Here is a 283,779-nt window from a genome sequence, read left to right as displayed (position 1 = left end):
ATGTTTATGTGCTTAAGATTCAATCATACTTATAACACAACTTTTTTGTTCTATTTTTATTAATCAAATATGAGCATGGAAATTGAGGTAATGTTCATTATTATAAGCACACTTTTAAAACCATGAATTGGAACCATAAATTACACATCTAATCTTTCAAATGTATAAAATGTAGGCTTGAATTCTGTACCTTGAAAGGTCTATGGCAGCCAGCGCTTTCAGGTTTCATTTTTCAACCAACACCACAAGTAAAAATGATTGTGTTGAGGTGCTTCTTAAGTGTGTGCAAGCTGCTCTGCTTTTCTTATTATACTGGCACAAAAATGTACCACACATGAATATGGTTCCAAATGAATTATGTTAACTTATAAGAAAAAATCAGTTTGTGAACAACTTCACTGAATCATTACTTTGGTTTGGCTATTCATAAGAAGCAATTTGGTAACACTTCACACTACAGCGTAATTACAGTGTAATCTTTTGTACTAATAGTGTACAAGTACTGTTCATAAATACATATCTGTAGGTACAGGGAGAGATATGAAGTTGTGCAATAAGGGGGTAATTCAGAAACTTACAAAGAACTTATATTAGTCATTTTTTAACTTTGGGCTAGCTATTCTATTATTACAGGGCACAGTATGACCATAAAACTGAGCAAAAATCTTGATCTTTAAGGGAAGGTGGAGTGGTGACCTGCACAGCATTTGATACAAAATATGTGATTTTATTTCAAAATGACCTTTTACCAACAAACAGCCAACTACATTGTTCCTTTATGATTTGGAGGTACATCTGTTTGTTTACCTAAGAGCAAAGGTCCAGGTAGCAATGTATATTCATGGATAATGTTGGCCTCTCAAATCTCAACTGTCATTCACCTTATCTGCAAACTTAATTACTGGACACTCGTTTATGGCCTCTTGGCTCGGCCTGCCATGAACAGAATTCACTTGTCCTAGATGACGCTCACTTGTATTTCAGTATATGTAGTGATGTTGAGCATTACATCTCATTACAAGGGTTAAAAGGTTAACCCCTTTTCGAGCTCTGCGCATGGCCTTCTTTCATCCCAGGAAATAAATACAAATACAGCAAGATAAAACACAAGGTATGAATCACAATAACCATTGGTTCAAATGCTCTTCTGACAGTAAACTGCAGTTATTTCGGTTTGTTCTTCCATATTTTGAGGCTAGTAAAATCGATACAAGCTGTTCTTACATTGTTTCTTTCCGTTATGGAGTAAACTGTAGCCTATACATGCAGTGTTAGTTCTCCCCTTGTTACAAGGTAAGTGCAGGGTTCTTTATAAGTTCCCAAATTGCTACACCCTTATTCTGTAAATTCACATCTTGTTCCCTTGTACGTACATACAGTTACCTTACATATTGTACTGGTACTCTGTTTTGCAGAGTAATTATGCTATACGTGGCAAGCTGTCATCTAAAGTGTTACTGCAATTTCTTTGTATGGATGAGAAAAGAAGTCTATGAGGTTGAGTGCAAAGTGTGGACTGGTGAGACAATCAAATCCACTACGCGCTGTCATGAACAAATGTGAGACATGCCACTATCAACAAATCACTGGGGAAAATCAAATGCTGGCGAAAACCAATTCGTGATTCCGAGCTGCTAGTTTATGTGCATTTAGTCTGGTCAATCAATACCATCTCCAATACTGTCTGCTGTCCTCCAGGTGTGAGGACGTAGACCAGCAGCAGTGGCGGTGAGGCTGTAGGTGTGTGTGAGCATGTTTGTGTCCTACAGAGAGACACAGCTGGATCCTCCAGGCCAAGGGTGTCAGCCAGTCAACCAACCAGCCTGTTTCCCTTCCCTCACCGTTCTCCCTCCCCTCCCTCCTACGAGTCTCATTATGAGAGGGAGAAAGCTCACGGATACCCTCTCCTCCCCCAACTCACACAGCACCGCGGTCGGAGAGAGAGAGAGAGAGGTGGAAAAAAAAAAACGAGTCAGGTGCTAAATGTGAACCATGATGTGAACGTGGATTAGTTTCTATGCCAACGGCGGGAGGACGCACTCACGCAGCCAGCCAGCCAGGGTCCCTGCAAGACACTTGTTTTTGTCCCTCTTGTGTTCTCTCCTCGCCTCAAACCCCCCCCCCCCCTCCTCCTCCTCCATGTGCTCTCTCTATCAGTAGGGGAGATAAGGCTGGGCCCTGTGCCTGGTATTAAACCTTATCTCTCCAGCTGGGGCTAAGGCCTGCTGGATTTGGCTACACAGACGCAACAGTTCAACTCAAACATGCCTTGTTTTAATGGCCACCCATTAGCATTGCTGGTCACCAGGAGGCTTGACGTGGCTGCAAATGTATCTGTTGAGTTTTTAGTTTCCACCCTGCGCATGCTGCCAAGTATTAAAATGTATATAATCTCTCTCTGAACTCATGCAGTTACAAACATCTATTTATTGATTTTATGACTTATGTGACTTTTCCCCATTCTGTTCACAATGCCTCTCCACTGGGGCTAAAACCAGCATTTCCTTTGTGTGATATTTCCTCCTGATGCTGCTGTCCCTCTCTCTGTTAGGCTTGAGAGAGAGCGAGATGCTGGTAGGGTGGGAGGATGGGGGAGCGACAGACAGGGAAAGAGTAGACAGACAGAAAAGAGAGAGAGAGACAGGGGCAAAGAAAAGCCAGGAGTAGAAGGAGAAGGAGACAGATGAGAGGAGAAGGAGGGGGAGGAAGGTGCACACACATGCACTCAGGCACGGCAAGGAAGCAGGCAGGAAGGGGTTAAGGTGAAAACAATAACAAGGGGAGCGGGGAGCGTGCGTCTGTGTGCGGCTCCCTGGAAGTGTCAGGCTCTCTGTTCATTGACAGTGTCGTGCACCCGCCGCCCCGAGAGCGCCGGCAGCCTCACAAAGACAGACAGCTCGAATTAATCCCACGGGGGGAGTGCGTGACAGTTTGGCAGAGCGGAGAATTGAAAGGGAGGAGGATGCCGAGAATGGGGAAGGCGCGAGCATTTGTCAAATCATAATTAAATGATGAATCACTATTCCGTTATTAACGATATGCCCACCCGAACCTCCCCTGTTACACACACACACAAAAGAGAGAAAAAAAAAAGTGGAAACCGAGAAATGAGCAACCACCAACATTGTGGCCATTGAAAAATGGATTTATTGCCCGCTCCCCTTATTTTACAGGGTTGTGGTTGCACACAAAGTAGTAGTTGTTGTTCATGGTTTGGAGTGTTTTCTGAAGATAAAATCAAGACAGTTTAAAACATTATTGTAACAAATGTCTTTGAAATCATAAAGAACAAAATACAGTGGTTCTGATGAACTTTTCAAAAACAAGAAAATAATTTGGTATACAATTTTGCACATTACCATTACTTTATAAAACCAAAACATTGTTGTAAGTGACAATAAGGTTGATTTCTAAAATCACTTTTTTATAGAGCTGTGGCTACCAGTTTGGACTTGCAGTATTTTTCCAGTTAGAGGGTGTTTTTTATGACCAGGGTCCATTTGCTATTATTGCATTAAAATAAGGAATTCAAAAAGAGTGCTATGTTAAAAAGCCACAAAGGTGTACACTGATGTATGTGTGTTATACAGATACCAGTGAGATGATGAAATACTATCGTTTTGACTTGGGCTTCCATGAGGTGCACACAGGTTTATAACACTATGAGGCAGATTTTTACAAGACTGTAAAGTAAGTTATCAGAGCAACATTCATTTTTATTATCCATCTCAGTGATCATGAGGTGAAGAGGTAAGTAATTTACCTGAAAAGTACACTGGCACAAGTTTGATTGCATTGCCAGATTGAAGTCACATTGTGAAAGTTGAGCCAAGGTTCACGTTACCCATGGTGACCCTGCAGTGACACCATGCAGTGACACCATGCAGTGACTCTATATTTATATTTTGGGGTATGGAATATCTTTTCATGTAAAGTTCAAAAACTCCCTTCATGCAGCTCCTCAGTTCAGTCTCTGTCTAAAACAGGCCATTTTAGCTCCAGTCTCTTTAAGGCCCCCCTCTCAATGAGCCCATTCTAATTGGCCAACTTCAAGGCCACATAAACAAACAAAAAAAGTAGTAGGATTTCATCTTTTTTTCTTGTTTTTCAAATAAATCATGTTTCAGCCTGAATCTGATCTGATATAAGCGAGTGGACAACATGAACAGCACGAGGAACAACCTTAGCTACAACGTGGATGACCATTTGTGGGCAACAATCTGATGTCACAAGTAGGAAGTACCAAGCGTTCAAAGCAGGCTGATGCCCGGGCATTTGACTTGCAGGAAACATTTTTATGTTCATCTCAAGTTTTGGACCTTTGACCATGTTTAACATTAACATCCAATATCAGTAGTCTGTAATTTTTAAACATCAACAGTATGGAAAAAAAAGAATCATTATGTCCCCTTTTATGTAATATCGTCCCATCATTATCAACCTATAAAACCTACAGTGCAGCTTTCTTTGAAGAAACATTTTATAGATTTGATTACAGCACTACAAGTGGTCAAATGGGTTACTGTTGTTTGCATGTGGGGGGAAAACAAATTAACATCCACTTTGTAATGATCTTTTTTAAAATTAAAAATTCTCAGTGTGAGCACAACAGGCAAAAGTTCAAAAAATGTGCTATCATATTTTGAGTGAAACACAAAACCAAACCATCTGAGAATAAGTAATTATTTCAGATTCCACATTGTAAATGAAAAAGTTAATGTAATAAACCAGAGGCTGTATTAATACTACTATATTGCTGATTCACATTCATTTGGGACAGTTGTCACTACCCAAACATGATCACCTTGTCACAAAACCATTCATTTATTAATAATTTCAAATTTACAAGCATTTTTTGGTGGCTCTGTGGTTGGCACTGCCTCACAGCAAACTTCTCTGTGGAGTTTGCATGTTCTCCACATGCTTGCATGGGTTTCCTCCAGGTGCTCTGGATTCCTCCCATTGTCAAAAACATGCATGTTAGGTTAATTCTCCTGTCAGAGCCCTTGACCAAGGCATTGACATAGAACTGAAGTTGATCCCTGGGCACTGCACAGTGGCTGCCCACTGCTCCTAATGCTGAGGGTGGGTTAATGCGGAAACTGAAGTTCACTGTACAACTATATGTGTTACAAATAAAGTACCTCTACCTTTATTGCTTTAGCAAAGAGCAGATTAAGAATAAAGTCTGATGTCAGGTTTTCTGTCTTTGCTTGTTAAGATGTTTCTATTGTCCATCTTTTTTCTTCTATCTTATTGTGTTGTATTCTTTTGTTTTCTAGCACTTCAAGCTTATGAATCACAAATGTGAATCTCATATGTCATAGACATATGAGATTCACCTTTAGCTATTTTGTCTATTATTAACAAAACAAGATCACTCAAATTAAGTGTCATATGGATGGATAAATTATGTAGATTTTTTTCCTTTCATTGCTCTTATTTTCATCATTCAGTAAGTTAGGATATGATATGTGATGCGGGTGATATGCAGGCGCAATGGAGGAAGTTTTCAGTAGGGGAGGCTGACAACTGAATGAAAAATTTGTGATGTCACATTGTTGTGTTAGTTGTGTTATTATTATTATTACCATACGTATATATTCTCATTACTGTGCATTTCAAACAAATGAATGTTAACATTTGAATGTTCACATTATTTGACGGTGCAAGCACACAGAAATTTTATAATAATTTGTCACATGCTTTTATTTCAAAGAAACAGAGTTCTACCAGTCACGGTTTCGCGATGTTTAACTTTGTAATAGCCCTACAACTACACAGATGCATTATGGGAACAACAGTGACAAAGATGAATAAATATGTTTAGAAGAAATATCGGTAATATCGGCTAAATTACCCATCTAAGTGAGTCATGCTACATAAGGACAATAGAGGTATAAACTTAGATAGGAGTTGATTTCTACGGCTAGTGGCAACAGCGGCGTTCTGTTGCTATGTCAACTAGCACGTTGCTACCGGTTGCTACCATAGACTGTATGGTTGCTACCGCAATGTGCTGTTTGACCAATCACCTTCATATTTTTTCAGATATGTTGCTTTTGTTAGCACTATTTCCCATAATGCATCTGTGTAGTTTTAGGGCTACTATCATAGACTCTATATAAGAAGGCTACTATAGAGTTATACATGGTGAAACAATGAGTGAGATTAGTAGGTAGATTAATCAGATTCCTGAGATTTGTGAAACACTTTATTTAATTGACTAATGGAAAAGTACACTCTTGGATACAAAACAGACCATTCTAGTCTCCCAGGTCTAACATGGTCCAATAACTGAATTGTGGTAAAGACTTTCATCTGTCTAAAATATTATGTACGTACATCAGAGCTAAACTGTGCAAGGGGAGCTGATGCTCATGAGCACCCACCCCCATTCTCGTGCTAATGGTGCTGTGTCATCATCATCTACTTTATGGCTACATTAGAGCAGAGTTAGCCCAGTGCACTGGCATTATAGAACCTCATCAGAGAAAACGTGATAAGTTATGAGCCCGCAATAACAAACTTGGTGAATTTTCATTCAGAGGTCAACATCCCTACAGCAGAGGCAATGGTTCATCAGACAGAAAATCAGCTGTTTGTCAGACTGCTATCATGTGAGCAAAAGCTATAGTTGCTAATATTTGAGGCCTACTCATTTAATGACGTTCACGATGGATGAAATCAAGTTATGGTTGAACATGTACATTTCTCAAACTGTAACAAGGGGTGTAACTGTTGATTTTTTGCATTTCTAGACATGTAATAAATTATACAAATTCAACTGCATCTGCCTAGAACATAACTAGACTGAATTATATGTACAGCATTGTTCAGTTGGAAGACTGACCAGCAACTCACTCAAAGCCTTCAAGCTTTGACATGTCTATCATGTGGTTCATTTTCATAGATTTACTCCTTTACAACAACTTCATATGTTGGATGATAGACATTCAGTCAAAGATACAATAGATACTGTTCAGCCACATACTAATTATGCAGTAAAGACCTTTAAAAAAACAGGTAAAACAGTATGTGTCAGTGAGCAACGTGAGTTACAACTTAAAAAAAAAATCTCAGAAACACTATGCAGGAACAGGATAACCATCTTAAATAACCGAACTGATACAAAAGTTTTGAGGCCAATATTGTAGACATCTGAGATTTAAAAAAAATATTTTTTAAAACATATATCACTGAATGTAACTAGAACTCTTGTACAGTGTAGACATACAGCATATAATGTTAGCTCCCTCAAATAAGAAACTGGCTTGAAATGTGCAGGCCATGATCAGGGTTAGAAAAAGAGACAAAGAAACACACAAAAAAAATCATCTTTTACCTGAAGTCTCAGTGAAACTCTTTTGAGGTTACACTTAAGTCTCACATCAATGGAGACAAATTTAACTGAACTGCTGGGAACAATGTTATCTGTAATGGGTTCTACCATTTTACAATTTCAGTGTTCATCAATGATGTGGTTTTGGCAGTGTGTCATCAGAAAAAGTAGAAACCTAAATATATAAAACTAGCGCAGAAACAGCTGCAGTTATTTGACAATTAATGTGACATTAGATGGTGACTACACACACTGCTGTCTTTATCATGCACATCACGATGATGTTTTCTACAGTAAAATAATGAGGGGTTGAAATTTATGTAAAAGTGAGATGGACAGAAAAAAGTGTGCAGCACTCTGGTTCAGGCAGAAAGAATAACATGACAACATTGTGTGGATGGATGGATATGCCAGAAATAGTTAGAGTTGGCAAATTAAATGATGTTGATCAACTTGAAATATGGTACTGAATTAAATCAAGAAAAAACTGTGAACCAGTTCAGTCCAACTTAAGTCACCGCTTTACTCACATAGCATACTCCTCTCTTGGCAATACATATCCAACACACCCTTATAATCATAGCGGTGTACTAAAGCTGTCAGTGTCAGGGCTCACACTTCTGCTGCCACACTGCTCACACAAGTTATGCTGTTGCTTGCTGCTATGGTTGCTGCTACTGCCATTAATATCACACTTTAAAAGCCATACCTCCATCCCAGCAATCACATGTAGGCTCTGAGTCAGCCATCCCAGTGGGAAAGTCGGCACCATTGCTCCCCACATTTTCCCCAATACGCTGAATGTCTCTATTTGGGGTCTACACCCCAAAATGGATGCTGTACAGTACATATTCTACATTTACATCATGATGTATCCCACATGAGTTGGCAGACAGAAATTATTTTGTCCAGAGCCACTGACATATCTGATCACTCACTAAGCTTGTTTTCAGCACTGTTGTATACACCTGATACCACAAGCCTCTAAAAAAACGATTTCCAATTTCTCTACCTGCAGTCAGTATCAGAAGAGGGAGGTGAATCATGTTTCCACATGCAGTATAACCTGTATATTGGCATATTTGACCCCTGTTACTTGATATTTCTTATAATTAACTTTTTTGGCAGATTTTTCTCTTCTTTGTGTTTGTGTCTGTCATAGTTGTGATGCCTCTCCCTCTGGATAATGCATGCTGCATTGTGTAGTTTACAGTACTAGTAAATTTTTGTGATAGCTGATTCTATTGTTGGATTTACTTCTATGGATGGTGGCAGTAGTTGTGGGCCTGTGCACTGGTGATAGATGACCACCATGCCCTGCCATGCTTCTCCCTGCTCTCTGCTTTATGACAGCTATGGACCTCCAGATAAGATAAACTTGTGCAGTGAAAAACACAACAAAGGGCCTGCTGCATATTCCCCTCTAAATATGGGCACAGAAACAGGATTCATACTGGCTAGAGTCCGGGATTTCACAAAATCAGTTCTGTGTGTTTATTTTGTTTTTGAGCCTTGCTTATTAGGAATATATGAGTTTATAAACCTTCTTTTGACAAAAACACACATACATGCCTCTCCCTTGAATATAGCGTACATACTGCGCAGTCATTCAAAAGCTGTAAATATGATCCTGACATTAATGTGCATATAAAGGACACCAATCTCTTCGTCAGGATGACCACATGCACCGAACGGTTTTTGGTACAGTACCACACTACTGTCAAGCCTCTTCACAAGTAATTAATGCTCCAACATAAGAGCATACCCGCAGAGAAGAGCATCACACAAAACAATCCCACCCCATGCCATACAAACTGCCTGTTTCCTTCGGTGTAAGGACCAGGAGTAGAAATTCTGGAAGCTTGGAGAGGAAGTCGGAGCAATTAAAGAGCCATTAGCAGCACCTCTGAAAAAGCCATTAATCAAGAAGCAGCAGTGCCGCTCACAATGGCAAGCACAATGTACACCAAGGAGAATGAACGACGGATGATTAAATGAAAGATATCTCTATTTGTAAAGTGTTTCTCCGTGCCAGATACACGTGAAGCACTATTAAGACAGAAAGAAATCTAAAGATTACACATACTCAGATTTGGACAAATGGACTCACACATGGAATAAAGGCTGAGTAGTGAAGACAAAAAGCTGAAGACAAAAATAGAAAGTTTTCATTCTGGAAAAGGTGAGTTTAAATTTGAGGTGAAAGGTTTAGAACTTGTGAGCTCATAAGTCTAAACTCTATAAAGTGTCAGTCACTTGTTGCCTTTTTAAGGAACATACATTCTATACCTTTCAAAAAAAAAATTGTAAATCAATTATATTTTTATCCCTATAAAAGACCAAAACCAACAATGTGTTTTTCTTTAAACAATATCCTCAGTGTCAAAAAAGCTGTGAAATCCACAGGGTTTCTTATACTATAGAAATCACAGTAATGAACACACTACTGTAGAAAATAACAGTAAACATTATGCCATGTTCTTATTATTATTACTTTATTATATAAATTACACTAACCATTATAGCATTGCAAAACCAAAAAAAATCTAAGTAAACATTATGTTACTACTACTATTATCTCATACTACTACAGAAACCATTGTGTCACTGTAGAAAATCACTGTAAACAGCAACTGTAGTTGAGGTAGCAGTTCTTGTTTTTCCTTTTGTAAAGAAAATAACCAGGAAAATGCTCTTTATTTTCTGAAGTGAAACAAGGTTGGTGGGTAGAATTTAAGATATTGGGGTATGATGACATGATGTTACAGTGTCCGTAAGCAGTGGAGGGCAAACTGGAGGGGGATTAAATTGATCTGGTGGAGTTAAACTAACAACATAAGTGTGTAAATATATCCACTATATAGTGCCGTTAAATAGTCCACCATGAAATGAAAAAAAGTAGTGGCCATGGCATGTACATTACTTTCTGCTCACAATCTGACAATGCAATGCTTTTAAAGATTGAACGTCGCACGACTCTATAGTTGATGGTGATGAAACAAAATGATGGCTATTAGTTAGTGTCCGAAATCTTGATTTGCTGCTCACCACTGAGTGAACTATTTGGTGTTTATTATATAGGGAGAAATTTATGATTGAATAATGGAGTTATTTCAGACACAGCTCATGGTTAACTGTGATAATGGTAATGCTAGCAAAAAAAAAAAAAAAAAAAACAGGTTTAAAGCCAGTAGAACAAAATGTACTTACCAGAAAAACTGAACAGCCAACTCTTTAGAGGATCTTTTAACCTCCGAATAAGACTTTTTAAAGCGACTGGAATGTTATAATTAACTTTCATGAACAGAAAACACACTGTGAAGTAGTGGCAGCTACACCTATACTGTGTGAATTAGGGGTTACGCTTGTGGTTACATAATCAACACGATCACAGTTGTAGTAACTTATATGTCACAAGTTAGCCATGCCCTAATGCATATGTTGCTTGTCTACTTTACTCCAAATGGGACCATAATTTACTAAATGACCATCATACTGTATTGAAGACAACTTTTATACAATTTGACTTCTTTTTGCCCTCTGCTGGCTATTGGAAAGAATGCAGGTTTAAGGGACTGCATTGGCTTCACTTTTCAGACTTTGAGCTCCCCACTTGATATGTACCCATTAGTATTTTCTGCTTTGAAAGAAAGCTCCAATAAATATTGTTGATGAAGTCTCACAGAATGGATGGAAGCACATTTTAAGAGTGTAAAGGGGTGACAGTCGGCTATAGAAAGCTATATATTTTTTTATTAAATAGTTAATGAAAAGTATGAGACTACATCTGTTATGCTTCATCATGATTTGGAGTACTTGCCTGATAGTGTTCATGGACCACATGTCACACCCAGTAAGGCATTATTTTCCCAAACCTCTGTAGTACAAGAATTGTTGGAAGTTTGGTCATAGTAAGCGTAATTTTACAACATGTGGTGAATGTGAGAAGAATGACTGTGAAGGACACTGTGAAAAAGATCCAGAGTATCATCTTTGCAAAGAGAATCATGCAGCAGGGGAGGCTGGTTGTCCAAAGAGGTAGAAAAAAAAATCTGAGTTAGATCTAAGGAAAGACTTCAGCACGAGGAAGTAGGTAAGAAATGATATGATGGGAGACAAGACACTAAGGAGGACAAATCAGTCAGGAGCCCTGCTGAGTTATGCTTTTGTAGGATCAAGTGAAATTTTTGGCCTTCTTGGCAATGGAAATTAACTGAAATGCTCAAGTAGAAAGAAAATCTGGGAAAACTGACATAATTGTAGATTAAACAAGGAGATTTCTGAGTACTGTGGGAGTTTCTGGAGAAGGTGTGCAGCAACTGGTGAGAGAAGCTCAACCAAAAGGTCACTTCAAACTGCAAACAAAGTCAATTATGACTCTTTGTTTTGTGAATTTTTGATCCATGGAGTTTGGAAAACTTTCCTCAAACTGATAAAAGCTTAAAGAAAAAAACCTGCCCAGGTCTATCAGCTGAGCAGGAACTCACAGGTAGGACCAGCAAGGGAAACTCTACTGCGCATATTTAGTGGGCTACGTGTGTTAGCAAACCTATTCTTGTCACATTCGCCAGCCTATAGAAATGATTATAGGTCTGAATGGGCACCCTTTTTGGTCCAGTATCCATCTCTTATGTACATCCATGGCGCAATACCTCACTGCAGCCAGTTTGGGACTTAACTACGATGGCGTATAAATGAAGCAACACGTTAGTTCATGCAGTACACAGAAGTCATACACCCCAGCTGTAATCAGCTGACAGCCACTGATTGAATCAGCACACCTTATCAGTTACACACCAATCACTGTCATTCTCACCACAAGGCGGTCCCTTTAAAAATGACTCCCACCTACACTGATCTGGCTTCACCATTGCCCACACTGCTGCTGGCAAAGCTTGCCTCCACCACCCCAGCCTCCACCTTTCTGGTTCAGGGTCTCATCATGGCCAATCTGCAATTCATGTCTTTCTTTCGGCCCACTCCAAGGGGGTCTTGCATTGTGCTCCCTGTTTTTAGCTCAGCATGCTGCTGGCTATTCCAGGGAGCATCTTAGAATGGAACCTTCAACGCCAAGTAAAACTGTATTACCATTTGTTGCAATAAATGGTTTAATCTATGAGGAGAGTGCTCCTGACTGAAGGGCAATATATGTTTAAAAGATTTCAGACAGACTTTATAATGTCAGAGAATATCGAAAATATACAACTTTAATCTCAGAAATTCTGAGATTTTTTCTCAGTTGGGATGTGTGGGGGACATGAGGATTTGTGGAAATCTATAGCCTTATCTGTTTTTTTTCCTTTCAAAGTATCCTCATGGATATTTTTTTGCGTTCAGCTCAAGTTCAACCTGCTGATTTTAAAAGACCAGCAGTGAGCGAGAGGAAGGGGACTGGAGCCATCTTGGTTGTCTTAATGAGTACAACAGGGGGAACTCACTGGGAGAAATAACATAATCATTGGAATTTAATTCTAAAAAGGGGTTACTACTGGTGAGTGGGGTTTGCAGCAGAATTATGTGCACATTGTTTGGTGTATTTTACAAGACAAATGAGCATGCACATTGGTGTTTATTTGCCATCACAGTACAAGCAGCTGTTACCTGCCAGCTAACGACACAGTTGTGCTGTTTGGGAGAAAAGTATGTCACAGCAGTGTTAAGAACTGTCTGACACTTTGTTACATGATCACTTGTTTTGTGATTCAGTATTGCAAATTACACATGTCCACATGTCACTGCTATCCAATGAAAAACATGTATCTCCGAATTTGGTTATTTCAGCATTTTCCAGAGAAACTGGTGAAAATTCCCAAAACTGAATACAGACCCATATTAACTGATGATGTTTTCAAGATACATGGGTTTTACAGGATGAGATGATGTCTGTGTGCATGCTATTTCCATACACTCTCTGCAAGCTACATATAGTGGGAATCGAACTTATGACCTTCTAGCTCGGACCCTCTCCTTAGTTCTATGAGACCCATGAGCAATGATGTACATAAACTACTTTACATAAAATTCACTATAGTTACCATTATAGATAATAGTTTCAGTTAAAGCCAGTGAAAGATATGAGCCATTATGAGGTCAACCCATAAAAAATTGGCCTCAGGCATATACTAAATAACTTTGGTTTTGATTATGTGTATTTTCATGAACTGCATACTATTATCCACTGTAATCAGTACAAAATGACTGTGAGGGTTAGGTTAGGCTATTCCTGCTCTTCTCATCAATAACCTGTTATAATCTCTACTAATCTAATCTCTCTCAAACTATGCAACAATGATCAGATTGGACAGATGTGTTCAAAACTGCTCACAGTTACCTGAGACAAGGACCCATTACTCTCAAAGTAGGACGCATATTTTTCAGTTGCAAAACAGCAAAATCATACTCCCATCTCGTTATTAGTGAGCAGCTCTAGACTTTTAATGTGTCTGCCTAGGGACATGTTTGTTATCCTTAAATTGTATTATATGTCATAAACTTACTTGTGTCATTAAATGCAATGGTTAAACATTATAATTTACACATCAAAATCCTCCACATCTTACAGTTTGTAATAAAACAAATGAAGTGAAACCATTTACTTGTTATGAAATTTCACTGTGTGTGTGTTCCTGCTTTTTTTGTCCTTTGCCAATCACATGCCTGAGTAGCTTTAGCCGTCAGTCCAGAGCAGAAGCAGCAGCAGGAGTTGACATCACCAGCTCATTAGTATGAGTCTTCAACATTAAAACACTGAGTCTTGACTAACACCAGACATTACACCAAGCTAGTTTTTGTAGTTTATTTAATTACATTGATCTCTGGCTGCTTAACCACTTAACGCACGCTGTTCCGTCTACGGAACAGGACGGATGTTAGGAGGTAGCCACAAGTTCTTCTGGATGTTTTAAACACCAACCCTTAAACATATATATTCATGCCGTACATCGTTGGAAAGCTTAGATTGTCCTGATTCATTCAAGACCACTCACGACTTATATGGTTGCCCACAGCCGTAATAGTATTAGCGATTAGCTCGGCTAGCCCCTGAGCTAAGTAAGAAAAGCTATAATGCCTACATACCTTCAAAGTCTTCCCTTTATCCACAACGATCATCTTATGACTCAGGACTTTCTGTACAGCTCGCCAAATATCCATTCTTGTGAAATATGAAATCCGTTTCCATAAAACCGGAATACTTTCCTCAATATGTTCATGTATTTAGTCCAACACGTAATGTAATAACACAAATAACAAACCATATCCGGTCCGTTTACGTCATTTCCTGACCTGCGCGTCCATCTCAGAGTACACGTGACTAGATGTTTACGACCGTGAGCCTCTTCTGCTTCTGACGACACCACACACAAGCCAATCGGTGTTTAGGATTAGGCAGTACATGCATAGACATATATACGTCTATGTTAAGTTTCCATATTTGGATAAGAGCAAGTAGTTGGAGAGGAGCACCTCATGCACCGCTGTGGTAGCGACTTGTCAATCTTAAGGTAATACCCTGCTTTGTTGGTTATTTTCCATAGACTTCTATCAAATTGACTTCTTTTTGGAGCCAGTGGAGCCAACTCCTGCTGGCCATTAGAGAGAATGCTGGTTTAAGGCACTTACACATTAGATTGTGATTGCCTGGCTAATACACCACTGTTTGTACCAGGTCATTGTGAGAACATCACCCTCTTTTTTCATCACCCTCTTTTTTCATTTCTGTAACTTAATAATTTATTACTCAAACATTAGAGATGGAGATGGCAAAATGAGGCAAAGAAGAATATAGTCTTCCACCAAACTGTGAAACTGTTTCAAGATGTTTTTGTTTTTATTTTTGCTTTTTATCCAACTGTACCCAGCTGAATGTAGAGGTTGATACAATACAATACAATACATACCAATGAAATATTTTAATGTGTTATTATACATATGTTGGCTTTCTTCATATTATTTTGACTCTTCATAGGTGACGGCCACTCCTGCTGATGAGTCCAGTCTCTTCCCATCGTCCACGTCACACTGTGCAAGGTAACACTTTTATTCTTGTTCTTTGAAAATCTACAGACAAAGTCAGTTTAGTCAACTCTCTTGTGGCAGTCGTGCTTGTTATAGTGTGTGCCCGTTTTTAGACACTTTATATTTATATTTGATATTTATTTTGGCTTATACACAAGTACTGCAGCAGTCATCTGCTTAGACCTCTTCTTATGTACTAAGTCCCACAAACAATGCTGTCTCTGTTGTGTAAGTTTCTAAGTTTTCAGAGAAAGAAGTACTTTAAGATAATAGAATTGTTGTCAATTCAGTGTTTGATTATTAATCATCAGGTGAACCTGAACCTGAGATTCTGTGTGTGACCAAATGGATGCTGTTAACGGACACCTGATTTCATCACCACCTTTGCTGTCCCTCACACTTAGATGCATGTTCACTGTTAAATATCAAGAGGAAACAGTGACATTTCTGAAGTCTGGTATTATTCATCAACATTATTACATCACATCCCATTTCCATTATATTCTTTTTTACTTGCATTTCCCTATTTTTTGCAAAGACTGCTAATAAGATCCCTTTAAAAGTTTGTTACAACAGGTAATTGATATCTTACTAGGTGTAACCTACTCAACAAAAGAGTTAGGGTTAGTCGCTTGACTATTACACAGACAGTAATGGTAAAACATTTTTGTTTTTTGCCATACAGTAGCTGTCATTCAGTTTGCTGAAGAAAACGAAGCAATAGCGGAGGATCAGAGTAAAATCACCCAATGGCTCAAGAATCCAAAGCCTTTTGCCACAATGGAATTGTGTTACAAAGGACCGAGGTGGGCTTTTGGACGCTTTACAGACAAGTATGTGTCCCAAAACACAATTTTAGAGGATCTATGGACACTTGCCTACCTGGTGACTTGACATCCTCCACAGATTAACCAACAGTGTTTTATTTCAAGGAAATGATGGTGTCTAATATATTGTCAGGTTTTGTTGTGGTTTTTACTTGTAGTGGGCTTCCAAAAAATGTCTACACAGCAAAATGTTTTATGCTATGTAGCGGATCAGTTATAAATATTGCAAGGGATGACTGATGTGTCCAAGGGAAAAAATTTGCACTGTACATCACACATATAATTGCAGCAGTTCCTTATTGGGTAGGTATTTCTGTCTATGAAGGAAGGCCACTAAATCACTGTAAACTGAACACAATGAAAATAAGTAAATATGCTTGTTCCTATTCAAGAGTTAACAAAAATGGAAATTTTAAGGATTGGTTCTGAAACTAGTGCAGTGCCTGTTCAAAATGTGCCCGTTCATAATGGTCCAATGGCATATTATTTCTCAAGAACTGCATGTATCAATTGACAAACATAGCAATTACAATAATAAATTAATACATTAAATAGTTTTTATCCAGACAAACTTCACTAGTGAGACTCAACTGAGGTTGAACCGTAGAAGCAGTTTAATTCTGCTCCCAATCAACATGTCTGTGCTCCTATTGGCTAGTTATTCTGCCTTTGCTTTTGTTTTTTTGCCCTGTTTATGCTTGAACTCTCTCAGACAGTTTAATGGGACACGTGTCTGTCCCTGTTGGGATAAATTTACCTTGGGTGGGGCCCCAACAAAAATGTAATGCAAGTTAAGTTCTATTATTTAATGTAAATATTGATTATTTGTGTTAACCTTTCGAGCTTTTGCACTCACACTAAGCTCATTTTAAAAAAAAACTGTATATCTAGCACAGTTTACATCCATATTTGCTAGCTAGCTGTCTTCTTGTCTGCATTGTGTTCTTGAGGCAGGACTATGTATCTTATGACTTGCATGGTGCACGATGCAGACCAAATAGGGACTCACTAATAAAAACATTGCTCCATAGTGATACTTGTAGTCAAAGATATCACAGGGTACCTTTAAGGCATCATACATCAGATGTATACTGTATGTGGTTGACTCAAAATAAACTACATTGTGTCGTGTCACCCTGTGACGCAGTGTGGCTCATTGATGTGTTTTCAGTAGTTTTTGGACAACATTGGAGGTCTGAATAAGCTGTTAGACATTAAATCATTGTTGGTTTTGGTCTTTTCAGGTGATTTGTTGACAGTAAGAAAAACAACCTTATCCTTTAACTTTGCCACACCTACTGCACACTTTAAAGGGAGAGGGATATAGAATATGAATACGGATATTATCGATTGCATTACTCAGCCATATTGTATAAATACTGTCAGAAATATGGCAGCCGCACATTAATTAGAAGTATTGATAAAACATCAGGGACTCTGCTGGTTCAGCAGGCTACACATTATTAGGGAAAGGTTAAGTGCCCGGCCGACATTTAATTTCCTTCCTCCAGCCCTGTATCTGTGTCGCATTTACCTTGACTCTCTGTTTCTTCTCTTCCATCTCTTTGGTCCTCTCCTCCTCTATTCTTTCTCTTTGTTGTCTTCCTTCCTTCCTTCCTTCCTACATAAACACTTGAATCATAATTCCTTATGTGAGATTTTATATAGGGCTAAGCTGAGCAGTGAAGAAAAGTTGGTTTCTTATTGGTTCCCTACAGTCATCTCATGCGTGTGTAGACACACACACACACACACACACACACACACACACACACACACACAAACAGCCCTCACTGTCATTTAGCAGCATCCTCTTCAGCAACACGCTTGCAAGATGGATGCCCTCTCACACGCATTTATCCGCCAGCGCCACGGTGCTTTATTATCTAATTTTGACAGCCCGGTCCCGCCCATCATGCTGCTGTACTGCTGCCGACGTTTCCCCCAGGGACAGTCTGGGCGAGGCCTCTGCTGAACCCAATTGCAAAGTGCTAAACGTGCAGTGCAGCTCGAATGCTAATTTACTGTAACCAACATGCTGAAAGACCTCCTGTCATTGCAGCTACCCCCTCAGTCCCGTCTTGGCCGTCCCCATCACTGCTCCCAGCAAAAATACACATAAAACACACACACACACACACACACACACACACACACACATAAACAAACAGAGTAGGCTTGCTCGCTCAGCTGGGCGGATTTTTATTTTTCTCTACTCCATAAAAATCTGCATCTCCAATGCTGTCCAGGGTCCAAGGTTTACTGGGGCTGATAAAAATGATGATTTTGAGGGAGGGTGTCTGCGCCTGAGGGGAAGATGACAAGACAAGATTGAAACGTGTGTGGACTTCTCCCAGTCGGCTGTGATGAGGGATGGCTGTCTGCTCTCTCTGAGGTCTGAGTGAATGAAACATTAAGCCACCTTAGGATAACTGATGGTGGGTTGATGAATGGTCGTAGTTAGCATCATCGCCATTCATCACGGCACGGAGAATCATTGCGATTCATCAAATTCACTGGTTTGCATTAGGATTAGCTCATGCTTGTTTGTCACATCATCCGAACTGTGAGGCTTGTCATCAAGGTGTGACGGCCAGCCTCATCAGGCTGTCGTACTTTGCTTTGACAGGTGGTGACAAGTGTAAAAAATTTAGGTTTTGGCTCAACAAGAGCTGAGTTTAAGGTATTTTATTACAACATGCAATAATGTAAAAATATTAAATCTGTAGCAAGAGTTGAACAAAAAAAATCTGATCGTCTTTCCCGGATTATCTGCAGAAAAGAGTATACTGAGATGGTGCTGCATGTACGTGATTCGAGCATTTTTCCTTTCACTTCTTATACCATACCAAAGTGAGATGGAAAACTCTGAAATGGACTGTCAGCCCAAAGCCTACCATTCAGCTTATGATGGAGTGGGAAATCAGGTATTTTCCTTAGAGCAGGCAGCGCTTGCTGAATACCTTCTCCAGTGTTTCAAATGGCATAAGGGAGGAGTTTTCCTCAAGGCATTTATGACCCATGGTACTGTACATTACATCTCTTTTTGTGGAATTGGATCTTGTGTTTTTTAACACTACCAAATCAGCATTCGTCTTAGAATTCAGTTCTGTCTTACCCCCACCTGTTAATTTCCATCCTTTTTTTTTTGAATTGTGGAAATTCACCTCTTTCTTAACATAGGGAGGTAGTGTATGAAATTAGCTTTGTCTTTGTTTTGTATTTCTTCATGAAATGAGCAAATGTCATCAGCCAGAGACACGTTTTTTTCTCTGCCTACTCACTTCGTCATAAAACTTCCACAACGATCCTGCACTCTCTGTAATTAGAAGATGCATATGATGCATATAAAGCATTCCCCTCACAGATGTCTATGTTTTTCACCAAAAGAACAATGATTTTGACAAAAAAAGAAAAATAAATCTGTTTCAGTATGGACAAATGTCAAAGCAAACTTGGGGGTGTTAGCTCTCGTGGACTTGAGCTTCTTTGTGGCACTTTTCACCCCCTCCCAAAATCGGATAGTCCTAATTTATGTCCATGGTTTCCCACTCTCGTGCGGTGCTTCAGCCATTGAATTAGTAATTTAATTCCAGCCTCCCCCCCCCAGGCTCACCCTGCAGTCCTTACCGCCCCCTCCTCCCTTTCCCAATCCTTACATGCAGGCCCTGCATTTGGTCAAATTGCCTAAACCCTGAGCGATTGTAATTTCTGAAGAGGCTGCCGAGTGCTGCTTTGAAGGAGGGGAGAAGGGAGGAGGGGAAAGCAAGACTGCAAATAAAACAAAAAAAACCCACAGAAGAGGTATGGCGATGGCATTGGGCATGCAGTAGCTAGAAGCTAGGTGAGAGCAGGGAGGGGTGTGGAGGATGGATGGATGGGGAGGCGGTGTTAAGTGCTCTCGCGGAGGAGTCGAGCCCTCCCTCTCGCTGGTCGCAGCCTCGCTCTTGGCGGTCTGATCCCCTTTGAAGCAATTACCCTTTCACCTGGACAAGCTCATCACAGAATCACTCCTGTCACCCCCACCACAGCACCACCAGCACCACCTCCATGACTTCAACCAAGACTGTAAAACACTAGAGGGGAGAGAAGATAGTACTTAAAGTTAGGAACAAGAAGGGGGGAAAAAATAGACATTTTGAAAAAAAGTGTAACACCACCGCAAACAAAAGCTTCATAAATCATACCTCTCCAACACTATGTAAAAAAAGCCACATTAAAGGAATACGACTCCAACTTACAACTCAGGATTTAAGTAAATGCTAAGATTGTCAAAAGCGGCAACAATAGGTGGCTAAAAACAGGTACAAACAGGGCAACAAGCAGGAGCAGTGGGATAATCATTTAGGCTGAAAACAACTCCCAAGGTTATTTGGAAGAGGAAAAATGGCAAACAGTAAAATTACAAACCAAACGTTTTTGACAATTTTTAAAGACTTTACTTGACGTAGTTGTTATACTTATGCTTTTCCTTTGAAATGATTATTAGCAAAATTACAAGTGCTCTCACTCCAAATAGAATTGTTGCTAATTGGGCTTGTTTCAACCTGTGTGTAGTGAGTGAGTGCCGTGTTTTATAAGATGACCCTAACCCTTTCTGAGATGTCCGCAAATACCTTGATGAGTACAGTATTATTATAACCAACAGAGCCAGGCTGGATCTATGCAAATAAAGTTGTAATAAAGCAGTTTTCTTTAAAAAGCTTCACAAGGGCAGTGTACACTCAGCAAGCAATTTATTAGGAACACCTCAGCTGTTGTATTGGATTGCTTTAGATTGCACAGTTCTCAATATGTATATTTTGGGTTTGTTGTATTTAGTGGCATGAGAGTGTACAAGTGTTTCTGTTTTTGTGTCCACCCCCAGTATACAGTATGTAGCTCTACCCTTGACTAACCCAACTGGATGCATTTCAGCAGGCATAATAGTAAACAGGCTCCACTCTAAGCCCCTGTTGTTTGTAAGAAGCATAAGATCATTCTGAACAAGTGTTGAATATTGGCTGAATCAATTAACAATGGATTCTTTCTCACAAATAGACAAAAGGTTGCAAAAAAAAAGAATACTTCCAGCTGTGGCTGTCTGACACTAAGCATGTGTTTTTCTCAGGGTAACAACTTTAAAAAGTGGAGCTGCCCGAGTTTGCAATGCTCCAACATCACGTAGATGCACAAAACCTTTCCATTTGGTGTGTGTGTATACAGTCTATGTATGTATGTGTGTGTGTGTGTGTGAGAGCATGTTTGTGTGTCTGGCTGCGTGCATAAGTGCGTGCCTGTCTGTCTACAATTTGGGCTCACACATCGTCCTGTCAGGGGTCTGTGCAGCTAATCTTTATGCACTCTGTGACCTCCTCACTGCAAACCCTGCTAAATATATTATTCCCCTGGGCCTTTCATTGCTGCTTGGTGTCAGAAATCAATATGTATGAGGCGCGTAGATGGGAATTTCTAATAGATCTCTGCGGCCCTGCGCTGCTCTTCAATATCTGCCTTGGACTATTAGTGCCGGCTCAGTGGCGGTGAAATAACCGAGATAATCTTTTAAGGTACCTTTCTTAAGGTGGAACGGCAACTCCCGCTCTGCATCCTCCTGTGTACACCTGAATCCTAAAGATGGATTTATTGTTTAGGGATGTTTATCGCAGGTGAAATGCATGCTTTATGTAATTCAAACTGCTTCTTGTGCCTTATTTAAAGGTAGTTTACAGTAATTTTTGATGTGAGTTCTGAGGTAAAAATATAAATGAAAACTGAAAATACACTGATTATGATTTTACAACAAAGATACAAGTGATCTTGATATGTAGCCTCCTCATATATACATATATATATATATAAAGAGAGATGTCTGAATTTTTTAATGTCTGAATGCTGATGTGGAGAATCATATTTTTGTAAGTACATGGGTGCTTGTACATGTGAGTGCAGGCAAGTAGTTGCAAGTGTGTCTGGATGGATGTGCCACAGTGCTAATTGCCCATATTCCTAATGCGGGGATGATTTGCTGCAGCACTTAGCTGCAGCAGCACAGGAACCTGACTCTAGTTTCTGCCCCCAACCTACAACTCACCGCCCTCCCCACCTCTCTCCCACTATGTTGAGGAGGAGAAGAAGAGACATCCGGCATCGGCAGGCAGTTAGGGGATTGGCGGGCGAGGTGGAGGGAAGAGGGTGGTGGTGCGGAGTAGGAAGAGGAGGGGAAGGCGAAGTGGGGGTGGTGAGGGGGTGGGGTGGTTGGCTCAGACAGCGTGTGGTCTCGAGGGAGGGAGAGAGGCTGAAATTATTCTACGGTCACAGGCTTTTTTCCCCCCCTTTCCATCTCCCGGCGAGGACCTCGGTGTATAATCCTTGGCGCTTGCCTGGCTCGTATATCTGCCGTCCCTGAGACAAAGGTTATATCTCTCTCCTTCAGGACTACCAGCGGCTGACCGTAGACCACAAACCTGCTCTATTATCACCACATCATCAGCCCCTGTAGTGAAGGATTAATCACAGCAATGACCTTAATTTTTTAAAGACTGTCATATATATTTATGCAATCTGGAGAAAAAAGATAACATAGTGATAGATTATATTAAGTGTACCTTAAGTGTGTGAAGTGTGGCCATCAGTGTTATTTGTGCTTTTGCCGTGTTCCTCAGGTATCTCAGTGTTTGCTTCCTTTGTTGACACGTTGGCCTCGAAATGCGTGTAATTCCACTCATTCACAAAAGGTTCTCATCTCTTCCCTCCTCGCCCACAACCCTGACTGTGAGCACCCATAAAATGAGAATAATTACCAGTCTCTTATTCCCTCTCTTCCACCCATTTCAGTCTCTTCTTGGTTCAGGCATTAGCTTGTGCTGGTAAAAGCACTTGCTACCATACCATTCATATGGATGGAATTATCTAATAATAGAGATATTTAGATGTAATGCAAGTATTTTGTGTGTAGAATTGGTGAGTTGATGTCCTGCTGATGACAGTGTGAAAGCATCGCTCTGCAAATAGTTCAAAGCAGGAGAAAAATTGAAATAAAGGAATGAGAGTCAAAACTGATGGAGAGAGGGTTGTAGAGTAGGCTGAAACAGAAATAGAAATAGATGGAGTGAGGGACTAAAGAAAAAGAATGATAATGGGAAGACTGACAGAAAGACAGCAAGATTCAGAATTGACGAAAGGAAGTAATGACAGAAATATGAACATAAATCTCCCCCTGCTTAGTGTTGGGAGCCCCTGATGGGCCAGTGTCTAAGTTTGGGGAGCCAAAAACACTATACGGCCATGATAACTCACTTCCACACACACACACACACACACACAAACTCAAACACACCAGGCCCTCCTCCCTCATGCTGCTCATCTCGATAATTACCTCCCCCAGGTACGAGTACATAGGGATAACAACGCACGTGCTGCCACGGGGGGCACTGCGCCAGGGAGAGCAGACGGCAGCCATTCAGGGGGCAGTGAGGAGAAAAAGAGGTGGAGGAGTGATGGCGTGTGTGTGTGGGCAGGGAGATCGTTGGGTTTGTGCTGGTGTAGGAAAACATCAGGGAGAATTGGCTTCTGAAAGACAGGCGTCATGGCAGGCATACAGTCTCCTAATTACGCAAGGTCTCCCACTGCTATTAGGAGCTGTCAGTAACATGAGGAGACGCAACCAGCCGCTAAAGAACAGAAGTCCACAATCCGCGACAATCCGTGTCTTGATGGTAAACCCAGAATTGCGCAGCTCTCACAAGATTTTTTAACAAACTGTCAAAAAGTGGAATTAGTGGATTTTGCCGCAGGAGACAGCTGTTCACTTCCCACTTTCAACCACAAGTGTCACGTTACCAAATGTTGGGATAGCTTTTTAAAATCTGTAACTAGAATTGTCATGGTCAGTGTTGCCATAACAACAGAGGTTGCCTAACTTTAAGGAAGCATTAACTTTAACCCACATCATGTTTCAAGTGATCATTTGAACTAAAACAATCATCTTTCCCTAACCCTAACCATGTGTTTGTGCATAAATCTAACCAGACCTTAACCACAGCACTGTCACATCATTCTTCTCATAACAATGTAGTTGTGCTTCAAACGGCTCACGGTATATCCACCATTGCAGAGTCAAATACTGCTGTGAAGAATCAAGTGTGTAAATGTGTGATTTTTGTAAATCTAGGGTTACCATCCAGATATGACCACAATCTGCCACAGACTCTATGTGTGTACTGTGACCAAGTTGTGCAAGCCTTTGTATGTGGCTTTGGCTTTGACCTGAACAGACATTTTTTTCTCTAATTCGTTTTTTAGAGCAGCAGGACAATCACTGCAGGTAAACACATATTGTCAGTATTTAACTTTTCATAAAGCACTTGTGAAATCATGCTTGTGAGATGACGTGTATACTAAATGTAGGTTTAGGTTAGTAAGTTTGTGCTTGAAAATTTCAAGATTCAGTTCAGTTCTTGGAAGATTATTTTTTCATTATCACCAAAGTATGTCTAATCCTGTGGAAGCTTGGTTTAATATCTCTTTTTTAAATGACTGATAAGTTGTATTGCGTTTGTGTGTTTTTCGTAACTCCTACCAAGTCAACATCCTAAATGGATAATAGAGTTAAACTTCACATTAGCAGCAATAATCATCAAAGGATATATTAAATAACATACTGTTAACCAGTATCAAATTCCTCAACATATCAATGCTTCTGTCCCTCCTAAAAAACAATGAATATTCTATGCTCAGTCAATCATGACATGATCATCAGTAACGCCAATCTGGTGGGAAAACCAACACATTAGATTGCACACTTGCACAGCACGCTCAAAACACACATATTGTACATAAACAGTAACTGGCAGAGACCATAGCATACATAGAGAGCAGTCAGAGTCTGATGACATCCAGCTTGTATACAGTATTTGTATTCATTATCACATTTGCATGCATTTGCAGTGTGTAGAATTTAGTGACATCTAGCAGAACGAACTTGGCAGAAATGGAATATGATATTCAAGAGTGTGTTTTAATGAATGTATAATTACCTGAAAATAAGAATCATTGTGTTTTGGAGTCCGCCATGTTGCACCATGTTTCTACAGTAGCCCAGAAAGGACAAACCACCACAGGTTCTCCTACACACTTGGAAGGGGAAGGTGAGGGGGAGGGAGGTATTCAGGTGGTTAAAAATCAGAAAATTCGTCACTGATGCCACTAAATTCTACACACAGCACTTTAAAACCATAGACATTGTGGCTGTAATGAAACTGTGTTTTCTAAAAAGACTCCCAGATAATGATTGCCCCTGACTTAGGGGTTAGGTTAGGGTTATGTGACAGAAACTATTTGTACAGCAATTTGAGCACTTACTACAAAATATATCATTAATATCACAAACCTCCTGTACAGACATTGGACTCTTGTGTGGTATTGAGGACAGTGAGTTTGCCATGTCTGTCTGCATATGGTTCCCATGTTCCTGGCCTGTAGTTGACTGGATGGATGTTCATCACAGCTGGGATGGGGTGAAGTCTACCAACCTGGCAACATGCCAAGTGAGTCTCTAGGTCTGCTTCTACTGTACCGTTCATCTGCACCTTTGCACCTGTTCACAAAATCCACAAACACAGCATTAAAAGAACTGGCACACATGGCCGCAACAAAGCACAGTGCTGTACGTGAAAATAAGCAAAAGCAAGCTGAAATAGGTTAATATTGTTAAAAGAAGAAGGAATGCTTTCACCAGGCTGTGAATGCACCCCACCGATAAAAATAAACCACTATGGATCATTGGGCTTCATTATCATTTCCACCTTTGCCGTTCCACCTCTAAGTGGAAATAAACTCACTTAATGTATTGATCAGCGAACTGAGCTTTGACTAACTTAAGCACTGCTGCTGCCCTTCTTATAGAAAATAACATAACGCATCGACAACAACAATATGCAGGTTTGTTCTGTTTACTTATTTACAGTCAAAAGTAGACAGTATTTAAAATTTGAATAGTTTTCCCTGACTGGAAAATCAGTACCACAGCTGTTTGTCTCGGTGATCTAACTCATAATATGGCAGTGGATTTTAAATACATTTATTCTAATTTTCTTTTGTAGATTTTCTTGAAATTCAGTTCAAATCTGTGGTATATTTTGATGTTAGTGTCACTATTGAGATGTCTTTCACAAGAGAGACCTGAGAACAAATTAAATATACCCAACATCACAAGAAGATAAGTCAGTCACACAAAGCAGCCCTCTAACTTCAGTCTGAGTTGCAGAATTTCCCTGTGCATATTTCTCTGTGGATCTCCAGCATTGTGTGGCAGCAGGTATCAGACAACCATCCTACGTCACACTGCGTTGTCTACCGGCCCACTGCAGCTGCTGCGGTGATAGCCAAACTGCCGCCACTACCCCCCTCCACAGACAGACACACACACACACACACACACATTCACACACACACACACACACACACACACACACACATACCACCTTTCTCTCTCTTTGCCTGTCCCTTGTGCCTTCCCCTTTAAAGAGACACACGGGTGGCTGCGCTCCACTTGACATGTGGGCTCGTATTCTCACCTTAGAGACAGAGGATGGGCATGGTTGCACGCTTTGATGGCTTAATTATCGCTGTGGAAACAGGAGTGGTTAGAAAGAGAGAGAGAGAAAAGGGGGGGTGGGGGGGGGTTATTTGCAAGTGTTAGCAGCGCTGATAAGCTTGTAAGGATCGTTAGCGTAAGGCTAAAATGGCACAGAGGTCCCATATGGCATCTTAAATGTATGTGCTTTGGGTAAGGGGAATTCTGAGGCTTATTTAGGCTCATTGAATAAGGATATATTTTGCATGGTATGAGATCACATTTTCATTTTAAAATGTTGAGATAACTGCAGTGATATTTTATTGATTTCTTATAAATTGCGGCCTAATTTCACAATGAAAAAATAAACCCCCTGGTCCAACCCAGTGCCAAAATATAGTACCTTCAAAAGCCTGATTCTTTTGTTGTCAGAAAATCCCATGAAATGGGCGTGCAGGTGGTTGAATGGTTAAGAGCGAATGCTACATACCCTTGCTACATACCCTTGCTGCATGTCACACTCCCCTCTTCTCTCCCATGATTTCCTGTGTCTCTACTGCTGATAAAGGTGTCTATGCCAGAAACAATCTTAAAAAAGAAGAAAATCCCATGAAATGAAGAAAGCCATCAATGAAAGTATTCTACTAACATGTATAGTCTTTGTATTCAAAGCTTGACACAGAGCCTGTGGCATAAGCCTCCACTGTTGTCCTAAACTATTAAGACCACATCAGAACACATCATGAACATGTTGATTTTGAGTCAATCTCACATACACCATCTTGCTGCTGTAAATACTCACTAGCACAACAAATGTGTGTTAATCCGCCGCTGACAAAAAAAATAACTGTTGTCCAACTGTTGAATGTCGGAGTGTCTCTGTTGGACTCTTTTTTTCTGCTGGAAAGACAGAGAGTTTGGCATTGATAGTCACTAGAAGCACATTTATGGCCTTTTGAGAGAGTCTTGGTGTATTGTAGCAGGGCTAGTGGTTGTACTACAAAAGCTACTGCAAGGGCAGCTGTGGCTCAGGGAGTAGTGTGAGAAGTCATCCACTAATCAGAAGGCCGGGGTTTCGATCTCCGACTCCTCCTGTCTGTATGTCAAAGTGTCCTTGGGTAAAGTATTGAACCCCAAATTGCTCCCGATGGTTGCGCCAGCACCCTGTGTGGTAGCTTGCCACCATTGGTGTGTGTGTGTGACTGGATGAGTGAGAAGCAGAAGCATTGTAAAGCACTTTGAATAAAGGTGCTATTCAAATAGATAGTCATAGCCCTGCTGTTTTTCATATTTAAAGACCGTGTAAAGTGAATTCAGACATTTTCTTCGAAACACATTAAATAGGTCATGAATGTATTTCTAAAAAAGGTGTAAAAAGCATTTCAACCATTTAGATTTGAATTGTGGAGCTAGGCTTCACAAACTGTGTTTCAAGATTTCTGTGTTCAGGATTCAGCGGGGATGATTGGCATAAACCTGCCCCTGCTGCTATTGTGGTATAAACACATTCAGCGCACACTACTACTACTACAGTCTACAGTTAGCCAGTTAGCTGAGTTAGCCGCCGAGGTAGCCGCCAAGTTAGCAGCAGAAAGCTCTCAGAAGTAGCGTCCATGTTTCGGGTAGAGGTGGTGACTTTGATTGACAGGTGACACTCGGCGTGCACGCCCACAGCATTTGGTAGCAGAGAAAGAGGCTGATTTTTACACAACTTTGAAGCCTAATTTCATATATTTGGCGTTTTTTTTCATTCAAATTTGTCAGGGTGGTTAACAACACATTTTTCTGTGGTATGTCAAACTCAGAACACATATTTATTCTTACTTTACACGGATTTTAAGGTATGTTACTGCTTGTCAGCCATACATATCTTATTAAGCTCTAAATATAGCACAGTAAGGGACAGTGTCAAAAGGGCTAAATCTCCCATTCATGTACAACGTCATCTGACCACCAGCATTTGGGAAAGCTTGCTAACATTACGGACAACTATATGTAAGATCAGGGTCGAACTGGGAACAAGTTCGGCAATTTGCATTTAGACCAGCCCAATTTTCCCCCAACACATACACTTATGAATCTCCCATCACAGATCTGCAATAACTGGTTGCTTTATCGGGCTACTTTACATAAAGTAATAGAATCAATTTGACACCCTAATAACAGGAGTACTCACAAGGTTTCATAAAATATCTAATTAATAAATAGTCAAAAGACGAAATGTCGATACACTTAGATTTTTTTGTTTGACACTTGGTATGGGCAATCCAGCTCTCACTCACCAGTGCACTTATGCTACAATCTGTAATTTCATAAATAAAACAAATATGACATAATCATAATCTGTGACAAATTGCAATACTGTCATCATAAAACAAAATAGCCAAAACTTAATTCTCACATTGACAAAAGGTTTTCTATGATGATCTGGAAATGTGAGAGCTATTTATAGACAAACGACATTTTGACAATGTGTTCACAGCTGATCTGATGCAATTCATACATCAGGCTTAACAGTCAGGATTTCATGCTACTGACAGTATTTAAGTGTTTAATTATTGCTATTGACAGGCTGTGACAAACAGCATGCCTGCACCCTATTGGACCCAGAGTGACTAATCAGCTGACATCATTTAAGGCCTTAAGCAACAAATGGAATAGAATAGCATATCCTTAGGTGGTGAGAAGATGCCTCATAAGTGCTCTCTTCTCTGCCATGCTGTTGATTATTCCATCAGTATCCAAAGCAATTAGAATATATTTATTTGTAAATATGAACATGAGCACTTTAAGATATAGTGCTCCATAATCTATTCTTGATTAATTTTAAAATTCAAAAGCTGTGTTTGCACTCCTCTGCAGTACCCTCCTCTTCTTGCCCCTGCTCTCCACTGGAATTAAATAAATGTGTTAACTTATTTTCAGCATCAATCATGGGATTTTTTTGTCTTTTTCTCTCTGAAGTTTTCCGCTTCATCTTTTCACTGTTTGGGAACCATATACCTTTGTATAGGCAAGCGTTATTTTCGATTCAAACTCCACTCTTTCTGGTTATTTCCCACTTGACCTCTGACATTATGTACTGAATGCATCCACTTGAAGGGGTGGGGGAAAGACGATAGCAGCACTTCCCACACACACCTTACAGTAGGTAGCCTATTGACAATTGGGACTATGTAATCTCCAATAATATGGGCTGTTCTAACATCAACTGGGCCACAGCGGCAGGTTGAATTTTTTTTCTCCCATTGCCGGTGGCCTTGCAGCCCACTAGGTGGGCCGGCCCATCTGGCATTTGCCAGATTGCCAGTCTGAGCCTGTGTAAGAGGCACAAACTGCGACAACGGTTAGCTGGGGTTCTGCTGCTTATTGTCAATATACGGAGCCCGTAAAGGGACATGGGGAAAAGAAAACATTTTTTAATGTTTCTGGAGTGCACAAGAAACTTTCTGGTGAGCACAAAATACTTTCTCATGAGCACGCAAAACTTTTATCATGAGCACGAGAATGTATCTCGTGCTCACCAGAAAGTATTGTATGCGGGCATGATGTCTGAAAGATCATCCTTTGTATTTCAGTTTGTGTTTCTGTGTGAAAATGACAGTAGCCTACAGGAGTTAGTTTGGCTATATTTTGACCTCATTATAAGGACATTGCTGCTTTACTTGCAAGTCGTCACCGTTATGTTGTGTCTGACCCTAACACTAAATGCAACAAAGAGACATTATGCATAAATGGGTTCCCAATCCGACCATTTTTGTGTGTATTATTGTATCATTATTAAGGCAAAAAAAACTCAATTTATGTCCATGGACATTATAATCAATAGGCTATAGGCTTAATATTAGCTTGCATCCAGTGTGCTAGTCATCTGGCGACTTCTAAGTCATTTAGTTAAACTAAGTCTATTCCTGCTAGCGTGAATGATCACTTGAAGTGATTGAACTTTCTTACTTTTACTGGAGTAAAGAGTTGAATCAGTACGTCTGCTTTTACTAGAGTCTTTTTTTACAGTATCTACTGCATACTACACAGGCATGACTCAGAAGAACAAGCTTGCACTTTTTAATCATAGTGCACCGTGTTAATTGATCGGCTGTGTTGTGTTTTACCGGCGCACAGCACACGAACACACACCTGTACATGTTTTATGAGCGTAAACTGTCTGCCTATGTTTTAGTGGATATATTTCACCAATGTTCTGTCTTTTTTTATTTTTAAATAATAATATTTTTTCCAGCTTCCCGTCATTAAATTTCCTGGGAATCGGGAAATGGCTTTGATTGGATTTCCCGGGAATTCCCTTTCCTGGGATTAAACCCTAATGCACATGGTTACGTACACAACACGCAATGCATGTGTCGGAGGAGTCAACCATGTTTGAGTACACTTGGGTTTGAGTGCGGGCCAGTGGGGGACAGGGGAGGGGGGGATATTCGTGCTTCAGCACGGTAGGGAACAACCCTAGTGTGAGTGCACCCTGAAAGACATTTAAAACAAATTTTGAAGTATTGTAGTCTGTTTCGGTGCAAGGGATACACCACCTTGGATCGCGTAGTTAATTTCATTCATGAACAGTTACAAACATCTGGCCAGCTCTGTGGATATAGGTGGATGTACACAAAATGCAAGGAGAATCAGGACATTAGGCTATACATGTATTGCTTACTTTATGTGACTAAAGTTAACATTTATCTTCACCTTATCATCTTTTACTTTGTTGATGACACTTTCAGGTATATTTCTCGTTTGGAGGAAAGAGAATAAATCCACTTCTGCTGCCATTCTCCTGCTCACGAGCAGCCGAAGGTAGCATCTTGTGAAAAGTATCTTGTGCTCACCAGAAAGTATCTCGTGCTCACAACAAATGTTTCTTGTGAGCACGGGAAACCAAAGTTTTTTTTTTCTTTTTACCATGTTCCTTTACGGGCTCCGTATCAATGAGGTCATGTGCAAAATATATCTCAGTCTTTCCTATTGCATCATGATTCGATAGGGTCAGAATCTGGTTCAACTGAACTACCAAATCTGAGCTGAAAAAATATTCATTTTGTGCGTAAAAGCATGTTTACATAAACAATATGTGTATTGTTGGAAAAATCAACATCATATCTAATAACATCATCATATGTGTGGTGTTCTTCTGTAAAGAAATGATTTCTCCCTTTAAAACTATAGATTTTTTGAAAAGATTTGTCTTCTTTGGGGCTGAATAGGTTGGGGCTGAGTGCCATAAAGAGATTAAAGAAGTCAGAAAGTATAGAGACAATCTAACACATTGTAGGTTTGGGATTTTTCATGGGGCACAGAATATTGTTTGTATAATATTGCCGTATCCCTTAAAGATCCCATAGAGACATGTTTTAAGATGTATTCTACTGTACATGTGTCTGCTTTGTTTTTTCCACACCAAAAAAAGTTTGATTAATGAGTTAAAAATTCTAAAAATGACAAAGAAACTTTCTACTTTCAGGGGATGAATGTGAAAACAGCTTTCTAGTGTCAAACTCTGCTATGTTATTTTCCACAGTGAGTCTCAAACATCCAAGTGAAGTAACAACAAGCAAAACACATATTTGAGTGGAGACTGGCTTTAATTTTAACATTTGTAACACTTTAACTTTGCTGCAGTAGATGCAAGTCACTATTTACAAGAAAAAAAGAAATGAAAATTGGCCAAATGAGATAATTTGCATCTGGAGTCAGTGCTGAAACAGAGATCTGCACTTAAAGGCAGAGATCACACAATAACCTGGGTACCCTATACGTTTGTTTTTTTGTTATGTATTTCTCTCATCGGAGCTTTTTTCTCAATCACTGCATGCATTTTACTTTTTTAATTAGCATCACATGATTTCTATTGAATGAGGGTCAAGACCCAAGACACTTACCTTAATATGACATTTGAATATGGTCTCCGCCTAAATAAGGCTTAAGTTGCAAGCACAACAATTAATGGTAAGACAGAAAATGTGGATGATGATCGCAGTTTTGATCACACTTTGATTCACATATTTACAAATGTTTAAATACAGCTCATGACTTAACTGACATATTTACACTGTTTTACAATGAATTTTGATTAATTTGTAATTTAAATAAATCTTCCCAAGATTTGCTATAAATGTGTTCTATACCATGCAGCATTCAAAAATGTTATTTTATATTATTTTATACAGAAAACATAAAAATGATCATCTATGAGCATTTAGAAATACACCACAACCTTAAAAAATAATGTAAACAAAGTATATTTGTATACATATATATTAATTAAAAAAATTACAGCAATCTTTATAAAGATTACTGTTATTTCCAGCCATACTGTATACACAACATGCAAGGCCAAAAATGTGTCAACGTGGCAATAATGAAGTCCAGTGGTAAAAAATGATAATGGCACACACACTTGCCATAAAGCATGGCAGCACCCGGGCTGTGTGGCAGGGGAGTGGACCATTTATCTTTGGGAAGAGGAGCTGTGTGCTCCAAGGCCCATCTGTCTCAGAATGGGGGTAGGGGGTTGTGGTGTCGAGCTCGGTTTAATTGAAGATTATCTGCTTAATTACTCAAGCACAGCCAGCGTTAAACAGCCATGGATTAAAAAAGCGTCAGCGAGGCAGACCTTGGGGTCCAGTGCTGCACTCAATTAGCAAAAGGGCCCAGATATGGCTCTCCCCTCCTCACCCACTACTACACTGGAACTGAAACTGCATGCTAAGAGACATCAGACCATAAAGAAAATAAAAAACACACAACTGAAAAACAATAAAACACGTAAAGAGCTAAAGTTTGGACTTCACATCTGGGCCAGCTGCTATTACAACAGCTTCTGTAACTTAATGTGGAGTTTTTCTTTTCAATCTGTAAGTTTAAAATAAGTTAAAGTTAACGTGTTCCCAGATTACTATATAAACTGTCCAACATCCCATGGAATTAGAGTTGATACGAGATGATGCATGACACAATTTACATCCACTTGGTGCTGATGCAGGAAGAAGTGTGCCCTATATATAGGGAGGTGGAAAATAAAGGTGGGGAGGTTGTGGATGGTGAGTGGACTTCAAGCCTGGCCAACTTTCGTATTGGAGGTCTAAGTCTCCCGTCATAGATCTGCAATTCTTGTTTGCTTTAAGAACAATTTTGACCACTGTCTTTACCTAACCAAGTGTTGTAGTTGTCTAACCTAAACTATACTTTAACAGTAGTATATTCTCAATCTCTTTCTAGACCAATGGAGAAAGACACACAACACACTGTTGAGCAAGGTTATGTAGTAGGTAGGGTTGGTGTTCAATTACATATTTTCCAATGTGAGGCCAGTATTGAATTCATTTTTGTATCCTTTGTTTAATCTATTTAGGTTTAGAGAGATTTGTTCTCTGAGGTGAATATGGGTATTTTGCCAAATCTGAACCAGACCAAAAATAGAAATGGTATGAAAACCAGTTGTAGTTGTAGGGCTGAATATTTAGTCATTTGTGTTGTTAGAAAAGTCAATGTTATTTTGAATTAGGGTTCCTTAAAGTACCTCTCGAACAGAATGTTGAAGTTCTGGTTTCGCCTCAGCTTTCTATACAATGAATGTAGTTATATACACAGTCATGAACATTTTGACCATTTCTCTTTTACTTCCCCTCTTCCTCTCCTGACCACACAGCGGCAAGATATTGATGATAGTATATGTCAAGAACTGACCACCCCCCCCTGTGCTGGCCAGATATCCCCCTTGGTAGATAGGTTATTTATACCAGGCACCTTGATGTTTGAAGGTTTAGTATGACCTAAAAAAAAAATCCATTCCTTCATCCGTAGTACCCTCTGCCACTCAGGTTTATCTAGCTACAGTGTTACAATGTTGAGTGTGTGTGCATGTGCGTTTTTTAACGTGCATGTTGACAGGTTCTTTTGTCTGCCTGACTCCCCCTGCAGTGAGTTGAAGTAGGGTTCACGTGACATCCCGGTCTGCTCCCCACCACCACCACCACCGCCCTCCTCCTCCTCTTGTATGGCCTCACTCTTCATCTCTTCCACCTCTCTGTCATCCTTCTCCACCCTTCTTAATCCTTTCATCCCTCCTCTTCGTCGCTGTGCACCCCGCTCATTTCAGAGATGTTTGAGAGACGTTCGGGAATGGGGACTGCTCGTGGCAGAGTTGCACACAGATGGTGGGGATCCATGGCTAGGCAAACAAAGCTTTACGTTCCGTCCCAAAATGTTAATGATCACTTCTAAATGAGCACAACCACTTGACAAGGTTTTTACAAGATGACTTGTTTTATTAAAGTTGGCAAGTATTTCGAATGTCATTTTATTTACATATTTAAATTATATGCTTTACAACATTCATTAGGATTAACATGAGTGATAAATAGGGCATATAAATAATTTTGCTCCTTACAGCATTCATCCATCCAGACACAGACAGTGTCCACGGTGACCAGCACAAAGGAAGTAGTGAAGGAGTGACATTTAGAGATGGATTGCATATGAGTCATCTTCTCCTCAACTTAATTAACAGCCTCACCTACACAACAACATGCTCTCGCTTACCTTCATTCCCAAATGTGCGCCATATAATACAATAAAAGGGCATAATCTATGACCAAAAAACATTGAAATACTGGGTAACATTTCTCCCATGTATCAGTTGTAAAAGCAGTAGTTTAGTAATGTTGTGTAGGTGCATTTGAAAAATCAACAGATGTCTTCCAAGACAAAATTCAACAAACTAAGATTAGAAGATTAGAACATTTACAGCACATAGTTTTATCATTGAAGGCAAGTGCATTCTCATATAACTTTGTGTTCTGATTTATGAAAAATATGTCATCTTTTTATCCAGCTTGTCTTGTGTTATTTTAGTCATACAATTTAATTGTATGCATACGAGAATGCTGTATTTTTTTGGAAGGGCAAATTAAAGCATGGCTGTTCTTGAACTCATCCTCAAATTATAAAAGGAATATAATTGTAAGGTTCTTGCTGTCTCAGTTAGACCACATTTACAATCTAAGATGCCTTTACCACCATCACTCATTTTCCTATGTCTGCATGGTAAATTCATTTAGAGTCTGTGTTCCTCTTTAGTTTCACTGTGTAAATGAGTCATGTCATAATAACTGCAATTCCTCTAAATTCTTTGATGAGAAAACATACACTTGCAAACAAACACAAAAACATCTTTGCATTTATTGCCCAGAGCTGGATAGAGCATTAGTTAAAGCAATGAGGGCAGTAATGGCTGCGTTTACCAATGCAGATTCTGTCTGTGCAAAACATTCAGAGGCTGACTATATGAGAGCAACAGAAGGAAAAAATAGAAAAGTTTCATGGAACTTTGTAGGAGATCGGATTTAATAAATCTCACTAAATCCATATTTTCTGCATGGAGCAACGAGGGTGTGGCAGTTTAATCTGACCCCTGAGCTAAGGTGCCACTGCATCAAAAATGAGTGGGGAAGAATTTAATGAATGGACTAACTTTCCTCCATCTGCACTGCTGTTTTTTTCTAGCCTCTAGAGACAAATATAAACCATTTCTTCACTGCGCTTGCACAGACACACGGTTAGGATTTACTGTGGTTGAAAATCATGACAAGATTAAAAAAATAAGGGAAACAAGTAAATACAGTATGTTCCAAAACAACATCATCATTCAGGAGCCCTACCTGATATCAATTAAATTCAATACAAATAAGCTTTATTGGCATGACAGAACAGAAATCTATATTGCCAAAGCAGTACAGAAGATTACTAAGATTTTATGGAACTTTTTATCCAGTCTGTGTTGTGTTTTTTTAGTCACACACTTTAGTCTCTCTCTAAATGATGTCTTTATCATTCTCTGCCTCCTGTAAATAAAGTCTTGTCTTGGATGGAGTGATTTACATTAATTAATACATGAACAGCAGTCTCTATATCATGCTATTTCTGCCCTTGCTGATGAAGAGTCATGCAGTAATTCTAGAAATGTGACAGTATCACATTTTTTGCTTGATTATTGCAGCCAAAAATATTACAGTCAAGAGTGTTATTATGATACTCAAACCTTTATGAAATATTAGAGCTGAATGATAATGAAATTACTTCACAACCATATTTTGCAATTTTTTTTTACTTTGCAAAATCATTAATACAAAGTACACCTAAGATACCCATAAATAAATATGAGCAGGTTGGTTGTTAAAACTTTAGGGCAGCTCACTGGAAGATACTTTAGATGCAGCACAGTGTCTGTGCACCGGCAGAGATAAATCTAACCCATGAGAAAAAAGTGTAATTCCTGGCATCTTAAGGCAGCAAGTTTTGCAACCCATAGCCCTAGTTTTCCTTCCAACAACCAGCCCACCCCTCTGCTTTCTAACCCCTGACATGATGAACAAAGGCAGTCTACATAATGAAAAAGGGAAGAAAAGAAAAAACAACCTTGTAAGTATAAGTATGCTGTCCTAGTTGTAATGTTTCATTCAGAATTTGTTTAAACCATTTAAAAGTTAGAAAGATGCATTTCTTCGATGTATGACATTATGCCAATCCTACAGTATATGGGGTCTAGTATCTGTGTTATGTCCAATGAAAATTCCAATACCATGGCAGTCAGTTATGCCCGCCCTACAAAAGTGTTTTAATTTTTTACATTCCCAGAAAATATGGTTATTAACCCTATACATATTGCACAATGATGACATGTAGAAGATGAGTTAGGGTACATCTTGCTCAAATGGTGCAGCGTAAGGTACATCCTGTTCATAAATTTGTAATTCTGTTCAATTATTTTACTACAAGACAATGAAGTAAAGACATTCTAGCACATAATGTCCCACTGATCATTACTAAAATCACATCCCAGATCTTTTTGCCACATATTTTGAAGTGGGACCAAGGAAGAACACTGGTTGTACAGCAGTGCAATTATGACCAATACTGTGATTACGCTGTTTACATGATTGCAAAGGTGACAAATCCATGTAATAATCCCATTTACATGTGTCATATAGTTAGTTTGATTATTTAGAGAGTTGTGACGTTGAGTAGCGCTGTTTACTTCCTGTTGTTACAGTCTATAGCTTTTAAGTCAATAATGAACACACAAGAGCTCTAGTTAACTCAACTGGCTTGTTTATCCTTCCAATCATGTCATACATGTCATCATGTATATGACTATGAATACTGTTCTGTCCCAATATCATTTGACCAAAACAGCTATGCCGTACTGTCAGGTAATGATATTCTTTGCTGTAATGGGCCTATTGTTATTACCACTACTTCAGGTGCTACTTTTGGGGAATCTGTTGGAAGGCAGGAGGCGATGTATGCAATTGATTGCAAGAGCTGTTTGACGAGTGCCGACATGGCTGAAAATTTTCTGCTGCATCAACGTGTAAACTGTAAACATCTCTAAAATCTATATCATTTCAAAAAGTAGGACTGTTTAGGTTGAAGTAATATTATTGTATTTCCTTAATAAAAAAAACTTGCAAACCAGTTTCAAGTAAAAAAGGATATTTTTCTTTTCGTTGGTCAAAACATGTTCAGTAAACATGATCACAGTTTGGTAAAGCACAAATTAAATCTGAAGTTTTAATTCATATAAACTTGAACATTTGTATTGAAGTTTCCTTATTTTAACTAACTGAACTAGCTGTGCATAACATAATCTGCACTGCAGTTGTTGTTATCTGTTTTCCTCCTCAGGTGCAGGAGGGTTCCTCTTGCTGGGGTAGCTGGGATAGGATTGTGTGGGGTAGCAGGGTGCAGCATAGGTGCGAGGATGAGGTTGGGGATGTGGATATGAAGAAAACTGGCCTTGTAGACCTTCCAGCAGAACCAAGACCATGCACTCAGTAATATGACCATAACTTTCCAAGATGCCGTTTATCTTCCTCTGCTCTCTGTCTTGACTCTGAGCCAGCTGGGCATCCATCAATTAGTTTTGGTTCTGCTGCATTCTTTCTAGGACTAGCTGATGCTGAGCAGACCAGGTAGCCATGGCTGAAGTTGGCCATGTACTTTGTTAAGTTGGAGCTCAACTGGCGGAATTTGTAAGTATATAAAAATAGAAACTTGTTACCTTTATAAATACATTTATATTGTTTGCACTATTTGCAATTGGAGAGGCAAAGCACTTACTAGTAACATTACAGATCTTTTGACTTACAGTAGAAGATTCTGCTGATTCTGGTTGTGTCAATCCTCTAGCAGTATATAATTCTGCTGTTTGAGCACTTGTCTTGGGTTCCTCTATCAGTTGAGTGGATGTTATCACAGGTGGATCCTCAGTGTCTCTCTCTTCTCTATAGCACTTTCTGTTCAAGCACAAACCAAAACCTACACAATTTCTCAAAAGTGTGTTAAAAAAAAGTGTTTATGAGTTGAGTTTATGATTTTTCTGGCCATAGTAGCGATGACAACAAAAGTTGATCTCTCTGGTTTGGTTAGGTACAAGATAATGTCATCCACATACAATGAGATTATATTCTCTTTTTTTCATAAGAGAATAGAGAGAGTCCAGAAATCCCTGTTTTAGTCTGCAAGGAGCACCCGCCCCCCCATATAGCCTCTATCAAAGCCAAAGTTTTCAGTGTAGTTTACACATACAGTATTCAAGCATGGGATATCTGTACTTTGACTTGATTCACCTTATGCATATACAGTATCACCAGAATTAAATTTCTCAAGGACAGAAAAGAAATATTACATCAATCCAATTTCGATTTTTCTTTGTCAAGTGATAATACTGATGCTGGTCGATTGTATTGGGTCAAGTGGTCAATAATATTTAATAGTCTTCAAATGTTATCAGGGGTGTATCGTGCCTTCACAAAGAGGGACTGATCAGGATTAATAAACTGGACCGGTAAATCTTCTAATCTATGTGCAGTTCATTTTGATATTATCTTGAAATCGACCAGGAGTAATGAAATTGGATGGAATGAAATGCATCCTGCAACATCTTTATACTTCTTTCGTACCAATGATATAGTCTTCACTGATTCCTTTCTCAAAACAATTGTATGCATGGGCAAATAATTTTAGGTCAAAAGGCCTTATAAAATTCTACAGAATATCCGTCCAAACCTCTATTTTTCCATAACGCAGTGACTTATTTGCTTGCAGCACCTCCTCCAAAGTGATAGGAGAGTTCAACTGTTATTTATCATCTTCAGTGATTGAAGGAAAAGATATCTCTTCTAGGAACATAGGGATATCGGACTCATCACAGTTTTCTAATTTGTACAGCTGTGTATGAACATCAAGGAATGAAGATTTTATTGATTGTATGTCATATTTGAATTAACCTGTTGTGTTATGTTTACATTTTATTGTACAATTAGGACATTCATTTTTAAGTTGATAGGCTAATAGGCTGCAAAGTTTATTACCATTTTCATGACAATGCTGCCTGGTAAAAAACAAGTTTTTTGATATGTTCAATTTGAATTGGATTAAGACTTGTTCTAACAGCATTTACCTTCTTCATATTTTCCTCTGTTGGCAGCTTTGGCTGCATCCCATATTACTGCTGGGGTAACAGGGGAAGCTGCATTGTCCTGTCAATATTGCTCCAGTAATTTTATGATGTTGTTGCAAGTTTCAGTGTTTGTAAGACATGAAGAGTTAATTTTCTAATGCTTGCTGTGGTGTGTCTATTGAGGAAGGGATAGTTGAAGGTAAACTGGTGAATGGTCTGATATAAAAATAGCTCCTATACTACAAGCAATTACAGAGAAGAGATGATCCTGGGATAAACTGAAAAAGTCCAATCAAGAATATGTTTTGTGTCTAGCTGATTAAAAGATATGGTCTTTCACTATAGAGTTTAATTCTCTCCAGACATCAACTTTCCTGCATTATTAGAGGCCATCTTTAAATCCTTTGATGCTTTAGGATTGGATGCTGAGAGGGGGCATTTATCCAAAAAACTGTTCTGGGGGGGCGGGGGTGGGGTTAGATATGAGGGACCCTCACACTGCCCGGCAACTGCCGATCCCAGAAACCAATAGCCTAATCCCCAAGTGACAAGGCAACTCCATAACAACAAGTAAAGCCCTTAACTTGTCTGCCAAAGGGTCAATGCCCATTAACAATAAAAATGAAAGAGGAAGAATGAATAGATTTGGAGGGGTGGCTTGACCAAACCTGATGGATTAGCAGAGTGAGTACTTCCAGCAAATGTATGCTAATATTGGTTTAATTTGACAAATCAGAGAGACTAGAATTCACTAAACATCATTATTGGTGAACAATTAGATAAGTCCCTACATTAGCAAGAATAAATTGCAGGCTTTAAAGTCAATAAATAAATAAAAATACTGATTTAATTTGTCCTCACTAAGATCCATAAATGCTGATACAAACTGTAGACTAGATTTTTATTATATAAATGTCTGTCAAATTGAAAACATTTCCTCACACCGTTAATGCCCCAAAACCTGCAGCTCAAACACTGATCCCAGTTGAATGCCCATTCTTCAGTTTTTCCATATATCTTTGGGTTGGATCCTTGAGAACATTGGAAGATTTCAAAATCTGACCCTAATAAAGTGAACATGCTTGAGACCAAACAGACAATGTGACGATCAAATACAAATCATTCCTCCACATACATGGAAAAAAAAAATTGCCAGCTTAATAACATCCATTATGTCTTTAACTTGCAAATTGTTAGCCGTCTTGTTCAATTTGCAGAGCACATTAAATGCAATTTAGCCTGAAACAGCTGAATCTTTTCGCTGAGCACCCTCAGTTTGCACAGATGTGATGGAACCCCTGTCAATAAACAGCTTCATGGCACAGTTTAACTAATTTCTCCATTGGATACTTTTTGTTGAAAGATCCTGGGTGAATTAGGGTTTTTTTTGTGTGCGATGTCCTGACAAACTCTTTGTCTTGGATTTTGAAAATATGGAAGAGGACAACTCTGGTGCCTGCATACGGTAGGCTCTTTGCACCAATGGGAAGAATTTGTAAGGCTGATGTCATGTAACGTCCAGAAGTACCAAGATAGATAGACCAAATACCCAAATATTCTTCCTCCCCCCATGGTTCTCCAGATAATCCATCTTTGATTCCAGGTATGCAATCTGCTTTGTAACTGAGGTTAGTTCGGTTGTGTCGAGCTTTTCCTCTGCTATACGGGTCTTACCTTCACCAATGCATTTTTCTTTGGCTGTTATATCTTTTGTGATACAAACCAGTTTTTTTTCCTTTAATGCTGCAATAGAGTTCGCTATTTTGTCCAGATGATAATCTATTCCATCCAATCCAAACTCAGAGTGGAGCGCTTTAGATGCAGTTAGCATCTCAGCTATATACATTGTGGTTAGCATCGGTCTTCTTGACCGACGACACTGTATTCGCTCTTTGTGAACTAGTCTTGTGTGCTTTAGTAAAAATTTCATACTCCATAACTGACAATGGTTTTTGACATATGACCGAGCTGTGGGTCAGGTTTCTACAAGTTTGGGATAGATTTATGGTCACACTGTAAGGAGCCTTCACACCATGCACACTTTAAAAAATTGTATTTGATTTATTTGAAAGGGTTAAGGTTATCATACAGTAAACTTTGTGTCCCTTTATTGTATGTGACAAAGCATAGCGAGGTTTGCCAATCAATATTTCAGTTGTCTTAATATTCCAGTATTGATGCGTTAGCATGAAACGTTGAGTACGTTATCAGCAGGTCGAGATGTTTATGTGCAGTATACATTTCAGCCAACTCTTGTTCTCTGGAGATATTTCCAGCAGTGAGCTGCAGAGGCCCCAAACTCTTCAACAGACACACACACACAAACAGGCTCCCAGTACAGGATAGGAGGATTATTCTGTTATCCATGGGTACTGCTAGGAAAGGGTGAGAGATAGAGACAGGGTAAGAAAGAATCAGAAAAGGGTAAAAAAAGGTACAGAGGGTAAGGAAAGGTAGTTGGGTGGAAGTGCAGTGGGAGGCGAGCAGGTGAAGATTTGGTTCAGCTTGAGTGCTTCGCTCATGCAGCGGAAATGCTGAGGAGGTCAGTCACCAGCCACCCAACCCCCCTTTGCACTCCCTCCATCTCTCCCTATCATTCAACCTATTCTCCTCTCCTCTCCCTCTCCTCTCCTCTCCTCTCCTCTCCTCTCCTCTCAGAACCTTATCTGTACCAGTATTTCCTCTCCTCTCGAGCCACATGCCATTTTGACAAACAGATTTATTGGTTACGTCATATTTCTTCCCTGTTTTAATCAAATGCCGGGGCGGCGGGGCTGACTCGTGCTCAGATTAATATCGCCATTGATCAGATTGGATGGAGGTGTCCTCGCACCCGCTCCATGCACCCTCCCCTTCTGCACACACTCCCTCACTCTTTCATTGCTGGCAATAGGCTTTGCACTCTGAAAATTCCAGTAATATGCAATTCCTCTGTGAGGCTGTGATTTGAGTCACACATGCACGCTTTATATTTATGTGTGTGTGTTTGCTCATACAGTATTTTGGCATGTGTAAAAATGTTTGCAAGCATACCTGCATGTTTTACCCCTTTGGCTTTGTTCATAAATGTTTTTTTTTGTTTTGATTTTTGGTCACACTTTTTGAAATGCACTGTAAAAGGTCTTGCAAATGTGCAATGGTGTTGGTGTCTGGTGTCTGAACTGTGATTTGTGAGTCTCTGTTTGTGGAAAGTAAAAGGGAGTCCTGTGGTTGATAGTGAGACAGAAAGAGAGAGAGAGTATGAAGCTGTGGAGGCTGGGGAGGAGGAGAGCAGGTGCAGCAGCGAGCCAGTGACAATGCTGCACGAGGAAGTCATTTTAACAAACACACCGTGGCGGCCAGGGCCGGTGGCAGCCATCATCACTGCTCCTTCCCCCGCCAGCCACCCCCCCTTGTGCACACACACACACCCAAACACCCACACACACACACACAGACGCACACTATCACAGCACCACCACCACTCTGACAGTGCTTTCACCCACCCCCACCCCACCACCGTCGTCTCCCAGGCCTGCCAGTCACACAGCCGCAGCCCACCACTCTCCCCCACGTCGATCATGCGTGACATGGGGGTCAGCAGCGAGCAGCGGCGAGGCAAAGAGCCTCTGCGACCCAACCAGCCCCCCCCCTCCATTGCCCCACAGGGTGTGACCGGGCTGGCGGTCTGCCGCGCGCGCAGGGAAATTACCACACATCTTTTGTTGCTAAGTGCATGGGTGAGTGATGAACAGAAGCGGCCTTTGGCAGACGCTAACTGCAGGGGTGTAGGAGGAGGTGTGTTGGGGTGGGGGGAGAAAAATGTAAAGAGAGAGAGTGCTGGGAGGATAGTGGCGGCTGGTGGTGAAAGGATAGAAGGAGGGGGGGTGGGGCGGAATGGGGTGATGAGGAGGATGGGGGGGGGGCAGAGGAGCGCGGGGAGCCGCAGCCTTCTGATTAAGGGCGAAAGACTGCCGGCTGAGGTGGTGGGGGCGGAGGAGGAGGAGGGATGCCGAGAACAGAGTGAGTGAGAAAGGGAGAGAAACAGGGAGAGGAGATAGAGGGAAAGAGAGAAAGGAGACAGAGAGGGAGAGATGGGGGAGGGGCAGGAGGGACAATTTAACGAAGCTCAAAGCCTCTGCCATCTCTGAAAAGCAAGAAAGGAGACAGACATGGAGGAGATCGGGCCAGGCTCAGCCTGGTGTTAACAGCCTGTTAGTTCTGCCCTTGCTTTTCTTCCTCTCCTGCCTCTTTGTTTGTGATTTGGTGTTTAGAAAAATGTGAGCCGGGATTACTCCAGGCTTTTGAAAGAAACTTTGAAAATCTGTTTTCAAAAATACAGTAGGCAGTTTGGTTTCCATAAAACCATCATGGTTGTAGAACTTGTTGATTATCTACTTTTTTCCCCCACTCACACTCACACAAAAAGGCAATTTATCTGTTAATTTTTGTCAAGCATTGAGATCTATGTCTAATTTTCTTAATACAAGTGAAAAAAAACAATATGGAGATCACTTTGAGTTATTTCTAAAACAAATAAACTTGTTTCAAGAATTTTCTGAAGTATTTTTTGTGATTTTAGTGAAACTTATTCTTCCTTTTCTTTTCTTTCTGTTTTTATGAAGATGCTATTGAGAATAGGTTGAAATCTTAGAAAGAACATTATGAAAACAAGACTGGCTCAACAAGAGAGGCAAGAATTGCTTAAAGGTTGAATATGTAGAATATTTATTAAAAGCTATATATTTTTTAAAATAATACAGCCACGGGGCGTTTTGAGGGACGTACAGAATGAAAGTATTGCTTTTCCATAAAAAAAAATATTTAGTCTGAATTAATATTTTTAAAATTTTTTGACGGGTTCGACAATGACGTTCTGACACGTTCTGTGTACATTGTACCAGCCAATTAACGGCCGGAATTGCGGGTTGCCAGGGTTGTCTGTTGTTCTGGTGCAGCTACTGTAGGCAGGCACTGGGTGAAATGGAGTCGTAAACAAGCAGAGCCGTGTTGGACTTACTAAAACCAGCGTTTTTTGCTCTCAAGTACAACTTTTCATCACAAAACTTCGAAGGTAAGACAGAATATCTGTTAGTCACTGTAAATAAGTGGTTGTTTACCTTTGTATGCTGCTGGTTCACTGAGTTTTTAGCGCAATAATAGTGGTACTGTTGAACTCACCAGGGTCTTAGCTTTCATATGAGATGCTATTTGTTTGTGTACCATGAAGTATCAAAACGGTAGCAATGGAAATGTGGAGAGTGGGTTGACTTTCTGACGCTATTCGGATTTTGATATTTGATCATTAACCTCTTAACGCACGCTGTTCCGTTCACGGGACGGGATGGATGTTAGGAGGTAGCCACACGGTCTTCTGAATGTTTTAAACACCAACCCTTAAACATATATACTCATGCCGTACATTGTTGGGAAACTTAGATTGTTCTGATTCATTCAAGACCACTCACGACTTATATGGTTGCTCACAGCCGTAATAGTATTACCGATTAGCTCGGCTAGCCACTCAGCTAAGTGAGAAAAGCTATAATGCCTACATACCTTCAAAGTCTTCCCTTTATCCACAACGATCATCTTATGACTCAGGACTTTCTGTACAGCTCGCCAAGTATCCATTCTTGTGAAATATGAAATCCGTTTTCATAAAACCGGAATATTTTCCTCAATATGCCCATGTATTTAGTCCAACACGTAATGTAATAACACAAATAACAAACCATATACGGTCCGTTTACGTCATTTGACCTCTGACCTGCGCGTCCATCTCAGAGTACACGTGACTAGATGTTTACGACCGTGAGCCTCTTCTGCTTCTGACGACACCACACACAAGCCAATCGGTGTTTAGGATTAGGCAGTACATGCAGAGACATTGCTGCTACTCCCACTGGCGTGTTACAATGTAATGTACCTTGGTGGTTTCAAGTCAGTTACAGCGAGGGTATGTTCGCTTCCTGTTTTCAAAATAAAAGCACCAACTCTATCGTTATGGTTTTCTTAATAATAAAAGGCAACGGGTGTTTTATTTTGTGAAAATGACCGGAAGTGCGTTACTCGCTACGGCTAACTTGAGTGGCTCCGAATTCGCAGCAACAAAACTTTAAGCAGATGTTATTTGGACAAATTAGCGTCACATTGTGGATCTAAAGGGCTACTTTCTCGCCTAAAAAGGTTAGACATGTGGATAAAGTGGTATATTTACAGAGTTAGAGCTAAAATAAAATCCGGCACCGGACCTAGCAACCCGACTGCTGGAATTACTTTTTGGTTGTTGCGACTACGATCTCGAGACATTAGATGGCGTTGTTCTGCTCATTCTACATATTCTACCTTTAAATTGTTTTTCGCACATGTAGGTTTAATGGTAATTGTTTCTCTTTCACTCCATCAGAAAACTATTAAAAGTAAAAGAAAAAACACACAATCCCATATTGCTAAATGTGGGAAAAAAGAGAGACCAAATCAGGATGTTCTGAATAATCAAGGTGCAACCTTTTTATAAGTGTAACAAATTCATGCTGAACTTAGAACAAGTGCCATTTAACATTATTGAGAAGAGGATGCAAAACCCACGAACGCTAGATGAGAGAGACAGAGAGAGAGAGAGAGAGAGAGAGAGGGAGAGAGAGAGAGAGAGAGAGAGAGCACCTGTGTCATTGTTATGCCTGTTGCCTGGTAACAACATTCTTCACTGTGCAGCAAACGGAAGCCATGCATGAAGAAAGCCTTCCTCTTAGAAAAAAAAAAGTGAAAAAGAATTCCATATTTCACGGAGGGTTTTTGAAGATGGCATTTCTGTTTGGAATCTATCGTCTCTGTGGATTTCAGCACAAACAGGTGTTGACAATGAAATTAACTTAAAGTCAGCCACAGCAGACCATGGCCACAATATCTCAGTTTTCGGAGGCATTTCAAATGACTGGTTTTACCTGTTTGTGAACATGCACTGATACACAAACTGCGTTTTTGATCTGCCGATGGTTTATATACATAAATGTATACTGTGGTAAAGTGTGAATATTGTCTTACACTGTTTACAAATGCTGCATCAGTCTGTCCAGTGTCACAGTTTTTCTTAAGCATCTGCTAAGGCAAAAGCAAATCCCATTGTGACATCAGTGTTGGGGTGTAGGCAGAGATAAAACAAGTTTGAACGGTCAGAGCAGCAGCAGTTATCTGTCCACATGAGTGTTTAAGTGGTCTATAAAAATCTATTTTTGATTACTGCTCCTAACTTGAAATTAATGGCAGGGGTCTGTTTCATGGTCAAAATCTGTTACTCAAATTAGGAATGTTTTCCCCATGATACAAGTTTGACATTTTGAAAAGGAAGTGGCTATTGATACAGATTCCTCTGTCAATATTCTGTTTATTGTTGTTAAATGGAGAAACATTTTTTGCCAATCCTTCTCATGGTTTGGGTTAAATGGTTAGATATAGGCACACAAAAGCAGGGTTAGGGAAAAATTATGCTTTGGATTATAACAGTAAAATGCAGGAAAAACGGTAAAGAATGTCCGCCCAATGGTCTTCAACTTTGGTGGTTCTCTGATTTTTCCTCTATTGTAATCATTAGGTCAAATTTTCAGTTTGTCCAAGACTTTGGTATATGACCAAATACACCCAAAGAAGACTCCAAACTAATATGGTTAACATAGTAAACATTAGCATTTAGCTCAATGTACCATCGTGCCTTCATCACACAACTACCTATCTGTATTCTCTTAGGACATTTTCAAACCTATAGTTTTTTTCTGAATGGTAAACTTGTTGTTTTTCCTCTTGGTTTGGTTTCAAACAACCCAAAATGCAACATTAAGCACCATGTGAGAACTCACTTAAGTTTAGTTGTCTCTTGGGTGGGAGCAAGACCATAAACACCAAATGCAACTTACTTTGTTGCATTAGTCCAGGTTGGATCTCGATTCACTCTGCAGCTAGCTGCTAGCAACAGTTGATTTTGCTGATCTACATCCTGTTATGCAAAGCAAACCTGGTTAGATTATACTTGCAGAATATGTAGATCTGGAATTGATCTTTTCATCTAACTTTGGGTTAGGGCTGGGCGATTATGGCAAAAATCAAAATCACGATTAATTGAACTTTTAACCTCGATTACGATTAATGAACGATTATCTTCACTCTTGATGAACAATTATGTATTTTCAGTTTCTTTTCTTTTGTATTTTACACTGCCCTCAAATGATATTTTGTGATATTTTTGCACAAGGTTTGGGTTAAAATGATCACTGGAGACAAGTTTTCCTTAAAGATATGCAACCTTTACTGTCATGGCAACAGTGAACACCACGATTAATTGACATGAGCAAGATTAAGTCGATTAGAGTTTCTAAATGTCGGTTTCAATTATTTTTTCGATTAATTCCCAGCCCTACTTTGGGTGTATATTTCCTAAAATGTTAAACTTTTAAATGAATGCATCACATGTTTATGTGCTGTTGGCTGCTCAATTAAGTTTAGTTCTAATAGAATAAAGAGAAGAATTTTAACTAGAAATTGACCTTAATTTCTCCTCTTGTGTGTCTTTTTCTGATGTGTTTATAGTGTAATGGACACCATATGTGATGGCATTTGAACTGCATATAGACAGGTCTTTTCAATAAGCCAGGACTTTTTGCACTTTCATATCTTACCAGTGAGATATTGCTTTTACAATGCACTCTTAATTCATTTTTGTTTAGGATGGCTGCACATGAAGATTGAATTGGCATATTGCCCTTGGGCAATCATTTTGACAAAACTATAAAAAAAAATTTACTTCATAAAATCTCAAATTATTTTGTCTTCTCTATGATTTTGCCCATAGAAAGTATAAAGATCTTTGAAAGAAGTTAAGAACAGAAGATAGATTCCGTTATGACAGCTGTATTTTATTTTTAAATACATAAAAAATATATGTTTGTGAAAACATTTACATGTATGTATTTGTTTGAAATGCCAATTGAACTGTCATAGAATCATATCTTTTCCACTCTCTACTGACTATGACACTATATTTTAGTTGTCATGTCATGCCGTTTGTGTCCGTCAATAGCTGCTATGGCCCACAGTACAATGCAGTTTGCAATTGTGAATTATTGTGCCCACTCACTCATTACAAGCTACATGAGGCAGTGGGTGTTCCTGTTATAGGAAGAGGAGGGTGCCTGTTGTTTTGAATGACATGGGAGGGATGTTGGCTGTTCAATCCGGTTCTGCAAATCATCTTTAAAAGATAGAAGAGCTCAATGACTGAGGTCCGCTACGTGTAATGTGCATCTGTTAAACCTTCTTTGCCCTGGTAGAGCCTTCGCTTCTTATGGTCCAATAAAACTGGGAGCACAATAAATGTCCAGCAGTGTGTTGATTGCCTAGTAGTGGAGAGTCGTCAAATTGCTTTAAATACCATTGCAGTTGATAACAGACCAATCAGCAAAGCCTACATCATTTTGTTCAACAATTGTGACTTTTCAGGGTGTATTGAAATTCATTGTCTTAAGTAGGAGTCCGATTATGCAAAATGTAATAAAAATGTAATGTGAAAAGTCCTGTGCAGAGCAATTTTATGTAAAATACTGTATAAGACTCAGTAAAAAGTCTACATTAAACACTGACTGTATATGAAAAACAATTTAACTGTCACATACCTTTTTATGTCCCATTAGAAAAATCACAGATTTGATTCCCATTGACACACAAAATTAGCATCTAGATGTCAAGTAGAGCTGAAACAATGAATTGATTCATTAATAAGTATGTATAAGTAAGTAGTATGTATCTGCAAGGATTTTCATAATGGATTAATAGTTTAAGTGATTTTTTTCTCGTAAAAACACTCAAGAATTTGCTACTTTTCTGTTTATATCATTTTAAATTGAATACTATTGGCTGGAAAAATTCAGCAATGTGAAAACATAACCTTGGAATTAAGGAGACAGCATTACTCACCATTTACTAACATTTTATAGACCAAACGATGTATTCATTAACTGAGAAAACAATCAGAGTATTTGGTAATGAAAATAATGATTCATTGCAGCTCTAGTGTCAGGATTGAAACTGGAAGGTGTTTTTACCACGAGATTACATATGTTTGAACAGCATGTCAATGATTATATTATAGAATATGACTTACTATACTTTCATTTTTTCAAAGCCAAATTGAACCTATATGTGCAGATGTCTTATTATCTGTTAACCAAAAACCAAAGCTTGTAAGTCAGAAGAGTCAATTAGTCAGTCAGCTGAACTACCTGAAAAGCCTTGAGTTTTGCTGCCACTGTCACAAATGTCATACCTCTGTCTCTCACTACAACATATCTCATGTCTCCATTTACTGCAGTATACAATATACAATGCAGCCTTCACAATACCACTGTCTGTTGAGCCGACCATGTTCACACCACTTTCTTTGCACTTGCAGTACTCCTTCAAAAACATCCACTCTACTGTGTAAGAATTACTACAGTAGAAGCGATATGTAATGTTATCATGCACCTGTTTCATTCACACCAGGTGAATTGGCATATACATTGTCAAAGTCACATTTATGGGTTGCTAAGTTTTCTGATTATATTTGAGCAAACTCATCTTCAAACAACCACAATCACAAACTCAAATGATATGAGTTCACAGAAATGTTCATATAAATATATATATATATATATATATGAATAAGGATTTTATCATGTAAGCTTTTCAACATCATTTTTGACTCTATTGCAACTCTTCAGGTCAGAGATGACTTTTGAAATATGCAATCATGAAATACTACAAATCCCTACAACATCATCCATTGATGAGTTTAAGGGCATCATTAAAAAAATTTGGTGGCGGAGGCATGTTTATTTTTTTCTTCTTTTACTGTGAACTTTTCTATAACATGCTGTTGCATTTTAACACGCTGGATTTTATATGGCTACCTTGGTCAGGTCTCTCCTGTATTTTTTATCTCAGTGGGACTTTCTGATAAAAGAAAGAAAAAATAAAATGTAATTTATTGTAATTTAATCGTATCTCATCTTAATATCACTAGAATAAAGAACTGGTTTCAGTCTTAATTGATTTTCTATATTTTTCTGTCACCTAAATATAGATTTTCCATACAACAGTTTCCCATGCCACTGGTCAAAGTTTGACTGTTACTATTTCAATGAGGAGGGTGAAATGTGTCCATTTTTACACCGCCAGTCCTCAGGGGGTCTTGCTATGTAAGCCTTGCTCGTGAACTATGAAAGCTGGCCCTTGCCGCAGCTTCTTTTGCTCGCATGAAACACCCCCATCTTTGATGGCTGTTTGTACCAGAAATCCCTCCACCACCACCACCACCACCACATCCCCCACCCCCACCCCCACCACCAGCAGCCCCTATCTGAAGTAATGTGCAGCAGTGTAGAAATCTCACTGCTCAGTCAGTCAATAGCGGAAAGACCATTTTGATTTCCAGGGATAAAGAGTGTAAGGATATTTAAAGTGTACATACAAGCTTGCCTTGTCCTCATTTTTATTTTTTTTGTACCGGTTTCTGCTTGTTTGTGTAAGTCATTTATGATTTTGTGATATTTTTCTTCTGCAGATACTGTTAGGTTCCAACAATAGTATTTAACCTTGTGTGTCTCCCGCTAGTTTACCTCAATGAAATCAAGAGTGTCAGCCTCCTATTTATTCCTCTCTTCTTTAATTGCACCATTTCTTTACATTACATTTATATTTTTAGGATTTTTTTTGCGTGTATTTCCTTTTATTGAACAGCTTACAGTGTAGTGTTAAACCATGGTTATTGCAGATATGTGTCTTAACCACTAGGCTGTGGGACACCCTGTCAATTTGACAGAACTTAAAGAAATTATACTGTAAATTTCACCACTATACTCTAACATTTTTGAAATGACACCGATTGAGCCAAAGACAGCGTTTACAATTACAGGGCACAAGGTGACATATTTGTCATAGATTGGCCTTGGAGATGACTGCATCCATGGAGGATATGTGTGGCTGTGTACTCTGGTTCTACACACTATTAACTGACAGCCAATGCTTTGCAAACATGCCTGTCTGACACTTCTCAATTAATCTATTAGTTTTCATCAACACAAATAAAAAAAATAAATAACAAAGAGACACTAAGCAAAAGATAAATAGAAGATGAGAAAATCTGTATGGAGGGTGGTGCCTTGAAATAAAGCCCTACACTTCCTGTCACCCCACCTGCTGAATGAAATTGAATGAAACTCTCCATGGAGGAGGTGGTGTGTGACACACACTGTCCGCAGGAACATAGTGAGAGTGCCGTCTGTGCGGACCAAGGTTCACATTACCCTCAGTAGGGTCAGATTTCACATGCTCCTCACCTGCTGCTCGACTCTACAGTGCAGCTCAGTCATCTAATGGTGCACTGAGACAAAGCTACAGGTGAGGTGAGGAAATTCAGATCGATGTAAAAAAAAAAAATTGGTTGGTTCACATTTCAAGATAATACACTCTTACTTTATCGTTATGTAATCATCTGTTCATTAGTATTCCACTCCACCAACAATGATCGTCTGGTAGAAGTATCTGCTGAGTGTTTCTATTGGTTGGAAAATGGTGACTTAATCAAGCAATAACGCTGGAAACAAAATGATTTTCAGCTAATCTTCTGGCCAATCATGAGAAAAGGTAACGGCTTGGATGCTGGCAAATGAGCCACTGCCGTGAACGCACCCAGGCTAATGACATGATTATTTGCTCATCAGGGTGATGTGAGTGTGTATGTGTGTGAGTGTGTAGATACTGCATCTGGATGTATATGTGTGAATATCTGTATGTGTGCTCGTTGAGGTTGGTGGAGGTGGTGGGAGGTGGTGGGGGTGCTGGTCACATCTCAGCATGGTAATAAAAGCCGGAGCTGTTGTCACAAAACTCAGCCTCTACGCCCGGCTTTTAAGTGCTGCCTCTATTCTCAGAGAGCAGCAGACACATTACAGAGAGGGGAGAGAAAAAAGAGGAAGAAAAGCTTGAGGAAAGAGTGAGAGAGAGAGAGAGAGAGAGAGAGAGAGAGAGAGAAGCGAGGGGGGTTTCGAGGCCTGTGGCTGAAGGATTGATTTAAAATGTTCTGCAAAGGCAGTGTTTACTATCCTCTCTGGCTAGCCCCCTGACAGCGCCAGCATCAAAACAAGATTTGTCCCCCCCTTCCCCCAACCCAGCTGAGAAAGAAGAAGGAAGCAGGAAAAGCAATGGTAACTTAAAATGATGGTTCCTCTCCTTGGCCAAATGCTCAGTTTGCCCCAAATGTAGTAAAACCGCCAAACTGTTAAAACTGCCAAAACATGAAACACAACATGTTTATTAGCATTTAAACGAGCCATGAGTCTAGCAGACAGGGTCGACGAACGTCCCATGACCTTAACTAAGCACTTATTCCAACCCAGACTTTGTTTATTCCCTGTAGTTTTTGTGCCTAAACCCAACCAGATCTAAAACCGTAACATTGGATCACAAAAATGCACTGACTAAAGATATCCTCCTGCTGATAGTGGCATCACATCAGAAAACACAGATGCAGTATGTGTCATTCTGCTGTTAGGATGTATTTCCATGTTAAATTTGGAGGAGTTGTTGGTTTGTAATTGTTTTTGGACAGAGAATAAGATATATCAGACTTTAACATTATAATAACATCAGACTTATCCTTTAAACGAAACTGGTGAAACTTTCAGATCAAGCAGGGAGGATTTCTTGACAGTGTAACAGAAATGCCTCTATTCTAAAAACAAAACAAACAAATAAACAAACAATAACAACAACAACAAAACAGTGTGGCCCATTCCCTGTGCATTCTGAGCATTGGCAAGAAATCAGGCTAAGTACTTCACTCCATTTGAAGGAGAAAATTCCCTTTCGTGCCACGTGGCCACACTCATAATTATCCGATTGTTGTCGACCATTAGGAATTTGATTTATTGTTCTTTGGCAGTCAGGATGGCGGTTTCTCACCCCCGCCTTGGACGCGTGTGAAATGCACAAGTCTGGAGGGCTGAGGAGAATATGGGGAAGCAAGAGCCATATGTCTACGCTGTCAGAGAGCCACTTGTTAGAGGAAGTTTAGCCTCCCTGTGCCTCCAGCCACAACCTTAATTATTAACAACATGTCTCCCTTCTGAAGAGCTGTGTGAGGGCGGCTCACTGAATAAGGTGCTTTGGAGTGTGGACTGGGTGCTGACTATTCTCTGGATACTAAGATATTCAGTTAACGCAGATATGGTTTTTGGTGGAAGTTGTTGGCTTTTAAAAACGTATACTCCCCTTTCCTCTCATGTGAGACTTGGTAATTGGAGCTCACTTGTAAACAGATGAGCACAACCACAGTGACTGAATTTCTCTCACTTTTAATCAAGGCAATTTTCATCAAGTTTGGTTTATGCCAATGTAAGATTTAATCTTTATTTAAAAGGAAACTATCACTTTGGGGGGTTCGTATCCACTTTTTCTCCCTCATATAGAGCTGCAGAGCTGCGTTGATTAGCTTTTTTTTCTCCATAAGAGACAGGAAGTTCTGATTTCCTGATTTCCTGAAGGTACCCTCATTCAACAGTGTATTGTATGTTATCTGATACATTTGAAATTATGCATAAATAATTCAATTCATGTTGTTAATAGGGATTAATCTCCTTCCCTTAATTAAGGCCCAAACTGATTTAGATACGGTTTGATGCTGTTTTGGGTGAAGTCAAAGCCAAAATCAGGGTGAAACTTTAGAAATCGCTCTGGAAGCTAGACTCTCATCTATGCTGTAAACATTTTTTAGCATTTTCTATGGCATATTTGGCTGGATGATGACATTGTAATGATTAATTTAGATAACGAAATAAACCTTAAAATTAAGGATAAGAGACAGTGAAACCAGGAACAACAGCAAATATAAAATATTTTGTCATGTTACAGAATAACATTAAAAAGGAGAATAAGTTTGTCTCATATCAGATAGAATTCAAGAACATTTTTTCTAACACCTCATGAGTGGGAACAGATCTCCAAACAGAATCTTGCTAGCGTCTAATCAATAAGTGTCTGTTTTCATTTCAGCTGCATTGTAATTATCCAACAATCAGTCAACTGTAATTATCAATTACAAGATTGAGATGGCTTGATAATTAGCAAATCAGATCAGGTTTACCTGGCATTAAAACCAGAATTAGGTCAAGATTTGTTATGTTCTTGTCTGCAGAAACAGAAATCAATAAGTTTAGATCACCCAATGGACATTAGACAGGTTTTATATAATCTGTGATGAAAGAATATTAATGAATTAAAATAATAGAATGTGCATTTTAGTCCTTATTTCCACCAAAGAGTGATGAGCAGGGATATATCATGAGGGACACAGCATATAAACTGGAGGAAACTGCTGCTTTTACTCCATTCCTTTATTATTTGACTTTTCTATGTGTTTCAATTATAGTGGTATATCCAAGAAAACAACATACTGTACACAATATACTGTATTTATTTGGGGTGATATTCATTTACAAGCCAAAATAAACATTCTACATTTGAACTACTTATTTAACCATTCAAATATAAACAAAGTGCCAGTCCACATGTACTGCAGGTGGATCTACTGTATATGAAACAGATTTCGCTTCTGATTTTTGTCCCCAGACAGAGTCGGCTGCACATTAAGACAATTTTACTCCTTGACCTTTTCATAACTCTCATGTTATCTGTCTTTGTGCCCAAAACTGCCTGAGGGATTTTAAAAACAACAAAGCATCCTCGCTTGTCTGGATCAGCATGCACCCTCCCCCATACTTGGGACAGCCATTTAGGAGATGCAGATAGAGACACACTGGATGCTAACACATAAACCCTTTTCTTTAAACTCAACCAGAATTTACAGTAGCTCATTAAAAGCATATTGTGCAACATTGTGAATATTTTTTTAAATTTTTATCCTACAATAGGATCTTACTTACACTGAAAGCATCTATTAGCTTAGATCCAAAAGGTCTGAATCATTGATTTACCAGCTTTCAAGTCAGTTCATGACTCAGTAGTTGGCAAATCATTTAAGAATGATCGTTTTTTAATTCTCAATTTGATTAAAATGTGTAAATCTTGATTTGATACAGTAACTATTACTGTTGAAAAATCATGTAATAATGTGAGTGAGACTATTGTTTCAAAAAAACAACCAAAAAAACAAGCAGAATTAACTCTGAAGTTTTAAGAACATTTTTGATAAACACATGTAAAGGGTTAAATGTCTTCTGTGCTAATATATCAATAAATCAATGAAACAAACAATCACCATTTTAAATATGTTCACTGATGTTAAAACCATAACAACATCAATGTCTAATATATTAGGATGGATCTATGGCTCTATGGTAGACCATAGACCCATTTTCAGATGTAGCCTACTGTAATGTACTATAAGAGTCACTGTCGTAGCCACAGTATTTGTGTCTGTCTCCAGTATTGAGCCTTTTATGTGCTGATTTAGCATTTTGCCTGTTGCTTTCGTCACATACATTTCCCATTGAGTAGCGTTTATGCTCAGCTTCAAGGTTGACAGCTTCAGCTCATCAGTGTCTCCCTTCAGCTAAGGCGTTAGCTTGTTGTTAGCTTGAAGAGCTTGGCTCAGCTTGGCTTGAGTGTCTACTATTTCCACTATAATTTCAGACTATGCCATAGAGCCATAGATCCATCCTAACATATTAGACATTGATGTTGTTATGGTTTTATACATGTGAGATTATATATAAAATCGTGCAAAGCAACACTCCATTGCTTTGCATAATGATGTGTGCATTGTGCGCAGCATAAAGGTACGAGGAGAGGTGCAAGAGATGGGGGTTCAATACAGAGATGGTATAGGTTTGTTAAAGTTTGGTGTTTGAAAGATGTCTGGAAAATATATTGTCGAGAAAAAAAATAGTATAATAACATCTGTGTTTCTGTGCACATACTTGTCAATAACGACTCAGTATTCTACCAGTTCTCAGTTTTTTTTTGATGTTTTAACACATAACATCCTGTGATGCCTTAGACATACTCACACTGAAAAACTGAAACAATTACAACTTCACTCTCACCATCTAATCTTGCTGCAATTTATGTGTTCTCTCTCTGTTTCCCCTTCGCTGCCACACTGTCCTCATCTATAAACACCAGGTTATTGGAGGCTACTACTGCATTCTTTCCTCTGTAGACTGCATGAAACCTAAAAAGAGTCCTGAAAGTGCAGGAAATGTCGCTTCCTCTAGGTTCCCCCTTCACATCTCTAGACAACTCTGTTTGGAGAAAAAACATTGTATTGAAATTTACAAAGAAAGAACACTAACTCCCAGGTCCCAGTCGGTACAAACCAAGAAAAAAACATAAAAAGCCTTATTCATATGAATGAGAGACACTTTCATTGAATAAAAATTATGCCAGCATTAATAATTGATGTAATGTTTAAAATGGTTCTTTGAGATGCCTAATTAATCCAGTTCACCCTATTTATTGAAACTGTCATTTCTGTGGAAGAGGGGCTAAGGGGATAAAATGCAAATTTTTTAACTAATTGGTAAAATCTAATTTGTTCTTTTATTTCTTATTTGTGTGACTAAATTCTTACCTTCCCTGTACTGTGTTTCTGTGTACTTTGCCATCTTTCTCTACTGTGTGTGCTTGCAATGTTTGTAACAGACAGCAACAGTCTGTGAGGCCATACTGACTGTGACAAGGCAGAGCGACCATGTGACTTTTCTCATCTCTTCCTCTCCTCTTGCAAAAAAAAAAGAAGAAAACCCTCACATCCCTTCACACACACACACACACACACACACACACACAAGCTCTGAGCTCAATGCTGTGGAACAGCCATCAGTCAAAGTGTGTTGGCGCTGCAGGTCTGGGGGCATTTACATAGATAGATGATGGAGAGATTATGGGGCACAGGGGTTATTAATCACGCTGCTGAGAAGGCGTAGAGGGACTCCTTGGTGTCACTCTTCTCTCCAAGGATGGCTCTTTACCCTGGATATGTCTTTTGTGCCATTTCCAGTGTTCTGTTTGCTGCCTAGCTAAACCACGGTAGTATCATGAGTGCCTTGGTATAAAATATTGGTGCAGGGAAAGTGTGATGCAGCAAATTCCACTTCCAGCTACTAGTTTTAGGGCAAAATTCCAAAATTTCCCTCTGTAATGTAGAGGGAACTGTAATGCTACTGCACCTACTGGGCCATTAATTCAATTTCATATGAAAAATGTTTTATATTCATGCAGTGCAAACAGCTACAGAGCTGAATTGATTAGTCAATTAATAGATTATTCAATTACAAAATTATAAACAGTTTTGACATTTAACAACAAATAGCTACTACACTTTTGATGATTGCAGCTTTCTAAATATGAGGATTTGCTGATTTAATGTTGAACAAATAAAATTGTCATAGTCATTTTAGGCTATTCATTATTTTTCCTGTTTTATAGACCAAATAATAAGTTGATGAAAAAAATAAGCAATAATGGAAAATAATCATTAGTTGCAGCTCAGAAACTGCAGGTTTGGGAATTGTTTTATAACAGCTCATTTAAAACTGACAGGTCTACACTGGATCAAAATATTGAAAAAGTGTTGTGTTACAGTTGCTGTGAGAACAATAAATATATTTACCACCTGTGATCTCTGTGTTTCTTTGTTTATTGGTTTATATATTTGTATTGTTGTGCTGACAAAGCAAATTAACATATCAGGGAATCTTACATCAACATCCCGCTCAGAGGATTACATGTTTTGTTCTCATAAAACATTTCAATTAAATGTTTTATATGCAACAAATACATGGCCACACTGCAACTCCAGGCTGCAGTAGTGAAGTATTGAAATTGTACCATGGTCTACATGTATACCAGCATGAAATCTAAAATGCACCAAATTCTGTTCTCATATCAGCCATACTACATTCATATTTACATATTTAAACATTGCTGTTTGTGTTTTCTTCCTGTTCTGTATGTGATTCTTTTGTATGTTTCCTTTCTTTTTTAAATCACTTCAAAACTATGTGACCCCCTTGAGGGATTTGTTAGTATTTGGGATCTATCTAGAAGTTTAGGAATGTACAACAATTTTTTATAAGTGAGAAGGGAAATATTGTTGTTTTTATTATTTTATGAAGCAATTCCACATGGTGATTCATCCCCAATGTCTGATGGAGCATGAATTCACAAGTCTACAGCAATAAAGTTACACCCTAAGTGTTGGCTGTGCAAATAGCATCATCATTTTTTTTGCATGGGAACTGAATGTTGCTGCTCTAAATCATCCAATATAAACCTAATTGTTTGGGAGACTAGGCCATAGAACACATGTAGGGTCTTATTTTAAAAATATGCTAACGTAGTTGTAAACATCATATTGACAACGGGCGTGACTTCCCTACATTTATCTAGATGAAGAAAATATTTAAGTGGCTTCGCGTGGAAAAAACTCATCTAACTAACTAACTAACTCTAGCTCATCGAATCTGAAAAAGTGGACCCTCTTTCAGTTTAACATTTCATAGCACCCACCATTCTGCATGTTGTATGAATTTTGAATCCTGAGTGGTCGGAATGGGACACTGTGCGACTGGTGGATGTGATAATGGAGTAATCCACAGCGACAGGTGAAGTACTCTGCTCCTCTGGGCTGTTTGCTTTGGTAAATGTAGCCGCCATCATCTGACCCCAATGGGACCTGACACATGGACCCTCCCTGTCCTATCTCCTCACTCCTCCATCTCCTATTCCAAATGTTCAGCCTGTTCACCAGCATGTTTATGGTGTTGCCACATTTTGATGGTGCATTGTGTTTCGTTGGTTACTGTTAGCAGCGAAACCAAGTTGTGCTTTTCTTTCTAAAGAGGAAAGTAATGGCTTCATCAAATCACTCGGTGAGACTAGGGTGGATGGATCTATGGCTGGGTTGGTTCCGCAGGTGATAGATGAATGGACGGATGATGAATAGAGGGGCAGATGCATGAATGAAAAGACAGGTGGATGAATTGAAGGATGAGTGATACCTTTAAAGATAAGTGAATCAAATGCTCTCCAGAGATACAGAACACAGGTAAATTCCATTTATCTAGATAACATATTTTTGCCAGGTTTTATTCATTTTAATCAGAAGAGATGGGTGGCAAACAGAAAAGTTTGGACTGTATGCTATACAGTATTATTCTCTGGTGCTATTCTGCTGAATTGTCTAGGAAAAAACTGTAAAATGAATTTGAAGCAGAAAAACTGAATATCAAGACAAGAGAATTTTTTTCTATATTCTGAAACACTGGTGGAACAAATTTGTCAGTGTTGTGTGAGATTGCTGTAATTCGTACATAGTTTGCACCATATTTCGAAATCTGATTATTGTAATTATGGCATTTTGTCAAGCTGCCAATTTCTCCATTAACTGAGGTCTAAAACTTTGTCTCGTTGAGTCAAATTCTCTGCACTGACTGTGAGACATTGATTAATCTGGAGCTCTTAAAGAATGCTTGAGTCATGGATTATTTTTATGTTGTGAAACACTTGCCCATACTTCAGTTGTCCATAATATTATCCAAAGTAAAGATATAGCCTACAGTAAAAGTCCTACAGAGGCAATTCATCCTACAAAGTCTGTGTATTGAGGTGAAACTAAGCCATGCACTACATTCATATCCAATAATTTACTTTAACAATTGTAGGAGCAGGCCGTTCTCATCCTCTATTCGTATGATATCGTTAGAAAAGTTTTGTACTACTTTTCGTATGATATACAAATTTAAATACATGCAGCAACACAAGGGATCAATGTGCTTGCACTAACAAGTCTCATGGCAGTTCTTAAAATAGCCCCGAAATTTAATCTGTTGATTCAAATCCAGTAATTTTTTCCCTTCTGGAAGCGCATGACGTCACTGGGAATGTACACTGATCTAAAACACTTGTTTCACAGCCTTATTATTATCCTCATAGTGTTTATCTGAGCTGTAGAGGCTGTAGACAACTATTAGCAAAAGATTTGAGAAATTAACGTTTTTTCCTCTTTTTATTCTTCACAACAAGTAACGTTCGCTGAGGATCTTGGGTTGGCTAATGTAGTCACTCCCTCTCTTGTCCGAAACAGCAGAAACTAAATGTATGTCTCACAATCAAAAGTGAAATCATTAAAACTGATGGTCATAACATTCACGTAGCATTTCGCTTATTATCCAGGGTTATCCAGGACACTTTTTTGTTTTTTCGTTAAGAAATGTTGAGGATATAAATAAAATTGTCAGTGAATTATCCGGTCTTCCCAGGACACAATAGAGGTTAAATCACCTGGATAAATATTGAATAATATAGCGGTTATATTTTGGTAATATATAATATTTATGGATTACTGGATTTTTATCAACAGATTACATTTTGGGGCTATTTAAGTACTGCCATGAGACTTGGTTGTGCAGGCTTTTCTTTAAGCTATTTAAACACTATTAACACCCAAACAGTATAATATTGTGATTTTGTTTTAATATTGAAAAGTCTACTTCACTGAAAGGATGTGACACACTGACTTTTTCCCATAATTTTTCCCTATCCTTAACCGTGTGCTTTGAGTTGCCTAAATATGACTGTGAAAACGTCCCAGGGATGGATATTACAGGGAAATGATTGACATGTGAACAATGAAAAACACTAATAGTCAAAAGTTTGCAGATACGTTCAATATGAACTTTTATATTTTTACCTTATGTTAATGTAAAAAAAAAAAAATAGAGTAGCCTTATGTTCCTTAGTTTTGTTAATGCAATTAAGTAGTATATTTAATCATTGTAAGAAATAAGGTTGAGAAAAAAGGAGAAAAGGCAGTTTTTAGTTTTAAACGGTTGCATGGAATCCAGCCCTGTTGACTGTGATTACCTAATTCCTCAGAGATCACTCTTAGACTCTTGCTGCCAGGGGCGTTGACATGATGTGGAGAAATGTTGCCAGCCGTCATGAAACCTACCGCCCCAATCAATCAATCAGCATGCTTGCACCTCCCACTGTGTGTGTGTGTGTGTGTGTACATGCACATGTGTGTTTGGGTACAGGGGTTTGCCCATTCACACTCTCGAGTCGGCATGTGAGGGGGAGAGGCAGGAAGACCCTAAATGTTCTTCCACATTCATCAATTACTGTAACCAGGACGGTTGTGTTTGTCACGATGGGCAAATAGTGTATTTGTGCGTGTGTGTGTGTGTGTGTGTGTGTATAACCTGTACTCTGCGGTGTGTGTGTGTGAGAGTAAGACAGGGTGAAGGTGTTTGTATGTATGTGAGAGACAGAGAGAGGTGATGACAGAGACAGAGATATAAATGTATGAGATAGAGATGTACAGATGTGTGAAGGAGATATGGAAAGGTGTGCTACACAGGGGAGAAGTGGGGTGGGGGGGTGGGGGGTTCGGAGAGAATGAGAGGTACAAACAAGTTTGGTGGAGAAGGATCATGTCAACTAGGTGCCTTGTTGGCTCCTCTGCAGACCCTGTTTTGATTGAAAATGGTCCTAAAGGTACTGCTGCACATATGGTATGCTTTTTTGTTGTTATTTGTGATCTGAAGCTAATCCTGTTGATCCAAAACACATGGGAGGTGGAGTGAAAGAATGAACGATGGATGCGTCAGTCTTATTCATTCTGTTGACTTTATTTCACTTCACCGTGTGTCTCCAAGAATCACCATCAAGCCTAACCACTAGAACCCAGTAGAGCAGAGAGTTCCTTCTCCATTGGTATAAACCGCAGGCAGAAAGGACGGATACGCCATAGACTGAGAATCTTTCAGATCCCTCTACCCACTATAATTCTGGCTGATGTCCAATCGTTTTGAAACAAAACGGCTGAGCTACAAGTTGAACCAAGATTTGGGTGACTGACAGAGACATTGACAGTGACTTACCTGTTGAAGGCTTTGGTGTGCCCATCAACCTGGACTGTGATTAAAATGTAGGGCAGTAGAATTTGTCCCCCAACAAACTCTGTTGCTGATTGATTATTGTAATGGCGAGACTATGTAGTAAGGATATTGAACTGTTATTCGTGTCGCTACAATCCCAATATCTGTGTAGAGAGTTTCCCCAACTTTTCGTTATGATGGTTTATATCCACCCAATGGCTTTCAAGGCAAACACAAAACCATTGAACAGGTTATCCAAAGTCTACAGTCTATTTCCTCCTAATTCCCCTAATATAATCTTAGGGGACTTCAGCTGCTGTAGCCTGAAAAAAGACCCTGTGAAATTTCCATTAGTGCATCACCTGCCTGATGCGCTATAATAAAACCTTGGATTTATGTTGTGGGTCCATTAAAGGCACATACAAATCCACAGCTAAGCCACCCATTGGGTCAGCTGGTCACAATTTGGTGCTCCTTGTTCCAGTTTATAAAACGTTCAAAGAAGAGAGAAAACATAGACTAAGAAAGTTAAAGCTTGGACTGAGGATTCCATCCAGAATCTGAAGTTTTCTGTATTTACTGACTCTTGTGCTGATACAGATGAACTCACTGATGTTATCAATAGCTATGTCATCTTTTGCGAAGACATGGTAATTCCAGTGAAATCTGTTAAAGTGTATCCAAATAATAAGTCCTGGGTTACCATGCCACTAAAGGCCCTCATGAATGAGAGAAACAAGCATTTTACAAGAGGAATTTTGGTGAGAAGCACAGACTGCAGCGTGAAATCAAATGTGAAATAAGGAGGGCAAAACAAGACTATATAAGAAAAAGCTAGGGAGAGACTTGAGTACAAATTATTTGGGGTCTGCTTGGGATGCAATGCACACAGTCACCGGAGCTTAAGCAAAAAGTAATAGGAGGGTGGGTACTGATGGGTCCAAATCTGATAAGTGGGCTGGCACAGGAATTCTATCAGGACTGATTAAGACCTTCCAGCATAGCAAAGTCAGGAAGGGTCCAGGGCCAGATAGGCTAGGTGGTTGTCTCCTCAAGTAATGTGCGCTTAGCTAGGCCCTGTTTTCTGTAACATATTTCAAATGTCACTTAAAACAACAGACCGTACCTAAACCATGGAAACACACCACAGTTGTTCCCATAACAAAATTCAAAGACACAGATCTTAATGATTTAGGCCAGTCTCCTTTATGTCCCAAGTAATGAAATGCTTTGATAAACTGGTAAAAGTGGAGTTGGTGACAAGCCCTGCAGAAAGCCCATGCCATCCTTCTTCATGTTGACCACTGCACTCAGAGTTCCAGACTCTCCCCCCAGGTAACAGATTGAAGCCAACAAGGATTAAACTAAACAGACGAAAGCATTCATTTGTTCCAATTGGTATTCCATTAGTTTGTTAAATAGCACACTGCTATAGTAATGTTTTGCCGTAATGCACTTTACCCTAGACTATAACCCACAGCCATGTGTGTTTGATTCTGTCTTTTTTTAAACGTTTGTATTATTCTCTGTGCTGTCTACTACTGTGTTGCTTTTGGCCTGTAAAACAACTGTCCTGTGGGATCATAATAAAGTTGAACTTGAACTTGCTTTTTAGTATTGCTGCCTATGAGAACCAGCCTTGATTCACTATTCCAAATTATTTCAATTTCAAAGAGGTGCAACAAATTAAGGGAATTGAGGTGGAAGCACTAAACATCTTCTAAATGAATGGACAGCTAATGTAGCTTGTGGTATGACCTTACTGAAAAATATTTTAAAAAAACCAATATGCTCTCCTTATGGTGCACAGTTTCTTTACACTGGAGGAAAAGATTTCAGTGATGAGCTCAAACAAAACAGCCCCAGAATCCGATTTTCTTTGCCCAAACTTTAAGAACTTTGTAAATCTACTTTCCACCCAAATGTCGCTTGTGCAAATCTTGCCGCTTCCTTCAGTGGGGAGATGTTGTTTTTTCTCCCTCCTGCTCTTAACTGTGTACCAGCGGTTCTAGGGGCTGTCATATTGCATCAGCGCTCTGCTGATTACTTCCACCTTGTCTCCCTCGTCAGGAAATGATTCTGACACGCACTCACACCCTGCTTTCTCTGCATCAATATGCGTGCGATGGAAAAACTGCAGACAGTAAATAAATAATGAAAGACAAGGTAGGGAGGAAGGGGAGGGAGGGAATGAGGCTCTGTGTCGTTCTCTCTCGGCCTCATTCTCTGTCCTCTGCGTGCAAGTCACTCAGTGTGGGAAAGTGTTTTGTGTGTTGTGTAACGGTATGCAAGTATGTGCACCGTGAGTATCTCTAAGTATACGGTTTCACACACCGAGTGAGATCGAACAGAGAAACACAAAAAAATTGACTCATTTAATGGCCTGACCAAATAATACAAAAACATTTTTAAGATGGCGCTAACCTTGAAATTCCTAACTTGCTCCAAAAACACATCAAGCATTTATTTTGTTTTAATTAAAGTGACATGTTAAGTAAATAACATTTTTCTTCATTAATGGTGTAATTTTCCAAATTGTATGTCCTTTTACAGTGCCTCCTCAAAGGAAGGTATGTGTGTATATTTTTCCTCTGTTGAGTGCCAAGAAGTATGCCAGTAGAGTGAGGGAGTATTCTCAGTCAAAATCCCTAAAGGGATTATCACAGACTCTGCATTTCTGTGGAGGACACTGAGAGGGTAAGCACATCTGATTGGCCCACTAACCCCTGGCACCCATTGGCACAACTGGCATCAGAGGGACCTTTTATTCATTTTGGTGTTATGTGACAGCTGATATTCAACCTCTGTCAGTTTCATGGAGAGGATCTTTAGAGAGTCATTATGATGCACAAGGAAAGATGGTGTTTGATGTCACAATCTAAAAAGCTCTTGTGAGAATACCCTACTTTTTTGTGTCAATAGGACAAGTAAAGATTCACTGCAGTCTTGTGGCACATTTATGGTGATGTGATGACATACAGACTTAATTAATGACTTTTACTTAATGTCATTTCAGCTTGCCTACAACCTTTCCTACATTAGTTTATGTTACAGTAGTGACTTAGCCATCAGCAAACATAACATATGTCATGAGTATGAATACAGTAAGGTTCAAATTGAGTTCACTGCAAAAAAAAAATCATATTACATTTATTAAAACATATTTTTTGTCAAATGTTATTTCCCAAATAAGTTTACATAATTTCTCACTAAAATGTGTGAAGAACAGGCTTGTTACTGGAAAAATGTAAGGATCCATGTTGTTCCAGCTGTTGCTGCTGTTGTAACATCCTAGTTAGACTAGGATGGGATAGCAAACATATTACACTTACAACATATTAAGTGTCTTATGGTGTGTTCAGGTAGAGTTCTGACAGGGGGACTATTCACAAACCAGAAAAAAGGCCATTCTGGTTTATTACAACTCAGACCATTCTTGTGTCAAAATGTCAAAATTGCTAAAAAGAACACCTACAGTGAAATGGTCATACAAGATGTGACCCTCTCGTGGGCCAAACTTATTTGGAAGAGAAAACAAAGCTAAATGGTAAAACCATTAATCAAAATGTTAATTCTAAAGATCACAGTTTGCACACTGACTTAATGGTTCAACCTTGTTCAAACCTACTGTACCTGTAGTTGTATTTGTTCACGTGCACAGTTTGCCTGGACAATGAGGGATTCTTTCACATGTCTCTGTTTTCAAATAAAGTTATTTAGATAATCTGGCTAAACTATTAGCTATTGTCTGAGTAGCGATTGTCTGACTTGTTTCTTGTTCCATCAGACTTTATTGTAGAGATGTTTTCAACTTCCAAGATCTCAAAATGTTATCATAACTGATAGGGTTAGGGTTAGGGTGGAGCTGTAACTATTTCTTGGAAAACAGACAGTCACAGCTACTTCTCTGAGTTGTGTTGTCACAGCGAGAGAACCAGGCTAGCTATTTTCCAGTGTTTATGCTAAGCTATGCTAATAACATCCATACTCAACATAAAGACATGAAAGTGGTATTGATATACTCATCTAACCTTTGGAAAAAATAATGAATTATCAAAATTCTTAGAATAACGTACAACATTTCTATGTATTTTGGGAAAATGGGTTTAGTCAAGAACCAGTAAATGTATATGTATGAATATGTATGTATTCCAGCTCTATGTTATATTTGCTAGCTACTAAAGCCAAAAAAATAAATTTGTGTGCCACTGCCCAGAACATTTTGGAGGCTTGAGACCGTAGGACTTGTTTTATATTCCCACCACCCTGCTTACTTGGGATCGTGCTCCATACCTCCTCAGTCTCTGTCTCTGCCTGAAGCAGGAAACACAACATTACCACTGGGGCCTGAGGACTTTAAATCCCAGTTCCAGAGCACAGAGTGGGAGGTGGGGGAAGGATTAAAGAGAGCTGTCTCTGATGTTATTTAATCTCACCGGCCAGGGAGTAAGCGAGTCAGCGCACCTCTGATGCACGTTATCGACCTCTGATGACCAGTGAGAGGGTTTCAGCACCTAGACGCCACATTGCCACCAACACCACAGCTACAGAGCATTGGAGTCATCTTCTTGGCTGTCCCTAACCAGTCAGCAGCTCAATTTGGGTGATGGCAAGCGTGCTCAGTCAGGGGAGAAGTCGGTCCCGGATGATTTACTCCTTCTCTGCTCGTTCTCCTCAGCATTGACACCCCTACCCTCCTCAGCTACCGCCAAAATAAGCCTCTGTCCTCCCTTTTCCCTCCTACTGTCCCCCTGCTTCCCATAAGTACTCCCACCCCCTACCCTACCCCTAAAACCCAAAGACCCAGCAATCACTCAGTTGCTCATGCTATCTCAGGAGCTTCACCCCTCTACCCGCCATCCACCCTTCTCTTGCTTGCCCCCCTCCCCTCCCCGCCCCCACCCCCACCCCCAAGTGCATTCCAGCATGACAAACCACATGGGATTTCACTAGTCCTTTAAAGTCTGCTGCCTCTGGGAACCACTCTTCTCCATGCAACATTTTAGTATTCTAGGAAATACGTGACTGGGGAGGCAACCAATGCTGTTATATTTCTCCTGTCTCCTGTCTTGGTCGTTATGGCTGCTGATGCTTCATAGTAAGAAAAATATATTAAAGTGGTTCTCATCAGGTGATCATAAGTGATGACTCATTTCCCGTTTTCTGTTGGTGGATCTATTTTATCTCTTTCTTTGGTGATTCTTCCACATAAAAAAAATAAAAATCTGTCAAGATGTCTTTTACTGAAGTCATTTTTTTTATTTTAACACATAAAAGCATCACAACAACAATATACAAATTCTTAGTAATCTTTAAAACCAAAACACATTTACACATGCAACAATAGGGTTTAAGACAATGAGTAACTTATTGAATAATTTTTGTTTTTGGAATGTGTAACGTGTACTTTGCAGGAGAAAGGACTGCTGTTTGCTCTGTAGGAAAAAAGTCCAGACTATTCCTTAGCCCCAGAACAACATCTGATATGTCAAATATGTATAGTGGAAAGTAATTAATTTGAATGTTTTCAACATAACCCACAATTCCTCTACTGGCAGTACATCCTAGCTTTTGTACTCTAAGCCGAGAGAAAGAAAAAATGCTTTGATGATTAATATAGTTTTGTTAAAAATGTGTACTTGGATCATCTTTAAGAATATGACCTCCAGACAGCAGTGTGACTCATAAATGTCTGGTGCTGTCACAATCAAATAATGCCCAATTAGACTTCTAAAAGAAGTGCAACTCACCACACAAGACAATGTGCCCTGTTCTGCAGTGAGTCCACTCAAAGTAGAAAACTTGTCAACAAGCCCATCACAGAAGCACTGCTGCCATGCTGCCACTCTCGACGAGACACATCATACTGCCAGCAATGGTCTTAACATTAGCGTGTGATTTTAAAAATGGTTTCCAGATGTAGTAAAAGACAAAACAAGAAGATGATTTAGTTGGCTTAAAATAATTCAAGAGTCAACAGATATGAAAGGTTGAAGAATAATCAACATAATAGATTATTGCTCCAGAGTAAAGTGTGTTGTATCATCAATCCTTGTGGCCTCTTCTGTTTGACGGATTCAGTATGATTGTATGATTGTCTGTTTGAGTCCTTTACATAGGATTGGCTGTAAAGCTACAGCCACAACACTGAAAACACATTCATAGACACCAAAAATATACATTATGATACTGTCAAAAGGTACAATAATTACACAGAAAAGGAAATTACAGAGTTAAAACAACACCATTATGTTTTCATTTATCTTTTTGTCTGTCCACTTTTCTTCTCTCCTTTGCTCCAAATGTGTTGGGCTCTGTGAACCCATCAAGTGCTCCTGGCAGAGAGTCAAGAGTCCCACCTGCCCTCCTGCTGGATGGGGCGGCCACAGCTCCATCTCTAAAAGAACCACCGAAATGCTTCACCGCTGTTGACCGGCGTCCTCTGTGGGAGACACAATGTGAAGGACACATTTTATTTGCAAGTTTCAGGGTTATGTCATTGTCATGTCATTTATTTCCTGCAGTAGATTACAAGAATATATACAGTATAAGGAAATTACAGCCCATAATCCATCATATGAGGACCAATGATGGATAATAGCAGTCTGAAAAAGCTTGCACATAAAGTAAAAACCCAGAAGGGCACTTAAAACGACCATAACGCACAACCACCAAACCAAGTATTTCATCAAAGAGCCAGCCAAGGTGATTACATCCACGTCCCACCCACACCCAAATAATCATTACGCTGAATGAAATATTCAATACAAATTCCCAAGAAGCAACAATGAGGCATTTAATTACTGTGAGCTCTAGCTGCAGTGAGGGGGAACAGTGCATCATTTCAATTTGAGCCCGCGCCAGCAGCTGCCCCTCCTCTTTCTCTCCAAAAACCTCTATGCCACAGTGACAGCCTCTCCTTTCGGAAACTCATTTAGAAGTCAGAGACATAAAATACTGAAGTCTTCCACCAATCCCCATGACCAATTAGCACTTTTTTTTATATTTCTTTTTTATTTTGCTGTTGACAGGGGGAAATGGTGCATAATCACAACTAAAATCACTTTAGTCTGAGTGGAGGGCAATTTGACATTTTAATACCAAGTGTCATCTGTGGCTCCTTAAAGGCATGCTGATGAGCGCTTTAGGACCAGACAGGCTCCTGCATTCAGGCATATGCAGTATATGGACCACATGTGAACAGTATTAACAGTGCACAGTTGCTCTGGGTAATAACTAAATAAAAATGTACATCAATTTTAATTGTAATTGTATTGTGACACTATAACACACATTTCTGTTCCTCAAATAAATGATTTTAACCATTTAATATTATCAAAATGGGTTATAATGTTATTTTTGGTTTAACTTGTGTGAAGAGTTTTATATAACAGTATAGCTGAAACAATTAGCTGATCAACAGAACTTTCATTGGCAGCAGATTGACTGTTGAAGTCATTTTTTGAGGAAAAATATATATAAAAAATACTGGTTCCAGCTACTTAAATATGAAGATTTCCTGCATTTTGTGGTCTTCTATGATAATAAAATAAATACATTTGCACATAGTACATAGTAAGCCTCCTTGTTTTCTGATCCATTTGCTATGTTAAATTTCTGTTACTGCATCATCGGTAATCCACTTATTCCGATGTGCGGAACAATAATTCCTAACTTTGAGTTCCACACGGAACATTTTGGCAGTGCATCACTTAGCTGTAGCTTGCTGATAGCATACTCATGGATGTATACTCACTGACTTAGCCAAGTTACCCTGGTTACTCATGATCATATAGTGTTGTTGCCATCATTATTACTAAAATATGTACCATTATCAGCATATTTAAACAATATTGCCTCTCCTCAGTCCATACCCCTCTCTGTGATGTTCAGTTAGAGAGCTACATATTTACTCAAAGAACTGGAGTTACATCCAGGTAGTTACGTTACTACTACTGCAACTACTGATTTTTCCCCAGCTTGTGTTCTGTAGCTTTATTTCTTTGTGGGCCATCAATTCTTCATGTTGACCACACTGCCTGCCACTATCAAAGACTTGGCTTTTAATTGACTACCACCTTGTATTTGAGAAAATGCAGTATCATGTTTTTCTGACAACACAAGCATTGTGAAGGACTTGCGATGGGCATTTTCACATCATCATACTCAGAAGATTAATCCTTTATGAAAATAATCATTGGTAGCAGCTCTACAAAACATTGGAACAGATGATTGTATTGAGCATCAGTCTGAATTTCTAATATGCAATTTTACATTTATTTACCATGACGTGTATGTGATATAGTGATATTGGAAAATGATTCTAAGTTATGTTGTGATATTAAGCCAAATTGCTCAGCAATAATATCCAGCAAGCATTATAGTGCTATATTACCCAGTTTTATGTTAACAGTCAAATTACAGTTTGTTTTTTGGGGTTTATGTGCATTTTAGTTGAATGTTTTTAGAAAACATTAAGACCCTATCAACACCACTGACCCCATTCACAAACAATACTTAAAAACAGATCGTGTATGAGGGAGGATCATGTAGGAGGGAGTTGCACAACTAATTGTTGTAAAAGCATCTGGGGAACATTGTTTTTCCAATAAATGAAAATTTGGCCAATGATGCCATTAACAGGACATCAATAGCTGGTGCTGCTGATGACATTATTGATGCCATCATATGCACCTTATCCAGGGTTGACACAATGACAGGATCAGACTAACTGATAAGATAGGGACAGACAAAAAAGCTTGCACAATTAATAGACACATGAAATGAATAAATGAAAATAAAAAGGTCTGCAAACCCATCTGATAACAGTATCAACAATGTGTATTAAACTGATTGCCTCCAACACAAGAAATCATCCCCAAGCTCCCAGCCATTTTACTTCAAAGGTTAATAGTCACAAGTGTTCAGTCATTATGTACAAAGATTAAGATTTCACTGGCATATTTTAGGATATTGCTGTAAGATATTCCTTATATCTCTGTAGAGAAACAGCCTATGCTTAGTAAGAGGTGTAAAACCTCATTTTCAAACTGTTTTTGGAAACATACATTGACAGTCCTATGTGTGGAGCAGCCATTTACCATTTTTTTCACACTACATTAAGCAATTACTATTATCCTTCCAAGTGAATAATGGAGGGACCCAGTACAGCAGGATACCATCATCACCAATTTAAAGTCATGGACAAAATGAAACATCATCATGTTTTGAAGGCTCAAGACGCTTTAACAGAAGATCTGATGTTTTCTTTTTTGCCTAATTGCAGTGGGCAGATGCCCACCCCTTGTTATGTCACTGTAGCTCCATTAATTGTGTTTTATCATTTTTTGGAAGCAATTAGGCTTTTATAAATATATTCTCATGACATTTGATAGTAGAGAAAAAAGAGAAAAGATGGGTGAGTAAAGTGAAACAAAGGTGACAAGGCAGAGTTTACAATAGCTGTATGCCAGAGCCACCACAACACATTGGGGAAAACATATTTTATTAATCTATTAAAATAATTCTTTAAAAAAATCTAAATGTGCCCCTGAGCTATGCATGAATGATGTGAGTATGGCTTTCTTTTGCAAATTGACAGTTTTGCTTGTTTTTCAGGAAAGAGCGTTTCCACATTCTTTCCCCCACTGAATGTTTGAAATACTTCAATATATTTCAACTTAAATTAACATTTCTTCAAATGTTCATACTTCAACATCTGTTTTTGTAGTGTACAACTGACAATGACAACAATGATTCAACCTGGCATTGGTTGCAGTTTAACTTGTGAATTACGCACTACAACATTTTCTACAGTTGCGACAGTAGTTTGATTGGAACAAAAGATTGGAACATGTGATAATGACTATATGACGCAATAATCTTCAGACTGAGCATATCATGGACAAAAATTGTGTAGCAATTAATAGTCACAAACACATGCTAGCTAATGTATTAGATTTGTAGTTATTGGTGGATACACATGCCACCATTGCTGTGTCTTTCACAAATACATCTGCAATCTACAAACAATGTTCACAGTGGAAATGCAACAGATAAGTTAGTGCTCATAAGAAAAATATAAATTATAAGTATTTTAAAACCTGAAAGTTCAATCAAATTATGTTCCACTGATAAAGTAATAGAGGGTTACATAGTGACACTACATTAAATGAGTGGCAACAGAAATTGAGTTTAATACTAAAGGAAGTCTGGAGGACAAACACTAATCTCCAATTTAGCACACTTCCAAGTTCACATATAAACAGCCAAGCTATTAAGTGTTGACAATTATTAACAACTTTTAAAATCATTCTATAAAATATGTTAACATATCTGTAAGGGTACGATGACAACTCTTCCAATGATGGCACAGGGTTGACAGTGAAAATTACTAGTATACTTTGAATGTTTTGGACATCATGTGCACATCCACGTTGGACATGAAGTATTCACAAGGGCACTTTCTGCTTTAAGCTCTGCTCTCTTGGTTTACAATGCGACACTCTAAGAGCTCAGGCGAAGAGAGAAAGGAGAGGTGAGAATGTTTATCTTGATCCATATTCTCAAATTGATCAGTCCCTGGTGGAAGTGCGGCTCGCAAGAGACAATAATGACCTTGATCTGGGCACTCGGCATGTCTCTGTTTTGTTAAGTTTCCGCGTTATCGATCCAGTGGGGCTCTTGAGTGCTGCTTGGATTCACTCCCGGGCCTCCTAGCCTCGGCACACTGCAGTGACCAGGCACAAAGAAGGCTCAATTAGCACAGCTCTGCGTTGTCTGCTCCCCCACCTGAATGCGCCTTCAAAATCACTCCATCAACCGCCAGGGAGAGTGAGGGAGAAAAGACTCAAGAATGTAGAAACAACAGACTGAGAGGGAGAGACAGAAAGGTGGTAAGAAGGTAAGGGTTGATAGTGTTACACCCGGGACATGGGAGCAACACCAAGGTTTCACCTCAAATCAAGACTCCATGGCAGCAGCTCAGCTTCACGTCAACATGGCTGCCTCTGCAGCAGAGCATACATAACAACCTGGCTACAACGACGCACTGAGGGAAAGACAATTTCCCGCTCTGGCAATGAATGCACACGACCAAGTATTGAACTGACTGAATGAAGAGGAAGACATTTCTCCAGACCTCAAATTAACCCCACCACATCACCACAGGCAATGTATTCTAAGTGTCTGCCAGTGCCTTACGGTGATAACGACAGTAAAACTGACATGTGGTGGAATAATTCTCTGCTGATTCTGGCAAGGCAGTGTGAGGTCTCTGGGCAGCCATGACACCTTCTGATCCTAAGTGAACCTGGCAGGTGCAGTTAATGCTAAAGCCACAACGCCAGCTGATTGAGACGTAGTAGAGAGCTGTGAATGACTGGAATGGGACGGTCAATCATAATCAAACTAACCAGACTAAAGCAGCTTCTGTAAAGGCTGGTCTAACCTCTGAAAGACATAAACCTCCAACCGCAATCCTAAACATTCAGGTTAAGGCCAATCCTCCCTATCTTTTCCACACAAATAATAAAAACAGATGAACAGTCCTCAACCTCCAGCCCACCCCTGCCCTACCCCTCCTCTCCCCTGCAGCCTTGGCGTCACAGTGAGCTGGGGCCAGAGATAAACCACTCAAGACGATGAGGATGATAATGGCAGACGCCGCAGCGCCTCAAAATTCAATCAGCGCCGGGACGTCAATGTGGATGAATGTAAAAGTGAAATATGCTCGCCAGCGTGTGTTAAAAGACGCCACACAGGGCTTGCAGAAACAACAGGCGATGAAGAGGACGATGAGGGAAAAGCGAGAGAGGAAGAGAGAGAGAAAAACAAGAAGGGAAGGGGGAAAAAATGAAAATAATGTGCCTCTACTACTCTGCTTCCCAGCACAATCCCACTGGCATTCTGAGCAGCCCTGCTTTAACCACAGACTGTGAATAAATTACCCTTTTGAACTCGGGGTGATTGCAAATGTGCCCCGGCTTCTCTTGAGACATGTCTGGCACTAACCCTCAGCTCCCAGCCAGCCTTGTCACAGAGGCCCCCTCTCCTCCCACCAACATACATACACACACACACACACACACACACACACACACGCGCGCACACACACACACACACACACACACCCACACGCACACACATACACGCACGCACACACACACACATAGACAAGGCACACACACAGGCATGTAAACCATCATAAAACTTTTAATTCAATGTAATTACGGGTGGATTTCTTTTTCTCCAGCCAACTACAAACTCCCCTTCTCTTTTTCTGTCTAGGAATTCTTAGGATTCTCCTCTTACTCTGAGATTGAAAAAAATGTGTTAGAGATAAAACAAAAAAAAAAAAAAAAAGGATCCTGCAAAAAATGTGTAGTGCCTGAAAAATCAGAGGAGAGATGGAACGGATAGAAGCAGGGCAAAGAAAGATATGGGGAAAAAACAGAAAGGGAGGAATCTCATGGAGAGACAATGGCACCGGGCAGGTTGAATAGTAGCCTGTGGGAGTGTGCTGCTGTGTTTCGGAAATGCTCATTATAACGTATGGCCCATACATTACCCTGACAATACCCATTATTTATTAACTTACAGACTGGGAACCAGGACACTTTTCATAACCGCAATCCTTTGGATGCAGCTCTGACAGGCAGAAAACAAAATATATATAAATAAATGCCACTGTCACCCTCTCTCTCTCGTGACACACACACATGCACACACAAACTCCAGCTGACACTGCTTTAGTCGTCTGCACGCCAGCTTTTTAAAAAAAAGCCACAACATAATTACAAACACTTTTCATGCAGCATCACAACTGAAATTTGTGAGCAAACTCAGGTCAGCCAGTTTTCTTTTTCACCTCACAAGCCCCAAATAAATATGACACCTCAGAACTACAGTCAGAAAGTTAGTCTGGTATCATTTCAATATAAAATGACAACATGTGCTGAAATGACTTTGATTATTTTTTAGGCAAACTGGTGGTGGGGCTGACAAAACTAGAAGATGACAGGAAATAAGGAGTAAGGAATGAGCATGTTTCATCAGAGTCAAGCAAGAAGGACTTTGAGAGCCAGCCAAACATCCAGGGCCGATATCCAGGCCTAAGAAAGAGGGGAAGGAAAAAGTTTCAGCGGTGCAGTCAGCCTTAACTGATGTGTTATATATTGCCTGTCACTTTATTCTGCAGGAATATTGGGGCGTTGCCAAGCTCAAACCTGGAAGGTATAGCAATCCATCACCTGCATAGGCATTGGTGGGTGGGGGATGAAATCTCATCTTGAAGCTTGTAGCCAATATTCTAGCCACCCAATGCCGTTTATAAAAGGAACCTCTCCAAGGCCGCTATCATGGACAGACTGCTCATCTAGTCATCCACACACCACTGCCCCCAGTCCTGCGCCTCAACGCCCTAACACAAACACATCCTGCTCTCCGCACCATCCTAAACCTTGACTATTACCTGTATATATGAATGATAATGATTCAAATATAAATTGTAGTATTAATTAAGGTGGCTATAATGTAGTAAGCATTTACTGTGACAAAACCATCGTTTTCTTTGTGGATTGATTGTTTATACCCAAAATATATTCCTCAAGTGATCTAAAGAAACCAGATAACCAGATAAGTTTGAATTTTTAAAGGTACAGTGCAGTGGTACTACAAAGTAGAGTTCCACCTACTGTACATCAGGACAGATAAAGCCATGTTAAATGTGAATCATTATTATAGGATATTTGCCAGTCCCGTTCAGACACAGCAAAACTGGGCAATCAGCTTTTTGTGTTAGAGCAGCAAACCTCTGGAATACCAAAACGATTTTGAGAACTGTACTGCATAAAACATTTTTAAATCAAATCAAAGACAAAAATCAAACTCAAAATATGTCTAAGATCAGATATGTCCACATGAACAACTTGAGGTTTTCCACAGACTCTAAATTCAGTGTAATATTTACCTTGTTATACTTGTCTGATTGTGTTGTATGCATAAGGTTTTAAGGACAATGAATTACGTTACACTTTTATCAGTTTCTCCCACTGTTATTTTGGGCTATTGGTTTGTTTTATGTTGGATTGAAATCTGCAATTTGGAGAACATTTGGTAGAATAACACTGACTTGTGCCTATGCAACAATAAGAATCACCCTATTTCTTCATAAATATTTCTTGATTTCCTCTCAAATATGAGAAATAATCCTTTATGATCTATGAGGTAATTTTTTTTATGAACGCAAGTCAGTAGGCTATTAGGGTATCATTTTTAACAGTTTTGTCATATTATAAGATATTTTCCTCTGTAGAACTTTTAGACTATGATAGTAACATTGTTAAGCTTAGAAATACCAACTTCAAAGCCAAAAAATATACGTAAAAGTTTAAATTGGATCTTTGCAGTTAATTGTCAAATGTTGTCTCAAGACATTGAGAAATGTCTCAGAAAATGTAGTTCTCATTTGTATTTTGATATATTGACCCTATTTTGACCCTAACCCTAACCCTAACCCTTTTCTTAAAAAGCTGAAACAATTTTACTCAATCCGCTCAATATTTCATCAAATATTCATGTTTTCATTGCTTAGAGGTAACTAATCATCATCACAGAAATACGAGATCATCAGGCAGAGGTCAACTGAAGCAATGTCTGTGATGTAGAATGACACAGGGGGCCATTTGTGTTATATTTTGCACTTATCAGCTTATTTAATTTTCCATGGCTAAGTTAGACATATTAGCAAATTAAGTGGGATGCTAAAATCTACTTCTCCCCTCCATTTTATCTGGAAAACACTTGAAAGAACACAAGTGCACCAGTGTTGTGATAGCATACCAGTATGGAAATATCTTTAAATTCAAGGTCCAGCCTTGCACCAGGCATCCATTCGAGCAAATCAAGCTAAGTGTATTGCGGATGTTTGTGAGTAATGAGGAATTTGGGAATTTTTTTGCTGAGTATGCATGTATGGAAAGGGGGGTGTAGGGGGAATGTATGATGGTGTGCTTAAGAGCTGTGCCTGGGAGAGGCGGGGTGGTCACAGGGGGGAGATTAGGCTGAGGGGCAGCGAAGGAAATACAAATCCATCTCCATCTCAGAAACATCCTAAAGCAGATTACTTACTTCAGTGGGAGAGGAAGAGAGGGAGGAAAGAGAGAGCGAGCGGCAGAGGAGTATGAGATGGATGAGGAGGCAGAGGAAGAGAGAGCGAGCAATTAGCATAGATGCAATTCTGGCACAGTCCTCTGACTTGATATTTGACCTTCTGCAAGAGTTTTGCCAAATATCGCCTGAGAAGCACAGACAGACCATATGGCAAAGTGCTGCTGGAGGCTGAGTGCAGTGTGACTCCAAGCCTCCGTATGCTAATAGGGGAATGTAATTGCAGTGCAGTATTTCTGTAGAATGTATATTTTACTGGCCCTCCATAGGAGTGGATTTGCAGTGAGACGGGCCAAGCCTTGGTGGCTGCAGAAAACACACTTTTTATCAAACAGTCAGGGAGCCCTTGAGTGGACAGTGAAATGGAACAAGCCAAATATAACTGGGGCAACTCTGCAATATGTTGCTTTATGGAAAAGTTGGTGCAAACTGATGGCAGCTAAAACACAATAACGTCAAATGCTTGAAAAGTATAAATCCACACTTAATTACACATGGCAGAAAGCTGCTGAACGGCAATCTGCTGCTCTCCTCTGGACACACCCCACATCAGTGATGTCAGAGCAGATGTTTTCCATCAGCTGCCATAGGCAAAACACCTGCTGAGCCAGTGACATCACTGAGTCGGGCATGCCAAGAGGTGTGAGGTTTGAAATCATACAGAGCTGTTCAGCATGAGTTTTCAGCCTATATGTTAATTGGTATGAATTTATCCTTAAATCTGGATATAAAACCACTTGAACTGAACTGAAAGACAACAGAAAACAGACTCTCATGTCTCCTAGTCTTTATTTTTCTAACTACATTTTAAATAGAAATGTAATTGTTGCCTGGCTTAGGTTCTTAGTTAAATAGTATTGTATTGCAAAAGCAGATATCATTAGAAAAGCAAATTAAATATGTTGTCGGTGAACACTTTGCGACTTACTGTAGCAGGATTTTTTCCTTTTTCATCACTGTTTTTCTAACATTAATCATGTAACCTAAACCTCACAAAACCCTGGTCATTTGTGTAAAAGCTATGTACTTTGTATGCCCAGCCATGCATGACCACCTCATTATAACTTCTGTAGAGTGTAAGCAAAAACTCCACTTAAGGAGAGGTTTGAAAGAGCAGGTCGTCCACTAATCGGAAGATCAGCAGTTCGATCCCCAGCTCCTCCAGTGCTTTGTATGCCAAACCATGCATCTTGACCTCCTCAGTACAACTTCTTTGGAGTGTAAGCATGTTACACTGTAAACACTATTTGGCAACAAAAATTAGTAGTACACACACAAATGCTTCATCTTCATTTAAAACTGCTTATATTAAAAATTTATTTCTTATACTCAATCTTTTATGTCTAGAAAATCATCAGCATTTGTCATTATAATAAAGAGCAATGGCCAAAACAAGACCTTGCAGTCATGAATACATTTTGTTTTAAGGAATTCCACACCCACTGACCCAATATTTATAAATCTCGTGTTCTAACATTAAATAAAATCTTACACAATTCTCCCATACAGTGTGAGAGATATCTTGGTTAAAATGAGATAGACGTTCTGCTTCTGAAACAGCGCTCAGACACTATGCCTCTTCCATTTATCATGCATGGAAAATCCCTGCCCACACAGATGGAGACTGAGCCGACCATCGTACTGTAGGAAGCAACTGAGGCAGCACCCTTGGGTCAGAGGCTGCCGTCTGCAGCCGGGATCACCTACCTGCTACTAAGTACAACAGTGCCGGCCTCCATTTCAATTAGCTTCATATAAGTACCCTTGTCCAAGTAAAGCAATTTAACACAGTGCGGCTACAAAGCTAACTCTCCTCTGGGAGCAAATCCTATACGGAAGACAGCAGTGAGGCTTTCAGGTGCTGCTGAGATTTCAGGACAGCAAAACAAAGAAATGCAGCGGTGAGGTCAATTGAGCTCTGAGACGGGAAATCAGAGCAGTGCGAGCAGGGAGAAGGGCAGGCGTTGTAGGATGGGAGCAGAGGAGGTGGGGGAAGATGAGCAGGACACGCGTTGAGTGTGTAGATACCTGAGGGATCTGGTATGGAAATCCCCAATTTCTCAGCCAAGTTGCAGCCCTTTGAACAGCGGAAGACGTCAGCAAGCACGGCGAGAAGCCATGTGGGTGTAACGAAGCGAAGGCTAAGCGAGGCAACATGCTGCCAATTCTCTGAAATGTTAAATTGAAATGCAAAGTAGGAGCAGGCCTTCTTGTTTTGAGCAGATTTCTCAGCATCTGTGTGGGAGCCCTTAAACTCTGAAGGTCTATATACAGAGCTCTGCATATTTACTGTAAATCAACATAATATTTAGGTTAGGATTAGCAAATACACACAGCTAAAGTTGAATCTTTAATTGCAGGTAATAGAGACTTGAGTCAAACCAATCTATGCATCTAATTCAGTAAGTAGCCAAAACACTTTCACCTGCGTAGTGTCACCTAGCTATACTATGTATTGTGCTCCATATACTTTTATGTTACTTCCAATACAGGATGTGTAAGAAAAAGATGCTGGTATCGACTCATACTATTATTTTGGAATGAGCAGCAAATGCCCATCAAATCATTAAAGCTTTAGTAATTAGAAACTAATACAGTGATTCTGTTGTTGATTCCATTGTCTGCCAGAAGTGAAATTTTCCTTTATTTTGTCCATCCACAATGTTAGGTGCCCCATATCCTGTTTGAACAAAGATGTATCATTTGTAAGATGTTAAGATGTAACATTTGTATTAGAAAACATCTAATATATTTTTGGATAAAAAGTCAAAAGTACATCTTATGTTTGTGTACATAGAAACATGAGAAGAGGAGTTTACTATGAGTGCCAAGGTGCATTTTAGTTGGAAACATCCAATCACTGAGCTTAAATTCTATTGTGTGCACCTCTAATGCGTCAGGGAGGCTAAAATTTACTGTATTACTGAAAACAGATTTTATAACCTGCAGCTTTCGATGAATTTGACAACAATGATGCTATTTTTGCTAACCATTGCACAGACAAAGAGATTGGCTATGGCTCTGATTGGGCTTCCTCTCCATAGCAACAGCTGCTGAGGCTCATGGGTATTATAGTATTTAGTGATGTCTGTTAAGCCAAACTGACTAGAAAAAACATGATGTCTGAACAACAACATTGAAATAATTAAAAGGAAAATTAAAGATTAAAATATCTAGGTGACTCCCAATTTTTTATTGCTGAGGAACATAGAGGAATAAAAGCAACATTTTAAGTGAGATGACTAACAGGTGTGTAAAGCAGGGGGGAAAAATATTTTTTAGACTTTCCTCTATCATATACTTTTTTCTTGTGAAATACTGGATTCTTCTACATCATCAGGATTCAAGAAATATTAACATAAAGCAGAAATCTCTATTTGGCTGAACTGATTACAACGTGTGGACATGGGCAATGGGTAATAAGGGGTCAACAGTAGACACTGTTTTGTTTTTAAGTTGAAGGGTTCCATTACATTGATAAATACTGTGTTGTCAAATCCAATGCTACGTAAGGAAGAACACTTAATTTGCTATTATTTAATTTAGCTGGAATCAACTCAAAATAACAATGTAAGGTCAGTTCCCTAGGCATGTGGAGAAAACTCCCTCACTAAGAAGAAAGAGAAACAAGGATTAAAGTCATCTAGTTAGAGTCAGAAGTCTAATACTCCACCTGAAGCAACCTAAAAACGAAGAATTACATAAGCAGGCTTTAGCTAAACTGGAAAGTGAAATTTGACAAAGATAAAAACAAGAGAAATATCGTTAAGAGAAAGCCAGTGGGCAATGTAATATGCTAAAGGAAGCGTTTAAGACAGAAGTAATCCAAGCAGACTCCCTCCTGCTTAGTCATTCCGGCTCCACACTGATCAGATGGGGTACACCGGTCACAGTTTGTCAAAACACAGCTTGCACTCTGAGCAGATTGAAATCATTTCTCTACTCAACAGAAAGCCACAGACAGGTCTTTGGAGGAGTGACACAAACTGTGAACAGCTCAATGGTTTATCAATGGAGGACAAAGGGGCTCTCCGCTCAGGAATGAAAATATCCACCTGATGTCATCAACCGGTGCATCATAAATCCAATCCTTTGCCTGGGGGCCACAGACTGACTTCACGCCTCTGTGACACTCTCTAACCCCGGGATTTCTATCAGAAAAAACCTTGAAATATCTTTCTGGGCATGGTGTCAGATGCTCGCCATGAAATATTCATAATCTGAGAGCAGAGCAACAATGGAGGAGGTGGCAGCATGCAAGGATTTGACTTGCAGAAACTGAGACGCTTAAACCACATTGACCGATTTCTATCCCGTCACCAGTTGTCACTCACAATTTCACTTTCACATCAGTTTTCTTGCATGAATGGCACAAAACCATCTGTCACTAACTGCCTAATCTATAGGTACAAACCCATTAGTCCGTTTGTCAAGCAGATTAAATTAAACCTTTTTTTCCCCCAGATTTTTGCAGCTTAAATTGCGATCTGTATTGTGTGGCACCACAACATCACAAAACTGAAAATAAGTACACTGGGTAGGTTAAAGGACCTTTCTAGAGTTAAAAAAAAGAGTTTTAACCTGTTAACTGCTCAAAGATATTGTATACAAGTACTATATATATTCAAAGAACAGAAACAGAAACCTTTTTTTAATAAAAGACACAATCTCTGATCCAAAGTTAAACAAAAAGGAGCAGTATTACCAACATTTTCAGAGGGATTATGCAACAGAAAATGAACCAAATGTTTTCTGATGCGGTTTACATCCGTAATGTTTATACAGTGCAGACACACTTGGTACCCAAACTTTTGACTGATACTGTATATGTGAACATAGCTGTAACATACAGCTGAGGAGAAGAAACTACTTATTGGGCCTATGCTGCAAGAAATTGATGTCCACTTATTGTTTGTACCCTGATTTAATTTTCTGACATTTTAATTCAAGAATGGTGTACTGCGCAGACATTACAACCTGACACTATCTCCGTTTATTCAACTGACTAGGGCTATGCCAATGCTGTTCTTGCCACAGGTCCCTCCACAACACCAACCTCCTCTTTATGTGTTTTTTCATTTTTTTTATTGAACTATGACTTATGTTCATGTTCCCTAAGCAGAATCCTCATTAATGCTCATATTCTTTGAGAGTTGCCTAAAAGAGCCTTTGCCTCTGTCAAACATAACTAAAAAATTTGCTACAAATGGTAGATTCCTTGATGTGTCTCTGACTGAAATGTAAATTGTTTTTGGCAGTTGATCCTCTAACTTTGGTTATCAATATCAATATCAATAATTCATCAACTTTAAGGAAAAGATAGAACAGATAAAAAAGTCACTATTTGTAACGCAGTGTGAACAACAGACTCCAGTAGCAGCTTGGGAGGTATGAAATCAAACGCAAAACTTGGGGTATGCTTTGTAAAATGTTGTGTAACATAGAAGAATTGTAAACAAGGAGATACATATCAATTCAGAGCAATTCAAACCGTACTTCTATTTCTGGGATGTACAAAATAGCCAAGTTTGCCCACAGGCTGGGTGGGTTGGTAAGAAAAGAAAGATGTTCTTATATCTCAACAAGTGAGTCAGAGAAAAATGAGTTAAATCAAAAATATGTCATTTCAGATCAAATAAAATATCTTAAGGCATTACTGAGGCATTGATTTGTTTGGCATGCTCTAGTAAAGCTTGTTTTTATGCTACCAAGTATCAGTTTTGTTTACACTGAAAATAATCACGGTCTACATTAAAGAACCAGTGTGCAGCATTTAACGAAATCTTGCTGTGAATATGCAGGTTGCAACAAACTGAATACAACTGCCCTTCCTGCTTATCTTCCAAGCTTTTACGAGAACATATGGTGGCTGTGAAACCTATGAAAAACAGGAAAGGCCCTCTCAAAAGCCAGTGTTTGGTTTGTCCTTTCTGGGCTACTGTAAAAACATGGTGGTACAGCATGACAGGTTCTGGAGAAGGTGACCCAGCCCCGAGGAACAGCACAGACTTTAACATAGTGGCCAAACCATGTAATTACAACATCACTATCCACTATCAGAATTTGATTCAAGTTAGCAGTCTTGGCTGGCGGAAGTCTCTGGTGTGCATGCTCCATGGGCACACTAGGCCACAAACCTTCATAGGAATGAACGTGGCTCCTGTGTAGATATAAAGGACTCATTCTAATGTAATGCACACAGTGATTCTTATTTTCTGATGATTATACATTAATTAAAACATACTTGTGAACATTAGATTCCATTTCTGCCAAGTCTGTTCTACTAGATGCAACTAAATTCTACACACTGCACCTTTAAGTATCTCACTGACTGAGGTGGAAAAACAGTTCTGTACCCTTACATTTTCTGGTCTACAGCCAATAAGGCAGGGGAATTAGGGGCAGGATATTACTCTCATCATAGGCAAACAGAAGCTTCCAGTCATCCAGAGCCATACTTAAAAGCAAGGGCGGCAAGAAGTTTTGAAGTTTGACTTGAGGAAACATGTTAGAAATCGATAGCAGAGCTGTAATTTAGTGGTCCGTCAAAGAGATCAATATTTGAGTGACAGAGACAAACACATACAGAAAGACAATAGGTAAAGCCACAATGTACACTGAAAAACATATACGACGTATACGTATACTGTGGATTCAATGTATTAATAGTAAAGTGTAAGTTATTGCATTAAATGTTCAAAAGATGTCAAACTGTCCACCATGTTGAATCTTTAGTCATAGCAACAACCTCATAACTAAAACACCACTCCACCTCACCATATTTGGTAATTGTAAACACAGATCTTGTATTTACCCATGACCAACAGTCTTGTATTTACCCATGACAAACAGTCTGGTATGATTAGTTCTGTATATTCAAGTGTATATGAGGGTATGAGTCTAGTAAAGCATTGATCTATTATGAGAACTAAAGGGGCCTGCTGTGTTACAAGATGGTATCCATTCTGTCTTTTTCCATGGTGACACCTTCCCATAGGTTTAAATTTTTCACACTATGTTGGATGGGTCAGAAGGATGGTAAAGTTTCTCATGTTAAGGACTTTTTTCAATTACTTTACTGTTTACAGTGTAAATGAGATTTTTACACAAAATATACACCACAATGTAATTCATTATTAAATTAAATATTTAATTTAATATAATAAACATTATATTATTAAAGGAGCAGGAAAAAGAAAACCATCTTGCTGGCATCTGCATCAACACAGGAATGATGTGTGATAACTAAGTTGGTTGTATGAAAAATTTAAATACTGTACACTGACAAAATTATTCTACATCCATCCATCCACGTTTGGGTTTAATTACATTAAACCAGTGGATCTCACCCTAGAGTCTGGGAACCCCCAGGGGTCCCTATGAAGATCCCAGAGGGTCCCCAGAAAAATGGGGAATATTTTAATTTCACTTATATTTCATTTTCCTAGAAGTTAGCTCAATGAGATAATGAAAGAATGACCATTCTGTTCTGATTCACACTCTTCACTGTTAATCTGCAGTATAGACAGTTATGGAATAACTAAATATTATTAGATGGAAACCCTTGAGACTACATCTTATCAAATATCTGATTGCAGCCTGATGTATATCAATTTGGGGGTCCTTAACACCAAAAAGGTAGAGAAATGCTGCATTAAACAACATACGTTGGCTGAATATTAAATATCAAGTCATATTCTATTAAACATAGATATCATAAATAATACATACTCTAATAGTTAATCATTGTAAGTTGTCTAAAATAATGGCTACATTTAAAATGTAAATATTGTGCATCCTAAAATAAAGTGGATCAATCATATTGGGCTCTTAGAGCTTTCCTATTTTCTGTGCCTTCAGTTTGGATTTGAGTGGGTATATCAGCTCCAAAGATTTGTGCTTTGTCTGTAGTGGTGCTTCACAATCTCCACAGTCTCATATGAGACAAACTGGTTTTGAAATGCCTGTGGAAGTATTTGTTCCCTTCTTTTGCATGTAACTGCATGTATTGTATATTAGAATCTGAGTGCTTCCAGAACGAGGGTGAACAACACTCAACCATGTACCTGAAAGCCTCCTGTGCAGTAAGTTGCTGTTGCTGCTGATGTGCTAACTGACATGGGGTCAGAGTGTCCATTCTTAATTAAAAGCTCTGTTTTTGTTGTAAATTTTTCTCACTCTAGAGCACTTTTCTCTGACTCCTATCATGCCTCGTTTCTGGTCTCTCCCTGTCATTCTAGAGTCAGCCGGCAGAGCTCTGCCCTCCCCCTGCACAGAGTGGAGTGGCTCACTGAACTCTGTTTTATTCAAAGTGTATTAATATTGAACATATTGCATGTCCAAATTGCACCAAATTCGACACTGCACTCCCTTTGTTGCCCAGCCCTACACCTGCAAAGTGTGCAGTCAATCGGACTAACTGTTCAAGAGATATGTGAAGGACATACATACCCAGCAGTACCTTCCTTTAGTAGAGAGATGAGTGTAACACTACAGAAGTTTTCCAGCTGCTATCTGGAGTTGAATACACTTCTGCAGGATATTCTTATTTTTAACCTATGAAATTTAATGTTGTTAATGACAATGTAATAATATAGCTAGGGCCTGATAGGTGTATGATGTGGAAAAAAGACACAGCTTTATGCTTGTTGAAAGAATATGTTGATAGTTAACTGACACTGAGAAATAGCACATCCAGAAACAACATCTTTGCTAATCCGGCTCTTTATGTAACATCAGTTCAAACACTTATTTGCAACTGGCCTTATTGCATTTATACATTTGGGCAAATTTACTTTTTAATTGAAAACTGCTTTGTGAAAAGAATTATAATTTTACTGTAGTTACCCATGTCATTCTTAAATTGAACATTACAGCCAAAACATAAAATAAGTTCAGCGATCAAAATAACTCAATGTCTTGATGAAGGAAAAAAAAACACCTCTGCTATGATGCATTTACGGAAGACTTCTCTCTCACACTTTTTCATACAAGCGCTCAGTAATGACGAGATACCTTTTAACTTCTCAGCCAGAGTCAGCATCAATAATTTATTCTCATCTGTTTAAAATTTAAAGTGCCACACATTAACGTCCTCCCGCACCTGCTCTTTCACGCTGTCCACCCTCCACTGGGCTGCTTTCTACCCCCATCCATGTCTCTCTATCTTTCCCTTTCTCTCTCTCTTTCCTCTCACTATAATAAAGACAATGACAATGAGTTCTCTTTCACCACTGAACCAGGGATGTTAAATCAAACAGGGGCAGAGGAGGCGACAGACCACATAATGTAAGGGCATCGTCCGGACGCCTCCGATTACGCTATGTCCTTAATTGGTGGCAGTGGCAAAAACGATGAATTCTTTAACAGCGCCATGCAGTTGTGCCTTTCCAAGCAGAGAAAAGGCCTAAGGAGGACAGCTACTCGGTGCAAATGGAAGCTGACAGAAAATCCACACGGCACAACCAATCTAGGGGAAAAAGGGCATGACAATGAATAAGGGGGCCCATGCTCTTAAGTAGCTGAGGGTAGCTTGCAGGGAAGATGTGTATAATTAAGCGGTCTGCATCGTGGTTCAGATGGCAAAATCCTATTGTCTTGACAGGAGCTTAAGGTTGCCCTTTAGGTTGAGATGCGCAGTGGCATACAGCCTCTTTTTTTTCACACTCCCCCAGACCTCTGCGACCAAATTAATCTGCAGTTTTAAAGCTTGAATAAATCCAGTAAGTTAGAGATCTGCAGATCTAAAGGCCGTCTGTCCCTCAGGCTTTTCCTTCTTTGCTTTTTTTTATTTCTTTACCCCCCCCTCTCCTTTGCCCATGGAGATTGGCTGGGAGCACTCGGTGTTATCTCCAGGGAGGCAAAGGTTGGGGGGAGGGGGTGAAGGTCACAGATTTGTCCTTATCTATTCTGAGCACACCTAAAACAAATTAGACCTGGCTGCCGTTGCTTATTTGGCTCCAGCGCTCTCATTAAGGGACTGAATCCAAGCTATTTTCCTCAAGGTCCTGCTTCCTACCATTTTGGGCCTTGTCTTTTATCACAATAGCAAAGGTTTCTAGGCAGCCCTACCACCTTTTCATCTCACCCATTTCATGTAGTCATATCAACACCACACAAAGAACAGGATGGGTGGATGAGGGTACTATATATCCCCATACTGAATGATGCTGTTTCCCTGTGCATGCCTTGATGCTGGCCTTTGACATTTGTTAATTGAAAGGATGAATCTGTTCAATTTGAATTTTGTTTAGCCTTTTATTGCTTTTTATTATATGTTACGCTTTCCCAAACAGGAGACTCTCTACATATTATTATTTCAATGATTTTGCTTTATCTTTGCAGTATTATGGATGTAAAAAGGAGGTGCTGTTCTTGTCAATATACTCAACAACCCTGTGAGCTGGCACTTGAAATCCTATGATTATGAAGATGTTAAGTTTCTATCAGATTGCATGGAAGGATGTCTGTTTTGACATCTATGTGTAGGCATGGCACTCTTGTTTTAAAGTAGTCAGGATTGAGCATCATTCACAAACTAAACCTTGAAAAAACATACATGCAGTGTCTACACCTCCAAGTTGGTTGGTCGTTAGATTGAAAGTACAGCTTGGTTGGAAGACTTCCATAAGACTTTATTCCACTGATGTGACTTTTGCCACAGAAAATACATGTTTTGTGTTGAAATGTTTAACTGGTAGATCACAGTCACACTAGTTAGACACTAAATTATGACCTCTAACAAACACTGAGCTGAATTGACTTCTGATGCGTAATATGCGTATATATCTATATTATCAAATTTATGTATTATCATAGCTATAAGGCTATATGTTTCATGTCAGAGCATTAATATCAACACTACAGTTCTACTTGTCTCAATATCATGTTTAAAATCCAAGACTTTAATAACAAAAATCTCAGACAATGGTCATTCATGAATTATAGGAACTGTGTATGTTTCTTAAGATTTGTCAGTGAAAAATATTATTGTGCTCTGGTTACAGAGTTACAAGAGTATTTGAGTTATGCTGGTTGAAAATGTTTATGATGGCAATGTTAGCTTGACTGACAAATAACTTAAAAGCATTATAAATGTCATAATTAAATTGAATAAAATTAACTTAACCTGCATAAATGACAAGTAATGTGTGTTCTAAACTCTGAAAAGACCTCAACAGCTGCTACAGTGATGTTCTATGTTCTTGAGCCACTTGTTGGATGCTGAATATAAGGTACCTTATGGTTCATAGCCTGTGGGTCGGTACAAGGATGAGGAAGAAAAAAAATGTTCTGTCATGCAACACTATGTTTATCTTTCTTATGTTGTCTCATTTTTGCTTGTTTCATGTGAAATACACACTTTCAACAATCGGACAATCTTTTCATGTGAACTGCTCACAAATCATGTCCAAATCAAGGCCATAACCCGTGATGAGGGGACACTAGTTGACACTACTTCATTTTAAGGGGTCACAAGCCAAAAAGTTCAGGAACCAGTTACTTATACAATGATATGACGCCCCCCCCACACCATGTTGGTATTAGTGTGAGTCAGTCAGTCAGTTTAGCAACACAAGTATAACGAGTATCTTTTACATTTATAGAATTCAAGAGAAGGCAAAATTTCATGAAACTTCCCTGCAGAAATCAAAAAAGTAAAGTTCAAGTAAACAGGTAAGGTAAATAGAGGTGAAGACAGCGTGCCCGCATATGAGTATTATTGCATTTGAAAGTTAATGAAGGACCTTTGAGCCATAGGAGCTCAAGCTATGTAAAGGTAACTGCTCGGGAAATGTTAGGTTAGATGAGATTCCTCTGCCAGACTAATCCATCCTGGAGCCTGAGAGCAGCACAGAGACAGAGAGAGAGAGCAGAATCTGCTGCAGAACAGCACAGCAGTGACACAGGGCAATTCTCTAGGGCCTTGCATTAGCGCGCTAAATTAAAGGGGGTATTAGATTAAATTGGCTCTCCGATTTCAGGGGTGTGAGTAAAATTCTGATTTGCATTTTCCACTGCTGCTTAAGATATAATTAGTTCAGGGTGATTCCCATGTGGAAAACACTGACAGCCAAATCTAACTGGCTGCCAGTAGCTTATCGTCTCTTCCAAGGCAAAAGGTACACTCGGCTCATGTAAGGTGTGTGTGTTTGTTTGTTTGTGAGTATGCTGTAAGAGTGTGGATGTGACTGTGTGTCTTGCGTATGTATTTGTGTGTGTGTGTGTGTGTGTGTGCTTGATAGAGAGAGAGAGAGATAGCAAGAGACAGAGTTTGTATATGTGTTAGCGTTCACATGTGAAGCTGCATGTATGGGCTGTAAATTCTCTTTCTAAACTCACTTCAGCACCAGATTCTTCACACTTCTCAATCAAATCCCACTGAACTGTAAGCAACCATTAGCACCATCATCATGGTGAAAAAAGATCCATTCCCTGTTAAGGTTTGTATAAAACTTTGTCTAAGCAAGTGCACTTCACACCTTAAAGATGCCTTTAAGCTCAAACCCATTTCCGCAGCAGAAGGTGCACCTGTAATTATAGATGCAGAGTCAAAAATAACAATTACTGCTGGAGAAGTCCATAATATGAATTACTGAACTTAGAGAAGGAGCTTTTAAAAGTAAGTGTGGATTTGCTTGGGGGGTTTTCACACCCTTGGTAATTCTAACCGTCTTTGCAAATGGATGTTTTCCAAAAGTGAGTCTACCCATGCATTAAAAAACGTGAGGCCAGCTTCCTGGACACCTGTTTGGTACACCTGTTAGTACATGATATATGGAGTTGACATTAAATGAGCTTCCGATTGCCACCTCTGTGCAACACACCTCCAACCCATAACCCATCAGTGACCCTTTATTTAAACTCCTAAAGATCCCATCCAGACATATTTGTGACATGCAAAAATACTCTTATCTGCTCCTTTTCCCTCACTAAAAAATCCAGTATATATACATAGTGGTCTTTTAAAAAGTTTAATTTCTGGACAGAAGATTTCTCCTACCTCACTAAAAAGTTAATTTTCAGTGTGTGTGCACTTGGAAGCTGTGTCCACAACACACTTTAGCAACTTTCATACTGGCTCCGAATTAACACACGACATCTCAAATTCAGATTTGAGGTGAATCATAATGAGACAGAGAAACCTTCACCCTTCTGTAGATGAATGTCAAAACAATCCTCCAAACTCTGCACATACATTATTCTTCACAGTTAAGCTCAAACACCCAAGTGGTGGAACAGGAGAAAAAACATATTTTTGACTAGAAGGCAACTTTAAACTGTGGTGTCCCTCATAATTTCCCCTTTAAGATGCATGATAGTTCCCCTTACTTTATGACAAGCTCATATCATATATCAGCTTGTTCCAAAACTCATTAAAGTTACAGGCTATGAGATGCTAGATAAAATATACAAACCCAAGTCACCATGTTTTTATTGGCTGCAATAATGGAAATATTCTAGATGTCTTCATTACACTGCAAATTTTCCCTTCTATTGAGTCATTTAATTATCCTTTTCAAATGAAAAAAATCTGGTTGCATTTCTCTCGATCCTACTGCAACAACTTGCCTTTATCATTCTTGTTTCAAAATGCAGACATTTTTGGCAAGAAGTTGATGTCTTTTGACAAGTGTAACTTACTGCACACATTTTTTCACTTCTTTTTACATTTTTAGGACTCAATTGTAGACACAACTGACTTAATAAGATTGAGATATTGTTCCCAAAGTCTTCATGGCATATAAAATAAACTTCTGTAGGTGTGAACACATATTGCTGACACACTGCTTGACAGTATAGGGTTAAAGAGGTAACAAAAAGAAGAGACCTTATATGGTCAAAATGAGCATCAGAATAAGCATGGACATCTAAATCTAATTTGAATATTTTAATCCAAATCCTAATGTGACATTTACAAGAATCAAAGAAATAGATGGGTGGAATCACTGAGAAGAAAAGGAATCCATACACTATGTTTTTCCATAAGTAGATTAGGTAATATTTTATAATTAACTTCTTTTTCCTCTCTGTGTAATCACTTAATTAATGAGCAAATCATTTGGCCCTCAGGTTGCATTTGGCTGTGACTCATCCATACAGGCTCACGTTAAGTCAGTGAGCAAGTTCAAACTATAAGGATACAGAGAACCATATTTGCAATTTAACATTCAAATACTACCTTTGCCCTTGATAACCAAATGTCAGCCACTAAATAAATCAATTAGAATGAACCTTTAAAAACAACACTGCCCTCTGATTGTATCCTAATGAAGTCTCTTGCGACTTGTCAATTAAGTTTGTGCTTAATATGTTTTTCTATTTCTTAAGTGACAAAGATGTTTTTGCCTCTGCACCCATCTTGATATGCATCATACCCAAAATTGATTAGTAATTGGCCATAATGACACCAATATAATATAAAATGATTTAATCTCAGCCTGACTGTATATGCACAATCAATTCATACTGGATCGGGGGAGAGGAGATGTCTGTGTGCTTCACTCCCCTCCACGCACAAAACTTGGAGAATGTTTTGAGAAACGCCATCAGCAGCCCTGCCATCACTCTCACCATCTCTTGGTGGTCGGAGGCTGAGGCTTTGTGGGATATTGATTCTCCCCATCCAGAGACGGTTTCCATAATTGGTTAAAATGACCGGGTGCAGAGAGGGATGGCTCTCTGCTGAAAACCATTTCCCAGCCCTGCTTGGAGCTGAGCCAAGCTTGGGGTTGTTCGGCTGCGTTCCAGCCCCAGCCTGACTGGCAGCAATTAGGGGTGTCTGAGCCAAGCTCAGCTTGCGCTCCGCACAAACACCCCTAATTACTGCCAATTAGGCTAGGCGGGTAGGCAGATTTGAGAAGCCGGGGGGATGTTCAGGCATGGGTGGGCATGGAAACAATTTTCAAGGGCTTAGAACGTGACTGGATGAAAAGGTTAATGCTTTGGAGTGCAAGGGGATAATAACAAAAGAAGGGGAAGCAGTGCCCCGGTTCTCACCTCCAGCGACGAGCCTGGCTTCTTCTTCAGCTCCTCACATTTCCTAAATTTGCAGATCTGGTGGCCCGTTTTGCGGTTCCGACAACTGCTGCAGACACCACAGTTGATTAGCCGCCTGCAGGGTGCACAGACCCCACACCTTTTCCTTTTCTTCTTTGCTGGGTTTCCACTGGATGCCGAGGAATTATTCTGTGGGCAGTCTGCCAGATTGGCAATTTGAAACGCACTGTCTGTAACGGCTGCTGAGGCTGCGGGGGAGTGAAGGGCTGTCATGACGATGACCCCGGGAGGTAATGAGATGCCCCCTAAAGCCGGAATAGCGGAAAAAGTTCCAACGCGTTCTGGGAGATTCATTATCTCTGCTTCAGCAGCGCCGCATTTCAGCTTGTTCATGCATTCTCCTGCTAAAGGTCTGCAGTGTTCGGGGGATAAGGTAGAGAGGAAATTATTATTTGCCATTTGCAGCGTCTCTGGCGGCACGCCAGGCTTCCCCGGCCTCTGGGAGTCATTTCTATGCATGCTGGTCCTATTAGGGTTTATTGCCGCTGATTTCCTTCCCCAGAGCATGGCGTTATCGCAGTTCCAAGGGGACATGCCAATTCTAGCACTGGGAAAAATGGGCGTTGTGATGCGGGCAATCTTAGCAGTCTGTGGAAATGCCCCATTGGTTTTATAAAAGTTTGCAAAAGACCTGTACCTTTCCATTTCTGCGTTATAATCCAAAAGCTGGCTTAATCCACCATCCTGAAGATTATCCTTTTGTAAGAGAGACACATCTGCGTTCTGTCCATTTTCAATGCAAAGCGCATTGTTTATGTTAGACATGGCTGAGGAAAGCTTGTCAGTTTTTAGGAGAAGAGAGTGAGGTTACAGTGGCCTTTGTCGAACTGAAGCTGGTTACGAACAGTGTGGTACCATCCTCGTTTATCTTCTCCAGTGCTAAAAGCAAAAAAACAAACAAAAAACAAAAATTACACATAAAAGAGGCAAATGGTTTAATTCTAATCAGATTTCATTTCTCCACTTCAACTTTTCTCTGAAGACAACAGCAATTCTCTGGCACATTGTTTATGCTGTGACATTTTATAATGGAACTAACACAAATACTCAGAATTGATCTTCATTTGGTGACAATAATCTGATAGCTGTGACAGACCAATGTGTCATTATAATAATAGAGAAAAGAATTAGCATGCTTCAAAACATGCCACACTTTCAAGATTTTTAGATCTCTTGTCAAGGTGTGAATAAAAGCCCAATCAGCTACTTCACAGAATGAATAAATACATCTGGATACTCAAGGGTACATTTCATCAAAATATGAAAATGTAATATTCAATCTGAAACATTTTGAAAAGTTAGAGGAAAGCCTTTGGATTTTGACAGCAGCAACTACAAAACACAAATATTTTTTACCTTAGGCTTGCAATATAAGCTCTTAAAATTAATCTGCTTTGGGCACCATGAGGAACATAGTTAAATATTTTCATTTATTTTTTCAGAATAGCAGAGGTGGTCTATCCAAGTAAACACAACTCTGTCCAGCTTCTTAAGAGCACCTGGTATTCATTCATGGGCAGCTCTATTACATTTACTCAATGACAGTACAGATAGTCACTGGTGAATTTAAATCAAGATCATGGACCAGACCAACTACAGTGTCAACTGCCTCAGGATGGGATGTTTGTGTCCATGTGTGCCTGTGTGGAGGGGCTGGAGTGGGTGTAGGGGTGTGTGGGGGGTTGCTCCATTTCCTCTCTCTCTCTCTTGCGCTCTCTCTCTGTCTCTCCACCAGTCTGTCTGGATTTGGTTTCCACAGATAAAAGCCCATTAGACACATCTCCCCCTACTTCCATTACCTTTTTCTGGGCTTTCTCTCTTAATTGCCAAAGCTGATCCATTGCTGGAACACTAAAGCATTTCATATCACTTCCATGGTGCTAACCAGCAGCTGTCTCGAGAAAAAAAAACAAAAAAAATCAACAAAACAACAAAAAAAGAATTATAAATATGCACAAATGGAATTTGAGAAACCGTACTGGGTGGCATTAATATTAAGTCTGCTGGATATTGAAGTGCGTCCCCTTCTAAACATGCCCTAAACATTTGCCTTGAAAACCGAAAAGTAGAGAAAACAATCTAAATATTGTCCTGGTGGCTAAATATTTTTACATAAAGTCTTGAAGCCTCAGTACACATTCTAACATGCAATAAAATCTTATTTTTCAAATGTTGTTGTTGCTATTTTTTAAATGTATCTTTATTTTGATGGCACAAATGTGAAAACCAAGAGTCCTTTCCACCATCCTTTCCATATCTGGTGGTTCAATGTCGATGTGGCATCCAAAACAACCTGCAGCCACCAGTAAACAAAACCTCCTTGGCTTAATGATCAGCCCTCCTCAGGGTCATTATTACTTAATCAATTCACCCCTGGAGCGAAATATGCAGCCCAAAGGCAATCAAGTCACGGACATTGATTTTTCAGCCTGTAAACAAAGTTTAGAGAGACAGAAATGTTCAATACTTGAATCTGGACACACACACACACACACACACACACACACACACACACACACACACACACACAGACAGAGAGAGAGAGAGAGAGAGGGAGAGAGGGAGAGAGAGGAAAGAAAAGTAAAAAAGCCAACACGTCCGATGACGAACCATTGTGCCGCCGCTGCACCACGATGCCATTAATTACCCTCAGTCTGGTCTGTGGTAGACATCCAGATCAAAGGTCATGCATAGATAATCCGAAGAGGGGAGTGCAGTGCAATAGTGCAAATAAAACCCCATAAAAATGAATCTGACATCGGCTGGATCACTTGGCAGCCACACACTGACACAAATCGGGACAGGAAAAGAAAGGGGGCTAAAACGCATGCAAGGTTTGACACTGACTGGACGGCAAAATAGGGACGAACAGAGAGAAAGAGAGAGAAAGAAAGAGATGAGAGAGAGAGAGAAGGAGGGAGAGAGAGAGAGAGAGGGAGAGAGAGAGAGAGGGAGAGAGAGAGAGAGAGGGAGAGAGAGAGAGAGCATCACCTACCAGGTTCCTGTTGAGAAGAGCTCCCAAGATGCTACCAGCCTGCGACCGTACAACGGCACATTACTGCGAAGCGATACGTAGGGGGGGAGAGAGGGGAGAGGGGGTGGGGGGGTAATGCAAAGATGCGAAAAGACGCACAGACACAGGCTGCCGGAGGAGAGGAAAGCGAGTGTGCGTGTGTGTGCGTCCAGAGCGCTCAAAACAAAAGGGCCATTTTTTATCGACTTTCTTGTCACGTTAGAAAAAGGTCGGAAAGTGCAAAAAATAAGCCCCCCAAAAAAAGGTGTCGTAGAAAAAGAAGGGGGGAAATCGCAGAGGGGGTTAGGTGTTTCCTCTCCTCTTGATCCGGAGGTTGTATTGTGTGTCTGCTTGGTCTCAGCTCAGTCCGTGTCTCCTGTCGCTGTGTGTGGCTGATTGGTGCTGAGGTGAGGAAGCAGGGATGTGGACACCTACTGATCATTGGCTGGAAATTACTATAGAAACACTCAGGAGGTGGGAGGGATGGATGGCTCAGGGCGCCCTACGGGGAGAAAAATATCTACGGGAAATATCTGCGTTTTATACTGGCCTCTTTTTCCCCTCCACAAAATATGTTTCTTTTTTTTTATACATTTCTTTCATGACGACGCATTTAGAGGAAGAGGAGGGGGGTTGTCATAAGCCAGACGCGTCTTTTAATAAGGATTGGGGAAACTTGTCAAATTAATTTGAATGGAGCTGAGCTGTGATTAAGATAAAATGCCTCCGCCGGGTTGCTTCCCTCCCTCTCCCTCTCTGTCCAGCGACAGCCATAATTACTAAGACCTCCGGGATTCATCACCATTATAAATCCCGCCTGCTGGCCACCCATGCCTGCAGCTCCCACAGGCTGACAACACGGGCACGCATGGCACATTTATTCCACGAGCCCCCATGTGTGACACTACGCGTTCATTCATGTTGATGCCTAATCTCTTGAGTTAAAATGAAATTAGGAGTCCAATCAACGTCCCGGATTATTTTTCCCCTTCTCAGCACTTATCCTGAGCTTCAGGGTGTAGTTGAGAAAAAAGTAAACATGGGACCATTACTTCAGTAACTCCACACTGAGGCTAATTATTAAGCTAATTAATCACCCTTACCAAATGAGCTTTAGTTGCCTCATATTATTTATTATTATATGTTTTAGAGGCACATTAAAGAATTGTTCACAGAAAATATAATTTTAAAACAACAAAAGAATATAATAATATATCATAGCGCTCAGGCACACTTATTTTACACTATAGGAGAGCATTTTTGGTAGGCACTCTGTCGTAAGGCATCATATAGAGCAGGCTTTTAAGAGTTAACACTGGTTGCTAATGGTTAGTAAATCAGGGTTTATAGATCAGTTACATGCCAATAATAAGAACATTGTTGAATAATTGATTAATAACAATTTAAGTACTGGTGTGTATAACAAACCCAGTGTCTCAATATTAGACTGTGGTGTGCATAAAATCTATTTAAAGTGGGCCACTATCTACTTTTAACTCCCAACTCTCCTACCATTTATATAGCCTTTTCCAACGGTTTAGCTTATGAATTCTTTCTTTTGAGTCAAGTCATAAGACAGGCTTTTTAAATTGCTTTGTTAATGGTTAGTAAATTATTCACTGATGCTTTATAGATCAATCATAACTAAGTCATTACAAAGAGCAAATTTGGGTTTGCCAGGCAGCAAAAACGCACCAGCTGGAGTAAAACCTTTGTTTGGTAATAATAACAGAGATAAATATTGGTAAATCATTTATAGATGCATAAACCATTAATAGATGGGTTTCTCACTTTCTAAAGTGTCGGCACTTATTGTTGATAAGTTGTTAATATTTCAATTTAGGTCCCGATGTGATGTGAAACTGGGTTGGATGTGCTGCAATCCTATACGCTATCAAATGATTGAAACTGTGAAAAAGAGTTTTTACAACGCAAATAATGATCTTATTAATAACTTATAATTGATTATTTTATTTTTTAATTATAAAAGATAATTAAATGATATAAGAAAGCTATTGGGTACAACTGATAAACCCTTTCTAAGTGTGTTTTATTGGAAAAGGACAGCATAGTTTTAATTATCATTCATTATCAATCATATCATCATCATTAGGACTTAAAATGACTCTTATAATTATTAGTTTTGTGTGGCCAACAGATATAAATCAATCAATCAATCAATCAATCTTTATTTGTATAGCGCCAAATCACAACAGAGTTATCTCAAGGCTCTTTACACATAGAGCAGGTTCTAAACCGAACTCTTCAGGTTTTAACTTTAAAGAGACCCAACATTCCCACATGAGCAACAGTGGCAAGAAAAAACTCCCTTTTAACAGGAAGAAACCTCAGGCAGAACCAGACTCAGAGTGGGCGGCCATCTGCCTCGACCGGTTGGAGTAGAGAGGAGAGAGAGGAAGGATAGAGGAGAGAAGCACAATGAAAATCAACAATGAAGCTAGAAGGTCCGGGACTGGAATCTGTCATCCGGACGTCTACAGGCCCAGATTACCTGTGACCCAAAGATATTTAATATCACCATATAAGAAAAACATCAAATATTTACATTTTGAATCAGAACGTAACTTGAACCAGTGAATGTGTAAAAAACGACGATTCAACTATTATCGAAATTGTTGCCAATCGCCCAATCCATTAATCAACTAACCTTTTTAGCACTATATGGTATATTGCTCAAAAGGACTTTAGCTTTCAGAGGAATAAACAATCTAAGCATTGCTTCTACTTTACGACAGGCTTAGGTGTGAGTAAACAGACTGACAGCTACACTGACACATTTCTAAGTCATACAGCCCTTCCAGATGAGCTGTGTGTCACAGGCCTTCAGGGTGCTAAAGGCTACACTTTGATGAATTTATTGAGAGCTGGCAACAGAGCAGATGCGAAGACTTCAACCTTAAATTTTGTTCAATCATATGTAAAGATCCTTTCAAACCTAACTTTCTTTAGATGTGATGATAGGTTAATTACAGAATCAAGTTCTGTAATTCAAATAACTTTGCATTTTTATAATCTATTTACTAAATTATAAAATAAACATACAGTATAAAGGAGGACCAGTGCAATTCACTGATACCTTATTCGTCCCAATTGGGCTTTGGAGCAAATGGGCTTTCCCTCACAGATGTAATCTTTACTCTTAGATGAGCCCTGAGCCCACAGGATGCTGAACTGTAGTGCAAGCCTGAGCTGACATTTTGACACACCTTTGAAACCGCCCACAACAGACCTGACTCGACAGGTCTTAGCCCTAAAACTTCCTGCTCTTCACTTCGCCTCAGCAGCTGCCAATCATTGTAAATACAGTAATGCACTGTTCAACATCTTTGTGTCACTGTAGCTTCAAGCCAGCTGTGCAATGAGGGTGTGATACTAGAAAAAACATATTTAAGCAAATAGTTTGGTTGTGATTGGTTGGTAGGATCTAGGCTTAGGTTTGGAGAGGTTAGAGTTAGATTAGAATAATAAACAATTGTGTCTGTTAATAAACCTTGCTCTCCACTGTCATCTGTAATTGTTACTGGTGTGTTGCTATCTTCTCCTACCAAATCTTCATCTCTCATTATACACTTTGACTATCAGACTTGCCATGTCACAGTTTTTGGAACGTTTTATGCTCATTCTTTACACTTTTGGATCATGTGAGCACATTTTTAAACAGCACATCTAGAGTCATTAATATACAAAAGCTAAGTCAGTGTCTCAATATTAAACTGTCAACCATATAAAATCTATTTAAAGTGAACCTCCGTCTACCTTAAACCCGCACCATACCAGTTGTCACTTTTGCCTTTTCCACCTCTTTTGCTTATGTACCCTTACTTTAGAAAGTCTGTTTGTCTCATTTCTTTGGTCCCCAAACAGACATGTTCGAAAATGTCTATGTGTTGTTGTTTTTTTTACTTTCCTGTACAATAAAACAATAACAACACAATTAAAAAACACATTTGAACTTTTTTTTCTTTCTTTTTTCTTTGCAGGAGCAAATTCATGTATAAATTTGTCTTGACATTTTGCCCAAAACAATGATGAATCAGAACTTTTGTTCATAGACATGAGACATGGTTGACAGTTACATTAAAAACTATACTTGAAGCATTATTTTCCTCAGTATCAGACCCTGGACATCTGTGTGTGAGGAAGCTCCTCTGTCTGAAAATCATTTTATCTTCCAGGCGATAATAGCCCCCGGGGGAAATCTGCCTAGGTGGTCCTAACCTCTGTCTGCAGAGCCACGGCAGAATGTGGGTCTTTAGCAGTGGGAGGCATGAACCCTTGTGGCAGGCCTTTGTTCCTGTCTGCATACTCCGGCGTTGCTTCCCTTTGCATCTCCTCCTCCCCATTTCCCTGGGCTTTTAACTGCAGTCGGCGGAGTAATTAATAACCATGACCCCAGATTTAAATGTAGCCTGCATTTAGTCGATAGAAATAGAATCACGGCGTAGTGAGGTCATAAGACATGGGTGTTTGAGGGGTGATGGTGTGAATCCATTGATTCATCTGTCTCAATTTGATCTGAGCTCTGTGCTTACATCTGTCAAGGGAAAGGCAATGAATATACAAGGAACCTGGATACTTCCAATCTCCTTCTCTCTTTTTGTAAAACATCTTTTGTAAAATATACTAAGCACCATTGCACATGGTGGGAATAATGATGGGGATCCAGTGCAAGAATTTTTTTTTTCATCTCCTATAGTTTCAAGCATATACTTCCCTTACAGGAGTTATAGATTTTTGTTTCTCATAGTCACAGTTGTTTCTCAGTGGAATTATGGGGAAAAAAATCTGACCAGGAAAAAGGAGGAGCATGACTGTGTCTCTGGAAGTATTTCTGATGGGCTCACACAGACTGTTATGGTAAATAGCATTCCTCTGAGGCCTTTAAAGCATGAAGCGAAAGACATAGACAGAAAGAGTCTGAAGAGAGACTGAGTGAGAGAGAGAGCAACTTGGGAAAATAAACAGTATGAGATTATGGGTTTGGCAGTGATGCGCCACAGTGCAGCAGCAACCTTGGCAGCATTTATTTAGAAACCTGCCTCATTTCCTCCTGTAGGCTGTAATGTATGGTGCCCTCACCTTGTGCACATTAGCCTTTTGCTGTGATATGATGTGTATCACCCAGTTTTACGCTGCTTTCCTTGGAAACAGTTGAGCGATCCCTCCTCCCTTTGCCATTGCCTGCTAATTGGAGTGTATAGAGCACCCTTAATTATCCAGTTAGTAGCTTTGCTGAAAGAAACCCGACTCCTGGCACACAGTCTGGTACAGATGACAGAACCTACACACAATCGCTTCCACAGAAAACCTCAAGTACTGCGTGGATAGAAAGTACTGTGTCTGCATGTAGGTTAGTACATGATTGAAAGTTTGCAGCTGTATAGCTATATTTCAGGCTTCAGAAACTTTCCTTAGAGAGAATGTATTACACTGGAGGTGTACCTCTGTATTTTATTGTGTCTTATTTTAGCTCATTATGCTCCAGCAAAGGTACACATCCCCTTTGGTTTAATCCATCAATCTTTGACTGTACTTTAAGGTTGTGATGTCCAGCATGCTGAAAAACACAGAGTAAGATCGATGGAGCATGGTACAATACATTTCTTTAAATAAATACATTTCAGCCTGCCTTGATCAGTTGCCTCCACCTATGCAAAAGACAAAAACTTTAGGCTATTTGGCTTATCAGCTGACATTAATGACTGGAAAGACCTAGTCCAAACTTGCTTGTCATTATAAAGAAAAATACCTCTTGTAGATTAGAACATGCAATTTGTTGTTTGTGTATAAGGTCTCACATAATAGCCCCTTATATGCAGTTTTCAATCAACACTATAGTTACACTATAGTGTAGTTTCCCATTTTTCTCCACCAATGTAGCTACATCATAATTAACATAATAAATAAAAATGTTGTTTTGCTCCACATGACGGTCCTGATTGGTTGCTCTGCAGACAGGATATAGGAAGAGTGGGGTAGCAGGTGACAAAGGTCATCAGTTGGAATTAGAAGCCGCCATATGGCCAACAATCAATATTTGCTTTAACCTGCCATGGGGCTGTCCTGGTACATGAATGTAGACACTCAGACAATAATGATCCAGATACAATAAACAGGACTGTGTTGTGGAGTCAGAGTGAGGTAGCTGGAAAAAGAAAAACACGAGTTTGTGTTGGAAGTTAATCGTATATCAGACAGGTTGACTGTTCTCTTATGGCTTCAATCCAACTCTTTCTCTACAACTTATTAGTGTTACTAAATACTATAAGTATATAAAGTTTACTTGACCTTATTGATATTTTCTCAATCTTTCCTGGCTTGTGACTTCAGCGGTAGGAGTTGTAAAGTTTATAATGTGAATTTGAGTATGGTGTGTTCTTATTTAAGAATATAGAGCAAACTTCAACATAAACTAACTTGTTTCAAACAAACTGATCAATAAGCAACAGCAACAGATGATGTTGAGTGTTTCCCTTCATGAACTTGCATTCGGGACACTTTTATTTTGGTGCTGATATGTGCAAACACAGTTGCCATGCTCATCTGTCAGTGTGGTTGAGCAAACAGCTTCTGCAAACACAAACATATTTGGAGGACCTGCGTAAGTCCATAAGTCACATTCAGGATGTGGGTCAGTTTTAAGTGATTCACACCATATTGCACTTGCTCTTAGACTTGTCAGGTCTTCTGGAAAAAGTGTTTACATCTGGACATGAGACCACCATATCCATGCTGCCCTGCCAATGGTATCTGCGGCAGTGATTTTTTTTATTTTTATAGAACAGCACTGGTAAAGAAGCTGCTGAAATTGAATTATTATGTTTTATTGGTCCATTGTGAATTAAATATTTTTATCTACCATCCTAAATATGGATTACTTGATAAAAAAGACCCCATTTACACCTGGTATTAACCTGCAGCCTGTATCTTGATATCGTATGTTATCTGGTTAATGATATCTCTTCACAGACCTTTACATTTACACCTGCTATAAGTAAGCATTCTTGTTATCTCAATTCTGCCCATAGTAACTTGATAAGCAAATTAAGAAGGTGGGACCAGTGGACTAATCCACGAACATGGTGTGTTCAGGTCAAGTGACGCCGTTGTGTTGGCTCTACTTATTTTTTCCTTGCTGAGCTTGAAGTTATCGGTGCCTTTTGGTGTGCTTGCTTGATACACAAAGGGGATCCAAACATTCACAGAAGCCACCAATAGCACCCAATTAAGCTATAGTACCGTACCGTACTGTCTTCTTCCGCTTTATCTGGGGTCGGGTCGCAGGGGCAGCAGCCTAAGTAGAGAAGCCCAGACTTCCCTCTCGCCCAGACTTCCCTCCCGCCACTTCGTCTAGCTCTTCCTGGGGCATCCCGAGGCGTTCCCAGGCCAGCCGAGAGACATAGTCTCTCCAGCGTGTCCTGGGTCTTCCCCGGGGTCTCCTACCAATGGGATGTGCCCTGAATACCTCACCAGGAGCAGCAGGTCTACTCTGAGCTTCCTCCGGATAACTGAGCTTCTCACCCTATCTCTAAGGGAGAGCCCAGCCACTCTACGGAGGTAGCTCATTTCGGCCGCTTGTACCCGCGATCTTGTTCTTTGGGTCACGACCCAAAGCTCATGACCATAGGTGAGGGTAGGAACGAAGATCGACTGGTAAATCGAGAGCTTTGCCTTTCGGCTCAGCTCTCTCTTCACCACGACGGATCTGCGCAGAGTCCGCATTATTGCAGACGCTGCACCGATCCGCCTGTCGATCTCATGCTCCATCCTTCCCTCACTTGTGAACAAGACCTCGAGGTACTTGAACTCCTCCACTTGGGGCAGGATCTCATCACAGAAGGCCGTGTACACGATGCCAAAAGATGACTACAGGAAATGTTTGGCAAGAATGGGAGAAACACTGGTAAAAGTGTTTCCCATCTCAAAGAGTACCTTGAAGGGCATTAGAAAGGTGCTACTGAAAGACATATAATGAAAGTTGTTTTAAACAATCGTTTTGGTGTCCTCCTTGTAGCTGGAAAGGCAGAGTTAAGGCCTCTTCTGGACCAAACAGTTCTGAGGACTCCCTGAGAGGAATTATCCACTGGGGAGCTCCCCCATGAATTACGTTCTTTCAAGGGCTTTTTTTCTGTTGGCAATCGCACCACCAATAGGATCCCTGAAATGACCGGCTGACAGTTGGAATGATCACTTCTGCATGAGATACAACAACAACAAAAACAAGATGGAAGACACAATGATCAGAGCTGTGTTTGTTTACACAGCTAATGTTTTGCACAAGTTTCAAAAAAAGTGTTTGCTGGTGCTGCATTGGCCCCTGTGTTCGATTAATCAACTTACACGTTTGACTGGATCAATCACCATGTCACTCAAAGCGCTTCTTGTGGTGGGAGAGTAGCTACTCTGAAGTCCCTCAAAATGATGTTCTAAGACGTTCCCAGTTCCTGCAGTGTGGGTAAAAAGAAGCTATAAATTCTAAAACATGGATGCTTCATAGACATCTTCAGCCCAGCAGTGCAGAATGTAACTGTCTCAGACATGTGTCATAGAGATGTTTGTTTCATATGTTTCTGTCATAAATTCAAGTTCATAGTCATTAAAAAGTGATTATACATGTAATATAAATAAGATATTGGTAAGATTGTAACATAGATAACATAACACTTGAACCTCCTAAACTGTCAGCAGTCATGCTGCATTGTGGGTAATGTAGACACCAGGTCTTGAAACGGAAAAAAACTTTTTTTTTCTCCACTGCGAGTCACTTTTTTAGGAGTGCACCGCTAAATTGATGGAGAACTCTTCTAACACATTCTGAGATAAATGTGTATAGCGTTCATTTCTTACCATGAATAAAAACAGGTTTGGTTTAAACTTTGGTAGTAACTTTTTTTTTTAATAGTTGTGTGTGTTTCCCTGTTTTTCTTTCTTCTTCATATGCACACACGCTCACACACATAAAGAGCCTGACTCTACAAAATGTTTACTTTTTGAACAAGTATTGCTGACTTGCCTGCATCCAGACCTGTATGTGATTTTTTCTCTGATGTTTACGTTTTATTTTACTGATATAAATCTGAGACCAAAAAGTATAGGCTACTTAAATTTCACATTTCATAGACCATCACAATAGAGGTTACAAAAATGAATATATAAAAGCTTGTAGGTAATGTATTATATTATAATGATTCTGCAGCTGTACTTCTTTCAGTTTGTTGATTTATATTTTTGAATCATCTCAAAAACTTCTATTTGAGTTATTTTTTCATTCAACCCCTAATTTTGGTGTTAGCTAATTTGCTCCTGATTTTATTGCTAGATCTTTCCCTATAACACCTTCTTTCCCTGAGCTCACCTGAGAGGCTGCGACTCATCTGTCCGTGTGTCTCTGTGCTGCTCAAGCTGCTGCTGACAGGATTATCATCATAAAATTATGCCCTCCAGTCACAAATAAAATTTAAAAAAAGAACAACCTGTAGCTAATTTACCTTATAAATAATGCTCATGTCGTAATGATGTATTGAATAATAACTCTACTCCTGATCAACTCTTTGAAAGGGGAGGGTGGGCATTAAATAGTTAATATCTCTCCCATTAATGTAAAAGAGGATTGCTTGGATTAAATACAGAACATTTTTATAAATTTGGCTGTCAATTACACTTTTGTTCTTTTTAAAAACAATTAAGGAAAAAAGGACCTAAATTCACTTTGAGAGACATTTTCACTCACAGTAATTGAGATGTTTAATTAAATGACTTGTCTGAGCAACAATCACAAATTAGCTAACACCAAGCAGACATTTTTATATTTTTATATCAACTGACCTATCTTAGTTTTGTCCGATGAAGTCATTTTCAATTATGTGAGGTTTAACTGTAAATACTAACTGCTTGAGATCCTCCACGAACTCTGCTGCTGTCGGGCTGCAGCAACACCTTGACATTGGTAGGGACACATCCATATACTCAAATATACACCCATGGCTTTTGATAAATGGGATAGAAGTTAGACGTGCTGCATAAGCTTTAAATACCATTAATGTTTTGGATACAGAGGCAGAGAAACAGGCAGGTGGGCAGGAGAGACATGACACACACACTGACACTATCAAACCCACTTATCGCAGTGATCATTTAATCAATATTAAGTGAAATGAATATAACTTTTTATACATCTTTTAAAGAACTGTCAACCGGAACTAGCCTCTATTTATCTGCGTGTTGACTCAAGCCCTGAGCTGCAAGCGTGGCTTTGACAAAGTCCACAATGGCAGATGCTGAATCTGTCTCCTGCACAATAGCAGTGTGAAAATCAATGTAATAGAGCAAAACAGCCTTCAGGAACTATGATTGTTGCAGTAACATGGAGCATGACTTGCCAAAGTAGGCTATTCATGACATAGTGTGCAGAAGTGAGTTTCTTTTGATTGTGTTATTTTAAAAAAGGTTGTATAAACTGCTTCCTATCTATGTATTTGTGAAGAAGAGCTTTACAATGGCAGAACATCTTTTTAAATGGTGTCTGATAGGTAATGTGATACTGGTGCTCTGTGTGAAAGTCAACTGAGGAGCTTTCACTCAATGTTTTCAACTAACCTGCAGAATTAAATGAACATTTTTCCCCACCTAAACTGTCCACACTTATCATAACTTCTTGAATTTTAGGGTATAACTGCTGGTCATTTTTTTATAACTTCAGTTGAATACAATCAACCCTAACCCCCATCCAACCCTAAGCCTAACCCTAACTACACATAATAAAAAAAACATCTACATTGTATACTTTACTGTTCTTGTTATTTCATTAATCTAAAACATTTTTTATTGACATTGTCATTTTTGGACTCAAGGCTTTTGCTCAAATTCTGCAGCTCAGTGACAATAAATTGTTTTCACTATATGAGAATTTAAAATCTTTTTTTAAGGATTCAAAGATGGTCGTAGAGATTACTGCCATGGGCACAACAAAAAGGTAACTTATCAATAGCACATATCCTGTCCAGTATATATGACATGATGTCAAAAAATATATCCATTTACTCCTTCTATACCACCCTTTCACACTTTTAATCTGGAAAATATGCAGGGTGACCAACTGTGTGAAGCAGACCGTGGTCAAATGAAACTGTAAAACATTGGTGGTCAAGCTCAGAGTTGAAATCCTGGTCAGACTCTCCTCCACTTGGTTTGAAAGTTCAACGCTTATTAGCCAGAGTTTGGTGTCACCGGCTATTCCAAATGTCATCACCTGTTTCTGGTGGCATGATAACGTGACAGTGCATTGACCATATCCACCAATTGTGTTTGTTGTGAAAAGGCTCATACTGTCGCCATGCAGACCTTGAATAACCTGCAGAAGTATTCTCTTCCAGGTCACACATGTGAAAGGTGTATTCATGTGTGTCTTAAAACCCTGATGGATAAAAAACACAGACCAGGCACTCTTTTACATTAGGTGTCAGTCAATCCGTGAGGCAGAAACATATAGAGGGAGGCATCTATAAAACAAACATAGTAGCAGCAGTGGAAGGGCAGAAGTGGCAGGATGAGAACTGCTGCCAGACACATTACAAGGAGCTCTAATGAGGGAGCCCACACTCCCCCCACCACCACAACCACAGAGGAACGCGAGGCGGGAATTAATTGTGAGGGCGATGATGGCGAGCGAGCTGAGGAGCAGGTCATTACTGCACGCCTCCTCCTGGAGCGCCGCGGGCAGAGCGTGGAACGCAACGCTACTTGCACAATTCCCATGATCCCACAGGAGGGGGGAACAGATAGCAAGAGGGGGAATGAAGGGGACACAGAAAGAGAGAGAGAGAGAGAGAGAGAGAGAGAGAGAAATAGGAAAAGATACTGAAAGAGGAGGCAGGCAGCTTCCTCTTTGTTGGAGACAGAAAAATATATACAGTATTTTTCTGCTGATAATTGATAATATTGTGCTTCAATAATATAATTATTTATAACAGCTGATTTAAAATATTACCCTGTGTGACATTCTTCACAGTATTTAGATATGATCTTAATATCCCGCTCTATCAGTTGGTAACTGCTGTAAAATGTAACAAAAATCAGGTTTTATTCGTCCCTCAGACAATTTGGCCATTACTGGATCTAATTTTCAATATGACATTGCAAGGTGGACAGTGTAAAAAAATAAATCTAAAAATGTTTCATAATCAGGTACAAAAATACATGTTCTACACCTCACAGCTAAAGGCGAAATAGGAAAAAATGGCTTCATATCAAGGTAATGATCAGATTTTGGGGTGCTTCACTCTTCTAATCCGCGCACGCTGTAATAACTGACTCTTTGTCATTTCTCTTTGTGTGGTTTCTCGCCCTTATGAAACCTGTGACATCAGATTGAATGCATTGGACACATTGCCCTCTAGTGGATATTTAATGTATGTAGGAAATGTATATCACAGCAATAGACAAAAGTGAGAGCATTTACTCTTGTCTAGAACCTATACTACAATTTTCCTGCAGCAGTTAAATTGAACAGCAGATGTTAAAGGCGGACAAGATTAATATTAAATTATTTATATATGTCCTATGTGGTTAGGAAGAATCATAGTGGCACAGACCTGCACAGAAATGCATTTATAGTACTGAAACAACACACTTTTTCAGTAATCTTGTCTGTGTGTGTGTGTGTGTGTGTGTGTGTGTGCCTGTGACAAATACATTTACTCATGACGTACAGCAATAAGGTCAATCTAATGATTTATCTCATTAAATTCATATTGATCACAATGGAGAAGACATAAATAAGGCGAATTACTTGATTTTCACCCTGCAACTCTGTCTCTAATATTGGCACATATCCAACCAATTCAACTGGTGTTAATAGCTGTGGCAAAATTAAACTCCATTCTTAGATATAGAAAATTCATTGACTCTGTAATTAAATTAAAAAAAACCCCAGAAATACAAACAAACAGTAACAGACTTTATCCTGCATGTACCCTTACCCCTCATCGCCTCCCTTCCCCCATAAGTGAGGAGCTTTTTGCGTTATCTCATAACGAGAGAGCAGAGACACACCTCTTTGATGATGTATTTAACAACCCCATTCAGTGCTTTTCCTTTTTCACTACTTTCATGACTAGAAACCCTAATGAGACCAGTGCTGTTGCCTTGGGGATGGCCAGGCCCATTGCATTAGCACATAAAATCATTTAGGCCATGTCTCCTGGAATAAAAATATCATTATGATGAAGCTCTCTGTAAAAGTGAGCTGAAAGCCCGCCGCTTGTCAAGATGGAGTATTCCAAGAGGACAGGTCACACTTAGACTGGGATTAACTAAACTACTACTTTGTTTACTGTTGCTTATGAAGAATAATAGAAATAACAGCTACAGTGTAGAGCCTTATGTCAAGCTGAATTTAACCAAAATCTCAAAGTTATGATCAGGTACACTATCATTGTTAGCATGAGCAGGCAGGTTTAGGAGTTTTCCCATGGATAAAACTGTTTGTGTATTTTAGAGATTGCGATTAAAGATGAAATAAATAATTCTAATCTTCCTCTGGATATCTACAACCAATGGTGAGAATATGAAGTCATTGTGTGAAAGCCTTTGTTCTGAGTCAGGAATGCTATTAAAACCAGCTATTTTTTACACCATACAGTAATTGCTTAAATCAATTTGATCTCCCTCTCGTTTTGTTATTCTGGACAACAGCGTGTGTGTTCAGATTCCTTATTACAACGTTTTAGCAATATGTCACACACACCAAAACCTTGACCAGGATACAATTAATTGTGTTGGTGGATCAAATCCCTGTTTGCTTGACCTCGCTGAAAAGAAGGTCTACAGCTCACCCAGACTATGCTTTTTATCACAACCACATCAGAGAACTACAAAGCATCACAGCTCTACAAACATTCATCTCTTGATAATCTGAGTCATCTGAGCCTCTGCTGCAGGATTGTGACTGACGGGGAGAGGTTGGAGCACATCACACTGATTCGAACATCCTACCTACTTGTTGCATCGTGTAGATATTTCTTGATGGATTTACATCCCTCTATACAGTATCTTATGAAACAGATGGATTCTAAATGTTTTTTTCATATTATCAATATATGTACATTTATTGTCATGTTAGGTGGAGGAGGAGTGGAACAAAGTGAAACAGAGTGAAACAGAGTAAAGGATGAACCAAAGGTTAAATGTAGATTATTGATAGGTGAACACTGAAAAGACTCTTCAGAAGGAGCCCAAAGAAGTGATACTAAGGTTAAGAACATCTCCAAGACTTGCAGCATCATCTCCTCATTGTGCTTCATTTAATAAGAAAGGTAAATGGTAAATGGAATGGTAATGGTAAATGGACTGTACTTATATAGCGCCTTTCTAGTCTGTGCGACCACTCAAAGCGCTTTACATGACAAGTCATTCACCCTTTCACACACATTCGTACACTGATGGCAGGGGCTACCACGCAGGGTGCCAACCTGCCATCAGGGGGATCTAACCATTCATACACATCCACACGCCGTTGGCACAGCAACGGGAGCAATTTTGGGGTTAAGTGTCTTGCCCAAGGACACATCGACATGTGGACTGGAGGAGCCGAGAATCGAACCACCAATCTTCCAATTAGAGGACGACCGCTCTACCTCCTGCCCACAGCCGCCCTAGGCGGCATGAAACAGATCAATATAAGAATAAAGATAAATAGGAGAGAAAGACATACCGATATAGGTTGAAAGATACTATAAATGAAAATGAAATGCGGTCTTTGTTTCTGATCCTAGAATATTTTTTTAATTCTGCCGACAGCCAGCTATGCCAGCTGAGACTCCAAACCCACTCTCTTCAACTTCAGATGTCTTCATTAGCACTACTTCCACCTAATAAATAAAATCATGGAATATCTGGTTTTGTTCATTTTTGTTTGAAGTCTCATAAAATGTACTTTAAAATGTCTTGAACCACAGACACTTGAGTGTGCTTGTCTGTGTTGAATAATCCCCTATAAACGAACCTGGCAAAAAACAAAACCTTTCACCAGTTGACTTCCATTTTCCAAGTTCATTGTATATTATGGGATACAGGTTTCACATCCTTTCCACTGCTCAATTCTTTCTTTGTTAAACCACAAACCTGCAACCAACATTATAGATTCACCAGAAAGATCTGCAATGGCACAAAACATGATAATTTATGTAAGTACTTGTTTGTGTGTTTGTGAGTGGAGGAGGGGGTGGGGCTTGGGGGGCATATCAGGGAGCGCTCATGTTTGTGCGTAAATCATGTCTAACCGTATGCTTCCTTCCTCCGCAGCGCACACGCAGCTGAAATTGATCGTCAACCATCTCCTGCTCACAACTGCGTGGGCAGAGGGAGAGCAAGGTCACAGCCAAGGACTTGCCACAATCAGTGATGGGCTGCGGAGGGGGGCTTATGTGTCACGGCACAGCTGTTACGCTACATACACTGAGTCACAAGCACATCTTTGCTGCTGCAAAACATCACCTTAATTACCTTAATGCCACACTGTCTCTCCCTGTCTGGCTGAATTATGCGCCAAATGCCTTAATCTGAGCCTAATCTCCACCATCGTCACATACTAGTTTGGGAGTAAAATTATAGCTTTGCCTTTCTTATCTGTATTTATTTCCTGTCAGGTTTAAGTGTTTTATGGTTCAGCAGTTCAGATGAAGGGAGGTTTGTCTGCTGATAGACAACATGGCTATGGGTGGTTGTTGCGCTGGGTGCTTGTCATGCTGAACCAAGCCTGGAGCAGGTGAAGGGATGATTTCATGTCTGTGCTATCTAGAAGGACCGTCTCAGCTGCCAGTGCATAGATAAGCAAGGAGGAGGCAGCTGCTGCTGCTGGGCAGCTGTGTGACTGTTTCTGAACCATGAGCCGCAGGCAGCTCAACAGGCAGGTTGTGTATCATTCCATACTGACTAACAAGTTGAGCGACAATCCTCAGCGTTGTTGATTGTCCTTACAGCAGTCTTGTTGTCTTTTAACTAGAGTTGCAAAGTTTAAAGTTTTCTCATTTCAAAAACATTATTCCTGTGGATGTGATAATAAAAGTGATAATAAAACAGATGTTTTCCTTCTATATGTGGAACACATACTGAATTATACAGCTTCAACGCTCCTGGGCTTCTATTGCATTGAAGTACCTCCCTCATTTGGTGTTTTGATGATGGTGGTGGAGAGTGCTGTCCAACATCAAAACCTTCCCTTAGGTGTTCAACTGGGTTGCAATCTGGTCACTGTGAAGGATATCATATGATTCACATAATTTTCATATTTATCACACCATTCAGTGAACCCTCAGATACTGTATGGAATATGTATTTGTTGTGTTTCTCCATTTATTTAGTTTATTTTGAATTTGAAAGTGAGAAAAGCATCAAAAACCATAAATAAGACTTTGTAATATACCTATGATTGTAATTTAAAAAAGAACAACTTCTGCTCACATAATGAGTCATTTTTAAAAATTTTGTTGACAATATTTGAATGTACATTACATGAAATTTTGAATTAGACTTAACTTTTACTTGTAACAGCATAATACTTTCCTCAATAGTAACTAACACTACTAGTTTACTATAAGTTGACAAACTGAGACTCAAGCAGAAATGAAAGATGTATTTGATGTGTTCTGGCTTTGTTACAGCAGAGTGTTTGCTGCAGGGACAGTTGGCAGGCAGGTGGGGGATAAAAAACAGGAGCCACCTGGAGGAGGAGGGTGAATCAGGATGTTGTTTAGACAGTTTGGGGACCGTTCATGACTGCTGTGGTGCGATGTGACATTAATGCCAGACAATCACAAATGTCAAGTGCCAGCTGTCGGCACAAGGAGGGGCAGAATCATTATCGTTCCTTTATACAGACAAATCTTATCTCTGTTGGAGGCACAGCTCAGGGTCTCCACAAAGCAATAGCTTGTCACTTTTAAGGCGTGGATGTATTTTTTTAAGCAATATTGAATATTTTTTTAGTAATATGACTTCTATGTAGACCTATACCTTGATAAATAGAGCTTAAAACATTTTAAAACATATTTTTTCAAATAGAGAAAATTGCTGAAGGTACTTGAAAGCACCAGGCTTTAGGTAGGCAAAGCAAACAGTGTGGGTTTATGGGGGGATTTTGACAATGGGATTTTGACATGAGTGCCCAAGAAACTAATTAAATAAAACATCAGGCCTGCTGATACTGAAATAGCCAATCTAAACAGAAAGGCAGATGAGATGCATTGTAGGTCATCATGCTTCACCAGCAGGGGTCATCATCTGTTCCATGCTAACACCAGAGCATGTAGTTAACACAGTGGGGCTTCAGTGTAAATGCTTTAGGAGCATGAGGTTTGTCAACTAAATAGTAATCCTGAAAAGTTTTGGTATGATTTCTATGAAAGTGCATGGTAGTCTTTTTAAATATGACACTGATTTACTGAAGATAGGGGTGCTGTTTTAACATGGTCAATCTATGACATCTTGTATGGGTATGTGTATAACTTACAAGCTGCTTGCTCATATACTACAATCAAAATGATTACTGTCTTTCCTTGTGTTTTTTTTATAAGATTAGTACAGCTTCAATCTGCACAAAAAAACCCAAAATGGCAAATAACTGGGGGCCAGGCACTTATTTCCCTCTGTGATCAAGGGCTGGAGAAGTGGGCGAGAAACTTCCATCACACAGATGGCAAAAAGGGCTTCCCCACTATGAACAGAGGGTCATGCCTATGGAGGCTTTGGCTGGGGGCGGTGTAAAGGGAGGATGGAAGCACCTGCAGTCTGAATGCGGGAACCAGCCCTTAAACCTCTCGGAAGCAGTTGGTCGCCACGGGAACAGCGGCAGGCCATGATTGGCCTTGTCCAACCCTGCTGTGCCCAAGGAGGAACTCTGTCAATCGTTAGATGACACACACACACACTGGAGACAGAGAGGCATTGTGCAATGGGAATAAAAATCCTGAGAATACAAATGTGCAGGAACTGTGGAAAATGGCACAAAACCTGTTAAAATTTAGGAGCTTTTAGATCTGAGTTTTATAAAATAACTGATTTCCGCTTATCTTGGTTACTCTCTTTCTCTTTCTGTAAACCCCCATCTGCACCACCGTGCCTCAGACCCCCTGCTGTGGCTTAAACAATTAGGCTATGTGAGACCCACACTAACGACTCTCTCTTGTCTTTTAAGATAACTACAGGAGGAGGGGCAGCAGTAGGTGACATCTTGTTAAGGGGGAGTCCTGTGGTCACACACTTGTGTATTGGCCCAGGCAGAGGATACCTAGTTATTACCCTACATAAAGAGTTTGAGTGTGTGTGTGTGTGTGTGTGTGTGCGTGTGCGTGTGTGTGTGTGTGTTTAGGTTGCCCCAGGTGAGGTGTGTGCTAACACTGCTGGTTCTTGTGAGAAGTGCTGCTTTTCTCAGGTTCACAGCAAGCCACAGTAGCTCTTCTCAAACGTCAGATGTCACCCTTTTCTCCCACTTTCAGACCAATGTAAAGAAAGCTGTAAATCAAAGGCTTTCATCACAAATCAGTCTCCACCTCATTTAGGAGCAAATGATTCACACCAAATGTAAAAACAAAACTTTTCCAGGCAGCAAAGTGAGCTCATGACCACAGTAATTAAGTTAGATTTGAAAACAATGTTTACACATGACCTGTTTTCCAACCACATCAGTTTTTAGGTCATCTGAAAAAAAAGAAAGACATTCTTCTAGAAATCACTGAAAATAATTACGTGTCTTCATGTTGGCATGTGCAAGCCACTTGTGTTAGATCACATGACAATAAATGGATTTGGAGAGAGAGTTTTGGAAAGTATCTTTTTTTCTGGTAAAAGGCATTGTGGATGGTGTGAATGGAAATAAAATAAAACAAAGAAATGCAATTTCAAGTTTGTATGTAATAGTGTAGACATGGCCTGAAGGACTGAAAAACTAATATCACATCAGGAAAGAGCCATCGTGTTGCTATGGAGGTTAAGGATAGACATGAAAAGCATTCAAAATTATGTGGAGAAATGGCTGATGGTCAAATACTCTGAATTATGTTGTACTTATAATATCTTATGGTTAAATCAATTAAAACGTTTTCGCCTTTTCTGTTATCTTTACTTACTGGGTTGGATTATCCCCAGGGCACCAGCCAATTTGCCATGCTCGGGGTCACCCAATGTAAAAAAAAAAACAAAAAAAAAAACCCCAACATAAATAAGTTAACATATTTTCATTTTTATGATCAGAAACAACGCAAATATAACATGCATAAATCACTTGACTTAGCTATAATGTATTTATTATATGTGAATGTGAACAATAAGAATAAGAAAACTGACAAAAAAAACTATTCAGATCCACAGAGGTGTAGTGGAGACTGAAAGGCTGCGTTCAGACTAAAACTGGCAGTCTGGCACTATGATGCAAGGATCTGCACTGGTGGGGACCTGTTGTTTGAGGAACAAGTGAGACAGTAAAATGCACTACAGATTAATGCATTTAAGGATTTATCAGAAGGGAATGGGAAGGCTGTGGGTTTTCACGCACTGTCAGATGGCCTGAATGCGGGAAGCAAAAGAAGAAATCAGGTTCAGATACTATAGAGCAACAAAGCATGGTGCAGCAGAGCAGAAGACTTGATCCCCCATGGTGTGAAGCTTAGTACTGGGGGCCTAGAGGAGATAGTGCCAGAGTGTGGGTGGAGGCTTGTGGTATGATCTGTTCCTGTAGGTAGGGCAGCGCATGTCCATTGATGGATTTTTATGTGAGTAGCAGGACTTTGGTTGTCAATCCTAAAGGAAACTTGGAGCAAGTGCAATAAATACAGAATTGGTTTTATATGTTCATGTTTTCACATTCTCATCAGGATTCTGGCAGCACTGTTCTGAATTTACAGGAGCGTCTGGATGCTTCTGCCAGGTATCCCTGTGAAGAGTGGATTGCACTAGACCAGTTTTGACAAGATAAAAGCAGGGGAAAGTTTTCTCTGCATCTAACAGGGTTAAGAGATATTTTTGAGATGGTAGAGAGGGGTTTTGCACTGATGTCTTATATGGTCATCAAAAGTCAACTGAGGGTCAAACTTAACACTCAATTAGACCTGGCTGTCAACGGTGAGATGAGGTATGGGGGATGACTGAATCTGGTGTGAAGTGCCAATAAGGAGAGCTTCACTTTTGCTGCTGTTTAACAGGAGGAATGTATTCTCATTCAGGCTTTTATCTTTTTAAAACAGGTGCTAATGCATGACATGGTTGCAGAGAGGCCTAAGGCAATTTTGATGTACAGCTGAGTATCATCCGCATAGCAATGCAACATCCTATGTCTATTGATGACATGTGCAAAGAAAAGTATGTAGAGATTAAACAGGATAGGGCTGAGAACCAATCCTTTCAGAACATCACAGGTAACAGCGAGTGATCTAGACCTGCAACCTCGCAGTGAGACATATTCGGTCCCGCTGGAAAGGTAGGACTAAAACCAATCCGGTGCGGAGTCTTATAGTCCAATGGGGGTGTGGAGGTGCTCTATGAGGACAGTGTGATCCACAGTGTCAAATGCAGCACTCAGGTCAAGGAGAATCAGGAGAGATGGGCACCCTGCATCAGCTGCATCAGAAGGTCATTCATAACCTTGAGTAGAGCTGTTTCAGTGCTGTATGTGTAATAGTGATGTCAATGGTTAACTGTTAATCAGTAAACTACAGAGAATACTTTTGGACTGGGTATAAATGTTGTTCTATAGGTTCAAATTCATACCAGGGTTGGGTAATGAACTCATGACTTCACTTCATGTTAGATCAATCAGTGCCAAATGTTGGTATCTTGCAGGATTGAGATTGTGCGCAGCCCTGAAATAACACACATTTACTGACCGAAGTGTCGCACAAGGAGGCTATAACACACAACCTGCAGATACAAAGAGATATGATGGACCCATTTTACCAACCTCCACAGTGGCTAGCAGCTAGTTAGCATGAATAGCATCATTAGCATAGCTTTGCCATGTGCAGTCTATAGGCTTTATGCAAATAAGCCTTTGGGCTGCAGTTGCTGCAATGCCTTCAGTTTAAGACCACTGCTGGGGAGCTGGCAGGTGTGTTTACAGTGTTTGATTGCTCTGAAACACAGCATGGTGCAGATATAAGCATAGACTGGATATGACTCACACAGCTGACAGACTGTTAGCCTAGCATGCTTGTCCTACAATGTATCTGTAATAACAACATAGGTGTTACTTTGTTGTTAGATCATCACCCAATTTGTGTGCCGAATGATTGACACTGATACACTGCCAATCAGTGTGGTAGAGGACAAGAAACTGGCTCCTCAAGCCTGAGTTATTCCATTGAGAGCTACGATAACTAAACATGTTGAAAACACTTTGAGGTGAAGAAAGAAGAACTAAGAGTCAAGAGAAGCAGGGCAGACAAGCTAGTTCTGACATTTAGCTGCTGGGCAGCTCTCACGAATGAAAGCTACATCACACCTTTTCTTTAAAATCACTGAAAGCAAAATTAACCAAAAATGACATCCCAAGTACTTAACGAAAACATGACTGATTTTTTTTTCAAATAAGTTGCATGATGAAATCACTGTTTGTTTCCAGTTTCCACCCACAAGTTCCCATGATTTACTAAAACAATGACCATGATCATTCTCCAGGCATAATTATGAGCTTCTTATATACCTTACCTTAACAAAGTGGTTATTAACCCAAACATTGGCTTCAATTAAACTAACCAAGTTGTTTTTGCACCTTTAACCAAACACTGTCACATCATGAGAGATATAGATTTGTAATTTGTAACAATTTGGGAAGGACAAATGTTGTCATCCTACCAATAGGGAGGACGTCAGATCAGAAAATGTGTGTACTACTGGAGTGCATGTGTTTTTTTGTCATTTAGTTTGGAAGACTTGTTGGCCAGTTTCATCCTGTGACCTCATGCTTTGCAGCCAGTTTGACATGAAAGAGCCAAAAAGCCAGTTCAGGAAGCCAGACTATAAACCATCACAGGCCTTACAGTGACAAACAGATCTCAAGACCAGCAGTCCAGATCTTTGACCTTAGGACCCAGTAGAATCCTGTCTTTGTTTAGTTTAGCATAAATCAACAAAAGCACTGGGCCCACAAGGTAAAACTGTTTAAATCCTTCACTAATGCTCATCCTCATCTTAAGGTGTGAAATCAGACAAGTGACAAGTGTGCCTAAATTTTGATGACCCTGGGTCAGCATGAGGTGACGGCTCTGTGTTTACAGATGAGGTGACAGCACACACCTCCATCCCTTTGAAATGTGAAAAGGCGAGAGGAATGACAAGATAATCTCCGATTTACGAGTTACAGTAGCTTTTATGGGAAGCAACCTAGCAAGGAGTTCTGCAGTCTGACTGCTGAAACAATACATATACCAGAAGTCAATGCAGCCATTTTAAGTTGAATGCATGATAAGCACTGATAAATGCACTGACTGTACTATTGGAGTGCTGTGGCTGAGAGTAACACATAAATACATTCATTCAGAGAAGGAAAAACATACATGCTGTTTTTCTGAGAATATCAAAATGTACTTGTATTTTGTGCTTCACAGGTAACTAATTAAACATATTGTAGATACATATAATTTTGGACAGCAGTTACAAAAACTTAAATGTCAGACATATTTACTGAATGCACTTTCTTGTTTACAGCAGTGGCTTGAGGGAGCAATTGCAGGGAGAGGGAAGGAAGCCCACCAGTCCAAACAGCCACTGAAAGCCCTGCAGCTTTAATCATTGGGACATTTCATTGGTGCAGTAGTAAGTTAACTGCCTTGCTCAGGGGCGCTTTGATGGCAGTTGAGGAGAGAGAAAGATGGGCTTTTCAATCATTCACTTCTGATATATTCACTGGTCACCTGGGGTTTAAAATTTTATGGTTCTAGTTCTCTAACCATTAACTGGACTATAGCTGCAGTTCACATTACCTTAGTCTATGCAAAAAAGGATTAACAACAAAAAACAAGCATACACATGCCACTGTCAGCAGTTTCCTGAGGAAACTCGAGAAACATCCAGTGCCTTTTCACCCACACTGAAAAAACATTAACATAAATACTAACAGAAATTCCTTGACCCAATAATTAAATAACAACTATGTGCTGCACTACAGGAAATGTGAAGATATTGTGGACTTCTTCTGGATTGAATTGCAGCTCTTTTTGTAATATACACATATCCTTCTGATACTTTTGTTCTTTGTTTTCACATGTATCTCCTTCTTTGTGACCAGTATTGATAAATGAGGGGATGAATTAGGGCTTTTACCTGGATTCATCTCAACACTGTTCCTCATGAAAAGAGGAAATGTTCCTTATTTGTTCCTTTATTTTGGACATTTTGTGTAAGGCTACCAGTAAAGGTTAACCATTAACTAATCCCACAAACAGGGAGAATTGACTTCATTTGAAACAGCTACAGCTGAATGTACAATTCAACAGTTTAATGTACATCTGAGTAACAACTGGGTTATGTGAAGAAAGAAGCCTGTACATTTTATGTACATTAAAAAGCTCTATTTTTTCCTCTTTTTGCAGAAACTGTGTTACAGCCAGAGTGACTCCTCCTTCCTCTCCCTGCCTCTTCCCCTCCCCCATTCTGTGTAAAAACAAATCTCCTTTTCTGCTCTGAGCCTGCAACTATTGAGTCAACAAATGTCACTGCAGCTAGGCAGTGGCTGCTGGGAAAGAGGTGGGGTCTCTATTTAAGCCTGAACTGCAGCTAAAGGCAGATTATTTTCAGACAAGACCCACCTGTTAGTAAAGTAAAGGAATTAAATTGTGCAGTTAATGGAAGAAGCATGTTGTTACATGATTTTCTTTTAAATTCTACTGTTAACAAATAGTAACATATTTAACTGACATCAATACTAATTGTGAATTGTTTGTGTGATTATGTTAAGTCTTTTGCTTTTCTTTTAAACCTCTTCTTTATTCTTTATTCAGATGCCTATTAGCTTCTGTTACCAAGGTTGCTAATCCTCCTGAGGTCCACATAAAATTGCACTGACAGCATACAGACATACATATAGACATACAAACATCAACTGACACCCTGAAGGTCTAGATAAAAAACATAAAACATAAAACAAAACATAATTAGGCAAATAATAATAGGTGAAAGTAATCAAAATATCTTATAACTTAAATATTGCATGTACAGAGGATATCAAACTAAATGAGTTCAAATCACAAACAAGACTGAATTTGTCTTTTCAGTCACACTCAGCTCCTTTCTCTCTCACACTGCTCTCTCTATCTCTTTCAAGCCCACGTGGCCAGTGTCAACAGGAGGTGGTCTTGGCAGACACATGAAGCAAAGTATGCTGCATGTATGCAGACTGGAGAGTTGTCCTGCACCCCACTCTAAAAATGAGCCAGCCAGCCGAGGAGTTCCAAAATAAGACACAGCCGTTGGAAATGAGTGCATTGCTCAACTGGTTCGGACTCCACACTGGCCACCTCTGATTGTTGCTGTAATGTTCTCACACACAAAAAAAGAAACAAAAAAAAGTGCTATTACAACACCAAAGAGGAACTTGTGTAACGTATGACACAAAGAAAGAAAATGAAAGAAGGAAGTCAAGATAGACAGAGTGCAAAAGGGAGGGAAAAACCCTAAGTTACTCAGCTTCCTGTCTGAGGAAGAAAGGGGGTGGAGGCATCCTCTACTAAGCCATAGTCAGACAGTTGAGACCAGTGCGATATTCAACAAAAAGTGCACTGGGGGTGGAGACCTGTCCTGAATCCACTCCAGTGCTTCAGGGCAGCCATCATAGTGTTCACTATTGTGTGCGGCTGAGGGAAGAAGAAAAAGAGAGGAGGGAGCAGAGGGGGGAAAAGAAAACCTGTCCCTTTGTGTGGGAAGGACTCAGCAGGAAAGTGATTTTCTGATTATTTGAGTTTGCCACCAAAGCAAGGCTCTTTCCCCCTGAACCGCACGCACATTTTGTACACTCTGCATGCCTGTGCTGCCTTACACCGGAGGCACATATGAGTGTGCTTCTCAGGCCGGCAAACAGCGACACCCGGGCTTCTCCTGATGATGAGAGCCGACGTCAGACTGGTTTCCATGAATATTGATGTGGAGGATAGTCTGTTTCATAGAAGAACAGAAGGAGGCAAGATGGCTGCCCTTTAGGATTTGTTAAAGAGGAGATCCAGACGGTTTGTTGGAATTTCTACAAAGTGGAGGGACATAAAAGGAGGTGAGAATTTGCTCGGAGGCTTAATACTCTTGTTTACCCTTTTCTCCTTTAACCTTGGGTGTGTTTTTGCTGCTTTTTGTATCAGGCGAGGTACAGCTAATGTTCCCCACCGTAAAAGCAAGAGCCAACATAATAAGGAGGGGATATTAGATAAAGCTACTCCAACATGGCTGACGATTTTCTTTCTTTTTTTTGCCAGCTGAAACTGAGAGACACCTTTTGTGGTTCTTGTGAGTTCTGTGTTCACTCAACATTCTTACTGCTTTTGAATGCATCATGCAATGCAAAATGGTGTACTTAGACTGCTTGTTCAGGAGTTTTTTCTTTAAGCATAATTGAAATGCCTGTATAATGCTTCTCATTCTTTCTCAACATTGCACCCCTGCATATTTTTGTTAGGCAATATTACTAAAGGTATGTTTGAGTGTGTTATTTGTGAGCTTTTGTACGAGTGGGAACACATTTTTTAACATTTATGTTTAATCAACAGCTATTACAGAACCGTGTTATATTTCATTAAATATGTTAAAATGCAGAGTTACTCATTGTAGCTACTCATTTGCATATCCTGCGTTGTGTATGTTTGTTTGTGCTGTTCAGTATGGAGACTGTATGTAGGAGAGTAAAAGTCCAACCTGGACGGGTCTAGCACTAAGTGCATGGTGTCTGCACAGCAGTGGAGCTGGAATAGCTTCTGGCTTTGTGTATCTCTGTGAATCAGCTTTCATTGCTTTCACCACTGAATGACAAGCAGACACAAAGGCAAATCCCAAGGAGAATCAAAAGAGAAGAGAATTGTGGTGGCAGAGTGTAGTGAAGGCAGACAAGGTCAGAAAGCTCTGAAGGAAATGAAACTCTATCCTACTGCACCATTAACTGGGGGAACAAGAATGGTAATTCTGGAGCAGTTTTTTTTAAAACTAGGGGCTAAACAAGGGATTGTTGCCAAAGAGCAGAAGCAACAAACATTTTATTTCTTGAGGAAAAGTTGTCCAAGTTAAACTAATAGTAACATGACAAGAATGTATATATTTTAATGCAATGTAAGCAGTTAAATATCACAATAATCAGACTAGTGTGTTCTTTTGGAAACAGAGCAATTGACCAATAGATTACTGACAGCACAAAGAGTTATGTGTGCTTGTGTTTTTCTATGTGTGTCTGTGTGTGTGTGTGTATCTGTAATCATTTTGAAAGGAATTGGTGTAGAATAGCAGCATGGTGACCTGAGACTTGAAACAAATAATGATAATGGAGTGATAGCAGAGAGATAATTACTTGCATACTCTGTCGGTTAGTGTTTGTGTTAGTATGCACATATTTTAGAAATACAGTAGTTAAAGACATGATAACAACATGCTAATTCAGATTTGTAATAGGAGATTAGGTGTTATTTCAATCAGCAAATAGCTAATTGGATGTTAGTTTTTTCCTGAATTCACTAAGTGCTACTTTAAGATTAACATCTGAATGGGCCATTAGAATATAACAGATCTCCCTCAGGTTTGTGTATTGGACTTGTGTATTCTACTGACTACAGTCGTAATGTAGCCACAGTATGGCCTCAGGTAAAAAGCAAAGTAATTCATGCCTGCTAGGTGGAGAATAATGACTTACCCTTAACTGGGCTTGTAACTTAACACTGTAGGCTGTCTGTATAATGCTAATGTAGGAGCATTGCAGGAATTCAATCTTGTTTTAAAAAGTTAGTTTTAAAACAATGTCAAAGCCACAATTTCAAGTGAAGATTGAAAATAGTAACATTTACAGAGTAGAGAGCATGGATAAAAGGGGTTATAGAAAAGGTGTAGGGGAAGTGAAGTTAAATTAAAGTCAGTTGCTTGTCAAATGACTGGAGGACAATCAGCCAAATGTCCCCTTTCCCCTTTTGCATTTGTTTTAAAGTGTTTTTGTTTACAAGCTACATTTGTCTTTGCAGATCTTGTAGCCTTCACGCTACATGCTCTCTTCTCCAAAAATATTCTTTGCTCGTAGTGGAAAAGGATCCCATTTTCATTCCTAGTGAGCTGTCAGGAAACTTTGGAAACAACACTGCCGGCGTACCTCTCTGACGCAACGGCGTGGCTGTGTTTTGATATGACTAGCATGGTCTTTGACTGTGTAGTGTCAACACAAGTGCTTAAGTGAGGGTTGATCATAGTATTCATAAAGTATGCTGTAACTGCACGAGATCAAATGCTGAGCCACACTTGGTCTGTGCATGTATGTACATGTAGGTGTGTATATTGCTTCATTCATAATGTTGAGACATTAAGGATAAAGATCAGGTTAGGTCATAACTAACCCATGACAGACATTTTGTGTAATTATTTTTTAAACAGCTCAAAGTAGTCAAGAAGGAGCTGGTTCTGTATCTTGTTTATTTAGTGGATTATGTTAGATTTCTTATTTTTAAGTATAAAAGCACATGAAACATTAGATTCCATATTACGCCTGCTGCATAAGTTGATCTGTTCAGTTTGGATGGACTGCCAGTTTACTGCTTGCTAAAAGTAATAATAAAAACACAGTATTATTGGTTGTCACAGTTCAGATGTGCAATTTGTGTTCTTTTTCATGTTCAGTAACACTGTACACAGGATTTACAAATGCTAATCCTGACCTGGATATTAACTCATGATGAAAACTGTAAAATAAAAAATATATAAACACACAGTCTTGCTGGAGGTGTTTTCATGAGCCTCTGCATGGTTGCTGTTACATCAGCAGCTGAAAAGGCACTAGAGCATTAATGGGCCTACAGGGGGCTGAGTGGGGGGAAGGGCTAAATAGATCAATCACATTTACATAGCTTCTCTCATCTATCCACACCTACAGATAAGCCCATGCAGTTGGGTTGCTCCTTCGTCATGGCTGTAAGTCCCCTTTATGTCACTCCCAGGGCAAAGACAATATCACCTTTGGGAAGAATGTCCAGTTGCCATAGCGTTCCACAACAATGCAGCCCACTTACAATACCCAAGCCCTTACCCAAGCCCTCACCTCTGACCCTGCTCTGTCCATCCCACGCATCATATTTCCACCCAAGGGGTGTTGCAAAAATGAGACAGAGAAACAGACCCAGTGGCAGGTTAGACATTTTAGATAGCACTACCTGCTGACTGGCTGGCTGTCTGGTCATAGCTTGACTGCTTTCCTGAGACAAAATGGCGAGATACTCAGTGTTGCATTGATTTCTTCAATATTGATTTTCCTCTTGTCTACCATTGGGGGTTGTTTTGCTATAGAAAGAGAAAGAAAGAGAGAAGCAGAGAAGCAGCAAACCACAATCAGGTGTTTTTGCAATGGAATTTTCATGACAGAATCTAGTCCCCTATTTTCATCCCTCACTGATTTTCTATGTGTAAAAATGTCCTTACTGATTAAAGCAAAGCTGAAAATTATTAACACAAAAAAGCAAAACATTATATATTATTATATAACATAATCTTTGCATCAGTTTTATAATGAATAGGAGGTTTATCCATGCTTTAAATTTCTGACTAATTCCTAAAGCCAGCAGAATGTGTCAAAACATCTTTTAACTGTGAGTGTGATTAACTCAGACTTTTCTATGTGTAGAAGTAGTGCCAAACATTGTGGTTTTAAGAAAATTAAATGCACAATTTATCATGTCAATATGTTATTTATGAATAATTATCAAACCAGATCCATTCTCAATCCCAACAAGAATATTGGATCTCTGTTCCACATAGGCTCTACCTTGTTAAAGAGACTCAAAGGGAGTTATGGCCTGAGTGTGGTTTATTGGTCATCGCTGGAACTATGTAATAGTTGTAACGCTTTTATGAGTCTGACATACAAAAATGTTATCACTCATTGCCACAACAGACACACTATTAATCCCAAATATGACTCATGGACTTCCTTTTCCATGATGATATGCGTTGTTAGCCGGGCTGAAGCGTAATTATGGAGTGAGAGTGATAAGGCTCTGTTTGAGTGGCACAGGGCCGGAGGGAGTGTTCCTGGCCCTGCGAGCATGTATCGATGTCAGGGTTTACCTCAGGGGTGAGACAGCGAGGGCAGCGACTCAAAAGCTTCCTCCACGTGAGCACACGCACATGGCCGCTCTGTTTACAAACACTATCCTGGCATTCCACAGAGAGAGAGGCAAGTGAGATGTTACGTAAGCACCCCAAAGCGAATAGCATCCCTTCCCGCCTCTCGCCGGTCCGCCCCTCCTACGCTTGGACAATTTTCTTGAATGCTGTTTTCGCTGGTTCCGCTACCAGAAGTTAAGAATAAAAAAAGAAATTAAGAGCCACAGCCACAACAGCGTCTGTGCTCGAGAACGTGGCCATGCTGAGCAGGCCTTTTTTATGTTGATGCCACTCTGATATCACATAGCTCCTGTGCGGCTTAAGGCCTTAACAGTGCTAGGTGATGAAATGAAAGTGCTGTTTCTTTTCTGTGGTTAAATGATTTCATTAACTCACATGACTCTTCCAGCTTTGCAACAAATTTGCAATATTTGTCTCACACATAATGCTATCATGCAAATTCAACTCATATAAAAGAGACATTGGCACATTTTCATCCACAGTGGCACTTTCCATTGAGTCACAGTGTGCTACTTCAGTTGGAAAAAGTGCTCATGCAAATAGAAATTCTATGAATTAGATAATGTGATGATAACACTTTATAAATGAAACCACATTAAATAGAACTCGGTGAACCTTTCCATTTCTAGAAGTAAAAACACTCTTTGCTCAATGTATGATTGAATAAGTGTGTGTTCTCCTAAGTGGAAGGCTAAATGTCAGATCTGTTTATCCATCTAAAGGATGAACATATGCAGACAAAAAATGTTGGTGCTGCCAAACACCAGCATAAGCATAACAATATGTGGAGAGGTAAACTTGCACACAAGCCGCCAAGACTATAATGTCAAAACGTATAAAGGTCAGTCAGTTCCAGTTAAATCAAATCTATGGACAAGCAGAGGCTTTTCAAGAAATCTAAGAGGTTCATTGGAGAAAAGTTTGAAAAGGAGGATGGCAGCCATTCTTACACAGCTTGTCATTATTTATCCTCTGATAAAAATAAAAAGAATTGGCAGGTTTAGATCAATATCTGAAAGGGAATGTCCATAGCTTATGACCCTGTCACATGGTCTGCAAAGATCCGTCATTATAGCGCAAATTGAAAGGGGTCCACGGTTATCTAAACAACTGCTTGTGATGGCTGTTTGCCCTCTTCTAAAATGGCTGTCAGAAATGGACGGTCTTGCTGCTAAGAGCTGTCATTGAAAAGGTTAGGCCCCATGGCCCCCTGTTGTCTACACAAGGAGCACAAAGACAGACAGCTGGTCCTGAATGTCATTTAGAAGCGTAACTCTACCAAAGGCTTTGAATGACATCACTAACTACTTCTGTGGGCTTCAAGTGGCTCAAGCTCAATATTGGGTTTCCTAAGTGGAATGTACTAGTCCAGCAGCTGGTGTCTTTCTGAGCCAACCCGCCTGATGACAGTCACACTGGTTTGCATCCATATATGTATTTATATTTGGGAATTTTCATATCTGATATTAGCTCTGACTCAGGACCCGATAGAAAGTCCTGGATTAAATAATATGCAGCTACACAAGCTCCCTTACTAAAATAACCTCTTACACAGTTGTGTTAGGTACGACTATAGTTTTATGTGCAGTAAAGAACCAAGCTACATGGCAGAACATGATTGATGACTCCTGAAGCTTTGCTATATCAGACATATCTTTAAGTGAATGCTAAAACAATAGACAGGCCATGCTCAAGAACTAACATAAATTATTGTTAAAGATGTCTCTACTTCCTGAATTGCTGAGGTGTGAGATGTGCAATTTATAACTATATCCTTAAACTGAGGCCATGAATCATAGAGAAAATATCCTTTCACTCAGAAGGATTTGTGATTTCTATTCAATGAGAGTCACGTGCCTCCCACTCAGTGGAGGGAAAGAGGGAGCTTAGCAACAGTGGCTTAGATCAGGCTGCTTATAAGCCAATGAGGCAAAAAATATCAGCACATTCACTTGCCATATGACAAAAAAGTACAATGCAGAAATGTCATATTCAAAGTTATTCTGGACAGCACAGTATATATGTGACATTATGTTTGGGGAGTAGAAAATGAAAGGAAACTGGCTGTCTTGTTTTTATGTATGATAAACCACCATCCTATTCTTGCTCTTTAGCTCAGTCCCGTTGGACTCAGAAATCTAAACTGGTATTCAATCCATTTGGAATTCCTTCACTGCCATGATGTGTGCCATGTTTTAATTTCCCTCCTATAATAATGTTTCCCTTTGCTCTGTTTACTGTTCACCTCCGCTTCCTGTTTAATTGGAAGCTGGTTTGGATTTGGATCCTGCAAACAGAGAGGAAATATTTGCTAAATAAATGTGCCTGTGAGCTAATCACATGCCAAGACTTGCAGGCTAGAGGTCAAATTGAAGAAACATGGGAATCAACGTTTGTTCATCACTTGGCTTTGTGTAAGAGTTTCACATGTCATGCCAGATTATAGTGGTTTGGAAAAGGAATGAGGAGTCAATATAAAGTATTCTTTCTCCTCTCATCACTCCAATTGAGATCAACTACAGTATCTATCTTGGTAAGGCTCTAAAACTAAATGTCACAGATGATAACAGAGCAACTTGTATTTCAAATAGTGCCAAAGTAATTCTGTAATAGATGAGCTACAAAAATGTACCATTTCAGGTTTTATAGCCCAACCAATTTCTAAAATGCAATTTTAAAGGTGCTGATCCACACAAGCACAAATGCAGGTTTCTGAATATGTGGCACTATTGATTTACTGGCAGGATCAATGCATAAAGCACATGTGCACACCACAGCAAAGCAGTCTATTCTGTAGTCAGCCGTGCTGGGGTAATGTTTAGACCAGATGGGCTTTGGAGCGCTCATAAGATGGTCGCCATGGCTACCATGCACTCTGAAAGAAATTAACTTTGCTCTGCACACAGTTCATCAAGTTAGTCAGATATATTGACTGTTGCATAGACAAAGGGTTGGAGGGGGAAAAGACAAGCAGCTTGGGTGGAAAAGTGCAGCATTGTGAGGGGTTGGGGGCAGGTTAGTGGGTTTGTACGCACAGGAGCCCATTTCTTAATTAGAGTCTCCATGTGATGCCGCTTGAAGGCACAGAAAAAGGTTTAGATTATGTGTGTAAACTTTGCACAGAGGGCTTCTTAGTCATGGTACAGGGTGCTTTCTAGCAAAGTGGAGTTTCTCTTCAGGTTGTGCTGATTAAAACAGGAAACAATTCAAGACTAACAGGTTCATGCAGTCAGATATGGGCTAACTTTCAACCGCTGTCTACTTTCAGGATCAACCTCCTCTGGGAAATAGTCTACTCTGACATTAATAGCTCTGAGAAAAGGCACTGTTTCACTGAAATGTTATTTCAAATACTGGGAGCGAAAGCTGATGATTAATAGATATGATCGCTGACATTATGGCCTGTTATCAGTAGTTATCTGGGCAGTTTCAGTGTTATTTAATATTTATATATATTTATATTATAATTCAAAATAACACTGATCTGATCTTTCAGGAAACATACCTTTTTAAGAAAAAAGCTAAAATACCGAATAGATCAGGCGGATTTAAGTAGACAAAGCATAAAAGCAGCATACACCAGAAAGATGTTTTGTATGTGTGTGAGTGTTTGCCGTTTTTCACAGAAAACCTGCTAAACAAGTTGTGTCAGAACTGTACAGAGGTGGGGTTTATCCCCTGCAACAAAAGCTGTTGAGTTGTTATTCATACATTTGTCATCTTACAGAATGTTGTCATATCTCGCTTTTACTATTAAAATATGACGGTTATACCTCCTTCACATTCACTGACTCATGAAGTATCGCTCAGCCATTCAACACCAACAATTTTAAACCATCAAAACATAACATACTAACATTTATGTACTGACTTGTATGAATAACTTAAACTCCCTTATCTAATTCAGCAACTTCAAAATGAAGACCCTGAGGGATTGTCCATTACACTCAAGGATTTACAGTATAACATAAGGCTCGTAAATACAAGCTGTCAGCAGTTCAGTAAGTTCAACCTCGCCCCTTAAAAGTAGCTTGAATAAACCAGTTATGTCCTTGTGTACTTAATAAGTTTCCACAAATCACCAACTCCTATATTGCTCATGGCTATTTATGGGAAAACATATTTTATGTGCCTTGCCCACTGCTTCCTGAGCTCCACAAAGACAAAGCCCACTGAACCCAGTACAACACGATCAAACAGTCTGGGATTACTGCTGACATTGATCTTAATTATGACTATGAGCACTTGGATATGGTTTATCATTGTGGTGCCAGTTATTCTTTCCTGTCTTTTCCCTCTAGGAAGATATACCCGGTTACCAGCACTTTCCAGCTGGATCATTTCAGGTTGTTTTGAGCTAGCCATGGAACAAAGCAGCTAAGAATGAGTTGTTTTAGTTTTGTATTATCTTGAGAGAATGAGGAAGAACTAGTACTGAAACCCTTTAACCCTGATATTCATTTGTCGGGTTCCTTAAGTTGCAATCACAAATTCACCTACACATGGAAGATCAAAAGAACTCTCAAAAGTAAAACTATCAACTGCCATAAAACTGTAAACAAAAGTGTGAATTTAAACAATTGATTGGCATTCCCCTTAAAGTTGTGTCTTGGCTCACATAATACATATAATAGTCTAGAATTTTGGATTCACATTTCCCCAACTTCCTGTTGTACACTTTAAAACTGTAGAAATGATTTAATAATCTCACTTTCAGAAGCAGCCACTGCAACTTCATTCAGACCAATTGAACCATTTGTAAAGTTCAACTTTCTTTGGGTTCCCAACTATTCTATCCTATATCTATTAATGGGAAACATATTTGTCCAATAAAATAATGCAAATTAACTTGTTAGAATAATGTTATAGTCAGTTAACAGATGTCAAAACACAATACAAGAAGGCAGAGAGACAAAAAGCTGTGGGAGAACAAAGACTTGCACTGAGAATCTCCACAACTTGGCCACATCTGTTTGGCATTAGACATAAGGAACAATGTAGATTGTACAGATCCCTTCTTCTTATGGAGGGGGAGGAGGCTCTCTAGGGAAGAAATTACAGACAGAAGTGCATGTCCTCTGTGTTTCTGTGGTAATCTATTAATCTTTGTCTAGATTCAAAGAAGAATATCAAGATATTGAATAGCATTGCACATGCATTTGCATACATACATCACAGAAAATCCCCCAAACATTTGCAAAGGTTGTGAAAATGACACACAGGAATACTAAATAACATTACATCACTTTAAAATGTAAGGAGATTTTCATGCTGTAACAAATCAAATGAGAGAATTGTTTGGTCACTAGGATTCAATTGATCAGCAAGCTGATTCTACCTGCAGAGCTGTTTTTGGTCAGTCACCAAGGGAGAGGAAAAGGACAGAAGAGAGAAGAAAAGCAGAGATCTGTTGCTCCAGGCCGTCATGTGACACAGCCATCGTTACGTCACAATCTAGTGATTAGGCCACAGTGAGCATTAACTGGAAACTGCACTGCTCTACCTGACAGAAAAAATAGACATGAGGTTGTGCAGGGCACAGTCAGATTTCCTCCTCCTTTGCTCTTATTAATGGAACCAACATGAGTCAGATCACTAACTCAGAACCTGAAGCATCTGCATTCCTGATAGTCTTCACATGTATCTGCATCCCTTCAGTAACCAATATAAAAGATTGCCATGTCGTAATGTAAAACAGAACCTGTACACTGTATGCTTCAAACATGAGCCAGATGAATCAACTGACAGAAAAAGTGCTACATCAATAAAAGGTGGTGGCTAAAAGAGTGCTACACCTAAACATTTCAGATTACTAGAAAGGCATGGTTTGACATTTTGGGAAATACACATGTTTACTTTCTTAGATGAGAAGATCGATACCACTCCACTGACTGTATGGTACTGGGAATACAGTAAACAACTGGCTATTTTAGCTTAGCCAGATTTTTTCCAAAGGTGAAAAAATCTGCCTGCCAGCATTGTTGTATCTCTTTTGTTTAACCTATACAATAATCGAAGTGTAAAAACAATTAGTTGTGTCTAGGTTATGGATTATTTTTTGGCAGCATTCTATGATTTCATGAGTAGCTTCAAATTCACCAAAGACATGAGAGCATTATCATTCATCTCGTCTACAATAACACTCTGCAAGAAAGGAAGGACAAAAAATGAGTTGATCTGCACACACGTAAGCTAAGCTAACACTAAATATGTGCACATTTCTCAACACTCTTCCTTCCTTTGTATGCAATCTTTAATACTAAACAAATTAAGAAATGGTAATATAACACAAGTCCTCTGACCTGTGTGTGTGGTCTACATTTATTTAGGTTTGTCTTCAGAACTTTTCTTTCATGTTTAATTTGTTTAGCTATTTTCTCTGTCTCTGAGGAGTGCTATCAGTGTGGATCCCACATGTTACAAGGCTTCTTCATGGAATAGAAGTGCAACAGGATCCAAGCACTCCAAAGAAAAATGTTACAATGATCTGGCTAGCATGTACATTTGGAGGATTAGAGAAATGACTGCAGATACAGGGGCCTTTTGTTTCTTAGCCAGGGTGGAGAGTGTCATATGTTCAAACTGGTGGAAAGAAAGAGAGAGAGAGAGAGAAGGCACGAGCAACCATGTGAGGTGCATTGTAAGTCCTGCGTGAGTGTGGCATGTGACATAAATCACAAGTGTGAGGTGCCTGACTGAGCGATTCAGTGAGATGCAGAATATGAATGAACATCTGTCCTATCATGCCTGAGGAACATTTGACCATCAGTAGGAACACATGCTACTAACACTTTACTTCACATTGTGCTTTACAACTTGGTTTGTTATGACCTTTCAGACTTTCCAGTCTCCCAGTCCACCCTGTTAACTTTCCCCCCAAAACTCCAGCAGTAGAGTCAATCCCCACAGCTCATATGCCAGCCATATGTCATGAAATGTTATAATTCAATATGTCTACATGGATGTCTAAAGGACTAATCAAACACAGCCTTAAATTGTCTTTAGTCAGGCAACTGTGAATTCATAGTTTTTTTGTCTTTGTCGACAGAGTAGTTTAGTTATGTTTTTTTAATGTATTGATATAGCATGAAAAACAGGAGTCATTACACTTTTGTAGCATATATGTTTCTAAAATTCTGTCTTGAGTTTAAAAAATATCTTTGAAAGATTCTATGCTGTTTTCAAGCGAGCATATTTGTTGTTTACATAGTCAGCTGGAATGCCGAGCTGTGCAGGTCATGAGGTTTATGGAGCGGCGAGTCCAGCTCTATATTTACGGGAGGGATTTAAAACACTGTAGAATGCAAGTCATCTGACCTAATTACACTGGTTGGGGTTGCTAAGGATGAGGTTTCACTTACAGCCCTGCTGCGTGCGGTCTGAAACGTCTAACTCCAACCTCTTAGCATACACAGTCATTACAGTATTTCTTCTCTTTGACATTAAACATTCAATTGTCAAACTTAATACAATAAACAAGGGCTTAATTTCCCTAATTTCAAGCTATATAGCACTATTTGGTCTATTTTATACCACGTTTAGAGTGTTATAATTACTTCAGTAAAAGTTGGGATATGAAATGACAATGTAGGGCTCAGAAATAAAAATAAGACTTTGATGTATGGTTGTAAAAGGCTGTAAAAGTTCATATAGTGTTGATATTAGTCTAGTTGGTAGACTGACTGTAGACACTGACTGTTGACAAACCTAACTGGGTCAATGTTACATGTAGTGATTTTCACAGTTCACAGTTAATCTTATAAAATTCAGTCAAGTGATATTATGACAAGTTCTTAGTCGTTAACAGACTTCATTATTTATAAGGCATATGGGTTTTAAGTGCTCAGAAAATTTACAGTCTCTGGTCTGGATGCATGCTCCTTGTTCTTATCTTTTAAACAGGAAAATACGAACAGGCCCATTTCAGCAAAGAAAAGGAAATGTACACTTGAGATTATGGCTTATTCTTGGGACTATTCTGCAAAACAGTGGTGTGGCTTGGCAAGTGTGTGTTTGATTTACAGAGCTGCTCCAAATCTCCCCCATACCCCCTCCTCTCTTTCTTTAACAGCAGGGCTCTTGAGCCTTGCTGCCTAGGTCTCAACCTGAAAGTGCAGAGACCTGAGTCTCCCAGCAGCTGTCGTTAGTGGTGAATGTCACATACGGCTGCCAAGTCACGCCAAATAGACCCCATCTACTATAGCAGCTCTCATATTTCACTGGCTCTCTCTGCAAATAACAAAAACACAGTGTGAGTCCAGTGCATTAAACGTGGGTACACTAGTGTAGTGAGGATAAAGTGTTGTGTGTTGTTTCTAGTTGTATGTGTGTTTTTATGAACCAAACTGGTCTGAAATAAAGATTGAATATATCATGCTAGTGGGACTAAATATTCATGGTACCTAAACAATTTTTTTATTATTCTATTATGGACAAAATGATTATCTTTTAGTAAGTCAATGGACAAACAAGTTGTGTACATCTTGCTTAATTTTGTAAGCAAGCTATATTAAAAAAAAAACACTTACTTGTTAAAATAAGGCTCTGCTGTCATGTGCATTAACCACCAGCCTTAAATGACTCTTGTGCAAACTGTGTCCATTGTTTTACAACACTGATCACACTGTGTCCAAGAGTCCACCCTTGCCCCCAAGCCTCAAAGCACTAAAACAACTGCCCATCTACAAGCCAGCAAATACATAGCTACAGAGGGAATAACTATGGACAATGACAGTCTAGATTTCTATCACAGCACTTAGTAGCCAGGTTCATAACTGCACTGGCTAGATGATAGACTGAACAGGAGGGAAGTAGATGAATGGCAGACAGAAGTACAGAGGAACCTGACTTGTAATTACAGGGCAGAGGACTAGAGGTAAGGCTGTGGGAGAGGGAGGGAAACCAAACAACAGCATTTAGAAACAAAGACACTGACTTCTGGAGGGAAAGAAAGCTTCATTGGGAATTCAGTTCAAGCCAAGCAAGTTGAGTCATATCATAAACTGAAAACAGAGTGCTCATTTCCCTGGTGGACATTCGCTACTAGAAAGAAAACTAAAATAGATCAAAGCGTTATAACTTCCAGCAGGCATCCATGCTAAAGCCACTGCAACGCTGTGCCTCTGGTTTAGTTTAATGCTCTACTTCCGCAGCAAAAATAGATCTTCCTGTGAATCTAATAAATAATCAAGCAGTTGAAGCCAATACTGTCTTAAAGCAAGCACAGTCAAAATTGCACTTATGACATTGCATAATTGCTGTGCATGTGTTTGTATGTTTATACTCATACGGGCGCGCACACACTCAGCTGGGATCCCTGGCTTTGTTCTGGGTTTGCAAAGATTTTTTTTTGTCAGTGTGGGTGCATCCAACTGTGACAAGCTGCTTGGCTCCATTCGGTCCTTTGTAAACCCTGGAGTGTCCTATAGGAATGGAGCTGCACTGAAAGCAGCTTAGCACCAGTGTCACCTCTTGATAGTTACTGATTTACAGACTGCACTAAGGGCCAGACAAAACAAAGGAGTAGTCACATGGGGCCGGAAAGTGGTATTCACTTGCTTACCTCATTGTAGGGTTTTCAGGGGTCAAATACTATTTATGTAAAATAGTTCAAAAAAGGTTGAGTTTTCATTTTATGGTTTGTTGGTTGTGTACTTTTACAGATACATTCAATATATTTGAATGATATAGTACACAATGTAGTGTTTATAGTTAATGTAAGCACAGAAATTACACATCAAGGGGGCAAATCCAGATATAAAATACTATAAAATAAATAATTGAAATATAAACATTGATAATCATTGTCATTTTTCATGGTCAGTTTGCAGAATCCGCACTGCTCAAGACTGTTAAATCATGGCATAACTTTTTGCAAGACTCTCTGCATGAAGTTCAGTATATGACTGATCATTATCACCTCATTTCATCCTCTCCATCTCTTGCAAACAAGATTCACAAACACCAAAGCTAATCCAAACAGCACATTATAAAATTAGCAGATCAGCTACAGATAAGGACGTCCAGACGTCATGTTGTATAAATGAACATGCCTTCTAGATGCAAAGACCATTTTCCATTCATCAAAAGGAACGTGTTTCACAATTCCCACATGGTTTTCTCACTCATTTGTCAAAATAACACATTTCAATTTTAATAACTTTGACATAATCATAAAGAGGCTCAGTGTCACTTCTGATTACAATGCTGGTAGTGGTGTCCCGCTGTGGCACTTTACATCCGTCTGTGTCTGACAGCAGCAAAAGGAAGATTAGTTCTGCGACTTGTTGTCTTAGCTGTGCACGTGGGAGGTTTCAGCATCATCAGAATACAGTAATGAGTCCATAGGTTTCTTTTCTCTACTTTATACTAGCTATATTGTTTGAGTTGTTAGACTAGAGTTATCTGTAACCATAGATTAATTTAATTTCAAAATCAGGTAATTCTTAAATGGTATTATACACAGGGACATTTAGTTGCAAGCTTTATCTTAATACTACAAATACACTATACAATACCATTGATGGTAACCCAGAGTAGAGGAAATAAAATGACTAATCTCTAGGAAAAAAATGGTCCTGAGGTTGAGAAATTGCTCTATGCTTCTGTTTTATGAAGCACTTTCATATCCCATCGGATAATGCCACAACTGAATTTTTAATCAAGCTAACAGGGCTGTCATTCTGAAAAAAGTTGTAATGGGTTTGGAACTTCCACTCCTCATCTAACGCATACTGTACGTAAAGAAATCTTTCAGTCTCTGTTTTTCTATTCTTTGACCTAAAAAGTTGTCTTTGTTCTCATGCACTGCTTTCCTTTTTCCCACCTGCTAACAGGCAGCTGGCTGCTCTGTTGTGACAACGATAGGAGCTTCCAGACACCCTTGTAACAGCTTGGCTCGTTAGTGGGAGATTTAGTACTCTAACTTTGGGGGGTCTGGAGGGCTGCTAATGTCCTGGAGGAGTGATTGACACAGAGAAGGAGATCATTATGTCTACAACCTTGCCTGCCTGGGCAGAGCTTGGCCAGATAGTTTCCTGTGTAGATCGTCTTGGTTGAGACGGTTGACTGGGTCGCAATTGCTGCAGTGACAATTTTTTTGTCTCGTTCTTGAATCACATGACTAGTTTGGACATTGTGGTTAAGAGAATACAGGAACCAGTTTTGAGAAACTGACTATAAACACTATCTCTTCATTAAAGCAACATGATGTCTTGAGATGATAGTTACTTAATTAAACATGCTAATTTCTGTAAAGCAGCTGAAAGTATTTGCAAGTATTTCAAAATAGTAATTCCAGTCCCCAGTCTATACAGAGATAGTTTACGTTTCAAATATGTAGCTGAGTACTTTGCATACATGCATATTTTAAACTATATTTTGTATATTTGTGCTTAAATCTAAATTACTAAATATTTTAGATATTTCAGTCAACAAAGCATTACTGAACATGCCATTTTGGATATACATTCTTGAGTGAAACAATGTATGTGATCGGCACAGGATTTTGTTTATTGTGGTTGAAATGGATACTGTGCATATACAAATATTTTTGAAAAAGGGGTTATCAGGTTTGGGATAAAACGTGTCGTTTGAAGACGACAGCTGCCAAAATCATAAGCAGTTGTAACTGGTTCCAGATGTGATAATCAGGCCCAAAGATGGAGTACAATTATGTCAAATGAAACATGCCATAGTACCTCAAATATTTAGCATTTATTCCTTTCCTTTGCCCCTAAACAGCAGTTCGTGCCTATAGTGAGCCTATAGAAGGTTTACATTAACAGGAGGGCTTTTGTGGGAATTTAAAGCTGGATCCAATTATGTTTTCAAAGGTTGTACAGCATATTTTTCTGAACTTGACCAAAGCAATCATCAGTTGTGACCAGAGTCTTTACTCAGAGGTCCAAATATATGATGCACTCTTTTAAGTACAGGCAAAGTGTTAAGCAGACTTATAGCTCAAAGAACATACATCAAGAAGAGTTAGTTATAGCCTATATATAAGCTTTTTTTTATCTTACTGGAACCTAAACTACCTACATGAATATTTTTCTTAACCTGCTGTTTACTGGGCACCATTCACAAACAACTATTTAAAACTTTCGATTTTTCATCAGATATCTGTTGCACTTACTTCTGTCTGTATCATAACTATTAAGTAGCTTTAGACACATTTATGGAGTGCCTTGGTAGCTGAGTGGTTACTGTGTGGTTTGATTCCGGCAAGGGACTACTTTGCACATTACTCTCTCTCCTTCCCTGTTTCCTGTCAGCTTCTGTGCCATATACTGTTGAATAAAAAGCAAAAAAGCAAAAATGCCCATAAATAAATCCCACATTATTACTTTAACAAGTAAGTGTTTTTTGTTTTCATCACCATCACCATTAAGTAATATTATTTAACCTGATTGCAAGGGTTTGGAAATGGACTAATCAGTTATAAATTCATGAGACTTTTGTTGTGTTCTGTGACACATTCAGTCTGTTGGTTGTGTTTATCTATGGCCAGTTATCATTTTAGAATAAAGTGACAAGTTAGATTAACCACTTAAAACACGCTGTTCCGTATACTGGACGGGACGGATGTTAGGAGGTAGCCACAAGTTCTTCTGGATGTTTTAAACACCAACCCTTAAACATATATATTCATGCCGTACATTGTTAGAAAGCTTAGATTGCCCTGATTCATTCAAGACCACTCACGACTTATATGGTTGCTCACAGCCGTAATAGTATTAGCGATTAGCTCGGCTAGCCACTCAGCTAAAGTAAGAATAGCTATAATGCTACATACCTTCAAAGTCTTCTCTTTATCCACAACGATCGTCTTATGACTCAGCACTTTCTGTACAGCTCGCCAAACATCCATTCTTGTGAAATATGAAATCCGTTTCCATAAAACCGAAATACTTTCCTCAATATGTCCATGTATTTAGTCCAACACGTAATGTAATAACACAAATAACAAACCATATACGGTCCGTTTACGTCATTTCCTGCCCTGCACGTCCATCTCAGAGTACACGTGACTAGATGTTTACGACCGTGAGCCTCTTCTGCTTCTGACGACACCACACACCAGCCAATCGGTGTTTAGGTAGTACATGCAGAGACATTATAATAAGAGGACATGTCTCCAAAGCCAATGAGGACATGTGACCGTTAACAATGATGACATGGCTTTGATTGGTTTGATTGGTTTGATTTTGGTACACGGTTGGTTCTTCTTCGACTTAACATATGACTTATACCAAAATAAACAGATAGATAGATAGATAGATAGATAGATATGGCCAAACAAAAAAATATGGTTATATGTAATAATAATAATAATAATAATAATAATAATAATAATAATAATATTAATAATAATAATAATATGGCGTCAGCTTTCATTAGAGACCAAGATTTTGATTGTAGGCAAAGGGGATGTGAAGTGGTGTTTGATTGTGGTTATACAGCTTTGGTAACCAAGTGTCCATTTGGAGTCTCCAAAAAGGACCTGAGGAAAACGCATGGACATACCTGTTGAAAAATAATTCTGAAAAATTCATCTTTTGGTCTTTTGACTACATGAAGCCAAGACATGTGGCTGTGGCCTCATTGTGTCTATAACCCGCTGAGAGGTCCCTGAATGTCTGTACACATGTCATTGTAAAGGCAAACCTATGGGCGAGTAAACAACCCCATCATTGTAACCTCTGCCACTCTTTGTCAGTAATTCACAGAATCACACATACACTTTTACAAGAATCCTGAGAGTGTTTCCTTTCCAATGATACCAGACACATCTCTGAGTCTCAAACTATGCGGGATCTGTGCTGCTCACAACTTGGGCATGCCGTTTAGGCTAACAGCATAAAAAACAGGAGCGTGTGTTAAGTGGTTAACTGTAAATGTTGATTTTAAGCTACAAAATACTGAAAACAACTTTTTATATTACAATTAAAAAGGTTTGTATACTTGTACAAACATCTAAATATTCATCGACAAGGCTGTTGATGATGCTGTAAGATGCTTGCCAGTAGATGGACAAAACCTTAGCCCACCAATTAATTTCAGGAAAATGCATCTTCTCTTGCCCTCAACTTAAAAGGAAAATCATGTTTATGGACATGCAGAGCTCCTTTGTAAAGATGGCTACCTACACGTATATTGCATTTTACATTGATTACTACAGGATACATGGACATGGAAAATCTGTGTTGATGCATATTTCTTAGTTTAAGCCAAAGAAGAGTCAAAACCAGGCACAGTGAATAAAATTAAGTAGTAAACAGATAATGCAATATGCAAAGTATTTTTTTAAACAAATGTATCATTGATTGACGATATACTTAGGTCAAATTCTTCTGATCAATAGATTTTTATATATTTTTTATAAATATTAAGGACACCAGGATCCACTTTCTTTCTCCTGTTGCCAACAGGACAACATAATCAGAACAATAAGTTTATTTTCTGCTGTTAGCCAACTTTAATGCCCAACTACACTAAGTATTTTACAGAAACACTTCACACTGAATCAGGGCCCTTCTTGGTGCTCATCAGTTGCCCATTCCTTTAGCATCTGCAGGAGTTGCCCATAATTATGATGGATTAGACTGCGGCTCTTTGTGTCTGCACACAGCAATTGTTTTGCAGATGCTGCGAATGTGACATGCATTAATAATTGAGCGAGGCAGACAGAAATCAATGTTCTACTGGAATCATTGGAATCTATTTGTGTTTGGCAGGCGAGTGCAGGGATGCGAACATGAAGCCATACGCTCTGTTTATTGCTTCATCCTCTGTAGAGATCTTATTTCTATACATCACTTTTATCACACTATTTGCCTACCTTTGGTAAAAATGATGCATGATGTATCATATATATTGAAATATTCACCTATATTTTTCTACCAATCTCCTGCTTTGTGTTTTTTACCCTCGGAACAATCGCCACCATCATTGCTTAAACTCAATCTGAAGGTTGAAAAGACATTAAGCATTGTGGGAAACTTGGTGGGGAATAGTTTATATTCTGTACTCACTATAACTTAATGACACAAATTTCACAATGCTAGAGTTTAACAAAGGTCTAAAACTTGGGAACTGAATTGTATTTGCATATCTGACATTACAATGTGTTAAGGGTGCAGAAAGGTGATGCTGAACAGCTGACAAGCAGCCAGCTCCTCCTCCCATCTACCATCTGGGACATTAACCTTGCATTTTAGTGCCTTCAATCAACTAGACTTAAGTTTTCTTTAACATATTCTGTCTTTTAATATTCTAAATACTGAAAAATACACAAATTCAGAGAAAAACATTGTACTCTACATTCTGAATTATTACAGTGGGTATAAAATATGAATCTCTTTGCTGATTCGACTGGTTTTATTCAGTTTTAACATTTTTAGACACTATAAAATTGTTTTCTGTTTCTAAGCTAAGGAATCACATCACAGTTCAAATTGACTACACTTTAATACATATATGTATGATATGCTATGAGAACCATAGGCTCAAAGTTATGTAAAAAAAAGTAAATACTGTACTCAAGTTCCATTAATAAACCTTTACTAAATCAATTTTCACCTCAACATTAGCACCAAATAAAATCAGTCAATAATGCCATTCCCTAACATAAAAATATAGTCAGCCACTGGCCTTGCTGTTTGTGGCCTGCCACAATGTTACAAGGAGTACAAAACAGTCCCCCCCCCCCCCCCTCCATTGTTGTGCAAAACATTTGGGAATTGTTTTGCACGGTCTATGGCAGTCATTTTTGTTGAGAGGTGAGATGTGTCCATCTTCCACCTGAATGCATGCCTATAATTGTACAGTTTGAAGATTCTGTGCTAATGTTTCATTATGTACTACACACCTCTACAGTATATTCCTGATTGAGGCATTAAACTGGAATAAGGTCAGAATCCTGGATATGTCTTAGAGGAAACAAGAACATGCTGGTTCTTATGATGACTACTGTTTTCCCCCTACATGTGGTACAGCATTACAGAGATGAAACCTGTGCAAAGACGGATGTCAAACACGGCTGCCCTGGATGTTTATGTATATTTTTAAATTAAGCATATTTTCCATTGTTAATTTAAAGCATTGTCCTAGTGTTTCTATTTAAAACAAATTCCACTTTCTACTAATGTTTGTGTCTACTTATGTAGAGTGCAATGGAGGTGGATAAACATACTCTATGTTTGACAAGGAAAGACACTATTATGTAAGCAAACTGAACCCCAATTGGCTGATGATAAACTGTGCTATCATAGTACATTCCTAATATTCCCCCATGTTTTTTAAAAGTTTTGAGTGACAGTGGGCATTTGGTATATTGTGGTATTTGTGCATTCACATACAGTACAGAACTGGAATTCACAGCTTCCAGTTAGAGATAAGGGTGTTCACGTTTTGCATATGCTAGTGAGCAATGAAAACATGTTTTACTCTCAGGACACATTTGTCAAGCTGTGTATTAAATTTAAAATGGTGACTCACAGTCCACTGTCAAGCTACATCCCCTTGCTCACTTTCTACTTGCCATCTAGTCTTTATGTGATTGAGGGATGAGGTAAAGGTGACTCTAATTCTATGACGGGATCATGTTGCCAGCGGATACACATTCAGTACCAAGTGTAAACACATTACTCTACTAACCCTCCTTTCACTCAGACCTAAAACTCTAGTTACAGAGTTTGACAGCAGTGTATAGTTGGTGTTAAAGACTAAAAATTGACTAAAATATTGCGACCCCTTAAAAATAATTAGCTTACCTTTCACAGAAAGACCACCAATTTAATTGAATAATGATATTCATAAACCTTAATTTTAACAATAATTCAGATCAGTAAAATTTTAATTCCCCATAGCCTAATGTTCCAGCAGCCTTCAGGCCAATCAGATAAAAATAAAAAACCTGTGGGACATGCTGGGTCCAATGTGATATTTGAAAATAAAGATGATTCCTGTAATCCCTTGCTATCTAACCAGCTTCATAATGAAGACATGTACATAGAAACAAAAAGTACGCTAAACTTGATTTAAAAAATGAGTTTTTGGTCATTGATATGTTAGATTCAAATCAAAACTTTGTCTTATTTGTTTGGTGTGTCTTGGAGATTTGTCATGCTATATGTACACTACAAAGTTGACTGGGTGGTTCTTAATATTTGTGTCATGTGAATGGTCTGCCTCTAATGCATCGACAGTGTGTGCACAGCTAATTGTAAAATAATGTGTTGTTGTATTGTATTTGAAAATGTAACTGCTGAGAGAAATCTGTACTGGTAACTAAATATTTCTTTCTATCTTTCTTTCTTATAGGACGGACAGAGGGCAGCCCTGTGGATGGACTCTGAGCAGGCCAGATGGAAACAGAACAAGCCAGACATGAGACGGAAGAAAGTTTGATATTAGCACAATTTGGCACATCTCGCAACATCCCTAGCAAAGTCCAGAATGGAGGCCAGTCTTCAGAGGGAGATTCTCTGCAAATCACTGGGGATACAAACTGGAACCATTACAAGCCTAGCACAGGTGCCAACTCCATGAAGAGGCACAGGGAGAACTGCAACAGCCCAGCTCCAGGGCAAGGGCTGTTCGATCAAGGATCCTTCATGATGAATGGAGAGTTGATGAATGGAGAGTTGAAGCATGCACTCACTGAGCAGTCCTTACTGGTTCACCAACCCAAGAAACTTAAAGTAGATTCGGAGATGAAAGGAAATGAGGACATGAGCAACAGTTTGGTGGACAACTTTTCTGAATTGACAAAGGCAACAGAATTTGAATGCAATACACCACAGACAGACATTAAGTTAGACAAGAGGAACTGTAATTTTCCTAATGGAGATATTTTCTGTTTACCGAGAAATAAACAAATTTCAATTCCAAATGGTGCTATATCACCCCCCTCAACAATAGAAAGCACTCGGGGTGATCTCTTAGAGAAAACTTTGTCTCAGTATTATCCTGAGCAAGTGTCAATTGCCCCACAAACATCTGGGCCACAACTAGATGCTGTCAATGGTTCACTGGCAAATAAAATGCCAAATGAAGGTGCTCAACCTCCCTCTTTAACCTCAGGATTGCCCAGTGCAGCTCAGATGCCCAACTCACAGCAACAGCAGCCTGGTGCATCTGGCAATACTGAAGGAGGCAACAATTACAACTCTGTCAACTATGTAGTGAATGGATATTCCAACAATTATGGAGCAGACCACCACCACCAGCAACAACAACAGCAGCAACAACAGCAGCAACAACAGCAGCAGCAGCAGCCGGCATCTTACTCTGGTCAGGAGCTGTCTCTAGGTCAGCTTCCGGGAATGATCCCTCCTACAAATACTGGCAATAGCTCACAACATCAAAACGGCCCAGAGTGTTATCCAGATGACACAAATACTCAAGATATTTATGAGAAAGCCAACCAGGAGTTTAACCATAACTCTTTTCTGGAGCGCAATGCTCCTCTCCAGGCACCTAATTTAGGTGGATATGGGCCCTTTCCCAACTCTGGGATACAAAAAATTAGTCAAAATGATGAACCTGGGTCTGGTCAGCATCAGCAGCGTGGCACTGATACGGGCCTGCAGTATGGGATTCAACCCCAAAACTTCCAACAAAATGCTGGGAACCCACATGGGGCTGACAATACAGGTGCTATGGGGCCCAATCTGCAGCAGCCATGTCATGCTGGGTTAGAAAATGGGATGGATAACTTGTCTCAGCAGAGAGCCAACTTATCGTGTTCAACTCCCCGCCAGAGAGGCTGGATAGAGCTGAACTCTTCACATTCCCAGCAGCAACCTGTAAGTGGCCCAACATCATCCAAGGCACAAGAACAGGACATGTGGAGGGGCTTCCCTGCTAAGCCTCAGTCTGAGCAGCAGACAACTAACCCCCAGGTTCACAGCCAGATGTTAGAGCCAAACCCAGCACAAAGGTTCCAGACACAAGGAGTTTTCACAGACAGCAGCCAGGGGTCTAACAGCTTCCAGCAGCAACAGCAGGACTGTCTCCCGGCCCAAACGAATTGTGCTTCAGCTCAGCACAACACTGCCCCTGAGTGGCAGCTATCAAATTCTAAAGCTCCTCAAATGCAGCAGCCTCTACCCCAGAAAATAACTGAGCAACGTAACTTCCCCCATAATCAGCAGGCGGACGGCCGCTACCGCACCCCCATGCAGTCAGAGCACTTATGTGAAGACCCTGACCTGCACGATATACTGTCCCCTGGGTTTTTAGCAACACAGCAACAACAGCACTGTAATCTTCAACGTCCACTATCCCACCCACCACAATTTGAAGTGCAGCAAATGAAGTCTCCCAATTATAGACCTCACAGTCAGCCTCAGCCAGGTCAGCAGCAGCTTCAACCAAACCAGCCACTTAGAAACAACTCTGTTCAATCCAGCAACCAACTCATCCAGCACGGTGACCATGCAACATTCAGTTACAGTAACACAACAGAGATGCAACAATTACAACAACAACAAAGGCATTATTCTCCAAACTCAGGCAGCAGTAACCTCAAGCAATTTCAACCACAGCGGCCTAACAACCACTGCCACCAGCCCAACCACATGGACTTCCCCCAGACCTCTACACAGTCACAACCTCACTTAACACAAGGTGCTTTAAACCAACAGGTATCAACACAGATGTATCCTAAAGCTGAACAGCAGCTACAGACATCATGCACTCAGTTCCAAAGGGGACCTCGACTACCTCTGGGACCTGCAGGTCCTCATGGAGACTTTCAGAAGCACGCAGCCCTGCGTATGCACCTGTTACAAAGGCAAGAGCGCCAGGGTCCTCCTCATACCCCTCAGAGCACTAGTGACCCCAAACATTGCCTGGGAGCTATTAAGATGGAAAATGGACCCAGATTTGAGCTGCCTTGTTCACAGCAGCAGGAGCAGCAGTTACAGATGCAAGATCCAGGCATAGGTGGAATCCAAGTCAAGCAGGAGAATCAACAGTCATTTTGTGAGAAAGGTAAGAGGCAGGGCAGCATCTTGGCCTCTATGGAACAAACCCTGAGGCAGTACCAGCTTTCACCTGTGTTTGAGAAGAAATCACTCGTCATTAATACATCAAATAAAGTCAAGGTGGAATCTTCCGGGCCTGTCACAATCTTGTCAACCAACACTGACCTGAGTGGACTTGAATCATCAGAGGTGACCCCAGGCAATGTAGCTCTAAAAAAACCACCTGATTGCACCCCTAAGAAGGAACACCTTTTACATAGCTTCATGGAGTCTCCTATGAAGCTATTGGATACCCCTATAAAGAATCTCCTAGATACTCCCATGAAAACACAGTATGACATTGCATCCTGCCACTGTGTTGGTGAGTCTCCTAAAGTTGGTTCTGAAACATGACTGATTACTTTGTGGTATGTAAATATGAATGTATGTTTCTTTATTATATTTAGAACAAATCAGTGAGAAGGATGAAGGGCCATACTACACTCACTTGGGGTCAGCACCTACTGTTCCTGGTATACGGGAGGCGATGGAGAAAAGGTTAACCACACATTTGATGTCCTGAAAATTGATAGTAAACATGAACTGTCTTACAAAACAACTAGGTCATGTTTTACATGTGTATAATTTAATGCTTGTATTTTGCTTTGAAGGTCTGGTTTAACTGGTCGCGCCATCAGGATTGAGAAAATATTATACACCGGCAAGGAAGGAAAAAGTACACAAGGGTGTCCCATAGCCAAATGGGTAAGAACAATGTTTGTATTTTTAACTCAAGAAAAAAGCCAATCAGCTGCCGTTCTATTTGCTTCAAATATCTGCATGTCTGCAACTTCCTATGCCTGTCATGTTGCAGGTGATCCGCCGAGCTGGTGTAGAAGAAAAGATATTGGTGTTGGTGCGGGAACGTGCTGGTCACAAATGTGACACAGCCTGCATCGTTGTAGTAATCCTGGTCTGGGAGGGCATCCTGCCTAGTGTGGCTGACCGCCTCTACCTCGAGCTAAGTGAAACTCTAACAAAGCATGGAGCCCTCACCCAGAGACGCTGCGCTCTCAATGAGGAGTAAGTGATAGCACAACAAAACCAGAATTTAGCCAAGTGGGCTACAGTAGCTTTCATATCCAAACATAGATGAATAAGGATGATCACTATAATTGTTTTCTATTATACAAATTCCTCAGACGTCAATTTTGACTAAACACTGAATTAAATAGAGTAACAACAGTTAATTTAAATTATTGTCCTCCCCCTCCAGGAGGACCTGTGCATGCCAGGGGTTAGATCCTGAAGCCTGTGGAGCATCTTTCTCTTTTGGTTGCTCCTGGAGCATGTACTACAATGGCTGCAAGTTTGCCCGGAGCAAAATCCCAAGAAAATTTAAACTACTAGGAGATGATGTTAAAGAGGTATTTCATGTAGCTGGAAAAAAAGTATAACCATCATTATGTTAATATAATAATATAATTACAGTAACTTACTGCCAAATATTGTTTTTCAGGAAGAGAAACTGGAGCAAAACTTTCAAAATCTTGCAACCATACTGGGTCCTTTGTATAAAACATTGGCGCCTGAGGCTTATGCAAACCAGGTGAGGATATATGGACATTATAGAATTTTTTGTCTAGCTTCATCCAAATCATAATATGATTTTATTATCAACATTTTTTTGACTGGCATGTATATATATTATCAAAATGCCTTATTTCTTAAAGGTATTAATACATGATTTTCATATCAAATCTAAATTTAGCATGTGAGTGATGCAACATGTGTATAAATTCTGAAAATATTAACATGAAAGGAATTTCTGAAATGATCTACATGACCTAAAGAACTCTTAATATCTTGTTCAAATTTACCTCCTTTTGTTCCCGGTCACAGGTGGAACATGAACATAGGGCACCTGATTGTCGTCTGGGGAAGAAGGAGGGACGTCCCTTCTCAGGGGTCACTGCTTGTCTTGATTTCTGTGCCCACGCTCACAGGGACCTCCACAACATGCAGGGTGGCAGCACTGTGGTAAGCAGAACCTGAGAAGAATATATCTTTATACGTTGGAGGATGGAATAGATACAGAGACTCTAACCACACATCAAGCAATACTTTAATTTCCAAATTGTGGCTTTAAAGTAGAGATTGTATGTTAATAATAAAAGCAAACTTTACTTTCTAATGTCTGTGTGTGATACTCCCGACAAAAACATTTAAAAAAGTATTTGTCCAATGATTTTCCAGGTGTGTACTTTAACAAGGGAGGATAACCGAGAGATTGGAAAGATACCAGAGGATGAGCAGCTCCATGTCCTGCCTCTTTATAAGGCTTCCAACACTGATGAATTTGGTAGTGAGGAGGGTCAGCAGGAGAAAATCAAGTCAGGCGCCATCCAAGTCCTCAGTGCCTTCCGCCGCCAGGTGCGCATGCTTGCAGAACCTGCCAAGTCTTGCCGCCAAAAGAAGCTGGATGCTAAGAAGGCAGCTGCCAACAAGAATGCCATGCTAGACAACGCTAATGATAAGGCAGAGAAGGCCCTCCTGGCCAAGTCAAAAGCTGGCACTTATGATAATATCGGTCATAGCACTCCAATGGCAGGTAAGCAAACATTTATTCACAGAGCAATGCATTTATAACATTTTAGTCTTACAGTAGTTTTCTTCTGCTGCTTAGGCTTTTATCTAGGGCTGGGCGATATATCGAGTATACTCGATGTATCGCGGCTTGTTCTCTGTGGGATGTAGAAAATGACTATATCGTGAATACTCGAGTATACATTCAATTTACACGCAGTTTGTTTTTAGTCGCGGCCCGTTGAACTACAGGTTTTTCTCACTCTCTCATCTCTCCGCACAGAGAGATAAAACAAGCGCACCTAGTTACGTACATCACATTCTGTTGTGCGTGCAACGTCATATGCCCGGCAGCATGTAGCAGCAGTAGCAGCGATCTCAGGTCGCGGGAGCAGCAGGTGATATGGACAAGTGGAGGAGGGAGATTAATTCCCAAAAAAACAATTCAGGATCCATCATCTGGCGGTGGTTTGAGTACAAGAGGGAGGACGTTGAACAACAAACCGTAATATGTAAAGTATGTCATAAAAGCGTCACCACAAAAGCTGGTAGTACAGCAAAGTTATATCACCATGTGTGCTTGAAACTCTGCAAGAGCACATCTCCGACCAGTGACATATTGAAGAAAGCACTGACGCAACTGAGTCTAGCGTCTTCTTTTTCCAGAACAGCAATACGACTAAAACAGTTAAAAACAGAAGGAGATAACGTCCGCAGTATCACACCACACAGAGAAAGACATGGCCCCAGTGAGTGTGGTTAAAAGCCCGGTTTCAGAAAGATCATCGACACACTTGATATAATCTACCTAGCAGAGACAGCTCTACCTTTATATCTTAGTGGCATTATGCACAAAATGTGCACTTTAATTTAGTGTTATTTTGATGTGTCATATTAGTTACATCATGCATAAAAGACACTTTATTTGTTTTGAAATGACATGTTTGTGCCACTGCTTAATAACTCTTTAATAAATACAGTTTTGATGAATTTGTTTAGTTGTGATTTACGCTTTTGGCATGAATGTTTAAAATCAGCATATATTAATGTAGTATGAACAATGTTTTAATGTAGAATCATCATACTGGCATAATTGTATGCATCAAAGTGTTAATTCAAGGCTAAGGCAAAATATCGAGATATATATCGTGTATCGTGAAATGGCTTAAAAATATCGGGATATTAGTAAAAGGCCATATCGCCCAGCCTTACTTTTATCTGTTGGGATTTTTGTTTTCTAGGACCTATTCCAGGTGCTATGGGAGCAACCCTACAGTCAGGTCAGCCAACACACCCCCTTGGGGTCCATCCTCGGGAACTACAGCAACAACAGCACCAGAATATTCTTCCATCTTATCCTGGTGTAACAAATGCAGCCGGCTACCCCAGGTTCCCCAACCATCCTGGGTCTTTTGCAAGCACTTCCAAGCCAGGCAGCATGTATCACCCTCAGCCACCAACACAAGCCAGCCCTTACCCCTCCCCGCTCCATGTACCAAATTCTTACATTAATGGATCAAATCGTCCCTACCCAGGCTTTCAATGTAATGGAGAAATGCCCCTTGACAATTACCATCCATACTATGCTTCAAACCCAAAGCACCTGGACATGTATCGACAACAGCGGCCAGCGCTTTATTCAGAGCAGCAGTACGGTGTACATCAACGTTATGAGGTCAATTATCCACCAAGGTATGGTGAGCCAGGTTTACAGGTCAATGGTTACAATCCATGCAACATGAGGTCAGTTCATCCCATGAGACCGTACTCTCCTTATGGCCCTAATGGAGGCTCAGATCCACGGTTCATGGATCCTTTCTCAAGAGCACCCTCAGCCCATGGAAGTCTAGACTATACAGCTACTGTGAGCAAAGGCAATCAGTTTGGAGGATACCCAAATCCATACCTCTCTCGGAACCCACAAATGTTACCACCACGTGAAGATCCTTTCCATAGGCAAATCAAGACAGAGATGGGCATGTCTGGCCCACAGATGCTTGCTGCTCAGTTAAGTGGTGGGTGTTTAAATCCTGAAACAAAGTCAGGGTTAGGTCTGCCCAATGGGAGCCTTATGGGATCTGGTATTAAACAGGAGCCTGGAACACCACAGACACCCACAACCCCACAAAAGCCAGAGATGTGGTCAGACAATGAGCACAACTTCTTGGACCCTGACATCGGTGGTGTGGCAGTGGCACCTAGCCATGGTTCAGTTCTCATTGAGTGTGCTAAACGGGAGCTCCATGCCACAACACCTCTTACAAACCCAGACCGCAACCACCCTACACGCATCTCCTTGGTCTTCTACCAGCACAAAAATATGAATGAGGCCAAGCATGGTCTGGCACTGTGGGAAGCCAAGATGGCAGAAAAGGCTCGAGAGAAGGAGGAAGATGCAGAGAGGAATGGTTGCGAAGGGACACCAAGCAAGGGCAGCAAGAAGGGGGTGAAGCGAGAGCATTCAGAGTCATCAGAAACCACCGGGGAGCCTCCTTACAAGCGTTTTATCAAGACACTCATGGAGGGGTCCTTGTCATGCACAACAAACACCCATGTCAGTACATCTCCGTACGCCTTCACCAAGGTCACAGGGCCTTACAGTCAGTTTGTGTAAAACAAGCACATGGAGAAGAAAATTGAAGGTGCTTTATTTATGACAAACAAAGAACACAAGCACCTCTGGTCTCATCTAAAACACTCCTTCCTATTCATAAGGTTAGTAACACTGTTGCGTAGAAAAAACAACCTGTGATCAGATGACAAAAAAAAATCACCTATTACATCAGGTCTTTCACCTCTTTAACAATCAAGCTTTACTAGTTGACCCTACTAAGATGTATTTATTTTTGTTTAGATACACACTGTCAAAATCTCTGGTGCTTTCAGTCTGATACATAAGGACCTATTTTTACTGGAAACAAAGTTTCATTTTTGGTGGCTTTATTTTTCTTACAAAATTTTGGAGATGTAATCTTGTCATAAAATACTGACTTTGTGAATGGCAACATTCACGGTGCTAAGGGTGTGAGTTCATTACCATCTTTTTTAATTCAAATGCCTTCACACTATAACCACGACACTCTTTATGAGTGACACTCAATAACTTATGTCAACAGGACACTGAAAATATCATCACACTGTCAAATCATCAGCTTCATAATGGTTTCTGGCAAGTCAGTGTTTCTTGAGCACTTTTTGATCACCAGAGTTAAATGTTTTGGTAAGACCTTTAAATCATAAAATGTGGTTATTCTGTACTGCAACATTGAAATTTCTAGCACCCTTAAAATGAAATTGGTGAAATTATAACAGAGGGTTGATTTAGCAATCCATGATACTGTTTCTGGTTCATGCAAAAAGGTTTTTGTTTTTCTCTTAGAAAACCATTGTGTTGGTGCTTCTTTCACTTTCCTATGTCATTTATACTGTAAATTGAGCCATTCTAATGGTGCATTTTTAACTTTTTGAGGAAAAAAAATCATCATGTTTGTGTTATTTTAGTTTTTTCCAGGTTTGCTTGGTTAGTGACTGTTTTAATGTTCCTTTACCACAGGTTCATTGAACAAACCTGGATTGTGAATATTTCATGTAGTTTTATGTCTGTGGTGCTTAGTAAATGTGCTTTTTATACACTGAGGAACATGAAACAGGGTAAGCTCAGTGTCAGTCTCAGAGGGCAGCTGGCTTGCTGTGGGTTCTTTAATTATTGTAATCTAACTGTAAGATAAACAGGTGAGATTTGTACAGTAAATTAATTTCCCTTTTTGGAATTACTGTTATAGATTTTGTGTTGTAAAGAATGCTAACAGCCTATTTCATTGTATGTCTTTGGGTTTCAACTGATTTTATTTCATAAGGTGCTATTCAACCTGCTAGAAACATACAATGTGAGACTCTTTGGGCAGTGAGAAGGCTATTAAATAATGTACAGTACCAACCTGTCATATACCTCAAACCCAGTTTGGCAATAGGATTATAACATATTTTTCTTTCTTCCTTTGTATATTACTTTCAAAATGTTAATAACAGTTTAACTGCAGGCCACCAAAAGGCAGAAAAGTTCATTTCTTACTTTCTTATCAATGTGCTAGAAAGTATTACTTGAACTTGAATCTTTGATGTTACTGTAAAATCAGGGACATTTTCAACTAATTTTGTGTACATCTTCATAGCCTGTATTCATCTTGTCTTTCCTCATTCAGGGACTTGCCATTGCATCCTGAATCCCAATACATCTTGTCTATTATACTTCACAGACAAAAATATTTTGTGAGGAAAAAAACTTTCCTACTTTCCTACAAGTTTTACTTTTATTTTAGGTAGTTGGATGGTGGTAATCTTTTAAAATAAATTTGAACATAAAGTATGCACTGAGTTGACTAAAGGGAAAGTATGATGTTGACTAAGTAAAGAGCAATATTTTTGCTTTTGCTATGAGGCAAGACCAGGGCAGTGATTAAAGTAGTTGCACATCTTTGTGCCTGTGTATAGTTAAATTTATTTATAACCACTAAGCAATTGTATAATGATTCTTCTCCCTCTTATTTGTTTTAATTAATGTGATATATAATGGAATGACTGTCATGATATAGTAACAACTCACCCCACTCTTCAACATATTCATTTTCTGAAAGCACTTCATTTCTTTTTCAGGAAAAAAAATGTAATAAAGAATTACAAAACGTTTTATTTAAACAGATTGTAAATGTGTTAAAAAAAATAAATAAATTATGTCACATTGTACATACCAAGAATTTGTATTGCAGGAATACAACTCATTCTTTTAATGTTGATGTTAATGTAAGTTCTTCTAGTTCTGTCAAATTGCTTTTCTATCAGCAATCCTCATCATATCTTAATACATCCTTTTGGCTCTTTCAGGTTACCAGAATGATCATGGTTAGATTATCCAGGAAGTCTCTGTAAATATTACACTCACTGTCATAGCAATGTTTACAGTTAAAGTATCCTGTTAGCCCAAACATTAGAAGTTAGTTTTTTTTAACTGTTCCAGTTTTGTAAAATAAATCTACAGAAATAAAATGTTGAATTTCGTTGTACAGGACCCAGCTACAGTAGCAGGTTGTGGTTGAGAACGCCAAGGTGTCGCCAAGATATAGCGGGTTAAAAGCATAGCCATACTTGAAGATGCTTCAGAGTGTTTCTGAGTGAGTCAACATTACTTGAATGACTTTCTGGGCATAACTAGTGCACTGTATGTGCTCAGCTCAAAGGTTAAGCTAGCAGTTGATCTACACATGGTCTTTTTGCAGTTAGACACTAAAATTATATTAAAAAAAGTGCAACTTTTGTCATTTTATTTTTCAAGGCTTCCCTTGTTCTTCTGAAGTTTGGTATGCTATAAAATGGAAATAAGGATGGGTATTAATACTGTAAGTATTGTAATGTACTGAATGCAGTTTATTTGAAAGCTGTTTATTATATCATTCCTGATATTGCTGAGATGTGGGTGTTTTTTTAATAAAATTTATATTTATTTAAAGCAAATTGATTTGTTACTCCAAGTTAATATCTTTAACTTAATATCTAAATTATGTGCATTACTGTCCACAAATGTTATGTTTATACATGTGTAATTAGGGATAAAAGTGGAAGATCATTATATTCAATTTTTTTTTTATTTACCCAAAGAAGAAATTGCTTACTTGTTACATACAAATTGTGTCATAGTTGTGGTTACAAGCACAAACTGACAATAGTCTTAGAGAAAAATAGGGCATTGCCTTTAAATAGGTCATATTAGTAATACATTTCATCTCTGGTTCAAAACTCAACATAATCAAAACAGATTTCAGTCATTTTCAGCTGCTTATATTGTCAATGCACTGATCCTTTTGTTATCCATGTGATTACCCTTTTAGTTTTACACATTGATGGTAACTGATATGCCAGCTGAGAATTACAGTAGTTCTTACCAAAAAATAAATTCAGCTGCATACAAATGATGAAGCAGTGTTGGTAGTGCTTCATAAGGTGTAAAGATGTTTTTTGCTGGTTTCCATATTGTCTTCAGTGCTTCACAGTCATTCAGACAAAGTGCCACTTGTCCACTGTCCGAGAAAAGATTTAGAATCATATAATTTAGTTTATGCATATAGCACCACAAATAAACCATTTATTGTGAGTCATTATTTACTTACCTTCTGGAGGCACCAGATGTGGTTTACCAATAGGAGGGGACTGGGGAGTCAAAGAATGTAGATTACAATTACCAAACCTTATTCCAGTAGAGTTTTTATGCTATTATAGTGTTTCCTATCATGATTGTAAAATAACAGCATATGGAAGGTCTCACCGATTGGACGGCATCTCTGGCTTCATCAGTACTGCATTTGAAAGGACTCTCACAACAAGAGACATTTTTGCTGAATAAAAAGATATCCACAGAAAAATTAGTAGAATCCCCAGAACACCTTACACTTTACATGGCCAATCATACATGTACATCACACACACACCTACCACCAACTTACCATTCAATCCCTCCACTATTCGTCTTCTTCTGCACTAGTGCCCTCCAGTGCTCATGGGTGGACTTAATGATCTCAACGGCAAAGTCCTATAAAAAGGACAAAGCATATCAGAAAAAATGACATTTTGTTCTTTTTGGGGAGAAATCCATTTGAGCTTATTCAGACACTGAAACTGTAATGGACTGCAACTTCTATTACACCTTCATGTCTAATGTGTGTATGTAGTATTACAAAGGTCTTCGTACTTTGTCTTTGAATTGTCCGTTGAACCCAAATTGGTTCTCAGGCTTTCCATCAGGCACTTTATATTTCCTGAACCAGTCGACGGTGGCCTCTAAATGACCAGGCCTGCTTTTGCGGACATCCTCTATACCTAAGGAAAACCAACACACACACACAAACAGAATAAGTATTGGTATATATTAGATTTAAATTTGTATACCATTTACACTTGGTATTGGGTATTTGATATTGGGACAAAAAGATTAGAGTATGTTTCATAAGACCATACTTCTGAACTATGTTATGCGTTTATAAAATTGTGCAGCAAATATTTAGCGATTACAGATGCATGAACAGGTAATACAATTCAAATTGACTGAAAATAGATTTGTCAAACTAACTTTACAACTACTTTACTCCACCACGGTGCTGTAAAGTAATGTTTCAATCAGCAGGTTTTTTGCACCACCAGCAAGCCACAAGTTACAAAATGCAACTGGGCAAAAGTGTGAGGCTGTAATAATGAAAGGTAGCAATCTGCCCATAAAACAATATATAAGAAAAAACTGCAACTGTTCTTAACAAAGTATGCCTCAAAGATTTAAAAAAAAGGTCATTATGCGAGGGGCAAATATGAATTAAACATGTTTCTTAGGCTTGAAGTATACACACAATGTGTTTTGGAGAGCAACATTGACTGTAAGCAAAACTGTGTTTATAATGAAAACTTCACAAAGTACTTAAAGTTGGTGTTTAAAATACACCTAACCAGTTCGAAGGAGCAGCCAGCCTCCTTTTAGGATTCCCTTTTTTCATCTGAAATCATCTCCAGATTCATTCAGTGAAAGTGAAAAGGGTAGTCCAGCTGCATATCTACTACACACACATTGTGTGGCCAAATACATATCTGACAGGCTATGGAGACTGTCAAAGGATCTACAAGGCTTGCATTAATACCTAGAATTTTATTACTTCACATTTCATTTGTTTGGACTATCTGGTTCACCCAAATCCAGACAAAATCCTCTTTCCCATGACTTGTTGACATCAGGTCGGCTCAGCTGTATTTGTTTGGGTAGTATATGGATCAATGTCTTATTTATTATTCACATTAACTGTGGAAAACACCTACTATTTAGGTTTTTGGCATCTGGGTCATCAGCATTGATAGCAATGACCTTCCAGTCCATTTCTCCCTCGTCAATCATGGCCAAGATGCCGAGCACCTTTACTTTAATCACCTGACCTGGAGAGCACACCTGAGGAACAGGCCAACAAATGACAAATGAACAATTAATCAATAAAAATCACAATATGAAAGGCTATATTTCATAAAAGCTAAATTATAAAATCACAAATAAATTGAGCTAAAAAAAAACATCTTGTAATAGTATAATGTATATACAACTCAAGCAGTCTTACCTGGGTGCCAATGTCACAAACGTCAATGGGATCATTGTCACCACAGCACTTAGTGTCTTTGTCTGTGTGGTTTGGGTCCTCCCATGTCTTTTCCAACGAAACGTTCAAAATAGTGCAAGAAATCAAACGTTTAAACCAACAAACGGAGTAAAAAAATAAAACACTCGCAAGCTTACATGAATAAAAAAATCAGTGAACACCAAGTTCATTTTAAAGTGTTGAAATGATTATTTGTCATCAGCTGACTATAATCACATCAACACAGAAGGGGATCATAAACTGAATGTTTTCATGAGTGCTTTTATCAAATGTGTATTGTCTTACCTGTGGGATTGCCCCATAGTTCCAAATGTAACCTTTATGAGGAAATATGTTGGCAACATATCGCAGCTTGCCTTTCTTGACATCTTGTTTGATGGGGTTTAAAGGTTCCTTTGTTGCAATCTGGAAATTAAAGGAATTATGAAGCATTTGTTTTAAAGAAAGGTTCTGACTTAGCTGATACATAGTTTAACTTTCTATAATGTTACTAACGCTCAAACGTTCATCTTCAGGCTACTGCTATGCTAGCCCTGCAAAAGGCTAATAATTAGACATTCAGTTAAGTTTTTTTGTTGTAGTTGAGTAATGTCAGCTACAATCAGTATTTTCAATTAAGGGTTCATTAAATAATAACCAGTTTCAGGGCATGCCTGTTCATGCACACCTAAACATTTCTGATTCAGCCTTTAATAAACCTGTAGTAGTAGCAGTAGTAGTCACAATGTAATGCTACAGATGAGTTATGTAACCATCAGATATGTTTAATGTGAGACATAACTTGCTTACCTCCATTTTAGCATTTGTCCATCGAGGTACCTCCACAACCATGTTGAAGAGCACCTGCATGCACAGAGGAAAACTATATACAGTACATGCTGGGGTAAATGCTGCTCAATACTTTTAAGTGTGTGATTTTGACAGTACCTCACTGTCATTCTTCTTCGGTCTTTTAGCAGGCAAATCATTATCCTGTTGAAAGAAAACAAAAACATCATAGAATGGAATGAAAATAAGTCATGAACTTTATTCATCATTCTATCAAACAAACTAAAACCTCTGCGATTAAAGGTTACCTGCTCTGGCTCTGCTGTCAGTGGAATGTCATGGAATGGTGAAATGTATTTCCCTTCAGAAGTTTCTGAGAAAAAAAAGGAAAACATCTATATAATTGTGACACTTGAAACTTCAGAAGAATGTTTATATTTAGTAGAATGTTTAAGAATTGTTTAAAGGCCATCACTGAATATGTAATATGATTCCTGCATCCTACAATTAGAAATGGTGGGTTCAATCTGGTCAATGTAGCTATATAGCTTTTAGTGTCTTAGATGTGTGGTTTGTTGTAGGTTTATGACAACAGGGACAAGAGTATGCATAATGATAAATAATGTATATGTGTCTTTATTGTGTTTTTAGCCATATAAATGTGAAAGTTCATTCTTGATCTTGGAAATAATAGTTTGACAAAATACATCGAAGGTCATGGTCCACTCAAGGGCTTTCATCACAATCTCAAGGGCACATAGCGTTTGCTCCGTTGTCATGGAGTTAGGGCAGATTGATACTTATCTCCATGACAAATGGGCAAAGTCCATCTACTGAGAAGGACCATGATATGCAGTGGGGAAAAAAGAAGCAAATAATGGCACAACAACCAGTTTCTTGGTTCATAACAGGTGCAGTCGGTCACAAATAAGGGTCCTCCATTATATGTTGATTGAGTAATGAATAAACAAATCAATTCATTGGCTGAAAATTATGCTGAGAATCATATTCACTACACTACTCTATTACTAGAAGCCTTCTCAGACATTGTCAACCATTAATTTGTTTACATGTAACATTGTATGATAAACTGAATATCTTTAGGTTCTGAATCAATGGTCTGCAGACCTGCAGATGAATCAATAACTATTAACTGTTAGTTGCAGACCCATAATAATGAATGAAATGTTTCCATTCGTTACCTATGATGATAGATAACAATGATCATCATCACAATTAAATGATTTAGGCTAACTCTATCTGATGGCGCGTGTGCCTGAATTTCACTGTTATCCATGAGAAAATACCAGCTTCTATCTCTTTTTTTCTTTTTTCTTTAGCCAATGCCCACGACCGCCCAAGAGGAAGTAAAACCATGTGACCACCTCTTCCTTTCATTCAGCTTTTGAGTGGTTTTCAAATAATGGAAACAGAGGGTAACACTAACGGGGTTTTGACTTGACAGCTCAATGGGTGAGGGAACCACAAGGCAAAGTAATAACCCTAATAAACCTTCGCATGTCACTCAAAGGTCAAATGTTTACCTAGACATGACGTCGACCTGTGGTTACCTGTCGGGACTCCATACCGCGGTGCTAACTCTTACCATGAAATACTGGGGGACACACATGGTGGCGGATATTAACTTACTAAAATAAATCCGGTAGTCGGGAGAATTAGGGTGTCCTCTCTCTTCGATTTGAAAGTGCATCGTTTTTCTAAAATTATACAGATGAGGTACAGCCGCAACGTGTGTGAGGAGTTTGTTCCGAGAGGCGGAAAAGGACCCGAAAGTTGTCACCAAGCAGCCGAGAGAAGAGCGTAGCAGCAGCCTCATCCTGGACACTTGTTCCCCTCTCTCCTCGGTTCCTGTTTCCGTCCGCGAGTATTCATTTCCTAGGATGGCGATGGAATCATCCGCGAAGACCCGCCCCGGCTCTAAGCCCCGATTGGCTCTGACCCTGACATCCCTCTAAATAACCTCACTCCTTGTGACCATAGACTGTACTAAACCAAATCTACATAACCTACGAAGGCAACGAGCACTTCCCACTACTCTCCCAATCAGAGGCAGAGTAGGGCGTGTCTTCACACTAGAATCCGTCGTCATCCTATGAAAAATAAATCTGCTTCCTGTTCTCCACCTCCGTTATTTTTTTCCCCACCAGCACTGATATTTTAACTCTAACCTTCTCACTGCGCATGCCTCAACATAACCAATCTAGCCAACGAAGGCAACGAGTACTAGCCAATCAAGGTGGAGTAGGGCGGGTCTTCGCGGAATGTGGGTGGAGAAAATGCCTCCAGCGCATCATGGATGAAGGTACAGCCATGCGCCACATTCACAACTGTGAAGCCTGCCGCAATGAACATGGCACTTCCGCTCAGTGTCTTCATACTTACCATGGTGGATGCTGCTGGGGTCCTAATAAGACTACTTTCCTCATAAATAGACATTCTTATACAATACAGTGATGAATCATTGTAGCTAGAGTAAAACAAACCTAATTGCATTGTGATATATACCTTAATGCATTAAAGGATTTGAAATAAGGCAAATCAGTAGTTTTTAAAGTAAATTGATGGCAGACTACGTTGTAAAAACTATTCATTTTCAGAATTGCAGAAGAAAATTTGACTCCGGTTGAGTGACTCTCAATGTACTTACACTAACAACACATCAATGCTCAGAAAGATACACAAAGAATAGACTTACTAGGTGACACAGTTTCTGTGAACTGTAAATGGGATACAAATAGTGCAAGGAGTGCTGAGATACATACTGAGTGGTTAAAAAGTGACAAGTTCCTACTATATACAGTAGGTGGCTACAGTCTGTATGGTACTGGATGAAATGCATTGCATATGTTTGTGTTTTAGAGTAAATATGTATTTGGAGGTACAGTGAGTATTTTAGTGTTATTGCACAGTGCCACAGTGAGTTAACTGTTCATAAATGTGACAGCAGTGTGAAGAACCTTTTTGGGTTAGTGTGTAGCGCCTAGGGGAGATGTTGGAACAGGTTATGTCCAGTGTGTGAGAGGTTTGCACTGATTTTCCCCACCTGTTTCCTGAACCTGAAGGTGTACAGTGCCTGAATGGTGGACAGGTCAGCTCCAATAATCTTTTCTGCAGACTGGAATATGCATTGTAATTTTGATATTACTGCTAGATGGGTCATAAAAAGAAAAGGTGTTTACACTGTAGGAGCATAAATTGTCTATTGTTTGCAATGTTGACATTTTGCCCTCATGGTGGCGCTGTAAGAAAGCTCACTGAGGGTCCAAATTTGAATATGTTCATACTTCCAGGAGCATGACATCACAATCTGCCCATTACATTTCAATATGTATTGTGTTCCAGTGGGAATTGTAGCTTGTTACTTGATGCCATAGGTCCAGAAAGAAGGCCAGGGCAGTCACCAAAACATAATATGTTAAATTATTTTATACCAGTATTTTTATTCCATACTCAAAAGAGGTGAAATCAAATATGTTTTTGATACACATTATAGTACTTCACCTCAGCGGTTTCTGCTTTACGGCTACAAAATAATACCTTTATTTTGACATTAGAAACTGGAAATTGGCTGTAACAAGAAGTTATTATTTTTCCATATTGACTTGACAATCTCAAGTTACTTTACTGCCACCCATATATATGACTGCCACCTATAGCCAATATGTCTGCCTAACACACACCTGCAACACAGACACAGACACACACACACACACACACACACACACACACACACACACACACACACACACACACACACACACACACACGCACACACACACACACACACGTTCAAATTATTTGCCAGATCATGTACAATAATGTCACATATTTAACTTAATCCCACTAGTTTATATTTTTTACACTGACTATTTTCTTTTTCTTTCCATCACTGTGTTTTCATCATCTGTCAATAGTCAGTCAATAAAGGTAGTATTTTAATATTTATAATTATTTAGTCTGATCAATCTATATAATTATCTATATAACTTCCAGAAGGAGAAAGCAGGCAAGGCATTTGTGTGACCTTTTTTTGTCGAATGATGCTAATGTTACAATTCTACAATATTTTCCACATCCAGAGATGAACTGTGCAATCTGGCCTCCATTTTGAGAACGACCATGCTACATGTGGCTTGTTGTACTTTCACCATGGCTTTGTTTTTTTACAACCAGAGGTTAATAGATTTGATGGATATAGTCTTAACAATACCTCATGAGATCAAAGTCCATATGTATCCATGTGTGCATTGTGCCATAAACAAACCCTGTTCAAACAAATGACACACACAGACAAAGCCATAAAAAGCTTTTTTATTAAAATCTTAAAAGGCATGCTTTCTTTTGATACTGCCGCCAAAGAGTTGTGATTGGTTTGAGAACAAAGTCCCATTAATTCAGCGTAAGGCAAAAAAATATTTCCTGTAAGACCTGTAAGTTGGTCAATAGTGGTCAAGGTCAAAAATATTACTTGAGCAATGAACATGAAGTCTGACACTGTGAAAGGCAGTTTTAGGTATATGACTGCAATTATACTGAAACAAGTCTAAGAGTATCCAGTCATGCTAGTGCTCTGTGAGGCTGTAGGTATGGTGCTTGAGCTGAATGCTTAACACAAAATACACCTCAGGTCAATGTGATGTCATTTGTTTTGTAAGTATTTTGACTTGTCCAAAGTTTTGGACAAATAGAAATTTTGATATGATAATGTGCTACAGGAAAAGTCAAAATATCCCAAAAACCTATTGCAGTTAATTCTGAGAGTATTATATGTGCACCAAATTGGTACACGTTATTCATTTATTTGAAATCTCATTGTGTCAGAAGAGGTAAAGTCAAGGGATCACCAAAGTTAGTGGGATTTGTCTTCTGCATGGATATCTGTACCATATTGCACAACAATCCATCCAATATCTGTTGAGATATTTCCTTTACAACCAAAACTGTCATCCCAACGGTATCAGTACACCTTGAATGTTTATACAATGGCAATCCCTCCAATAGTTAATATTTCACTGTGGGCCAAAGCAGTGGACCTTGACAGACATTGGCATCCCCAGAGTCATGCCCCTAGCATCTCTAAAAATTCTTGTATACGTAATTTGGCCTTACTGAAAGCGCCTTTAAAATAGCTTGTTTTATACATTTTTTGTTTTATTGTGCAGAAAACATATTGTATTTGGGGATCAGTCATCTTCAGAAAGCATCTTATAATGAATGGATGTGGAATCTCTTGTGGATTTTGGCCTCTGCTAATTTATTTAGTGGCCATTATATTATAAGTCATATAATATATTTCAGTGCCAAACATTCTTGTTTAAGGTGTGAATTCATTTGAAAGATTCTGTGAGAAAGTCAAGCACAACCACACCCTGAGTGACATAAGTTTCCTCAGGGTGAAAAATATGACCACGCTGAAAGAGTCAGCATTGTTTACTCAGTTATGTGTTTGAATAGGGTATCTGATTGTTCAGTATAGTTTACTTTATTAAGTCTACTTGGTTACGTAATACTGCTAAGAGTGACGTCTGCTGTCCAGAATATAATTTAAGTGTGCTGAAAATGAATTAGCTTGTAATCAATGAATTATTGAGGTGTTCTTACACACATAGACATATGATGATGATAATGCCGCAATGTGAAATATATGCAGTCATGTGTTGATGACAAGTTCATCTGTAATAGTGATCAAAATGTGTGCATCTAGTGAAATGGAAGTACAACAGGTGTGCAGTGAACACACTGTGTGGTGATCTGAAAACACAATAGGAACTGTCATTACCTGTGATTCAATGAAGAGGAAATGCATCCATTCATTGTTCTGGCAAGGAAGGCAGTATCTGGTTGCTATGACCAGAAATCATTGTAGCTGTTAAATGTTAATGAATTACCTGTCTAACCAGATCAGACATTTTTTTATGAATGGCATTTGTAGGTTTTTACTAGAAATAATACCTTTTTGAGGTCAAACTTAAAAAATAGCATGCATAACAATTTAAAGAGTTTTTGATTTGATTTTTGTCATTTTTAAAACATAACCCACTGAGTCACTGAAAACCAATTACCTAACAACCAGTTCCATTAGTCAAGACATTTGAGTTCAGTTTGAATCCTTGAAAATCACTTTTGCTCACTCTGCTTTTAGATGATCAATTCAAGTGCAATGTTATTTTCACTCATTCATTTAATTCATCTTCAAGTTTTGCTAAATCCATTTAATGCATGTAACTTGACAGCTCAGTCACAATTTTACTTCTGGGTTTGCTTTTTCCTATGATTATAAAGTGTATGGTGGGCTTAAAATGTTCAATTTATTTGATTAGGAAAGTTCCTTATCATCTGTGTGTAATAATACTCTCTGCATCGCCATGTGTGATTTACAGCACCTGGACTATTTACATAAATACTTCCTTGTCAACTTTTGGTACATTGTTATTTTCTCTGTGAGGTTCATTTAAGTTTGTTATAAGAATTTTTAATTCTGGTGAGATCAAAAATAAGTTATAATAACAATTAAATAATTTTCTGGTGTTGCCATTGCTCTGTCCTCTAAACTTCAAGGGAGAGAAGGTGCATCACATCACTTTCTCTACCTGATGGATGTAATGGTATAAAGGGAAGAAGCATAGCACAGCAGTGGAGGGGTGTGTCCACATAGCTCTCATTTCAGGTAGACATGGGGAGGAGCTTCTACCTGTGCAGAGCAGGCAGTCATTGCACAGAGAACAGTGCACCTGTTATACCTCCCAGGCCCTCTGTCTGCCTCTCTTCCCCTTCTTTTCTCCTTCATTGATCAGAAAGCACAAGGGAGCTGACAGCCTCGCCATGGATCCCAAGGAGGCCAGTGGGGCTGAAAAAGAGAAGGAAAAAGAGAAGGAGAAAGTGATAAAGAGGAGGAACAGGCCTGTATTCCTGCGCTACTTGGAGAGGAGAAAGACGGACACTGTTGTGGCTGATGACATGGCCAAAAGTGACATCAACCTGGGAACGCTGGTGAGGAGGAGTCAGTCTGACAAGACGGAGTACAGCGCTAAACTTAAAGGTACATCAGCTAATGACCTCCCCAGGGGTCAAAACTATGGTAACAATCTACACACACGTGAGACAACACTGAAAAGTATTTTTACATCTTAAACTTGTTCATAACACACTGGCTAGGAAACCTTTAGACTAATACATCCACTACAAATGGACCGAAAGGGCAGAATCTATGGTTAGAGGTGGTTAAAATGTAATACCCCACACACACACACACACATACACGCATACACACACACACAAACAGTATGCCCTGCTCTATAGCTGTGGATACTGGGCACCTGTTGTGTTACTATGTGTTGAGGAGGAGATACTCCCACAGGGATGAAGCCACATATGCAAACTGTGCTCCAAACTCAGGCACAGAGGAGTGGCTTTATAAGTGTTCCAGACCAGCTGGTAAACAAGACCTAGACACCGGTGACGCATGAAGTTCTAGGTTTAATGAAAGAGAAATTTAAGACATTACAGGAAAGAAACGTATTGTGATACAAAACGACTCGTAAATTCAGCTGTACGTTGTCTCATTACAGTCTGCTGACACACTCTTTTTTCAGACACACATGTCCGTGTTTCTGGCTTCAGTGACTAGGAATGCTGCACTTCAGGCAAAATGACTAGAATCATGTGTGTCAGTAGGGGGTTACTATTAAAGAGCAAGCCAAAAATATGTAGACTCTCCAGTGCTACTTGTTCTTCCTTTCCTTTTCAATGAACAATACAATTCACATACCAAATAAACTAGTGGCACTACAAGTAAAACCTACTTCTCACTTGGTGGTGCACTGATAAGATAACTTTCACATACACACACACTCACAGACAGACAGACATACACACTCACAGACAGACAGACACACACATACATACACCCACTCACACACACACACACACACACACACACACACACACACACACACACTTGCCTTATCAGCAGCTGTTCTGTTTACCTGAAATAGAGAAACTCTCTACTCCTTTGCACTTTCTGTTGTTGTAACTAACCTGCATAATGACAGAAAGGTTGTCAAAAACACTAGGGTGTTTTCAGTAAACTAATCACCCCTCCTGTTTGACTTTAGCCTCACACCTGACAAGCACTATTACATATTTACAGGGGTATTACCATTGCAAATATTGACAGAACGATGACTTCACTGAAAGAGGAAACATGTGAGCTGCTGCCTGACAGTGTTCTCATCTGCTTGTCAGACAGGTTGGTTGAGTCACGGAACAATGACAACATGACATCACTATGCCTAATTATCTACAGTAACTCAATATAACAGTTCTGATTATGATTTACCAGCTCAAAACTAACATGAAAAAACAGATATTCCTGTATCATTCATCAGTGAGTGTCACCTTGATGTATAAAAAATACATTTTGTGGCATTTGTTGTAGTAGACACGATGACTTTCTAACATACCTTTTTATAGAATAGACATAGGTTTTATTCTGCACAGTGATAAAACCCTAAGTGCTATGTGGCAAAGTAGAACGTGTCATTTTTTTTGATGGGACACATGATACACCATGCCTTGTATTCTGTTCACTGGCCGTCCGTTGAATCCCTTTCAATGGCCTCAGCAGTGAAAAGCCCTGTATCCACTTTCATGGGAACTCCTGTGCTGGTAACCATATTTCACCAAGCATAATGCTGGTAAAGATAAATCAGTAAAGTTTGGATCTCCAGTTGAGTCTAGATAGGCTAAAATACATTTTTGTGCAATTGTGATGTGTCAGTATGCAGGGGTTTTTTTGAAGGCCACGTTGGAACACGACAACTTTAACTGTGCAAAATGCTTTAAGATAATTTTATGTAATTTTCAACAATCAGATGGCGTGCAGTGGCAAGAAAAGATGAGAGTCAAAGCTTATAATGTATGAAAAGAGCTGAAACCAGATTTGTGTCCTTCAAATTAAAAATAGAATATGCCTCTGCACAAGAAGCTACTGCAATATCTCAACCAGATAAGATTTTCTCACGGGTGGGGGTTTGGAGAAATTCTGGGGTTTCTTTTCACACTGAAAGCCTGTGAAGACACATGACACTGCATGATACTGTTGAAACAGGAATGTGATACGTCTTTTACATAACATTCCCACTAGTATGCTAGAAATATCTGTAAATGTCTCTGATACTCTTAGTCGATATAATGAAGAACACCATTCCACTGTAATAGGCAGAGTAACAACAAGGTATAATTAAAAGGGATTTTTTTGACATACATGATTGTCTTTTTCTTGGAGTATTATCGGGCACTGACAAGTTAATTCATAACTGCTGACGGCAAAGGACTGCACAGCCATGTTCAGCCTTATGACAGTCAATGTGCCATATACAATCATATTACATAACCTATTTCTTTGCTATATAATATCCTGAGAAGCTGATCTCAGAAGAAAGCTGTTATTCTTTATTACTATTCTAAATTGTCTTCAGTCATTAAGAATTACACCAAACTGAGGAGAAGGATTTAGGTTACAGTGTTTGTAACTGTCTTTAAAAACAACTATCCCAGTAAACTGTGATCTGTATCAAGGTAAAGAGGAGGGCATAAAAACATCAACATTATAATACATTCTGACTAGAATACAATAGCCCTTTAATTATCAGTGTCAGTGAGGGGATGATTCACCTCTGCAGGTGATCATTGTATTCCTGTATCTCAGGATCAAGAAAAGTTACAAATGAGCCTGGTATTGCTGGCAGAATGTGATTAGATCTCTGCCAGTCAACACAATCTGTACAGTGTTTGCATTCATTAGAAAGTCCTGATCACTGGGCAAAGACACATGAGCCATTCTACTCAGCTTCACCAAAAGGCTTTCAGCTGTGTCTTACTGGACTGTTTTCTTACAGAAATACTGTAGTGGCATTCATAATCTCTGCAAATTGCAAGTTGTCGTCATTTGTATTCCTATGGAAAATATGACCAAATCAGAGTGAGATAGCTTTACATTATTATGTCTAACCTACACCTGTCATACTTGTTTTCCTTCCTCAGTGCAACTTCCTTGTAGTCCTTGTTTTGCTTATCATGTGTGAAAAATTAGATCCGGTCGAAAGCCAGAATTAATGAGAGCATATACAAATACCAGGTGTAAATGCAAAGGTGTGACTGGACTAATCATTAGGCAGATAGCTAATAGTTAACAAAATAGATGGCGGAAGTATTCTTGCGGAAAATGTCCTTAATACTTGGTGTGTGTGTGTATGTGTGCGTGTGTGTGTGTGTGTGTACATTATTTGTTCATGTATGGGAAATGAGCAAGCTGATGCTGATGGATTGCAGTGAAATGGTTTGTGTGTTAATGCACAACTGTGTATGTGCGTATGCATGTGTGCGCCTGTGTGATTCCATGTCAGCATGTCAGCGTGTGTGTGTGTGTGTGTGTGTGTGTGTGTGTCCTTGCATATGTAGGTATGTGTTTATCAATGTGTGCCACTCCCCCCACACTCCCAGCCTGAGCAGATGGAATGCCTGAGCACGCCGTAGCATTACATCAGCGGCACGATTAGTCCCGTAACTTGACACAAGCCTCGCAGCCTTCTGTTTCCCTCCCTCCCTCTATCCATCCCTCTCTCACTCACTCACTCCCTCTCTCTCTCTTCATCACTCTCTCCCCCCAGAGGAGGAAGTGGTGCGTGGCGTCGATTAGGCAGCGAGGAAGCATCCCTCTCCCCTGAACAGACACTCCTGCCTGCCATGCAAAGCACAGAGCAGCCACAGACTGATTAGGCAGCAGAGCAATAAAAAAAGAGTAGTGAGCCTGACTGGCATGTTAAGTGAGGCCTTTGGCGCTTTAGTCAAAATAATTAGATCACCATGAAATATCGATGGCTGCTCAGGCATCAAGCAGATGTGTTAAAAGAGATGTATGTTTTTCCACGCATGCACAGCCCACAGGCCCAGGGTGTTTACCAGCATTTTAGCAGATGCATATGTGCCACAGATGGCTTGAAATGTTGGCAAAAAATATATATTTTTCATATAATGCAAATTTACAGTTAAATATAGGTTTATGTTCACATCATCATTTTGTAAGAACTTATATTAACTCATTAGGGTAATTGTTATATGACACCTAAGCTTATTTAAATCTATGTTCATTTTGTAATAATTGATCTTTTTCCCTCAGAGAAAATGACACCACATGACTTGTCAATTCCCCCCTCCCCTGCACTGGACCCAGAGGAGATCCGTTTGAGAAAGATGAACCGCAGGGCAAAGGTCATTCAGGAGCTTATCCAGACAGAGAAGGACTACCTCACTGACCTGGAGCTATGCATCAGAGAAGTGGTTCAGCCTCTAAGAAACCTGCAGGTAGATGGTGGTGAATGCCTTTTAGGACTCTCACTTGTTGTAGGTTTAGTTAGTGTGGCATCAACCCAACTAACACACACTATAACTTTGCAAATTCTCTGTAAATGGTTTAAATGATATCAATTAATTTGATATGATTTAATTTGTACAATGTAAGGTTACAACTCAAAGTTACTGTATATGTAACAATATTCAACAGCTGATTTGGTGCAACTTAAACCTAACCCAACATTAACACTTATCAAGATCTGCAAACAACTTTTCACAAAATGATCACTTTAAACGTAAGACTTTCTACAAAGACACAGGAAGTCAGGATTGTAATATCCAAATTCGGTGTGGAATAACTTGAAGTAATATGAAAGACATTTTTTACAGTGACTAACGATTCTGGTTGATTGATACTTTGACATGAAATTAATTATTAGAAGATTTTGATTGTTCTGTTTGTTCAATTTTTCACCATAGTTTCCTTATCTTCTGTCAGATTGTAGATATAGATCGGCTGTTCACCAACATGGAGACAGTGTGTGAGGTATCTGCCGCACTCCTTCATAGACTGCAGGAGGCTATGGCTGACCCTGATCTAGAAGCAGTTGTTATAGGTAACACTTCTTGTTGCCTGACTTTATACTTTCTTAACTTTTACTGCTCTGGTTAGTACTGTATAAACATTTCACAAACGTTTCCTGTTTATTTGAAGGAGAAGTATTCATCCAGGCGAAGGCAACTTTAGAAGATGTATATAAGATTTACTGTTACCACCATGACGAAGCCAACATTGCACTCAAATCCTATGAAAAAGAGGAAGAAATAAAGAAACATTTCACCACTTGTGTATTAGCGCTGAAGTAAGTTAAGTCACTTCCTCCAAATATTTCTCAAATTATTTTTGACTTTAATTATTTTTTTCTGACTTTCCTGATATTCTAAAGATCTTCATTTAATGGCAATTTTATTTATCTTTTTTTTTATCACAGAAAAATCTATGACCTAGAGTAAGTACCCTGTAATGGAAATTTCATCTTGCATTTTGCAAGTACTGAATCCCATATCAAATTTACTGGATTTTCACATGTATGGGTTTTGATTGTAAATTGATAACATGCTTATTGCCACAGAGGGAAACCCAACTTGCTGGACATGGGTTCACTCATCATCAAACCTGTCCAGAGGATCATGAAGTACCCATTGCTGCTTAATGAGCTGTGGCATGCCACACCTGAAGACCACCCAGACTATCGGCCACTTCAAGAAGCTTTAACTGCTGCCAAGATCATCAACGTTAACATCAATGAGTTCAAGAGACGCAAGGATATAGGTAAGGTTGCCAACACTAGTTTATACAAAATAGAAATTTGTTACTGCTGTCTATTTAACAAGTAGCCCTGCTTTATGTATTAGTTGCCCTGCTAAATCATCTCCTAGTCCATCCTTTCCATATTTTTTCAAACTTAATTCTTTCAGCTTTGGTCTCACATTTTCATCTATTCTCAGTTATGAAGTATAAGGGGTTGGAAAATGAAGGAACATTGAGGGGCAAACTACATAAGTTCAACATCCACTCCATCCGAAAGAAAGGTGATAGGTTTGCTGGCTATCTCAAGATACTCACTGGAGTCGAACCACAGGTAAGAGTTAACTTTTTTACACATCTCTGTCTTATATATACATCATACATATACAAATTACTGCTATTTGGGATGCTCAGTCAGTGGTATTTTAAAGTGTATACATTTGGAGTAAAGGTTAACTTTAAGCTCCATATTTTCTGTTTGTAGGTGAGAGATGAAATATTTGATAGAGAGGAGAAGCTGTTCAGGAGTCTGGAGAAAGCTGTGAGGCAACTGGTCAAAAATGTCCAATGTTACCTGCAGCACACTCAGGTAGGCCATTGCATGCAAATGCATGTACCATGTGTGTGTTAGAAATTGCTTATATCCTTGTGCTCTAAGGCTTTTTTCTTGGTGTTTTTTCTGCAGGAGATGGTGTCGGTAGCTGTTCAAAATATCCAGGACATGGAACATGTTGTCAAGGAGCCAAACAAAAATGACACAAACGGATTATCGCACAGTAACGGCAATGACCCCTATAAGCACTTTGTAAGTATGGCCATTTTTGTACCTGACTAATTCACACTGAAAATGACAAAACATCGTGTTTCTTCTGTTTTCATATGCAGTTTTGTCATCAGTTTAACTTAGGGCACACCTTACTTTACTGTTCAGCTTTCCCCTCTTCCCTTGACTCCCTGGATCATGTCTACCATTGCTTTTCTTTCCTGTTTCATGTTTCATGACCTTCCATTCTCCCTCTGTGAGTCATCTGCCACTCTGCCCATAGCTAGATGTCTTTTGTCCATTATATTAATCCCCTTCTGCTCTGCGTCTAACCTTTCACTGCCACCTTCCTTTTTCTTGTCTCCTTTCTCTGTGACTTGCACTGTTGCCAGTTCTGAGATACCTGTGCCTTCGAATAAGATTCTTTGTGTAGCAGTGATTCACTGAAGCAAATCAGCACTCCCTCAAACCCAGGTCTGTGATAAGTTTTACAGCAAGTTTAAGTGCAGAAACAAAGAAAAAGCTACAGATTTATTTTATATGGAAGAACTCCATTGTGTTTGCCAATCAAAACATGACAGCTGTAAGTGATAGTTGCTTTCAGGAAAAAAGAACAGTTCTATTTACTTTATGTATTGTACTACCCATTACATGCTGTTCATTATAATAGGTAAGTCTGCTTTAGTTTTTCTGTGGCTAAATAACATCATCTCCTGTTTGTCTGCAAGTGAATCAAGCTGTAGCAGATCTGTTTGTTGTTATGTAATCAAGGTTAATGTTAAGGCGTACTTTACTGTCTCCCCTTGGAGTTAATTGTTGTGAATTAGAGAAACAAGAGATTGCATAGCTGAGACATTATAAAAAATCACATAAAACAAACAGACACTTAAAGTACCTAATATGTATAGAATGCATACCAGAAAATTCTAATGTGGTATATCTCTATTCGTCGTCTGCCATCTTTTTGTCTTCTTCTCCCAGAAAGACAGTATGGAGCGCTTGGTCCTCGCCCCTCTCTCCTCCCTGCACGGCATGTTCACAGCCCCACAGAAGCTCATCCAGAAACGTTATGACAAATTGCTGGATTACTGCAGCCGCCTGGAGCGCTCTTCCTCTTTTTCATCCTCATCTTCCGCATCCACCACTTCTTCCTCTTCTTCACTGGTGTCAGAAGACCCACCTGGTCCTGCCAGGAGGGACTATGAAGCTCTCAATGCCCTGCTAGTAGAGGAGTTGCAGAGGTTCAACATGGCTGCCTATACTATCCTAACCAACTGCGTGGTTTATCTTGTGGCCTTACTCAGAGGGCTGACAGATAAAATACTACTCCGCTCCCCATCCATACATCAGCTACCAGTGAGGACCTAACACATGATACACATTATTAGACATATTTCATTTTCAGTGTATTCGATATTTAATCTGAAATGTGTTAAATTTGCTTTTGCAGGCTCCATTATCAAACATTGCTGAAGTGCAGAACAGCGTAATGGATGAGCTGAACAATCTGACTTTTGTCAAGGATAATGCGCAAAAGTTAATGGAGCGAAAAGTCAGCTTTGAGAGACAACGAGACAAGAAAATGACGGTAAAAAGTGGCAGGGGAAAGTGACCTATTCTATATCATTCACATCTAGAGATTGAATAGTGTGGGCACATTTTAGATCAGATGTGTAAGATATGGAAACAACTCAAAGACTTAAAGCGACTCTTACCTTTCTTGCATTTCACACAGCACTTTGAAAAAACTTGAACAGCAGCAGCTCCTCCTCCCTCCTATGTCCCACCCCTGCACTCCCTTCACCCCTCACCCATCATTCGGACCGAATGACATGATTGGTCAGAGTTTTCACAGAATATTATGAGAATGGAATAATGATGAGTTTCTATGTCTGGGGGTCTCTGTAACATTTTAGAGTGCTTTAACCTAAACAAAAAAAATTATAAAAATGTAACAAAGGTCAGGGTCGCTTAAAGGTTAAAACAAATGTTCCACATATTCCTGAGTCTTTCACAATTTTTTGAACAATTCTAAGTCATAAATGAGGTATAATTTCTTATCAAAGGTAGACACAGAGAACAGCTCCAGGTTGTGATTAACTAGGGCACTTGGCAACCCATAGCTCCACCAGGTATCAGTCCCTTGACACGTGTATACTATATCTACTGATTATGTGCGTAGGAGGTGCACAGATATACATAAACATCTGTACATACAATGTTTGTGCTTGGACATTTGAGTAAATCTATTTGAAACTCCCATCCCCCATTGAATACGCTTGTGTACCGATAACCAATAGCACGCCTACATCAGCCCACACACCATACCCACTTCAAATATTTACACCAATACTCCTTCGTGTTGTGCTGTTCTCCAGATGCCAGAGGTACAGCATCAAACTGAGGAACAGCGTGCCTGGCTGCTAGCAGAATACCCACTGAGCCGTCTGTACCAGTTGAAGAGGAAGTGTAATGGCTGCCAGGAGCAGGACCTCAGCCTGGTGGAGGGAGAGCTGGTGGCCCTGCTGGAGGACATGGACCCATCAGGCAGTAGCAGCCGCTGGCTGGTTCACACTGGAGGCAAGTGTGTGTGTATGTGTGTGTATGCATAAGGACAAATATCCTTGGGAAAGAGGTAGCTCTTGGTGCAGTAAGACACACAAGGTGAATTAAGTTATCACACTAGATCATCTGCAGGTATGGTAGGTATAGGTTTCTTCTGTAAATAAACCTGCAGCTATGAGATGACTGATGCTGTGCAGACACAAAACTTTACTTTCTGACACTGACAAGTCAGCACACAAGAATCAGTCCCAGGAGCTCCTGTGATGTCATGGTTGTTGGTACCTCTTTGCCTGCCTCTGGAGATGGTTGCCTCACAACAGGGCCAACTCCATAGCTTGTCTCCGTCCTCCCTCTACATCTTGCAGAGGCACCTGAGATCCCAACGTCTTGTTTGGAACAAACCGCTGTGCATTGTAAGCAGTGTTAGAGTACAAAGCCTCTCCCTCTGGGTATTCAGATACAAGGATGGAGAGATGCTGCTTGCATGCCTCTCTGTACTCTGCAAAAACAAGTTCTTTTTTATGAGGTCTAGAAAAAAAAGTGTGTTTTTTGGTATGAAGTACATTCTTCACAGACTTGTCTTTTCCTCTGGGATTACAAGCTTTCCCAGGAAGCTGTTCATATTTCTGTTGATATCAACACTATGAATATGCTTGCCTCATATTTACACACTCTTCACGTGTTTTATTGCGACTGGATTTAAGATTGTGTAAGCAAATGCTCTAGCTTTCAGCCTCAGTGTGAGACGTGAAATGCGAAACACACATTTATCCATTAGAAATTATGGCAATTTATTTTATGATGCAATTTGTGGGGGTTGGTTCACTATGAAAAAAAAAAAGGTGACACTTTGTTTTTTATAATGTTATCCTGATCTCCTGGAGATTGTCAGTGTAATGTGCAGGTGTGTACTTAATTGTTAATAGTTAAAAACAGTAAAGTAAAAACATTTCAGTGCAATAAAATTGTTTCATATGTGGATTCATATGTTCTTGACATTTGAAATTTGTAGTAAAGTAGATTCTTAACAATTCTTAAAAATGTACTTTTTTGAGGGCACCTCAGACTGCTGAGAGTTTTGGAGAAACTTTGAGATTTATTTTCAAATGTAAAGTGTATTACAAATAAAATGCATTATTATTATTACTAATCGTTGTAGTAGTAGTAGTAGCAGTAGTAGTAATATTACTCTTATTATTATCATTATTATATGATATATACATATGGAATATTAGTATATTAACATATAGTAAGCTATGAAGCATTTCAGTAACATTTACTTTCCAGTATTTTCTGTCAGTTTAAAAATTGTAACAAAGTAACAACATACTGTATGTATCTAAATATGAGTGGGTACATACCTAACCAATTGAACACTTCTCATTTTCTCATATTATTTTAACGAATTGCAGCATCTTTTCTGTGACTTACCCTAAAATGAACCTTTACATATTAACACATTTCAAGAAAAGTAGTATAAAATTAAGGGACTATGCAAAATAGAGAATAACATTCATCCATTGCATTGGGGTGATGGGAGATATCTCAAAACCTGGACAATTAAACTATTCCCATGGCTAGATACTGAATTTCAGCATTTTCAGTGTACCAAGTCTTCAAAAACTGACCAGATTTGACAAACTGTCCCGCTGTGTCATTGTTAGGTACACAGGGTTATGTCTACTCCACATTCCTGAAGCAGTACAACCCTCTGAGGGACTCACAGCGGGCAGGCCAGATGGCCAAAGAGCAGCAACAGCAGCAGCCGCCTGCCATGGTGGATGAAGACTTCGATGACCTCAGCCTGTTTGTGTCAGGCAGTGGCAGCAGCAGCCTGCTAAGTTTCAGCCTCAACACCAATGACAGCAGCTCAACTCTCTCTGGACTGCAGGGGGAGCCCGAGAGCTCTGAAGACCTGGAGGACACACTGGATTCAGAGGCTCAGCAGGTGTGTATGGTGCCTTGAATGTTTTTCTTTTGATTTCTTGCAACATATGGGTGTCATTTTAAGATACTGCATTGCTAAGCAGCGGTGAGACAGAGAAAAAAATCCTTTTTGAAGAGGAATTGAAAAGATTCCAAATCAGCTCAGATTTGTTTACAGTTTAAGAACACTCAAGGTCAAGAAGGCTAATGTCAAAGTTTTCTAATCTTAAATTGCAGCAAGACTACACACACACATAAGTGTATGTACAGACAAACACATTGTAAACCAAACTGAAACTAACCAAGCTGTATCATAATTTCAGAAACATATGGCAGTGGGTCTCTTCTAGCTTCTGCCCATTATTGAAAAAAGAAACAAGGGTGGTGAGGGTTAAAATCATTCTCACAGTTCAGACATGCAACCCATGATGAGCCAAAAAGGTTCACAAGCACTGACATAAGGGAGGGAACAGAGACACTACTAACCTCATAATTACAATAAAACAATGGCTCAGCAAACAGTGAAACTTTTAACGAGCATTTCAGGGGTTCATAAATGTCTCCTCACAGAAGAGTGTCCACCTGTGCTTTGTCTGCCTTGTAGTCATGTCTACATTCACTATCCACTACCCAATATCCCTCTGATCTCTATAAAAATGACAGTTATAGGTGTTTTAAAATATACAGTGTTGACTAAAGGTCAGTTGATTGTAATCAAAAAGAATTAGGACTTGTAGTAACCGTTTGTCCATGCAAAAGTTAATACACAGTGCCACCTTGTGGCTTTACAGGAGAACATACTTTAGTGATGGCTGCAAGATTTGTTATGTGCTACTCTAGAGAGAAAAATAACAGTTTGTAAAAGTCAGCTGCACTTAAATGCACCATTGTTAAGTTGAATGGTTTCACAAAAAAAGTAAGCTGAGCAATGGCTCTGTCAATTTTCTGTTTAAACTTTTGGAGATTTGTTTAGCCTCCGATGCCATCTGATTTCCATCTCTTTCCACAGTTCTATGCTGTGTATGCATTTAAAGCCCGCTGTGACCAGGAGCTAACCTTGCAGGAGTACCAGCACGTCCGCATCCTCAAGTTTTGTGACCTGGGAGGTAATAAGGAGTGGTGGTTAGCTGAAGCTAATGGACAGAAGGGATATGTCCCTGCTAACTACCTTGGCAGGATGTCCTACGCATAAATAGTGGCCCTGTATTTATGCAGAGGATATCCAGAAGCCAAACCACCCAGAGGACCAGATAAACATGAACCTGTGGCATTTTAAACAAACCCGCTTACTTTTTTAATCCATTGTTAAAACAGAATGTCCTGACTGTAAATCCTGTTGTATTTCTGCTTTGTGAAAGTGATAATTGCACTAGGTATTACTAGAACTTAAAAGATCTTTCTTACCAAAAGTGTTGATGTCAAATCCACTTTGCCTTCAGAAGATTTTAAGAAAGAGCTCACCAATGTGACTTGACCAAAATTCTGTGATAAACACAGGTAATGGTAGGAAAATACTGGCTGTACTGAGCACTTTGTACTACAGTGTTGTTGAGTTTATATTGATTATATGATTTATTCATGAAGTAATTTTTTTATATGTGAACTGATTTATAGATGAAGTAAATGTTAAATATATGAAATGATTTATACATGAAGTAAATGTTATATGTGAAATGATTTATACATGAAGTATGTTATTTGAATGTGAAAGAAAAGAATCTATGTCATTTATATTTTATGTCACAAATAAAGATATCTTCTATGATAACTACTGTGATCGCATCTCCATTTGTCCTGCAGAATAAAGTGTTTCACACACTACATAATCACTGCTACTTTCATGTTTGAAAAAAAAGTGGATATTTAATGACTTTTGTTGATAAAAAGTGACTTCACTTTTTCACTGGTTAGATTGGTTAGGACATAAAGGGGGCACACAGAGTCCAGCAGCATTTACACAAAGTAAGATTCAAGTATTTGAATGGATGGTGTTACTCAATGTACAGACTTGCAATACAAACATAATGCTCTGGAACTAAGTCCACACTGTTTAAGCTTTTATTTTCTACTCATTCACACTTCCTACTCCTCCTTGTTTCTTTCTAACTCTACTCATTTCTTTAGTTTCTTCTGCGCTGCTTTCTTCTTCACCAGTTGTAATCGTTTCATGGCGTTAAGCTGGGACTCTTGGGACGTTGGTGCTTTGTCCCCTGGTGGAGCCTTTGACCCATTTCCATTGTTCCCGTTACCTCCTCCATTATTGCCGGACCCTCCGTTTCCCCCTGTGCTTGCCTGGGAGCCACTTGGGGAACCAGCGCCTGATGAAGAAGACCCTTTCCCTTGGTTTTCGCCGCTCGATGAACGGTTCAGTGGCTGCTTACCCAGTGTTAGGGGTGGAGGAGGTTTCAGAGGCACCTGGCTAGAGCCGTTTCCGTTGCCGGCCCCAGGCATCTTCACACCCCCAAGTCCAGACTTTGTTCCTGCTAGCCCAGACAGTCCGACAGGTTTCTGGCCAGAGGAAGTGGGCAAGTTCTTGCTGCTCCCACTTGGTCCTGAGGAACCCAGTTTGGAGCTGGCAGGAAGTGAAGGATTTGTCTTGGCGCCGAATGCAGCCCAGCCTGTAAGACCACTGCCTGAGGAAGAGGAGTTGCTGCTGGCGGGATTGGCTGATGTTGTGGATGTCTATATGACATGATACACAGTTACCACAATTAGGACAATGCAAAACCAATGAATATATAAGTGTCAAATAAGTGTAGCCCATTTACTATTCAAGACAAGATAAATAATCCACCTTTAGACACCAAGCATCACATCTGTGCAATGTTCAGTGCATTTCCTCATTTAATTGGTATAATTTATCTTTGGTGGACAGTTGGATTTGTCAACTTCTACACTTTCTAATATGTAAAATCAAAATATGAGTCAGTACAATTATCTTGTCAAATAGCATGCTTATGTGCATACCAAAAACAGAAAAAAAGAAGCTCAGACATGCAAGATAAAGCAATCTGAAGCTATCCCTAAAGAGGAACTCATTGTGAGAAGCCAACACATTTGATCCATTACATACAGGCACATTACCCCAAGTTGTACTAGTTTTCTATTTATAATGTGCTATAACTAAATATTCTTTGGCTTACATATCATATAAACATGTCTTCAGATTACTGTGTGGTGAAGCAAATACATATTTATCAAGATATGTCAATCAGTGAAAGTTATCTGCAAGCTGGATAATGCCTCAACTTGCTTACTAGGGCACTCTCACTCTGGCTTGTATTAACTTATTTCAAATTACTGGCTACAAGGCAAACTGTTTGATGTAAAAATAACTTTGAGGTGAAAAGTTTTAAATTCATTCCCTCTGGGAGAAATTATACTGTACTGATACCCTATCCAGGCAGCAGAACCCCGTTAAAGCAGCTCTGCACACTGGCAGCAATTGCTTTTCTCTCACTTGCTATCAGTAATAACTTAAGGATGCACAATCGTAGTTTTTGCTTGGTGTGAGGGTGAAACAGGAGCACAAATAATACACAGCAAAAGATTATGGATCAAAAAGGTTGGCAAAATGCTTGGTGGCTATTCAGCAGCTTTACTTCTACACATACAGTCTTGCATCTTTTAACAGTCTAATCCACTGTGATGACTGTAATGAGTTAATACATACCTTCACTTCTGTTCTTTTGAAGGCTTGGAAGGTGCTGGCTGTGTCAGTCTTGGTTTTAAACTCTGCCTTTTTCACTAGTGTATCTTTTACAACCGGTGCTGAAGATGCAGAGGCGGGGGACGGCTTCTGTGCAGGTTTCTGGGCCTTGAGTATAAAACAAAATAGTTAGTTTTAGACCACAGAAACAAAACCAGGACCTGTTAACATTCCTTAGCACTGACTAGTCATCCAATCAGTCAGGATGTGCTCCAAATGCACAAAAGTAATATAAGCAATATAATTAATGTTCCTCACCATTCGTTTCATTTGCCTGGTGCAGCGGGCGCAGTACCACACAAGCCGTGGGTCATTAACTTCTTTGTCTGTCACTTGAGGCTTGTGACAGTCCTGGTGGTACAGGTTATGGCACTCCTGGCACTCCACTAACTGGTTTCCCATGGTCACTGTCATTTGTCTTTGGTAGTTAAAACACAGGACAGCAAAGTCAACATGAGAAAATAACACATTCAGTTATCCTCCAAACTTTCCATCCTCAAAAACTATGCAGATTGAATAATAATAATAATAATAATGATGATAATAATAATACTAGGACAGAAAAAATACTGATATTCTAAATGGCATGTAATACATTTAAACATTTACTTTATCTGCTAATTATTAACATGTACCTGCAAACCACACAAGCCAGACCCATTTCCATGGCAAAGTCATCAGCGTTTGTCTCATCGTAGTCGTTTATATTTGGCAGGAGGTCTTTGCTTGTCTGAACAGTAATTGGAGAAGAACGATTCTCCTGTTTCTCCAAACGTGGTTTTTTCGGAGGGTCCACTTCACCCAAGTCAACCCTGACCTGTTTGTCATTCAGACAGTGAGAGGTTAGTTTGTTCAAAGCATGCTGACATCAGAGCCACTGTCCTACATGAGTTATGCATGTGTTCTTCCTGGAGGCAAAACTCTTGACTCTTATGTCTTCATCATGTTGATCAATTCTGACCTGAGCTGTATGAATCTGCTTAGTCTTTCTTGCCTGAGAATGCAGCTGTGAAATATGGTGCTGTAGGGCTAAAAGAAACTTGACAAAAACACAAAAAACATAACATTTCTTTTACAGCTTTCTACACTGAAACTCTAAAACTAGGAAAGTGTAAATTTAGTTTCATGTGTGATTGTGACTTAACAATGTTCACAATTTATGCTACACTACTTAACAGAGCAACATATCATAGGTATGTTCACAGGAAGCCAAACTGGAGAGTTGATTTACAAAGATTACAGTGTGATAAAAGACATGCTGGCTTTCTTTCTGTTTCTAAATTCAGTTGGCGCATGAAATCTAAATTTATTCTTAAATTAAAAATATTCAAAATGCATTGCTGTACCTTCTCAGATGATCTCTTCTCCCCCTCTTTCCTGCTCTTCTCTGAGCTGGATTTGCTGCTGACACTGCTACTGCTGCTGGAGGATGAGGAACTGGAGGAGGACTTGGAATCCTGTTTACTTAAGCTGAGTTTTGACACAGAGACCTTGGACACCTCTATATCCTGAAGACACACATAAATAACATTCAGTGTTTAGCATTTAGTTCCACTGACTACCAACAAAATAGAAGAAAATAATTGATAGACATGGAGAGACATGGAGTCTTTACTTTTTGTGATGAGCGATAAGATGAATCACTTCCTCTTGAGAGGGACTCATCTAGCAGAGCTTTGAGTTTCTCGGCTGAATCTTTACTCTTGGAGTGCAGGTAGCTCAGTCCCTTAAGGAAGATGGGATCCAACTCCAAACTGACAGGTCCAGCCATGGCTTGAACTAGGAGTCAAAACAAATTATGTCAGGCTACAATAATATATGATCAAATACCAATGCTGAGGTCATCCCATGACAAGACTGGTAAGTTACATATTTGCTAAATATAGGAGTGTACAGTAAAAACAAAACAGAACAAAGGCTGCACATATACACATATAAACATTGCACTGATATCTGAGATAAGAGGGAGAGACTCTTCATTGATTCTACTGATAAAATGTCTTTTTAAAAAAAAAAAAAAAAAAAGGTAACCGTCTCTGTTTTTCTTCAGTGTCGTCTTGCCTCTAAAGTATTCACTGTTTTACAAAGACATATGTAATGATGAACACTATGAATACAATTGATTGCATAAAATGAGCTATTACAAAAGGGAGGAGGAAAAATAGGTCAAGGAAAACCCGCTGAGGGGAAGAAAAGTCTCAATAAGTTTACTCGGACTGGTGTTAATTATGTTCACTGTAATGATTCACTTACAGCAGTGTTGTCTATAGTATGTTCACATCAACGTGCTCTGTAATGATCAATGTGTCCGTGTGAAATTTTGTAGATAAGATGCTCGGAAGTAGCCTACGCCTCGGGATGAGTCTCAGCTATCATAAAGCATGTCCCCTTTCCGTCTATCGGGTTTATTATAAAGAGATATTAATAATGGGTTGATGTGGTTGCTCTGTAACGTTATTACTCCGAACCAGAAACACACGAAGCAATGGCCAAAATTACCTCTCCTCCCCAGCGGAATGTTATAAAAACCCAAGTTCACAATTTATTACTCTATCTTTGGGTACATTACCTTACTTTTCGGGCAAAATCCAGCCTTTTTACACCAGTATTTTGGTTAACAGACGATAAAACACTTCCTACACAGGTCCAAATAGCCGGGGACGCGTCCACTTCTCTTTCCCCGCTTGCGCAACCTTTTAATATGTCCGGAATGTACCAACAGGGAACCTCATGTAAAAAAATATTTTCATTGAAGTTTATTACATAAATTAACTACTTATTGAATATTAAACCAATATATGTAATTACAGTGTCATTTGAATTGATGTAGAATTTTAATTTACACTTTTTTGTTTTGATTTATTTTGTGAAGTTTTTTTTTTTTTTTTTTTTTTTTTTTTTTTTTTTACAATGAACGACAGATGGCGCTGTGAAGTAATGCTATAGCTTTACACACAGGGAAAGAAGAAGCAGCTGGCGTGTCCTAGGAAGCGTGTATCAAAACAACGTGGTTTTACTGCCGGTGTTTGTGTTCCTTCTTTAAAAAAAACGTTGCTGTAAGTATGTTGCCATCATTGTATGCACCTGAATTAAAACAGTATTATAGCCAGGACGCCGTAGCTGTCATGCTTCAAAATGCAAAGAGCTGTGAAATGTATCCATGCTATTTAGTCTGAACACATTTTCGAGCTAATTAAGATTACACGTTAACTGCTTCCTCTGTGTTTTTTCCACAGTATTATCCACAATGAAGCACACATATGCACAGCAGGGGCAAGCCTCCCTCTTTCTAGAAGTCTGCTCCCTAAATGAGGAGCCGCGTCTTCCTCTGCACACCTCCATCGTCCTCTTTCTCTTGTCCTACTCTGAGTGCAAGTCTTTCAAAGTGTATCTGGTCTTCACCAAACCTGCCAGCTCTCAGTCACTTAAGAGTCAGCTACCAGAGTCTTTGGATGTGTGTGACGTTCAGCTGGAAGATCTGCCCCAGTTGGTGAGGGGCTGTCGTCTCCCTGCAGTTTTGGATGAGACTGGGATGCTCTGCAGGGCAGGGCTGGCTGTAGTCCTGAGGCACATTATTAACAGGACCACTGAGGCTGACCCTTCCAGAAATGATGTACTGGCACTGCTGGGCTTCAAGAAGACATGTCTGAAGGCCTGTGCTGAGGTTAGTAGCAGGACAAAAAAACAAATGACCAAAGTACCAATAAGAAAAAGACTGCATGTCCAACAGCATCAGTCACAGTAAGACTTTCTGACACAACTTCACTTACTTGCAAGATACATGAAAAAGGGAAAGCACCTTTTCAGTGGTAAAACTCCAGTAACACCTGCAGTGTTAATACAACTTGATTGTAACACCTGCCTTCATGTTTTGGCATGTTGGCAGTTAGTCAAAATGTAGCAATAACACTTAATTTTACAGACCATTATTTTCTATTCTGTCCAAGAAAGGAACTGATAACCAACTTTTAATTTACATGACTTTTCCTGGAAAGGACTGTGATATTTTGCACTATTTACAGGGCAAACAGAGACGGTAGTCAATTAGTAAACTTCCAATGAATTAAATCCAATAAATTGCAAGTGTATCCAAGTATTTTCTTGAGTGCACAGCAGGTCAGCTGAACATGCAAAAATGTGAAATTTGTTTACAGGCAAGAGTACAATTGAACATTTAATGAAGATCAACGTTTTAAATAATAATTGCATATTTATTTAGGTTTAAATAGGGCGATTCTTTCAAAAAAAGTATGTCAGCTTATAAACTCTTTTGCTGGTGTTATTTTATTCTGTTGTCTCAGTCCTTGATTTGAATGGTTGAGCTGCTCTTCTTTCATGTGGTTTGGCAAAAGCTACTTAGTTTTCTTTAATGACAACACTACCAGGTGTGGTTGAGTTAGTTTTTTATTTCAGGGTGTTAATTAGTCTCAGTTAATACAGTCAGCTGCGTCATACATAGACAAACATCGATCTAACATATCAGTACACAACAGCTGATTTTTTTTTTTCAATTTTGATACCTTTCAACAGAAATAAAAAATGACAGTGCTGTATTTGACCTCAGAAATCTCAAAAAGTTTTTAATCCTCTTTCCTTGTTCACAGGTGAGCAAGTGGACCAGACTGTGTGAAATTGGTGTCCCCTCTGCTGTTGAAAAACACCTCCAAAATCCCACAAATCAATATCAGCAGCTGCCTCTCTCCATCCTCACCTTAGAGCAAAGGCTAGCAGAGCCTGTCAAAGTCCACAATGATGACAAAATACGGAGACAGAAACTTCAACAGCAGAGACAGAAGGAAAAGAACCAGTCCCCTGAAGGTCAAGGGAACGCAGACTCTGACACCCAGGCCGAGCAATCACCTCAGGTCTGTGATGGACTCGAGCTCAGGGCGGCTCTGGCCAAGCTGTCTGTGGATTCAGTTCCAACTTCGACCACCAGAGAGAACTCTGACATCAGAAAAGTGAAAACCACAGATCTGCCTCTGCTGGAGCATGTGTTTGCTGAAGGGCTGTACTTCACATTGACTGATGTGGTCTTGCTGCCGTGCATCTATCAGTACCTGGTAAGAGCCTTGGAGATTATGATTTATGTTTGACAACCAAAGGCTTGTCAGTACTGTAAATGAACCATTGTGGCTTAGGATCTCTTTATTAGTATTGCCTTAAATTATTGCCTAATTTGGATTCATGAATAAATATTTCATGCACACTTAGTTTTAGTATCAATGCATATATCTAACCCCTCCTCCTCAATGTAATGTCACATTATACATTTTACAAAATTTATAGTGAGCAAAATGCAAACTTTTTTATTCCTTGAGCAATAAAGTGTATCCATGTAAGGGATTGTCTCACAGCATAAGTAGTAGCTCACACATGACTTTGGTCTGATGTCACCTCATATACATGGTGCCATTCTGGCTACGGGGGCCCCCATTACAAGTATTTATCGGCTTTTCAGTGTATTTATTATGATGACCTGTCAAATTGTGCATGACTTATGGTTTTGACACTCTGGTCAGGGTGAGCAGACAGTACACCCAGCTCTTTTCAGATCCATCCAGGCAGAAACTTGAGTTAAGAAGACTCACCGCATCAGACTTGGCACAGATTTTACTCTCAAAGGTGGTCTACAGGCACCTGGCAAAGAGTGATAACAGTGTATGGGAGGGTTTCTATTCAAATGCAGCAGGCTGAAATGCATTTCAATTACTTTACTTTGGGAACATTTTTCTCCCTGCAACAGATCAAGAATGGATGGGTTATGGTGTTGACCTTAAAATTCCTTAAAAAACTCTTGCAAGACTTCAAAAGCTCTTGCTCATTTTCTGAATATTCATTATACATAATGACTGCATATTGTACAAGTTAAGTTAGTCACAGCAATCAGAGTAACTGCAGCTGAGACCAAAGAGTACCAAGGCTGTTAATTTAATAGTATATATGGGTAAAAAATTATTAGATTATTGATGAGGAACGCTGCTCTGTCAGGCTGTGAAGCGGGTCTCAACCTCCATTTCACCCTTCAGCCGGCTCCAACTATTCCTAGACTGTGGGAATGAACTAGAGTTCCCACAATGAGGCTCTTAGTAGTCAGCTGTGCACCAGTGGTTTCCAGTTTCACACTCAGCCTAGCGTGTCTCCTCTTAACGGCCATCACTGTCCACAGCACATGCAGCCACAGCGGATCCTTTCCAGTCCGCCCACTTGTCATACTGCAGAGTGCCCCCTTCTTCCTCTGTGTTCCTCTCTCTCCTTTTTGTCTTCCACACACAGTCACACACATTGACACTGCTTCTCTGATCATGTCTCTGTTTGTGTCTTCACCCATCCCATCTGCCAACGCAGTTTGAACGTGTTTCTGGCTGGTCCCTCGTGTGTGTCTGTCCACCAGTGTGATGAGTGAATTCTGGTGGAAACTGACATCTTGCTCTGTTGGAGTTGACACATCTGATGAGTCACTTAATCAATATCTTCTTGTTTTTTTTCCTCTTTTCTTTTATCCTCTCATTGTCTTTGATAGTGTTCCCTCCAAGCCCACGCTGCGAGCACTCTACACAAACTGCCCCACCTGCTGCGTTGGTACAGCCGTGTTCAGGAGGTGCCTGGGGTCCTTCGGGCAGCCAAAGCCTGCGGGATGACTCTTTGCATCCCTGAAGCTCCACCGTCCAACCTCCAAGGGCAGTCAGCAGAGGACCAAACAACTATCCAACTGGAGCAGGAACAACAGGAGATGGCCACACAGCTGCCCTTTGTTGGTGGCCCCAGGCCTACAATGACTAAACTTAAAGTAAATAATAACTTTTCACTTATTTGTTATCACGTGTTCCCTCTCTGTGCTATCCAAACGTTTGCTTGAACATGCACATATTTTGGTTTTGTTCCAGTCCCCTTCACAGCACAAGTAGAGGCTTTGGTTTGGACGCTCCAAGTAGTTGTTAACTATTATCCCTGTAATTTCATGCCTCCATTTTCTGCCGATTGCACCTTCAACAGTGCAGCTCTAAGTTAATGTTTTCGCTTCTGAAAGACTTTCTTAATTGTAGAATCTTTTTGCCAGTGCTTAAAGTTAACTGCTTTCAATCATAGAATTAGCATTTTAAGTGGGCAGTATAAAGCTTTTAGGATGCTTGTCTGGCTACATGATTTTCTATACACAGAGGTTGCTTGTATGGCAATATTGTTTTTATCAGTTAAGGAAAACTAACAAAGGGTGATATTTCATAACACAATAACATGAATTGTTTATAATAGTATTATACTGCCCTCAGTACATTATAAAAAGCACATTTCACTGTTCTCGGTAGATCCTGTTGCCACATGCAATAATGCAGACAATGCACATTCAGCTTATCCCCGTTTCAGGTGCAATAAAAACAGTGAATCCATTCCAAAAGAAAACAAAGTTTTTTATAGCCAGACTAAGTAGTTTATAGCAATAGCTGAAAATCTTAGTGTAAAGAGCACATACAATACAGCACACAATAATAGCGTAATGTGTCCACACTCTTAATATGCATTTCCCTCAGGAAGCATTGCCAGTACAAACACACACACACACACACACACACACACAAAGTCTCACATTTCTAGCTATCCTTGCTCACAATTCTTTATTCTTGCTTTTTCCAGTAGGAGATAAGCAGGTCCAGCTGTTCAGAAGGCAGCTGTTTTCTCAGCCCTGACTCATCTCACCATTGAGTTTACAGACTGTTCTCTTGGCCTTCTTGCTCTGCTCTTTCAGCAAAGATTTTTCTGTGATTTCCTGCTGGCTAAGTGTCTATAACGACATGATATTAAGTGACGGAAAGAGAAGAAAGGGAGAAAGCAGTAAAAGGCTGAGGGGTGGGAGCTAAAGGAGCTGGGTGGGATGTATCTTGTACGTGCCTTGTTGCCAGATGAAATTTAGTGAGGCACAGATGTGCACAAATGACAGTTTTCATGGCAGATTGAAATCAGACATTAACAGCGAGAGGAATGTGTGCACACATACAGACACACACACACAATGGCCACCATTCTTCCGAGAGTGATTATAAGGATGGCAGCGTGTCGCCACCATCATGTCTGCGGTGCAGCTGTTATGTTGTTGTGGCCAAGGTGCCTGTGTGTGTGTGTGTGTGTATATGTGTGTGCCTGTGCATACATCCTCATATATAACTGTGTGTCCCCAAGGCAAGTACATACATAGAGACAGAGAGGTCTACTGTCTGGCATGGTGACACTTGATCCTTCACTGCTGCTAACCAGAGGCACCGGGCTCATCTTGCTACACTATGTACAATATAGATGGCTCATAAACTCTGCCTCTTTCTCACTTCAGTTAACACACACTGATGCATGCCAGTCAAACTGCCTAGCCAATGAGCCAAAACATCTGATCTAAAGTGTAAACAAAAAGGTTGTCAAATTCAAGACCCAGGACTGAAACCTTATTTCCATCGTTCCCTAATTGATCTGCCATTTTAGTAATTCAAGGCCTAGATTACTACATAGCAGCAAAAATGGGCTTCATCCAGAAATGAGGTTTAGTGAGTTCAGTGAAATCCTGGATATTCTCTTGGAGGAGTGGGGCTCACATGAAAGCCTGTGTTCCAGAAAACTATCATTACAGCAGGGTTGTGTCTGCTCCTGTGGAAACTTATGCCCTGAAACTAACTCGTTATATGGCAAGTTACTGTCTTTTTTTCTCAATTGGACATAAGGACCTGCTTGCCATTAACAATGTCAAAGATCTCCACCAGCTTGATTGCTAATGTGTTGCCCCAGATGTTGTTTGGCGATCAGGTTTCTTTTTCTGTTTCATTATCCAGGATATTCAGAATGTGGCTGGGGCATTGTGACAAAGTGGCCTATTTTTGGTCATATTTGTGAGGCATCTACTGTATCTGCTTCATGTCTCTCTAACGGCTTGCCACCATTTGGAACAAAACGGCACTAATGATTTCACATTGCTTCTTATTGAAGGTTGGTGTGATCCTTAACCCTTTGTTTTTCAGTGAAGTGGACAGAATATTAATATGCAGTGTAAGACAACATCCAAAATCGCCTTATTATGGCATAACATTGAGTCAACACATGAGCAAGTGATGTAGCAGTGTCGACAAAAACTAAACCCTTAAAACAAGATAGTATTTATTGCAGGGATCTTTTGTTGTAATGCAGCACGTAATACAGATATCTGTATTTTTTTGGTAATTCCTCCGGTGTGTATCCTCAGGTTATTTATTTTTTCATTAATACATTTATTGTACATACCTTGCAGCCATCATGCACAGTCAATAACCTGTGATAAAAGATATATGCATAATAATTTTAATGCAGAGTTAAACATTTATTAATATGATCATGGGTGTAGATGTTTGTGTTTTTTCTTTTCAATTCATTAATCATAAAATAAAGCATTGCCGCAATAACAACAAAGCTTTATTGATAACCAAATGGGATTACGCAATGTATGTGTAAAACATCCGAGTATAAAATGAATCATCCCAGCATCACAGTCCCTGTTACAGTTTAAGTACAAGATGATTGCAATTTTATCTGTGGCTGTTAAGTAGACTATATGATTATGATTGATTAGAAGGGCCACTCATTTGGAAGCAAACATACAGCTGTGAGAAAAGTTTTTTTTTTAATGAATTTGGTTTTAATGATAAATGCTCTCCTGTTTCCTGTCAGATGGTACTAATGAGCATACTTACTGGTTTAACGCTCTTATCAACAAGGATGCAAAAAAAAAAAAAAGAAGTGCTTTACCTTGTCTGCCTCAATTTCCTGTGTTTCTCCAGTCTTTCTCCAGTGTATTCGATGTGCAGGGGTGTCTACTGTACCGGTGAAACATTTGTTCTCTCAGAGAGAGAGTAATAAGTGCACTAGCAGTGTTTTTTTTCCTCAGGTGTAGCTTCAGATCAGTGTGAGCAAGGTTACAAAGGGCTTGTTCAAGAGCATTTCTCTTGAAATCGCTTCATTACAACCATTAGGGCCACAGAACCTCAAGGCTGTAGAGGGGTTTCTATGGTAACGTGTGTATTTGTGTGTGTGTATGTGTGTTTGTGTGTTCCTCCCCTAGGAAAATGGCATTGAAGCAGTCTTCGCTCCTCATCCTTGCCCTGACTGGACTCTCCCATGGGACAACTTACCAGAAGCTATCAACCCCACAGAAGGTAAAGTTGAATCTCTGGCTGGTGGCTGTATTCTTTGTTTCCTCTATTTTCATTTTACCCTTTTACTCTTTTCTTTGCTCTTTTGGCTTTTCTTTCTTTTTTATCTTTTTAATTGTGTGTGTTTTTGCTTGTTCTTTATTTCTTCCATTTTCACCTCTTCTTATCTCCATCAAAACTTTTCCTCATTGTACCTCCCCCGTCTCTTTATCAATATGCCTCTCCATCACTCCTTCTACTCCCTCTTTCTTTCACCTTATTAATCAGCCAAAGTCAAAACAAATACCACTGATACTGTTTATGGAGAGAGAGGAATGTGTATAAATATTTGCATAAAACCTTCCCGTAATCTAGTGGCCTGGTGATTTTCAGTAGCACATTGCCAGCCCCCCTAAAGAAAAATATTAGCCACTGACAATCACAGAGCTTTCTGCTCAGCCTCAGCTGGATGTGTTTCCCCACGTGGCCCCCTAATGAATTTTAAAGTGTTTATCTTCTTCACGTGTTACTCTCCTCATGTCGCGATGTGTGAAATCAGTCTGTAACAGAAACAAACACACAAAAATCCGCACACACAGACGACTCAAACAAGTATTGTACTGATCATAGTGAGAGCAGTATCTAACAGGGGATGGAAAGGTTGATGATTGCTGCCCCAGGTGGCACTGGTGAAGCAGTGAAAATAAATCTCTATGTTTCATTGTCTTCCCTTTCCCTTTTTGCATTGTTTTTCTTCCTATTAGCGAGATGTCTGTGTTGGTAGCGATGCTAAATTATGCGCATGGGTTGATGTTATTTTTATAAGAATATGAGAAAGGTTGATACAGACAGACATAGAAAATTAATTTAAATATTTCCTTCATTTCTTGCTTCCCTTCATTTTCACTTATCTGGAAGATTATAACAGACAGAAGTTCATACGCATTGGTTATTTCTTCCATTTATCAGAGAATATGTGAAAATTAAATCGAATAGACATTTCATTATCAAGATACTGTTTACATGGTAACATAAGTTCTGCTTCCTCGCTCCTTCAGCTCATGTGTTTGTGCAGGAATTGCCTGTACTTGTAAGTAATTAAACCTTTTTATAGAATACATTTTAAAACAACAGTTGCAAAGTGATTTTATAAGTATGCATGAAAATACAATACCATTAAAACAACACAACAATTAAAGGGAATGCTAAACATTAAAACAACATAAATATTGAGTAAACATGACACAATTACCATACGGGTGTGTTTTTTTCTCTGAAATTAAATTCGCCCGTTTGTTGTCCATCTTTTTACTTACAATATATTGTTTTGGGTCAACATTTACAACAGATAATTGTTTGTATTTCCGAGTTTAATTCTCTTGTGATGTGAATATTCCCCACGCACGTCAGTATAATATGAAGTATATGGAGTATTGTCACACACTTTTCATTAACTCCATACTCAGCACAGCTCACTAGTGTTAATATGCTGACTCCGAGCTTTAGTTTTAGGGTGTTTACGTTCACAACAGATGGACAGAGTAGACATAGTAACCTTTTAATACATAGTCTCCAAAGTTTGGTGAAGAGAAAGAAATTTTGTGTGTTTCCATAAACCTTATGAAATATTTGGTCCAAATCCTTTGCTGTTAATGGAGTTCATGACTAAAGGTCTGTACTGCAGCCATGCTCACTTCTTGATTGTTTTGTGCATTAATTCTAGTCTTCAGCATTTCAGATACAAGACCAGTTGGATTGAGTTAAGATGACAAGTCAGCCAAGAAAACTCACTCTCTAAAAACCTCCTTTGTTACCAGCACTTTAAACTGTTATTATTTCATTTCAAGTACAATGTGCTGGATTAGAGTCAAAACAATGAAACAAGTTACGACCCTACTGCTTTATCACTGCACTATACTAGTTGTCATTTTTACAGTCATTTTTTTGCTGTCAAGGTATTCCCACAGGACAACTTAATCATCTTTTTCTATCCAAAAGAAAAGAAACCCCACTGTCATCTAAATTGAAGTGCTCTTGATGATGCGGGCAGCGTGTCTATTCTGAGAGTGGGAATCATGGAGAGAGACTAAATTTTAGTTGTCCCACTTCTTGTAGCTCTCTGCATGATAAACTGCACTGTTGATATCTCCTTCTGCAGTATTAGGCATGGTGGATAGGTAGTCCCTGCATTTCAGTGCGTAATTAAAGAGGAGCAGAGATGAAAAGCAGCCAATTTGTCCTGAACCTGAGCGCGTGGGCATTCCCATCTATCTGCTTCTACAATACACAAATGGCTGCACACACGCCTACACATACAGTACTACAGGGAAAAGTGCAGCATTTTCCCCTTACATATGCATTCATATTTCTGTACCTGCAAAACCAATATAACACAGACTCACAAGACTTTTAAAGCTGTATTATTTCTATGTATTCACTTACCTATTGTATGTAGGTACATACACAGTAGAGCGCAGTCTGCAAGTGTTTCAACAGTTTTGTTTCAACTCTACTCTGGAGCACTTTCAATTGAAATGAAATATTGACTTTGAGGTTAAAGTGCTGACTTTCAGCTTTAATTTGAGTGTTTATATCCACATCCAATGAACCGTGTAGAAATGTTAGCCCTTTCTATCCAAACCCCAAAGGGTGAAAAAGGCTAGAGTTTCTACACTGTTCACACAATATGGATGTGGACACCTCCAAATGTCCTTAAAGCTGAAAGTCAGCACTTCAACCTTGTAGCTGTTGCTTTATTTGAAAGCTTTTATGCTGGTGTAGAGCCAAAACAATAAAGAATATATCACTTTCTTAATACTTTATGACAGTGCTGTATAGTATATTTTTCTCAAACTTGTCTAAAGACGTATCTGCTTCCACATCCACTATACAGTAAAGTATAAAATAATCGTAACTTTAAGCACCTCTTAAGAACTGAGCCTCATTGTATTTATTGCTCCAGTCTATCGACCCTGCTAATTTGCATTCAGTGGTAACAAATCCTAACACATTGATGCTCGGGCATTGCACAGTGTATAGAGGAACAAAGGGATGTCTGTACATGCAAGCTGTTTATGTCCTCCTTGTGCAGAGGGCTGCTTTGGTAAATGCAGTTAGGGCTGTCCACAGACAGGTAAACAGCAATGTGAACACAGGGGCCATTGTATAGAGAAGCCATCGTCTTGTCTCCAGCGCTCCACTTAATAGAAGGAAGAGGGGAGGTTGCAGATAAAGTAGGCTAGAATGATGGAGTGTGTGACAGTGGGAGATTGAGATAGGGGTGAGACAGCATGAGGAGAGACACGGGTTATCTGGAGAAAACAAGGCAAGAGGAGAGGGGTGAACAAGACAATGAGGCATAAAGAAAAAGGGAGGGCTGGTGAGGAAACCGCATAGTTGTCATGCTTGAGACATGCTGCTATTAGGTCCTCCAGGGTTGTTTTGGTACAAGGAGATGAGATGAGTTCCCATGTCTTTGTCTCAGGTTACAAGAGTATGACAGAAGTTGAACTGCTGGAGTGAAAACTGGCTCCATTTGTCTGTGTCTCCCTGCTTTAAGTACAGCAGAGATGTGATTGAGATATAACAAACGCCACACTTGACTGGTGTGAGTTTCCTTTTTTCTCCCCTTCATTTTTTTCAAGGTTGGTCGAACTGGAGGAAAAGGCTTAGGGATGTACTGTACCTTGTTGTTATTTGTAGATATGTTATCAACGTTGTTATCCCAAATTATGTTGGGGGCAAGGCATCATATTGGGCATGATAGTTGTTATCCCAATAATGATGCCATTTTCTGGCATGAAATCCACAGGCAGCCTCCAGTTGGTGGTAAATGGGCTTCACAAATTGATTTCATCAAACTTAAAATGAAAACCCCATAGGAGGCCAGTCAGGTGGAACATTCTGACTCATTCAAATATTCAGTAATTGTCTTCTTTCTGCTATAAATATATAACACACAGCTTCAAAGAAGAGCAGGGATCCGATCATTTAGACTTGACAGTTAATCATAAAATTTCCTCCATATATATCGTTACCCAAACAGTAAATGTTAAAATCTCCATTATTGTATGATATATGGTAAAAAGGCATTTGCAGTGTTGTTTTCACAATAGAGACAAACTGTGAACACAACACGTTCTGACAATGTTATCACTTTTTATGTTGATATAGTATTATCACAACAAAAAGAGCATTGGTTTGGAGTCATGTTTGTGGTTCCCTGTTGAATGTAATTTCGATAGTTTCTGTCCCTTTAGCTTTGTTTGACCAACTCCTGAGGAAAATCTGTCTTTGTAGCGGCTAAATGCTCTTCAATGTTCACCAGCTAGTTTCTAACTTCTTTCATCTCTTGCACTAGGCAGTTGGCACACTTTGGGTTTGTAGTGCTTGTGGTTTGTATCCATTCACATCACGATCACAAAATAATTATCATTAAAACAACCACAAGTATAATTAAAATATCAGCTAATAAAACTTTAACAGAAAGTAGAACTTGAACTGACTCAAATCCTCAGTAGCACTGAGAACTGCAGTCAGTTGTTAACCCCCCTCTGTTTTTCACAAGTACAAGTAATCATGGGATGTATTGTTAAGAAGAAAATATTGATCATAACCTTGGATTTTTTTTCATTCATCTTTTCTGCTCTACTAGAAATGTGAGTTACCAAACTAAGTGTGCAATAACCTTGACAAAACACATTTAAAAAGGTCTTAACCCACACGAGTTTGGTTCTTATATTGTAGTCATGTGTTGTAATGTCATCTGTACTGTATTGTGCATGTGGTCAACTTACATCATTTATACTGCTCAGCCTGTAGCAAGGCAAGTTAATGGTAGCTTGTAAGGGGTCTTTGCAGTAATGGCTATTCAGCATTATCATGGTCATGTGTTGTTACGTGGTCTCAAGCATCCTGAGGCAGCATTAAACAGTTTTTGAAACAATGTTGCTACAGCTGTGCTGGGATTTCCTACTCCTTCACAGACATCCTCCTGCATCATCATCATCTTTGTAATGTAAACCCCAATAGAAATGTAAGCCACACCAGAAGTCTGAACCCACGCTTTTCCGACTTTGCTTGTTTTTCTGCTCTGTTCATAGGTCTAATGAGTAGTTAAACATATGTTTTACTGAGCTTCCAGACACGCCTTAGATGCTTACCATTACTGGTTTGGGAATTGGCGAACCTTTCTGTAAGATGCATCAAAGATTGAATATCAAGCCAGTAACAATGAAATGAAATATCATTGTGTAGGCAGTTATTCACTGTTTCTCTTCTTTGACTATAATTTTAAGAGCTCTTCATCCACTGTTAAATCAGTTAGGCTCTGTGTAATGGGTGAGATTTCCCTTTAAGCATATCATCTCACTGTTATTGAACTTAGATGAGGATAATTAGCTGTATTTGATTTAAGTTGAGATTTATGAATTTCCCTTACATTTTCTTAGACTAGATATTGACTGGGTGCCCTAAAGACAGTACAATTTCTTTCAGCCCAACTTTTACACCAGTGCATTATCACTCTCTTTAAATAAAGGAATATGGCAATGACTTCATCTTCCCACTTTCTGAAAATTGTTTCTTTAAGAGGATCATGACATGCCATCTAAGACATTTAAAATTCATTACTGTCTGATGTTACAGTCCACACAGGGTCTTACCTGTTTAATAATCGGTGAAAGAAATCTCATTACAAATTGTATTCATTGTAGCTGAAGCAGGTTCATACCAGGGATCAGATTTGAAGATCTAATATGAGAGTTCCACTCCTGTGAACTTCACATTTTATGACAGGCCATAATCCCAAGAACCACTGGCCTAGTCAGATTTAAAGGACCACTTTGCTGATTTTCAACCTTATCATTACATTTTCAAAATGTGGATATAGTGTGAAATAGCTGCGTATAGTGACGTATTTAGGGGCAAAGAACTACAAGCTGTATAGTGGTGCCTTTAAGGACAGTCAAGGGTGGGTCTCCCACTGGATGACAGAACGACATAATTGACGACCTGGTGAACATAGTGGAGCATTTAGCAGTTAAAGAGCCCGATATTTCCATCAGGTTTTGGCTGTCACAAAGTAGGCCTAATAACCATCGTGCTTAGCCAGAAAACTATGTATATTATCTCCTTCTGGTTCAGCCTGAGTTATTCCTCACAGTGAAAGGGTTTATGTATCTTTTTTCATGAGCAGGTTCCAGAGTTGTTGCAGATTTGAATGATTTTACTGATCCATTTATGTTTCAGCCCTCACCTTTGGCCATGATCTTGATCAGTCCTTTTTTAAAAAAATACAAAGTTAGACTCTCAAAATACACCATATTGCGATGAATTAAAATAAATGAATTATCTTACTCTTATGGGCATGAAAGCATTTATACTGAAATAGCAAGTAAGCAAATATGTCTATATATTTTTTCTTCACTTGACACTTTAATACATCAAACACACTGAAGCCATTAAACATCTAATTTCAGGAAACAAATAGAAATTTGGTTGGTTGAAATAGTTTGGTTAGACTCCTGCAGAACATCAGTCTGAACATTGATACATTTCCTTGTCTTGCCTGTGGAGCTTATGCACTAGACTTTAGTCAGCCAACTGAATTGGAGTCTGTGTGCATGGCTGTTTTTCCTGTCCAGCTGTCAGGCTGAATGGAGCTCTGCTGAGAGATGCACAGCAGGCTTAGTCACAGATCTGTTTGACTGTTGGACTGTACATTACCGCATGAGCGTAGTCTAGAGATACTGTTGACTGATTCTCTCTGGCTTTCTCCCTTTATGTTTTTTCTGCAAATATATCAGTGTTTTGTGGGTTTGCTTTGAGTTACAATAAGTGACAAGGGTAAAGTCGAAGTAAAGGGCAAGATAATTTTACAAAAGATGAGTCTGTTTGTCAGGCACTTGTAAAGAAGTGATTGCTATCCTTATGTCTCTGTCAGACATGTCCCTCTAGATGCTCGTGCTTTGTACACAAAAAATAACATTCTTCATGTAAAGCTGAGCGCCAGAATAATTGAAGTCCTAACACTAAGATATACCCTTCTAATCTTGTCACCTTTCACATGTTCAACTCTGTATTTCCTTTTTTCCTTCATTCCAATTGCTTGCAATGAATAAAAATTGCACATCAGTCTCTTGTCTAATCCATAAAGCAAGAAGATTTATTGAAATTGTAGCAGTCCTTCAAGAGAGCATATTTGCCAGTCATACCTTGACTCAAGGGTCTCTTTCAATTTGCTCATGTCCTTGAGATATGTCAGGGAATTTCTAAATTTCTGGAAAGAAGAGTCTACAGTCATACTAGTAGTCATATGTGACTATTTAGGCTTTGAGCTTAATGCTAACATCAGCATGCAACTATGCTTGCATGCTGATGTTTTAGCAGCTATGTTCACATTTTAGTTTTGCATCTTAGCATGCCAACATTTGCTAATAAACACTAAACACAAAGTACACCTGTTTTGACCTCATGGTGCAGATGAAAGGTCAGGTTACCACCAAAGTTATTACAGTTTCCCTGAGCTCACATGAAGAGCTGCATCACATTTCATGGCTGTCCACTCTACAATTGTCGAGACATTTCACTCAAAACCATAAATGTTCACCTCATGGTGTAGCTAGACGAGAAGTTAAGGGATCACCAAAATCACTAGATCTCATCCTTTGGGGACAGTGGATGTTTGTACAATATTCCTTGGCAATTAATGCAATAGCTCTGACCAAATTTGACTGACAGGCTGACATTGCCTTAACACGCCTTGAGCAAAGCTAAAAGTTTAATGTTTAAAAATGGTTCAAGATTTTCTGTTTGCCTTCAAGGAGAGGTGTGTGCTCATGACTCTACATAAAGCTGTCGGTGCATGTGTAATTAAAGGTAAATAGGCTGTTATTAAAAATAGAGATCTGAACGCTTTTCTTGGAGTGCATATGTGAATACAAACACATATGGGATTTTTTAAATGTTGTAATATAGTGTTATTGGGGATATCTCTTTATATGTGCTGGTATTTGGTTAACACCTTGTTCCCTCAGGCTTACAGTTACACACAGCAGGCTGTGACTCCCAAATCACTCCTCTCATTCTCAATTAATTGAACTCATTAGAGCCTTTAAATTGGAGATTTAAAGATATGCAGTAAACATGGGACCAAGCACAACAGGCAACCAGCTTTGTTACTCCCAATTAGAGTGATAATTGGCACTTTATTTCTGCAATTCAAGTTCAAACACATCTAGACTCCCTGGAGGGATACCGCAGAGTTTCACTATTTGCAGTGATGTTTGAGTCGTGCCTATTTAAATGCAAAGCCACTGGCTGCCTCCATGATGAGCTCCTTGCAAATGTCATATCATGAATATTAATTTGTCTCCTTCGTTTTGTTTTCTTCAATAATCTCTGGCGAGGCATTGCAGTGTTGGGTATGGAGCGGGGAGACAATTTGCCTAACCCTCAGCCAGCTTTCACTGGGTTTTGGATTACATAGTGTTTCTTGCGCCGTTTCGCTCGACTCATAATTAATTACTGATTAGTGTTTTCAGCCCTGAGGAGAATGTAAAACCAAATCTTTTTCCAACATGCTTTTCCACTGGAGCACAGTTTACCACGCTTTTTCTATTAAAATATTGTTTGTTTGGAATGAAGAGATGACTTTTCAAGACTAAAATTGAACTAATGAAATCATTTTCTGTTGTCATTGTTGGCATGTTTTCTTCTATCAAAGAGCTATGGTAAATATGTTTTTGGTTTTGTTGGACGTAATGATAGACATTTTCTGTTGCTTCATAGTTCAGTGCTGGTTCATAATAAAAGATGAATAAAAGGAAAATAGCTTTTTCCAAGAATGATTGATCTGTAAAATAGTCCTGTGACATAAAATAATCAAAAGTTATCACAAGTTGTAGCATCTAAATCTAAATGAAGGCAAGAAGGCCAGAAATAAAAAAATAAAGTCATCACAAGTTGTCAGTCATAGAAAACAGTGGCGTATCAACAGTCATAGATATTTCTGTTACTTACAGTCAGCGGACAGTTTGATGCTATCACAATATGTTTACTAGCTAGTGTTTGACTCCTTTATTTAATTTTTCTCAGTAGTAACGTATAAAGGGGGAAAAATCCTCTTCTTTGTTTTTGTTTTTTTAATAGTTTCTCATAGATTTTTGTGCAAAAAGCAAGTAGCATAATCTCTTAAATATAAAGATTCCGTCATCCTGTTTTACTTATGGGTCTTTTCAAGGCTTTTATTGTACTGTACATAAAGTTCAACAGAAGAATAAAAAATGCCTAGATGAGAATGTCCCCATTAAAATAAAGTCAAAGTTTTAACTCGGTTGCAATGGAATTCTTAAATGTATCGAGCCACAAACTTCAAAGCCTGGTCGCCATAATACATTGTGAAGTGTATGTTAAGCCCAATTTCCACCGGGTCCGTCAGCGGCGCGTTACAGCTGCGCCGCGGTCACCGGAGCTGATAGGTACCACTATAATCAATGAGAGTGTCTCCACCGGGAGCGTCTCGGGAGCGTCTCAGCAGCGTCTCAGCAGCGTGTCAGCAACGGCTCTCCACGCCTCAGCGCTATCAATAGCATTTCTATTTTTGACGGAGCTGTTTTTGCTGGAGCTGTTTCTAACTCGCGATAAGCTCAACAGAGCAGATTGCACCAGACAGTAAGTCAGACACTGAATCGGCATAATAAAACTTCCGTCTTTCAAAATAAAACAACCCGTGCAGCCTCCCGATCGTATTTCAGCAACAAACATGAATAAAACAGACAGATAAAGACTCCATCTAGCTACGTAGCCTACTGACAGATGGGATAAGCACAAAAATCAAAGAAAATTACCAAATCAACCAAAATTGAGCAAGTTAATAAAACCATTTAGTTGTGTTGCTACTACAGTAATTACTGTAGACTAAAGGCACTCGTTCGGATTTGATTGGGCTGCCGTAATTACTGTATTAACAGTGCAACTTCATTTTAAAAGGCAGTTTCTCTCCCAGAGCATGCTCCGCTCCGCTGCTGTAACGCTCCCGGTGTGAGTTGACGCCGGGCAGAGGACGGAGCTAAACCGTAGCGCAGCTGTTCCGCGCCACTGTTCCGCGCCACTGATGGACCCGGTGGAAATCCCCAGTTAGAGGCAGCATGAACACGTGGAAAGTCAACGGAACGATGCAAATGGAGGTAAACGGATGCAGATGAGCACTTGTCTAGTTGCATGTGCAAAGCAGAGGGAAAATAAATGAAATTTACACCCCCGTTTGATGAATAATGTGTTCCATAGCAGTCTTGAACCAATTCAGCATCCCAAATTAGCATCTCTCGAGTTTAAAAACATTAACTTGATACTGCATTTGGAAAGATGCTCGGTACAGCTGTCAGTCTCATTTTGTCTCAAGCCAAGCCAATTTGTGGCTTGGTTGTTATGTAATATAGTACATGTTCACAGACTGTTGTTATAGTTAATTACAGAGAGCACTTCACAGAACAGCTCTTTCTGTACTTTGTTTGTTCCTTTCAGTCTGTTGTCTTTATCTCTTTGTCATATTATTCCTTCTCTGTTTCTGTGTTTATTTCTTCTCTTTATCTCTCTCTCTCTCTCTTTCTCTTTCCTGCCTGCCTTACATTCTATTTACATTTCTTACCTCTATAATTTTTCTCACTTCTCCCCTCTCAACATAGGGCCATAAGCATTACTCTGACATGCGGTATGCCATTCCTATATACACACATAACTGTTGTATTTGTTCTTCCCATCCCTGAACAAAGTCGTCTCACTGGAATTCCTCATTTTGTTCGCATAGGCTCAAACAAAGGCACAACTCTTATTATTATTTTCTGTATCTAGTCAACACTGTAATAGATGTGTCATATTTGGTTTCAGTGTGTACTGTAAGATGTGCTCCTATTGTGGGAGAGACCTCCCCCAGTGCCCACATCTAATTTAGCTCAAAAGAAGTTTGTGTATGGAGTTTGGCATGTACGTCTCTGTTGTCTGAGGTCTACATCTTGTTGATGGTGGAGTTTTCCTTTGTGTTTTTCACACCCTCATGGACTTGGCTTACACTACTAGGGGTGAGTTGTCATTTGTATGTATGCATATGTGAGTGAGTGAGTATGTGTTATGTCTGTTTCTGCATCTGCAGAGCATTTAACAATAAACATAAATCACCAGTTGCATGGGCCTCTGTAGCTTTTACATTCTGATATCTATAATGGCTGCCAGAGATACAGTATTATCTACACAGCTGTACATATTTGGCTGTCTATCTCGTTTGAGTTACATAACCATGCTCACATCTTTCCTTCTTTCAAAGTGTCATATCAGATTCATGGAATTATTCTGTTCTTTTTTATTTTGCGAGACATGGAAGCAGAGAGAATTTGATGAGTTTTGGGGGACTTGCTTAAATTAGAGAGTAACATTGACTTGTATGAAATATTCAGGTGGCTCAGTAAGACTAAATCATGTTCTAATTATCCAAAGGGCACAGGGTGTTTGTGGCCAATCTGTAGTCCCTTGATTCTTGTTCCACTTTCCTAAATAAGAATATCTGTGCAGTGCCAAGACATTTGCAGAAATAATAGGGCAATAGATACATTGAGACTAATGGTTTCCTTTCCATCACTGAAATAAAATGTTTACTGCAGATAACACTAAAGAGATAATGGGATGAAATCTGTCAAGACAGAGAAGTTTTTGTGGAAAATGTCAAACACCCGAAGTCCACTGTGACAATATATGCTAAATACACACTGCTGAAGAGAGATTCCCTTTATTTCTCTCAATAGAGGGGCCCTCTCGTTGGCAACCCAAGCATAAAGGTTTCTGAAAGAAAACTAGGAGGAGCAGGGACACAAACTGGCTGGAGTCCAGCCAGCTTTTATTTATCCTTGAGTTAGCACTGCAAGGCTAGGGCTAAAAGCCATACTGACTGGAAGATTTTACAAAAGTGGCAGGCCAAAAGACGTTGACACTGCTCTCCGAAGATGCCAGTATTGTGCCACTTACTCCCTGACTTTGACAGCTCTGGCAGAGTACAGAGAGCAATGGATGAAAGGGAAGAGTGTGCACTGAATAAAAACAAACTTCTTAGTTTGAAGAAGCCATGGGTAAAGATTCTGCGGAGACATAACTGGAAGAACAGGTGGATTTAAAGATACTGTAGACTTTATTTGACTGAAATATGTGTTTATTCATACTGTTATTTAAAGTATTGGTTTCATAGAGAAAACCTGCTAGTGTACTGAAGGAAAAAACATAAACCATAACCGCTGCTTAAGAAACAATGCCTATGATAACAGGATTGTCAATTTTGTCTTGTGCCTTTGTCTGCAAGGGACCACCATCTACATGCTGCCCAAAATGTATTACTGCATGGAGTTTACACATTGAGAAACTTGGAAACTTGTCCATGTATGCAGAAACCCCATGTATCATCTGTTTTGAAGTAAATCTGGCCCTATAGAGTCCACTGAGGGCAAGTTTTCTAAGAATTATACAGTAGTTGGGTGAGTACTCTGCCTTGACATCAAATTAATTTGTGTTATTTCACAAATGGACAAATATTTGAGGATTACTGTGTCCAGGTTCCCTAGCTGAAGATATGAAGAAATATTTCCATCTCTCTCCCAGTTGGTCAGTTGGGAAATTGGTTATGTTTGACTTTCTTGGGTTCACTAATGCGTCATGAAACAGGGTAAATAGAGGGATGTACTGTGAGCATTTTTGTTGTACTAAAAGTTTCTTACAGCCAGTCTTGTTTTCTTATTTGTGGCTACATAAAACAGCTCTTCTGTTCTTGTATTACATGTTGATATATTAGGCTGTAAATCTGTCACAAGCAAATCTTATGCTTCCTTGTGAATATGGTACACCAATATGTCAGCTTATGAATAGCATCAGGTCATTTGTTTCTTACCTGAGCTGAACCGTGAATCCCCCCGGTGAGGATGAGTGCAGTCCATACTTTCAGAAAAACCACAACAATTTTTTTTCCTCTGCCCATGGCAAACACAACTTCACTGACAAGACGGATCGATTCCAAAATCCCTGAGTTTTAAAGCAGAGACGTGTTGATGTGTTTGCTACGTCCACTTCAAACAGTGCAGTGAGCAGCACTAAGGAGACATGCTGCGAGACAACATTTAGCATTATACAGTGAATGGCAGCCAAAAAGACAAATATCTCTCTGTCTACTAGGCAATGTGTCAGAATGAAAATATCATAGTGTGATTATCTTGACCAAAATATACAATATTATTTTGATAAATGTGAAATATATTTTTGGGTTTGCCATGTTTATTGCTTTAGCTCTCTTTGTTCACTGTCCAAAAACATGTTCTACGAATAGTCTCCAGTTGAGACTTACTATCAACATTTTTCACAACAAGCACTTTTTGATTATAAAAGGAAAGTTCTGTTGCTGTGATAAATGTATGAAGAGTTGGACAGGCGTTTGCTTATTGGGAAAGGTTGTGCTTGTTGTTGGTTGTTTTGACAAGACAAGGCAAAATAATTTCTGGTGACTTACGGCCTTTACAAATCAGTATTAGACACATTAGCATTGTATATGTTATAATGCTAAGATACTGGCTTATAGGTTACTATACAGGGCCATTATTCCCTGGGAAGATTCATAATATATAATAATACATACTGTAATTTTGTACTATGGAGAAAGTATGAAAAGTTGAGACTCTAAAATACTCCATTTAAACTTTGGTAAATATTAATTATCCCTTTATTATTGGAAACAGTTTTCAGTAGAAGTTCTGTTGTATGCTTTTAGACCATTTTCACATTTTTACTTTTTCAGTTGACCTGCTATGCTCTTCAGCTTACATCTAAATGGAGTGTGTATTAATTGAAATCCTGCACTCAATACCAAATGACATAGTTCATTCCAGGAATAATAGGAGTTTTATATCAGGCCCTTATTAGGAAATAACAGGAGACAGTGGGATATGGAAAATATAGTGTTTGCTTAGGTCTGTGAAACTAATGATAATGAAACATAAATACAATCTTTTGACTGACAGCCAGAAAACCCAAATGGATTAAATTGACACTGAAAAAGAAGAAAATATAGATTTTGAGAAATGTTGACTATCAAATATGTGGAATCTTCAAAGACTTCTATGATGAACTGAAAACCGATGTCTCAGTTTGGTAGTATGTCCATTTTGAAACCAAACAGTTCAGACAAATTCAGTATGTGCTATGACCTGCACGAGCGACCATGGGAGTCCCATAATTATGCAGACCTCTCGCCTACAGCTACGTCTGGTCATGTTTTGACAGACATTCCAAAGCTGTTGAAGGATGTGCAGTGAGGAGTTTTTTCCTCATCTGTTTGTCTTCATTACCTTTCATTTTTCTTGTCATCACAGTCTTAGACAAATACATTGAAAAATGTCAGAGGCGGCTGCTGTGAAAGCACACTTTTATTTTTTGCTGACATCTTGTCAACAACTGAAGCTTTCAGTATCGTGAATGTTTTTTTCGGCTTCAAGTCGACTCAACCAGATTGTATTTAGTTACTGCTCAGTGGCTGCATTGCCTCAAACCTTTTTACAAAACGTCACAGCACAATTGTAGTAATGATGTGTGTTGTTTCAACTTTCAGGATTGTTTCCCAGAATATTTACACTGCCATAACAGTATTGTGGAATGCTTTCCTGTTATTTATTACCATCATCTCTGCAAAGATGTGCTAAAGTTAATTTCCTCTCTTTTTGGTCCATAGATTTCTGTAATGAAGAGCATATTCAAATGCAAGCTGTTCTGAACCAATGCATATTTTTCAAAGTGCCAACAAGGCATTTCAAATTTCAAATAATGGGGAAGACATTGCAAGTTGTCTGCAGTTGTCTTTGCCAAAGTAAAAGTAAGTGAGCCAGTTTAGAAATTTTGTCCTTTCATGAAAAAACATAGGTTACTGCCAAAACCTTGTCAGATAAAAAAACAAAATATTGGAGGTGCCTTTAACTCTATGTGGAACTGTGATAAATCATTTTAGGTCCCTCTACAGAAAATAATGTCATGCAAAGCAAATCCAGCACTGATTTAGAACAGATTTTAATTTGTTGGCTTACAATTCAAGTAATGGCTCCTAGTTTGCATTCTCTTCCAATTTCCCTCTGTTGATACTGTTCACATCTCCATGAGCAGCAGTTCCTTTTGCACATGTCAATAAACTACACTGCAATAACAGAAAATGTTCCCAAAGATTCAGTTTGTGTTGTGAAAGAAGTCTGCTTGGCTCATTCTGTGTTGTTTTAAAGATATTAGAAGACAATGTTGAGAAACTGTTGAAATTAAAAGAGACTGTCTTGAATGTGTACTGACTGGATATAGAAAGTGTTTAATCAGAGTTTTTTGTAAAATGTTTCCCATGCACAAAACCTTTCAATTTGATTTACTAGTGCAACCATATAATAACCTCTTGGGTTTAGAGACTTTGCAGATTTTAATAATCATTGTAAAACTTCAATTAAGTTTTTGAAAAAGTGGATATGTGATGTATTTGTGATAGTGTCATACAGTTTGGATCATTTATTCCAAATGTAAAGAATGTCAAGGGGAATATTTAAGGGAGAAATCCGGATTTTAAGTTGTTTCTCTTGTTCTAAGCCAGTGCTGTGATATGTGCCATGGTGTTTAGCCTGCAGCTTTCCTTTTGTACGCATTTGTCAGAATCTCAGTAATCCATTTTACCTTTGTTATTGAGCTCTAGGCAGTTTGTTTATTGGCTGCTCAGGAGCACCTCTATAAGAGCTGCACTGTTTCTTTTGGTTGGTCAGTTTGCTCCTGCAGAACCTTTTTGTACAAGTCACAGCACTTAAGGGACCAACAGTTTAAACTCTTCTTGTCACATAAGTGGAAATATAATATTATAGTAAAGTCTCTTTCCCCAGGTAGTTTAAAAGAAGTCACTCTTGGTCAGTGCGTGGGACATTCACATACCTGGCCTGGTCACATTTTATTAAATATTTTATTCAGCAACAGCAACACTGTGCTGCTGTTGCATTTAAGTGTTAACAGGTCAAGTTTTAAAGTAAGTGTGCTTTCAACACCACCCTTGTGCACATAGATTATGAGCAGCCGCTAAGACAAGACATCAATATTGCTCCTCAGAAGATCCAAGACAGCAAACCTGAGGCACTGGTACATTCATGTCTGCTTGAACAGGACTTACATAGGCATTCACTCATGAACAACATGATATGATCATAGAAGCTGTAAAATTCAGGCTGAGAAGATAATGTTCCACCTCACCTTCCTCTGTCTATTTCACTTAACCACACTACTTATATGGACAGACATTTCTAGAGTACTAGCATGACCCAACATGCACACATGCTGCATCATTGCTTTACTAACATGTACACAATGAAACAGAAAGCAAAGGTTTATTATTTGAAGAACTACTCAGTCTCGCTCACTTCCACTGCAATATTTGCAAGTCTCTGTTCCCACTAGTGACTCTTTCCAGAGTTTATTCTTGATTTATTGACCTGCACTTTTGCCAGTTTGTTTTTTTTTATTAAATTGCCTGTGAGGTTTGAAAAAAATATGAGCTCATAAAAAAATCATTAAAGCTGTCCTTCTCCTTAAAGAGTTTAAACATCTCCACTTGAAAGCATAAACCAGTGTCTTTTATTGACTGTTTATTGTCTAATAAATGACATGTCTTAGCTATTGAGTGTTACAATTATGTAATATTCAAAGAGCAACTGTCCACAACTATTTTCTATTGGTATACCTTAAGCAGTATAACAATATTAAACCTAAATCCAGTTAATGATGATCATAAAATGACTCCCCAGTTTGCAACACCTGCTCTTAAGGCTACAACTAACAGTTGTTTTGTGTGATTGTTGTGTTGTGTGAGTGATTAATATGTTGATTGTTTTCCTGATTAATTAATTTGTTGTTTGGTCCATAAAATGTCAGAAAATTAAGAAAAATGTTGATCGCTGTTTCCCACAACATTTCAGGATCCCCTCCATTCAGAAATGTGTTTTTCATTTTGTTTCTACAATTGAATGTTTGAGCTTCACTGTGCCGAATGATGTGCAGGAAGGAGACCTCTTATGTCCAGCAGTTAAACTTATAAGATGAAATATATTAGCATATTAATGGTTGCTAGAATTTTTAATGAGGCAGAAGGAGTAGATGACATTTTAAGGATTTTAACAGTAATTATCCTTATTTTGTGGAACAAAAACATATCAGATACACATTATTGTTCCGTACAGAGTATTTTTTTACATATCTTAATACATGTCTGGAGGGGATTTTGAAAGCGCATAAATTAATAAAAGCAAATTACCCAATAATATGAGTTAAGTACTGTAACATATTTCTTTTCAGTCACATGCTCATGAGTTCTTAGAAGCAGTCAGACACTAAAGAATTTCTCTGACTGGTAACATTAGCATTTTTGAGACTGACTTCTCAGTCTCTCCATCTTCTAACATGACATCGTGTGACATCGTGTTCTTGGTTGTTGACAGACGACACTGTCTGGGTCATCTCTGTAGTAAAGATGTCTGGAGACCCATAAGGAATATATTTCCTCAGTCGCAGCAAAAAACGTAACATGAGCCAGCAGCTCCTATAGGTTGTACTGGGCTTACTGTACACTTTTGGGTCTGAGTAACAAACAAGTAATATGTAGTGCAACACTCTCTTAAATGAACAGGCTCAGTGTATAACACAAAGCTGGTACTTGCTCTGTTTAACAACAACATGTATAGGAAATACATAATACAAACCCTAATATCATTTCCAGAAAATAACATTTTCCTATGCAGGTATATATAGCTAATATAATAACTCGCAATCGTTTTTCTAAATAAACAAATTCACACTGATTCAAATCAAAAGATTTAAGTCATAATTTAAAAATAACATAATCTAAACTGGAATCTTCAACCAGCCTTTCTTATGTTTGCTCTTTAAACCAGCATGTCCGCAGAGAGATGGTAGCTGTTGGATCCTGCAGAGCCCAAACAGAGGCCCCCTGTGCCTCAGCAGTGTGTTTACATTCTAATCTGTGTGATGGACCTGCTTGATAAGTCCCTGTGCAGTTCTGCAGCATCAGGAGAAAAAGGAGGAGGGCTCACTGCCAGCACCAGCAGTGGTAGCCACCTTCTTGCAGTAGAGGACACACTGCCTAATGGATCCTCAGTCTCCCTCGATGACGCAGTCACATGTTTTCTCCTCACTGAGCATTGAGATATGTCAAGGCAGAGTCAATCTGCTAGAAAAGCAGAAAACTACTTTCTCTGATATCAAAAAAAATGTGGCTCTGTCATTTCTCTTTTTGTCAGTAGTTATCCAGTTGGATTGGTGTCCCTATACCTCTTCATACACACCGCAAACATTATTATATTCTGTATTGTGGCTCACATCAGACTGTGGAAGGAGGTTCATCTGAAAAAAAAATCACAAGAACACACCTGCGCCCCATCAGATTTCAACCAAATGAATATGTCAGAAGAATACTTTGAGGTCAAGAAAATGTAAGCTTGGACAAGGAAGTAATTACATTTTCAAATGAACAGGTGAAATACAAACAGCAATATGTGCTTGTGCAAAAGTATTAGTTAACTTGACACATTTGCCTCCTTTTAAAACAAAGCCTCATCTGTCTGATGAGATAATGACACTTGTTCTCAGTGTTGTTTCCTGATTTCCTAGTATATTCAAGTAAAACATAATTACCAAATTTCCTTTTTTTTTGCTTTGTGATTTAATAAGGGTAGGCTGATTTTTTTTTTTCTCGGCAAGTGTTCTAATTATTTGTCCAGTTAAAACAAAGGATTATATTCCATGATGTCAAGTCACAGATTGGAAACTTTGAATTAGTACTTTTTATATTCCTTAATTTTGTAACATGAGCTCACACTAAAGCTTGACTTTGGTGAATTTTCACTGTTTTCATGAACATTTGTGCATGTTTATTTGCATTTTCATACATACTTGGTATAATCCTTGATGACAGACAATACCTCATATACTTTAATTGCTAAAACATTGGAGCTCCTCCACATTCTTGTCCATGCAGTATGATGTGAATAATGACAGAGGAAGGGAGTTGACTAATGTCCACCTCAGCAGCAACTCTTCCTGGTAGGGGATCATTTGAGCTTGGTTGGATGACAGTTGCAGGCAGTTTCTGTCATACTTGTGACTACTTCGTCTGTTTATAAAGTGGCTGGAATACAATAGATACTGGGATGCAGGTCAAGGAAAAGTGGGGGAAAAATCAGTGTGCAGAGTGATCTCACTCCTGTTGAGCTCTCTGTGAATTACATGGTCTGTGATTGTTTTTGTCTCTTTTGAGTTTAGAAACTGTTTGCAGCTCAGATAAAACTCCTGAGGTTACCATGTCAAAGCCATTGTTATATTTTAGTCACTAAGCGTCATTCAGATCCCCTGATTGTATTCACTGTCATTGAGGTTAATAGTAGGTGTCACATCACATATTTTTCTTATACTGGCAGTGTTGGCTTCATGTTGTCATGTAATGACTTAGTTTGTTAAATCGGGTGACCATCCTTCAATAAAAAAAAGGCTGAACTGAAGCCCTGTACTAATTAATATCCTTACCGCTGTATAATTCAAGGACTATGACAGAGAGAAATTAAAGCTGTATTCAATTTATTTCATACTTTCACAGCGGTGACAGGGTTACCTGCAGAGGGTCACAGACAGACTGCGCCGGGTCTGTTGATTGGTTTGTTTCATTGTATTGTGTCAGTCATCTGTAGCGGTCAGGGTTATGGTGGCAATAGAGTAGCTGTGCTGCCAGAAGGGGAAAAAAGGGGGAATAACTGATAAATGTTGACATTGACAATACAAAAATCTCATTATAGGACATAATCCAGGTTTTCACAGAATCATCCAATATCAACACTGTCTGGTGAGGGGGTTGCAGTTAAAGCCGGGTGGCTCAATACTGAGATCCTCCTGAAAGACACACTATGTCTTCCTGAGGAGAGATTCTCGCCTGCTTGTCAGATCTGGGTGACTGGCTCGTTAAATGGGTGCATTGCTCATTAGGAAAAGGGTATATGTAGGTCAGGTGGGATTGCAAATAAAGAATTTTTTTTGGCAATAAATAAATCTCATATAGACAGATCAAATTGGCTTGCCAGAATCAATAGGACCTATCTTTAAGTGATTAAAAAAGTATGACATAGCCAAGAATTTTCTAAAAAGTCAATACTTGTTATTCAAGAAAATACTAATACAATCTGCTGGTACTTATACTAATACTGAACATTAATTTCAACAATAAGCCAGTAAGAATCAGCATGTTAATAAAGTATTAAATATCCAACAGCCACTGTGTTAGGAAGAGAAGACTATATTAAACCTGATGTGAGGTTGCAGGTTGACAGAGACATTCTCTGTGTGGATTTATGTTGCCAGTTGTTGCAATTATGATAACAGTTGTAAAAGTTATCACCATTTGTATATTTAATTGAGATACTGATTTTTTTCCTTCCTTTTGCCAGCTGCATTTTTGCATTTTGTTTTTTTTTTGAAAAAAAAAGTTAGTTATAATAATGTATTTTTCTCTCTTTCTGCTACAAGAAGCTTAATTATGTGCACTTGCTTCATTACTACCTTAACGACTACAATGACTTTGTCTTGTAGGGTAACCATTCACAATTAAAGAAAGAATCAAAACAATTATAAAACTGTTATTTGCATTACATCTGTAGGAACATGTTCACATTTTATGGCTTTTTGGCATTTTATGTCTGTTTGACGCACACTTTTTGATGTTCATGTGAGTTTATCTGACGCAGTTACACTAACTCATGGTATGACCTCTTTCAGGCTTACTCTTTTCCCTAACACCGTATTAAGAAATTTAAATGTAAAACACAGGGAGCTGGCATGTAGCTCTTCTTCTGCCACCCACTCAGTCCCACGTAGCTTCTGGGTTTGAGCTTAACCTGTGTTTTTGACCATTCATCAAACAAAGTCTTATCTGAGTAGAAATGCTGAAAGTCAATAGCACACACATACGATGAAATAAAATGTATACAATTTTTAATTTTAGGAATATACACCTTTGTACCTTTTTGTAATTGACCTCAGTCCCTTTTCTCACATACAGTATAATGTTACAGTGTTATATGGTATTATGTTGTATGTTAAGAATGTGCAAGACAGATTTTCACCAGCACACTCACACCTAATGAAAGCTTGCAGTGGTGGTTGGGGAATCAGGATATTTATAATATTTATATAGATTTAGGGTTTTTCCTAGATTCAGTTTTAGGACAAAACTTTCTTTCCTTAAAGTATTTCTGTATCTTGCACATCAAAAGTTTAAGTATTACTTGGATATTCTACATTGTTATTTTGTGAGCTCATTAATTGTATCCACACTGGGCCACATCTTAGTCCACCCTTTCTTTTTCTGTGTGCTTCATATAGATATTTATCTCACTCTACAATCAAATTTGCAATTAAAATCTAAATGTGTTAGAGATAGATCAAAAGACCTCTATAGCCAGACCTCTGTGGAGCTGTGGATGCATAGAAGTGCCTGCACCCGTGTGAATTACTCATCGAAATGAAGAGTGGAGTCTTGTCAGTTCCCTCCCACTGTTTTTCTGTATTTAAATTCATCCCTCACTTTTCGTTATTGTGCTTTCCCTACAACTGGGATTAGCTTAATAGCAGCCAGTATGAGAGGCTGAATAATGCCACTGTGAAATTTCCCATTTGTGTCTCCGGAATGAAAGGTCTCCTTTACCATCTGTCCTCCCCTGTCATCATACACAAAGCAGCATGAGCAGAAAAGTGCAGGAATAATATTTTTTCTGATATTCCCGTTGTGTGGATATGAGAGTGTGACTCGGGTAAATGAAACACTCATCACTCTAGGTTTATGGACCAGAGATGGCACCGGCACAGCGCGTCAACGGCTCACTGACGATGTGGCGTACTAGAACGCAGGAGAGAAAGATGCAGGGGGCTGAAATGTGCTTTGAGTTAATGGGGTACATACTGCTCACACAGCAGCCCAAAAGTTCTGCTGCAAACAAGAAGGACACTCGATTTTGGCTCGGAGGCTTGCTTTTGATGATGTTGAAAGATTGTTTGTGCTCCCTAGTTGGCAATTGGCTGGAAACATGCTGATGAGAGAGTGGAGCCCTTTTCATCTGTGTGCTATAACCATTACCTGAAATGGCTGGTTGTAAATCAAAATTTGAGCAGTTGAGGAGGGGGGAGGGGGGCTGTTTACTCACTGTCAGCAGTAGAAAGAAAGGCATTAGAGTAATGAAAAATGTGTAGTGTGATTTTTATTTTTTATTTTTTTTATGAGATATTCTACCATTTTTTAGTTGTTAAAAGTTTAGTTTATTGTAATGTGATGTCTTAATGTTGACTGAGACCAACCAAGCTACAAAATAAGCTTTTACAAGCATTAAAAGAAAAATCTATTTTTGTTTAATAGCTTTCCTCTCTGGCAGAAATGTTGCTTTTTTCACCTTAATTACCTGTAAAAACCTTTTGCTTTCCACTTTTCTACTCAGATGCTTTGAGAACCTGTGCTCTTTTGCAGGGAAAATGTCAAATATCCGTGCAGTCAGGAAGAGGCAACAGCTGAATAACTTGGTTGCCATGGTTACAGAGCTAGCCAGGCCAGGATACACCGTTGTGGATTTCTGCAGTGGAACCGTAAGTGTATTCATCCATCAATCCAGCTATGCATGTATATTTATCACTCCACCTGACCATGACCACATTAGACTGCTGCTCCATTAGCAGTCAGCCGAAAAGAACTGCTTCCTGTACTCTTTAATATTTTTCATTTCTATTTAAATGCCTTTTGTTTTTGGACAGACTGGTAATTACACTAACAAAAATGTTCACTCAGAGCAGGAGCGCAGCATGGCCATAGGGTCAATACTCAGCTGGGAAGGGCAGCACTAATCATAGCTCTATTGACCCCCTCCTTCCTGTGTGCTGTGTTCCTGTTGTGAATTTTCATTTTATTTCTTTGTGCTATCTCTCAGGGCCACGTAGGGATCGTTCTGGCTCACACTCTTCCAGATTGTCAGGTAATGCATGTGTAATTGTACTCTTGTGACATAAAGACATTGCTTTCTAAGATATAAGTGAAAGATTTATCTGATTAAAATAATAAATACGTTAGCTGATAACAACAAATGAATACTATTAATAATTGTTTATGCACATGATGCTCCATATAAAGTTGGTAATTGCTTGTTCTAGGTCATCTGAAGAAGTAGCAAAGGTTTTTTTCTTTTTCTTTTTAGGTTATTCTCATAGAAAACAAAGAAGAGTCTTTGGTCAGAGCCCAGAGTCGCGGTGCCGAGCTTGGTCTGAAAAACATTGGCTTCATTCAGGCCAATTTGGACTATTTCACTGGACCGTTTCACATTGGGGTGAGCAGAGCAAGCAGCACTATACAAAAACAATATAATGATAATACATTTAAAAGAAATTGGCATTCACTGTGACTTTGCACCAGTTTTGTCTCCATTTGCTGTTTAATGATCCATAGATCATGCAAATGATATGGCAGCTATTCCATCTATTTGATGCAACTAGTAAAAACAATATAATTTGTGAACAACAAAACTTAAATCTTTGTGTCAAATGCCAATCGTTAAAACTATTTTAAAAATCACTACAATATGTGCAAAAATCACTCAAATTAAACCACAACAAGTTATTAAAATAATAAAATAAATGTACCCATTAATTACAACATTATCTCTACATTATAAATAATATGATATAGTTACCAAAGTTTGGAAGTATTTTAGTTTGGGTTTGTACATGCATATGATGCCTTTTGACATTCACGCCCCACATGACATTCTGGTTTGGAAGCAATAATGCTAATAATAATAATTAAGCCAATAACTCATTGCTTCTCATTTTAATTAATTGAAACCTACAATCAAACACCTTTTTATTAACACTGCATTAACAATGTGACTTCCTGCTCTCCCACATTTACAACATAACAACATGCAAGCTATCTGACTGAGCAGTGTATTTTTGGTCGTTAAATACTTCTACATTTAAGAAAACCAGTTTCCAATATCACATGGAGAGACATTATTTTCCTCATCTTTTTCTACCAAGTGAAAATGCCAACGTGCAATTATTTTTGTCAGAGAAGCTAAGATTGCCTTTCATTTCCTGGAGTGGGGCATTTAATCAGAACCCCTTTTAGTCCTCTACACTTCAGTCAACTAGAGTGTGCCGCTGTCCCCTTTCTGATTACTGGACAGCTAAAAGGTAGTTTTACCCATAAAATGAAGGATAAAGGTAATGTCAGGGTTAAAGTATCTCCTCCATTAAAAATAGGCTATTAATGGCTCACTCATCTTTGTTCTTGTTTACGGTATAAATCTGCTTTCCAAAGATATTTCTGGTTTGCTTTCAAAGAAATACTGCCAAGATCTTAAGATTTGTGCTCTTTTAAAGGTTTAGGACTATTCTTTGGAGAGGGAAGTGTGATCTTTGGAAAGTGTTTGTAATAAAAGTGAAATGGTTGCCAAGCATTTCATTTTTTATGCTGGCGATCTTTTTACATCTTAATTCATCACATATTCTTCACACTGACATCTCTGCCAAGGCTGCAGTTTTGCCTTTTTGTGTTTGTTGAGCTTAAATATTTGGCTTAGTAAATCTTTTTAATTCTGCTACCTGCTACAACAAAATAAACATTTTACCAGCTTTCAAACCATACTTAATGGGGTTAATATAAACTAAAATTCAGCATTGAGTAGCACTCTCCAACAGTAAGTTGAAACCCTTGACAGTCGTATTTAAAACACCCACCTTCATCTACAGCTCTTGACATCTCGCTAATTACTATCCATTTAGACTAAATAAGTCCTTAACTGTGGTTGTTTATGGACTGTTTGAATCTGGCTGTGTTGCACAAAAACAGGTCCTTGGCATTTTTAAAATGTCTGTGGAATCATTGAATTCCCATTTCGGCACAGATGACATTTTGCATTCCAACAGCTTTATTGTCATCACTCTTGATCATTGTCATTATTTATGTGTCTCAGGTCAGTGTCTTCCCCCAGACATGGTGGAAAGATCCATCTTACTGTTGTGTGTCACAGCCCAGTTTCAAAAAAGCCATCTGATCTAGTAGTGGTACTTTAACTCTCTCTGGATAATAGAAATACCTGCTGTAATTAGAAATAGCTATTCTTCCAACATCATCACCCCACCGAGACCCGCTCCACTTTGAGAGAAACAAACAGCACAGATTATTCTTCCCTACATTATGTGGGTGTGTTTTTGTAGCCTAGTTTATGCGCATGTTTTTTACTTATTTTTATTGTATGTCACACAGTACCTGAATGTTACAGGCGCTTAGATTTGTCTTGTTCTGCATTGCTTGAGGTTTTTAACATTTATGCAACTTCAGTTGTTGCTCTGGCTAAGCTCCTTCCTGCATGACACTGATATTTCTACCTGCATGAGCCACACATCACACTAACTTTAATCCTGTTATGTATAATACATGGTCCCATTTTTAGTCACATTAATTTAATCAGGCTAATTGAGTTGTGGTGTCCATATTCTTAGTTGGCGTCTGCCCTTCCTGTCTGTAGTGGCATGGCTCAGGTGATAGACTCAGAACTGGCCTTTGCAGGCAGTGTATTTATTTTTTATTCTCTCCTGTCAAATGACATTAAGCCAACAAACCTTGGGGCAGGAAAAGTTTGAAGTTGATTTAGATTTTATTGGAACCAAGTCCATTATTGGTTTTGCTTGAGGGTCTGATTGTTTGCAATTTATTCTTTTAGTTAACTTTGTTATGTTTGTGAGAAGAAAAATTTGCTTGGTGTTATTGCCTTAAGCCTTGTGTAAAAATGGTTATTGATCAGTTCCAATGAGGCTTTATCAGGTGTAATGCCAAAGCTGAAGTCATTTAAGGATTCCAGTTATTTCTTCTTCTTCATTCTCTTTTAAGACTTAGAGTCTATTTATTTCTAGTGAAATGCAGCATTGCATCTACCTTTGAGAGGAAAACAACTCTTTGATTCCATGTAATCACATTTACTCTAGTCTGGTTCACACAAATAAACACATTTTTTTAAATTATTTGTATAAACACAAAATAAGGCACACTCATTTCTGACAATAGTGTTAAAGTTTTTCTGGTATTAAATTCTCGCACATGATGGACCTGATTTGTTTCCTCGAATTGTCAGCTTATATTATTAGTAAACGTATCATTATCAAATCTGTGCAACAAACAAAACTGAACATTTAAAACTCCCAGCACAGCTAAAACAAACCCTCTACAGCTTTTAAAAAGTAGGATCCATATTGTAGTAGGATTACACGCTTCTCTCAAAAGGGTGTGATGGTGATGAAGTTTAGTTATCAGATATGACAGGACAGGAGGGGAGTGTTAGTGATTTAATAAGATTGAATAATGTAGCCTCATTATTTTTTGTTATTTGAATATTGAGAGAAAAATACAGATACAAACAGTTTTTCTGCTCCTGGAAAGACGAATCAATAAAGAACACAGTTTCTATAAATGGCCTTTGGTCCTTTTGTTGTTGCTTAGTAATTAATAATCTCTGCTCCCAGTAAAATGTTTCCGCAATAGTTATACTAAGGAGAGCATGTATAAAACAACACGCCTCTATACAATGGTTTAAATCAGTATTGCATATTGCACCTTCCATTATCCAATTTAATTTCATATCCCACTGCTTCATATTTTTAGCAATTGATAAAGCAAAGAGGTTTTCTAAATCAAGAATCAGAACAGTATTTATCAAAACATATCTGAATGTGTTTTATTTTATTTGTGTGTATTTCTTTGGCTTGAATGGATGTTTGGGGGTTTAATCAGTATTTACTGCAGCATGGCTAATATACAACATTAAGTAGCTGGCTAAGAGTGATGGTATAACTGTTAATTATCTTTGCTTTAGATGTGGGGGGTGAGACATCTTCCAATCTTTGATAGCGACCCCTGTTCCTTATCAACAGTCTGATGCATACTGTTGAAAGAATGTAAGGCTTTTTCCTCATGCCATGATTAATTGCAGGATGGAACAATTAGGTTTTAAATACATGCAAGGCCATGCAGGTGATTGATGCTAATTCCCCAGTTTTCACTTTTGGTTGTTTTTTATGTGCAAGCTCTTCTTCAATAACTGGATGTTTAAATGAATGCACGTCTATTTGAAGGGGAATAAATAATTCTTTGCTAATGAATGTTCAGAGAGCAAGCACTTCATAGCTATATGTGGAGCTCTTCACGAGAAAACCTCTTTCCAACGCACAGACTTTCAAATGGCAGGGTTTTCAGTATTTACCTACTGTGCAGTTTGAGCAGAATTGCTTCAGCCATGCGACTTCCTGGGAGAGCTTACACCCCCCCACACCTGACTTCATGAGTGGGCTTGGCCATGTTTAGAGTGTCTGTATCTTCCCTGATCTTTGGAGCTGCAGCCAATCTTGGCTCAGCCCTGTCCTGACAGGATCTCAACTTATGCTCTGTGGCACTGCTGTCAAGGCAACATGCAGTTCAGTTATAGACTCTCTGACGCCAAGTGACAACTTCTTGGAAGACAAGAACAGAAGCTTGAGATGCCTACTCAAGTCAGAAGGGGGTACATTTCAGGGAGCCAGAGTACCTGCTGTCACATCAGACAGTTGATAATGTGTTTGATTTGGACCATTAACAGGGAATCTATTTAGCTAATGTACACTTGAGAGAAAATCATCTATTTTACCACTGTCATTTGCCTTTCAGGAGTCATAATGTATTTTTGCAGATGGACTGGGCAGAAGAGCTGGCTGGAATACAGACAAGCTTTAATACTGGGTCTTTAGTTGCTCTCCGTAATCCAATATATAACCACACCATTACTAATGCACAGCTAGGTGTTCATCTCCACACACTGTTTACCCACTCAGTAGGAATCCTGATGCATTCGTGCCTAAGCACCTAAAATACTAATACATTTTGTGAGCTCTAACTCCCCTGACATGCATCTTTGGGAGCATAGATGTATTTATTAGCAGCAGCCATTATGAGGTAATCAATGGGAGTGCATGCTTGTAGCTTTTGGTCTTGTTGGACCAAAAAGGTTTTCAAGAAAGATTTTAAGTGTGAAGAGTTACCCTCTTTATGTATTTGTTTCCTTGTGTTTCGCTTCAGGTTGCCCTCCATGCATGTGGCGTTGCAACAGACATGGTGATGGAGCATTGCATCCAGGCAGGAGCCGCCTTTGTCATCAGCCCTTGTTGCTATGGCTTTGTGCCTAACGCAATCAAGTTCTCCTTCCCTAGGAGGTTTGTTCCTGTTCTCTACACCTCAGTCCTGTACCACACCTCTGGGTCTCTGCCTTTTAAAATGTTTTTTCTGACCTTGTAGTTTTCTTGTTAGACCCTATTGTTGTTTTGCTTTGCTTTTCGTCTCTCCTAGTGTTCTTTTATTGTCTCTTTAGGGCCCTTGCTCTCCATTTTCAGACCCATTTTCTCACTTTCTCTCACGCATGCACAAAAGCTATGTTTCTTGTGACTGCTTTTTGTTCACCTCCCGTCTCTTATCATCACCACTGACAATGTGAGCCAGCAGTGTCACATCTCCTTCACAACAGGGTCCGCCCCTCACCTTTTCAATCTCAAGCGCTATTCTATCAACAACAGAGAATAGTGCTCTCCATGTAGAGGCTGTCATGGATATTACTGTGCAGAGTGACAGAATAATCCAGTTGTAGGTGCAAACAAGAAATGTTGCTCTTGTTGGAAGCTCTTCTATGAGATTTTGTGTTGAGCTGAATTAACCATTTAGTCTGAATCCTTGGTGGTGCAAGCTGAATCCTGTTTGTATAGAAATGGAAGAAGCAGCAGCAGACATGAAAAAGTGAAACAAGGGTATATTTTAATGGTGTTGATCTGGTTGCTATAGCAGCACTCTGTTGACTAATGACACTGTAATAGCTTAAGAATCACAAACTCTGGGGTACTGAAAACAAAGACAAAGCTCTTTGTGTAGGATGGCTGTTGTGGCAGCTAAGACTGCAATCAGCAGCAAATAAGTCAACTATATAACCACTCATTATGGAAAACTTGTTGTCCATAATGCCACAAGAAATGCTCCAATTTAACACAATTTAGGTTTTATTTTTGTAGTTTTGGCCATCATTCAGTTGGTCATGACACAAGTGTGCACACCAGAGTAAGATCTTGGGAATACATGACTAAAAATAGGTCCGATCTGGTCTGATCAATCAGACAAATAGTTTATCAGCCAATAGTTTGTCGCCAGATAATCTAAACCACTATTTGGAGGTAAGCTAAATAACAGTAGTTATCTGGTTGTGCAGCAAAACTATAACCACATTAGGTCGAAGGTGAACCAGGAAGCAATGATCTATATTTATAATAAACCATTTCTGATCGTTGTGGCTCTGTCTGACCACGCACACAGAAGTAATAAACTGTAATTATAGTATTGGCCTTGAAATAATGGTTTTATACTTACTTCATCATGTTAAAATGAAATCAATGTTTGGAAAGAACAATATCATTACATGCTGTAAAGGAAGAAATAATGCATCTAAGATGATGAATGTTAAATGTCCATTTACTTTCTATAGAAGCACACTTCAAAGTGCATTATCCCATTTTATACTATTATCATTTACCAAAGTCAAAAGTTTGTTTGTGGTCACTGTAACAAATGTTTGCATCACAAGCATTAGCATATTTTACTGTTTCAAGGAGCAAACAATATTTTCAACTTAACTGCTATTCTTTTGTAAATGTACAAATTACTTTATTTTATTTATGTAAGCGTACATTGAAAAATATGTTATTAGTTAGTAGTATACTAGTTTAGAATACGTGGCAAATATATTATGCTAATCTAGCTGCAGTTGTTAGATAATTTAGCAGAAGGAGAGATACTTAAGAACTTTTATATTCACATGCACAGCAACACAGTGGGTGGCAGCATTGAAGGCAGTGAAATTTGGCCTCTTTTTGCTCAACTTCTAATTAGAGTATATAATAAAATATTTACAGTTATTAAGAAAGGAAAGAGAATAAAGAAATATAAGAGAGAGATTAAATAAAATGTACACAAATATTCCTTATATTGCACATTGGTGCACAAATCTGGTATTTCACATAAGTGGTAAATAGATTAATGGTGTATTACACATAAGTGATGGGTAATAAATTATTCTGATAAAAATATACATATTGCCTAGTAAGCAAGAAAGTGTATGTGTGTATAGTGGGAAGTTAGTAAGTGTATATAAGACAAAGAGAGCACGCAAGAGAGAGAGAGACTGTGTATATGTATGTGTATGTGCGCGTGTTATGTATGTTCACAAAGTACCAGAGTTCAAGTCTGATGGCTTGGGGATAGAAGCTGTCTCTGAGCCAGCTGGATCTGGCTCTGATGCTTCTATACTACTTGCCTGACAGCAGCAGAAAAAAGAGTGTAGTTGGGGCAATTGGGGTCCTTGATAACTCTCTGCAGGATTCCAACGTCCTGCTTGGAGCTGCTCCTACACCAAGCCATGATGCAGCCAGACAGGATACTCAGTGGTGCATCTTTAACAATTGCAGAGTATCCTCCTGTCTATGCCAAACCTCCTCAGTCTCCTGAGGAAAAAGAGGTGCTGACTTTGCATTCCTCACCACTGACTCAATATAAGTTGACCACTTCAGGTCCTTGCTGATGTGGACCCTGAGGAACTTGAAGCTGCCTTCTCTCTCCATGGGCATCCCATGGATGTAGATGGGGGTGTGCGCTTCCTATACCCTCTTGAAATTCAGCACCATCTCGTCAGGTCAGATGTATTGACCATAGCATCTCTTTTACTCTTCAAAAATCAGATACTTGCATCCAACTCAAAGTAAAAGAATGACTTGGGTGGTGCAACCCCTTATAATTTAGTGATGCTAATTCTAGACATTTACTTTATAGTGTGGCAGAGTTTAAAGTCACAAAGAAACAACGTAAAACTGGTTTGGATTGTAATCCTTTTGTAATCCAAAAGTGTTTTTTGTCATTGTAACAAATATGTTAGGATTAATTTAACTGCTGAGTAGTATAGAGGAAGTGTTGCTATGAGGGCCTTAGATTTAATATACCTTGCACATTAATGTAGAGCTGTGGGCTAATTGTTGATTGTTTGAGGTGTTCTGAAATGTGATTTTTAAGGAATAGCCAACTTATATATTTTTGTCTGTTGCATTACTGACCCTAAAATGTTTCCTTGAGGATAACCCTCAGTATACAGTATTAATATTTAGGAGTGTTCACATACTTCATTTTTCCGCTGCTCACTTTTGCTATCTTGACATTTCAATGCCCCCTTACTCCTTGTAAAATATTAAAGAAAAAAAAGTTTGCAGCTGTAACATATAATAAGAAGCCGTGTTTCCGGAGGGCAATCACACAGTGCTTGAGCATTACGCACCTGACTGTGTCAATCTTCGTCTTGCTACTTTTAGTGTTTTCCCCTCAGGTCATGTTCTAGGTGCTCGTGAATATTCTGCAGGTGTCGACATTCCAAACAATTCACACGTTTTTATGAGCTGTGAAACTGCCCATGTCATTTAGGCCCAAACAGCTCAAGTTAATCGTAAGTCTTCTCTCTGTTTGACCTGGATGGCCCCTTAGCCCTCTGCATGTTGATTTTTAATTAGCTCTAACGAAGATCTAACTACGTTTAACCATGATAAACAAACTGACTCTGTTCCCATGTCTTTAAAATTAGCGCTGTTTTCACACAATGCTTTCTTTCCCAGAGTGAAAGTGGAGAAAATGAATGTTGCTTGAGCTATAATTCTAGGTTGGAGAAGAAAGATTGTCCTGAAAATGAAATGTTTTAAACACTTCACACCTTTTTTCTTTTTTTTTTCTTAACAGCAAAACGTTCCAAGAGACCCTGACTTATAAGGTAGGATTTCAAATGGGTTTAAATCCCTCTATTGCATTTGTTATTTAGTACAATATTAAATAACATCCAAGTCCATTTTTTACTTTAAATTCATTTCACTATGTGCACATCTAAAAACTCCTTCATGGTTCATGACTTGTTTTCAAACATCTTGTTCATTAGAGTCTTACACACTCTGTTGCAACACGATGAGACACATTTTTTCCTTTCACTAATTGCACCTTAATTAAGATGCTGGTGTTTTAGCAGAAGTTTTTTGAGATTTAGTTAAAAAGTTATAGATATACATGTCTGGACCTGGAGAGCAGTGACCCAGTGAAAGGTGAAATAGCTTTCTCATACCACAATTGTCAACACCAGGCAAACACTGCAGCCTGTTGAGATTCTGACAAATGTTTAGACAAATAAGAAACAAACTGACACACTTGTGGGTTGATTGGGTTTCACCAACTATGTGTAAATCTGTTACTACGTTTGTGTGCAAAGTCCATCCTATGTTTTTAGTAATTACCACTTAGTGAACCAGTCATTTGCTAAATCGTAATGCATCATTAGTAAAGTCTTTACTAATGCCAAAATCAATGCTTTGAAACTTTTTGTGCTTTCCATTTAAAAGCAAGCAACTACATAAACAGGAAATTGCAGTTTTATGGAAGCAAACAATATAACTCTGTAAATGTAATCATTATTATTATTTATACACACATGGGAAAATGTGTCCGTCTGAGTTAAACGCATTCAAGTAGTTAAGAATGAATTGAAAATATACTAAACTAGCTGCAGATAATGTAGTTTGGAGATACAATGTGCTGTCTACTGATTACTAAGGTGGAAAATCTTAAAATATGAATAGTCTATTGATATGACTTTATTTAGTAGTAGTCTAATAGTCAGATAGATATTAGTCATATTTTTTCCAAATATTTTTTTCCTTTGCTTTGTTTCATTTATTTTATCAGACATTAAGAATTAATGAGGCCACCGGGCTCATCACTGTCTAGAGAACAAAGATTTTCCAAGCAGTTACCAGTGGGAGGCTCAAACCCTCCAGTCTCTCAATCCCTTATCGCTCAGCACAGACACAGCACTGTGGTCTGAGAGGGAGGGCCCATCCCATGATGATGTATGGGACCTGTCATTGCCCCGGGGGAGAATCTCTGCAAAAGTTGCTGCAGGTCCTAGCCATGGCAACCTCAAGAATTGACATGTCACAACATTGGACCACCTCTAACTTCTTTCTTTTGTGCGCTAGGAAGAAGAACAGACTTTTACTGACAGGGCTGTCGATGCATAGAAGATTATATAGTATTTACATTGGACACTGTACAATTGTACTATTCTGTGAAAATTAGTTGTGTTTCTTCTGCCATTTGTCCAAAAGCCCAATGAGCAAATTAAATCACTATTGCCATATTTTCAGTCTGGAAATAATAAGCTATATACAGTATAAAAACAGGAAAAACATTCTATATTCTGTTTAACCAACAGATATCTGCCACTTTAAACTTGATCTGTAAATCTCCCTGTCTCCCTCTGTGGTTTTGCTTTCAATAATCATGGTTGGTATTTACCATTCTTTTGGCCTCCATGAATATAACCCCACCACTTCCTTGTGTCTCTGCTCTCAAACCCCGAGCCAGCACTTGCAGAAATAAAATCGACAGTGCATTGTTTTATAGCTGAACCTTAGTTGTCCTTCCTGAACTATAGTAGTTAAACAGAATGTCAGCACACTGACAAATGGTGTATTGCTGGAATAAAGGGCTAATGGTGTGAGATATTGGTGTTCAGCGCTAACTTTAAGCACCTGCGCTTTGGCCTTGCATTCAGTTTCGACCCCGCAGAGTGAAGAATGGAATCAATTAAAGTGAGAGCAGGTTAGAGATGACTAACCGCTCTCTAGAGTCACTCATTCTGTGAACTGTGGCGAGGTAAAAACAGGACAGAAAGACTTTACATTCCAGGGTTCATCTGGAATGTAAAGTTCATATACACATTGTCTGTCCTTTTTTTTTTCAGGAACACATGATCCTGTGCCGCTTTGCAGACCAAACTGCAGTCCAGCTTCCTCCTGAGAGGCGACTCATAGGTACTCCTCATTATCTTTACCTTATACCTGAACAGTTAACCACTGTACTGTATGTACTGTATGTCTGACAGTAGATATTCATGCTATATTGATATTTCTTTTTTGTTTGTAATGGCTTTTTATTTTTTAATTCTAAAATATGTGACCTTGGCAGCTCATAATCTCAGTGCCAACTTTTCAGTGTGAAGGACATTATCATGCCATATTGACATGTAATTTGTTTCACGCTTAAATAGTTTTTGTAGCACATATTGATATGTTAAAAATGTCTCCTGAGATTTATTACTCTGTGACCTTCTTGTTTCGTTCTGTATTTTCCAAAGGTCTAGAATTTTGAGAAAGGTAAAAATGTTAATGCAGGGTTTTCTACAGTGCGACAAAACAGCTGCAGTGAACAGCTGCAGGATCAGGGTTGTCAGATTCAGAGGGAAGTGTTTTGTCAAACTGAAACCTCCAGGCATGCATTGAAGCTCACTACAGAGTTTCATTATGCTGAGGACTCTCTTCACCCTGATAGCTCTGCAGCTTATCAAAGCTTCATTCTGAATCTGAGGAGGATCCCGAATGCCTCGTCAGTCTGAAGCCTTTTCAGATGTACCTGACACCACCTGTCACAGCGATTTCTGCTTTATATCAGTTAACAGGGCTCAATCTCTCCCACTAACATTTTCTAACCATGTTTGATCTCATCCCTCCCGAGCCTGCCAGTGTGACTGTGACCATCTAGGCAGCATGGCAGACTAAAGCTCACATTTACTGTCTAGCACCTGCTACCTAACTGCTAAACTGCATGATACATTTGAGGTGTGCCTTTAAAGAAGAGACAAGTGGCATATCAGTGTGAAGTTGTTGATGCATAAATGGTTCAGTATGGTACTGGTACATGATGGAGACATACAGGGAATGGACAAAGTAACATGAACACCTTACAAATATGTGAATAAATACATAAAGCCCTACAATAAATAATATTTTGTATTAGTTGTAATTAGAGCCTGACTGATATAACAGTATGCTAATCTCATAGTGTTGATTTAGACACAGTATTGTTATCAGCATGTACAAATGGATGACATTTAATTGAAAAGTCTTGGTTTGAAAATGAAAAAGACCTATGGATGGATTAGGCAAATCCAGTAAAATGTATTTTTAGCACAATCTATACAAGAGGTAGTGTCAAAGGGCTTTATAGACAAGAAACAAGTGAAGTTATTAGACCTCTGTAGTCTGCTCCTCATCTCTGTGTGAGCCTAGTGGCTCAAGGTTATATTAGCCGCTGGTAAGATAACCATATCCTTCTCCAGCTTATTCGGGACATCCGCTGGCTGAACCATTTCACTTCCAGTTGGCTCCCTCTTCAAATAATTTAATCATGCAGCTCTTTTATGCTTTCCAAATGTTATTGGACTGAGTGGATCAAATTCTCATCATCATCAAAAAAAAAGTATTTTACAGCCACTCCTTTTCCAATGATTGTGCATGGGAAAAAATGCTTTTTTGGCCAGTGTGCATTACGTGACAGACCTGGAAGTTGTAATTACACGGTTTGGCCACTGTGTCAAATTGGCTTCACAGCCCGACGCTGTTTGTGGGAGCTTGCAGAACCCATCCAAATCCCCTTCCAAACTGTCATCAGTTGAGTTGCATTGTGGGTTATACAGGCACCAAGAAGAATGCATGAAACAAAAAAGTATAAATGATGATGTTGATACTTTTGTTAAACTGTTCATTATGAGTCTGACAATTTAATATACTGTATGTGCCATGATAAACCAGTTAAGTGCCCATTGTGAGCCTCTGAAAACATTTTAGTGCACCTTGGCATAGTTTCACCAAATCACTGGATCTCTACTGGAGGGATGAAAGAGATACAGTATTTCCTCCTTGGAAAGTGTGTGTGTGTGTGTGTGTGAGAGAGAGAGAGAGAGAGAGAGAGAGAGAGAGAGAGAGAGAGAGAGAGAGAGAGAGAGAGAGAGAGAGAGAGAGAGAGAGAGAGAGAGAGAGAGAGAGAGAGAGAGAGAGAGGGAGAGGGAGAGGGAGAGGGAGAGGGAGAGAGAGAGTGTGAGTGTGAGTGTGTGTGTCATTACTGTCTTAATCCACCCCTCCCACACGTGTTCAGTTGAGCCGGGCAGAAATCTGGTAACTGCATATGAATCACATAATTTTCATATTAATCAACCATCCAGTGATCCCCTTATGCCCTGTAGAAAGGGACACTATCATCCTGGAAAGGACCATTCCCATCAGGACAGAAATGTTTCATTCAGGTCTTTGCTTTATTTTATTTGTATGTTGGTTGATATTCTCCCAAAATTTAAGAAAGGAAGCTCTGCATACCTGAGTAGTGGCAGGTGTGTAGGAGGAAAGTGCAATCCAAAAAATAAAAGATTATCATGATATGCTTGGTGAAGTTCAAATAGTCCAAAACGACCTAATAAAGCAAACAGCCATGAGCAAGACAGTGTGTGGTAGCTTTTCTTTTTCTTTTTTTATGTTGGCAGATATGCAAAAAGAAATTGCAGTTTCAGGTTTTAATATAATTCAAGTCAGATATTTTTCTATTTTTATTCTTTACAATATTTACATGAACTAGTTTACTATTTCACTAGTAATATAGTAAAACATAGACTTTCATCTTTTACACAGTCATTGCTTCTTTGGGATATTTGTTACAAGATAGCAAAAGGCACTTCCATCAATCAGCTAGGCTAAAAACAAGGTTTACCTAGTCTGTTGCAGACCACATTTCAGCCTAAGGTGAGGCTCAAAAACTGACATCTATAGAAAAGCTTGGTCTCACCTTGAACCAGAACATCTGCTGATTATTTCCTGATATGTTATGATCCACTTAAGTTAGGCTAGATAAACATGAATAAATCCCTGTTTCTGTTATCTTTGCCACCATATTGACTGTGCACATGTACCAGATATCTGCACTCCACTGAGTTTTTGAATATCTATTTTGCATCAGCCTTAAATAGTAATATTAAAATATAAAATTGCTTGATAATAACTCTTTTGTTGGATATAAAATGTTTATTTTTCTTTGTGTATCACACCAGGTAAGCATTGTATGGGCCTGGTAGACTTGGACCGCTCGTGGGCAGCTGAGACACATGGGTACTCAGTGCGGGTGATGACCATGGAGCCTGAGAGTTGCTCACCAAAGAACAACATGCTGGTGGGAAGGCCGCTGCAGAGGAGTGGACTGGAAGATGGTGCTAGCCAAGTGGAAGCACCGGTGTGTAATTAGGACCGCAAGCACCGGTGTACAGCACAGCATCTTCAGTGTGGTCAGAGTTTGAGAAAGTACCCAGCCTCTGTGTGTTTTTTATCCACCTGCAACATTTTCTTTTTATGAATTTTTTTACAAGCCTTTTTTTTAAGGAATGGCTCAAGAAAATAAAAGATGTTTGCTTCTTATTTCTGGACTATCACATGTCAGACTGAACGTCAAAGTTTTTTATGAAATACATTTGTGGAAGAGTGCTTTCTGAGAAATACTCTTTCAGATACTCTCAATTAGGTGCTAAGTTGTATCAGAAGAGCTCAAGTCTCTCACCAGCCTCTCACTATGTTATGTTTGTATATTTACCTAAACTGAGTGATCAAGCTGTCAGCGTAAACAGAAGCAGCAGGAATTTACACACCTACATTTTGAATTAAGTACGCATACTTCCACATGCTGTTTTTGCAAGTAGTCTCTATACAGCTTTCTGTGATAGAAACCAGCAGTGAGCTGCCTCAGCTGCCAGGTATTAACAAAAAAAAGAAAAAATCAGCGTTAAGTACTCATCTGCACTTAAAGATGAGATGGGGAATTATCTGCTTCTCCTCTGCAGCATAGAGAGTGAGGAACTGGATTTAAACTCATATCACATCAGGTAAAATATAGCATTTGTCATGATTCTACAGAGAAACTGATTATGTCTCATAAAGAATGAATGTGAATATGGTATGCAACCCGTAATACATTCAGCAGCAATGAATATTTTATGATACTGGCAAAAAGGTCAGTGTGCTTGATTAGATGCGTGGTGTTCAGAGCCTAGTAGCTGAAAATCACACAATGCCCTCCACATTTCCATTCTGTGTACTGTAGACACAGTATAGCCCCTTAAGCTTTCATTCTCACAAGTGAAAATGGTCATCTGTTTATATGAAAAATCCTGTGTTGTCACCTTTTGACAGTGTATTGCAGCTGCTTGAGAAATCTAGGGAGGTAGCTGGAGAGCCGTTTTTCCAGCTCACAATGGAGGGAATAGACGAGTGAGGTGGAGGCTTTTCCAACACGAAGCTCATCTGAATTCAGTCAGCAGAGTCAATCTATCCTGAGGTGAATGGCCAAAGACACAGTTCCTTCCAAAGACTGGAATTATTTCAAAAGGAGACGTCTGACTCCTTGTTCATGCTTGTGGCTCTGCACAAGTGCACATTACAGAAATGCATATAGGCACAAAGGAGAGGTGGAACTACTTAAAGACTGCATGTGAGAGAGGAGAATATTGAGGCGTGAAGTGGGTCGACTCAACCCAAACATCCAGAGCTGCAGGGTGACAAGAGTCTTTGTTTAGACTGAATAGGTGAAAAATCTGAAGCTTTTTCTATCTACATGTGCAGCTGTATTTAGTAATGCTTAGCTTGATTCAGGAGGCCTTTCAAGCAGTGTATCATGTCATGACACACTGGGCTGAATACGTTTTCTTTAATCTAATTCTAAATAAATCTCAATTCTAAGGGTACACAACATGAGCTGAACTTGTAGCACATGAATTTATACATTTTTGGAGCAAAATTAAGCCATGACTGAACAAAAATGATGTGCGATATTGAGTATCTTACCCTTTAGGCAGTGAGTAGCCTTGTACATGCAAATACTCCACAGAAAAGGAATAGTTGATATTTTGGGAATTACACTTATTTGCTTTTCTGCCAAAAGTCACTGTATACAAAATATATGTATAATTTTAGCATAAGGACTAGAAAAACCCTGTCCAACCTACCAGCCCCTCTAAACCTCACTAATTAACATGTTATATTTCATTTCTTTAATTTGTACAAAAACAAATTTGTAACAATGACAAGTTGTGCTTTTATTGGGTGTAATTTGCTGCATTGTTTCTTGGCCAAGCATAGCGATTTCCTGCCAGACAACTTGCTGTGACTCCCTGACCATATTTGAGAGTTGTTGTTTTTTAAAATCTGATAATGATACATCCATTGATATTAATTTCTTTACACAACCCATAACTTCTTTTTTAACAATTGCGAACAAAAAATACTGGACAGGATGTTGCCACCACTCTCTGGTGGACAAACTGTCTCAAAACATACAGTATCTTATTATTATTATTATTATTATTTCTACACTTCAATTTCTTGTCATTAATTGACAAATAAGCCAATAAAACATATCTACATTGAGCCAATATCAGTCTTTATGCTAAGTATAAGCTTACTGTCTCCTGGCTGTAGCTTCACACTTCTAAACTGATATGAGAGTGACGTCGGTCTTCTCATTTGTCAACAAGAAAGCGAAAAAGCACATTCCCCAAAATGTTGAACTACTAACATTAAATCTTGACTCAAGATTTGAATGTGCAATAATTTCCGCTAAGCAAAAGGACAAACTCAGAATTGCTCTCTACACCATCATTGAAGGTTTTCAAAGGTACATCTGAAGTGAATAATTTGTTGCAGCAGGAAAACACTACCAGGAAATAATGGAGCTTTCATTGTTTTATTAACTTCAGTCATTGCTTGTAATTCATATTTAGCTCACTTTGGTGTTTTGGCCAACAGTTTTTCCATTCCATTACACTGGCAGTGTTTATGACCATTTGTGCAACAGTTCATTGCTCCACATTTAGGGTCCCTCCCTTGGTATGAATTTTCTCTTTTGACAAACAGTGACCTTGTTTATGTGTTTGGCAGTACTATAGCAGGCACTGAAATAGAGTGCAAGCCCTAACAAAATGGGTGCAAGGGACCTCTGTGCTGCTTTTGCCTTTATCTGAAATATCATGCTTCCTCCTTTATATGTAAGACTTCACATGCATTACACACTTATAAACCAAAAATCATTTCGCTTGTATATTTCTTTTTCCAATAAAGAATTATTGGAGTAAATGATCAATGATCACCAAATGATTATACACACATCTCCTGTTTAGTCACAGCTGCTGTTATTTTGCAGGATATTTTGTAATCTGTGCTGCTTCTCATCTTGTTGACACATCTGTCATCACCTTTCTGCAACCCCAGTTCAGGATTTTCTTGTGTTCATTCTATTTTTATGTTTATTGTGTTCTTGTTTCTGCAGTATATAGGCTGTTGTGTTCAAAATGTAACATAACGGCTTATTTTCCCCAGAGGGTTCATTGAAGAGTGAGTTAATCCAAGTCCTCCAAATATACACAGTAATTTCTCACTTTCCTCCATGACAGTTGACACCAAGGACTGCGGATTATCCAAAATAACCAAGACATAATTTATGGGAAGACATGCTACCGTTCAGTTTTTCAAATGTAATTTGTCAGTGCTGTGAAAACAAATTTCAATTCAGATAGACTGTTTTGGGGTTCGCTGTAGAAATCTCAGGGGCACTAAAATTTCTCAAAACCTGGTTAAATAAAATACCACTCAGAATAAGTGAAATGAAATGAGTATTTTAAAGTTTCATTTGATCAGTCACAACACTCCAATATGTTTGGTAATGAGGCATGATTTGGCTCATTTGCATTCCACAATTCATTTTTAAATGTAATAAATGAGAATGGAATCACATTTATAGAGTCCAGTCATGAAGAGAATGTGATTAATTGTGTAATTACAACCATTATTTCTCCAATCACTTGCTTCTAGAGATGTCACCACAAAGATGTATCATCAGATGGGTGACAGGGCATAACAAACGGACAGTGCCATGTATCAAGAGACAGCAGTGATTTTGAACAACCAGCCATAGTCACATTAAATCTTCATCATATTCATCTCAGTGATTGTGTTTGGTTACTTAGTCATTTATCTCTTTTTTCCCATTGTGTCCAGACAGGAAGAGAAATTCACCAGCAATTTCATATAGGGTGCATCAAGTTTGCAGAAAGTAGGTTATGTGGTAGAAAGCATGATAGGAAAATTGCATTCAAGAAAAAGCACCTGATTGCTCCTCTCTTGAAGCAATAGACAAATCCTGACACAGAAGCAGTCTGTGGCTGGAATGTTTTATATCCAAAATATTTCAGTCAAAACATTTGTGTTATTTTGAATAATCACAGGTCCAAAAAAAGCCTTGGTATTTATTTAAACTCTCCTGAATCTGTGTTAAACCCACTCATTTTGCATTTTTGCTGCGCATCTTTTTGTCTTCTCCAAATTCATTCCCAGTAATTTTCACTGCATTGTCTTTACTGAGTGAGTAACATCTACCTGGGTGGGCGATGCACCTGCGTGCCTCAGCAGGCTATGCAATTAATTAAAGCATTTCGAAAGCATGCGCGGCGCAACGCTGAGTCTGGAGCCTCTTCCTCCTGGCTGTACACAGGTCACGACGTTACATTAAAAGTCCCACAAGTCCTGCTGTTTGGATATCCGAGGTGTTTTTTTGGCCGGTTTTTTTATTGAAAGGGGCGTAGGGGGGTTGTTGGAGTGGGTGCTGCTGCTTGGAGAGCTCACTAACTGAACTTGTGAGGGAAGAGAGAGAGAGAGCCAGAGCTGTGCGCTCTCTTCCCGGCAGAGTGCGTCCCGCACCACACACGCATACACACACACATGCACACACATACACAGATCGGGGCTACTCCACTTTTAAGCAGCGGACTGGTTTCCCTCACGCACCTCCTGAATATCTCACATGAACAGTCTGAAGGACGCCAGCAGACCTTTCCTACCTGTGCGCCTACAGCGCGGGTCAAAGCAACTGTGCTGTTTCTTCGTCTAAATTGTTTCCTCCGCGGTTTCCTGCCCACAGCTTTTGGATTACGGAAAATAACAAGCAACTCTCGAAATCATGGAATTTTGGGTAAAGTTGATGTTGCTGTACAGCTGCTGGTTCGGAGCAAGCGCAGACTTTGATGGCAGGTAAGGGTGCATATACTCGCATGATCTGCATTCATGAATTAAACTAACACTTAATTTTTGATGCTGCAATTACTCGAGTGTTAGTTTTATCCACCTTGCGCGAAAGTGCTGCTTGGGTTGAGCGCAGCACTTTGCTTAGCTGGTTTTAAACTGAAGCGTCATTTCAACATCCCCAAACTGTGAAGCTTTATTTAGAGCTGAAAACATGTTGCTCATAGGAAATTACAACCTGTATTATTGGCATCTCTTTTTCTAGTGTATTCATCTAACTTTTATGTTAATACAATTTTTTTTAAATGCGGCTCAAAGCACTGGTAAACTCTGTTGTAGTTGAGGCAGTGTTTACATTCGGTGAAATCACACCAAGCGGTTCTCGTCTTGTGCAGATATCAGGTTGATTATAAAGCGATGTGACAGCACATAACCCGGTGCTTTCATGTCCAAACACGAATCTGTGTGGAGACGTGCTAGACCCTGAAGAATGCACGTGTCCGAGATTTCGATCAGCCTATAGGTGTATCTGAGCTGAACATGATGGATGATAGCTGTTTGGTTGTTTTTTTAACATTCATGCATAATAAAAGCTGGCTGTAATGTAGGACTGGTCCTGACCTTTTTCCCTTGAAGCAATTAGGAGGGGGGGGGGGATTTATGTTTATTGGCAAAATGCTCATTTGTTTCTTATCAAGGCCAATTTGTTGAAAATACTTTTACAGTTTAGAGGTAAGTAAAGTCAAAACTGTTTTTTGTGAGTCAGATGGATTTCTAGAGCTGTGAGTACAGTTGGACTATAATCCATTCAAACAGTGAGAGTTACACAAACAGACTCATACTGCCAGATTTCCTACATCTCCAACAAATACGGCAGCATTGTACTTCATTTTTCCTCATGTATCTCTGTCAGACAGGCTGAGCCCCACAGCAAACTCCTCATGTTTCACGTTTTCAAATGAATGAAAGCAACTTTTGAAGATTATTGGAGGTAATTGTTATTGAAATGGGGTGCATGCATTTCAAAAAGCCCTTTCAGACCAACATTGCCATTTCACCTGCTTATTGATAGACTTTGACATCTAGAGCCTTTTTTCCCCTCCTTGGCTCATTCAATTCAGTTTTTTTCTGCTGGGGTCAAAAGTATTTCAAAAGAAGCTATTTGGATATCAGCAAGGAGTCAAAGAGTGTGTGTACAAGACAGAGAACTAAGATGATAACAAAGAGCATTGTAGAAAATTTTACTTGAGCATTTGCCAGCATACATATTATTATGGATGACAGTTTTCTTCTTTATCACTGTGGCTAATATCTGTTTGACAGGCTGTGATCTGATTAGATGTAGGGCTTTAACTTATAATTCATGCATTGGTTTTGTGTAATGATCATTTACTTCAACCTATAGCAGCAGCATATTGTACATTATTAACATCCCTGCTGATGGAGTGGCTTGTCACCATGGTCATAATTTGCCAATTTTTATGGGCATAAACTTACTCAGGCCTGAGTCTCTACTTCAATATTAATTCATTGAGAGAATATCCCCTGAGACCCAGCACAAGCAAAAAAGCCATTTATTGTCTTCCCCGCTTATTGCCTTTTAGAGAGCGTTCCTAACAGGCTTATCCATCTACTCCTGAAGGGTCCTTCACGGGCATCATTGGCAAGATCATTTTGTTCTCCCATAGAAGCACATAATATGCTTACCTGCGAATGCCTGGAAAAAAAAAAACATTGCACTGTTGTTGCCACTTTTTATTCCAACTGAGGACTCAAGGACAGCCGATTTCCTGTCATGTAACAGAAGACTTTGCCAAAACAAAAAGCAACACACAGAGGATATTCTTCCTTAGTGATGTCACTGAATTGTTACATCTAACACAGCCAAGCAGCACATACCAGACCTACTCAGTAATAATCCAAAGCTGTGGATTGGTGCCAGGTTATGTTGGCGTTGTAATATCAGACCCACATTTGGCTCTCGGTTGAGAACGAGTGTGTAAACACTGTCAGCATTACATTGATGTACAGCTGTATTTTTTTTAGATAAATTCTATAATTTTCTCAACATTCAGAGAGAGCATACCAACGTCTTTATTGCAAATGATGGCAAACATTTTAAATATAACCTGGTGTGAGAGTGAACATTAAGTCCGACATCGCTAACCGCCTGCTGAGAAGCACTTTACAGTACCTAACACAAGAATGCACAGTATATGAATTAATTGCCAAGTCCAGGTTACAGGAAAAGGCTGCAGTATCTCATTTTATACATAACATAACAATACTCCATGTTATTTGTTGTAATTTTTCACCAAGCAATCAGGACATTGTCAATGAGCCTCGGCTGAAATCAACTGAGAAATGTATTGAATGATAAAAATAATTAGAGTATACTGGCATACTGGCATACAGGCATGTGCTGTTATATCCTCTTTACAGAGAAATAATAGGAAAGAACAGTAATAGTTGCAGCAAGGTCAAGTCCATATTGTTGTTTCTTGGCAGAGACTGGTGCACATTATGTGAGCAGACTGTGATGCATTTCAGTCAATTCTAAAGCCATTTAGTAGATTTTACCGTTGTGAAACTTCCTGTACAGTTTTCATTTATTTATTTTTAAGTCTGTACAGTGCTGATTTTGTGGCAGTTAGTAGTTTGTGGGACCACAGGGTCGCTACCAATCTTCCCCACATTTTGCACTCCAGACACCCCTTAACAATTTCTCTCACTCTCTCTCTCTCTCTCTCACACACACACACACACACACACACACACACACACACACACACACACACACACACACACACACACACACACACACACACAGCAAGGCATTGAACATGTTCTTAGTTGTTTATAGGAGGGGATGCACTTAATTGACTTCTAGCTCTTGCTCCTTTAATTGCTCCCATTAATTGATGTAAGTTAGTTGTGACAAAAGCCTCTGCCACATGAATGTGAAGTATGTAAAAGTGTAATATGCTGCATTGCATTATATTGTCAGATTTTGCTTTTACATATGAATGAGGTGGACAGATGTCAATATGATGCATTCCAGTACAGCACCACCTCAATGTACAGCCTGAAAAGTGGCCTAGAATTGAGTCAACACACACATTATTTTATTATAAGAATCAGAAACATTTTAGAAGTGATTTTTGCAGGGCTTTTGTGTTGCATTGAATTACATCATACAGGTGTTTGTATTTTTCTGGCCGCTCAGTGAATATCCTCCCCTGCTGTGTGTCTTCTTATTACTAAAATGCATTTGCATTTAATAAGCCAGCTAATGTCTGCACTTTAAATCTTTTCTCAGGTATTTGTCAATATCCCCCATCGTGCTATGTGTTAATTCAGATTTAGATCCAGATAATTTTATTGATCCCAAGAAAGGCAATTCATGTGCTGCTCACCCAGTCCATGTTCACAACCCGAGAACAGGCAAGGTATAAGTCAGGTGCAACAGATCAGCATACTTGGGTCAATACAAGAAAACAATGAGCAGCAGTCAGTAAAATAAAACATTTTGTTATAGTTCATCTAAATAACTGGTTTAAAATAATGCAAGTCAGTTAAATTAACTGCTGTTGGTGTTCAGAAGCCTGATAGCTGAAGGAATGAAGGAGTAGCGGTTTGTTCTCCAAAGGGTCACATTATAACGCCAGCCTGAGGGTATTACAGTACTGTCAGACTGGTTGATAATTCCTTTTGCTTTCTGGGACACCTGTTTCTCCCAGAAGGAACACAAGTCTCTTTGTTGGGCTCACATTACCTTGGAGCAGACCTTCATGATACCATTTAGGCTATTTTTGTCTTTCACATACAACCCATTAAACCAGCAAATAAATGAGAAAATTAGAAGACTCAATGAATTAATGATAAAAAATTACATAAAATACTACAGAGTTATGCTTCCACATTAAGTGGATTCTGTGTTGTCCAGCCTTGACAACCAACTGTGTTTACATTGAACTTGAGTTGAGAGTCGAACACTGTTACTCCATATTTATATGTATGTATTTAAGCACAACACTCATTAAGTTCCTGAGGATTTCTTTTACATTTCGGGATGGGTATTATAGTGGATTTTTTTCAGGTTGCTTCTCCAGTCCATTGTTTAGTCTCATTTGCTGATTGATTAAGGGAAGCCATTGTTTTAATCTTTTTGTAGGCTGCTCTAAGATCGCCACTATTATATTGTATTTTTATCATTTCCCTATATGTCATTTTAGCTTTCCGAATTTTATTACACACTTCAGTGGAGATGTTTTTCTTAAGAGGATCGCTAGTATGATAGGTCAATTTCTTTTAATTAGTAACTGATTTAAGCTATTTTATTTTACCCAAGGCTTGTTGTTTGGATAAGTAATGTTTTTGCTTGGGATGACACAGATATAATGTATGGCAAGATAGTAGGGGTGGGAATCTTTGGGCACCTCACGATTTGACTACTGTGATAGGATGCACCGAAGGAAGCAAAGATTTGTAAGCACTACCCACTGAACCATAACAAAGGTCAATAATTCTTCTTGAGTCTTGTTCAATTTATCCCTGAGTATAAATTTAGGGGCATCCACACAGATTGAGTTTTGCCTAGTAAGTATATTATGTATATGTGCCCATTATGTTAGCAATCAGTTTTGCAGCTACAGATGCACTGGCTTGTGAATGTATGTGAATAATGATGAAAAACAGCTGTTGGGATTCTTTCAGGCCACGTTGGTGTGACAGCACCTCTGGCTGATGAAGAGGCCCACATCACTTGCTGGTAATTGTCTGTGACCGAACCAGTCGAAATAGGCTACCAAACCCACTTACTGACAGACCCTAATCCCAGTCTGATTGTGGTTCAAACTTCCAGCTCATCTAACCTGTTGCGGATAGACTGCATGGTTGAGAAAACTGTTGGTAGGACAGGAAACTTGCAGCGGTCGCTGAGACCCAAATTCCGAAGTCTAAGGAGTATTCCATCACTTCTCCCTCCTTTCATTAGTTTTTTATCTAAACTTAAAAGCTCTGTTTGAACGCACACTGGCACAATGCCATTTGTTGAAGACTGGAGGGATTGAAAAATCTCGTGACTGAGTGTGATTCCTCTGGGGGTAATGCTATGATATCCACCCGCTCAATGTCAGATCTCCTGGCAGGTGTAAAAGCCCAATGATATGCATAAAAGTGCAAAAAACTCCACTAACATCCTCTCATAGTATTACTGAATCTTCTAATTTTGTACATAGGATGGAATTTTAAAACAATTAAACAGGACAAGTAGGCTACTCAAGTCATACACTGCGAAGCACCCCGGAAGTCTGATATGATAGTCTTGGCAGCCTGCATCCAGATTTGGCAGCGTGTGCAGCCAAGGTGGTTCATTAAGGCACCAGATACCTGATGACTCCACATGCTCATGGCTTCAGCTGAGCTCGGCAGGTTCCAGCAAGTCTATCACCCAATATGCTACAGATGTGACAATCAACATGTATGGGTATAGGTGAGAAAAATCCATTCAGCAATCATGCTTTCCATGCTTCAGTATGGATTCATGTTATGGATTCACAGATTTTATATTATCATCACTTTGAATGAGGACTACCTTTGACCAATGGACACTTCCATTTCAGGCAGGGAACACTGGCCAGCATTTTTTTCATTTCAAAAACGGGAGAAGTATGGTATTTCCATTACAAGTATGAACCTCAGGTTCTGCTGGGCAAAGCTTAGTCTGGCAGACCTGTGCTTGAGAGGGGGTGTCATGAAGGGTAATAATTATCTGCTTGAGTGCCTTCATCAATTTAGGATCATTATTCAGAGTCTTGGGATAATAAATACAGGTATTATGCTCACGTCCATTGTATCTGCCTGCTCTCCATTCAGTAGAACATCACTGGGGACAAGATGTATTAGGAAAAAAATGCTTCTCTTCTGTGCAGTGTCATTGTAGCTCCCATTGTTGATAGAGATTAGTTGTAATTTTCAAGCCATACATGTTCTAAGAGATGAAAAATATGTATTTTACTACAGTTGTGATGTGAAGAAACAGTGAGCTGATGAATTGTATTAAAGCCTCAGTTTCAAGTTGGGAGTGGGTTGTGGTGTACAACTGCCACAGGATAAATTCAGCATGAAGAGGACTGAGAGAAGCAGTAAAAACATGAAAGGTGATTCCATATTCACTCAGAGCATGTGCATGTATTTATATGTGAGCGTGTAAGAGAAAGCATTAGTCGAAAATTTTTGATTCAGTAATCCAGGACCTGTGGCATCTCATGAGGTTCCTGTCTTCTTATCACTCCCACTGGGCCAAATAGACCTCCCAGACACCTATCACCTACCATCCACTGGGAATTAAAACTCCTTTGCTCATAGTCTTCAAAACAGTCATAATGTCATGCCCTTCTGATCCTGCTATGTTGATAAGACTTGCAATATATAAGATATTAAAGTCCCCCAAGCAAGAAAAATATCAGCTCTACCATATTATTCACCTCCTGATACTAGAAAACAACCAAACATTCATCACTGCTTTGTCTTGACCATATTATTTAATCTAAGCCACATCTGTCTTTTCTACGGAAAACATGTCACAATAGGGAATACACAGGTGGAAATGATAAAGTTAATAACCGAATCCCATTTAACTGCTTTGATTTCAGGGTCTTGCTGTTATGCATGCTGGGTCGCTGTCACACTGTCATGGCCTACTTGAATATAACTGAGCTATTGTTTATATTATTAGTAATACCTGTGCTTCTCTTACTATTACCAGTAAAAAATGTCAGTTGTCAAAAAGACCTGTTGTCTGCTGTTTCTCTTTTAATTGACCTATGTCAATAGGGATGGACAAAATAATGGGACTATTGAATGATGACTATTTTAAATTGTTCAAGAATTTATTTTCTTTCTTACATAGAGTTAGATGAGACTGATACCACTTTCACGTCTGTACAGTATACAATTACAAGTACTTTAGTGTACATAATTACAAGAGGAGCAGTTACTGGAATTTTAAATGACTTAACCCTGACCAAAACCAAAAAGGTTTAATGCATCCGCTATTAATGTCTTGGCTGCCATTTCAAAAGAACTTTTATCTATGTCCATTACGGTATGACTTGGTGTGAAAAACACAGAAACTGAACTTCTCACTTGTGACTGTTTTTTACAGTAAGGTGGAGCTTTGGCACAAGATAAAATATCTCTTTAATCAAACAATGTCAGTATAGGGAGGGATATGAAACCATTAAGCTATACAGGATCAGGCATGCCTAAAGCAGCATAAACTCTTCCCACATGATGCCTTCATACTCTATGATGATAACTGTAAGGACACATATGGATGAGTTCAGAGTGCTTTCAAGCCAATTAGTTTGACATCAGCTTTCAGTCACCAGATCTAAATATCACTGAAATGTCACAACATGTAAGATTTTCTTGAAGGTGTCATCATCCTCTGAATGATGTGGATTTTGAGAGAGAGGCTCCTGTTTTGTTTTATGTACCAAGTTTACAGTATGGAGGAATAGCAGGTGACATATTTGTGCATGTGTGTGGGTGCATGTCACTTGCCTCCTCTCCTCTCCTCTCCTTTCCTCTCCTCTCCTCTCCTAAACTGTATGCTTGGAGCTTCTCCCTGCCTGACCACCTTCCTGCTTGCCAGGCAGCAGACAAACATTTTCTCTGGATCTGCCACTCTCACTTAGCATCCATCGAGTTTTTTTCCAATGAGGTGATTGGCAGCAGGGGCAAGCATTAGCATTTCCACATCTTGGCATAGAGAAGCTAACAGGCAGGGATAGCAGCAAAGGATGTGCCCTGAATACTGAGCAACAGCTCCACTCTCTCATTGAGGAACAAAAGAAAGCATCTTTTGTGTTTAAGGGAATATATCAAGAGAACTGCTCCTTTGTTTTTTAACTGGATTACAGTGTTTCCAGCTCCTCTGTGCAACTTAAAACCTACATAAGCAGTTTAGGTTATTCACATTTCACATATTGGATTTATTCGGTGATCTACAGAAAAGTCTAATATACTCCAAATCTCTCATATTGATGATAAAAGAGCAATGCTTAAGGAGATGGATAGTTCATTCTTCATTGCACTATAGCAAAAATATACCCAACTTGGTCTTTCCTAGCTACTGATTCATTTGTTATTTGCTAGAATTGAGGTAACATTTCAGAGCCAGCCTCTCAAAGTATGCAGCTTGGATTTTCATCAGTATCCTTAAATGGACTCATTCCTTCGCCTCATTCTCTCCATAAATATGTGGTGAGCCTCAGTACAGATAAAAGGTAATCCACATGCACTGTCTGCCAAGAAGCTATTTCTTGCTCTGAGCAGAATAGAACATGGTGTAACAAAAACATCCGGCTGTAATTTCTCTTGGAGGAATTGCAGTACTTGGGAAATAACCTATATCTGTATAAAAACTAATACCTTTCCCGCACTCTCTGAAGCAGAGATATTATCTACCACTGTCATGGAATGGTGTGGTTTCAACATAATGTACAGTGACACAGACACCGACATACGTTGCTGTGATAAATGGAGATGGAAAGCATACTGTATATTCAAGGGCACCTGGCTGTACATAGCTTCTAATCTGTCTCATAAACCTTCTCAGATTTGAGCATCACTGGTGCACAGATGCACACCAACACTGAAATTCGAATTAGGGCTGGCAGGCTTTCAAGAGAGGTCTCCAATTTGACATCATACACACCAACACGATTTGAGGTGCTGTCAGTTTTATTTGTGTGAAGCAAAGATAATATCTTATAGTAAGGCAGTGATATTCATTTTTAGAAAAGTCAGTCTACAACACCCTGAGAAAATCAACAGCAGGGTCAGTTTTATATTTTATCTCAATGTACGCGATAAAAGTATAGAAATTAAGATTTGACAATTTGTCAGTTAATTTATTAGTCTGTTGACAGTAAATGAATTATTACTATAACTATTTACTAGTTTTCAAGCATTATTTCCTATTTAATTAAATGTGACTATTTGCTCCTTTTCTCTGCCTTTTTTGATAGTAAATTTAATATATTTTTATGTAAAAGAAGATTTAAAAAGTGCTTAGAGGATGTTACCTCGTAGTGGCCATTTTCCAATATTTTCTGACATGATAATACATCGATTAATCAAGAAAATAATCCGCAGATTAATAGGAAATAGATTAATAGAAATAGTTGTTAATTCAAGGCTTAATTTAATTAAAAATATATTTGCACACATTTTTTTCTAGCCTGACATTACTATCACAATGAAACAGTGCACCATAAGTGTTTTTCTTCCTGAATATGTGACAGAATTTCTGAAAGTCCTTCAGTCCCACTCACTGTACACCTAAAAACATCTACAGCAGGAACATGAAATCATGTGAAGGCTTTGAATCCCTGTAAACAACACTGAAATGACCCCCGCTTTTCATCAAGACATTTTAATTGGCTGTGAACTAATTATGTCATCTTCTCACAGGTGGCCACGGCAGATGGCCTCGTCCAACGGCCTGTGTCGATACGGGGCCAGGGTGGACTGCTGCTGGGGATGGACACGTCGCTCCTGGGGTCATTGCCAGCGTGAGTGCCTGCAACTGCTGGTGGGGGCAAACTGGGCTAACAAGGTTGCCAGGTTTCAAGCTGGGGTCAAAGATGCTATTAGACAGAGGAGACAATGTAACACCACCACAGGCACTAAAGGCTCAGAGAAACACACACATGCACGTTGTCACAACAGAGGCACATACGACTAATGGAGCATCACACCTGGGACAATCTTTGAATAAAGATTGATGGTAATGGCTGTATGTACTGGAGGACTGCCTGACATTTATATTCACACTGCGGGTTGCCATCATAAGAGAGACTGTAGCTGTAAGTGGACATATTTAAGGGTAGCTAGGAGACTGATTATAGATTCTTACTCAAAAACAAGCTAGCTAGCAGCTACCAGAACAAGATATACAGGAATAGTGAACATAATCCATGGCGTTGTCAGATGTACAGACTTCAACTCATCGCCATATTCAGCACTGCCATTTAAAGGATTTAGAGGATGTGTCCTGTCATTTCTTCTTTTAATAGCACATCATCACACTCTTGTATCAAATTGCTTCCATATGAAATAGTCACATGTGACATGTTTACATATTTAGAATGTGTAAAGTTCCTCTGCTCTCCTGCAATGCTACCCAGAGAAGTGTGAATATACTAACATGGGTTTCAAATCTGGCCAATTACCTCACAAATGTGAAATCCTCTGCATGGCTTGGTGCTCGCGATGGTATAGCTAATGCTTTGCAATGGAGCTTTGATCAGGAAAGGGTTAGAACATAAATAGGCCTTTTCCACTGCAGGAAATCAGCAACCCACATCATAAAAGAATAGTTCAATATTTTGGGAAATATGCTTATTGAATTTCTTGCTGAGGGTTAGATGAGAAAATCTATATTACTTTGGTACTGGTCTGTTGCAGCTGTTTCCAGCCAGCAGCCCATTTGCTTAGTTTAGCAAAAAGACTGCAAACTGGGGATCCAGCTTTCCTGGTCCATATCTGAGAGTGGTATCAATCATCTCATCTAACACTCGTCAATGAAGCAAATAAACCTTTGCTCACTTTAGGGATGTGCTAATGAAATTAAATGTTGACACTTGTCAGGAAATGATTCTAAATCCAAATTCCAGGTACTGTCATGGGATTGCTGGCAGTGCTGCAGATCATAATTAGCCAATCCAACAAAATATAACCACCATTTCTCTACTGCAACCAGGATATCCAAAAAATTTCATAATTAAAAAGCAGTTGAGACCAAGGCAAAATTTGGCAATATCTTAACTGATCTCAAGTCTTAAAGGGTCTAAAATGTTTAGATTATTCCAGGTTACATCTCATTAGATTTCTGTAGTGGAAAAGGCCTGAAAGGGTTCACAGTCCTGCATGTTGGTAATTAGATTATGTGTATTAATCCACTCATTTTGTGTTTACCATTGTTGAAATTATCATTTTTTAAATCTATGTTGTTGAAACTCATCATGCCATGCTACTACTGACCTTTTGTTTAATTCATTGTATTTTAAGTTTTTTCTTGTGGGAAATATGTCACACACTGCTTGTTAGGTCCAAAGGTGCTGCTGCTCCTAAAGTGATAAGATAAGATAAGATAAGATAAGATAAGATAAGATAAGATAAGACACATTTATTGATCCCACAGTGGGGAAAATTCATTGCTACAGCAGCTCAAAAAATAGTGACAACTAAAACAAATGTATACAACAATAAAATTAAAAACTAAGTAAAAGGACCCTAAAATGCAATTATAATATATATACAGTATATATACACAACTGTAGTGCAGCATTGTACAGTCTGACTGCAGTTGGAATGAAGGACCTGCGGAAGCGCTCCTTCTTACACTTGGGGTGTATTAATCTGTCACTGAAGGAGATGCTTAAGGCCTTCACAGTGCAGAGGGTGTTGTCCATGATGGAGGACAGTTTGGCCACAACCCTCCTCTCTCCCACCACCTCTATGGAGTCCAGGGGGCAGCCACAGACTGAGCTGGCTCTTTTAATCAGTCTGTTGACTGACTTGTCCAGCTCATTTCCTTGAATTTAGTGGTTATTTTTAACACCAGTAGAATTCCAAATAAAAGAGACGAAGTTCCATATTTTCACTTCAATGTTTGAGTGCACTGCAATATTTCTTATTCTGTTCAGGAGAATACAGACCCTCTTACTTGAGTTTATGGCCCCAGTGTTTTGTATTCCTTTTAGCACAGCCAGATGAACCTAAGGTCTTTGCAAGACAAATCTATCTTATCCACCTCCTGCATCATGTCTATTAGGAACAAAATATGATGATTTATTCTTACATAAACACTTGGAGACAGAAAAATAAGTTATGCTAATGTTTTTTGGGACAGACCTAGAGTCGTAGCTTCAGGGGGGTTGATTTCATGCTTTAAAATTAGATGTTTTTTGCAATAGTTGGCCTTGTTCAGAAACCACCTACCTTCTCCCCAGGCCTTGACACTTAAACTACATAATCTGTGTTGGAATTAGTTGAGCAAAAGCACCACTGTTTTACTCAGACAGCTCAATTGTATCATTTTATGGTTATGTGTTTTTTTGAACATGGGGCCAGACTCAGCAGTGATCCTGGCAGGAGTCAGCCATCTCAAAGCCTGACTCTCCCAATGCATCTGGACTGGGCTCCATGCCTCACGCCTTCCCATGTCCAGACAATTCAAGGTGGAGTAGATGTTTGTTTTGGACCAGGGAGAAAAAGATGGATTAGGGGCAAGATATGTTTTTGTGTACTCATATTTTGCCCAGTTCATATCTAAAAAAAGAGTTGACACAGCACATGCTGTAGCCTAGTTACAGTCCCTTGAAACAATCATTGTTTTGCCTCCAGAATTCAAGCATGATAATACATCAGAGGTGGCATTTCTTGAATAAGAAATTAAGCACATTCCAAAAATACATTTTTGCATCAATTAAACAATCAGCCAAACAGCAGTGTGTGAACATGTTTTCTGTGTTGTTCTGGAGTCCCACATTGTTCCATGTTGAGCCAAAAATATCAGCAAAATCTGAGCTTAAACAGCCTATAAAGCTGGTACTTATCACATTTTCTTCAACAAAACCATATTTGTTCTGTGAGTTAAATTACTCTCTGAGTGCTTACCTTAATACTTTCAAATGCTCCTGACCAGGTGCACAGCTCAAATCCATATATTTGAGACTACAATCAGTATTCCATCAAGTCATTAAGATGATGATTTCAACCAAAAAGGAGGGAGGCCAAAGGTTTAGGGAAGAAAGGGAGTGTAATCATGGGTGCACGTATGTGTATGGAAGTGCACCTTTGTCTGCATGTGTGAGAGCGTACACAGTCCTCACAGATTTCAGGTCTTAAATGTATGTGGTGATAGAAGAGCTTAGATTGGAGCTATCAGATTGTAGTTTTCTCAGCCACACTGCTGAATGATGGGTTTGTGCAACTCTTCTCAAAGAATGAAGAATTTAATGTATCAGCTAAAGCCCCCAGAAATGGAAGAGTGAGGGAGAGAGGAGAGCAAAAGCTAAAAGTTGGTGAAAGTAGAAATCCTGAGGTGTAAGGGAAATGGTTTAGAGGTATGGAGTTAAAGATGATTGCTGCTGGAGACGTCAAGAGATGGAGACAAGTGAGAAAATCAGGCAGATGGAGAAAGAGAGACAGGCGCTTTAGATTTATAGTAGACTGAAGCTCCACTTATAAAGTTCTGACAGGCCATCCGGCAGGCAGAGCTACCCTTGAAGCTACTTATTCTACCCAGCTGCCATCATGAACATTTTACTGCCGCTGTGAGCATTTGAACATTTGTTCAGCATTTGTATTTCTGAGTGCATTTTCAGTGATATACAGTTTACAGTAATCACACTTAAATACTTTTCATCTTTCCTACTCCTAAAGAAAGTACCTAACCAACAAGTTAATCCCATTAGTCTTAGGGCCTGATTCACTAAGATCCCAAACAAAGGGTACTAAATTGCGTGCACAGTGGAATAGATTGCACGTTTAGTTTGCGTGCGTTTTGCGGGTGATCTACTAAGAATAACTGCGTAAATGAAAACAGGTGCAACAGGGTGGAGACAGCAGTATTTAAATGAGGGTTTTGTGTGTCTGAATGTAGAGTTTGGACGAGCAGAAAGCTGCAAGCGCAAAATGAAATGTGATCAGGTTCTAGTGGAAGAGGTTAACAAATATATTGAATTATAACAAAAACAAATATTACCAGAAAAACCGACATCTGGGAGTGCATTGGTGACGAAGTCAATGCTGTTAGTAAAACCAAAAATATTCCACTCCAAAATTATAACACTTGAGGAAAAACTCCTCCTGTCCTGTACGTATTCTGTCATTGTGCCTCCTTCTCCTCCTCACCACAGTGACAGAAGTCATCTGAGCGCAGTGTGCAGCTGGTTAATACCTGCCCTTCAAAGGTTTTATTTATAGACGCAGTTAGCGTCAGTAAAATTACCTTCAGGTTTGGTAAATCACAATGCATGTGCTAAATAACATATTTGCATTTTCTCCTCAGTGTATTTTGCGCACTGGGGTTGAAACTCCCCATATTACATATTCATTATGACAAACGTATTAAATGGACAGCGCGTATTATCTTGCACAGTTGCAAGACGCAAACCTCATTGCACTGTGTCAGTAGATCAGCTTGCACATGTTTTTTGCAAGCGTTTTTACACATGCAGACCTTAGTAAATCAGGCCCTTAGAGTATAAATGGTCCACTCACTCAGCAAAAGCATGAGCTTTGGTCACTTAACGTTGTTAAAGAGACAGACTTTCATATGTATTTCATATGTATTCGATGTTCTGACGAGTAAAATCAGACAGTCTCTCCTGCAAGGCCTTCTTAATATTGTACTCAGTTCACATGGAAAAGTGACACAAATGGTTTTGTCTAAAATGAAAAGAGAGAGCTTTAGAGAGAAATTAAATAAAGTGGGTGTGAATGTTGGATTGTCAATTTTGTAAAGTTACACAAATGCTTGGACACAGCATTCCCCCAATCTGATGTTGGAAAGACATTAGGGAGGAGGTTTCTGAAGCTATTTGACCTTTTTACAAGCAATTCTGATGGCCTGTACTGGCCCCTTAAGGGATTGGAGGTCTGCATGGTGAATAGATCTAGACATGTACGTTTTGTTTTGGTTTTTGTGCAATAATGGATTTTGAAAACTGGGGTTAGGGTTAGGGTTAATGAACATAAGACTAACATCACCTTCACAGTTAATCTGGCAAACTTTTTAGCAAACAGTAGCTCATTAAAGCTTATTGCATTATGATTAGTTTGGGGTCATGTTTCTGACCACCTCATGATTGTGAGACCAGCATTCAGTTTCCTTTTAGCTCTCCACCAACTCCAGAGGGAAATATCCAGGTCTTAAATGTTCCACTTTAATGCCATTTGGTGCTGGGGAGGTAGGGTAGAGTGTTTTCAGAACTTACAAAAAAACAGCTGCCTGCTGTGGCCAAAAATGACGCTGATAACATCAGTGAGAGTTAACCAAAACAGTAATAAGAGTGAACCAAAACAGTAAAGTTGTGGACTGGAAAACCAAAACAAAGACGCTATAGCTCTGAGGGCAGGTGAAGACATTATTCTCTGACGGTTTGTCATTACCAGCAACTTCTTTCACATACAACTTATCATGTGATCCACTGTTAATATAAAAATTATAGCAGCTTTAACTAATACCTCAACAAAGTGTTTTAGTGCCCAGTCTGTTGTGTAGTTGTCATGCACAGATATTGTAGAGATGTATAATTGAGAGGTGAATTGCAAAAACACATTTTCTGTGGATACTGTTATGTGGTATTATTCTGGTCCCCCCAGAATTCTCAAAAATAGTTCTGGTAGAAAGGCACTGTCACAAAAGGCAAATGTAGATTTTGGGTTGAGTATCACCTCCATATTAAATGGATCACACTTTATAATTTCCACCAGGTCCTGGTGGATTTTACAAATCCACAGAGACCTGGATTTAGTTTGATTGAGTGCAGTCTTTGTTTGGTGTGGACAGGATTAAGGCAGGACCTCGGAATTGGTTATACGAGCTTACAAGTGAGCAAGGAAAGCAGAAAAGTGATACTTCAGTTTAAGTAATTCACTTTATCGTGATTGTCCACTTTCTTTCATGATCACTGAGATGTAAAGGCCAGGCTAAAAGTGTGTCAAATAAGTTTCAAATAATATGGAAAGTTGCTCATAAAAAATGAAAGGCGGTATGTGCAGAAATAAAAGTTCTCATGTTCTGAATTACACAATTCTGGCTTTAAAGGCTCTCTGAATCAATGCTGATATAAAAATCAAATGGCTAATTAAAATATAGTGTGCCCACAGGCAGGTACATGCAGAATTTACATTTATATTGAAGGAATATGGGCAAATATCATATAGGGTAGTTAGGTAGGGTAACTTTATTGATATATTCTTTAAAAGTGATGAACAATAAATTAATAAATTAATAAAATAAAATATTGTACTTTCAGTGAAGTGATGTAATTTTCAGACTGTTTCAAATAAAAATGTATCATTCACTCTTATCTAGATATAGTTGACATTTTCAAAGGTAGACCCCTGAAGACAGTGGTTGTAGTCAGACATCATCTTAATTTATAAAACTCAATTTTCAATGGGAACATCTGAGACTCCAGAACTCCAGACTCTGTGTGTGTGTGTGTGTGTGTGTGTGTGTGTGTGTGTGTGTGTGTGTGTGTGTGTGTGTGTGTGTGTGTGTGTGTGTGTGTGTGTGTGTGTGTTTGTGTGTTTGTGTTTGTGTTAATATTTGTTTGTCAAAGTGACAAGCATTGCCCTCTAACGTCATGTTTACTTATTTTTTTCTCTCAAAGACTAAACAATGCCTGCAACCTTTGTTTGTTTGGCTATTTGTTTTGCAGCTCTCTTCGCCTTAACTCGCAGAGTAGTCGGGATAAGGTGCCAGCCCCAAGGTTAGCTCCACATGTTTCTTGAAATAATCTTGCTAGACATGTATTGCTGGGGGCACATCCTCTCAATCCTGGGCTCACTCACTTATTTATAAAGCCAAGCCCACTCCACCCCTCCGACACAACTAACACATCACACACCGTGGCAGTGGCCATCTTCTTCCCTCTGGCCTCAGATCTGTGCAAACAGCTTAGACTCAGCACACCTAATTTCACCTCAAGCCATGTCTAACAGGAATTATGCTGAAGTACTTTAATGTCTCATTAGGATTCAACTACCCCAGTCAACCCCTTGAAATACTAATGAAGCCCTTAAAGGTGAAATCCATAATGTTTTTTAATTAATGTAGATGTATATATCCATCAGTATGGTGCAGAGTAAGAACAGGGTATTTATTGCAGTTATTATGGATATTATGGACACTCTGCATAGTTCCGTGCTTGATTGAGTTAGTCAGGTTGAGAAGGCCAAATCCATCATACTAAATCACTTAAGTAAACAGATTATTACCTGGTCAATCAGTGACATTTTCACTGCATGGAAACTGAAACACATTTTAGATCCCTGACACTAGATTATGTGTCATCTTTACTTTTAGTTTTAACATTATGTAGGTTGACATTAGTTCTGAAAATATTAAGTAATCAGCAGAATACTTTTTTAATAATTTATTATTGTCATTTATCATGCAAAAGTGCCAAATATTAGCTGATTCTGATTCTTCGTTGTAAACTGAATAGTTTTGAGTTGACTATTGGGCTGACTAAATAAGCAACTGCAGGTTTTCACCTTGGTCTTTTCCCATTTTTTTGTGTTCATTGTATAGATTAAACAATTAATTGGTTAATTGAAAAAAGCAAATTAACTGATAATGACATTATCGTTAGAAGCAGCCCTAGGGTATTATTATATTTAATGTGGAATGAAGGAACTTGCAATTAGCTCAGTCTTGGTTCTCTCATCTTACTTTGATGAAGTTATGTCTGATACTAGTATAACATATCTTACGCAACATCAGTATCAGTCAGAAAAAGTTGTGCCTAGTAATGCCTTTGTGTTTACCATCAAACAGCAGTCAATAAATCAAAAGAATCTGCATCCGCACCAGCCTTATGGTGTCCAGAGGAACGGCTGATGTAAACCAGAGTGAAAGTGTGTCATCACGCGGCATGTTTTGAATGTGTTCATGGAACGAGGGTCATACATGCTATGTTTGGCCTTCCAGCTGGTACAGACATTTTTAGTCCTCCGTGTCCTTTGCTGTGGTTAATGAACACTGGCCATTTCCCTGATCTCTCTGCCAGGCCAGAGACTTAAAAATACCCTCAGAGGCAAAGCCTGTTGATGGCCACCTCTGATCCTGCTAATCAAATCCTCCTCCATGTAGGAGGATAACAAAAATCACTCCACTCGACTACACTCTAACGAAAAACATCAGTAGTTTCTTTTGTTATGTCTGCTGGCCAGACTGAGGTCTAAAAATGTTTGTACTTCCAGAAAAATCTTTTACTTTTCCTCCAAATGATTTGGCTCATATCACAGGTCTCTCCATGTGGGGTAACAATGGTCTCTTTCTATTTGATTAGATAGCCATATAAAGTGGAATGAGTCTGGAGATGTTATCTTCTCCAGTAAGAGGATTCATCTCATACCTTTGTACCTTTGAATTCACTTTGAACAATGTTACAGACTGAAACCTGAGGAGCTGCACTTGTTCCTTTTGGATAGCCCTAAATTGCAAGCTCCGTGTGTGTCAAGGGACATTTCAGAGATTGTAACTCAATTCTGAATGTATTAATTTTGTATATAAAGATTTTAATTCAACCCTTTCTTCTTCAGCTCTATTACATATCCCCTGGGCTGTGTTAAAGCAGCTTTAACTTAATTTCTAGCATTAATAAAAATCATTGAATCCTGAATATCTCTATCAAGGCTGCACAATGCAGTATTAAAATGGCTAATGTCATCAAAGATATCATCACATTTTGCAGGATTTCTCAAAGTTGATATGTACATACTCAATATCATCTAACAATTATGGCTGTTAATGTAAAATAGACCACACATACACAAATGTGACAGATCAGTTATATGAAAACAGCATGGTTGTGTGGGCTTATCCAAATATGTTTTGTACAAAATTTGGCAATGTTAATAGCAGTGATACAAAAGTGTTTTGACAAAATGATTAAATTATATAAAATGTGTGCAGGTTTTTCTTGATAGATGAACTAAAGGAATGCAAGAGATTTTGCTTAGTATCACTATTCAGGAGAAACATAAAGTGCTTAATGTTGGTGCTATATATGCCACAAACTGAGATCAAGTTCAGACTGACATAACCTACTCTTTCAATTTATAGAGACCATGGCATTGGTACAGCAAGGACATGACATTGAGGACTCCCACAAAACAATGTAGGGTTGTCTGGCAACACATTGCAACTTCAACAGGCAATGTAAATGAGACAATCAAATATGTGTCAATGCACATTCTTTGTAAATTAGGTTGTAAAGTGAAAGGCACAATTGTTCTGTTTATCAAAACAAGAAACAAAAAGATTGTCACAGTCATTAGTTATAAAAGCATGTGATAAGCCTTTAAAATCATATCATCTTACTCAAACTGAGCTACCAGAATCATATTTCATCTTCTCACCAGCACAGCCCTTTTTAATGCAGTGCTATTGTCAGTATGGCCTAACTTTCCACCAACTTTAGCTATTTTTGCATTTGCAGTCATTGAGAGAAACAGGCTTAACCAAAGCTGCAACCTCTTCGAAGGTAATACTTGACTAGAAGGTTGCTTGGGTGTAATGTGTCATCACTGACCTCTATACTGAAGCTGTTTCACCACAAATAAAACATAGTATGTACAGTACAGTGTGACAGTGAATGCACAAAATCACACCTATATACAACACAACAAAATGACTGGTGTGATAAGCACTCTCTGCCAGAATATCCTTCTCTTTCTCTCTCTCACACACATAAGCACACATACAGACACACATACATATATACTGCTTCCACCACAGTGATAAATTAAGCCCTCTGATTGCACTGTATTATGACAGAATTAATGAAGCTTTTAATGAAAATTAGTAACACTTGGCTGAGGCCCCATGTCATGCTCAGCAGCAAGCTGCAGTAAGCACACTCAGATAAGCAGGGCAGGCCTCCAGCTCACTGAGACAGAACACAGCATCAGTGAAGCCGTACAACTCTCGGAACTACCACATCTCACTCATACTCTCTCGAAGTATCACCATCCACGCATCATGTAGGATCTGCAGGGCAGGTTTTTACAGAGGCGCTAATTATAATCTATTATCTTGGTGCTCTAATTGTTTCAGCTTCAGTCTAAGGGGGAATTATTATTCATCGAGGTAATCCTCTTTGGCTGTATGCCAGTGTAAATATCAGTACTGCATTTTGAAACCAGGGGAATCAAAACTTCGCTTGGTGGTAAAAGGTCAAACTCCCCGTTTATCACATGCAGAAATGATTTAATATCAATAAAACATTTCCAAGATTCAGAGCTGTGCAATGTGAAAAAAATCACAATGTTGTTATTGCTGAAAATCTGCATTTTATTATCATGAGTCAACGATAATAACGCTGTCACACAATGAGAAACCAGCATTTCCTTTATGAATGAGGCATCAGGCTGTCCTAATGCTGTAATGCAGAGTAAACAGATAATTTACAGCCAAGGGGTTGTGGAAGTCAAGAAGCAGTAGGATTAAGTGTTTTGTCCTCTGATCGGGTGCAAGTTGTCTGCCAGGGTGCTGCGCTGATCTGTCTCTTCCTCTTTGAATCCTTCCTGAACAGCTGTGTGCCAACCTGGCTGTAAGCACGGAGACTGCGTGGGACCCAATAAGTGCAAGTGCCATCCTGGCTTCACTGGCAAGACCTGCAATCAAGGTAAGCTCTCGTCTGGAACTTGTTGACACCATGAAAACACAGCTGTTACTTTGCAGTTGCGTGTGACTTTTTTATTTGTCTTAGGGCACTGAAATGGAGACGTACACCACATAGAAATGGGGAGACTCAGAATATATATGGTCCTCCTGAACAGATCATGACTCAAAAGTCCCCCCAAGCAACATACAGGCCTGCTTACATGCACATATTTCCAATGAAAACTAAGTGAAGAAGAACCCCTGCCCTAAGCGATCATTGTTTATTGTGGCCAGATATTCACCGCACAACACCAAAGTATTAAAGTTGCCACTTACTCATAGAGCGGAGGCTGGTTTGCCACCAGTCGTGAGATGCTTTAATCACAATGAGGGGAGGAGAAAGAGAGCTGATTCAGCTCAAATGGAAATGAGTAGTGAGGCAATGTTGAATGATCTCCGGAGTGCATCCTCTCCTCCTAAGATAACATCTCAATTACTAACCTGAGATAACTTGGCCTGGCTGGTGTGTGTGTGTGTGTGTGTGTGTGTGTGTGTGTGTGTGTGTGTGTGTGTGTGTGTGTGTGTGTGTGTGTGTGTGTGTGTGTGTGTGTGTGTGTGTGTGTGGAGGCTTGACTTTCTGTGCATTTTCATTACTGACAGATTGGACATGTTGAAAAGCATTAAAGCTTCACTGTTAGCCATAAATTGACGTGCATCCAAGTAGTTTGAAAATACTTGTGGAATTCACGCCCTAAGACAGGAATAGGATAGTGTGTAATTAAAAACAAGGATGGGGGAGGATGGGGGAGGAGGGGAGAGGGTGTTGAAATCCTTTCCGGAATGTTCCAAATGACTCATCCTGCATTTCGAGGCTATAGGTGGCTCCTGTCTGCCCGGCCAGACGGCTCTACTTTGTCTTAATCTGCAACAAAGGGGAGAGGGAAAAGGATCTGTGTCCCATATCCAACTACAATAGACCCTGCTGCCAACGATTCAGACAGACTAATCTGACAAATGCGACTCCAAGACCCTTTAAACATGAAACTTTACTTTCAAGTGTCCATTGAACCCCCTTTTGTCCAATAAACTTCAGACGTTTTACAGAGCTTACCATTTTGCTCCATTTTGAGTGGCAGACTCAGCCTTTCAGCCTATCTTTGTGGCAATAACTTCAGTGTTCTGAGCTGGCGCGTGCTATGGAAACCAAATTAATTATTCAAAAGCCATAGATTAGATTTTCTCATTTAAATTCAGCCTCTGTTAAACATTGATTTGAGGTTTACTATTGATGTGCCAGGTGGCCAATATTTCGAAGCATTCTAATATCCTGTCCCTCTGGAGCACTACATTTATCTTGAGGAGTCAACTGGTGAAGTACCCTCTGGTTACAGAGCTGTTTGTCCGACCCCGATGCAACTAAAGGTCACTATTCACCCCGATGGCTTTTAAATCACATTTTGATCTGTAAATATGTTTTGGAGAAGATTATGTCCCCAAGTAAAAGGCTTAATGAATAATAAATGGAATCAAGCAAATATTATAACACAGACTTATTGTACATAAACCTGCATTTGCAGTGAGATGTCTTGCAAGAAACACACATTCTTGTTCTCTGAGTAGGAGGTGTGGACAGATGTGTGGCCCTAGAGGCACTCTGATTAACAAGAGTGTTAAACACCTTAAGAACACTGGTTGTGTGGAGGAAAAAAAACCCACAGAGGAAACATGGGTGTTTACACTAAACACAAACACAGTATATATTGTAGGGTATTGATTTCATCATTCTCTGTCAATCTTTTGTATGCTAGTTCTGTTATTAGAAATGTATACTTCAAGGACTGCATGTCTTCTTTTAGTGCCAGCTCTTTTCACCTGTCAAATAATCTCACCTCAGTGTTTATTTCATTTTGATTACTTGTCGTGTACAGAAAATCTCAACACCTAAATGGCATTTTAATGAATCTGATTATTTTCACCATTAAATTAACATTCAATCAGCTGTCAAGAATAATAACCACTACTCTGAGAATCCCTATCATTTTGAAAAAGTGCCTCCACCTTTGGTGCTGATGAGGATTGTATCTGTCATACAACATGGTGAGGATAGATGAATACGCTTTTGCTGCACAAATAAACTCATTATAGTGATAATCTGTTTAACAATTTGGCGGCACACTCCCCCTGCCGATCCAATCATTTTAATAAGATGATTATTCCATGCAGGTGGATTTAATTAGATGTAGTTGACCTGCTGTTAAGACACTATTAAAAGATTTTGCTGGAGGAGTGAAGTCTCAGGCATCAGAAGCAATACAGCTGCAGTGCCTCCAGATGCTGTTTTTTTCTCCATGTCTCTCAGCTGACTATATATTTAATACGACTTCAAGTATGATAGTCTTACACTGAAGTTAAAATAAGTATACAATTTCTGTTTCTATATCACTGTCTAGGTGCCGACAGGTACTTTGTGCTTGTTGGTTTAGAATCCTTCTTTGTAACTGTTTATCTCCCTGGCTGTCTGCTGTTAATACATCAGCTGCAGGCAGTGTTGAGAAAGTTCACTTTCTACAAGAACTAGTTCAAAGTTCTATTCACAAATATTAAAATGAACTAGTTCAGTTCATAGTTCATAATTCAAAATGTTGGACTAAGTTCACAGTTCCAAAAATGAACTAGTTCATAGTTCTTTTTTTCCCCAATATGTTGCTGCAAGCTATTATTTTTCAAAATTATTGCCACAGCCCATATAGAACCACAGACAGCAATTATTTGATCAGTTTTAACACTGAAACTATGCGTCAGATTTCAAAATAGTTTTCTGTAATCATACGAAGATGCTGTATTAATGATGGAGGCAGGTAGTGCTGCTGCCTTCATTTGTTTTTGCCTCCATGCTTTGCATTTTGATGATGCATGCGGCGGTACGACTCTGTGGTGGCTGCTGTTGCCAGATTGGGTGTTTTTTCCGCTATATATTAAGGCCTGTTTACGGTGTGTTTTAGCCGGGTTTTCGCGTGGAAGGCTCTATGGATATTTGGCACTCTCTTGAACAAAGTTAAACTGTGAGAGAGCGCCGCTCACAAACGCCAGAATGAACGCGCTCACGATAACGTTCACAATAACATTCATCAGGCAGAAATACAATACGTTCAGACAGTTCACGTTCGCCCAAAATATGAGTTCATGAACGATCGCGTTCAGGCACAACACTGGCTGCAGGTATTTAAAGTATTGTATGCATGTCATCACACTGTGTATTTTCCCTTATTTCTCTAAATTATATTTATTTTATCTATGTGCTCTTTTATAGCAAAGTCATTAAAGGGACATGAATATTTGACCAAAATTGAGTAAGTGGGAAATAGGTTCATAAATCAAATTGATAGAGCTGATATCCTCTTAACATTAAGTGCTGGTGGCCAGTAATGACACCAACAGTAAAAGAGATGAGCAAGTCAATTAAAATTAATTAATATCAATTAAATTGCTAACTTTGAACCAATGTCAACAAAATGCCATGACAATAGTACTGCCTTAATGTCTCTCGATATCATTCACCTGCTTGGAGGGCCATCCGCTATTACTGAGACAAGGGAAGTCCATGGAAAGTTGAAAGAGGCTTTACAGAGTTCATACCAGTAATTTCAGTAGTTTCTAAAGCAACCTGTTTTAACTATTTTATTATTTAGACCGCATGATGCGCTTTTGTTATTTCATCAACATTCACTGAATCCCAACCTACTCTTATAACCCATCAGTTAATAGTGCTGAATATGTCTCTGGGGGAGATTGTGCCCAAACATATATGGATCTATACTGTCCAGTACATGTATGTAAATGAGGATTGACAATATAGTGTAATCAGTACAATACTGCCTTTAACTACGGCTTAAAAAATGACCAAGTTGAACACCTCTTTGTCAAAACAAACAGACCTCCTTGCAAAGGAGGATTTTTTGTTTTGCATTTCATCTGGTTTTACAGGTGCACCCCATAAACTTTTACTTTGTGTTTACTTTTTATAGATTTTTTATTTTTTTATTTACAAGACACTTCAGCCAAATTTGTTCCTCACTTATTTTCGACATTCTTATTCCCTTCCTCACTCAAAACACAATTTGTCTATTACACTTCAAATGGAAAGCAGCATACTCCTGATGCTTTTATAGTTTTTGTGTGCTTACATACACACATCTGTGTTGGAATAAAAGCTACTCAAACCTCCAAGACCAAAAGCTTTTATGCTGCCTGGGATGATTAGAAGACAAGGCCTTTTAAAAGTGATTCTGTCTTGGGCACAGCTGTTAGGAATGTAGTGGGCTTACATACGTTTAAATGACCACATCCCTCAAGGGGTAAATGCTTGAATCATTTGAAGCAAAACAGTCAAATGTACAGTCAACACTGGAGAAAAAGTTGCTGAGTAGATAGATGGATAAGCATAAATGGGGAGGGGCTATTTGAGCTGTCAAGCAATCTATGTTTGAATCTCGAAATACAAATTAAGAAGGGACCCTCTGAATTGGTGACATACTGTTATTCTCTGAGATCCTATTTCATGCCATTGGGATGACCAGTACAAATCCCAGTGGGCCGGTTGCTATGTGGGCTACATGAGTACTATGTGGGCCGTGAGCAGCCCATTATACAAAAAAAAGAGCGAGTGTGCCACTTGAGCAGCCCGTTGTACAAAAACCAGAGTGATACGTTGCCAGCCCAGCAGCAGCAGCTAACCACCCACCCCCCCATCAGTTGGGCAGGTCTGTGTAATAAAGTCCAGGGCTGCATTTTTTTTTTGTCCCAGCCTGACCCTGCCCTCATGACAAGAAGAATGCAGAAGAGAGGGCACAAGGAAAAAGGGCACAAAAACCCTTTCACTGCTTCTCCTGTATGCCCTTGATTTTTTTCTGATACTCAGCTCATGTCCAATTCCCACAAGTGTAATCCTCTTTACTGCATAATGTTCCACTTTACTTTCCAGGAATGTGGTGTGATCAGAGGTGTTTTTAATCCAGTGGTTCGTGCTTTTCATTCTCACTACGTCTCTACTACTCTCTCTCTCTCTCTCTCTCTCTCTCTCTCTCTCTCTCTCTCTCTCTCTCTCTGTCTCTGTCTCTGTCTCTCCCTATCTATCTCTCTAATTCTGTCCTTTTTACTTTTTCTCCAACTTATATTACTTTATCTCAATCAAACCACTTCCCTCCCACTCCCCAATTTCCCCTCTAACCCATTTTCTTTTGTCTAAAGAAGAAGAGCTGGACTATTTAACCCCACCAATGTGGGACAGTCACCTTCCTATCTTTCCTCCTGTGGACCATCAGCCAGCGAGGGTAGTGATGGAGGGTGAGATTTGTCGATCGACCTCCCACCCAGCACCTTCTGTTCCTCCCTATATTAGCATCATGCATGGTGCTGCACTGCGTGGACTGAGGAGGAATAAATGCCACTCTCAACTATTTTCTTCCTGCTTTCTGTCCTCCCTTGGCAGAAGAGACACCAACCAAGAGCAGCTTTTCAAAAGAAATGCCAGCACGAATGCCAAGCATGTCATAGACTATACCACACTACATTTGCCTCTCTTTCTATCACTCTCCACCTTGAAAAACTGTTTCTCAGTACCAAAGACTTATCACGACTTTCTCTTTATTTCCTTGCCCCAACTCCTTCCCTGTAAGACCATTATCGACATGGACACAGCACTCATGAATCCTCGATCACCACCAGAAGAAGGCCTGGAGCTTTAACCAGTGCTATGTTCTTTTGAGTCAAGCATATCCCCCAGAAAAAGCCCCCCTGCTAATCTCTCTGTCAGTGATAGAGGCGTGTTGGGAATGTTGCATAGCATACCTCGGTGGAGCTGACCCAATAAATCACTCCACTTTGCATCACTTTAGATGTGTTTCAGCAGTTCATTTACCGTACAGTGAACACCTCAACGGGGCTTTTCACCTCTGCTAAGCTTCTGCAGTCCTGGGGCCATGTCGAACTGTCAACTGGTGGTCATGTCTCTCTGTTATCTCCCAGTATTTTCCATCTCTCACTCTTGTCTATTTTTCCCCCTACATAGAGAAGGTCCTGGCTGTGTCTTGTGTCTGGCATGTGCTGATGCTCTCGGAGCTGCCCCTGAGAATGTCTGAGAATGTGATCATTTCAATAATCCCTTTACATTTTTAAGCTGTTTTTCAGTACAGCAGTAAAGTGGAGACCTGTCTCTCTACTACACTGACAATGGACAGTGTTGCTATGGTTTTCTGTAATCTCAGTAATGACAATGCCAGTTGTTTACTGTGAAAACCAATGAGGGAAACAAGGTTGAAACCTAATTAAAAAAGTGAAGACTGAGGATGTGTGTTTGTGTGTGTGCGTGTTAAGGACATTGTCATGTGGGTAAGGTAAACTGTGTAGGGTTTTTCAACAATGTAAATTAACAGAGCTAAGCCTTCTGTATGACAAACACAGGACAAATTATTTCAACTTGATCACGATGCTAAAGGGTTAAAACATGGGTTAATATCATAAAGAAAGCTGTAGATGGTAATGTAGATGAAGTGGAGTAGCGATGGTTGTGTTTATCCTGATCAGACGGTGCAGAGCAGTTTCTGTATTTATTCTGAAATGACATCTGTACCCTGTATTCAAATGCAAACGAAAAATTGACCAGAAATTGTTTGCACTGTTGAAAAATTTGGCTGTTTTATATTTACTAATAATTCTAGATCACTACCCTTAATCAAATAACATTTAACTTGCAACATGACATGCATGTCCAAAATACTCCACTAAATATAGTGGAATAAAAAAACTGTGATCCTTTGCCTTATCCTTCAAATGTTTGCTCCTTGTAAAAGGAACTCTATAAATGTTTTATTATAGTGGCCTTCATGTAACAACTGCATTCACAAAGTGACCCCAATGTATCCAGAAGAATTTATAGTTATGGAGCACAACTTAAAGCCTGATGGCACTTTGTAGGATTTGACAGGCAGATGGTCAGTCCAAATTCCATCCATATCCACTGATCATGCAGCCAGCATGGCTTTAGTACACCAGAAGCTGCCATTAATAGAAGGTGGGGTGTGTGGATATACAAACTGGGTGTTGGTTCCATCATCATCCGAATTAATCTGGTATCTGTTAAATGCAGGACGTATGTGGCACTCAAAGAATGCACCCTGCACATGTCCATGGAGCTAAAAGTGGCACCATTTACAATGTGGCCGACCAAGATGAAAATGACCCCCGTGTGCCGCACAGTGAGAGGAAATCTATTTGTGATGGTTATATCCTATCCCAGAAACAGGGAGTGATATTAAAAGTTCAAGTTATTTATATTTCTTGGAGCCTGTGTCATCATTCCAATGGGATGGATTTTAGTTTTGGTCCTGATAGATAGAAAGTACTCCCAGTGAACCCCACATTGAGGTGTTAGGCAGGAGAAATATTTCTGGTGATATATCAAAGAAATATGCATGATTTTAGCCAAGTTAAATATTCACTCCCATCAATACACTTTCCATCAACATACATAAACTATTTCTACGCAGTCTTTAGAAATGACTGACGGAAAAGAACTAGACCTTTCTACACTAAAGATACTGAAACAAAGCCAAGAATGGTCTTAAATGCATGCCGTCTCACACCCGTCTCTCTCTCCCATGTTTCCTGTCGGTCTACTGATAAATATAAGCGCCTATGCCAACAAAGGCGGCCTTAAATTATTTCAGTCATTTACAGTCCAAAGATGCTAATTTAAAAGAATACGTCAAAAAATTATTTTAAATTTAGCTCAAAAGTTTCGGTCCCCACCATTAAAGAGGGAATATAAATGATAAATAATTCAGTTATGATCTTGTCTGATTGTGCAACAACAGCAGTTAACTATTTCACAAAGAACCACTTCAGTGCAGTTTGCCTTTATGTGTCTTACAATATGTTTCATGTTTCCATGACTATTGCCAAAAATGAAGTTGGGAAGACTACTAATGTCCGACTCACAAAGTACTGTAGAGTGTCAGTACTTGACTCAAGTAAACACTTTGGTAACCATTGTCAGTTCTTTACAAAAATGCCTTACCACCCAGTCCCTCTTCAAGTCAGTAAAACTGTAAGAGTAGTGACACTCTTTTTTTCTTATCAGAAAACCTAATCTTAAAAATGGCTTTAGGAGGAAAGGAGTTTTAAAGCAAATGGAAATGAAAAATCTTCCTTTCCATGTCAGAACAGTGTGACTCCAGGCTACTTTATAATCTCTCTTTCTTAAAGTATGAGTTCAGACAGAGTCAAAAATTGTTTTAAATAATTAAGTGTACTGAAATAGAGCAAAAACACAACAAAGCAATGTTCAATCATAGTTATGAGAGTGATTAGTTACTTTCTGCAACAACTAATGGCAGCACAATCAATATTCTATTAAATACACCTTGCATCCAGAGTGCATATACATGTTTTTCACACCAGACATTTTAGCTTGACATAGCAGGAAAAGCACATGTGTAAATAGTAATATTTCACTGAAGACACTCAATTCTTAACCATCTATTGAAATGCATTTTAGTTTGGGGTTATAACTTTACACATGTGATGCTCTGGAGCAAATCTTTGCAGGTTTGACACAGAATGTCCCTGAGCACACAAACCACCAGCAGAGCCTTATACACACACTATTTGATGAACATAAGCACAGAGAATGCCTCAGTACAACATAACTACAATATAATCACCATGAAACGTGAGAGTTTAAGAATGCAGAATGAATTGCCACCAGTCTGGTGGACTGGCTTAATGAATAGGATATGTCATGAACATGATAATTGGATGGTAAAGAGAACATGTGACTATAAAATCAATTCTGTACCTTCCTGAACAATCATAACATTCCATTATACAATGTCTCTGTACTATTTAATTATGCCAGTAAGCCCAGATCCAGCACGCCTAAATGGAATAACAGACATTGATTAACAAATGTTATTAGTTATACCTTTGTGTGAAACTGTCTGCTGTGAACACAGACAATAGAGCTATCTGACTATTGCTACAGTTTGATTGCTTTGTTACACTTTTTAAATTAAAAGCACAGAAAGATTGAATTAAAGTACATTAATTTACTTCAAGCCCAATTGACCTTTCTCACAGAAGATATTTAATTACAGAAAAAGCACAGATGTAAGTAGTAAAGGTAATGATTGTTCTGTTCTATATAGTGATGCGAGTGAGCCAGCATGCACTATACTAAAGACCTGGAGCTGGAACACCTAAATGGACTGCAGACATCGTTAATGTCATTAGTTGCACCTGTGCTTCTGATGCTATAATGTGTCAAAATGCCTTCCATCAAAATGACCTAAAATCATATGTAATCTACTTAATTAATTCAAGCCCTCTAACCATCCATCTCAGGATAAATGGAAACATATTTTTTGACTTGGTACACTCGTCCTCTATTTTTGCACAACATGGGCTGCAAAAGCCTATTTAGAGTCCATTATACGATTTCCAAATTAACAAAAATGGTTCCTTACACAAGGATGCTTGTAACAGGTACAAGGGTTCACCAGCTGGGCTCTTGCACAATCATCTGAGTATTGGATTAAAATATTTGAAACACTACACAGTGCTTATGATGTTACAATTACTCCTAATCCATGTATCTTTTGTGGCTCAGAGCAAAAGGTCTTGGCCTTCACTGCCTTGCTCACCGGGTGCCTTATTATAATAAAATGGAAGCGTGTCACCCCCTAAATTTAAAAACTGGATGAAGGAGGCACTGAAATGTATCAACCTGGAGAAAATAAAACACTACTAGTGGTTCACTAAAAACCCTCCAGACAATCAGAAGCCCTTTCTGGATCATATCAAATCTGTGACACTGGTGCCTGCTGCTGTGGAGGACTGACCAGGTGTAACTAATAACATTCATGACGATTATGAATGTCAATCATCCCAGTTAGGTGTCATCCCTGTGATGCAGTATGCACAAAATCACCTGAAATACATCAGAGGAATGCAGACATTAATAATGCTATTAGTTACACTAGTGTTTGACTAGTCAAAATGTCTGCTGTAAAAAAACGTATAATGTCTTAAATTTGCATAAGCATTTGACAGGTGTTGAGCTCAGGGCATATTCCTTTTTCCCAGGAGCCTTTCCCTTCCTGCTTCAAACTCAGACAGCATCCAATTCTAATAGGATTTTCATGGGCTGTTGTGGGTAAGATTTCTCTACTTTTATACACTGGAAATAATATGTATTTATCAGAGCGTGCTGGATGGTGCAGCTATGACCTCATGAAGTTGAGGTGAGTCAAAAGGTATAATAGCATCTTTTATCACGTGCTGGTAATGGGCAGGTTGACAGTTGACCCTGGTTTCCTGTTAAATCATCAAAGAGGGGCATGGCAGGCCTGTCAGAACATGGTAACACTTCTTTGAAGGAACCCCTACCCCTTCCAAAACACACACACAAACACATTAACATAAGCACAGACAGACAGACAGACACCTAAACCCACACTGAAATTGATGGGTGAGGTTTGACATGATTGACCTCTTCACCTCTGCACTCTGACTAATTTCACCTCTCTCTCCCCACCCTGCAGTCTACTCATGCTGTCTCTCTCTGTCTGCAGACCTGAATGAGTGTGGACTGAAGCCAAGGCCCTGTAAACACAGGTGCATGAATACATATGGGAGTTACAAGTGCTACTGCCTGAATGGCTACATGCTGATGCCTGATGGGACCTGTGGAAGTGAGTCTGTCTCTCACAACACACACACACACACACACACACACACACACACACACACACACACATGTTTCTTTGATTGAACACACTGTTTGTATTGTTGTAATATGGAATCTCTCTGATGCTTTGGCACCTCAATGTGCTAATATGAAACCTTTTTTTTACTTCACTACACATATATTAATGTCAGTGCCTTCATACAGCAATACTGATGACATATGCTCTCTTTTATAAAACACATTCCCCCACTTGTGTGAGCACCTCTGACAGCAGCTACACAATCCTTTGATAGACTGTTTTGATTAAAGCCCCATGTCGATCCACTTCATTATAGCAGCTGTAAGGTCTGAGGGATCCCTGTGAAGAGCCTAAAATGAGAAATATGAAAGAAACACAATCTTTAGACCCTCGAGTGCATTTGTAGTTCTTATTGGTTGCCGTAAGGTATTCCATGGCATAAGAGTTGATGCCTGTGCATGTCTCCCTGTAAATTCTATTTCCCACCTGATAACTTTTTTCTCTTCACTATTCCACTTGAGGATGGCGTGACTGCCAGTACCTTATTTTAATTAGTTCTTTATTTTATCTGAGAAAAATCCAACCACCCACCTAATTCTTAAGGTCTGAATTGCTCACTACTCGAGGCAATCTCAATCTGTTTTAGGTATAGTTGTGTGATGATAGCATGATAGTGTTAAATACCTTGTCGCCCTTCGTCTTTCCCCTGCTACTGCTTTGATCAATAGAGCACTGTAGCATTTAATCAGCTTGGCCGGCCTCAGTCATCAAACTGTACGCCAGGGTGCCTGCGGCAGCTGGAGTAGTGGTGGTGGCGGCATGAGTCTCACTTTTAATTTCCTTTTTGAGGGTCCGAAGTTATTGAGAGAGGGTGAACAAAATCTATTTCTTTATTATTTTGGAGGGTCTTGATCTGCCCGGCATGGCTTAACAATAGAGGTGCTGCACATCGGCATTTCGATAGGGTGGAGATAGATTATGAGTCTTTTGGCGTAGGATAGAATAAAAGTGAGAGAAGAGGGATTGAATGGGCTAAGGTGTGAGCACAGAGCAACTGCACAGCACAGCACAAGAATCTAATAATGGCAGAGTGTGTTCTGTTATGTCGTCTGCACCCCAGGGTCAACCTGGCTAATATCACAAAAGGCAGCTGAGTGACTTGGCTCTTATACATTGGCTGGAGACAAAAGATTAAGTCTGAGTGTGTGTGTGTAACATGGAAAGAAAAGGGGTGGGAGGTAGTGGGTTGGGAGGCATTATAAACTGTTCCCTCTTTGTACTTCCTTGAGGCACCAGCATGTGTTAATATGTGTTGTGTTGTGTTTCCCCTGTTTCCATTAGACGCTCGCACTTGTGGCATGGCCAACTGCCAGTACGGCTGTGAGGTGTTGAAAGGAGAGGTCCGATGTCAATGTCCAACGCCAGGGCTGCAGCTGGCTCCGGATGGAAGAACCTGTGTGGGTACGTTGCATTCTTTATATATCTCCACAGGCCTGAAAACCGATCCTTATGTTACCACTCACAAATGGGAGTGTTGCTTTTTTGTGTTCTCCTCAGCCTTTACATCTTCTGAATGATAATCAAATGCAGCTGTTTTGGCAGAGCAATAAAGAAACCTTGGCACTGAAAATGCAATTTGGAAACTCAAAGAAAACCTCTTGTCAAGTGAAGCTGATATTCATTCAAAATATTTTCCAATACATCTTTTTTGTTTTGATCAAGGACCCTTGCAGTTAAACCAAATGGTGACTTTATTCTACTTGCCTGCTTCAATTTTTACAGAAGAAATATAATTAGGGGGAGCCCACTCCTACCCTCCTCCTATTCCCGCCACCTTATTTCATTATCATTCTTTGGCACAGCTCCTCAGATGGGTAACTAACAGATGAAAGGGGGCTGGTTGAGGCAGTTAACCTGTGTCAGGTTTAAGTACAGGCTGTTCCAGACTGGGCTGTTCCTGTTACATGGCCTTATAGTCCAACTTTACTGAGGCTGGCTAATAGGGGGCGTATTTCTAAAACAGGACAGACATCAATCATAAAGAAAGATGGAGGAGGGGAAGGAATGGTTGCCTGCCACAGGTGTTACAACAGTTTAATGGAATGTTTCTGCATCCCTCTGGAAGCTGAATTTTTATGGGGAGTTTCTAAGCATATTTATGGAGGTGATTCTTTCTAGTAAGCAGAGCCTCAGACAAGAGATTTTACATGGATGCAGAGTTATTACTCATAATTTTGTTGCTGTGGATTCCCAAAAATGTTTCTGATGTTTATTGAAATAAAATAAAATCTTTTTGAAAACAATAGCCAGGTTCCCATATGGAACATTTATATAGTCTTGCTCACTGTAATAATTATTCCTGCTAATAATGACCAGATCCCCTCCGAATGCACTTACAATATAAGTGATGGGGGACAAAAATCTACAGTCCCCGTTTTGTGCAAACATGTATTTAAAATTGTATCTCAAGCTAATATGGGGCTCCACCAGTCTGAGTAAGTCAAATCTAGCAGCTAGAGTGACAGACTTTTCAATCTAAAATTCATCCTTTTTGTTTCCCTGGATTATGTTTCCCTGTTGAGTTGAGCTGAAAGGATCGTAGAAAAAGAAGGGATTTTTTTTCACTTAATTTGACTAATTTGGAAAGCTAGACGTTCTTATTAGCTTCAGATACATTTTTAAATACATTTTTGCATAGAAGGAGGAATGTTTTTTGCCCTCCATCATTTACAGTGAAAGCACATTAGGAAGGGATCTCTTAATGTCCAGTATTAACCGCAAAAATGATCACAGCAAGCAAAATCTGTTTCAATGGTCACGTTTGCACCTTACTGAATAATTGTGAAACTATACTTACCCTTTACTCATGCCAGGAATCCCATAAGAAAAGTGTTTGATTATCCAGTAGAAGGAAATATTGACTTGTTTTGCACAGTGACACTGCAACATAACCTAAATCATATAAATGAATAATGACAACGTTTATTGATTTCTTTTTTGCGTTGTTGCAGAAGTTGGAATGATACAACCTCATATTTGAATACTGTCTATCATATAAATTGCCTAAAGTATCAGACAAGGTGTCAAGTTAAACACAACCGCAGTGTTTAATGTTAAATGGTAAAAAAAACGCTTTTATCGAAAGTACTTTATAATGTTAAAGTACCTCACTCACCAATTGCAGCACACACCAATGGCATAAAGCTACCAAGCAGGGTGCTGGCACAACAATCGAAAGTCTTTTGGGGCTCAGTATCTTGCCTAAGGACACTCTACCTCATGAGCCAAAGCCACCTATATGGATTAAAATCTGATGTTTGCTGTCTTAAAACCCACATGCAAAAAATCATAAAGACAATCACTTGTAAGCACTATTATATTTTGTATAAAGAAGCAGTGGCCATATTTATTTGTGCATGTGTAGTGTCAGTAATGTTAAATATAATAATTCACCCTTGTCCTGTCAGTAGATGCATAATACAGCTACACCCTGCAACTGTTGACCATTAAGCAACTCAACTGGAGCAGTCTGGTATTAAATGTCTTGCTGATGAGATCCTCAACAGGGATGCAAGAGCTTTGCCCACTTACTTTACTTGCTTGTTTTTCTCAGCTGGTCCAGGTGTTTCAGTGTTTTTAAGGTCCTTTTAAACAACAGTCCCTGTGGCACCAGGGTGCCTCAGCTGCATTATGCAGCAAATAAATTAATGATTTTAAGGCAGATGCTTTAAGCCTCTGTGTCTAAATATTAATGTCCACATGTCTGCAAAGGTGATCAACAAAGACACTAAGAATAGGCCATTAAATAATGAAACAAGGTAGTGTGTATTGTATTCTGCGCACAGAACAGAATACATAATGTGTTTTGTTCATAAATGAATACTAACGAGGGAAAGTGAAAAACTCATCTGTTGTAAATAAATGTGTTTGTTTAGATTGGATTAAATTGCCTTTTTTAATCTTGAAGTTTTTCATTGTGTTATTTTGGATGCATTATATGCTGTATACGACCAGCTCTAAAAGGAAACTTTAGTGAGAAAAAGATTAATACATTATGTGTTCACCTGAATATTTCCTCTTGTAATAACCTGTATCGTTTTCCTCATGCAGATGTGGATGAGTGTGTGGCAGGAATAGCAGTGTGTCCCAGGTTCAGGAAATGCATCAACACCTTTGGTAGCTACATCTGCAAGTGCCATGAAGGGTTCGACCTGCAATACATCAACGGGAAATACCAATGCATAGGTACTGTCACAAGGTCTCCACAGTGAGGCTTTTACAGACAAAAGGTCATAGTTGTGCTGAGGTGTTTTGACTAATAACCAAGTTATTTTTAGTGATACAGGTGTTTTTACATCAGACACAGAGGGAGCAAGTTGAAAAAAGAAACATATAAAAAAGCACATTAACAGTGTTGCAGTTACCCTCAAAAGAAGTGTAGTTTTCTTTCGTTTGGTTTTCTGTATGTTTTTAACCACTGTAACCAAATACATTTCTTCAAGTATTTCCAGTATACTTTGACTTCACTACATTTCAGAGATAAATATTCTGCTTTTCACTCCACTGCTTTTTACAGATTAAGTTTTACATACAAAACATATGATGCATTGTTATAGATTAAACCAGTGAGCAGTATGAAGTAGTTCTCAGCCTTGATCTGCCTTGATCTCTAGAACATCATTCATTAGTAATAATTTATAATCCATTAGCAATAATTAACATAATATGGAAGGGATCATTCTGCAAGTCAATGATCTGGATACTTATGTCAGTGAATCACAAGTGGGTTGAGGCTGAATCATGACAGTAAATACAAAGTAAAAGAATAGAATCAACAAATAATTCCATTGAAAATATAATATAATGAATCACATTTAAAATGTGTGATTACATTATTTTGCTATGTAGTTTCTGTTGTAAGCAAAGAGAGTAATAAAGATGGGACTCAAAACAGTTTAAAAGATCTTCCAATTTAATCACCAAAAACAATGAAAACTGATCTTGGCGCCAAGACTGCACCTTAACAATATGCAACATCCTTATGAATAGCTGCCATCTAAAACTTTGAATTAGCTTTCTAAACAAATCCACACAGTTTCCTTGAGTCACAGCAGCAGATGGAAAATACACATCTCCAATATGTATTTATTCCTTTTTTCTAGACCAAACATAAATAAAAACAACTACTGAGCAATGATAGTTGAAAGATTCAGTAGCAGTTGCTCCTAAAATGCTTCAAAGACCTTGCACCTCTGTATCGAGGATTTTTACTGAAAAATCCTCATAATGATTTTTCCTCTGCCATTCAGAAACTGATCGCTTTAAATGCTTTTCACCAACCGTATGTATGACATTAACTGTGAGCACTCCTTGAAATGGATGTGAAGCAATTAGCCTTTTCTATTCCACTTTTATTTATGTCTGAATGCTTTTTATGTTCACACCCAGTAGCTGAATGTTGTTATGATTCTATTATCTTTCAGATGTGGATGAGTGCTCTTTAGGTCAGAGCCACTGCAGCAACTTTGCCACCTGCTACAACACGCCAGGCTCATACAAGTGCAAATGCAAAGACGGCTACAGGGGGATGGGCCACGACTGCAAACGTAAGAGATGAGAACAAAACCCTCACCCTGATATGCATTTTTCCAAAAAAGAACGGGGCCTCACTTTTTTGTTCTTTGCCTGTATTTTATAAAAAGTAGGAAAGCAAGAGGGAGAGGGAGGATCAGCCTTGCAAGTAAAGAGCTGGGACTGAAATTCCTTTCTTTGTAATGGCTGTCAGTCATTACTTAAATCACCCTGCTCCCTTATCACATTTGCCCAGAATGAGTCTTGAGTCCACTTTTGACATCTGGCCATTTTAATCAGGCAAAAAGAGCAGTTGTCGTCAATAGTGAATAATTTCTTTTCCTAGTAGTTTGTCTCGTTCCACTTGCTGACACGCAGTTCATTAGTCTGTGAGTCTGCACTTTTTTTTCTTTTTTTTTGTACAGCAGTTCAGTGGACAAGAAGTCATTTATTCTCCACAGTTATTTAATCATCTAACAGACACAACTGTTGTAGCAGTCCATAGAGCAGAGAGGATGCCTCCTGGCGTAGTGCGCTGCAAATACTTCACCCTGTTGCCTGCACAAAAGGTGTGAGCCACAAGTGCTCTGGGAGTCGAGTTGCAATATCCTATTTGTGTATCACATATCAAAGTCGCCTGCAACTTGAGAAGGCAATAACTCAGTTCAAACCACTTGCCTTTGTCCACTCTCATTCCTCTGTCATGAAACCCTTATGAAACCCCCCCCCCCAAACTCTGTCTCTGCTCCTGACGTGAAGAATGTGTGGTGGAACAAAGGAAAAGGAGGTGTTACTTTGATGACATCAGCAAAGCAAGGGTGAACTGCAGGGTACAGCAGCCTGTTTGAGAACACAGATCATTCTGCACACACACAGCAGCATTAGTCTGATGCTTGTGGCTAATGCCTCTGGCTATGAGAGCAAAGAATTACTAATCAGGGTGAGCACATGAATGGATAAAAAGCCATATATATTATATATATATATGTATGTATGTATTTATAATTAACATCGATTTCACTAAAGCAGAAATTTAATACACCTGGGGTGTCTCTGTGGTTTACTTTGTGGTGGGAAATATCATGTAACCATGAAGCCATCTCTGTTTCTGTTTGTCTGTTTCTCCCACTGAGAAATATGTTGAAAATTGTCCTGAGAATGACTGAATTTGAACTTTGTGTGCTCCTTTTGTAAGTTTGAGCTTTTGCCTCAGAGAAATGTGTGACACCCAATTTGTTTTAGGATGCTAACATTTAGTTAATAGATATGAAGAGAAGTCTCAGTAGATGAAAGAAATCCCTCCTCTGCAAAAATCAGGCTAATCATTGCAGTTAGCTGGCAATTCTTTGCCTCATTAACTCTTAAGTGCTCATATTTCAGTGCTCCATCTGCATTCTCTTATTATTTTAGCCATTCCTAAGGTGGTTATTGACCCCCCGAGACCAGGAAAACCGCCTCCAAATCATCACAACTACATCCCCGACTTAGATCAGAAGAGGACCACCACCATCCGCCCAGCTGTGACACAAAAGAGAATCTTCCCTGTTATCCCCAAATCAACACCTGCCACCACAACTACAACAACCACAACCACAACCAAAGCACCTCTGCCTCCACGCAGGCCATCATTTCCCACACGGAAACCCTTTGTCCCCACCAGGAAGCCACCAACACCCACACGAAAGCCTTACATCCCACCAAGGCCAGTAGCTCCCACCAGACGGCCTCCGTCACCACCACTGGTCACCCCTGTGGACAACACCATCCAGAAGGAGGTCACCAAACAGAGAGGGGATGTCCACAGTAAGAGCTAAAGTTTTCTTCTATTCTATTCTGTTTTTGATATTTGACTTACAGTAGCTGACAATTTTACACAAGTATAAACAATAAGTTTTGAGTAAGTGACTGTGTTTTCAGTGAACACAATTGAAATTTTAGGCCTATAAACATTTATTATTAATGTAACTAGACACATTTAAACCTCCATTAAATCATTTTAAAGCATAACTCTATAAATACAAAATTAATAAGGAAAATAATACATTTAATTTAAGTACCATTAGGATACTCAAAAATGCTTTAGAAGACAAGTTAAAAAAGATATTGTCATACACGTTATAAAATTGATATGATCGTACTGTTAGCAAACAGTTGCATATTAACACATTAACTAGATATGGAGCAACATTCATTTGGAGTTGTGTTTCTGGATATCTGGAAAATGTATTTCAAATGTTCACTCACTTTTTAGTTTGGTTTTGGTTTGAACCAACTCCTGAGGGACATACACTATCGGCCTCTTCAGCTGCAGAGTGCTCAACACCAAGTATGGTCACCAAATGGTCACTGGCTATCTGTCTATAGTTTGGTATTGGACAGGAAGAGTACAGTGGGTTTTTAGAGCTTTTTCACTAAAAAAAAAACAGCTGCCTTCTGCATCTGGAAATGATGCTGATGAGAGAAGTGAGAGGGAATCAAAACTGTTTAGTTTCTAGCTGTGAAACCAAAACAGTGAGTTGAGAGGAGCTAAGACTGGGATACAAGGGATACTGCAGAGTTACCTAACATTTCTTGGTGGCTTCAATACTACTGAGTGACAGTCCCTTGTTCATATAAAAATATTGATTAGTGCAACTTTACCATTTAAAAAATGATAATAAATTGTTCTTCTTTGCTAGCATAATACTCTGTACATATTAAAAAAGACCTGGTTGTTGCAGTAGAAGGGATAAATCTCTGTGCTTTGAGCCTTTTGTTTACCTCTAGGTCACAAATTGTGACTTTAAAAAGGCTCAAAACCATTCAGCTTCCAAATTGGAGAAGATTTGCATATTTTTCATCTGAATTCTGAAACCTTGTGTTCATTAAGAAATGTGTCAGACCTAATTCACATTTTGGCAAACCAGGAGTGATGTTTATCTGACAGATGATGTGTTTTATCATATTAATTCTGTATCCAAACACATGAACACTTGGGTGTAACTTATCTCAGCTGTCAGTTTCACATGTATACGCAGTTAACAGCCAACCACATGACAGATTTAAGCACTTAACACTTGACAAGAAGCTTGTAGATTGTTGATGATGTAAAATTGTTGAACTCAAAGGAATAAGTCAAACTTAAATAAATAAAGGTAAATTCATAATTAAATGTAAAGTTGCTAGCTAAATACATAGTTCAGTATCAGATTTGTTAAAAAGTACCAGAGCGTCGCTCGCTGTTAATCATAATCTCTTCATAGATATTTGAATTTGATGATGATAAATGTGTAAATCAAGCTGTATCCAGCCTCACATTATGTTTTGTAGACTGTGAAGAAATAATGCCCATTTTCATCAGATGAAAAATTAGTCTCACTAATTGCAGCTGAGTGTTCAATGTTAAAGTAAGAATATTTTCCTTTCATGGTAATTATGCTTTTGGCTTCACTTAACAAACACAAACTGATGCTTTGCCAGATTGTTGTTTATCCACGTGTCATATCACACTCCCTGCCAAACATGTAGATATCTTTGACACCAATTATATTCAAACTGCATCATCAGTCTTTGTTGTAGTTTGACAGTCTTAATCAGTCAAAACCAAATAATACTTATTTCAAATAACATTGAGAGCTACTTGAGGTTGTTTCTTTTAAGTTTAACAAAGAAGGTATTCACTGCATTCATGAGGTGCTTTCTTCTCACATTGTTAAATGCATGCACCTTTTTTAAAATGAACTGTTTCTTAATGAACAGTCACAGTGTACTGTTTTTGCTCACTCCAGATATTTACAACATACAACGAAAGTATAGGAACTACTCAAACAAGTGACAGAAAAAGAAAATTATTGGAATGTAAAAATTGTAATTGAACATAGAAGATAAATTCCTGCCTCTTCTGATACTTTTCTGTGTCATTCACACTTGTAGGCACAGCAAAAGTCAGTGTTTGCCAAAACCTAACATCAAACTCCTTTAACATAGTAATGTCTGGTGAGGTGCAACGGCAAAGTACAAGATAAGAGGTGGGATACTGTGGTTCCCACTCACTTTGCCAGATGGCATCACATAATTAGAAAAAGGATAGAGGAGAGAAGATTACATTAACACCTGTCTGCACTGCTTGAGGGAGACATCAATCTAATAGCTTGCACCGTGGCAGAACAGTTCGAGAAATCAGTGCTTCCTGAGGATGGTTTGAATAAGATGAGAGAGGGAGGGAGGAGATGCGGCGCTGTGCAATCATTCAAATAATTAGACGGAAATGGGAATCATTTGAATAAGAGCCTTGTGTCATGAAGAACACCTCATCTGTCGCTTGTGCAGGTGTGTACACTGAGCTAATTCCAGGACGTTGTATCACCTTTCAGTTTGAACCTGTGCAATCAACATGCTTTTAATTGAAAAACTTGTACCTCCAACCTTTTATTGTTTTCAGATCAGTTAGAAGTGCTTATTCACTTTCTTGCCAGGATTGATAAGAAGGGTGATAACACTCTTGTGCCTGAGAGTAGTATCTCTTTGTCTACAGCAATAAAGTAAATGAGCATATTCCAAAATGTAGACACATTTTCCATTAAAGGTTTTCAACCATCTGAGGCCATTAAAAACCTTTCAATATCTCTCTGGATTATTTTAAAAGGGCATTTGCATTTCCTAAACTCCATAAAAGTTGTCATTTGAAGATTACATGTTTTCACCCACAAACAGTAATATAAATATGATGATTTAATAATATGTCCACAAAAGGAAAGACATGAAAAATAATGAAAAAACACTCAAACAGACTGAAGAGAGAGCTGATTGGTTGTGATTTTGTTTCTTCAACATTTTGGCAGAATGAAAATTCCCCCCTGAGCAGCCTTCACTGACCTCCCAAACATTCGGGTGGAATGAAGCACATAAGGCCAAAAAGTGAAATAACAAGTTTGATTAGTGGAGGAGTTTTTAGTATTAAGTGTTTCCACACAGTCATTGAACAAATAAGTTTTGTTTTTTTTAAAGGGTCAATTCACCCAAATTACAAACATACCCTTAGTGTTATCTAGCTATTCAGAGAGTTATAGTTTTGATGTATGGAGGTTTTGAGATATCTTAGACTTCTAGTACTCCGATACAGTTGAGGTAACTGCAATTTTTTAGTGTTGCCCAAAGTATTAAAAGCACTTTTGAAAAACCTCCCAAAAAATGTGTCTTTGCAGAAACAGTGTCCCAGTTGCCTGTGATAATCCACTGAACTACTTTCTACTGCAGAAAAATGTCAAGTGAAAACTGTTGATATTCAAGCTTGTGGACTAAGTAGCCAGGACATTATTTCTAGGTTTTTGGGGTTTTCAAATCTACACTTCAGTGTTCTTAGCAGCGCAAATGAAACTCAGCTCTATTATAATGTTAGAATTTGGGTATCTCTTGATATTTTTACATGAAATATTAGACATTTTTTGTCATTTGAGTGAACTGATCAGTTGATATTCAAAACAGCAGAAGATTATTATTTAGTCTTTTTGGTTTTATTTCACATTACTGTTTTGGTGTTTTTGACAGTTTTATTATGGTATACAGTTTTATTTTGTTTTTATCCACGGTTTCATTTTGAGGGTATTAATTTCCTGCACTTTAGTAATCAGCATTGGTTAATTAGCATTGGAGCACTGTAATTTTCATGTTTTTATGGATGAACAAGTTGAACCTTTGAACCTTTTAAAAACAAATATATCTGTAAAACTAGACAGGTTATTTCCCAGAATTTGAGATGGTTGGACAATGTTTGATGCTCCAAACGTGTTCAAGAGTGTCTTCATAGCTATTTTATACTTGACGTCAGTGTCACCACTCAAATTACTGTTCCCTTAATCGGCATCACTTTATATCTTTATATATCCGCTCAATGACCGGATGCAAGATTTATAGGGTGGGGGTTAGGGGTGGGGAGGGTGTGTTCCTTAAAAACTCAGTCACACACAAACACAGACACACACATACAGCAGAGACCTGGATGCCTGGGATTGCTGGAGAGCCTGGTATGAGCGTGACCTCCTCACTCAGATTCCTTCGACTGTCGGACTACATGGCAGTCTGCCAGGCGCTGTGACCCAGTGTGGGGATGGGCCCTTTCAGTGCTCAGGCTGATTGGTGGGGGCACATGTCGGGGACTCTGGGGGGCTGACAGTTCATGTGCAGGTTACAGCACATTCATGGCATAGGAGCAAGAATCCGTCTGAGATGCTGGGAATAGTTTTAATGATAGTTTGTCTCATTAAATTTCACTGACTTATCTCATCGGTAAATTATGCTGCATACTAAAATGAAGATGTTTATAAATATTGTACATTTTTTGACATTCCCATTCACAATTTTAATTCTAAAAGGATCAAAGGATCTTGTACTACACAAGAGCAGGAGAAGTGAAAGGGACAGTTTTCTATGCTTCACTTGCCAGTCGACCTTTCATAAGACAGCGTGGCCTATAGTATTTTGAGTAGTGTGACCCCATTGGAGAAGGAAAAAGGCTATTTCAGGACTGCTTGTGTATGTGTGTAGCTCCAGCTTGTGTAGCTGCATCATTTACACAATTAGATGAACCATCGCCCTTTTCCTCTTCATGTTTGACTTTTGACTTCTGGTGTTTCTGCAAGTTTTCTGGTTACTACATTCTTCATTCTTAAATGTGCTTGACTCTAAAACCTTGACATTGATTAATCCGTATAGAGTCCAAAAATCACTTTGTGGTAATGAAACAAAGCCAGAAGCAGGGATGCCAGTCAACAAATATAATACCTTTGTTAATCCTTTATCTAAACCTGCGTCTCTCACCTCTCTTCTCAGTCCCTCGGAATCACGACCATAACACCGTCCTTGGGATCGACTTTGACATTGAGCTTGGCAACACGGCGGATGAAGCCAAGGATGACCCAGGTAAACATCACGCATTTGACAGAGAGAGTCAGCAGCAGCCGTGCTCATTGCAATCTGCAGAGCTCAAATGATGACGGACGAGCCACATTTGCTACGGGCAAAATGAAAGTGACAATCAGCTTCTGCCGTGCTGTTGCTGAGGCAAAGATTTTATAGTGACCAGATGTGTTTTGATAGGCCTTCACCAGGAGGTGACACATGACATCTGGCCATAGCCATTTAAATAATGGCTCACTGCCCAGAACGTACTTCCAGATTTTTCCACTTTTCACATTATGCTTGCTTAATTGCTTGACTGCTTGAATGATTAATTGATTGTTTGGAAGTACATCAGTCCTGTGCTCATAAGTTCCATTGTCCTCAATGTAGAGTTCCTACAACAACACTAAGAAAATTGCCTTTCTGAGGAGGCAGCATTTTATCTGTCATATTGGGTAGAGGTGATTTATTGATGTCAATGGTATGCAGATCAAATTGCCTAATGATTTAGATATGTGTTTATTTTGGTTCACAGTGAATCATTTGCCATGCAGTGTCAAGAGAAAAGGCATTTTCATTGGCTCAGAAAATGAAATGCAAAGTGTTTTTCACAAGCCCTATTTCAGAGACAAAATGATGGATGTCATTCTTATCTCAGAACCAATTTGTACAGCATTGCATGGATAATACAGCAGTTATTACATTTTCTGTAATGTAGTCTAGGGATCATCATTACAAAAGAAATCATCAGTCATCGAATATTATGACTCTTTGTAACCATTATGTATTTTATTATGTTGTACATTATGTATGCAATAGGATATATGTGTACATATGTATTATTTTGGATGAAAGCATTTCTACTTTTGATTTATGTAGGTCCATTTTCACTTGATCTCTCCTCAATGCATCATCAACAACAAATGTTTACACTTTTCATTGTATCGTCATATTAATTAGAAGAACCTTCAACACTCCTCTTGCTCCCAGTAAAGGCACACAGCAGGTGAAGCATAACAGGGAGCAGACTGTGTGTCATTCAGTTCTCTGAAAAGTGTGTTTTATTCTGTTCAGAGTCGGGGTATCTGAGCTGCTCCTTTGATGATGGTCTTTGTGGCTGGATCAGAGACAAAGATGGAGACTTGCACTGGGAGACGACGCCTGATCCATCAGGTAATTTAGGAACAAGAGTCAACCATTCTCATTCATGCACTTATAATAAGGAAATTTGTTTATTTGACAGTCTGTAAACGGCAATTAGAACAGCTGCACACCTTCACACACACACACACACACACACACACAGATTCAGTCACACAATCTAAACGGCTCCATTTTGTTCTAGTCAATTACAGGTCAGGATGAAAATTACTTGAGGGAAGTAGTTTGTCTATCCTGCAGATTAGTGCTTTGCTCTACAAAGCGATGCAAATGAGAAGTGGATTACGAGACCCGTCAGTGATACCTGTGGCTCGCATTAAATGGAAACACGACACTGTTTTTCTTAAGGGTTCAGACGAGGAGAGGACGTGGTGAATTATGTTGAGAGGACTCAGTAGACGGGGTGTGAAGACTAAACAGTACAGCATACTGGCACTGTTGAAGCGACACTAACAACATCTGGTTTCCTCTGCCAGTTGGCTCAGCCTTACAGTTACTAGAGTGCTTACAAAAATTCAGACTAAGGCTTAATTTTAGCCAAGTTTGTGCTCAGTTAGTCCAAATACAGGTTTTAAGGTCCCTGGAAAATCATATACAATAAAAATCATAAGCCAAGCCTTGACTAAGACCAATTCCACTTAAGAGGTAACATTTACAATTACCAATAGGCTGTAGTGAATATGTTAGTTCAGAAAATGTTATAATGTCTTATTTATGGATATGTGGGTCTTCAGTGTTTTAGGGGGCATGTAACTATTTACTGTTCAGTCACTTCAAGTCCTTTTGATAAACAGCTACTGGCAAACACTCATGGCTGCGAGAGCATTGGCACAGATTTGAATGGACTCATAACTGCAGAACGCCTCTGTGGCATACAGATACTCATTGCACCCCCTGTGGTTAACAGAAACCCTACACGAATCTGCTAGATAAGCAAAATACATCAGCATTAATCAGCCATTACCCAGAAGCACTTTCATCTTTAAATTTTAAATGTATCACTGACTAATACATAAATTAATTTAAAAAAAAAAAAAAGATTTACCGCTGGCAACTGGGTTTTTTTTTTTTTTTAGAACATAAGTAGGTCAATTAAGTCAAGTCAATTACAACAGATAGATCCACAAGATACTCCTTGAGTTTGGCTGAAGTAAACTTTACATATGCAGGCTGTTGTAAACTGTAAATGTTGACTCTTAAGTGGAATTGGTCAAGGCTTGGCTTATGATATAGTGATGAGACTAATGATTCACCTTCTGAGGTCAATTAGAAATGGTGTAATTTATTTTTAGTTAGTTTGGTTCAGTTCTGATCATTTTAGTTCATTTCAGTACATTTATCAAGTAACATTTTCAAACCTTTACTCTTTCAAGCTATTTAATTGATAGAATTTCTTTTCTCTGTTGTAATGAGCGTTTGTCACCAATTTCTGACATTGTCTTACCTAAATTATCAATCAATAATAAGCCACTTGTTAATTGTAACTTTATTAATATGTATAAATCATACGTATTGCATACAGGTAGGTAAGTAGAGATGGCAAATAATATTGAACAATCTTAACCTAAATACCAGAAAATTCTACATTGCGACAATTACTTTTTAAGGGGTTAAGTCCAGTGTTCAGTTACAATGAAACAATTTGGTGTTGACTGAAATTTTTCATTCATGTATAAATTAAATGTATTTTAATGTCATTAACTGACTAACTATGATACTCTTCACTTACCTCCCCAGGTGGGCGATACCTCACCATTCCTGAGGTGGGAAATAAGAGAACTGGACGAGGGGCCCGGCTGGTCCTCCCGCTGACCCCGCCCTGGAACGATGGCAATCTTTGTCTGTCGTTCCGGCACAAGCTGGCAGGCCACCATGTGGGCATGCTGCAAGTGTTTGTGAAGAAGGGAAAGCAGTACAGTCCAGCAGTCTGGGGAAGAACAGGTGGAAATGGCTGGAGGCACACCCAAATAACATTATGGGGAACAGGCCTGGAAAGTGTGAGTATAGCAATAAACATGTCAAAGAAATCCCCTCATACAGCAGCTGTGAATTTTAAATGATTATTGCTACATATATATTTGACAGAAGTGAAGAGAAAACATTGTATTCCTGTTCATAAAAAATAAATCAAAGCAGCAGTCTGCATTTCAAAAGAGTGGATCTGAAAAAGGTTGACGTACGCTTTGAGTGGAAAATGCAGTTCGTCTTCTTTCATCATAAAGCAGCATGTGATGATTGTTTCTCTGTGGTAGTAACTCATTGTGCACTATGCTGCCATCCACCAGGTGATCCTGAAGGGGGAGCGTGGGCGAGGCAGGAGCGGAGAGATGGCTGTGGATGACATCACCCTGAGGAAAGGCTCCTGCACAGAGGAGCACAATCTAAGGAGACTCTGATAGAATACAGAAAGGCAGAAAGAACACAAGAGGGAAAATCATCTCAAAGAGAAGTGACTCTGTTGTGAACCCCCCTCGCTCTGCCTTGGCTGACCACTCCGCACCCCCAACGCATCCTCCAGCCATCCTGTGAACAATAACCAACAAATTGTGCTTCTGCAGAACAGTGGGTATCTCTTTCTTGATTGTCCATGAATAAAAAGATTGAACTGAATCTCATGGGCGTATCCCAGCAGTACGCCCTCGTCTTCTCAGCCTCCCTCTCACTCCATCACCTCGTTACTCTGAAACCTGCATGTACCTACTTACCATGGAAATGTCCTCCACCTAACACTGCCCTGGCAGCCCTCCAGCCACACTGCTGAGAGGCCCACATTCACTTCATTTCTTCCTGGAGAGAGGATCGTTCCCTCACCAAGGGGTCTGCTTTTGCCTTGCTTTGATCCTTAACCACAAGCCATTGCTTTTTATTTGCTTGACATTAAAACATGTGGCCAGAGGTGCATTTTGTGACTGTCGTGATCAGCAAAATATCAGAGGAAATATACATTTCGGAATTTCTTTTGGGATTAGGAATTGAAAGAATAAAGACAAACTGTATTTGTTATCATTATGTCAAATCTGATCAAGACCCACATCATAAAACCAACTAGAAAGTCAGTTTAGTCTTGCTTTTGTTGGTCCAATATGAGTTTTTGGTATTGCTACAGCACAGTTTTGACAGAAAGAGCACAGCTCATCTTTTGTTATCACAGTATTTCAAAGATCTGCTTGGTAGAAGAAAGCTTGAAATTTTAGCACTTTTTCTACCCTGACCTTTTATTAAAGCCTCCTGAAGTTGTTCAGACACTCTGCAATCATGTTTTTCAGATACTTGAAATGTGTCAAACAGAATCCGTGTATGATTTTTGACACCTGCAAATCAACAGTTACTTTCTATTATATAGTACAGTATGTGCTTTGTTATATTAAGTGCAGTTTGTTATAAAATATACCAACAACTTTTTAGGCTTTCACAAATTGTGTTATTGTAAATGTAGTTGTGTGTACATACTTGAAAGTTTCATCCCATTTGTTGTGTGGTTTATACATTATGTGTATTCATATATGAATATTAATTGGATTTAAAAATGGTTGGTATTTCAACTTTTCATTCAATATCATGTATACAGATGGAAACCTTGTTTAGTTCAAGGCTGTGTTTAAAGTGCACAAAATATGTGTGTCCATGTGTTATGGTATAATGCTCTGTCTGTAACCTGCAAAGCACATAGTTGCATATTGTATGCTGTGATAATGAAGGGCATCGGCTGGAATTGTAAGGTTTTCTGTATGCATGGGTGCATTCACCATATTCATATTTATCCAGACCAGTATGTAAATAAAAAAATACATTTGACTGATACGTATTTGACACAAAGCATATCATTTTCTTATCATATTTTATGTCAGTATTACAGTGTTTCAATGGACACACATGCTCTGAGAATATTAATCATAACGGATGGGTGGATGGGTATTAAACTTTTTTTTATTGCACGTTTCATGAGGAGAAGAAAAAACAAAGAATAAGAAAAGAAGTTATTCTAATAAAGTTAAAAAGGTAGATTGTCTTATCTCATTATACTGGATGTCCCAAAGTCTTGGGGCTTTAAATGCAAAGGACCAGTCACCATTAATCACCAGCTGAGAACTAACCAACCATACACCAAACACACAGACAAAGACGAAGACAACAAATCTGTGATATATTTGGGAGCAAAGTCATTCAATACCTTGAATGTCAGCAGTAAAACTCAAAAATCAATAACATACTGTAGGAAGGAGGCAATGTTGTTAACATCTCCCGGTTCCTGTTATAGTGTGTGCAGTACAGTGCATTCATTATATTACCGTTGTAATGCGTATTGCTTTGAAATTGCATTATAAGGAATCTGAAAAGGAAAAAAATCTATAACATGTAGGTTCACAAGTTTTCAAGTTGTCTGTAACAATAGTCAGGTGCACATATGTGGACTGAAAAACATTTTGTTCACAGTAATCATTCTTCCTGTTGATAATGACCATTAAATATCTCCTCCTGATGTGCTTTCAATTCAAGTGATCAGGGGACGAAATCCACAGTCCTTTTTTTTTTTTGAGAATTTGTTACTGAAAAGAGTGAGACATTCATTTCATTTGACTAACCTGGATAACTGAAGCTTCATATTAGATTCAGATAAATGTTTAAATGCATTTTTGTTTGAATGGAAGACTGGATTTTGTATCCAATATAAACAGGAGGAATGATTACAACAAGCACAACCTGTTTCAATATTCATTTGGGCATATAACTATTGTTTTTAGACAGACTTGAAAAATTGTGAACCTGTCCCTTAATGTAAATCAGGAAAAAACAAAGATGATTCATAAATGATATTTCTCAAGTTGAAAAACAGAAACATGACTGAACAATGGAGTCTGCTTAGATTTTGTTAGACAGCCTGGCTTGCTTGAGAAGTAAAATTTATATTTAAATGTGGTCAAAAAATTTTTTACCACATGTGCCAGTCTGGAGGTTCAATTATTGTTTATATGGTACCATTTTGCATGTGCCACGTAGACATATTGCCCATGAGCACAGGGGCATCAACAGCAAGTTATGCTCCAATAAAAAAAGAGGGCAGCAATCTGATTCTAACACTTACTCTGAACAAAACCCTAAGACAATGTATGAAGAGGTGGAAAAATACAATCAACATGTATAAAGTAGAGTGAAAACTCAGAAAGGAATTATAATGATGTCCCAGGGTTATTTTAATATACTGGGGCTGGATGAAATGATCAAAGTATAAACTCACAATGTTTTCCAGATTTTTGTCTTACTGTGCTTGATATCTATATGAGTCCTTGAACTTCAATTACTACTGCATCTAACACATTGAATTCACACACTGTGTCCTCTGAATAGTGTGTTTACTCTTTGCCTGCTGCTGTGCTGTATTTGGCAGAATTTACAATGAGAATATTAGTCAACTTTTGGATTCAGGATATGTTTTATGAAAAAGAAATAATTTAATATTTTAGGAATAAGAAACAGACAAAGTCTTTATTCAAGACAGTGTATGTGTCGACAAAAGAAGGCCTTGGCAAATTATATGCAAATTAAATAATTAAAGGTTCAGGTCAAATGAATTAATTTGAAGATGTCGAATTATTATGTGGGAAAGTAAATGTGCAAAATACCGTGGTGAACACAGGAATTTTCAGGCCTTTCTGTGGTTTTCCAGTTGTCACTACAAGGGTAACAAAACTATGTATTTCTCCTCTTGTTCACACACGCACAAAGTGACAGAACAGCTTTTCACTTCAAGCAGAATGAAGTGATTCAACCTCAAGCTGGAGTAAATGAAGGCGAAAGACCTTCACAGTCAGTCTTTGTTAGGCCTGTTCCAAACAATTAATCTATTTGTGCTAATGGCCCATTAATGAGTGTCATAAGAGATAATAAATGATGACGTTAAATGTAAGGAAATATTCTCAGAGCTAAACGGCCATGTTGTCCTTCATCAGACAGCAGGCGTAAGGACAAAGCAGAAAAGGACAACTAAATGTTACCTTTGACCCTCAGTTTGATGAAGTTTTCTGGATTTAGTGAATTAGCATTTGAATATTATCTTACTTAGTGCTCAGCTTTACATAAAATAGAGATGGGAAGGACACTCAAGCACAATGTACCTGTTTCTCACTGGTTAAGTACCACTTTATTTGACCTTCCATCTGTCTTTTATTGCATTTATTCAAGATCAGGTGAATCAGTCTGCTACAAACCAGTTCATTTTGCAGATGCTGTAATCTTAATATTTTTGAGCTTATTAATAAACAGACTGATGAATCAACTGAATAAGCAGCAAATTTATCAGTCAACTGACTTATAGGTTTATACATGGCTGTAGTCACTCAGGCACAGGCTTTACAGAGCAGACGGCCATTGGATTATTACCAAAAGTGGGGAATGCTTAAATAAATTCTGGATAGTTTGAAGATATAGGAGACCACTTTGAGGAACGTATTAGACATGCCCTCTGGATAGGAGATAGGAGTGTTGGCAGATTTAGGTTTCCTGTTGGCAAAGATCACTGCAGAAGTCTGAAAGCTCCTTGGTGAGAATATGAGATTGGATGTGAGTGCTGAAGTCTCTGGATGTCACTGGGATGGCGCTCAGAAGCAATGGAAAAACATATGATTCATGGTAACTTGGTTAATTTGAAAGGCAGGGTGTGTTGTTATAATATTAGTAGGATGAGGATGATGATTATGATGTTGATTAGTATTATTATTACATGGATTATTATTGGTAGTATGCAAATGGTGACGATGATGATTATTATGTTCAAACGTGGTAGAATGATGTTGATTATTATACAGATAATTAGTATTAATGTTATTACACATATTGGATGATGATGATGATAATTGCTACTATTATTAATAATAATATTATTATTATTATTATCATCATTTATATGAATCTCAGTTGCAAACACATTTATTTTATCAACTTATTTTTTACTGACTTGTTTGCATATGTCACACTTCATACTTTATCTATTGAATATTATGTTCTATTTATTTCTAATTTAGTTTTCTAATCTAAAAACAATGATTGCTTTAAATGATGGGACCACCTCAGACCAGGCCCTGATGGCTGCAGAGGACTGATTTGGAACAGCTTGATGTACGAGGGCCCAATCTCCACCTAACCCACCTTCAAATAGAAAGATGGTCCTCAGAACCGAATGAACAGAGCCCCCCTGTAGGAATGGAGGCTGTTCTAGAAAGTCTGACCTGCAACAGGCCAGCAACCTCCAACAGGCCTGGGGACGGCCTAAAGTAGGAAAGAGCAAGGAAGGGGGAGGAGAGTACAGACGGACAAGCAAACAAAGTATATATTAAAAAAAGGAAAAAAGAAAATTCTGCTCTGGTCTAGCTCTCCTGTCCAATCCTGGTTTCACCCTGGCACCTCTTCATCCCTGAAATCCCACCAGAGATACCTCTCTATAGCATTGTAGCTTTGGTTTTTGGGGTTGGTTTGTCCCATCTGCTGCATTTCCTCTCTAACCAAACTAACACACACACACACACACACACACACACACACACACACACACACACACACACACACACACACACACACACACACACACACACACACACACACACACACACACACACACACACACATGCGTATGTGGTGAAAACTTCAACAATGCAACAGGCATTTGTATTGATGAAACCTGCATGTCAACTCGTTCAAAAAAATAATAATTTACTTGTGATGTATTCTGTAATATCCAGAAATTAATGACTAAATGCAGTAATATCGCCTGGAAGAAGTTGGAAGACTTTGCTGAAGATTGATCATGTTGGCTGCTCACTCTGTTTCAACT

The 283,779-nt window shown here is 39.1% G+C and overlaps 7 protein-coding genes across 8 annotated transcripts; 4 read left to right on the top strand and 3 right to left on the bottom strand.

Moving 5' to 3' along the window:
* Positions 1 to 90,768: 90,768 nt before the first annotated feature.
* On the bottom strand, positions 90,769 to 94,117 carry cxxc4 (CXXC finger 4). Its single transcript, XM_053326281.1, has 4 exons — positions 93,293 to 94,117; positions 92,867 to 93,054; positions 91,002 to 91,052; positions 90,769 to 90,823 (listed from the first exon to the last, which is right to left on the bottom strand). The coding sequence occupies exons 1-4, from the start codon at positions 94,115 to 94,117 to the stop codon at positions 90,769 to 90,771; spliced, it is 1,119 nt and encodes a 372-aa protein (XP_053182256.1).
* A 27,104-nt stretch (positions 94,118 to 121,221) lies between these two features.
* On the top strand, positions 121,222 to 153,784 carry tet2 (tet methylcytosine dioxygenase 2). Its single transcript, XM_053330940.1, has 10 exons — positions 121,222 to 121,632; positions 143,043 to 146,072; positions 146,158 to 146,248; positions 146,362 to 146,455; positions 146,565 to 146,773; positions 146,967 to 147,117; positions 147,210 to 147,299; positions 147,593 to 147,730; positions 147,947 to 148,301; positions 149,518 to 153,784. The coding sequence occupies exons 2-10, from the start codon at positions 143,087 to 143,089 to the stop codon at positions 150,888 to 150,890; spliced, it is 5,487 nt and encodes a 1,828-aa protein (XP_053186915.1). The 5' UTR covers positions 121,222 to 121,632; positions 143,043 to 143,086; the 3' UTR covers positions 150,891 to 153,784.
* Positions 153,785 to 153,915: 131 nt separating this feature from the next.
* Positions 153,916 to 159,087, bottom strand: ppa2 (inorganic pyrophosphatase 2). Its single transcript, XM_053330941.1, has 12 exons — positions 158,872 to 159,087; positions 157,530 to 157,594; positions 157,381 to 157,425; positions 157,243 to 157,296; positions 156,739 to 156,858; positions 156,415 to 156,501; positions 156,125 to 156,251; positions 155,016 to 155,143; positions 154,771 to 154,856; positions 154,593 to 154,662; positions 154,438 to 154,477; positions 153,916 to 154,347 (listed from the first exon to the last, which is right to left on the bottom strand). Exons 1-12 carry the CDS (start codon positions 159,056 to 159,058, stop codon positions 154,325 to 154,327), a joined length of 1,032 nt encoding a protein of 343 aa, XP_053186916.1. The 5' UTR covers positions 159,059 to 159,087; the 3' UTR covers positions 153,916 to 154,324.
* A 4,977-nt stretch (positions 159,088 to 164,064) lies between these two features.
* On the top strand, positions 164,065 to 176,349 carry arhgef38 (Rho guanine nucleotide exchange factor (GEF) 38). Its single transcript, XM_053334662.1, has 14 exons — positions 164,065 to 164,281; positions 168,422 to 168,606; positions 169,094 to 169,211; positions 169,310 to 169,457; positions 169,587 to 169,604; positions 169,728 to 169,927; positions 170,104 to 170,237; positions 170,388 to 170,492; positions 170,589 to 170,708; positions 171,648 to 172,022; positions 172,117 to 172,254; positions 173,045 to 173,246; positions 174,896 to 175,179; positions 176,167 to 176,349. The coding sequence occupies exons 1-14, from the start codon at positions 164,065 to 164,067 to the stop codon at positions 176,347 to 176,349; spliced, it is 2,427 nt and encodes an 808-aa protein (XP_053190637.1).
* Positions 176,350 to 177,018: 669 nt separating this feature from the next.
* Positions 177,019 to 181,546, bottom strand: ints12 (integrator complex subunit 12). The gene is made up of 7 exons (XM_053333600.1): positions 181,436 to 181,546; positions 180,482 to 180,645; positions 180,213 to 180,374; positions 179,502 to 179,683; positions 179,125 to 179,284; positions 178,831 to 178,974; positions 177,019 to 177,839 (listed from the first exon to the last, which is right to left on the bottom strand). The coding sequence occupies exons 2-7, from the start codon at positions 180,635 to 180,637 to the stop codon at positions 177,270 to 177,272; spliced, it is 1,374 nt and encodes a 457-aa protein (XP_053189575.1). The 5' UTR covers positions 180,638 to 180,645; positions 181,436 to 181,546; the 3' UTR covers positions 177,019 to 177,269.
* A 561-nt stretch (positions 181,547 to 182,107) lies between these two features.
* gstcd (glutathione S-transferase, C-terminal domain containing) lies at positions 182,108 to 226,512 on the top strand. The gene is made up of 11 exons (XM_053331493.1): positions 182,108 to 182,530; positions 183,471 to 183,929; positions 185,390 to 185,656; positions 188,939 to 189,032; positions 211,615 to 211,730; positions 212,069 to 212,113; positions 212,333 to 212,461; positions 217,240 to 217,373; positions 220,972 to 221,002; positions 223,022 to 223,091; positions 226,154 to 226,512. The coding sequence occupies exons 1-11, from the start codon at positions 182,114 to 182,116 to the stop codon at positions 226,342 to 226,344; spliced, it is 1,953 nt and encodes a 650-aa protein (XP_053187468.1). The 5' UTR covers positions 182,108 to 182,113; the 3' UTR covers positions 226,345 to 226,512.
* A 4,389-nt stretch (positions 226,513 to 230,901) lies between these two features.
* On the top strand, positions 230,902 to 279,747 carry npnta (nephronectin a). Of its 2 annotated transcripts, XM_053331504.1 has the most exons (13): positions 230,902 to 231,170; positions 240,645 to 240,745; positions 247,631 to 247,681; positions 251,513 to 251,605; positions 262,212 to 262,331; positions 263,688 to 263,807; positions 266,457 to 266,591; positions 267,830 to 267,952; positions 269,328 to 269,720; positions 274,725 to 274,814; positions 275,868 to 275,966; positions 277,692 to 277,951; positions 278,240 to 279,747. In XM_053331504.1, exons 1-13 carry the CDS (start codon positions 231,100 to 231,102, stop codon positions 278,348 to 278,350), a joined length of 1,767 nt encoding a protein of 588 aa, XP_053187479.1. In that variant the 5' UTR covers positions 230,902 to 231,099; the 3' UTR covers positions 278,351 to 279,747. The 2 variants fall into 2 exon arrangements, with proteins under 2 accessions (XP_053187479.1, XP_053187487.1); XM_053331512.1 differs by lacking the exon at positions 247,631 to 247,681.
* Positions 279,748 to 283,779: the final 4,032 nt, after the last annotated feature.

This window comes from Scomber japonicus, chromosome 2, assembly GCF_027409825.1.
Source record: "Scomber japonicus isolate fScoJap1 chromosome 2, fScoJap1.pri, whole genome shotgun sequence".
Classification (NCBI taxonomy): Eukaryota; Metazoa; Chordata; class Actinopteri; order Scombriformes; family Scombridae; genus Scomber; species Scomber japonicus.
Note: the sequence above shows the minus strand (reverse complement) of the source record. Positions and strands in the feature narration are given on the sequence as shown.

Bases quoted from the DNA above. Each gene is read 5' to 3' on its own strand.
- tet2 (XM_053330940.1), top strand. From the start codon at position 143,087: ATGGAAACAGAACAAGCCAGACATGAGACGGAAGAAAGTTTGATATTA. The intron at 146,073-146,157 runs GTGAGTCTCCTA...TATTATATTTAG, and splicing joins TGCATCCTGCCACTGTGTTG to AACAAATCAGTGAGAAGGAT. The intron at 146,249-146,361 runs GTTAACCACACA...TTTGCTTTGAAG, and splicing joins CGGGAGGCGATGGAGAAAAG to GTCTGGTTTAACTGGTCGCG.
- ints12 (XM_053333600.1), bottom strand. From the start codon at position 180,637: ATGGCTGGACCTGTCAGTTTGGAGTTGGATCCCATCTTCCTTAAGGGA. The intron at 179,684-180,212 runs GTACAGCAATGC...AATGACAAACAG, and splicing joins AGAAGAGATCATCTGAGAAG to GTCAGGGTTGACTTGGGTGA. The intron at 178,975-179,124 runs GTGAGGAACATT...TTTATACTCAAG, and splicing joins CCAGGCAAATGAAACGAATG to GCCCAGAAACCTGCACAGAA.
- arhgef38 (XM_053334662.1), top strand. From the start codon at position 164,065: ATGGATCCCAAGGAGGCCAGTGGGGCTGAAAAAGAGAAGGAAAAAGAG. The intron at 169,928-170,103 runs GTAAGGTTGCCA...ATCTATTCTCAG, and splicing joins CAAGAGACGCAAGGATATAG to TTATGAAGTATAAGGGGTTG. The intron at 172,023-172,116 runs GTGAGGACCTAA...TTGCTTTTGCAG, and splicing joins CATCCATACATCAGCTACCA to GCTCCATTATCAAACATTGC.
- ppa2 (XM_053330941.1), bottom strand. From the start codon at position 159,058: ATGAGGCTGCTGCTACGCTCTTCTCTCGGCTGCTTGGTGACAACTTTC. The intron at 157,595-158,871 runs GTAAGTTAATAT...TTTTTTTCTCAG, and splicing joins CGACTACCGGATTTATTTTA to AAACTTCTGAAGGGAAATAC. The intron at 157,426-157,529 runs GTAACCTTTAAT...TTCTTTCAACAG, and splicing joins TGACAGCAGAGCCAGAGCAG to GATAATGATTTGCCTGCTAA.
- npnta (XM_053331504.1), top strand. From the start codon at position 231,100: ATGGAATTTTGGGTAAAGTTGATGTTGCTGTACAGCTGCTGGTTCGGA. The intron at 251,606-262,211 runs GTAAGCTCTCGT...CTCTGTCTGCAG, and splicing joins TGGCAAGACCTGCAATCAAG to ACCTGAATGAGTGTGGACTG. The intron at 275,967-277,691 runs GTAATTTAGGAA...TTACCTCCCCAG, and splicing joins GACGACGCCTGATCCATCAG to GTGGGCGATACCTCACCATT.
- cxxc4 (XM_053326281.1), bottom strand. From the start codon at position 94,117: ATGTCTAACATAAACAATGCGCTTTGCATTGAAAATGGACAGAACGCA. The intron at 93,055-93,292 runs GTGAGAACCGGG...AATTGCTGCCAG, and splicing joins AGCCAGGCTCGTCGCTGGAG to TCAGGCTGGGGCTGGAACGC. The intron at 91,053-92,866 runs GTGAGAGTGATG...ATGTACTAACAG, and splicing joins CCTCCGACCACCAAGAGATG to GTGTACCAAACAGGTGTCCA.
- gstcd (XM_053331493.1), top strand. From the start codon at position 182,114: ATGAAGCACACATATGCACAGCAGGGGCAAGCCTCCCTCTTTCTAGAA. The intron at 182,531-183,470 runs GTTAGTAGCAGG...CCTTGTTCACAG, and splicing joins GTCTGAAGGCCTGTGCTGAG to GTGAGCAAGTGGACCAGACT. The intron at 185,657-188,938 runs GTAAATAATAAC...TTCCTCCCCTAG, and splicing joins CTACAATGACTAAACTTAAA to GAAAATGGCATTGAAGCAGT.